We start from the raw sequence: 288,358 nt of genomic DNA on the forward strand, positions 1-288,358 counted from the left end.
CTAATGAAGTCTCATGGGGGCTTAGCCAGAGAATAATAGATACAGGATTTATCAACAGGTAAGGGCAAAGAGTTGAGATTAATTTCAGGTGTATGATTCGTGTCCTGCCATGATGTGTCAACAAAAATCACTTAGTGCCTCAGTTACCTGTGTGTTAGAACAAAGTAACAGCATCTTTCCACTCAGTAGAGAAGACAGAAACTGCTCCTGTGTCCCACAAAGCTCTTACCTAGGCTTGCTCAGTGGTAGAACATTGCAGCTCCTGGTGGGGTGTAGTGGGACAAGTAGCATGAATGGGATTTACCTGAGAAGCAGAAGGGAGATGCAGCAGCAGTACCCACCTGCCACTGGGTTTCCTTTGCTGCATCCTCACTGCCACATGCCTGGGGAATGACTCTTTCCCTACATGTGCCCCATTGCAGCAGTTGCAAGCAGCCAAGGGGGAGGCCGCTGCAATACGTGATTTATGGTGAATTTGCACTTACTGTTGCATGGCATTGAAGCACACAGACTCCACAGCATTTTGTGAGGAGATTGCTGGGTGATGAATAGGCTGAGAAAGGCCAGGCAAACAGTATTACTGTAACACTACATAAATATGTTTTTTTTTTTTCCTTTAACACTAAAGCACCTGATTTCCTTTAGCATTGTAAACACGTCACTTTATTAGGTTAGGGAGAGCTGATGAATTTAAAGTCATTTTCAGCAAACACGTGGCAGCCTCTCAGCTTGGAGGTGAAGGAAAGAAATGTTTATCATGAAAACCTATGAAGCAACAAAAGGGACAGGAGAAAGCTGTTGTCTGCACTGAAGTTTCTTATAGACAAGAGCCACCCAGGTGGTATTAGTGAAAAACTGTTAGAAAACGGGAAAGACAGGACATAATCTCCTTGAAACAGTTGGCACAGGCTCAATGATTTGTAGATAATAAATTTAGCTTTCAGGAGGAAGTTCAAATATGCTGCATTTACTAGTTTTTAAGGATGAAAATTAATACATTAATTATGTACAATGTTACCATCTGCTCAATGAGGCAATTTTGGCTAGGGCTTGGCAATTTCTTTGCAGACACAAAGTTTAACCCAAGGCTTTTCAACCATAAAATTACTGCCCTGTAAAAGGACAGATAAATGTCTAAGCAAGTGCCTCATTACTGTCAGAGCAATGATTTATTGTTTCATTTTACTGTTGTGTTTTCCTGGTTATTAGAGTGAAGGTTGAGTCAGCCTTTCCATTATAAGTAAACTTCCTTTGAGGAACTACAGTTTAACCAGAGAAGAAAACTCACTTGTAAGCATTTCGGTAAAGAGGAAAAATAAAAACACTGGCAAGTGCATGGTTACCTTTTGGGGTGAGCTCCCTGGAGGCTACACCCAGGCGTGATGCTGCCTGGGTCATTGCCTCTCCCCAGTGGAATGGTGGCAGGCAAGGTGAGGGGCCAGGTGAGTGGAGTGACTGCCTCCCTTGAGAAGAGACCTGTGCAGAATTGGCTGTCTCCCCTTTTGACTGGTTATGGGGGTCAGGTGGCTACAGTGCATCTGTTTTGTCCAACAGGCAGTTTAATGTTGAACATTACTATGTTCCTCATCAAGACTATTCAGAGCTTGCAATAAATTCATTTTAGCTCCCAGTGAGTAACTGGAGAGGTTGGGCTCTGCTAATTACCCTACCTCCATCAGCTGCCATGCGTCAGTGGTCTGTGGTGATTATTGAGAATCGAACTGCATTTCATAAATCAATGTGTACATGCCATTTGACTGGAACAGCCCTCCACACTTGGCTCCATTTTTCTCAGTCTCCCATTTTTTCCCTCCCTGTTTTGTTTTGCTTTTAACATGAGTGATCATGAGGAACAGCACTCATTAAGAGTTTCTGGTTTGCATGAGCTGCAGAGGTATAACACATGCTCCAGTCATGGCTTGTACCATAAAACCAATTCAAACAAAAAGCTTTCCATGTGAGAAGGATAGCATTTGAGGCTAGCACACCCTTATAAAAGTAACACTTACAGGCTGCTCATAGTGAGATACAGGCAGAGGCCTCCCCTGGCACCAGACATCCCCGGCACTGAGCAGTCCCTGCTGGGTGGGGTCTGGCTGCCAGCTAAGGCTACCCCAACACCACCCAAAAAAACCCCTGCAAAAAGTCCTACTGTTAAGTGTCCTACTGCTAAGAGTTTGCTCCACTATCCAGAAGGCTCATAATACTAGACATGATCTCCTTATGCTTATTTTTTTTTTTCTTTTCTTCACTTATCTTTCTTTTCCCCCTGATTTTAGAAACATTACTCTTCACAATTGGACCAAATTAGAACTGTTTTGAGTCAGAAAGCTAAAAACTAAGAGCCTAATCCAGACAAGTTGAAAGCAAAGAACAGGACCTTGATATGTCAGCTGAGAGCCACAGTCACCAGACTCCTGCAGTGGCTCAGACTGTTTTTCTGGCTGATGTGGTGGGCCCTTGATTCACTTTTTCTCTAAATACGACTAGAAATGTTCCATTCACTGACATTGGTGTGTTTGCTCCCAAAGCACATTCTGGTTTCAATGAGTCAACATTTTCTAATATTTTCCAAATAGCTCCACTTGTTTTTGTTTTTTTCCATGTAGAAAAAGTGTGTGCTTCCTGGTAAAGGACACAGTAGATTGTATAGTAGTGTAAGAAACATGAATCACTTTCCATTTGCCTCTCTGCTGCACTCCATTTTCCCAGACACTATGAGCAAGGCAGAAAAATGGAATCGAATAAAGCTCCATTCTAGCCTGAATCCTTATAATTCCTATAAATCCTAATCCTGTCCTTCATACCCCTCTGCTCTCTTCCTTCATGTTCACTGAAGTGAATATGTGAATTTCTAATAGTCTGAATTCTAATATGTAAATTTTTAATAATGTTTAGATGGATGTCTGATCCCTAAATTATCCACTAAATTTGAGAAACAGGGGTTTTTTTTTTTTTTTATTGTGTACCAAAGGAGTTTCTTTGCTTGTCCACTTAAAAAATTGATTTCTGAAACTTTCTGGTGTTTTCTTCTCTTTTTATTTTTACTTCCCAACCAGAAAAACAAATTATTCATTTTTTATTAGTTATTTCAAGTTAGATACTCAGTCCTTTGAAAATTAGACCTTGAAATTTGTAGAGAAACTAACATGGAAAAACAAACTCATGATGTTTTTACTTTCTCAGAATTCCTTCTACTACCCAGGCTTTTGGAAAATCAAAAAAGTTCTCCAAAACTTATAAACATTTCCAAAATGTTTCAGAATCCATTATTTGTTTGAGAAAAACCAAAAATTAATCAAACCACTCAACCCTAAAGTGCATTTTTCTGGAGGAGTTTTATAGGTAATGGATAATGACGAAGAAGCATTTTTGCACCCAAATGAGGAAGAGTCCACCCGTAAATGTTCTCAGTATGATATTTTTGCTTTAGTTCATCACTGTGAACATCATGTGCAAGGCACAATGATAGCCATTTAGAGCACTGAGTTTCTCAGCAATAAGAAATGAAGGTAATGTGCTATCACCCAATTTCTGACTATCTTTTATCTCACTCTTCTGAAATGTTACTGAATGGTTCTTCTCTGGAGTCACATGCAAACTCATTTGGGAGACACACTGTAAAACTGTTTACTATGGGTTTGTCTGCTCAGTAGATGAGATTTCTTTGTATTTTGTCCACTTGATTTTTGATAGATCTTCCTTTTTGTTCCTAAAACTGAGAAGGCAGCAGATGTACAGACAGAACAGCTGTGTTTGTAAGAGACATGCTTTAATCTAGCCCCTTGCAAAGAAGTCCACTACTTACAAGCTGCTTCTTGTGGCTGAATCACTGTGGCTACCAAGGCTCTGCCACTTGCCATGTAGTTCCCAGGATCATAATGTCACATCTAAGTGTGCTGACAATTCTGTGATCCCACTTTGGCCTCTGCTAGCAGACTGTGGAGGGACAGCCTCAAAACGAAATTCAGCACCTCACTAAAAAAATGAAGTACTGCTCTCAAAAACATTTAGAGTTTCATGAGGGTGATCTTCAACTGGACAGGCTACTTGCTCCTCAGTAGCCCAGTCTGTCTCCTGAACAGCCTGTGACCAAAAAGGTATTAGCATAACATTAGTGAGTGAACTGGCATAGGTACTTAAATGCATACACTGTGTGTCTACATCATCAAATTGTTTTTTTCTGTATTTTGTCTCAAGGACACTGCAAAGAGCTGCTAATTGTCTCTCAGGCTGCATCTGGAGCAAGGCACAGTCCACAGGTGAGCCAGTGTCTACCAGACCCATATATGGGCTCAGAGCTTCTCCAGGCACGAGCGACAAGGGCAGCATGGACGTCAGAGTCCCAGCTCACACTCAGTTCCTGTAAGAGACACTGCATCTTTCAACCACAAACCAAACAACTTACAACATTGTATAGTGCAGAAAATGACACTTCCAAGTGTATTTATTGAGAAATAGTAAAGATGTACATAATTTTACAAGCTTTTAATTTTAATTTACATTTTTCTTAAATTAGGTAGGCCCTAATAAACTATGATCTGCTAATACATGACAGAGATCCTTGGCTTTAAATCTCCAAAATGCTGCTATTGCTGGGATTTTGGCTAATGTCACTTCAGCTCCTCTTCAGAGATACTAAATACCACATTCATTTACAGCATATGCTTGGTGTCAATCCTATAAAGCAGAGATGACTTTTGAAGTGAAACACTGGATCTGGATACAACTTCACCGCTAAAACCTAGTCTTTCTATTGTGGGTCAAGCCTATATTCTCCATAAACTCTGCAGTTCTGATGGGATGTAAAATTTCATCTGCCCCAAGATGAAGAGTGCTTGTTTAGAGGACTTTGATTTGGCCTCATCTCTCTTATCAATGCTTACACACAGGAACATACTCTGCATCTGCTTCAGATGCAAACACTGCTGCTCACACTGGATTCAGATAAGAATAGATCTGGGAGCTAGCTGCTACCTATATCTTTGTGCACAATCTTCACAGGCATCTAAAAATAAGCATAATTTTTATTTTTTTCTGCCCTCTTTTACTGAACTGCACAGAGTTATGTCTAAGATACTATCCCATGACTGTAATCACGCCGTATTTGTATTCTGCAAGCTGACCACTCAAATGCATACTCAATGTTCAGGTTCTGTACTGAGAACTTTTTCAGCAAAAGGCATTTTATTCTATATTTCATTTGCCCAAAATAATTGCAAATGGGACCTTATGCTCAATCTTGTTGTTGAGGAGAGGCTGAAGGGAAGGTAGTTTCTGATTAATATGCTTCTGAATTAAAATGCACTCAATGTCAAAGTGACCAACCTTCAGTTTAATCTTCTTAGGCCCATCTGGAACAGTCTGGCATGACTGTCTCTGCCTTGGTTATTTTCTCCTCTGTATTGTTCATGCAGGAAAACATATCAGACTAATTTCTCTCTACAAGGCAGGCATGTACTACACAAGTTTATTTAAAGATATATAGCAATTTTTGCTTAGCAAGAGAGTATTCATTCTCTGAAATTTTGTTTTAGAGTTTTAGTATTGCAAAGCCTTTTGAGCGACATCCTTGAATTTTCTTTGGATACACGTTTGTACGGATTACTCATTTTAACAATTTACGTCTGCTATGGTGGCACACAGAACCTTGTCATCCTCTGTAAAACTTCCCTCCTTTTGCCTCCATCTCCTCTCTAAAGTCCATTTATTAATTGAGCCATATCTGCCACAGAAAGCTAAGCACAACTCCAATGAAGGCACTGCAAACTTTTAATAAGAACCAACAGCTGTTGCTGGGCTACTTTTTGTTCTTTCATTTGATTAGGAAAAGAACATTAAAAAGCTGAACAAATAACTTGAGAAATAATATTACTTCATGCATTTAAATAACAATATGACATGACAATAAAAAAAAAAAAAGAAAGAAGAGAAAAAAGCTAGTTAACCAAACAAATTTTTTGTTTTATCACATAATTTACATTGAGATTTTTATGTCATGCTGGAACTTGAGAAGGGCTTCAAAGTTCTTTCTCATTCCAGTAGAAACACTTTCTTCCCACCTGAAAAACTAAAAAAGCTGTACTACAGATTTTTATGACATGTATTTCCAGGTACTGAAAATATAAAGAAGGTATGCATAATTATTTTTGTTTTGGACACACAAATCTATCACGAAAATATCTACCTAGTCTACAGTGATTTCATATGTGGCGAGTCTCATGTGATGGCCTCAAACTGCCCGGTGATAAAAAATTATTGTTAGTTTGTTGTGTGGTGACTTGTATATCCAATTCCAACACAGCAAAGAAATCCATTTTTATAAATTTATAGAGAAGTTCACCTTGGACTTGTAGCTTTCCAGGCTTTCACCTACCAAGTAACTTTATTAAAACCTCAACAAAGTTTAAATGAACAAAGTTACTACCTGGTAACTGTTATGACAGAGTGCTCAAGCTGCACATGGAACATTAAGGGCCCTGTGTGCCCTTAATGGATCTTGCTCATTTTCTATAGCTGAAAGGTAGCATGTTCAAAACTTGCAAGGTAATTGTTGCTGTATGGTTTGTAACTTTCAATAGAAATGATGGAAGTTAAGGTGATATATTTCTCAATGTTTCTGCATGAAAATCACTTCTTATCCTCTCCCCAGATGCCTGGCATGCTATTGAAATTTCTGATTCAGAAACACTTAGGTTTGTCCCTGTGTAATTTTGTTGAGCAATCAAAAAATGGATGAGGAAAATAATGCTGACCCAAAACAAAATACACAAAAATGTGGAACAGAATGGAAAAGCTACCAAAATGCTGTTTTCTTTACCAAAGTGGACTATTCTCCTGAAACGGCCAATGTCATCAAGCCAGCAATTTCAGCAGCTTGTGTTGATCCTGAACATGCTAAATGTGGCATAATTTCCACATCTGACAGATGAGAGCTTCTTTAGTTATTTTTCATTCCTAATGAACTTGTGTTTTATTCCCCACATGGGATTAACTCCACATTTTCACCTTCTAGTAATGCCACCTGAACACTTTCCCTGCTGGGTGGAACTTTGTTCTGTTATACACAGCAGATGCACTCATTGTATGGCTTTCAGTGGACTTGGTAATTAATGAATATGGCTCTTAGTTCTCTTGCTGGAGAATCAAGAAATGATGCTGAACGTGTTAAACATTACTTCTTCTTTTACCTTTCCAGGTAGCGGTCCCCAGTATCAACCTCCCAATATTTTCTTAACTTTACTCAAAAAATCAGTGGAATTATTCAGAATCCAAATAAAAACACAAACTTTGCTTTATTATTTTTTCTTACTGCAACAAATACTTAAATTCTTTGGTGCAGCCCTGCTCTTTGATTTCTTTGAATTTCAAATTTGGTCATGTCAAAAAATATCACAAAGGTTTTTTTGTTTATCTACAGAGTTTTTAACCAAAATTACATTATAACACACAAACACAGTCTTCTCTTTAAGGCACAACACATCATATGCACATTCTGTTTGCCAAACTTATAAAAGAGACAATATTATATAACCCTTTCCCTCCCCTGCCCCCACCCCGAAAAAAAAAAGAAAGAAAAATTGCATCCACTTCCAAAATCAGCTGCTAATAAAGTCACAGTAAATTATTTTCATCAATAATTTACACAAATTACACGTCTAGACAGGATTGTCATTATACAGTCTGAGTGCATTCCAATTCAGATTTTTTGGGTTAGGTAGGCTAAAGTCTGGTTCAAACCTCAGTGCTGAGAATATATCCCATTTTGAGGAATGTTGTTGAACACCACCTCGTTGGCTGGAAAATTCGTTTTGGTGCTTTGCCAGCTCGAGTCCTTTGTTCACTCCTGTCAGGGCTCACTTGGTGTGTACCAGCAACCTCCACAGTTTTAATTCATTTAAAAACGTTGCATGTATAAGACCATAGAGCTTTCTTATGTAGCACTAATGTTTTAACTCCATTCAGCAATCTGAATTCTTCAATTTGGAATTTTTAATTCCAAATATTTCTTCCCTTCTTAAGACAATTCATATGTGTAAAGCCAGAGGCATTGAATCACACATAAAAATTCAGTGTACTTGAAATATGTATACATATATATATATATGTATGTATATATATATATATATATACATATATATATATAAAAGGATCACCAGCTTTAGAACACAGTTACAAATACTCTAGTTCCAGTGCTTGATGGAGAGCCAAGAGGTCCGAATGACTGGATATCCTCCAGAAAGGCATGTTGTGCTGTGTTTGTTAGAGGAGGGAAAAGGTCAGGAAAGATGAACACTGTGACACAGGGCAGCACACGACACACAAGGATAGTTAGAGATTACCAGCACCTATCTTACACCACTGTGTTTCTGGATTGATTTTTGCTGTTCAAGTACTGACAAAAATCAGACCAAAACAGATCTGAGCTTAGTAGCTCAACTGAAGTTAAAATAATTAAATGATAGCCTTTTTTAATAGTTTCTTTGGAAAAATGCCTGTTACTTAGTAAGAGCTACTTGCTTATTGTTAGCACGCAAGCCTGTACAAAGGAGCATTAATAGGAAATCATTTAATGCTCCACCTATTTGACTGCAAAATACTGAATCATCATTTGCAGGACTATATGACTTCCATGAAAAGATGCTTCTCACTCAGCACTTCAAAACAGAGCTGAATTACATTTTTTCTCCATCCAGGCAGAAAAAGAAATGTCTTTGGATAAGAAAATAACACATTTCTAGTTTAAGAAAATATAATTTGTGTTGCAGAAAGCATCAGTGTCTGTGAGAGATGCAGGTATACACACTACTCTCTTTCAATAGCTCATCAGAACAAAAAAAAAAAAAACTACATACTACCATGTTGTGTTTAGATCTATTTGAAATGTGCTATATTCATCCATCTCTCTGAATTCTACATCTATCCATGCAATATAGCCAATGTTAAGGAAAAAGCATGCCCAACCAGAAAGCCCACAATCCAACCACCACTGTTTAGCAAAAAATTATAAAGGACCCATCACCAGTACTGTACCTATATTAAGGAACCATTTGGAATGAGCATTTTGGTTATTTCCATTTTGTTTCCACTCCAACTACTAAGAGAGTGTTCCAACTCCACTCCAATGCTATGAGAGTGCTTTATTTTGCTACTCCTAGCACAATAAGATTTACATTACTGGTCCCGTACAGACATTGTGAGGCAAAAAAAATCAATTTCTGCACGCTTCCTGGGGTTATACTGGGAAGCATGGCAAAAATTATTAATTTGATATGTTTCTGAATATTAAAAACTTTTCTACTGAAATTAGACTTGAATTATCATAATAAGGAAACTAAGAAACAGTTTTTTAGAAACACAGATTTGGTGCACAGTCTCTACCTTATGTTCTTTTTCCTTTAGCAGATATGTCTTTCTTGAAGCAAATTATATTTTTATCATATTTGCCCCAGTAAACTATGGATCTTCATCTATCTTAGCAAAAAAAAATTTGCACAGTCCTATAGATGTTTTCCACATTCTCTGTAACACTTCTCTTGAAGCATTCATAATTTCAGCATTTTAAGAAAAACACCCCCCAACCATCATATCATAACCCTTTCTATCTCTTCTGTTTATCTTTTAATTTGCTTGAAGTTTGTCAGACATTTTTTCTGCATTATTTTTCCATCTGTTTTAAAAATATTTTTTTTGTTTTGTTTTTTTTTTTCTTTCCAAAGTGAATTGAAGCAAATGCTAGAATCCAAATGGTTCGTTTTGCTCTAAGTGTTGATCTCATCATGCTCTTGTTGGCTTGCATCTGTGGACTGAAATTATTTGTCATTTTGTGCAACACTGACAGAAATGCAAACAGAAAGGCTTGCATTAGTAGCTACGTATCACACCAACATTTCAGAAGACAGGTTACCTTTTTTGCTGCCTGTTCTTCTTCTACACCATCCCCAATTACAACATATACTACTTTTCTGCCAAACCTTTGCATTATTCGTTCAAAGCAACTTTCTTTTCCTGGAAGATAAATGAGATAAGAGTTCAGAGTGAAGTTACCTGATTAGCTGCATGCTCCTCATCTCGGCCATCTCCAATCACAACATAAGTTATGTTAGTGCCAAATCTGGACACTATACGCTCAAAACAGCTCTCTTTGCCTGAAAAACAATGCACTATTTATTCAAGCTATCAAGTGAGTTATGGTGAAGCCTTACAGAGGATTTTTGCAGTGGTAAGACATTGCTACTGCTACTTTTAAAAAGTTCCCAGCCTTGGGATTTAGAGCCAAATCTGGTAAGAAGTAATGGATTCCCTTAGTGACACTAAGATGTTTCAGGTAAAACCAGATCTCTTAATCATTACAGGAAAGCCACTAAGACAAAGGAATTAGCAGCACTGCAAAAATGAATAGGTTAGCAAATGAATAATTTAATTTAAATATTTCCTTGTGATTGTAATAATATTCTTACAAGGAAAGTAGAAATTTTAATTCTAATATATCTGCAACAATGAGTGATGTAGTAATGAAAAAATTTAATTAAATGATGACTGAGGTAATAGTTCTGCCTGACACTGCTAGAGTATGCACTGCTTTTTCCCTTGTGAAAATAATTTATGAAACATATTGCAATGCTTTTGTCAATGAAGTGACACATTCCATGCTATAAAGGTTGTCGTAGGTATAGAAATGAAGCATTCCTGAATTGCTGATTGGTAAAATCTGCAAAATTATCAGTCATTTCATTGTACGTTGCATCACATTTCTCAGGAATGACTGCTTTTCTTGGTTTTCAGTTTTGGATGCAATTTCCAGAAACCATACATTTCCAAACCATAATGCACAAAAGGGACACAGTTGTGAACAGAATGCGGAAGTGCCCTTTTGTTATCCAGCAACACAGGTTCTGTCAGTAACACCTGTCATTCCCATCACTGACCTACTATGCCTCAGGAAAAGGTTTGTGAAGCTGTGGTCTGGCTTGCATAGATCTGAAGGTCAGAGCAGAGGCTAATTTAACAGGATTTCTGCTCAGATTTGAATTCACAAAAAACTTTTCTTCATTCTCTTCTGCAAGTTTTTTGTTTTCTGCACCATACTGAGGAGTTTCTGAGACTTTTAATCAGAATCTTTATTCCTTTAGGCATCATTGAAAATAAGGTGATTTTGGAATTCTTTGACATAAACACATCTGAACACATGCAATGCCTAAATCTCATAACTAAAACTGCTAAGTGTCAGGAAAGTGTTTTGGAATACATCCATTACTGTAAAGAAAAAAAAAAAAGGTAATGCAGTGTAGTCAGAATGGATGAAAGAATAATTTTCTTACCTATTTTGGTTGCACTGTATATATTTTCAATAGGAAAAGCTCCTCCTAAGCTGTATAGTAGAACTTTTGCAAGTGCTGGGATAAGCTGGGTTGTTGTTACCAACACGTTTACACAATTACTCCTAAAATAAGAGAAATAGTTTAAGTTTAAATAGTTTTAAAACAGTACCCAAATGTTGATGAGGTGAACTAGCTGTGGAGAGCATAATGATCCCTCAACATTTACTTCCATTCACACAGTAGAGCTGCTCAGCACCATCACTTACAGAAAATGTACATAAAACCCCTGGTGAAATCCTTTAAAAATATGTAGGCCTGATTTGTAGGAAGTATTACACTATGGTTTATAAAAACTAGGTCTTTGAAGATGGATCTAGTAAAATACAGATATTTAAGACCATCAGCAACCTACAAAACAAGTTATTAGAATGTTTTGAAAGCATAATTTTCATGCTGGCAATTAATTGTCAGTAGTTACCAGCAAAATAAAAGTGTTAAGAGAATACAAAAACATGATTTGTTAGTTTTTTATCTATCTTTTATCTACACTTTTCTCCACAATGGCATCACTTTCTTCAAGTGTCAAGAGTAAGACTATCTCTGAAGAGGGGGAGAGATAAGAATGATCATGTTGATAAGCTAGCATTGAATGGTGAGGATGAAAACTTGAATGGGGAAGTTGTGCAGGCCAGAGAACTCAGAGCTGAGATATTTCAGGCACTCACAGGCTGAAACATGAGCATGATCATGATGTGGACGTGGAGCTGAAAGTAAATACCTGTGAGTTTTCCTTCTGGCATTTCCACAAATTCCAAGCAAGGCCCTAGGCTACTATTTTCACCTTTATCACAAATATATCTCAATTTCCTGTTAGCAACCTAACAGGAATGTTCAGCTGATTCACAGGTAGCTTCTGAAGGTTTACAGTTGTACAGTTCTTTGAAGACATGACTATTATTTAAGAAACCTGAGTGAAGGATAACAGACTTTTTTTCCAGTTTTCCAGACTCATCCACCAATGCTCAATTTTGTTACCAGAAGTCTCTCTGAAGACTAACAATTCAGAAAGAAATGCAGAGCTAAACACAACAGCTTACACAAATTTGTTACTGTTTTCCTCCTGAAGTGCTTCACACATTGTTAAATAAACAATTAAGAGATAAGCATATTGCAAAAATTGTTATGTTGAAATTAAGGTTTTTGTGTCTTTCCACTTGACACTGAGTCTTTTCCCAGACATGTTCAGAAAGCAAGATTACTTAATGCTGCTCTTTTTTGTGGTTTAAAACTAGGATTTTTTAGGATTTCTGGAAAGATAAATATTGCATGGCTTAGTAAGTAGCAGCAGGGTTCACAGTTTTTAAGGAAAAACATTTAAGTTTTTTGTTCAATGTTTCTGGAACAATACATTTTATGTCCCAATATTGGGAACTCAGACTTTTAACTGAGTTAAAAGAGATTTTTGCTCTTATGAAAACTTAAGATTTATACTAAGATATACTGATTTGCTTGGAGGGACAGAATAAAAATGCCCTTATATTCTGGTATCTATACAGTATTTAGGTAGCACTGCAAATAGGCACAAACATTGAAGGACAGAACAGAGAGCTGTGGAGTTCAGAGAATGCTATCCACAAGGTAATAAATTAAAATCTGTCTCAGAATTCTACAATACACTTTCAATGTACACACCTTTGAGAAGAAATTTCATACTATCTTTAGTAAATGTTGGAATCAGGGTAAATGAAACCACTTTCCAATTTTCCTGTGTGCTATTCAAAAGTCATAGTAGACCTGCTCTGTTCTTTAAAGGCACTAATTTATTGTAATCTAAAATGTAAAAAAATATCCATTACATGTCTAGAAACTTTTTTTTTTTTTTGCAGCAGACTCAGATACATACCTTGTGCTGATAATTGATAATGACTTAAGTGCATTTGTTAGCCAGGAATCTGTCAGAGCTTCAATTTCTGCTCTTAATTGCAACCATGCATCTCTTTTAGCGGGACCCAGGAGTCCTTTAATGTAAGAAAAGTGAGAAAAATAGAATTAAATTCTGTATCAGATAGGGTTTATGGTAATTGTTTCTATTTTAAATTCTACTACATCTTGAAAATAATATCAAAGAGAAAATCTATTGTCTTCAATGATCAGGAAATCTTAGGTTTTATTTGTACTTCACTATATGAAGGAATGTCAGATAGTATTTCAGATAATAATAACAATAATTAGTTGCATTTCTTTATGTATCAGGCTTCATTTCAAAGTATTCCTTTCAGAAACACATATTTTTAAACCAGCTCCTCTCACATATATTATTCTCATTATCAGAGGCAGTGACAAGGAGATCCATGTCATTGGGATCATAGGTGAAGATGGTCACAAAAGAAGATAACTTTAGAAAAAACTGTTTAAAACTGCCCTTATGACTCTGCAGATAGTATACATACAGAAATACATTTGTTTGCTGATGGCTTGGTCTTCATGTCCTGTTGTAGTTGGTCCCTTTTACAGCATTTAGAGCCTGAAATGGCTGCACATCTTATGTTCTCATATCTCAGCTGGTCCTTAAAAGTTAGTCCTCAAAATCTCTTTTTGGGTATAAATTGTCAGACATTTAAAAATTCCCAGCCTATTGAATGTTGAGACATGAATTTGCTGGAACCAAGGTATTTTAAAGATAGATTTGGTCATGGAAGAGCAGGGAAATAGGCTTCCTGAGCTTTAGTATCCCTTTTCTCTTTCACACCCTCTAAGTGATGATGACTGTCTTTGGAACAAGTGATGATGATTGACTTAAAAAATCAGAAGTGAAACAACCTAAAAATATATGGATTAATCTTGCCTTCTGATAATTTCTAGCAGCTCTTTTGAAATAAACTTATACAGATAAGCTAAGAAGATTACTAAAAATGCTAAGATGTGGAGGACAAATGAAGAAACTTGCCCATTAAGGATGGCTTATATTTCAGATGAAGGATATGCAGGAGACAATAAAAACCTTAATCCAGTGCACTATATATCTGCACTCTGTTTGCAATGTTTTGTTCCTCTCAGTGTGTTTCCCTGTCCTGTGCTCTTGGATTTGTTCTCTTATCGGTGTTAAAGGTTTTATGAAATGCAGCAGCTTCAGAATCTTAGATGCATCAGGAGATACAAGAACATCCAGTAAACTTTTGGTCTTTCTTTGTTTCAAGAATTATTAATATATAACAACTCTATTCACAACACCAATGAAGGGCAAAGTAGGGCAAGTGAAATTCAGCCCGCTACTACCACCCTTTGGTCCTACTGCTTCATCCTGTGGTAAGGAAAGACTGAATTACTAAGAGTGAAAATACGTGACTGTAGCAATTATTGAAGACTTCTAAGTATTCCTTGTCCTCACAGTCTATTGTTAAGGGGGTCAGTTGACACATTTCCCTCCTCAGAAGTAGGCTGTCTGTCTCTGCAAGGCACACAGGACTCTCTAGAACAGATTCTTTTGGCTCTGCTGCTTGATTGCCTACAATCTGCTAGTGCAGACATAAGCAAGTCCATGAATTAAAACAGTAACAGCAAAATTCTTGTCCCAAATGAAATTTGGACTAACTGGAGACAAAACTGTGTAAGCTACAGAGTCAACAAAAGGAGTTATTGGCATGGCAATAACCATATAAGTGATAGAATATTCTTGCATCCACTGGTGAAAAGAGATTAGCAGGTACCCTGCAGAAAGTTTAGGTGACAGTGTTGTTACCAACCAGATCATGAAAATGTATGGTGGAAATGGCCATTCACAACCAATTTGTGCTGTGAAACTATACAATGTCTTTCCTAGAGCAACAGCAAATCTGAGGTAGAATAAGTGGTTCAACAAATCAGTAAGGTAAGACTAGCTGGCTCTGAGGGAGGAAAATTGGCTCTGTGGAAGCTAAATGGAAGCTTGCTTTGTTTTCCCAACTGCATTTCCCGTGCACAACAGCATGTGGCTTTGCCTTTACAGTCAGTAGCTTTCAACAGCCATTGGTTCAGTCATACCACTCTCCATTCCCTCTGTGGCTTCCCAGGCTCCTTCCCTGCGTGGCAGCTCATCACCATGCAGCTTAGACTGATCAGCATTTAAAGTTGTTTTTGATAATTGAACTCACCTCCTATGTTGTTCTTGTAAGTATTATACAACTCTTTTACTCTTCTGTAACGGAAAGCCAGCTTCCTCATCCAGTCAACCCCTCCTCTTACACCTGTTGGCAGACAAAGGTTTGCACTACTTGCAGCTGCATGGAAGCCATCAGTTGCAAAACTGTAGGTACTGCAAACACCCAAAATACAGTAAAAATAAATACAATGTATTCCTGTAAATGCTTAAATTATTTCATCTTAAAAAAAAAGAAAAAAAAAATTTCTGTATCTTACCTTAGGTCTTGTCCATTATCATCTGAAGAAACATCATCTATATGAACTTGATCACATTCCTGTTAGAAAGAAAAGAAAGCAAACCCAAATGACAAATTTATCTTAGCAGAGAGTGCACTTGGGGTCACGGTTTAGTGGCGAGCACGGTGGGCTGGGCTAATGGTTGAACTAGGGGATATTAGAGGTATTTTCCAACCCGAATGACTCTGCGCTCCCCACAGCCTTAGCACAGATAAGAAACGAGCGGTGCAGGCCACTGGCTGCACCAGAAGGTGGCAGCCTGTGCACACCCACAGCTTCCTACTGCCATCAACATCTTTAAAAAAGTATAACCTTCAACTTCTACACTCACTTCTAAATCACTAGTTAAAACAGACCTTTAGAAAAGCAATATGCAATTTTGGTGTGATTTTTAGGAATAAAATTATCTTAAATTTAAAGCCACAAAAATTGCAAATGTCATTTGCAGTCTCCCTAGTATAACAATACTTGAAAATCATATAAACATTATTTTCTCACTCACTAAAAGCAATTGATGGTAAACCTCAACAGGCATAAAAGTTAAGTTAAATAGTTTGGACACTTATCAGGTTCTTCTATTAATTTATGTGAGTGCCTTTAGCTGAAAAATCGCATAAAATCAGCACTCCTACAGAACTTGATTAATTCCTGACTTTGGAAGGGATGGAAAGAACTTGAGGGAACTGAGGTACATTGGAAATATGAATTCCCCTCCAAGATGGTTTTACAATTGGACAGCTATCAAATTTCCTTATCTGCACAGTGGTTACAGCATAAAGATAAGAAATTGTGGTGAAAACAGAAGTAAATATATGAGCCAAGCCATCATGCATTATATAATTGTTTTCTCTAGTTGCTTGAACTAAGATCTTAACCTAAAGACACATCTGAAATTCAGTGTTCATTTAGGTCAGCACTTAATTCAGGCTCTCTGTGACATGCAGAGGTATGTCCTTCTAAGTTTCCAGTCTTTGTCTCATAACAGTGGTAAATTGTACAGATAAAGGATAAATCTGAACAGAGGATTGATTTCTAAATGTGTAAGCCACAAGTTCTTAGAGTGTGAATTTAGGGAATTACCATTTCATCTTTCTACTTTGTTTGCTTTGCAATGAACAAAAACTTAAGAGACTTTTACTCGTGTGAACTAAGTTGTTAAAAAAGGGCAATTTTGTATAAAAAATACATATTATTTAATTTTCAAATACTTAATTTCATTGCATCATACAAGCAATCATAATTTAAAATATTGGGACAAAGCTAGAGTTGCCAGTCTCTGCTTATGTGGATTAATCCATTAAGATAGGATAATAGAGCTGTGTTCAAGGAACAGGAATGAAGCATTCTTCCCCTCACTGGAGAAATAATTTTTTTAGTTCTGCCTGAGGAGATTATCTTGAGCTGTAGAATACTTTGCTCTTTTGGATGTAAATAGCAGATGAAGAGAGAAAATAAAGGGATATTTTCTTTATCTTTATTCATCATTTACAGTCCAGAAAAGAAATGCAATTGTGCTTCACCCAGTGGAGGATAGGAACTCAAAAATCAGACAAAAAATCCTACTGGGAAAAATTATGACTCTGTATTTTGCAACGTCTGGGCAATATCTGGCTTCCCTATCACCTTCACAGATTTCCCTGGAGCTTGTAAAAGTGTTAAGTTCAAAAGTTTAAAAATCCTATGGATATGAAGGTGGACTAATTAAATGGAGGGTACACAAAAGCCTTGATGGATAAGGAGTGTCTGCTGCTGTTTGGGTTTTGTTAAGCCTTTCAGCTACATTGTTCCAGCCTTGAAAATTCTAGGTAACTGTTCTGCTGATAATGTCATTATTACGTTAAATATGAGTGGGCGGCAAAAGCTCAGCTGTTTAATTTTTTTTGTCTCACAGTTGGTTCATTGTGATTCTGTGATTGACTCCAGAAACAGGATGAGAGAACCATGCAGTTTTCTGATTACTCACCTCCTTGTCCCTGCAAGAAGGTTGTTAATATAGGAGTTAACATGTGTGTTATATAGTAGATCAAACCCAACAGCACTCTCCAACTTCCTCTTTTTCCCCCTTCCTCTTCTCCTCTCTATCTATGGGTCATCTCCTCTCTATGTGCTGGCAATACGCATTTTCTGACCAAGAAACAAGCTCATGTGCCCATCACTCATTGTTTTCTTTTACTTTGTTTTCTTGTTTACTTATCTACTTCAACTAAAACATTTACCTTTTACAAATTCACTTACATGGTGTGGAAAAATCTGGCCATAGAAAAAGAAGAAGTGGGCAGTTAGAGCAGATTTGAGATAGTTCTCCACTTTTCTCAAAAGAAAAAGGAAATTGGTGGCACAACACTACGTCTGAGTTTGCTTTTAAATGACACCACAGAGTTATAGGAAAGAAGGAAAGAAAGCAAATTCTCTGTCAATTTAAATATTAAAGTAAAATATTTTTTACATCAGCTACGGTACTGGTTAAGCTCAAGTCACAGTGGCTGTCAGTGCAATGTCAAAACTAAGAAACATAAAAATACATTTCCTATTAGAGCAAATACAGGAAAGGAATCTAAGTATAATATCTAGCTTTTGCTTGAAGCAATACTAATCTAAATTATATCTGAATGCAGTCAATTTTTTGCAGCAATTTTTAGAGCCTGAAAATTTGATACATCATTGATAAAACTTATCATCCTGGACTGGACAGTAATTTCATTATCCAATAAAAACACTGACTTACCACGCTGAACACAAAACTGTACTATGCTTTCTTAGGCTATACTGAAAATCCCTTTTAATATATATATTCAGTCTCTGTTAAAACTAGTGTTACTGCCTCCCAAATTCTGAGACTTACCTAAATCCGATTTTTAATTTTTCATTTCTATTTCTAATGAGAAAAAAAGGACAAAATCTCCTTTAAAATATGATAGGATAATGATAAAAATTGAAATATAATTCAGTTTGTTTGAAATGAATACTCTTTTTTCACTGACCTGAAAGTGGAGTGGAATAATGGAGTAGGAAGATTCATGTCTGAATTACTACTTGCAATTTCCAGAAATTGTTTTTTTTGGTGTGCATAATAAGCCTTACCAACATTTCTAAATGCTGTCTTAGAATTAATACTGAGATATGAAGAAAAACTTGATTTTACTCCTTACCTGGTTGAAAAGAGAATGCCTTAGTTTGGCCATTATTATAAATCTGAGTCCCATCCTTAAGCATTGTTTAGGCACGTGAACTTTCTGGAACACCAGATGCCTATTTTCATGGCAAAACACCAACTGCCCTCCCAAGTGATATTTCTCAAGGTAACTAAAATTTATACCCTAAGAATGCAGTAGCTGGAGAACAGCCTAGCCTGAAATAAAAATGCAGCTTGGCTGATTAGAACATGGGTTACTGATCAGCAGAGAATGTCTCAGCAGATTGGAATTTCTGCATCAACAGTTCTGCAGTGACACGGATTTGCATAGAGGAAGGAAAACTTCATTTTTGTATGTGAAAACTTCAGTAACTTGGTTATTATTCCTAGAACCTGCTGTGGAGTGTTTGCAACCAAGAAACACAGGAAAAAAAAAAAAAAGTTTAGAGGATGTAGTGACTGGAGTAAACGTTACAGGTACACAGGTTCAGTAGTACTTTACAGTTGTCATGTCCAGAGCCACGAGGTGTACTGTGGGCTGAAGATGAAAGCAAGACAGAAGGTGTGGAATCTGAGGGCTCACCACTGAAAAAGTGACATGATGAACGGATAAGCAATCTGCCTGGCAAATAAAGGACTATCTCACTTCCTCCAGTGAGAACTGAAGGTGTCATGTCTTAATGGTCATGATCATCAGCAGCTCAGGACTCATTTCTGCTCCCCTGGGGGAGGACAGAGAGAGAGGAAGACAGAGAAAGAGAGCTGGGGAGAGGAGGGGAGATGAGGGAGAGAACCCAAGTCAGACTCTGGGAGTTCTCAGAATTCAGACATATTCATCATGCAGATGCACTGCAATACTCAGTAATGGCCATGTGCTCTGCAAACAGATTTAAACAGACAAGCTTATCCATCAGCATATTAAAGAATGCCTCTACATACTTGGGCACTTTACCCTATTTGCTAAGAAGACAGAAAATTGCTGGTCTTCTCGCACATACCGAAATGTATGCATACAACTCATTTCAGCGCATGAACTTTGGAATTTTGGTAATTTTGTGAGTTGGTTTTGAGACCAAGATGAATTCTGGGCCATAAAGTACTAAATTTCTTGTAGAAATTGTGATTATTAAATATATATATATAAATTGCTTTTAATCAAATCAAACTGATTGATTTACGAGACTCTCTAAGACAGCTCCCAAGTAGTATTTTTTATTTATATCAGACTGGGAACTTTCCAAGCTATGGAATGAGCTGGCATATGAGTTTTTGGACAGGGGTATTAAAACCATCCTATGAAGATTAGCCAAAATGTAATGATCCACCTATGACAGCTGAACTTGCGATCTACAGACAAAATAAATAATGAGAGAAAGGAATGAAGTTTCAGTGGCCATAAGCAAGAATAAAGAGGTATGGCAAAGCTCCATTTTGCTGAACTCTTCCACTTGAACTCAGCACAACATTGAAGAACAGATTCTACAGAATGGCTTAAATTTTGTTCCTGCCACATAAACTCTGAACATGCAGGGGCAAAGGTAAAAAAATAAATTTAAGAAATGCTTTGAAAAATTTATTTGGAATCTCTTCCTGGTAGAGGGCGCCAGAAGAAAACATTCAGTGAATGTACTTGAATTGTCAAGAGTTGTCTCACTAGGACTGCAATAAAGCACACACTGAGAAAAGCATGTCCAGGGCTTTACTTTCTTTGGTTTCTGCTGCTGCAAGGAGGAAGTGCAGTTCAGGTGTGAGGTGAAGTAGATTCCAGTTTCTTGACTTAAAAAGAGCTAAGAATAAATGAGATCTGTAAGGGATGATGAAGACAACCCCAAACTGGTACCTTCTGCTTTTCTTACTGCCTACTTGATGAAGGAACAAAAAGACAAAATCAATATCCCAGTGGGTGGAAAAATTGAACTTTTCTTTATTTTGTCTATTCACTCACCAGAGACCTTTCTCTGGAATTCTAAACAAAACTTCGAAGTCTTCCAGCTTCCATTCATGGCAAGTATCTGTCCATGGAGGGAAGTCTGGGATCTACTCTGAGTAAGAAAACAACCATTTTAGACAAGCAGAAGGTTTGAAAAGCCCCTAGGTTAATTTGAAAACTGTTTTTCACTCTGTGTCTTGAGTGAAACATGGTTGTAGGTTGTCATTGTCTGTGTTAACAGACCCAGACTCTAAGAGTGAAATAAAAAACCTGTGGAGCCCAGCTGACAAACCTGCTTCCCAGACCACTCTCCCTGTGAGAGTCCATCCATATGCTTCTGATAGGTGAGCTGCCCACAAGGGCACTTCCTAGAAAAAGGTCTCTCCCTTTTCTGGCCAATTGCCAAATTATATTCCCTGGGTATATTGTGACAATACCTTGATTCCCTGGTTACCTTGGAAAGAGAAATCACTGATCAGAACATCTATCATAGTCCCAGCTCTCTGATGCTGCATTCTTTGAGGTAAATAAAGAATATTCTACATTTGAACAAGTAACAGGGGCCTGTAGCCAAAAGGCTGCTGAGGTATGTCAAGAGAAGAACAGTCTGTTCTGGTCAGATGAGGGCACCCACTGAAAGCAAATTGAGAACTTGAAGAAAAGAACATGAGGCATGTATGTTACCATCCTGGAGATGACAGCAGACAGCTTTACATACATGGAAACCAAAGGACAGGACAAAGAAAGGAATGAGTAGTTTGCAGATTCTCTCTCTCTCTCACTGAGTTTCACAGAAGGACTCTGGTGCCACCGGAAGTCAGTGCCACCTGGTTAGCCTCTATCCGATGAGAGTATGACAAACCCAAAAACTACATAGGCAGAAATGTCACACACAATAAATACTAATGCACAGCAAAGCCACTAAGTTAAAAATCAGGAATGCTGGTGCTAGCATTCCTTTGACTCTTACCTCTAAATCATTAAAAAATAAATGTGTGTCAGCAAGATTAAAAATCATTTCTTCCATTCGCAGTCCAAGGGTCACTGCCATGGGTGGATCCTTAAAAAACAAAAACAAGGTTAGCTAATTATATACCACTAAGTTATAGTAGAATTACTTTAAAAATTGATGTATATAAAGTGTTTTGAAAAATTAACACTGTAAGAAATTTCCCTGAAATCCTTTCAGTATTAAGCTATTTTAATATAATGCTGTAATAAGACACTGCTTAACCTCTGTTTGTGAGAAAATTCAGAGAGTTGTGGATGCTGAAAAATCAAATTTTTGAAAGCCGAGCAATTTGCAACCTGGCTGAAGTGACAGGAAAAAACCTGGTGGCCATAAACACATATATAAATATAAACAGAAACAAGTATAAAAAAGACTGGAAATAGGGACGGCACTTTTCATAAAAGATGTATGTAGGAACATACATTCCTTTGGAAGGCATATATAAGTTTGTTGTTTGATCTGTAGATCATCCCTTTATTGCTGATGAAACACAGGAATCCTGTCCCTGGATAAGATTCATTCAAAATGTTGCATTTGTTTGTAGGTTGTCTTTCACACTCTCAAATTGCTCTGCCTCAGCAAGACCCACGAATCTCCGGATCAGCAATAACACTGTCTGAGAGCATTGAGCATACGGCTAAGGCAAGGTAATGAATTCAAATTTCCTAGGTTTGCTAGGAGAGAGGTAAAGCAGATTTGTGTTACCTTACGTTTGGTTTAGAGTAACAGTCCCTGGTGCTTTGCAGACATCTAGTAATTAGTTTGATTGTTGCCTTAATCATCTGCCTGAGCTTGTGGGGTTCCGTTAACTTTTTTATGCTTAACATAAAAACTGCAGTGAACTTTTAAAACACATGCGGTCCTCTTCTCATCAAAATATGAAAAAAATATTTCATCATTTAAACTCTGACTAACATGATCAAGTTTTCAGAAATCCCTTCTTAAATATCTTGAAATTTAAAGTCTAAATGCTACCAGCATTTAGCAACAAAATCTCACAAAACCTCAAATGATCATTTGTTACCATTAGGATGAAAGGCTTCCCAACCAGGATCAGACACTCACTACTCCAGGGCTTTGCAATGATGGAATAAAAGATGGCTTCTGCATTCAAGCACTTAATAACTAATGGTAACATCTGAAACACTGACATACTTTGACTGTTGCTCATGAAAAAGTCATACTTGCAGGGAAGAATAGTGTTCAAGAAGTTGTAACAGTCCAAAGTTAGACCCAATTCGCTGGCAGTGAAAGGAAATATTTTTATGTCAACCCTTGAAGTGATCTAGACTACTTTTCAGAAGCAAAAAACAAACACAGGAACAGAATTTTATCCATGCTGTCTTCTATAGCAATGTTTACTGGATTTGAAAGTCACAGGACTGAAGGCAGCACCAAGTGCAAAGGTCAGATTTCCAAGAGGATGATTAAGGAACACCATTAACATATTAGCAAAATTCATGTTAGGCACTGACAACACAAATCACCAAAATATCCTGGACTCATGAGATTCCTCATCAAGCCATAATGCTTTTATCAAAATGTCATCACTTATAAACATGTGTTTGCATTTCTTTTGTTTGCATTTCTTTTGTTTGCATTTCTTTTCTGCGCATTGTAAACTATAAATCTTTTCTCCCTAGATACAATATAACAGAGGGTATTTGCAATACCCATTTTTACCTCAATCCCATGAACACTAAGGCATGTTCACTATTTTATACACAGGTGGTAACTCATTATTATTTATATAAGTTATTCACTGGAGTGCTTCCAAAACTGGAATCTCAGATATTTAATTCTCAGCCTCTTTTTTACCCCTTCCTGGATAGAAGCAGACTTGAATGCAGAAATTTCCTATAACATTTTCCGTTATAATTCAATTTGTTTTTACAGAAACTACCAACTATGTATGACAATTTCCTGCCTTGCCTAGTATAGTTGGGAGATATAAATGTGACAAAGTTCTTATGATTTGCTTATTAATAGTTGTTTTGTAACCAGTTATGCCTGACTATTACTATTAAAATTATATTTCCTAAACTCCTGTTTTGACAAAGGCATGAGAAGGCTATTGCTAGGTACAGTATGTAAAATAAAATAAAGCAAAACAGAGGGAATTCATTTCAGCTTAACATAAAATCAGTCTGGGATCTCCCTGTACAACTTCTGCTAGGGAGAATTGCTGGAATTGAATTCTCAAGATATGAACAGTTCTTCCCTTAATAAATTGGCCAAAATTTTGCACTGCAACTGTTTAACAAGAATTAAAAATTATGTTCCATCTGCTCTTGCCATGTTAAGTTCTTTCCGCCACATGAAAAAATAGACAAGAAAGCAGATTTTTAAGGGTCTTGTGGCTTTATAGTGTTTGCACAATATGGAGGAACATGGCAATCATAATTTTACTGTCTTTCAGCCTGAAGCAGAAGTTACAGACTGATTCAAGTGGCACAAAGGACTGAGTGTTGAAAAGAAAGCAAGAAACTTGCAGTTGATACAGACCTTAGCACAGCAAATTGAAAAACTTAGTAAGAGGCAGACTGAACTTCTGTCAAAATTGTATTTTGTGCTACTCTGCACAAGCACACACAACAGAGGAAAAAAGGATTAAAAAAAAAAATCTGGAAGTTTTCTCCAGAAAATTCACAGAACAAAGAACAACTCTCTGGCCCACAGAGGTATGATGTTAGCCAGATATCATTAGTGTGCAGAAGACCCCAGACCAGCTACAACACTTCTGTACACCTAAATACAAATTACTTCAGTTATGTTAGGATGAAGGCACTAAACTGGAGCCAGACTGTCTGTCTGTGGACTTCTGTACCAGACTGGTCCATCCATTGGAATGCCTCTTGGGAGACTAGATAAAAATATCCTGGGAGGACCAATACTTAAATGTTTTGATCAAGAGGAGAGTAACTGGAATAAAGCCCCAAAAGCTCAGTGTCCATTAGTAGAAAAGATGTATTTAATACTATCTTGGAATGTCAGGTTTCAGCACACATTCAAAATAATTTCATTTCCTGGGAAAAAAATTGCAAACACCAAAGTGACTTGGAAAACAAAGAGATAAATAGACTGTCAGGTAGATTCATTGTGACAGGAATTTGCATTCATGAAGCCTTAAAAATAAGCAAGAAAACAAGAAATTTTTTAAGAAGTTATTTTCAATGGGTGGCTGTCCTGAACAGACTTAAAAAAAAATGACCTTGGAAAAAAGTGGAAATGCTAATGTTAAGTACCAATATTTTAGCTTAAAGAGACTTCTCTATATTATATAGGAATCTCAGATTTAAGTTCAGTCCTCACTCTCTCAGAGGGGACACTTGTCCCAGGAGAAATTCATGTGGATGGTGATGGAGGAAGAGAACACATCTCTTCTTGATAACCATAGCTGATGAAGGAAAACTCACGTACTCCATAGGGAGTTTCTGTTCCACACTCTCTAGAAGGCAGTAGGAAAATCAATCTCAGACAAGGAGGGAGTGAATAGAGAGGACAACTGGAGGTGATGAGAGATACACTATTAATACAGGTCGACAAGAGAATATTTATGAGTGAATTTGGGAGTGCCATCATGGGTGTTAATGGTGATAAAGCTTTTTTGTTTAATGACCAGACAAGCAGACAGTAAGTAGTAAAAATCTTCTGAGTCCTTTCCAAAGAAGTGTACAAGGTATTTAATGAAGCTTCCTTTACAACTTTCTGTCATTTCCTATGTTATAAAAAATGGCAAAATATGATCATAAAGTGTGGATTTTTTTTGATTTTTGCACTTGGAAATCACATTCTCCGTCTTCTAAGCTCACAAAGGAATTTTATTCTTCTACTAGAGAGTTGCACTTTGAGTTACAGCATTTATCTGAGAATCCTTGCCCTCTGGATTGACCTGGGAGAAATGAATAAACTATAAATGCTTGGAGCTAGAAAAACTCCAGCTTAATCATCCTTCAACCAGCAAGAATAACTGGAATGCAATGGAACAAAGAATATACACTGTTCACAGGGAATAAGAATGTACCTCATAAACTTTTAAGAGACGATGACATCTCCTAACAGATGTCATCTGTTGTGTCCTGTCACATCAACAAATGCTCACTTAAGAGCTCAGCATTGTAGAAAACCATATCTGTCAACTGGTGCTCAGCTGCAAAAACCATCATCATCCACACAAGTCATAATATAACAGCTCCAATGCCAATGTTCACAATTTGCTATTGCAGTAAGTAATTAAAAATAGAAGTGTACTGATTTCATGAAGTACAAAGCAGATTAGCAAATGAGGGGAAAAGTGAGAGGTGATCTTACTGCTGGAAGGCAGCACAGCTTTCCTGAAACCTAACACAGGTGTAGTGTAGTTTTTATTCTCTTTCTAAGTTAGTCCAGTAGAATAGCCAATATACTGAAAGCCAGAGAGACACAGCCACAGGTAGACAACAGCAAGGCATGGAATATTCTCCTGGGAAAGCTTTATATTTTAAATGCAGAAGTGATACACTGGCCAAATTCTGGCCAAATCGCTCCCAGTTCAGTTGGGTTTAAAGCTATACTCTAGATAAGCAGCAGCAATTTGCCCCATTTTTAAATGAGATGCTTACATCAGCATCCTTCAGCAAATCATTAATTCTGTTTAAGCATGGTTATTATAAAATTTTGATATCAAATAATTGTCCTAGAAAATTCTGACATGAAATAATTACTATTCCATGCAAAGTGCTGAACAAGAATATACCAAGGAGAGTGTCCATTCTCAGCTTCATAAATTCTTAGGCATAAGTCAGAAATCTGCTGTTCTCTTGACAAATACATAACCTGAAACTTGCCTACTGGATCTAGGCCTTCCAAATAATATCTGCCAGTGAAAGCCCTCCTCGCCTAAGGAGATGCTGGTTTGACTTTTCTTTTTCTCTTCTACTCCAACCACTTGTTAAACTGTTGAAATCTTTTGAAAGTGTTTATTTCCAGATACAACTGCAGCTCTTGAGTGCTCCTGCACTCACATGTGGATCCCTATGCCAGGCTGCGCCTCCTCTCACTGCATCCCTATGCAGCCTGAACTGCAGCAGAACAGAGAAATTAAAAGACTAATTCCTGATTTTTTTTCACCTGGTACTCAAAAAAACAGGAAAAAGCTGGTGAAAACAAGGAATGAAAGTTTTTATGTTAATGAGTACATGAGAAAGAACTGAAGGTGAATATCCTTGCCTGTTTGTATATTCCCACTAGCTCTAAACTCAGCATCTCACTCCTTCTGAGAATGAAGTGAGAACACTTGGTGTAAGAAGTTGCCTTCCCTTAAAGCAACATTTGCTTTAACAACACACTATTCTCATGTAAAAAATTAAAAATGGGAGAAGGGGAAAATTCTGCTTGTCCTGCAAGGTGTTTTTTGGTGGTTTTTTTTTTTTTTAGGTGTAGTTTCTCTTTTTTTGTGAGTACCTTGACTATCCTATACAAAATAGGCTCCTGAAATATATGTGGAAGAACATGTTATTCACAGCTGAGCATCTGTGTGACATTAGATGCTTTTACTTTTTAAAATCAGACAGCAAATCATCACAGTTAAAAAATTTACTTTCTCCACTATTTTGCACTACCCTGTTTCTTTTTTCATTGTTAGGCAACAATTTTATACCACCTTTCCAAGATAAACAGTTCTCTCAAAAAATTTGAAAGACCTATGCGATAACAAGGCTTCTGCTGACAACCTCACAATTCTTGGAGCATTTGCTCTCATAGCTACCCAATTCTCATAGCAATCCAATCTTCAGTCTGGATTAAGACCTTGTATACAGATGGAAATCATATGCAGAAAAGATAAGGACCATATGTGCTAAACATGTCAGGTACCAAAGCTTAGTGAAGTCTATCTGTGTGATCTTTCACTTCTCCCATTTCTAACCTCTTAGGCACTTAGGTTGAGACACATCCCACCTTAAATTTAGGCAACACTACAATGACATACAAAAGCTAAAGTCTACCCATTATAAGCTCTTCCTGTATTCCCTTTCCTACTGCTCTAGCTTCCTTGCAGTCAATAATATTTATATTTGACTTTCACTGGTAATAACTCATCACACAAGTTCTTTGTAAATATGGCAATGGCAGTCACTGCAGTAAGGAAAAAGTCTACTACTTTTATTTTATAGGGTCTGGAAATGAATACCTTTCCCTACTTGTGTGGATGTCACCTATCAGTACCAGAAAAAGAAAAAAAAAAAAAAAAAAAAAAAAAAAAAAAAAAAAGAGAGAAAGAGAAAAAAGAAAAAAGAGGATTTTACTTAAGAATTCTGTATTTCCACACCATTTGTTTCATTGTCATCCATGGCATTTAACATTTGTTTACTGATGTTGATCTCAGCAGTATAACTACATTAATTTCACTAACCCTTGAGACACTTTTGGTTTATATAAGACTTTATCTGCTGTCAGTACTACTATCTGTTAATATGCCATTACTAATTTACCAAGAGAAATTACATTTCTGTTGCTTTTCCAAGACAGTTTTCAAAGTTATCCACGGGTGTTTTGTGAGCTACAAAATGTGCTCTGATTTTTAAAACTATGTGTTACAGTTGATTTTGGAAACATCCAAAGAGCACAATCAAAAGAGACTGAAATAAATTTATCACTGTGACAATTCAGCAAGTCCTGTGGTAGTCTATGGGCTACTCTCAAAGTGATTCAAAAGTTCATGTTCAGCTAGGTTTCTCTCTTGTTTTGATAACTATTAGTTGGAAATGGTTCTGACAGTCACTGTTGTTACGTCTGAAAAACAGCAGAAAAGGATTTTTGACAGAGTACTGAAAAGTGCAAAGAGCTGGCACTGGGAAGCCGCAAAGCAAGGAAGGCTGTTTTTTACAAAACATGAGTACCTATCCTTATCTTAGCATTCCAGAAATTCAGATTTTACACTTGGCCTGTGACTTTTCCTGTTAGCTTTATTTTTAAATCGCCACAAAATGTTGATTGCATGGAAGACTGGCCCCTCTCTGGTTACAATCCACAGGTTCTGGCTTTGACATTTTTAACCCACTGGTAGGAGAGGGGGTTGTACAATCTTTTCTGTAATGTACTGTTTTTCACATCCTTTTCTCTGATTCTGGCTAGAATAAAGATACTGAAAACATGCTAAACAAACCCCTTATCCGAGACAATATGGACATGGTTATGTTCTTAAAAAGAAATACATTTGCATTAATTTCAATTGAACAGCACAGCACAGAGAAAATAATATATGTACATACTGACATCCCCTTTGTCCATTTTCCTCCTTCCACATATTTGTTTTGATTTTTTGTTTTATCCAGGCCCTTAGCTCTACCTCTCCCATTAGTCTGTTCCTGTTGCTATACACCAGACCCTTCTCACCTTGTCCAAGCAGCCATTCCCTGGACTCCCAGCACCAGCTCCGGAGCTCCTGCAGGCTGCCACTGCCTCTCTTTGCCTCCCTTGCTTTTCTTCTTGCTTTCCCACTCACAGCTCTATGACCTGAACTCCTTTTGGACTCATTGGAGGGGAGAGGATGCTTAAAACCACATGGGAGAGGGTTTCACTCCCCAGCATTACTCATCCCAGAACCAGCCAAGAGAACCAAAAATTCAATGAAAAAGGTGGGGAGTCAAATGAGGCAGTATTCATCAACAACATCTGCAGCTGGCATTGAAATAAGTCAGACTCTTACTCATCCTATTCATAAATTTCCTGGTAAATTCACCCACCAGCTCAGTTTCTTCTTTCGTCTTCTACTGTTCCAGATACTGTCAGTTTTTTCCATTTATGCACTTCATTTATTATCTCCCTGCAATGTCGCTTCCAACGCATGTCAGGACCCTCATCCTTGTTCCTCTATAAATTCTCCTCTTATTTGCAGCATCTGCTTCAGCCCTGCCTCATGTATTGTATTCAGGGTCTGTGTCTCATTTCTCTCCTTGACTTCTTCACATTAACCCTCTGAAAATGGGGTTTACTGTACACTTTACCTCTAACTTCACCCATAAGGGCCATAAAGAACACAGAGGTGAAAAGCATGTACATAGTCAGGCCAGATAGCTGCAGTGAATTGACACAAAATTCACAGCTCACATACCTTGCCATACTTCTGTGCATACGATCCTGTAAGCAGCGAATGAAAAACTATGATTGTTTCATCCAAATCCCAAACAAATACACGCTGAAAACAGAATAGAGGAAAATATTATTGAACAAATAACATAACAGTCCCACCACCACACCACCCAGGGAGACTAAAAATCAACTGACTCTAAAAGTTTAACCAAGTACTTATTAACTGAGCAGGCTTTCTCTGAAAATCAGCAATAACAGTGTATCATGCATGGTAAAAAGTCAAAAGACAGTAACTTTTTAACTCTTCAACTATTTCTTATTTGTTCTCTGAAAAGCTTTTCACAAAAGCTCTCTAATAGAGATTTCAGAAAAGTGATTGGGTCAAACATAATTGTTAAGGATAAACAGTACTTTCAAGATACTTCTCTGCAAGTCTTATTGATTCAAGACTCTTTTTATTTCTGCTGTATAACTAAAATCTTGGGTAAAAGTGCTATATGCCACTGCCATATAGAATTTAAATAATACTGTAGGATAAACCAGATTATTTTAACTCAGTTTCATCCATTCAATTTCACTTGTTTGGATTCTCACTGGTAAAAAAATAAATAAATTAAAAAAACCAACAAAAACAAACCCTGAAATGTAAGAAGTTAGCTTTTTCACTGGAAAAATTAAATCCTTTTAAAAGAAAAAAAAAAAAAAAGAAAAAAAAAAGAAGTAAGTTTCTGAAGTTTCTGAACAAAAGCAATGGCATTTACACTCAGTTCCTAGCCCTGCAGCCCACCCTGCTACCCCAGGAGAGGTCGTGTGGCCAGCCAAGTCCCAGCAACAATTTTGTCTTGTGCTGTATCCAGGGCTGGTCAGTGAAGGCAGGGCAGTGGGGCAGGCCAGGGCTGCTGGCTTGCTTCACTTCTTTAGTGGCAGCAGGGGACACACAGCACTGGCAGGCAGCACAACATGTCCCTGGTGCTGCAGCTGGAGTGTCACCTACACACACAGGCACTGTGCTTCTTCCTGCTGCTCCTGTCACTGCAAGGCACAGCCATAACTTCACTGAGGTAAGCTGCCTCACTGAGATCTGCTGATATAATTTACAAACACAAGCAAAAACTGGTGCCTAAATATTTAAAAGGCTATGGCCAGATGACCCTGCATATTACATTGCATCCATAAATACATGTAATTAAGCTGAGTGATATATTTGAGATTTCCTATTTCAAAAACTAAAAGAAAACATGACACTTTTGAGTACAGGCTTGTGGTTCTATTGCACAAGAAACTGACAGACACGTAATGCAGAACAGTAAAGTCTCACTGTGCATGTATATTAAAACAGCTACTACTCTCCGTTACATTCAGTTAGTAAGACTGAGTCCATAATGTCTTCTAAAATGCTTTAAGCTATTTTCACAGCTGCAGTATTCAGAATTTACACTTCATCAGAAGAAACCTCCACATTAACATTCATCAATTACCACAGACATACCTCCAAGTCACTGTCCGGAGGGGGTGATGGATTATTCTTCCGCCCTCTACCCCGAGACTTAGACCCAGAACTCCTACATGTTCTCTCATCAAGGTCTTTGATTGGCGTGGAGGGGCTCTGCACTGTGTCAAACTCCCCTGAAGAGGTAACCATTCATGACAAAATTAGCACTGGATTTTTAAATAATCAACTTTTTTCCTCAAAGTTCAACGTGTCTGTATGCAAACTCAGTGACATGAGACATGTAAAAATGTTGTATAAAAAGAATGATAATGTGGCTTATCTTATGTAGATGGGATCAGCAGATGCCACACACACTTTTGGCTTTACCAATGATACACTATAAACCTTAACAGAATAAGACAAAAATTAAAATGACACATATACACCTGAAGATACACAAATACGCATGAGCCCAGGCAAAATACCAATATATCCAAGACAGGGTATTTTAGAAGTCATCCTAATGGTTTGTCAAAACATGAAGTGCTTTTTAATTAAAGTAGTTAGTTTCCCATGTTTTCAGTTCAGCTAGACTTATTTCCAAGTCCTGCTTTACTTTTACCAGAACACATTTTGGCACTCATCCATGATCCAGAACAGCCAGGCAGCTTCCAGTTTCATGTCCTCCTCCCATGTCACCTGCTCTTTAGTCAAGTTCACTTTTTTTCTTCACCATACCTCAGCCCATAACTTGTCAGACGAAAGCCATAATATTAAATGCAATATTCCAGTTAGTACCTGAAAGAGGATGAAGTTGTACTTGCTGTTTCTGATTGTCTTTCTCTAAGTATGAAGCATTGTGGACTGTCACAGAGATGTGCTGGAAGGGTCTTTGACCTGGTATGGCATAGCTGGTCTTAACCACACTCAAGCCCATCCCTGACTTACTCATTTAACGAGGCTTAGCATCTTCAGCTTTCAAAACTTATAGCATTAAATGCAGTTTGGCTAGGTTCCTGAGTGCTAAATGACAAAAACCCCTCCTTCTTAATTTATCCTATTAATAATGATTTGATTTTTCTCCAGTAAAGGAGGGAAGGGTCCAGCTTTGATCTGACATCTTCTACAGATTTTGATTCAAAAGAGTCCTTGAGCTGTCTGTAATTGAGCACGGGTAATATTTGTTAAAAGTGCTCATGATGGCAAATATGCAGAATAAATTAACACTTGGTAGAAACATTTCCCAAAAATCATCTATGATGCATCTGATTTTGAGTTGGAATTGGTTTTTTATTTTTTCATTTTTACTAAAGAGCATCACTGAGTGTCCAGCAGATAAAGGAGACTGATTTTTCTTCTTTCTTCTGAACTTTCAAGACCACATCTGGAAAAATGTGCAGTTTTGGGTCCCCAAGTAGAAGAGAGATATTGTCAAACTGGAGTTAGTCCAGGTGAGGGTCACCACGACAGTTAAGGGGGCTGAGCATGTAGTAAAAGAGGCTAAGTGACTTTTCATAGAGATATGCAGAGAAAGGACAAGACACACAGGCAGAAATCCCTGAAGAGTGGGGAGAGTAGACAGTTCTTGTTGACTACTCATTTCTATTCCCAGCATGGTGTTGATGTCAGCAAGGTCACAGCAGGCAGTGAAGCAATCAATAAGGATCACATTATGTTGGCTCTTTCCCCATAAGAACAGCAAAATGTACTTGGGTAATTTCAAATGTACAAGAAGCATCCAAATCAGAATCCCTGTGCAGCAAAAACCTAAAATGGCTTTAAAATAAGTTCTGAGTTTGCAAGAGCTCAGTGCAAAAATAGTTTCCTAGATTTTTCTGATTGAGTGGAAAAATTGTATGAAACCAAATCCCCAGAAAGAAGAAGCAAAAACTAAGAAAGCGAAGATGAATGTTTACATTCTTACCACAAAGTCTTCTTATTTATAACAGTTCAACACATTACAACAAAATCAAGACTCATTTCCACAGTAATGTATTAAAACATCTGTTCTCAATGACTGTGTTTATTCTAATCTACCAAAAATAAAATATTAAAAAATATTAAAAAAACTCCTCTTCTCTGAAATTACCCAACAACTGAAGTAAATAAATCCAATTTTCTTTTAGCATGAGCCATTACCAGTTGCTCCAGGCTTCTGCTTGGGTCAATGTTGTACATGTTTGCATAATTATCTATTTATCAGTACTGTAACTAATCGCTGTTCCTTGTAAAATCTAGATATTTAAAGCCAACTTTATTTCATTACACTAATCTCTAAATCAGAATGAGCAGCTGTCTCTTACTTGAATGCAAGGTATGCATCTATTTTAGAACTGCAGAAGTCAGTGCTGCAGTTTTTTAAACAACTGTAGGCTTAATTGCTTGATTTGCTTTTTACCTACAGCAGTCTAAAGGAGAAACTACACTTTTCTTATCCTCTGTTTGCTTTAGAAATGAGGTCAATGCTGATAAAATGGAAACTTATTAAAAATTCAGCCCTGTAACATAAAAGAATGTGACAAATTCTAGTACCAAAGAGTATTGAAAACATTACCTTAATGAAGAGCTCCTACTGCAGCTCATAATAGACAGAAATTTTTAATACGTTTGAAATTTTTTAGCTTTTTCAATGTTCTGCACATGTCTAATAAATACACCTCATAGCCTCTTCCCTCTTCCCACTGGGACTGCGAGCAGTGCCAGTGATCCAAGAAAAGAGGAGGAAAATGTTAAAACTAGAATATGGAATGACCTCTTTATCACAGATATTCTTACACATACTCATACACTTGTCCAATATGAAGTTTTCATGCTTTGGAGACCTTGCAGCAGCTCCAGCTAGAGGGCAGGGAATTACAGCACCAACTTACAAAGGGAATTATGGCACCACACTACAAATGAAGGTGGTCTTTCATATCCAGGACATTGCTTCCCACCTCTAATTTGATGATGTGAACATCCCCTCCTCCTTGTTAAAACACAGTTCTATGACTTAAGAAGGAAAAAAAGAATTTGTGCAGTCTGAATACAAACCTAATGCCATCTCCCAGAGAAGCTGCAAAGGGTGACTGCATTGTAGGTACCAAATTAAGCTTTGCTGCATCCCAGTAATGGTATGGGAGCTAATATCCTATGGTGATTTGCCTCCCCTAACCCTGGATATATGATAGCAAGGTGCCTTCACATGAAGCTTTTATCCAGGCCTATATTCTCTGCTAGAGTTTTATTTGCCCCAGATTAAATGTACTCATGTATTCATCAAATATACTCAACGTGAGGCCTCACCTCCCAGTCCATCTGAGCTATCCCTGTTTGAGATGAAGTGCCCTAGCGGACACCTATTTATCTCACAAATACTCCATTGTAATGAGTGCATTTTGAAAAATCTTTATATAAGGCTGACTCAATGCAAGCTCAGAAGAGAAGTCCCTGGTTTAAGGCAGATGTGTAATGGATGAATTTCTGAGCCCCTTCATACTTTCTTTATGGATTGACTTTTGTTACCTATCCTTACCAGATAGAGCAGCCAGAAGACAGCTTCAACATTACAAGCCTGCTTTTTTTTCTGACTTGTAGTATGTTATTTCTTGTCATGAATAGCAGAAAGAGCAAAGTCTATTTCAATTTTCATCTCATTTTCTTTACATAGTCAATAAATAAAACTGTAGCTGGTATTAACTCTTGATCTGATGGGGCTTTATTATGCAAATGAGAAATCCTGTATGTGCAGATGGCACTAGAGGCTTTGATTAGATATTTGAATTAACAGCTAGTGGAGATGCCAGAAGAATGAAGTGCCTTGCTGTGTTTAGTCTCAGGTTTTGTTGGAGTAAGCCTTAAGGACTTGTATGACAGCAAGAGAACACAGTGAGTGCTAAAGGACTGCAGTATGATCTATGATATCTGAAATTATCTCCAAGACACTGCCCCTCACCAATGGAAATTTATTTTTACTGTGACACAGAAGGGCACAGGCATGTCATGCATTCACAAAGTGGGTGTTTCACTCTCAGCAGAGGGCCGCATGATCACTGCAACCCTTCATAGAAATAAGGAGCAGATGGGGGCGGATTTGTTAAACTCAGATGCACAACCTACTTAACAAGAGAATAAGCTCATATGCTTAAACAATCCACAACCAAGAAAAACCCTCACTGTTTCACAGATGTGAAGCCTGTGAATACTTTTTCAAAATGCTCAAACTACTTAAGATTCCATTTTTTTGCCTATTCTATTCAATACCAATGGTATTTGTAAAAATACATGATACATTTAGACAGCGTTTCTAGGAAACAGATACCTAAGGGAGAAACAACATGGGAAACTGTGTGATTTTCTCAAATAAGAATATGAAGGAATAACAAAGCAGCAAGTGAAAGTACACAGGACATAAACAGTTATCAAAACATGTCACTTGTGAGTACACTCCATACTCTTTTTAAAATTCTTTACATATGATTTGTGTCTATCCTCCACCTGTTGAAATTTCACTTGATTTCACATTACCTTTAGGTTCTTCCTAGATTTGCATTCTGAGACTACTGAATAACATTACATTTTTCATCAAAAATCAAGGGAATATGTATCTCCCCATCACTCTTCCATACCATATCCATATCCATATGCATATCCATATCCACATCCATATCCTACCCCATCTCAAACATACACCCACAAACACATACACTGTTACATTTTAAAAATCAGCCTGAGGAAAACATCTGGTAGGAAAAATTTCAAATAATTTAGTTAAAATTCCAATATTTTTAGCAAATTTAAGCAGTTTATATTATGTGTGAGTCCTTGCTTATACCATTCTACACAGTGTTACCTTTCCTTTGTACAAATTCATTACAATAATACATTAGGTTTTCTACTGTATTTTCAATAAGATGGTGCAGTTGTTAGGAAGATCTATGCAATAAGGTGATTTTGTGACTAAAACATAAATTCCTCCCCTATTCAGGGCCTAATCCAAAAGCCAGTTTGTTAGCCTTTTTAGAAATGGCAGACACTGAGCACACTGGATGAGTGAAGCTGGTGCCCTTGAAAGAGACTGCTCTAAGAGTGCTGAAGAAAAATTAAAAACTGCCACTAACCCTCCAGGGATGCCCTAGGAATACAAGTAGCAGGCTGCTGTGCTGTGGTGGCTGTGCACAAGAGGGCAGGGCTGGGCAGGCAAAGGGAGCCTCCTCATGTCTCCTGAAAATGCTCTTCATGCAAATTCAACTCCTTCAATACAATTTTCTTTGTGGTGCTAATAGCTATTTTCTCTATTCTTGGTTACTTAAATTAGTGAATTAGCAAGTGTGGCTTGTACACATTTGAATAAAGCCTGTGTGTTCTTGCCAGCATGACTGAAGCATAATTAAATGAAAAATAGTATCTTGTTTTAAATTCGTCACAGCAATACTTCAGAATGTACATGTGGAAACAGCATTGTTCCACTGCCAGTGATACAGAGAACCATCTGAGTCTGCAAAAAGCTTTCTTTAATTAGCAAACAAACTGGACAGGTTTCCTAACTAAACAGTAAAAAAGCTTATTTTGGGTGGTTTACATGATAAAAGTTTTCTGAAAGGCACAAATGTAAAATATCAATATCCATGCAAGCTGAATATGAAAATCTTGTCGTTATAAAAACAGCGAATAAAATACAAAAATTTTTTCACCTGAATGTAGATCTGTACCTGGTTGACTAGTCAAGCCAGGGAGAGAGTCCTGTAATTGGTAGGTTGATGATGATGAAGTGCCATCAGTTGTGCTGTTTGAGGTCATATATGCACCATATGTTGATGCTGAGTAATACTGTGCATACTGATTTTGGCCAAAAGCTGTGTATGATGAATAATCCTGAAACAGCAGATACAGCAGAGCACTCAGTTAAGTACTGTAATTAATTAATTTTTTCCTGTTAGATATTTCTATGTGTACAGTCATATGACTTTTGCTAGTGTTTTGAAGGCTTGGTTTAGCTTTTTTTTTTTTTTTTTTTTTTTAATTTAAAGATATTTACTAAAAGACTACAAGGAAGCTGCTGAAATATTTAAGTGTTAAAATATATAACTAGGCTTCCAGTAAGATTTTGATCATTTTCCACAGAAAGTAGCATTAAACAACAGTGCGTCTCATTCAGCATAACAGATCTAAATTAAAATAACATGTTATCTCTGGAGTTATGTAAGTCCTTTTGTAACTGGCAAACAAAAATGGTAATATTCATACCTGTTGTGAACTACTGAAGTTTGTAGAATTTGAAACAGAATTGTTTGAATAAATAGTGGACGATGGTGTGAAACTAGAACCTAAAATTAAGAAATACAATTAACTGTGAGAACTTGTTAGTGAATCAAAAGAAAATTCTAATTAGATTATTCCATGTTAAGATGTAGATGAATAAGAACCAAAAAAACCCACTTTTATTTTCCATTAAAGTATAAAACATTGTAATGAAACTTTAAAAGAAATTAAATACTACTTCCACACATACATAAATGCTACTCTCCACACCATGCAAGGAAGTTATCTCACCAATTTAGAAAGAATTTTCACTTTATTGCATTCTCACCTCTCCTCAAACACTGTTTCTCTCTTTTGCCTTCATTTCTAATACTTTAGTGTTATGTTTGCGAAACAAATGCCTTTTAAAAAGACTATATCTGGGTGTTTTAAATCAATCTGTAATGAAGCATGTCCTTGTTTTCAACATAAATCAGATGATTCATATTGCAGTTTGTAATATGGAGAAGATTAACCATTGTATAAAAGGCTTAAAAATTATCCAAATAAAATAGGTTATCGATGACCAGAGGGTAATCAATGAATTATTAACTGAATAGTAAATGAAAGAATAAATATTAATTAAGGAGAAATTCTAGAAAAGTATGTTAATCCAAGGAGAAACAAGTATCAAATCATGTCATACTCAGGAACACAAAAAACAAGGAAAAGAGACTTGTATATATTAGTAAATATAACAAGTGCTTCCAGTCCTGCCACTAAAAAAATTAGTGGATTTCAAGTATGGAAATGAATTCCATGCCGAGATCTGAAGTAACAGATGATCAAAATGAATACACACATGCTTATTAGTACTGGGAAGAAATACTTAGCTTTAAATTTTAGAGGTGGCTACTCACCTGGCATCTGGTAGGAGTAGGGTGTTTGGCCTGGCTGTGGGGTGGAAAACCCTGGGCTGTAACTGAGGCACCCGCTCTGCAGAGGAGATTGGGTCTGCGAGAGCCCACTTTCCGTCTTGATGCCTGGCAACATTACACCCAAATCTGTATAAGAAATTAATTTTCAACTGATTCTTTAAAATATTTTGTTACAGTTGGGAAAACAAAAAGAGAAAGCAAAAAGACTTTCCAGTCGGCATTGCTTTCAGTTGTAGGTAAAGTGAAGTAATAAGTGGTCAAATACCGTAAGTGGGTAAGCTGTAGGGCTGTCCTGTCTGTGAGTAGGCTGTATAGACCGCTGGCTGCTGCATTCCTGAATACTGCGTTTGTCCGGCATAGGCAGACATTGTTTGAGCTGCTGGTGTAGAAAGAATGTGCGGATAGGGCCTAAATATCAGGAAAAATAGCATTACTGTGGCAACAAATACTTTGTATGTTGATTCAAGCAATAAAGTAAAGAAAAAGGTTTAAAGATGTCCAAAGGCAGTTCATTATTCTGCCAACTGCTCCTCTTCTGGGATTTATTCCATCCCCCACTGAAATAAGCTGAAAGACACTCTGTCCCACGTTCCCCAAGGCATAGTAAATATTTTATGCTATCCCATCACTACAATTTAATTCTTAAGCTACTGTGTCCACTTTTGGGTGGGCTGTGCCACTGCTGCATGTCTTTATATGGGTTTAACATCTTTCAGCTGAGATCAGAACTCTTCAATTAGAAAAGCCCCCACACATTTTTAATCCAGTGGAGGGAAACTTGGACTAGAAGAGTAAAGGAAACACAGAGGTGAATGTTGAAGCTAGTACATTATGTCATCTGTGTAGGTTCTGCTTCAACAGACATGTAGCCTGTAGCTTCAATGGGAGATGGATCCTTCCCATTGAGAGCAACATAAAAAATACTGACAGCAATACTTTTGTAACCAGATGGGCTTTAAATGTTCGGAAAATATGGGCTAGGAAAATAGAATGGAAATAAAAATGCCCTTTTATTTATTAACACTGAGGTTTTATAGAGAGATTGAATAAAATCAAGTTTAAATTTTTTGCCCTCCAGAGTTGAAAAAATATACAGAGAAACATTTTTCTTGGATTGTTTTGTAAGTCAAATAAGACTTTATGGACCAGGAGTTGAATAAACACACTCTGCAGAATTACGCTAACTGAAACCTGGCCATTAAAAGCCATGACTAAATTTCAGATTCCAGTTTTTAAATTTTTTTTTCTTTCTAATTAATTCAGTACAGTTAGCAGCATTTATATCAGAAAAGGATTACTCATTAATTTAGATGCCAAAAAATTGTAACAGTAGATTGAAAATTCTATTAAACCTTGTAATGTATTTGGCTAAAAGTACCTAATATAGTTTGCCAAAACCTGTTCAAAGTGGAATGACGGCTCTTACTTCAGGCATCTACTTTCTGTATTAATAAATTTTGGCTACCACCATAAGATTACAAGTTTATTTAAAAAAAAAACTTGAAAGAATCTTGAATCTTTAGATTCAATGTTTTCTCTGTACCAAAGTCACACTGATAGCTGTATCAAATAAATGGAAACAAACAGATGGCATACTGGAATCAAGAACCCTTGTGCACAACACTGATCACAGGACAAGCAAACTAATATACTACCAACTGCAGCAGTTTCATACAACATCTTTGGTGTTTCTTCTTAAAGTTCCCACTCCTGGATTTATGTGATTGCCCAAGAGTCAGTTTCCCCTCACAAAAAAAAAAAAAAAGCACGTAGAAATTTTCTATTTCTAAAACATCCGTTGGCTTAAAAATAATAAGATTAAAAGCTAATCCAATTTATTTGATTTTTAAATCTTATGATATTGGAGAGGAAAAAGGAAAGGGTGGCTCATGATTGTGGAATGTTTGGAAGTGTTTGGCAATGCTGGCCTTGGAAGGGTCAGGGACAGGGCTACCCCCTAATATGCAACTTGTGCATGCAATTGTGATTTCTATATATAAACTGACTTCTCCAAAATATATCTATATAGATTCCTTGTACATGCTGTTAATATGCTGATGTCTGAGAATGCAATAGTCTGATTATTTTACTTCTGTTATGTGCTGATATTCAAGGGTGTTTCCTGTGCAGCAATACTGCACAAAGCAGGATCTTACTCTGTAGACAAACGAGGAAAAAAAGTTGGAGAGGGAGCCAGTACCAGAGCCAGTACCGTGGCTTAAGAATTTTCCTTTTTCTCTGTTTCTCCTGCTGAACACTTGTTTGCAACAAACCACAAAACTGCCCACAGCCAAGGTCTATGAAAGACTAGAAGAGGTGCAGACACTAACTTGGAGGGATATATCTGTGGAGAGTACTGGTGCGCTGATCTGGGACTGTAGCCACTACTTGTTATTACTGCAAAACAGAAAAAAGAGTACAGCAGTTAGAAACACCATGAGACCCACACAGCCACACAGTGTGAACTAAAGCAGCAACATTAACAGAGAAGCCCATTGAAATGGACAGCTTTTCAAGGAAGCAGATGTCACCAGAATCACAACATCTTAAAAAAAGAATTTTAAAACTTCCAAATTTTTCACTGTTGTGCAGAACTCTTTAGTTAGCATGGGTGTGCCATGCTTTCTCAACTTGACTAACACATTTATTTCTGAGTATATTGCAGAGGCATGCATTTCATACATCACCTGTGATCCACACACACTGTTGATCTTTCAAATTTGCAAGTTGTAATAAAAGGAGTAGTTAAAAGAGAATCTTGTGATTTAACATATTTCATGGGATTGAAGTAACATACACATACCTTTATAGTCTCACATTAACTAGAAGTTAAATTTTAATACTGGATAGAAAAAGCATGTTTTATATGGTTGTGACTAATTTTAGTTAGCTTGGTGATGGAAGATACTGGATTGAGCACGAGAAAGCAACTACCATTCTGTATAAACAGGACAATTAGAATATGTCCCCTAACAACAGCATTTTTATTTTAAAGTATGCATAAACAGTCCTGTTCAGTAGCCATCAAAATTGTGTGTATCTATACTATTCACTGCTGCATTCTCCAAGAAAGCTAACAGAACAATAGTCATAACCCATTAAAATTTCATCCAGAAGCAGTGCTCACACTGGATTCATTCCAAGTGTTTGGAAGTTTCCCTTTCCTTTAGCCATCTGTCTTGACTAAGACAGATGTATTCCAAATATATGTACTCTAAAGTGTTGAACCAATCCCTTCAGAGCAAATCCATACTGGGCAAACATACAGAGTGTCTTTATTAGGCCATCTGCTGTTCATTCACTTTTCAAAAGATTAAAGTAGTACACAATGAAGCACTGGAATTTCTTTAGTCTAATCAATCATAGTTGTACTTCAAAGTGTACCCTCTTCCTGAGTTATTCATAATGGTAGTAGAAATGAACATTCAGAATTTTATAAGTGACAAATAGGTTTAGGTTCCGAACTATTTTATGAAACATGATACATTTCTACATCCAGCCCTAATTAATGTCTCTCAGATCTATTGCTTTGAACACACACAGAACTTCATATTTTTAAAGATAGTTTAAATGTATTTAGAATGTGTAGGACTTAAAAGGAAAATACTTTAGAAGAAAAACAATTAACTTCTTAAAATGTGCAGTCAAGTATGTCTTGAAAGTAAAGAATTGTATAATAACTTTTAAAAGAAGTGCCATTAGATTTCATAAAAGAGTTGCTGTCTGAAAAGATATTGAGGGTTTGCCTGTGATGGAAATCTGCTAAATTTCAGTTTGTGTGGATACTGTTTTTGAGGGTTTTTTTCAGAATGCCTTTCCATGGTTTAGAGCAATCTGCTACATGTGCAGGCAGCTATTCCCAGAGTCAGACAAACCTATTGCTGTTTCTATCAATGTAACTGGTTCATAGAGCTCTAAAGAATGCTCTTGGTTATTTAAGGGTTGATGAGTAATTAATCTTCCCTGTTGTAGCTCTGTGACCTTTCTAAAGACAAGCAATAGCAGCAGAGTGACCTTGGTGGTTCTCAGGGCAAGGAACTTTTGTGATCCATTATTGGCTTATCGGATCATTTTAGCCATACTGCTAAGCCACACTTTTTGTCTGATCATTTGCTGGATGAGAGCTCAATCAATTAATCAATTTGGTTAAAGCACATTTACCATGCCACTCCACCTTATGTAAACTACAAAAAAATTAATTACTATTCATTTAAATCACTTGAGCTATCAGAACCTAATACTTTTCAGCAAAAACTGTCCTGCCTGCCTTTTTTTTCTTTCTGCATATTCCTTATTTTTAAAATTTAGATCAGAAAATAAAATACTTTTGGAATGTGTCTGGTTTTAAATTTCCTTGTTTTTATCCCCAGTTTTCCCTGATGATACTACCAGTTGTAAGGAAGAGAAAGAGGCAAGGCTAAAAAATCCATTCTTTTCATTGTTTCTCTGTAGCTTGTCCCTGCAATTTGTCCACTACATTTTGGACTGTGAGATGTTTGAAAAACATTACAGGGTGTAAGGCCTATCATAAGAGAACATTATGACTGAGTGGAGCCTGTGGACCACATCTGTATCTCAAAGATGAAACTGCTTAGTCTAAGGATTATGAAATTTTAGATACCTTCTAACATCTCTTCTCTGAGGACTGCTGGCAGTGGAGGAGATGGTGGAAGAAGGTTCCTGTGGGTTTTGTGGCACTTTATATAGGCATTATATAAACAGGGATAAATGCTCTTTTGTGTTGCTTATGTTAAAAAAAAAATTGTTTGTTCTCTGAAAAACTCAAATATTTCTAAGACTTCACAACTTGAAATTACCAGAGGAATGCCCTTCAGGGCAGGTATAAGACCCTTGATCCCTCCAGTCCCCATTAACGTTGTTTCACAGAGGGGACAAGCTGACAGCCAGCTCTTACCAGTTACTCTCTTAGTTCAAATGGCCAAGGTGGTTGTGCAGGATTTAAATAACCATTAACTGTTTTAATAGCATGTTTGGTTCAGTATATTAATATGGGCTGGAGTTTTTATATATTTTCATTACACATCTGGAAAATTCTGTGCAAAAAGGTCAGGTTAAAAGGACCTAATTTAAGTAACATCACAATGTCTATGTACAAGGAAACCAAATGTAGGTTAAATAGCAGTAACATTTCCTAACTTCACCTTCATAATCTTCAGAAATTGTTTTCTATATCTATAAACTGTATTCTATGTATGTGTGCAATAAATATTAAGTAAAAACTATGAGAACATCAAATATCTCTCCACTCCACTAAAATGATAAAACAGTTCTCAAATTAATCCACTACTGTAAGCAATATATACACAGTATTACAGCAGCTGCTGTACTGTGCATGAAATTCACAGTGCATGGAAATCTCAGTTAAGGGCCGTGCACCTCTCCCAGTCCTGTGAATGCCCACCCCAGTAGGAGTGTGCTGCAGAATCACAGAGCTGCAAACTGAGGACTCTAATTACCAACTGCTCCTCTTTGAAGAAGAAGGAGGAGGAAGGGGGGTGCACAACGTGACTCCTCACCTGGCTAACCCATGCCCAGAGGCACAGATTCTCCCAAGGACATCTCTCCAGCACAGGGGAACCAGGGCCCTGAGCATGAGCTGCAACACATGGGCTACAGCCAGTCCCAGGAGAACTGCCACTCTAAATTCAAGACATCTATGTGCTTTATCTTGTCAATCAACAGTTCACAGAATCAGTTTTCTGTGAAGTCTAATCTGTCTCTCCTGTCCTATACCTGACACAATCTGTTTGACCATCACTTAGAGCTGGTCATTAGGGACAGAGATGGATACTTTACACCCCCCATGGCTTGTTGAGCCTTCTGCTAAGTTCCAGGACAGGTCCCGTGTTTTGACTGCCTTTGACATCAACTTTGATGGGTAGAGTGTTTGAAGGAGAGGATTTCTGGCAGATTCTCAAATGCATCTCAGCACCAGGAGTTCTCTTTTCACCCATGTCTCATTTCATAAAATACAGAGAAGTGCTGGCATCATAACTTTGCCATAGCTGGGAGTAACACATATATGTCCCTCATTTTCAGGAAAAAACAAACTGTTCAGTGTTGGGCTTTGCTATGCATTTTTTCAGTCACAGGTGGCTCATTTGAAACAACAACTGTCTACTAGTCAGCATTTACTGGTTTTGGCAACTTACTAAACTTCCCAACTAACCAGTTAGGTTAAAACTCAGAGAAGTCCTGGTTTTGCTGAGTTTTTACCACTCTTTAGTACTTCTCTCATAGGATTAGAGGGGAAAAAAATGTCTGATTTTGGAATACAAGTAAAAGGCAAGCAAAAGTAACATATTCAATCTTTATGAAAGGCTGAGTACATTATCAGGGCAGCTCTGTGTCTTGCTCTGATGATGAAGACTGCACATCACCCAGACAGGCAGACTATTGATTTCCCACTGAGAATGACTGTACTCATTTAATGCTTGAGTTTGCGCACTAAATTGAGAATCAGGTTCGTATTTCTTTTGAGTACGCAGGTGGCTAACAGGCAAAAAAGGATTATGCAAAGCTCAAATTCCTCCTTTTTTTAAATCTTTATTTTTTGAGGCACCAACTTTCCAAACATCCAAAGTGAGGAGATCTCAAGACTTCTTTTGAAGTCAGTGGAAGCTGATGGTTGAGTGGTACCTGGGGAAATCAAGCTGTTGCTTAGTTATCTAAACCTGAGCTGAAGGCTGCAATTCTTGGCACTCCAATGTTGCCTTAGCCATAGAATGAAACTCAGCTGCCTTAAATACATGGCAGAAGCTGATAAAACTTCACCAAGAGTGAAAAAATCATATAGAGTTGGATAGTATATGATTTGTCATTATTACTAATAAAATTTTAGCATTGAGTGAAAACAGAGTGAAAAAGAAAAGCTAAATTTTTGCCCAGACTATTTAAATTTTATGGAACTTTCTAGCCTTTAAGCTGAGGTTGCTCTCTGTATAATTATAATGAGGACAATGAAAATTAAAATGAGAGCATTTTTCTAATCAGAAGTAGTAAACACTTTAAATCTCACAAAATACATTTTCTTCAAGTATTAAGAGTTATAAATACTTTTCTGAATAATTAACTTTTGGGTTTAACTGATGGCTAAAAGACAATTCCAAAATCTGATTAAAAATAATTAATTACACAGAAACATTTTGATTTCCAAAATATTTTAAATAGGGCTTGACTACCTAAGTCTACCAAAATAACAGTAGCATCAGTGTGGAGCGGTGATTCGTCGCTTTGGTGTTTCCTTTCAGTCAGGCCATTATCATATTTCCAGATGCAAAACTTATTCTCCCTCTTCTCCTTTTTAATATTATTATTAGCAGGATTCAACTTAATGATTTGAAGGCTGATTATCTGTACTTTTCCACAGTTCATCACATTTTAATAATTTCTAGGGATCTACTTAAACCACTGTTTGTTTGATTTTTTTTGAGAAGTAATTGAAGTCTATGAGTAGCTCATCCCAGTGGAAAGAGACTAACATGGCAATCTGGTCAGTGGTTAAACTAACACACTGCTAATAGGAGTAAAAGGATTAGCACTGAGGTATAAACCTTAAGATTTGAAACTGTTCAAATTAGCATTGCTGTTACAAATACAAACCCTTTTTTTCCCCTAATATCATACAAGACTAACACTGAGAAAAAAGATCTCCAGTAATAATAAAAGATATACCATAATAACAGTATTATTTTGAGACTTTTGCAAACAGCAGTTGTCTTAGGCATCATTATTAGGCATTCTTTAAGATCACACTTCACATAAATTGCTGAGTTGCATTTACAAAAATAAAAAAGCTATTATTATTTCTACTATTATCATTATTTTTAGGTATAAAATACTATAAAATTTTATAGTAGCTTTGTGAAGATTGCTTCCATGGAGATGTTCATTGGTGATGATTATTAAATGCTGCATTAATGTACATCTAACAAAACGTCATTTTATTATGGCTTTACCTGACCCAGTAAAAGTGTCAAGCGATGCATCTCCAGTTGTTGTTGCTGTTTCACTGTTGTTCATGGGTTCTGTTTTGACTGCAAGAAGAGACACTACATAGAAGAATAGTAGACATGAGAAAAGTAGACATGAGATTTTACTTCTAGATTTGTACTGGAGTCCTCATGCCAGTCTCACTAGTGGCAGTCCAGCTCAAACAAGCACACGTGCAACAGCTTCAACCTTCACTCTATTACCATACTGAGACAATCGACAGGAATCTGACAGGAATGCCCATTTATCTACATAGCTCTGTATCTGTGCACTCATCCAGCTATTGGTTTTAGCAACTGGAATGTCTTCTGGGGAGATTTCAACATAAATCTAATTGATTCTAAAAATACCCTAAGAGTAGCATGGAGGAAGGAAACATGAGCTGTCAAGGGATGTAGCACATAACAAAAATAGTTTTGCCTGACAAGTAAAACAATTATATATAAAACAAACAATTATGGTTTCATGCTAATATAGAAGCAAATTATTTTCACAGTGCCAGCATGTTTCCTTTCCCTTTCCCCTTTTACAGAGTCTGTGGGGGCCTTTTTGAGCTAGGTCACCCACAAGCAATTTTTCATAACAGAAGAAAGACGTTTGAAAGAAAAAAGCCAAAGAACTAGAGTAGGACACAAATGACAGCCATGACAAGTCAGCTTCTTAATCAGAGGTTACCAAACAGTTTGGTCTACTCTGAACTCAAATTTATTTCTCAGGGATCATCATTCAGTATTACCATCCAAGCTGTAACTGAAAGCATAAAAAGCACCACAGAGCCAATACAGATTTTTGTAATTAAGTATGTTACCTGGACAGAACATTTGGCATGGACTTTTGTAATAGAATCAGTTGATGTGGTAAGAAACAGCAGTAGAGGATACGCTGCAGGTCCTATTAGCTGTCTGACTGGCAAATAGGGAAACCTCAAGATATTAACACAATTTCTTCATGAAGGTCAGTTAGAGTTGGGCATGGACATTCATCACATGCTTATGGATATCACAGGTTGGTGCCCAGGGCCACAGAGTGAAGAGGCAATGAAGACCTGCACAAGCAACTACCACAGTTGCATGCCAGGTATCCAAATTCCAAGGGCACAGCCTGGGATTTGTGAAGAAGCCTTTGCTGTGACAGCCAGCCTGGCAGAGCCCCCCCAGCAGGTCTAACATATGCCAGGGAAAGACTTTCTCTGCCAGCTGGTTACCTGACGCTGCTGAGAGGCCTCAGCTAAGCTGACCAAAGCTCTCATCTGTCAACATCACTGCATCCACATTTGACTGCACTGGCAACAGAAAGGGAAAGGGGGGAATTTCATGTTCTGAGCTGGCAATGTATTTAAAAACTGTGGCACAGATTCAAGTAACCTAAATCAAGTGTATAAAAGGCGCCTACTAATCTCCCTTTATGTTTAGCTGAGACAGAGAGGTACTTCCAGAGGTTGATTCAGTCCAAGCAGCTGCCCTCAAGCTCACCAACCCTCATACAGTCTGCAGAGGAAAAGGGAGTGCATGAGATAAATAAAGGATTTTGTTTCCTTATGGGAAAAACAACCAGAACTACACCTACAGACCCATTCTGCTATTCTTTCTTCCCTGTGTCTGTGAGCACCGTGAATTGTTCATTAGAAATTGCACAGCTACCAGTAAAGCTGCCTGTGAGAAGCCCTGTGCGAGCTACCTCTCCTACAAAATCACATCCCATTTCCAGCCACACTGCCTAATGGATCTTACTTCAGGAAGTCACATGGGATGCTGCTGACGTCTACAACTGTAAAAGTGACCTGTGCTGAAGTCAGAGGGGCACCTGTTTGGATCAAGCAGGAGAAATTGGGATGCTTTTGTCTCTGTGACTGGTAGAGTGCCTTGCAGAATTGACAGTGCACCAGTGCCAAACAAACCAGGTAATACCTTCTGGTTTCAGTTATACAGTTGTATCTTTCCATCTACTGTCTGAGATTAAAAACTTTTGAATGCGTGTCTTTTGAATGTAAACTTCTTTTCATTATTGTTTCTTTTTCATAAAACTAACATGTCCAAATAGTCTCCCTGCAAGCAGAAGGATATTAATTCAATATGGAATCATTAGGGAAGAATTTTAGCCACATTTTTTCAAGCTGTCATGCACTCCTCATTTTGCTAGCTATTTTCTTTTCAATTAAAATAAAAAAAGCTGTGACAAAAACAACCCAAAATGAAAAAAGTAATTCTGAAGAGCAATAGAGTAATCAGTCATTCCTATTTCTATAATTATTTGAGAAGGATGTGATTTTATTTTCATCATATCAATAAAGCACATATCAAGAAGTTCAAGGGTCATTTGTCACAGAATGATGGCCTCCATTAAACCTCTCACTCGTGTGGAACATGTATGGTTGCCTGAAGTATCAAAACTATCTAAATTAATTTATTTGCTGATTACTACACACAGATGTCTCTATGTACTTCTGCAAAGTCTGGGCATCTACCTACATGAAAAAAAGTATTTTTTAGTACCTTTATCTCTTTCTGTTCAAGAAGGTATTTCACTATTGTCCATAGTGAGCTACAAGAGTTCAGTATTGCATCCAAGAAGACAGTATGTGTTTAACTGTTATATTTAACAAAAACTTCAGTCATTAATTGAAATGTTTAGTTTAGAATTGTGTCTAGTTCTGGTTAATGCCAGTTGCACTGCCCTGCCATCAGCATGAATAGACATCATCTTTTTTCTTTCCCTGTCAAGCAAATAATCTAAAACAAAAGAAACACTCTCCTGTACTTGAGGAAAATCATTATATTGGCATTGAATTTTGTTGGAAAATACCTATAGAAATTGTTTTTGTATGTGCTTGACTTTAAACAGTTCTACTTTTTTGCATTCAGATTTCATGACAGTAAGGAATTCATGAAGGTCCTTCCTCAGTGTAGCTGGAGATTTTTACTATTACCTATTTTTCTTTATGATTTAAGTCATTAAATAAAGAAGGGAAAAAGCACAAAGCTAACTAAGGAAAAATAAAATAATCTAACATCAGTTTAAGAGAAATGGGTTTTTTTTGTTTGTTTAATGTATTGAAAGAATGAAAATAAAATGAAAAGCAACCTCTAAATGGAAATACATTTGAATGCTGCTAGCAGTGACGACAGCCCGTGTTCTGCTTTCAGATGGGATAGAGCAAGCAGCTGCGTGCTGCTTAGTTGCCAGCTGGGCTTAGACCATGACAACACAGTGACAGGTGATGTGATACCAACATCATCAGGTGCTGGGGCACGTGGTGTACAAGGAGACCCAAGAAGCTGGGCCTCTTCTGTCCTAGGAAGAGGAGGATGAGGGGAGAGCTAATTGCTGCCTGCAGCTATCTAATGGGAAGGTGCAAAGATGACAAAGAACAAAGGCACACTCACCTCAAAAGGTGCCCTTGGAAACAACAGGTGGGAACAGATACAAGCTGCACTAAGGGAAAAATCCAATTAGATGTAGGAGGAAAATTCAATGCTGCCTTGAGCGACATGATCTAACAGTGATGTTGGCTCTGCTCTGAGCAGTTCTTGGCCCAAATGACCTCCAGGGATCTTGTCCAAACTTCATTACTTTAAGGCTAAATCAGAATACAGCTCCCAACAAGCAACAACTTCTACAATAGACCTTGATGAAATGACTTAGCAGATCAGATTAGACTGCTATTCTGCTGAGCACTTTTTTATTTTCTCTAAAGCATTCCTCTATGTTAAGGACTGAAAATGAATGCAGAGTTTTAGGCGGAAGAAGTGCTAATACTATGCATGAAGGAGGACAAGCAAGTGCAACAGAAGTTACAGCAAATAAATCTGATTTTAAAAGCTCATGTAAAACAATAAACCACACAGCTTGTCACAGGAATGATTTTCCTCTTTCTTTTAGCAAGCCTTAAGAGTTTTCCTTGGAATATACTCAACAAGAAGCACAATTCTAAATATTCTACTACCTATGGAAAATCAGATTAAATACAAGTAACACATTGTATTTCCTCACTACTAATGATTAGTACTTAAATTGTTATCTTCCACATTTACCTGAACATGCTGAACAGTTAAAAGAGGTGACAGCCCAAGTTATCTCAGTCTTCCTTGAACTTAAAATCTTGTAATTGAGCAGGAGCATTCACATGGAACAACTTATTCTAGTGCAAATGATCTTTTGTGTTCAAGTCAACTTTGTTTTTTCGTAAATTTTCTTTGCACATATGTTTTACAAATGGCAAGCTGATTCTTAGGGATTTTTTAAAAGGACAAGTTTTTCAAATCTTCCTAACTTTAGTCGTAAACCTGCACAACTTAAGCACCTTTGTAATGACTTGTAGAGAAACATGAGTGATCCATGTTTACATCTATGATTAATCCCATATGTACTGCAACGATGTCATAAATACAGTTATTATTAATCCTTACAACTTATGACAATTAATAATACATGTCAGGAAACTCATAAATGAAAACAACAGCTTGGAAAATTTGGCCAAAATTTTGTAAAGTGGCAAGTTACATGTGGCAGCACATTAGACATAAGCTTTGATTAATAATGAAACTCTTAGTAGGAGTAAGAACAATACTGTCAACCTTGACTTGTGCTCAGGTAATCATGCAATACTGTACTTAAAAACAAAAGAAAAGCAAATGAGCACTCTGTGAAAATTCCATCGGTCTGATTTCCACCAATGCTGACTACTGGCAATTCCCAGCAATGCAGAACACCACGAGACAATCCCAGTCACTCAGATCATGTAGACAGCTAAGCTAATTATAAGCGGGTTAAATTCTCCTTGCTCATCAAATGACTTTCAAAGCATTGTAAGATAACTGCTTGTTGCAACTTCCTAACAGTTTTCTGGCTGTGGGAAAAGCGTTTGAGAAAGGGTAGGGAAAAAATTCTTGGGGTGAGGGGGAACCCCATGAGAACGTTCAAACTGCATAAGAAAAGATCGGAGCAAACAGAGAGAGATGTCACACAGCAGTCAGGGAGACACACCACACACGCATGCACTGTACCAGGGTCTCTCATACTTGTTGCAGAAGAGGGAGTACTGCAACTCAGCAACCAGTCTGCAGTATTTAACACAGTCATGTTGTCTCCTGAGAACAGGAATGGTACAACAGTTCATTCTCCCAGTGTCTGTTCAGTGTAAATGAATAGTCTTCAAGGCAAAGCAGTGTTTTGGTACTTTAAGTCAAGCCTTTTAACAGAACTGTATTGGTTTTATGGGTATTATTTTAACTGGTTTATTTATGCACATTATATAATATAGAGGCATCCAATTACTAGTATTCTTTAATAGCATGCTTGAAGTTTTCTCTTCTCTTCATGCTGGAATAAGGATTCTGTTTAAAAATAGGGTTCAGCCCTTCTTTGCAGAGCTCAGTTACCCTCCCAGACACATCCACTCGTTATTGACATTGACAGACTTTTATTTAAATAGAGTAAGTGAATAAAATGTAAGTGGATTTTCCTTGTAGCCAGAAAGAACAAACCAAAATTTTTTTCTTAGTGCCAACTGTTAAAATAGACAGTAATGCATAAACTCTAAAGAAGGAACTCCTGTTTGACTCATATCCATGGTGTCACTTTCATGGACTGCACCTCAGAATGTGGCACCCTGCCTCCTACTGCTGTGGTAGAATTGGTTATCTGAAAGCATTGGAATATCTGCATTGTAGTTGTATGGCAGTGCTACAGTATAACCTACAGCAGTAATGACCAGTTACTGCTGAGGAAAATCTAACAATCTCTTTATTACCAGCTTTCATTACCTCCTGAGAAATGGAATTCATCAGCAAAAAAAAACAAACAAACAAAAAAAAAAAAACCTAAGTCTAATTTTGATTAGACTTAGGTAATTGATTAGATCTAATTAATCTAATTTGATTAGATTTAGACATCTAATTTTGATGCACCTCTCTTGATAGGGATTTTAATTTAACATAAATACGTGTAACTCAGGGTATAAGAGTAAATTATTACTCATCAAGGATGTATGACACAGAAAATACAATTTATTTTATAAATTATCAACAGGTATAAACATACATTTAACACTGTGCTCAAATCAACCATTCAAAAATTTTCCTTTTTTCATCTTTACACCTTATTTCAGTTCTGCCTCTTATTTCAGTTGGTACAAATCAAAGAAGTGATGCTGGAATTAGAAATTGACACTTGTATAACTGCCAATTTTTCATCATTCTTGCTGGATTTGTAAACGGGTATATGGCCATTCTTGAAATTATGGTAAAAAATGCATATGACTAAAAACAAGCCAAAACTTTCTGTGTGCCAGCTGTGACTTATACTTACCTCCTGTTCCATTTGTTGTGACTGATGTGCTACTGAGATTTGATTTATCCAGTTTGGAACTACCCGGTGCATCACTACTTCCAACAAGATTATGAGGACTGGCTAGATCCTGCATTTCCATAGACCTGTTAAAAACCAAGGTGATGGTATTAATGCATTGTGATAGTATCTAATATAATCTGCTTTTTCTATAATAATTTTATTTATTTATTTAATATTGAGAGTTTGCAATGCAGATTAACAAATCAGTGCAGGTTCCTCTGAAATTTTTGCTTTTTACCAATCCTGGGAAAGTAGTTAACAGCAGCAATGCCACAATTTTCCACTTTTCCTTTAGATATTATGAGGTGACACAGGCTTATGAAACTGCCACTGAAACACACCACAGAGTTCGTGCATAAGGAAGTCAGAACAGGAACTTCTGCCTCTCATTATCTGTATTCCAACCACCAGCAGTTACTGCATCCACACTAAATTATAGGAACAGCCCATATGAGTGAATGAACAGAACTTTCATGTACATCTGGAAAATTCTTCACTCCTACAAATGTGTATATTCTTCTTGGATCTCTTGATACTTTTTTTCTTCTGCGTAATTTCTGGGAAGCCTGCAAAATTTCAAGTGGATTTAGACTGCAATGAATTCCAGCCTCGCAGTTACATTGGAGGCCTATAGACGGCTTTAAGCAGTGACAACAGATCTGCCTTTCTCAGGCAAAGACAGAGCAGACAAGGAACATTTCTTGTTAGACTGGTAATTGCAATCCAATTTGCAGTGTGTGCTCACCTACTCCTTGCTTCATTTATATATTAATTACACAGATTTTTTTTCCCCAGAGAAAAAATTTTGCTATATATAAGGAAAGTTGCCAGCCCATGTGTAACAAGAGAACGATCTACCATATGTATACTCCAAAGGCCAACAGAAAGATTGACCTTCAGAGGATGTAAAAACCCTATTACATTGTAGAAGGCTGAGATGGAGAGGAAAGAGATGAACAGTTGCAATAGTTCAGTTACAACAACATCTCCCAGGTGTTCATATTCTGACCAAGACAATCAATAGCAAATCATTAAGGGCAAACCCAACATCTTAAGAATTTAGTTACAGTTTTATTTTTAAACTGCCTATCTTCTGTGTTCCACACATCGTCCTCTGTGGAAAAACAAACAAACAAAACCCCACTACCTTTCCATCAAATATGGGTCTGCTGGCTGAATCTGGATTTTTTCCCCTCCAGAAAATGAAATTATCTGGCTTTTGTACTCATAATTCTGCTGATCTCCTGGATGATTTAATCCCTCACATTACATTAATTTAACCCAAGAGAGATTCAGAGCTTTCATGTCTTGAATATATTCAAGAAAATGTAGGAAATACTATATCTCTACTGGGAAAACAAATAGAAAATTTACCCAAAGCCACATGAAGCAAAGAATCCCATTTACTCAAGTAAATGTCTGAGTAAACAATGAGATGCACTGGCTAAGCCACTGGCAGGATAGCCTGCCCAGCAGCACTCTTGGATGAGCAGGAAAAAACTGATACTGCTGCAGGCCATGCATCAGCAGGTAAGAATTTTACAGCCATATTCAAGGAAATGCAAAGACATAAACTGAGATTTGAACTTCATTGAACCCAATTTCTTCATCTAATTGTATATACATTTCTACACACCTGTCAGCAGTGCATTATATTTATTGTCTACTGGAAATGTGATCAGTGTTAGATGAAATAAAATGAACTCAGGTTGTTTACAAGTCTGGTAGGTTTTGTTTAGCAGTTTCTGTACAAGTATAGCAGCTAAAGGTTAAAAAAAGTCTATGGGTTTCCGTCTTGTATATATTTAAGGGAGCAGAAGAATGCGACACAAAATAAACAATGTGTGTTTCATTGCATATACAGTGTAATGCTCCCCACGTGTTCACTTGGCAGTTTTAAATATCATGATTTCCTGCTGAAGTATGATCAGCACACAGATATCTAATGGGCAGTTCCAGCTTAGAAAATTCACACGTGTTTTTTTCCCATGGTTTGCATAAAAGTTACAACAATTTCTTTTCAGACAGGCATATATCATTGCCACAGATGCAAATACTCCAGCAGCATTTTAGAAGCAAAATCACTGGTTCACCTACCTAGTCTTTTTAAGAAGTATCCCTTTTAAGCACTTTTCGTAGTCAAATGAATCAGATTTTCTTAATCAAATCAGATATTTTTTTAATCAGAAAACTAGGTCCACTAACTCTCATTTTCTTGGCAAAGAATATAAACAATCAAATTTTGTAAAATGAATACTTTTTGTTCCAAACAAGCACGAAAGCTTCTGTGCAGTATTTGTATTTATAGAAGTATTTTTATCGCCCTAATTTATTTTCTGGAACAAATGACATCCTATCTGCAGACATGGCAAGTTAATTAACTAAAAGTATTTTTTAAGTAGTGCCTTCACAAATAGACATTTTATCTGCAGGAGTAAAAGACATCTTGTACTTATTGGTAGACTATTAAGAATAAAAAGGATATCCAGACCAATAAAATTTTCACAAAACCATGTGTATACCTTGTATTATCCTGGGTGCTCCATCCTGTGTGAACAAGTACAGGGATTACTTTAATATATCCCTATGTGATTCATTTACAGAAGTGCCTTACACGTTACCTTCTGTGTAACACATATAACTCAATTCACTTTTCTGGATGCATTTAGTTTACCTTGAGCCTAAAAATTTCTCAGGAAGATGTAACAGACTTACTAAAATCTTATCTTCTAGTGAATGGAGGATTCAGGAAAAAAGCTTAGTAAAATGGACAAAATAACTCCAACATCTTGAATTCATTTTGTCAAACTAAATGTTTATCAGAGTCCTGCTTTCACTGACTTAATCAGAAGCAGGTTCAGTATGTGCTTTCCTGCACTAAAAAAAAGTTTAAAAGAAATCTCTGAAGGAGAGAAACCTCTGAAGGAGTAATTAATACTTTTAAGTTTATGCAGCTATTTATAAAAGACTGCTTTCTAGTAAATGTAGAGTGATCCAATTTAGGTGGAATAAAGTTTATTGTTAAAGGTGCTTAAAAAACTACACTGTGCAATTGTATTTTACATATTTTGTTTCTCTGCCTGGCACATAACTGAGCTTTAGTTTTCCACCTCCTGTAATGTCTCAAACTGCATTTAGAATAATTAAGTAAAATTCTATATTGTATAAAAAGATACATTTTGTCAAGAAACAGATTGGATAAGAGTAAGTTTTAATTATCTCTTGACTGTTTGAAGAAGGTTTGCATTATACCCAGCTTCTGAGCAGAAACCTGAAACCTGTCAAGACAGATTTGTCTTATATTCTACTTTGGATGTGCTTAAAGTCTTTGAAAGTTGGTATTTGCACATGCTTAGTGCATCATTTCAGAGGCTTATTGGAAAAGTCTCTAAAACATCCCATTTCACAGAACAGTCTCCCAGATCTCAGTGGGCTTTAACTCCAACCTGTAGACAACCCTACACAACGGAAGAAGGTTTGAATCAAAAATACATTTGTGTGGGGATTCTGGACCTTCCCCATTGCAGAATATTCTGTTCCCCAGCTTGAAGTTACATCTTTTCAAGGGTTAGCCTATGCTCAGAAGTGAATTAAGGAACAGCATCCAAAGAGACAAATTCCACCCTCTTCTGTCCCATCTTTACAAGTGTGGATGAATAGAATTTGTGCCCCATCCCAGACCACCAGAGTGCACATCCCAGCACCATAACCCAACCTTGCATAGGAAGGTGTAAGTAGGACTAATTATGATTGCCCCATTTAACAACTGCATCTCTTTAATTCTGTATAGCTTTCACTTGTGTTGTTATAAAGGCAAAAAGCCCAAACCTTGCTTCTACAGTTGTTTTTAAAATGCCTCTTTTTTCCCTCCCTTCATAACAATCACATATTCATTTGTGCACTGCTTTTCTTCAGCAGACATAAAATTTATTTTCAGAAAATCTGGGTTGCTATAACTGTGTTATACATCTGCATTTCCAGTTTAACTATTATTAAGATGGACTAAGAGCTGAGTCCTTCCACAGCTTGTAGCTCCATTGATTATTTATTAATTCTACAAGTAGAACATATTTACCTAATTTTCTTGAAAGAGATGATGTTTAAAAATTTAAACTTTTTGCTTCATAAGCCAGTTCAACCCTTTTTACCAACAAGATCAAAAGTATGAAATAATTTATCAAAAGTTTATAAGAGAATATTCTAATATGAAAACAAAGTACTTCAAATTCCAGCCTAACCAGAATATTTTACAAATACCATTTCCTTGTGCAGAATTTGAAGCAAATCCAAATTACAGGATAACTGAAAGAAGGACTAGATGGAGGCTATTTAAAATTGAATAATTTAATTTAGTTTGTAAATAATCATAACAAAAAAATTTAAAGTATTTAAAATTCTTTGATAGGAAATTTGCCACATACATTTCTTTAGCAGAATCTCATGAAAATTCACTGAGGCAAATATGCATTTATTATTATTATTATTATTATTATTATTATTATTACTATTACTATTACTATTAATACTATTATTGCTATTATTGCTATTATTACTATTATGGTTAGGTTAGTTTCACTAGTATCCCTCCTGTTGTAACACCAATTCTTAAACACTCCATATTTTCTCACAGAAATGTGGAGTCTTGTCCATTTAAGTTATTAGCTACCCTGGAGGTTTTGAAATTAAGCAAACTTTCCCTTTATTTCAAATTAACTTTTAGTGCAATAAGAAGGTTGGATAAGAGCACTGTTCAAACTTGGCTAAATCTGTTTTCTACTGGTATCAGCTCAACTCTCAGATCAACTACACTGTTTTGAAGACAAGTGGATTATTTTTTTTTTCCATTTCACACATAGATTTTTTTAGGCAGATCTTTCAGCCACGTTCTGAACAGGACAAGTGAGCTCACCTGTCTTTCATATACAGTCTGAACTAGCTCTACAAACCTTTATTCTGACAAAAACAATCAAAATGGATGCACATACACAAATGTCATTTGTCCAATCTACATAAAATCTGCAAAAAAGTTTAAAACAATCAGTAATTTAGATAACACCACAATTACAAAGGCTTTTTTTCTAGTGTTTTGGGGTTTTGTTTTTGAGTTTGTTTGATTTTATTTAATCATATTCATAGTTAGACCAGATATTTTTCATCTTTACTTGCAGCTACAAGAACTGTAAATAATGCAATTAAAAAGAAGTTACACCAACCCTTCAAAGGCTACAGCGGGCAATAAGAAAGAAGGTGAAGAGAGAGAGATTCTGGATGATGGACAGGTTTCCAGGGAATATACAGCTGTATACAAATTCATGTGCACTAACACACAGATACCTCCAATCTTATAATAATTCTTTGGTACTCTATATACACAAAAGCACTTGTTTAAGTATACACAACAAAAAATTTCCCAACACCTTTGCACGGTCTTCACCAACAGTACAACAAAACACACAGCCAAAAAAAAACTCCTCAAATGAGTAACATTTCCAATCATTTTATCAACCCCAAAACACAAGTTAGTATTTTCTTTTCCAGGTGCTTTTACGCTGTTTATGGCAGCCTTTGTAATTTTCTTTGTCACTGTAAAAGGTAAGGAAGGAAGAGCACAACTAATGAAATAAATTTGTTCCGTTAAGACAACTACCCCTTTTGTTTTCCCTGGCTCATCAAGCCCACCTATAGATCTTCCTAAGCTTAGTAGATGGCCAAAATAGCAGAACTTTTGCTATTCTAGGCACAATATCGCAAAAGCTGCTCCTCCAACACACAAGTTCTGGAAGCTTGCCAGATTTAAAAACAAATAATAGTACTGGACACTAGCAAGACGTCCTTCCCTCTCTCCTTGAGGCCTCCTTTCTTAACTTGTAAAGCAATACAGTGCTAAGAAGCAGTAAAATAATGTCATGTTATATTGATAAAACCAGTAAATTCTCCTCAGAGTTTTATTTTATAACTTTTTTTTTTTTTTAGGAATACAGAAAACAAGTGCTAAACTTTTTGCAATCATTTGGGGATAGGAGGTGGATTACAGCTGTATAATTTCTGTTTCTTATGTGTTTGTAAGTACAGTGTCAACATTCATATTAGAAAAGTAATGGAAAAAGGCAAAAGTAAAGTCACACTCATATTCCAAGAATAAAAATACTTCCATCAATCTACAACCAATGTCAGACAGAGGGTATCAAAGAGAGGGAACTTTAGTGAAACAAAGAATTAAAACATCCAAGTTTTTCTACCATGTTAAGGAATACCACACAGGTAATAATAATAAAAAAATATATCACAAGGTTGAGCTTTGCAAAACTGTAAGTATAAAGTAAGGGCTGTACCAGAATCTCTACGGACTATTCGTTACAAGCTTGAGTATCACCATGCAGCTTCCCAGCACATGACTTCAAGCTCACAGGAAAAGAACCCATACCCAGATATTGCAATAACTGCACTATGGAGAGGGTCCTTTTAGTACATAGGAACAATAATTTGAGGAAAATTCACAAGTGCCTAATTTTGTTCAATAGATTTTTCCATCTCAAATAAACTGCCTGTCTTAGAGAGCATGGGACTCCTTAGGTAATTCTTTGGGGCAAAAAAAGGGCACAAGTTGTGATTGTATCTCAGTTTTGCTTTCCTGCCTATTGTTCTTCACCTGGCTATTCAAGACTAATACCAGGAGAAAAAACCCTTCTACAGACAGTATTACTTTACAGGAGCTGTCTGACAGGCAGACAGTGTCAGTGCCTGGGATGTACTTGGTGCAGAGGGCTCAGCTGAGAAAGTGGGCGAGCGGGTTTGGTGACAAAGGCCAGCATTGTAGCTTGCCCCTGTACACAGCTAGAGAAAAAGACATTTCTTTTAACAGCACTGCAGCATCTTCCCCACCCCCCATTCCCACTTCCCCAGTTAAGCTTTTGCTATCACCCTCCCTTTTTTGACCCTGTGCCACCTTGAGCTTCTCTGAGCTTCCTAACAATTAGGCGTCAGATAGTTGTTGTCTTTATTAAATCTATGTTTCCCTCTTTTCTCACCGTAGGGACAACTGCCAAAAGTTGAAGATTTTGTTAATCTAGTATATGGCTATTGCTTTAGTAAGAAGCTGATATTAATTTTTTTACTGGAAAAGATATATGTATTTGTTCTTTATGACTCTAGTGAGAAGATATGACTAAATACTTTGAAAGATAATTGCTTAAAAATTTAAGTTTATTTTTGTCGTAAAAGAAAAACTGGTGTTTTCTTCTTGTGCCTGAAAGTGAGAAGTTTAGCTTTGCTCTTATGATTATTAAACACACCAATAAATTTGGACGGCTTGGATTGTTGTACTACATAATTGCTGAAAACTATTATTTGCTTAAAAGTCAGTAACTGCATGGCTCCCCTTGTTTCTGATTGACTGAGACATTTTATTTCAGTTTAATGTCATTTAACGTGGTTTCCAGAAAGCCACAGAAAACTGTCTATTCTAGCACAGTTCAGTCAGACACAAATCCACATTACAAAAATTTTTCACTGCTTTCTGACTTTTATTGGGAATGAATGTCATTTCCCTGTCACAATTAAAAGACAAGCTAAAATCAATTTGGATTTCCATACTTTTGGATAAAACACAGAACACCTAGGAGCCATTTCTGGATTCTACTTTTGGGCATGTAGCCGACTCGTCCAAAGACAACAATGATTCAAATAAATAAATAAAAATCAAAACAAATCAGGGTGAGTGGAACATACTAAGTTATTTGCCTCAGCATTATCTTCCAGCTCACTCTCTCTATGCTCAGGATTTGTTCAATTACAAAACACAGATTCAGAATAGGGAAAGAGGCAGGCTGACACTGAAAAGGTAAGTAATGGGAGGTGCTCTTTTTCTATATGCTATTCTTCCATATCATCTCTCCACTCTGAAGTTTAAAATTGGTTTGAGTTGATGAAAGCAAATGATAGTTTTATGTGGGAAACTGTTCCATTCTGATATAATAGACTAATTCACACACAAAAGGCAAAGCTATCCTTCTGGCCAGCTGGATCCCAGCCTTTCAGATATCTTTTCTGGGCTATCCTAATGTGACAGTCACAGTTTTGATGGGATGCAATTTTGGCTTAGGGTTTATGCTCCAATCACTGGAGGAAATATCTGGAAAGAGGCAATGTGGTGTCTGAATAGATAATTTGCATCTTCTCAAGGAAAAAGGCAGCTGGTTGGAGAAAACCACTCCAGAAACCAGAGAAAGAACATCTAAACTAGTAAGTGGTCAAGGACCAGTGAAGGAATAGCAGAATGAGGGGCTGGGTGGTCAATTCTTTTACTCCAGATAGAGACTGGCCCATCCCAAGCCTGGGCATGTGAGCAGAAAACACATAAATATATGCAGGCACCTGTTACTTAACAAAAACAAAACAAAACAAAACAAAAACAAAACCAAACCAAACAAACAAAAACCCCCCACTCCAAACAAACAAAACAAAATACTAAAGTAGGTTTTGAAGTCCTTATGTGAGTATTTAAGTAAATCAAAAGTGATAATGACAGCACATTTCTATGGGGAGCTGTCAAGTACCCAACTTACACGAAATATAAACTACCAGTTTACAGATACATAAGACCTAAATGCAAGTCTTTGGATCCCAGGGCCACATTTTCAAAGAGTAGTTCACCCAACAGCTTCTGATCGCTTCCAGATGTGACAGGCACTTGCAAATGCTGTAGTTCTGACAACATAATGTGCTGTGTCATAAACAAATAACAAACACTTCTGTGGAGATGGCTGGAATGCAAACAGCAAGCCTGTGGCCTTCCCCCCTATGCCACTACTTCTGCAGAACAACTGCTCAGAGTCACATCTGAAATATCTGCTGGAAATTTGAGCATATATATCTCTGACAGGTGACCTGGCTGTACATAAGGAACAGGTAACAAATCGAGTGACTGAAGGATCTCAGAAAGTCCTTTGGTGGTGGTTTTGAGTCTGATTTGAGCAACAAAGACTGTTTCTCATAGGCACAGAGGAATGTGGAGATGATCAGCTCTGCCTGTTGCTAATCTGCTCTTTGTAAAACACAGCCTTCAAAATGACACTGCTTACTGCAGTGATAATATTATGAATTTAAATATAATAATGTTAACTGTATTCATGTCAAACAATATTTAAGCAAATATAAAAGTGGGAAATCCGGGATGAAGGGCTGGGAATTTTGCTGTTGGCTTCAGTGGAACCTGGACAGCATGATGTAAGTATGAACTCATATTTTCATTAAAAAAAGAGCAGCGGGTCGGTTGTGTCTGACTCACCCTCAACTGAGATGTCTGTTACATTTCAAACTAGTTATTGTAACATGGTTCTTCTTCACCAGGAAATGTCCAAAGCAAAATAAGCTCTTTCAGGTGTGCTGCATGAAGAGTGACCAAACCTCATTTCAATGTAATTTCTTTAGCCACCAGTACAGGGGCCTTGCAAGAACTTCATCAGCTTCCAGAAAAGATGGGTTATGATGACAGGCTAGGCAGAATACAGGAGTTGCCAAAAACTTCTAATTTTCATGTTCTATTCATATTTTAATGCAAACATTCTGAAACTTCTCTTGGTAAATACAATATACAGAGAATTACTGGCAAGCAGTCCTAACGTGGGAAACATTAACACATCTCACTTTTAACAGTGAAGTTCCCCTTATAAGTTAAACCTGATCTGAATCTTGACTCCCAAGATAAATATTCTGTAGTTTACCTCATGTGGAGCACATTATGTTTGGCTCCAAAACAGTTTATGTCAAAAGCAATTATTTCTGTTCTCTAATTGCAGTCCCAACAATGAATTTGTTTTAGAATATAAAACAAATATATGCAACTTGTTGACTGCCTGATGCCTTAACTGCTTCAGCATCTGATCACTGTAAATCGTAGTTGGGCACAGCCATTCTGGATGGCAAGCTACAATAGGTGTGCTGCACACATCCTTTGTCATTTTGCCCAAGATGACCTTATTGCCTGGAAGAACCTAAAAGAACTTTGCATAACTAATTACACTCAAAACAAATTCCATTATCCTGAGCAAGAGAGAGAATGATGCTCTGATAAATGCACCGATGCTGGCTGCTCTTTACAACTGATATAAAATGACTACACTTCATTTTGCTCTGCTGTTTGATTTCCCCAAGTTATTTTATAATTTGAAACTTAAAGTATACACACCTTTTTCATTTGGGGTGAAGTAGGTGATTTTTCTAAGAGTTAATAAATACGTGCCACTGAGAACTCTGGGGCACAGTTCCCCTCCCCTGAATTTTCCCCTTGGGCCACAAGAAGGGGCAGGTAGCAGCTGCAAATCTGTAACACCTTTATTTCCAGCTCAGCCTGCATGCTGATAACCCAGCCCCCAGGCCAGGGCCACAGGAGGAGGGCACCAGCAGAGCCACCACTCCAGCCCTCACTGCCCCAGCACACACACAGCAGCCCTGGGAACCAGCCTCTCTGCTGGTTACCCTCCTTTAGAGCTCCCTCTGTTCAAAACACAGCTTACACCAAATGGGCATAATGCTTAGTCTTTTAAAATCATTAAATGTCCACTTCTGTCCAAGTACTGAGGGAAAAACAAGGTAGCAGGAAACAAGCTCTACAGTGCTATTGGTTTTTATGTCCATCCACATCCATATTGCAGATGCAAGATTGCAACTTTACTGCATTTAGCACACGTTCCCCACTGGTTCCCCAAGAACCTGGTTTGTGAGACAGGGCAGGGTGCGAGATGTTCATAATAACATGACTGCTTTTTATAATACATTTATTCTTGTTTCTCAGCAAATGTTAAAATATTGCTGTTGGGAAACATGGTATAATAATGAAATGCTAAGAGGGATGAAAGTGCTTCTCTGGTACTATTTTGAGAAACTCATGAAAAGCACTTCATCTTTGAGAGCACAGGAGTTTATTTTCTATTTAATTTAATCTATATAATTAGAAGGAAAATAAGACATAAGCCTGAAATAACATAGGAATAAAACATGATCTTATGTCTAGTCACCTGCCAATTACTTCCTCACTGAAAAGCAAATAAAATCCCAAAACCCTTAAAAATTAAAGTGATAGAGATTTAGTTATAAATTGAAAGAGAACTTAAACGGAATTCACCAAACAGGATGTCCTCCCTCTCTGCCCTCTTCTGCACTCGCACTACACAATAAATAATTCTGTTAAAAAGTTGATCCATGGAATTGCTTTATTTATTTGGGCACTGGATGTGCGTTTCTCCATAGCTCTGCCAAGCATACCTTCCCACAGACTTGTTGCTTCAGTCCTGGGCCTCTCTTAAACGGCAGACACAAATCCCCTATGAATTAGATTGAGACCATCATGGTAATTTTCACATTTAACCAAAACCAGATTTAAACTCATGTTTTCAAAGGTGGATGGCTAGTGGAAGGCAAGTATATTTAATGCTTTAAGGGGAGGTAAAGTTACTTCTTCTCTACAAACGATATTAAAAAATTTCCAAAGAAATTTGACAATAATACAAACTCAGATCACAGTAAATTATATCACTTGACAGTTAAACTGGAGAACTAAATCCCGAATTGCCAACAAAACTCAAGACACACGTTTGGATATATGGAAAGCTTTGCAATGACTAACAGAAAAGAGCCTGCACAGGCATCTTGTGAGACCTATAAAGAACCTTATCAGTTTGGGGTTTTTTGTAATAAAAGTGTTCAAAAGGAGAAGATAGAACAGACAGACCATCTGCAATGTAACCACATAAAAGACCCCTGGGCAAATCCAAACCCATTAGCAGAAGTGCTTGACAAATCTGCCAAAGAGCCAGATGCTGCTTATGGAAGAGCCTCTTTCCCTCCTTGTCATCTGGATCCTCTGACTTCTGCTCCCAGAGGAGAACAACACTGACTGGTGCTCAGACTAAGCTGAGTGTGGAGGGAGCTGAGGTACAGAAATGCTCTCTGATAAGGCTGTCTTAACATAAGGAGGGGAAACAAAGCCTAAAATATTACAGCAGGCTTACACATGCATTTGTGTAATGTGTGGAAGATGCACATGGTAGGAAAAAATGAAGCAAACTTGCAATTACCTTATTTACATGAGGCCTCAATCACCTAATTTGCATGTGGTCTCTTTTTATCTGGATTTTTTTTTTTTTTTTGTTCATTCTTGTCCTTAGCTGTGAGAGAGTTAATTTCTTCTCAGTAGCTGTTGCAGCATTGTTTTGGATTCAGCATGAGAATGTTTTGGTTTTGGTAAGTTGTGTTTACCCTAAGTCAGGGATCTTTTTCTTTTTTTGTCTCATGCTCTGCCAGTGAGGAGGTATGCAAAAAAGGCTGGGAGGGAGCATAGCTGGGACAGGTGACCTGAATGGACCAAAGGGATATTCCACACCATGGAATATCATGCCCAGCTTATGAACTGGAGGAGTTACGCAGAAGTGGGAATTATCTGGGTTCTGGGACAGAGTCTGGCATTAGTCAGCAAACAGTAAGGAACTCTATTATGCTTCACTTGTTTGTACTTTTTTTTTCCTTTTATTATCATCATCATTATTATTATTATTATTATTTAGTATGATTAGATATTTTACTTTGTTTCAAGTTTTATCTCAAGCTACAAGTTTTACTTTTGATTCTTCTCCCCATTCCACTGGGGTGGGTGTGTGGAGGGTGAAGTTGAGTGCTAGCTGATTGCTAGCTGGGCATAAACCATGACAATTCTATTTTGATTTCCTACTTATTTTTTCTCTAATGGTTGATCAGGGCCATGTAAGATGGTAAAGAGGTGAATTCTGGTATGTTAAATATGAGCACAGCATAATAACTGCATGGTGTTAGTTAAATGCTTACTGAGTACATGGGACTGACTGATAACATTTAAAATGTGAAACATCTAGCCAAGAAATTATGCTTAAAAATATTTGAGAAAAAATGTGATTCATGTAAAAAGCAAACCAATCTCAGAACAGGTGATTTGGATCTCATTGGCCATTTCCTTTTTATTGTCTGCATTCTTCTTGGAATTTTTTCAGCTATATTTGAAGTGCAAAGTAAGTGGAGTCAAATACTTTTACTATCCAGGCTCACGAATGGTAAAATATATTTAGAGTAAACAAGAGGTCAAAGAAGCTGGGAGAGTCTGAATTAGTTCTCCTGTGTACTGCTGTAACGTGATATGACAGAGCAAAAAATAGACCACGGGAGAAAGAAACAGAGCTCCTTCTCATTGTGATTACATATGCTGCACAGGTAAGAAGAACAAACACTGTTATTTTATGCCTCAAAATCCAGTTAAAATTTTAGGACAAGGCTCTAAGAGACTACTGGATCAAGCAAAAACATTTGTGCGTGTAATCCTAGGTTACCTTTGTTAATTCAAAACCAGTATTTACCCTAAGATACTCCTGCAGATTCAACCATTATAAAAGTTTGATGGATACATTAATTAATTCAGAAATCCTGCTCTCTTTAGCAAACTCAAAAATCACAAGGCACTTTGATCTCCAAAATCTCCAGATTACTTCCACTAACACTTTTAGTAGAATCTTGTTTATCCAATTTTTTTTCAATGTGGTGATAAAACAAACAAACAAACCCCCCCAAACCAAAATGGACCAAACAAACAGACAAAAAAAAAAAAACCCTTAGGTTTTATTGCTTTCATTCATTCCGATGTCTGACCTATCACTGACTCAGGTTAATGGAAATCTTAACAGTGACATGATCTGGCTTGGGATCACAGGGATAAATTATTATTAATATCACAGAAAATATGTGATGCCCAATATTTAAAAAAAACCCAGGAATTTTTAATAGACACGAAATATAAAAAAATACATTACTTTTATTGTTATAAGCCATGGGGATCTGTTAATATAAACCATTAAAATACTTCCCTGTGATGTCATCAGTTACCATGTATTTGCACTCTAAATAGATTATTGTAATTTCTGTAAATATATCATACACATTTTTAGAACTCTTTGGGAGTTTGAACCAGAGCCAACAAAACCTGACGGGCAGACAGTGACCAGCTTCAATAAGCCTTGGGTAATCAGAAGACTGAATTTCTAAAGTTAAAGAATGAGAACATCAGTGCTCAGATGGCAGAGAGACACCACACAGACTGACCTAAAAAAAAAAGAAGAGACTTGCATTGCCTGAAAACTACATGCCTGAAAATAAAATTCATGTAACAAGGCACTACTCCTTGTAGGAACTGTAGTACAATTGTCATGGTTGCTGTGTGTCACTCAGTTAGACGTATGTGAAGAATCATCTCCCAAACACGTTACTTTGATTGATTCCAACTGCCTAAGTGGCATGCAGACTAAATGAGTGCACAAAACTTTAATAAATACCAGATTTGTATAAAACATTCTCTGCAAGCTAAGTCTGTGTGTCCCAGAATGTAGTCTTTATGAGAAATCTTATTCCACAATGTAGTTATTTTAAAATTGGAAAATTGTTGTATGTTTTTTGTCAGTCACTGTCTTGACTGAGTAGTTTATGCTTGATCCTGCCAAACATTTCTCTTAGGTGAAGTGCTTGTAACTGTAGTGGCCTCATTGACATGAATGCTATACTCTGGCATATACCATCCCTCTTGTTAACTAGTTTTTCTTCCAGTCCTCAAAATTACTTATGACAATCTTTCAATTTAATTATTCTGTCTTTTCATAGAAAATTTGTTTCGCTGTGTCTGTTTCTCCTTATAGCCTGCTCAAAGTCCAAGAAATACCAGAAGCCAGTCAAAAAGTCTTTTTTCCTGGCTAAAGATTAATCTTATTTTTGCAGGTATTCCCTTCTGGAATTGACCAGTTTTGCAGAAATGCTGAATCTGTAAAATAGAAAGAAATGCTTTCATTGCCTTTGGTCAAATTGTGTATCTAGTTGGTCTTACAATAAATCAGCAGAGCAACAGGTGATTGCTGGTGGAGTCTGCATGGCTTCCCAGGGGAAGAGGGATACAGTAAGGTGTCAATAGAAAGAAGTTCAAATAAATGGCATTTCAAAAGTGCCTACCTTACATGTCTACTTCAGGATCAAAGGAATCTCACCTTCAAAGTGTAAATCAGAGTCCTCTCAATAACTAATTTCCTCATATGAAGCCCATTTATCACGTCATAATGATCTACAGATTATTCAATATGGGATACAGTGGAGCTACACTTCTGACTCAGAAAAGCATTATCCTCTGGTCAAGATAAGCTACATATGGTTCACAAGACAACAAACCCTTACCTTCTAAAAAAGCTTCTCAGACATGGATGAGAAGAAAATTAGGGAGCCTAATGTGTTTATATAACACATATGAAAGCCAGGTAGACTGATTTGCTAATTTTTACTGCACAATGAATACTATTTATTTTTTGTATTATAATTGCTGAAACTTTAATAACAATTTCCATAGCTATTGCTAGCTTTTCTTGCTCAGCGGCTTAATTGCAAACCCCTCTTTACTATGTAACAATAATGCTGTTCATCTCTTGAACTGCAAATGAATGGGAAGGTACTGCTGATCCCACTCTACTAGGAATGCGTATGCAGATAGTCAGCTGCTTTCAAAGTCATGGAAAAGGCATGAAAGCTTCATCACAGAATCTGTCAAGTGCCTGTAAATCTTGGATTTGGGCTCAGGAGTTACAGTGTTAGATCTGGTAAATACAGGCCAGGCAATGCCTGACTGAAAGAATGAACTATCACAGTGATCATTCTAAGATAAGACTGTTAAAGTCTTGTTGAGGGAATTAGTTGGTGGAAGAAATCTCAGGTGTATTTTAGTTGAAACCAATGAGAATGAAACATGATGGTTCAGTGGTTGTTTGTTGGATGAAGATGGTTGTTTGGAATAAGATGCAGAAAATATATGTTACTTTTATTTTAATTTTTTTTAAGTGTATGAATGGTCATGGAAACACTGTTTGGTAATGCATACATGCAGCATTAGCATAGCTCAGATCCAGTGAACATAGTGAATGTTGCATCCACAACAGTGAGCCCAAACTGCAGAGGAAACAAACTGTGGGAAAAATGTGGTAGCTCTCATAACATTCAATGCCATCTATTTACTGGTGAATGCATTAATGACAATAATTGTCTCTGGATGTGTATCTGTACTCTGTATCCTGACCAATTAAAAAACATGAGTAGGTATCAAAATGAGACCAGTGAGAAAATGCGAAAGCCTACTTCACATTCAAAAGTTTTAAGAAAGACTTTTAAGATGAAACAGAAACAGGAATTCATATCTTTTAAATCTTACTTTGTGGTGCAGCTAGAAGTGTGGGTGTTGAAGAACAGAACAGCAATCATCTGATGAACAGCTGCCATCTACGCTAAGAACCTCACTGAAATCCATATTAAATTGAAATATCGGAGGCCTTTTTAAACACATAAAAAATCCCTGTGTGCTTTTTTGGATAACTGCTTTATCTGGCAACTTGATCTGTGCATATGATTCAATATTCACCAGTGATCATCACTGGTGAATTTGTGGTTTGGTAACACATAGGGATGAACCCCATCTAACCAGTTTCAATGCAGTAATGGTAGTGCCCCTGATTTACACTCTTCTTACAGCATCTGATAAAGTTTTAAATGGGAGGATTTACTTAAGACTGGCTTAATTTCCTTTTTCTTTGCTTTTATAACTTTTTTATAGAGTATGTAAAGGAAAAGTCAGGAAGAATGAATACTACTGGAAATATTGGATCTACAGGTTTGTAGTAAAAATCATGCAATAAAGTGGAGTTCTTCTTGCTCTACAGGGCTTAATTTTAACTCACTAATACAAATATCCCATCTGCAAATACACAAGAAATGTATTTTTTACACTGTGTATCCTAAGTATTCCTAAGTTGATTTGTCAGCATTTATCCCTAACTTACAAAACTACTCATCAAAACCTTCAAGTTTTCCCTTTCTTCCTATAGACAGCTTCATCACAACATAAATATCATAGCTTAAAGAAGGAAAGTATGTGAAATATTCAGCCATTTTCCTTTACCCCACAGGAAAAAAAAACCCTGTGTTTAAGGTGTCAGAAAAATCTCTTCATTCTGCTGCAGTCTTCCATCCTCTCTAGATGGTAAAAAATGAATTTTTTTCCCTATAATCAGTGAACTTTAAGGAAGAAGTAGAAGACCCTGCTGAATTTCCTTTTGCAGTGACTTCCACTCCCTCATTTAATTTCTCTCCTCCCTATTTCATTTTATAGCCCAGAAAAACCAATACTTACTCCCATACCTCAATTCCTGACATGACTTTGGTCTTAGAGTGGAATCTCTGGCAGGCCTGGTGGTATGAGAAGGAGGATTTGGGGGTAGGAGAGACGCATTCATCAAGCAGACGGCTATGTCAAAGAAAGATGCTGCTCTGGGATGCGTGGCCAAATAGAATATGCTGTTGCTGAGTGTGAGCAGGAATCTCAGACTTCATATTTACCATTTTACCAGACTTCAGAATAACACAAATTTTAGCATTTCCAAAGGTCACATGGTATGAGGTTTTAAGTGCAGCTCACAGGTTTTAGGGCAACAAAATTATTCCTTATTAGAATTAAAATGGCTTTTTTATTATTTAAGTAAAAAGGAAGGTCGTTGATAACTGCAAACAAGTTAACTTTTAAGCACTACACTAGACTTCAGCAATTCTTGCATGACATCAAATTTCACATAGGAGCTGTTCAGAACACTCAGGATTTATCCCATTTTAAAGTTGCCTGTCATATAAGAAAATTAAGAGCAATGTATGTTTATAGGCTGTGAAGACAGGAACTACTCTCCCTAACCTTGCTAGTGAATTTGATAGAGGGCCAGCAGGTCAGAGTTGTCCATCATGCTGCTCCTGCCTGCTCCAGACTTGTGGAGCAGCCGGCCAGTACCAAGTATTCACTGCCTCTGTGTCACACACCAACATCCCCAGAAAGCATTTTGCATTACTGGATGACTATCCAGGCTTCAAGGGTGAATTTGGCTTTTACTACAGAATGATGACGAAAGAATGCCATAACACTGATACAGCCACAGTACCACCACTGTAAGGTATAATGCCACTACCTAGGTATAAAAGGAAATATTCAGAACCCCTTCATAGGGATTTGATAAAAAAACTCCCAAGAAACTCTGACAGAATTTGTAAGACAAGTTGTTTGTGAATCAAAATGTCTGTCACTGACATTGCAGAGTCATATGTTTCCTTTTGTGTTTACAACTCGCCTACTCACCATAACCTCAATTCTTAACTACAGATCCCTCTCCCTCTGTGCAATTTACCTGTCTGTTAAGACAACAAGCACTTTGTCTAAATAAATGTTGGCAAGGTTGATTTTTACTGCATGTATAGCTGGTCACTTCTGAAAAGCATTTTTTTATATGCTGCATAGGTTAGTACATCCCTTAAAAAAATTTAGTAGTCACATCTGCAGTTTGATTGCTTCTTTCTAAAAGACAAACCCAGGCCAAGCAAGACAAAGAATCTGCTGATACACACATGTCACTCCAAGAATTCTCCTGACAAAGTTCCCACACCCAATTTAATTACTTCCCTACTGTAAAAACACTTTCCATCTGCATTTATTGTAATAGTTTCAAATCCAAAACTAACAGACTATAAAGCTAGCTAAATAAATGAATGATATTGGCCTTAGGTCCCAAGCCAGGAGCTATTCTGTAAGGCTGTGTGTCTCCAGCATTCATTTTTATGCTGATGTTTCATTTTATGTGCAGTGTTTTCACTTAAGCCTTGTTTAGAGAAGAATTACCTTGCTCCAGGCTCTGAAGTGTGTTGTGCCACACAGAGCCCTCTAGTGCTGCTCCAGCCCAAGGTCTGTCAGACATTCCTCTCTAAGACCAAAAGTCACATTGCAACCAAAAAATCCCACTTCAGGCTGTATACACAGCACTGCATATACTCAGGCTTGAAACACTAATTTCAACTCTATCTGATATAACCTCCAGCTGAGGTGCAGAGCTCAAAATGAAAAGTGTTTCTGTTGGAAAATGCACTTCAAAAAATAAAACTACCTGACTGACTATTGGTAACATGGGTTCTCTTGCACGTTCAGGAGAAAAAAAAAAGTATCTTATTCCTCAGACTCAGCATGAAGATTTTAACTATAGCTTGTAAGAAATTTCCTGATGTGCAGAGATAGTAACAGTACATTGCGTTCTGGGTCCTCAGGTTTGTTGCAGTTTGTTTTCATCACACTTTGATGAAATTACATCAGACTGGAATTCATAGTTTTTAAAGGCTTGAGATACAATAGATTTGGGCAATCACAACACTTTAAACTACACACTTGTATATGAGTGCTATGCCAAGCTGGGATTGTCCACGGTGTCAAAATACTCAGAAAGAACTTGACCTTCATGATAAATTTTAATCCAAAGTAGCAGCACAGAAGGTAAGTTTTTCATTTACAAGTTATGAGTACTGAAGGGCAAAGTAGGTTTCCACTGAAGTCCAGGTCAAAACTGCTACTGACTATGCTGAAAGCATTCTTGGACATTGAACTATCTCTTCCCTTTTCAGTTCTAACCAAACCAAATGAAAACACATATTAATAACAGATATGTCCTAATCCAAGAAACTCAGATGGTGCACAGTGCAGCTCAAGGCATAGATACTATAAAGGCCTTGGATATTGCAGGTGAATCCCAGAGAATCCCGCTGCAATAATTAAGGAATATAGTTATGATATAGGTAAGGATGGGTTTAGGGGGCAAACCTTGAATTATTTAACTTTTCTGAGTTTTAGTGACAATGTTAGTGAAATGTCAGGCTTATTTTGTGGCTCTCCCCTCACAATGAAAGCTTCTCAGCTTTTATGACACTGAAATAGTCTTCTTTACAGAAGCAAGACAAAGGCACTCACTAAATGTTGAAGAAAACTATCCACCACTTTACTAACAACCAGGAAGATGCAACTCTAAAACAGCTACTACTTCACTTGCTCAAAATTATCATTACACATACAAACATGTGCAAAACATGGAAGTTAAATCCATTTCCTTTTTCCCATGTACATGATATTAGAAACGACTCTGCTGGAAAGGAATGTATGGCTTCTTTCCAGCTTATGAACACAGCATGTTTTTCACATGTGAAAACAAAATGAAGTTTTGGTAAGGGCAAATTTTCCTAAATAAATAATTTGTTTTCCACACTGGAAATAAACTATATTTTCAATAAACTTCAAAACTCAGATATGCAGAAAAGGGATAACTGAATAGAGTGAGATCTGATCACACAGATTTCCCTGCACTATTTAATAATTGGAATTTTTTCTTAATTGAATGCGACCATTCAGTGTTCTGCCATCATCTAAACTCAACAACCCAGACTCTAGGCTGCATCTTTGGCCAGGAAAAGGGAAAAAAAACTTTTCCAGAGTGAAAACCATTACAACTGATCCAACCACTCGTTCTTTGCAAAATGTAACTCCGGGGCTCTGATGTTACACATCCACGGCACAGCTCAGCCTCGGTCTCTGCCACCGCACCACAGTCAGTCAACGTCGGCCCTCCAGCACCATACCTGGGATTCTGCGGCTCCGAACCATCAGACTCTGGACACGGCTTCTTTACCTGCAGGAGCAAAGCAGTGCTGGTTACTCTCGCTTGAAACACAACTTCCTCTTGCTCCCCCCATTCCAGCAGAACTTAAAGCGGATCCTGCCCTGCTCACAGGGATCTCTATAAAATATTTCCCGCACTTTACAGCAGCAGTTTGCTGTACTAAACAGTGTGTTTCATTATTATCCCATGAACAGCTGCCAACTGCACTTCCCCAGGCTCCATTAGTGGGTTAAATGTTCAGCTAAAATAGCTTGGGGAGTAGTCTTAACTAGGAACAAAGAAACCAAAGAACCAGGTTCCCCTCTTTGAAATGAGAAAGCCATACTGTTCTCAGCTTGGCCAAAAAATGTTTTCCCAATTGATACTGCTTCTGTTTCCTGCTAAAGCTCAAAATAATAAACACCAGGTTCTAGGGCAAAGCACACCATTAGTTAAATAATTCATATGGTATTTTTAATTTGGTGAATCTGCTAACTGTATGTTAACTATATTTTCCTATTGCATCAATGAATACATGCACTGTTTTCACTCATATTTACAATACATAAAAGGACATAAAAGGAATTTGAGCTTCCAATTTGATCTCCACAATACACTGCTGTAGGATGATTGGAGGTGATAAAATCCATCACTGTCAAAAAAAATTATAAAACTTTTCTTTTGCAGATTAGGTATCTCCTTGGGATCTTCATGATTTCCAGAAAAAATTTAATTGTACCTTCTGGTGATCTAAATTACTTGCATTTTCAGCTGAGGAAAAAACATTTTGCTCACTAGCTTGCTAATGCAAAATCCAGGGCTCTGTGGGAGGTTTCGAAGTTCCAGTTTTAAAGCCACCTAGAAATATCACTCACTGGGGCTCACTTGGTGTGAGAGACACAATAAAAAAAACCCATTCCCTTTACAACCAGCAAGTTCAATGACAAGTTTCAGGATACCTTGCATGAAGAAACTCTTCTATACTTTTTTGCTACTTTAAAAGTATTTCAGAGAAAAAAAAAAAAAAGTGACTTTGACTTACGTGAAGCTACTGACAAATGACAAAACTCTCACCCGGCCAAACAGAAAAGAGGACTAGACTAATGCTAAATATTATATATATATATAAGTTCCCTTAGCTGAATGCCATGGAAAATCACTCATAGAGATGAGCCACTCATAGAGCATGACACCCAAACCTGACAGGCAGTATTTCATAAACACTCAGGTGCAAATACCATTGCTATAGTTTTATGTTAATCACATTGATATTAAAGTAGCATAAGATCTGAAATACAGTAAAGTACTTCAGATAAAAAAGCATATGACCATCTACCATGAAAAATGCCTTCAGTATGCCTTATACACAAACATGAGAAATAGTTATTCAGATTACTGTACTGAGTGTTTCCTGAGTGTCAGTGTCAGAGGGAACTGTTCAAAAAATATATTCAAAATCATTTAAAGACACTGAAATGACAAACAGCCTCTCCTTGACAGGACGTGTTTAATTTCAGGGGCAGTTTGTCTCAACTAAGTTACAGAGATTTGACCAGAAAAATAATATTTTCATTTCGCATATAAAATATAATTTAAAATGATTGAAAACATAATGTATTTAGAGCTATAAAATACAATAACATAATTAAAATTAATTAGAAAAATAAGTATATGCCTAGTAGCTATACAGTATAAACCCTAATAGATCTTCTTTTTCCACATCCCTTTACACTTACAGCATATTTTTGTTATCTCCTTGCTCTTAAATTTACTGGCATTTATACATTCCTTTCCAATTCCTTTTCTGTTCTGTGGTTGCCACCAGTAGCACTGTCTCTCACATTTGCATTAGGGCTCAGATCGCATTCCCCAGGTCAGGAAAGTTCAATGACTCACTTTAATCAGCCCAACACCCTGTGGTGGGCAACTACCACAGAAGCCCAAAGATACTTGCAGCACACATTAACATAATCCAAGCACTTTTAACATACAGAATATATTAAGACCCCTGGTTTTCCTGGGCAGGGATGTGAGATGCAGTAATTGGGTACTCACAGACGAGTTTTCCTACCATAGCTCACGCTACTACTGCATTTTGTTTTGACCAACATTACAAAGCAATCTAATTTATCTGTATAAATTAACATTAAACATTAAATTAACATTAAACATTAAAAAAAAAAAACTAAAAAACTACCAACAAAAACCCCAACTGATAAATTTTGATAAAAGTTGAAAGGTCATAGCAGAAAAGCCACGAACAATTGTATCAAAAACACTCACTTCCTGTGTGATGTAACAAACTTGGGGAGAAAAAAAAGTGAGTATTTTTTATTTAAGAATATTGCAATGAAAGCAGAATGCTTAAAAAGTGGGGATATTTCAGGTTTGTCACTTGGCATATAGATGATGCAGTTCATCTATGATCATTATCTGAAGAAATGTGCAGAAGCACAGAGTATAGATTTGGCTTTTCCTCTGAGACTAAATGTAAACTTAATTGTGTATTTTTAGGGTCCCTCTTTGAGAGAAAAGATTTAATAAATAAAAATGTTATTTCTTAAAGGACGAACAGGCATGGGATTTTCTTTCAAGTGGCCATATGGAATGAACACCATTTCTCTTCAAGGCTACTCAAGTAGCAAAACAAATTCTGTTATTCATAAAATTATGCCACCCTTGAAGGTGAACAGAAAATCACTGTGAAAATGTCTGATCAAAGACTAAATATGGTTTCCTTTGTCTTCAGCTGACTGTTTTACCTCTTAATCTGCCTTGCTGACTGTTTTCAAAATAATTAACTTTCACTAACACCACATTTATTTACATTCTCATGTGTTAAATGCTATAAAAAGAACTTTTTCTTTACTCCTGCTCTGTTTTCCTTTCCCCCCTCTCTGTTTACACAGGTTTTCTCACCATTTTAGTTAAATGCATGTTGAGAATCATTCACAAGAGTAAGATTCAAGTTTCAGTTTGAATTCTGTTGAACTGCACTGAACTTTCCTGCTCTGGTTGCCTGCTACAAAATGTTTGAAAAGTCTCAGTTAAAAATGTTTAAATACAAAAATTTGTGAGAACAGATTGTTGTATTCATGTTTTGAATGTCACGTCATCGTGCTGCTGATTGGTTTCAGCACCTGAAAGTTGGAGGCAAAATCCCAAAACTGAAAGGGGAGGGGGAGGAATTATAATTTCTGTGAAATTAAGTCCACATTTATTTCAGTTTGTAAGATTCTAAAAGGCCTGTTGTCACACTGTTGGTGAACTCCTGTTGCAGTCTGGCTTCTGAATTTCTGAAGACTCTATCTGCATTGAATACTCTCCATCTCAAAGATGCTGGTGCTGAACAAGCCTTAGGATTACTTCTGAGTGCCAGGAGAACCTCATGCCATCAGTAAATGTGACACTATCAAAACTGTCCCTCTTTGCTTAGTCAGTTCCATCTCCCACTGTGCAGTACCCTGGGTACAGGGTACCCAGGCAGTACCTTGTGGACTCAAATGAAGGGAGGAAAACCAGAAAAAAAAAGAACAGGGAGAGGGAATGGAAATCAGGGGACAAAAGAAGAATGGGCTCTCCATGGTGACAAAACTAGAGGAGACGAGAAGCCAAATGAAAAAAAAATGTGACAGATGTAGGGGTGTGGTGTGAACAGCAGAAGAATACTGGGACTGGCTGAGATGGAACACCACAGTTTGCTCTCCTCTCTTCTAGATCTGGGACTAACAGCACAAACACAAACATGAGCACTCATCAGACATCTGTGAAAGTCACTACAAAAGTCATTAGTGACCAGTCTGCCCAGAGCAATGGACTAGTTCTGCTACTCCAGCTATTCAGAAGTCCTAATTAATGATCCAAGCTGGGAAAATCTACTTTGAACTTAGAAGATTGTGTATAAATGTTACTTTTATGTACAAAAATGGAAGTCAGATTTGGCTTAAACTTTTATTAAAAATAATCAAAGTTTTATATGATTTCTACTTTCACCTGATTTGGTTCATCAGAATTCAAATATGAACACTGTTAAAAGTGTCTGATAATTTGAGGTCACTGTGAAAAAGCTATGCGTTTATTAGGCAGCAAAGAACTGCAATAAAAGTATATGATAAATATTTACATGATGAAGGATTTTATATTAATTGGGCTTTGGATGCTTCATGTTTAACAAAGATAGAGGGAGGAACATTAAAAGAAAAATCTAACTATACATTCACTGGAAAAAAAGACACCCCCTGGAAAGCCTAGGATGTCAGGTAATAAGATCTGCACCATAATATGTAAGAAGCTGAATTTCCACAGGCCATATTAATTCTGGCATTTCCTTGCTTCTGATGTTTTTCTTTGCAACATTAACATCTTTTAACATGATTTTATTGGACCCCATTACACTAAATGTTAAACCATGAAATGGTCCTGCTCCATGAGGTGTTCTCACACACACACACACTGGTGGTATTAAACTCGTAATGCAACGCAGGTGAGAAATTCTAACCTTCTAACACTTACAGCTGAAAAATCTTGCCACATCAGCACTAAATTATTCTGGCAATGAATCTGCTGAGTTCCCTCATCTATTGCAAAAATTATGGCCTTGAGGATCCCTCCTAAATCAGTAGGGTTGCAACAGGGTTGAGTAGAGCCTGCAATGCTTTGGGCCTGGAGGAAGCAGTTATGCATGGTGGAGCTATGGAGACTCTAACATCAAGGAGACAAGAATGAAGAAAGAAAAGTACTTCTTGCAGACCCAAGGACAACTTCAAATCACATCTTTGTTCTTCCTCAGCCTGCGTGATTGCTCTGGAGTATGGGCAGAGCAAGTGCACTTCCACTGCCTTAATGACTCCCTACAGCAAATTACTCTGGAGGAAGTTGACCCATCTCTGCTCACTGTCCAGGGAAGGGACTATGTCTGTAGAACAACTCTAGGAGAGGATGGCACAGGCAGGGGAACAACTTGATGGAAATACCAGGTAGAAGAATATGACTCAGGGTATTAGTGACACTGCAATGAGAATGAATAGTAAAGAAAAGTAGTTCTCCTGAAATGTTTTTTAGATGCTGACTTTGACAGAGTTTACATGGAGTTTTATAACCATCTTGACAACAAATACCTTAATGGAGACTGTCTTTTCAATGTCTTTGTATATACCATTTGCCAAAGATTTCTTTTGCTGCCATGACATCATTGATACCACAAAACAAATAATGTCATTTGCTTGATAACAAAAACAGGGCAAGGGTTTGCTTACAGATACAGTGCTGGGATTTAGTCACAAATTGTAGCCATGCAGAAAACACACATGCTTTAGATTTAATTAAAAAACCCCACAACTGAACAACAAATATTCTTGAAAGTAAAGCAGTTTTTGATGACTGAATTCAAATAATACTCCAGCTATGTATGCCTTGTGAAGACAAAATCTCAATGAAGCTTCTGCAAAACCAAACATATGTTGAGTAGACCTAGAGAAACATCTCAAAAAAGAATTCTAAATAATCCCAAATTCTGAACTTTTTTTTCCACAGTAATTCACTATGCTGCCACACTTCCATAAATCTCATAAGAATTTCACTTACTTAAAACTAGTGACAATAATAAAATTATATAATTTAAAATTTGTATTAAAATACAATATTAAATGAAATTAAAATGCATATGAAAACGTAAGACAACATAGTTGTGCACAACCAATTTTAAATTACATTTCTGATTACATTTGGTTAAAAACCAAAACGCTGATCCTACTCTTGAATGAAAGAACTTGAAGCAATAGAAAATTGATTTCCCCCCCCCTATTTTTTACAGTGCAAAGACTGTTCATAGCTGTACTTTATCTGAATCACACCCTCAAGTAGGTTTGTCATATTTCAGCAGATCTGAAAACAAGAGTTCTGATTGCAATGGAAGAATGAGGAAAAATATGCTACATTAATTAAATTAAAATTCACTCTTAAAGGAGGTTTTTGGTTGTTGGCTTGTTTTTTCTTAATAAAAGTCTATATGAGCTAGTTCTCTAGGGGAAACATTTCTGCTCACCACCTAAACTAGGTTTAGCTATTCAGTGGTCTCTTCTATTTTCTTAGTAATGAAATCATTATGCCATCAACTACAATTGACAACTCTAATCAAAACAAGATTGAGGTTTGAATACGCATTTTTTTAATGAAAGTAAAGTGCAAATTATTTAAAAGTTTTGGGTATGAAAGCAGACTGCTGATGCTGACCTTTGCATTTTTTGTAGCACAGTAGAGGAGACTTCATATTCAAAGACATCAGATATGCTTCCATGCCACTAAGGGGTGAAGCAAGGGATGGGAACAAGAAAAGTCACTGCTGTTCCACCATCACTTCTGTTTTCCATGCAAACCTTTCCTGAGATAGATTTGTTCTTGATGAAATGCATCATGAAGTTACAGTAGTAACTTTGATCAGACCCACTAGGAGAGGTACACCTAACTCACAAGGAAAACTAATCCAGAAGGGATATATTTAGTATTAAATACCTACAGTTCAGGCATCTAAATCGGTCTAGGCTTGTCACATAAGGCTTCCTTTGCATATAATAGAAAGATACAGATGTATTTCACTGGACCTAGAGTAGTCATCCATTTCAGGCAGAGGGGAATTACACCAAATTAACTGTGATTAATGGCTTCTACTCTCCACTTACCTGCTGAAATGCAGGTAGTTGGGAAAAACTGAGGAAATGGAATGGTGCTGCAAAAGAGAGGGACAAAGCCTGTGTGCCTCATGACATCCTCCATGAAATCCTCTTTGTTGGCAACAAAGATTATAACAATGGAGAGAGACGGCTCCCATGGAAGTTGCATGTTTTAGAGCCTCAGCTGTACAAATTGCTGCTGAGAACAGTTTGGACAAACCAGGAACCAGTCCATGGAAAGCCCAAAGAGCTGCAAAGAGGTGCTGCATTTCATTTAGATCTTATTTCACCAGGCTGGAATGATGAGCAGTGACACACTAGAACTCTTGCTGGCGTGCACATTGCATACACATTGAAGTTAATGGGAATTTAATCAATCCAGGTAAATGCCTTTTTCATGTCTCCAATGAGACTATAATGATCATTTCTTTTGAGCACACTGCACAGTCTTATCATTAACACAAGCCTTTGTAAAACATAAATCAGAAAGCTTTATATATATAAAATATAAAACTCTGTTTCTATTGAGAAGTTTTAGAGAATGAAGGTATCGTTAAGGTGACATGATTGATAAGATCTGAGACAACTGTAACTCCTCAATTTTCTTATTCATATTCTATTCTATTGGGGACTAAACATTCCTTCCTTGGTAATTTCTTGCTAGTGGAAAGGTTTCCTATGTGTTTGTTTTTGCAACATGACTAATGGGTCCAAACAGTTCAGAGCTCTAAGCATTTTAAAAATCTTTTATACCTGCAAACATTTTAAAAACACATTTTAAACTGCCTTTGGCACAAGTGCACTAAAAATATCAGAGGGTGTAACAGTGTAACAGTCCAGTCATGATTTAAGCGATTGGAACCTATAAAGTATTAACTTGTACATTTTGAAAAGCATTTATGCATGCACTGTGGGAAAAACTGGCATTCTCTTTTTCTTTTTGTTTGTTTGTGTACAATGAAAGAAGGAAATATGCCTTCCCTTAACTGGTGGGTCAGGCAGGGCAAATGCCATACTACAATGGCACTTTTTGTTTCAGCCTGAGTTACCTAATAGCTCAGAGAACGCTTTTCCCTGCAGCTGGGAGAGTGGGCCTGGCTCCCTTTGAAAAAGAGAAAAGAAAAGAGGGAAGGGAAGGGAAGGGAAGGGAAGGGAAGGGAAGGGAAGGGAAGGGAAGGGAAGGGAAGGGAAGGGAAGGGAAGGGAAGGGAAGGGAAGGGAAGGGAAGGGAAGGGAAGGGAAGGGAAGGGAAGGGAAGGGAAGGGAAGGGAAGGGAAGGGAAGGGGAGGGAAGGGGAGGGGAAAGGAAAGGGGAAAGGAAAGGGGAAAGGAAAGGGGAAAGGAAAGGGGAAAGGAAAGGGGAAAGGAAAGGGGAAAGGAAAGGGGAAAGGAAAGGGGAAAGGAAAGGGGAAAGGAAAGGGGAAAGGAAAGGGGAAAGGAAAGGGGAAAGGAAAGGGGAAAGGAAAGGAAAGGAAAGGAAAGGAAAGGAAAGGAAAGGAAAGGAAAGGAAAGGAAGGAATTAGCTCCCCATTCAGATGTTCAAAGGTTTGGAAACTCCACCAGCCTGGAGCTCATTAATCAGCAAATTCAGATTCAGGAAAAAATACTAAAGCATTAGCACTGGTTTTCTCTCATTCTTTTTTTCTTTCTCTCACATTATTTTCCTAGCTCTCTCCCTGCCCCCCACCCCCATAATCTCTTAAAAATGCCCACACAAACCTAAATACAAACCTCTGGCTTTTTTTGCCTTTTCCAGTCAACAGTATATCTCAGTGAAGCTGAATCTACTAGTGTACCCTTGGTATCTTCCTGGTGTATTGCTGGTATCTCCAAACTGGCAATAGCTAGAAGATACCATTCTTAATCTAGACATGGAAAAATGCTTACTGTTTTTAGTTCATTTATGCTCCCATGATGTCCTGCAGTTTTATTGCAATCACACATTTTTTTTTTTTAAGTGTTTGCTTTTTAAATATCAGCATTCCCAAATACAATTGCTCTTTTTTCAGGGGAAAAAAAAAAAAAAACCAAATAAAAACAACAACAACATACTGAAATGCAGGAAATCAGTTATGCTGTGCAATGCTTTCTAGATTTCATCTTGTGATTCCTCAGCTCCACAGAAATATTGTAAGCACTAGATGTATCGAAACTGCTTTGGAGGTATCATTTAATATTCAAAGGAATACCAAGTCATCCCCTGTTATATGCATAAAATTCAGAACCTCCTCAGAAAACCTGAACTTATTTTCTTTCCTCCTGCTTTTCAAAACCAACCAGGGCCAACAAATGCAAAGAAAAAAAGAGTAAACTTTGAAGCTGAAATTTAAAGCAATGAAAGTCAGGAAGTTCAAAAGTTAATGTTCCTATGGCTGTGTTAACTTGGCCATGTTGCAAATAGATCATGCAAATACTTCAAGCTATTTTGTTAAAGGCCTGTAGTACTGTGCCATAAAGCATAATAAAACATGCTGTTTTCTTTTCATGTGGAAACCAACTTGTATGAGGAACAGTACAGTATTTCTACTGCTAATGCAGACCTCTCCACCACAAGTCAAGTATCTCTGCCTCAAGGCACTTTTCTGTTCTGACAATGCTGGTGTCTCATTGGAATCCAGCTTCCCCTTAGTTCACCCAAGAGCTTACATACTGACCCCCACAGGAACAAAGGACAACTTCTCTCTTGACTCATTTGCCTCATCAGAAAATAATCTCTCTTTCCCCTTGAGATCAAAGAACACTTGTCACAACTTTTCCATCCCTCACTTAGACAAAATTTAAACAAATGGCCTTGTCGATCATCTCCTTTCTGTATTTCACTATCCTGTTTTTTACCAAGGATCATATTGATACCTCAGTGCAGTAAACAACATGATCTCACATCTCTCAAATACTCATCTCCACTACAGATGATGAAATACATACATGTAAAATATTCTGATTTACCAAAGAATTTATTTTACTCTCCTTGTACTCTTTTGTTTGTCTTCTGTGTTTTTAATATACATATTGCCATGTGCTAAGGTTAAAGGAGATCAGCCCCAGAAAATGTGCCTTATTCTTGGTCAAATATGTTTCATAGCTGTATTGAGAGCTAGCCCACCAGTGCTGGGTCAGTGTTAAGTAAGCAAGGTCTGAAAAACCATCAGTTTCACTACCCTCTCTGTCTTGGAGAAGCATACGCATCAGCTGCATTCTTCATCCCAGAGCTAAAGGGACTTTAAAGACAAGGATTGTGGTTTTGAACTATATTCAAAAAGCTCAGGAAGAGAAAAACAGCTCTAATGTGTTCGCCATACCCTTACTTGATGTGACCTTTATACTAATTCGTTTTCAAGCACTGAAATCCTCATAGAAGTACAACCAGTTTAAGAATGAATGAATACCTGACTCCGATCATGGTCTGACAGAATGGGATGGAATAGTTTGGGCGCACTGAAAGCATTGTATATGGATTCAGCTACATGACAACTGGATTTATGGGCAATCCAAAGTTCCTAGGTTGAGGTTTGAATTATTCCAGACAACACGGTAAGCTCTTCCTACAAGCTCTTCCAAGTTTAGCCACTAGTTCACTGCTGCCAGTTTTGCTCAGATGCTTTTCAGCCAACTTTTCTTCACTCTTGGTCTTACTCAAGTTGTACGAGCCAGATGTAATGCTAGGAGACCAGTTATTACCTGCAGTGTCTGCCAGCATAATCCACCCTGTGAGACCTGTCCATCACACATATGTCATATAGAATCAGAGGTAACGTTGCACAGGTCCTTCAGAAAATGAGAGAAACTACTTCAGATTTTCAGTACACTTCTCAGTGTGCAGCTAGTAAGAAGGACTCAAGTCACTTCTTTGTTTTTTGGATCCTTCATGCCTCAGGAGAGACAACCATATCCAACTGACAGTGTTGTAACTGACATAGAGTACCAGAAATATGAGAAAATGAATCTGAGCATAATTCACAGATAATTAAGAACATCCAACTTCTTCATTATCAAAACAATGATAATTTTTGTCAGTAAAAATACCTGTTATTCACTGTGCTGCTTCACAACCCTGAAATTCACATTTATGTTGAATATGTGTGCAGAGACCTGAGGATGCAAAGAGGCTCTTTGTGACCAACTGCAATGACTGCAGAGTGAGATCCAGTTCTGCCAAATTCTGCATGGGCTTCAGCAACAGCTGCCTGAGGTGATGCTGTATTCACTCCTCCAGCAAAAGACAGTCCCTGAGCATGGAAGGGTTGCCAACCTTGGGACAATCCCACAAAGATTTAAGCTTAGGCCTAAATCAGATCGTGGTGGTTTGGCTTGTTACTGTCAATGCAACAATTCAGAATAATGAAGGTCAGTCTGAATACGCCTTAGTAGGACAGGAGGCTCAATTAATGCCAAAAAAAGCAACAGGTGGACAAAGCAATAAGACAGGTTGGAAGGAGATGAACAAGGTAATATGAGCAGGTAATATGAACATGATTTATAGCCCAGCACCTGCCTACCTATTAACGGCTGGCAGAGTCCTGTAGCATTGTGGAAGATGGGAATTATGTTAAAACAATACTAAAATAAAATAAAACTGGAAAAAACCTACCACAAAGCCCCAACAATAAAAAGGGTTCTGCTCTTCTGTGGTAGCTTTTCTCTTGGTAGTAGATCAAAGGTATTCAGCTATAAATATCTGACTTTTCCACAGATAATATCTATGAATCTGATCATGAAGATATAATTTGGTCTATGAAAACAGCCCAAGCTGAAGTCATCAGCTAATTGTACAACACTAGTATTTTTGCACAATGCATTGAGGTTATTCCAATTAAAACCACCTGCTTAAAGTGTATGCAAACGACTATGCTACAAATAATTTTTAAAAGTGTGTCCAAAACTTTTGAAAATAGTGGAAGGAGAAGGTAATAAGTGCACATCATAGTCTACTGAGAAAATTACCAAGTAAATCTGTACGCTAACAGTGAACAGCTGAGTTTTTTCCTAGCTTCATACATTTATGTTCTCCCACATTTCTGAAGCTAATTTATTTAGAATTTTAGCAACAACTTCTAGCAGCTGTTCTAACAATTATAAACTACATCAGATAACTAAGAACTTCAGTAGCCTATTTCTCTCATAGTAAGGATGCAAAGGATTATTTGTAATTCAAACTACTTTATGGTGAAAATGAAATAATCCATTTTTTGTGGCCCAGATGTTATCCAACTGGTGAAAAAATAATTTGTTAGAGGTCAGATAAAAGGACACACAGTGCTGCAGTGTAAAATCTCACAAACACTGGATATAAACGGAAGACCTATTCACACTAATTTGTATTATCAGGGAACCAAATTTATTTTGTTTCTGGTTACTTTAATTTTCAATGCCTTTGGAACATGTCAGTAAAAGTGAAGAAAATGCTGCTAGGAAAAAAAGTCCTTTTTTTTTTCTTTTTTTTCCCTTTTTTTCCTTTTTTTTAGGGATATGAGGAAAAGAAGAATAATTTAGCAAAGGCAAACTACAGATAAAATCCTTTCTAATAAATGCATAGGAAAATATACTGCACTTATTGTGCACTATAGTTACTATGTGCTATTAAGCATCACAGAAGCAAACTCCTACGTAGTGAGACTAGTTTTTATACAAATGATTTAGATTTGATTATTTAAATATTAATGAGCATTTCTAACACAACATTCATTAAAAACCCTGTTAATATTGTAGGGCTAAAATGCCATTCAGTGAAATTAATAATAAAAGGATAAATGATTAATAGTATCCATACCCAGGAATACAACATGCATTTGGTTGTATACTAGTAACAACAACAGCCACAATTAGAAATTACGTTAAGAATATTTAATTTTTGTTTTGTCACTTGCATTATGCTGTAGTTCTTAGCACTAGTCAGAATCGCTGTATTTACAGCATAAAGTATGTAAATAAATCTCAAACTATCAGCTAATAATATGTTTTTCTTTATTAGCCAAGGGGGACAACATCAGAAGTAATACAGCTCTTGAAATACTGCCACAAGAAGGAACCACTTGACAGATCATATTTCAGCTCACATGTAGGCCAATTTTGTCTCTTTTTCAGGTTTAAAAATTTGACTGGTAATGTCTCACTATGGGTCTTTAGTATATCCAAAGAGATTTTCTTTTTTTATCATTATTATTAACACTGCTACATTAAAATGTATAATTTTAAAATATTTGAAAGTATGTTTTAATTTTAAAGGTGTTTTATATACAAAATAGTTGAACTAGTTTTCCAGAAGCAATCAATTTACTTTGTCAGGGTTTGTTTTTCCAAATTCATACCATTTTGTTTATATTTGCTGTCCTCCAGTAAATTCTTTAGCCAGCAGGCAATTACTTGGAATAAGGAGTTCTTCCAATTTATTTTGGATGGTTTTATATACCCATCTCAAGTATTAAAGAAAGAAACCTCTTTAGTTTAGGAAAATATAACAACCAAGATTCCCTAAACTCTCAAAGCATTTAAAACAAAAATGAAGAGACAGCTTCATAGTGACAGATGAATTTCATGTACCCAGGGCAATGCCCAGGAGTTACAATAAAGTACAATAAAGTATATCTTTAACTCATCTGCAGCCATTCTTCCCACAAGACTTCGCGCATTCACCCCTATTCCAGACAAGTGAGCAAGTGTCCTTTGTCTCTGGCTCAGCATGCCAAATCTCCTGCATCTTTAGACTCTCCTCCCTTCTCTCCTGTCTCCCCAACCTGATCCTGGAATGTTTTGGCCATGAGGTTAAGAAAGATTCCCCCATTTATCACAACCTGCCAAGCACAACAGGGTCACAGTCCCAGCCCCAGTGCTATCACTTAGCTAATCCAGCCTCGGCACAGGCACAAAACTTCAAAGATATTTTGCCACGGGCAAAAGTTAGTCCTTATTTGCTTTAAAATCCAAGTATCAATCAAGTTAAACTGTGCTTCAGTAGAGCTAACAGTTTGAATGTTCAGAACAACATGGACATTTGGTTTTTAGCTGTGGCTCTAATTGAATGCAGAGCTCACCTGGGATAGCAGTACAAATACTTCAAGTGCAGCAAAAATCTCATAATGGGACAATTCATTTTATCCACCAGAACACCCTTGATGTAAAGAATTGTTCAGTTGTTCATGTAAAGACACAAAAGCAACTTCTGGTGCATGTGTGCAAATAAATACAGATAATACACACAGAACCTCTGTTTATGTTAAATCACTTCAGATTATTTTCCCTTCCAAAGGTTTTACTATGAGTTATACCAGATGAGCAGCCAAACTTATCTGACTGTAAAAGTCATTTAATGACTAATAAGTCATGATTTATCCCTGAAATTAATGTGAAGAGCAATTACAGATTTACTACGAGAACAAGCAAAGGACTTTTCTTCAATATCTAGGAAGCAAATTATCGATTAACCCTAGGTAAAATAATATGTGAATTTTACTATCCTGGGACTCTGCCTAGCATTTCTGTACAACCTAATGCAAACAATACAATAATTGTGCTGTTTAAATCAATCCAGGTTCTTCTTCAATGTGTATTTTTAACTGCATCCTTCTGGGGCTAAAAAGGGATCCATCTTAAAATCAGCTTTTAAAAAAATCTTCACCTTTTCTGCAGATATTTACTTATAATTGAATACTGTTTAATCATGTATTAATTCAGAGCAGTGAATGAATATTGCAAAGAGAAATAAACCACATAGATATTATCTTTCCTGTTGAGCTACTACTGAAATGTATATTACTTTTTTCCAGCAATATGATTGAAAATATCTTTAATAAAATAAAACAGAAAAAGGAAGCAAGTAGCATATTAGCTACAGCATTAAATTCTGCAAACTGCTTACATACCTTTTGTGCATAAATTTAATAAGCCATGCCCTCCTTTTATTTAAAAATTCTGAAACATGTTAAATTTTTAATCCCTTGTTAATAACATTTACTAAATAAGTTTTACAATTCAAAGCTTAAAACTGAACAAAGTGCTAATCATTTCCTCTATATTCCCAAAGTAAATGTAAATTCAATAAAATTTATGTATAGCTGTTTGCAAAGTAAAGAACAGAAAAAAAAGATAAAAATGATAGGTAAGCATGTGAACGAGACAGTATGCAGTGTGGTTTTTCATCTGCTTCTTCTATGTAATAGTATGTTCAGACATTTTCACAAACCACATTCTGTTTAAGAAAATAACCTTGACTTCTAATTTCTGTAACAGATGAATTCGCTTCCTTGTATGCGCACTCTAACATGCATTTATATGTGTGTGCGTGATCATGCAAACATACAAACATGCAGATGTTTTCCAAAGCCAAATTCAAGTTCTTTTGCTTGATGTTATCCATATTCACACAACGTTGCTGCTATTTGCTGTACCATTTAACAAGATATACCTTTATAAATCTCAAATCATCTTGGAAAAATGCTTTGGCAAGAACTATTTTTTAATTCAGGAATTTAAAATATTACTTGGTTTATATACCTTTTTCAAATTTACATTTTATTTACTTTAGAAGAAATTGTAACGGCACAAAAGTTACTGAGACAGTTGAAAGCTGTTTAGCTGAAATGTATTTCAGAAAAGAGTGAACAGAACAAGAAAAGAAAGATGTAACTGGATCCTTCTGCTTGCTGCTTACCAGACCACAGGCACAAAATCGAAGAACTTACTGGCTCTTACTGGTAAGAATTTATATTTTTCTTCCAAAGAGGTTCCCTACCTATTAGAGATCCCTAAGGCTGTAAATGCCTGTTTACAGCTGAACCGAACTGCCTTGCTCTTTCTTTCCTGGGACTTTGCTTGCTGCTCTAGGATAATAAAACAGCACTCCCCAAGTGAACCCTGGCTGAGTTTCCCTGAATGAACCAGACATTTAAGGAGCAGTAACCCCCATGCCAGCTCCCACCGTGGCCTCTGCGCTGTTGCTCTTGCTGCTGCGCGGATCCCACGGCAGGGAACAGCATCTCAGTACAACAGCAGCACATGCACATGGGTTCCCTGAAGAAAGCTTTAAATGGTCTCTTCAATTGCAAAGTGCATTAAAATTATAGATGACGTTACAGAGACAGCAAACTTTAGAGGAAGTAGGACCGATGCTTTAGCATATTTGCCCTTCAGCTTTATTTGTTCCAAATGCATGTCTAATCAACTTAGAGATTAAATAAATGGATTTGAATCAAATATTAGGAAAATAAATTTATTTTATTGTATCCACATTTTTTGTAGTTTAGGGATAATTAATTTGAATTCAGCTTATGTCTAGTCACCTGTCTCAGCCTACTGGCCTTTAAGTGCCTCTGATAAATAAATATGTTATAGAATAACACACCAAGGAACTGCTCACAGATTTGACAATATGTGATATTTGCAGCACATTATAGAATGACACATTTTATTTCTCACAGTACTTAACAAGTACTGTTAAACTGTTTTTTGTTTACCTTTGGAAAACAAAAGCTGCTCCTTAAAGAGCCCGATGAATCCAGTCCTGTGAGCTATCTATCTAAACTCCTGCACTCTAGAGCCACCATGAATAAATACCTTGTTCCTAAACCAAGTTCAAAACTGTTACTACAGAAATTAAAATCAAATCTCCTTTTCAGAACCAAATTTGAATGGGAATCAATATCTATTTTATATTTCCCATTTTATCATTAAACAACATTTGCATCAATATTGCAACTTAAAATCCATCATAACCTTACCTCAGTAGTCTTTGAAGAACAGAAACCAATTCCCCAGATATGCAAAGTCAGTTTCCAGGGCAAAAAAAAGGAGAGAATATCTGTTTCGTTTCACACTTCCACTTTAACTTCCACTGTAGAGCAGCTAAGGTGTGCAGGCAGGTTTTCAGGACCAAAAAGCTTTTGCATCAGTCAGCTAGGATTTTTTAAACTCGGGAAAACTGAAGACACTTTGTTCTTCCTTGAACTGCCATGCCGAGCCTAGTTACAGTCCAGTTACTTAAGTTAACTAGGAGGAGATCTAGATAGTAAACAAGCTTGGCTCTGTCCAATGGCTTTCCACACCCTCCTGTTTATAGTAAGATGACTTGCATTCAGAGGTCACCCCATCAACAGCTCCTGTCTTTCAGTGGGTATCTAATGTGCTGCATTTATCCCAAGGCTCTCTTAATGAAACCACCTTCCTGGTCCCTGCTCGCCTGCTGTCGCTGTGACACATCTGCTCCTTATTGTGCAAAGCATATTAAGTGTTAAAATATACAGAATAGTCATACCTGGGCATATATTCTGCAAGTAATTCAGGTATTTATAATTGCTTACCTTGTCTGTGAATATTAGCAAAAGAAAGTCTTTATAAAGATCAAAGAGTTTTGCCAGCAACATTCATCTTGTGAATAAAAAAAATTCAAGAGGAAGGAAGATGGATGTCATTGTTTGATCTGGATTTAAAACTTTTACAAATACTCCCCAGAAGGATAATGCATGTGACTGTGCCAGATAATATTTACTTGAATATGTTAACATGCTGGAAACAAGAGACGAGGAGTGTCCTCAAGCTCTGCTGTAAAATGATACAGAGCCAAGAAAAACAAGGGTCAAGTGCCAGGACCCCAGCGAAAACACCAAGACAGTTCTGGGCTGAAAGAATACACAGAATTGATGGCTCTTACAAAACACAATACATCCACAGCAGTGTAGAGCCTCCTAGCTCTCATTTCCTAGGCATACAATTGCTACTGGTTACAAGAGGTTTGTGATCCAACTGGCAGTTGTTGTTTTCTTCATACAGCACTGCAAACCAAAAGAATAAACCACCTGAAAATTGCTTATCACAACAGATAGATCTAAATTAATTGTATCTTAAAATAAGAACAAGGAAATGGTGTTTAGTATTTTCCTTCAGAAGTCTTACAAAAATAAGAATTCCAAATTTCTACCAGTACTTTTCCTCACTCCTTAGCCATCGGGCAGCACTAGGAATTTCAGCCTCCTTTCAGTGAGGATGTGAAACTGAAGATGGCACTCTCTCCCCATGCAAACACAAGCCTGACTGCTGCTCAGAAATGCTCTTTGAGTGAAAGTTACACCTGTAGCACATTTTCGGCACCATTTTTTGTCACCACGGCAGCTTCAAAATGACAGATAGCAGCTTGGCTCTGCTAAAGCTAATAAAACATGATTGATGAACTGGGCTAGAAAGCCATGTCAGTTCAGATTAGGATATTTGTGCCATCATTTCACAGATTCCACGCTTTATTATTAGAATGGACTGTCAGGACTACACGGGCCACTAATAAATACATCCATCCTGATTCCCTGATGCCTTTTTTTGTACGCAAACCTACTAATGAAGTTTAAATATGAAAGTTTTTTAATGTGAAATCTCACTCCATTTTTATAAAATACTTGCGCTTAGAAATACAATATACTTCCTTAAACAGGTGCCTGTCAGCTGCTATAATCTCATGCACTGAAATCCAAGTAATCCTCATTTTACTGCATTGTGTGGTATAATGAAGGCCCAACTCTTTGACAATGAAAACCCACTGAAGCATATTTAAAGTACTGGGGAGAACATTATCAGCTTTCAGATGTTTTTGACATTAGCTTTGGGCATAAGCTCATTCTTAACTGCTGAAACAATACATCAGATGTGGAAGGTGGCTAATCAAGATTGGTTGGGGATTTTGGCACCAAAAGAAAGGAAACAAAGGAAAAAGCTATTGCAGAAAATGCTGCCAAAGAAGACTGAAAGCACCAGGATGTACATGAACAGGGGGCTCCAAGGCTCCAGTCCTACTCAATGAATTGCAGAGAGTCTTCAGAGTAGTGGAGAGTCATTGCAGTGGCAGATAAGGAACAAAATTTGTCTCTTCCTCTCCCAGGCATCAGGCAGAGGAAAACCAGCCCGGGCTTGGACTCCCCCAACAGTTAAGGAGCACATCACAACTCCCTCTGCCCACCTCTGTGTGCAGGAAGCCCTCACTCAGCAGTTTCAAGCCAAAGCAGATTGTTTGCTACTCCCTGCCACCATATCATTCCTGTCTTCTGTCACACAAAAACACCAAGAATCAAAGGACCAAGGAAACAACCACCAGCCTTCCTCCTTTTCCTACTTACACAAGACAATTTTATTGTTTGTCAGGTCTGGATGCCTGGTGGCAAAGTACAGTCCCTCACACTTGTAAAGGTGTTTATCATATAGTGGCGATAAAAAATTTCTATGCCAGAATTTGGTGCACAAACGAATAGCGTTAAGAGATGACCAGAGAAAGTTATTACATCTACAGCATATGCTCCTTTCTCAGACTGACTGACAGGGAAACCACTGTCCCAACATCCCTGTGATGGATTAACTTCTCTGCAAACTGAAATTACTAATGGGAAGATGTTTTTTATCAACATATCAATCAGAAGTTTCTTCATGCTCTTTATTTACAACATTATTCTAAGGACACAAATGTAACAGAAGGGAAAACAGCAGACATTAGGAAAGAAAAATTGCAGTAATTTCAGAAAATATGAAAGCATGAAATGTTAAGTATTTTGAATTTCTCAATTAGTTCTGCAACCAAAACTGCTTGGTTCAGAGCAACAGAAATGAAAATTACTTCTGATTTTACTTTTTCCTGTTGTAAACGTTGTACTAGATGCTGTTGTTCACTGTTTGCTTGCAAAACAGAGACTATCAAACCAAAAACCTTCTAGCAAGCCTTACATTTTAAGAAATGTCACAAATGGACATTGCCAAGTTGCAAGTGAATTGCTTTTTTACTATTCCTCCAGATTTCATCATAGGACGTGAAGTATTTCTCAATGTACATTGCAGGGAAAAACACACAGCAGCAGCAGCAGCAGATTTTATTGCCATTGAGCAACCTTCTCAACCTTCACATCCTGAGAACCACCACAACCACTTCATGCTTTAAGTCAGTATATTTTTCAAGCAATAGAATGATAAAAAACATAAAAAGAAGAATGCAAGTAGAGATGCTTTTGGAGAAAAGGATGCCTCTGAGATCTTGTGTTGGTCAATAGTTTCATAACTGAAGATCAAATTCACTAACAAGTAGGTACCTTCCTGAATTCTTTAGTGGATCTTGCATTCAGAGGGTTTGAAGATGCTTTGATCAAGTGAGCTGCTCTGATTCTCCCCTCTTTGGGGTCTGTCTACATTTCCCTGGCTGGCTGGCTCTGGCAAGCCACCACAGGCCCTGGGGATGGCAAATTTTAGCCATAGAACGGATAATGGTATAATGGCACCTCCAACATGCCTAGCTTTTTCAAAAAAACTAACTCAATTGCTTTTACCTTTTCTTGTTAGTTTGTATTTTTAGCTCAAAGATAAATGATAAATTCCCAGATCCAAACTACCGTGCTTTTTCAAGAATTTAAATTAGATTTAAATTTACAACCCTCTCCAAGATGGCTTTGTTGATGGCTTGTAACTTTAGGTTTGTTTGTTTTATCTGAGCTGTATTTTTGGCAATTCATCAGACTTTATGGAAAGAAAAACTACCATTTGAATTTCATTTCATGAGTGCCTCCTACCTGCTCCAGGACTTGTCTGTAAAATCAAGAGATCAAAATAAAATCATTCATATTCTAATATTTCTATCTATAGATGATGCTGTATTTATTAGACTCTCCAGCCACCACTAAAGCTGTGTTATGTTCTGCCGGGGCACTGAACAGCCTGAGGCTTCTAAGAGCAAAGTCTGTGGTTCCATCACAGTCCCCACCAGTTTCCCTCTCCTTGTTCACCTCGGCCTTGCAGAGACTCTTCTTGGAAACAGAGAACAATAACAAAACAGTGGATACCAGATGCATTTAAGAACATGAACATTTTTCCACAACTGAAACTGCTATCAAAAACTAAAAAACTGAGTAAATCTCAGAGAAAAAATTGAAAACATATGGAAAGGAAGATCTGTGATTCTATGATTCTAAATCTCAATAAAATAATTGAAAACCAGATGGAAGCCAGCTAATTTTAAGTTCAAAGAAAAAATAGACATCTGATCATATCAGATTTCTAGTGGTAACTGAAAAAGTTTATAAACATAAATAAGAATTACACATAGTAAACAGAAATTTATAAGAGCAACAAACTGTACATATTTACAATTAACATTCCTGAAAGAGCTTTAAAACACCACTTTTAAAATAAAAGTTTAGAGGTCTTTCTATTTTGTCTTCTGCTTTCTCAGCACCTGCAATTTCTGATGTATTTCTGCAGTCTTGCAATTCAGCCTTTAAACCAAAATATCAAGCCTTTAACATGAAACATTAATGACCAACACAATAAAATTGTTGCAACTGGAAACAAAGTATTTTGTCTCCATCTTCCACTCCACTTCCACTGTTTTCATTGAATCTTTTTCTAAAAATTACTCATTTACCTGTCATTTGCATCCGCCATTTTAAGTATCTGTGATATTAATTCTGACTTGGAATAAACAAATAAAAAAAAATCTGAGCTTTACAAAATCCATGTCATTGTTCAAGGTGCAAACTTTCTGAAAATATTTTTCATATAGTTTCTTGTTAGGGAAATTTGATATATGACACTCTATCTCTCAAAGGCATCCAAGAGAAAAAAATGGTAAGAGTATTCATTCAAACCTCTGCTAATTATTATGTGTTTTTATCACCACATTTTCTAGGGCTACAATCAAGGTGAGTAACATGTTTTGTGATCAGTGCTAGGCACAAATATGATCTCAACCCTGGAATCTCAAAGTTAGTTTTATTTGTGGCTCTAGAGTCAACTCCAGTATAATCTTAAAAGTTTATTTTATGACCAAATAAAAAGTTTATTTAAGTAAGTACAGGAGAGACTGTATGTGAAAGTTCAGAAGGAGTTTCAATTTTTTAAGTGGATCTGCAACTTTTGAGCTGCAAGAGAAGGAAGAGGTTGAACGACTTAGACTTTTTGACTTGAGCTCCTTATCATCAGGCCCCATTTTGCCTCCTTTTAACCATTAAGTGTTCAAAGACACTGAGTAAGAGTCTCTGTGTATCTGACTGCTCTCAGCCAAGCCTCCCGTTGTAGGTAACATCCAGTTTGAGTACACAAAATGCAGTCCATCTGTATCTCTCATGTTTTCAGACGGACACTATGATCTTCACAGCCTGTACTGAGCACTTCCTTCAGCATTTCTTCTCCTTCTGTGACAGGACCAGCTCTCCTCCGTCATCCCCCCTCCCTCTGTGCACACGTGACTACTACAGTGAACACAGAATGAACCGAAATGATGGTCTGAGCAACGGCATGATGGATTTTTCATATAAGACAAGAGCTGTATCCTTGCTTTAACTTACTGTTTATTTTGAAAGCTGGCTGGCACCTCCATAATTACCACGGACCTTCTCAGTAGAAAGCTGGAGCAATATCAGGTTGGAGAAAACCAAAGCAGGGATTCCTATGCTGTGGTATGCAAACCACTTCAAGGTGGTACTTTTGTGCCGGGGCAGGGAAAAGTGGGAGCAGCAGCAATAGATCCCGACCTTTCTGGGCACCGTGCTAGGACTCACACTGTTTATTTGTGCCTGCAGCAAAATCTAGTGTGGTAGGGGAAGTGCTTTTTGCATGATGGAAAAGATGATGTTTAGGTTTTGACTTGGGAGACACGGGAATTAAGGAATGGCTGACTTTGAAAAAGATCCGCTCTATGACTCTTTCCTAGCAAATAAACTCTTTTAGGCCTTCTTCAGTTTAAAGGATTAATAAAGTCAGCAGTTTTTACTTAGAGCACTGCCCTTGACATGTAAGTATGTAGGAAAAATTCCATTTTCCTTTTTTCAAAAATGTAAATGTTCAATGAAAAAAAGTAAAATTTATGCATGTACTAAACCTAAACTGGTAAAAGTAATAAATTAAAAAAAAAAAAAAAGAAAAAAAAATTGCCAGTAGAGTAACTCTACTGAAAAACTCTACTGAGAAAAGTTCTGGTTGTGAGTGAATGAAGCTTATCTTTCATAAATTTAGAGAAGCCAATCACCTTATATAAAGAAATTATTTTTGCTGTATACAAAACTTGAAAGGGAGCCTTAAGTAAAAAGTAACAGCAAGCATGAGTTACATGGTGAAAATTCTTGGGTTTCTCCATCCCTATGTGTGGACATTCCAGGGGGATATATATCGTACAGGTTGGTTAACTCAGCCTTTACTAGAAACAGTTTTTCTCAGGCAATTACCAAACACTGTCCTACCAATGTCCTTTAGCATTTTGAACAAAAGCTATATCAAAAATAAGAAAAATAAATTTAACAATTTTTTGGCACAATGTTCTTATAGCTTTTATGCAATATGTTACGAATGTTTTAATAAAGAATCCATACTCTGAAAGTCCTGCTGAGCCATAATAACTATTGAGGTCTCAGTCTTTTCATATTAAGATGCTAACTGCTAGTTTAAAAAAAAATCCTCTAGTATTACACAGCCATCTTTCTCCCAATGCTACAGATGACAATGTAACTTTCAGAGAAATTAGTATTTTACATTTTTTAGACATGCATCTGATACTAAAATAATTTCTTTAAAGTGTAATTCTAACAATCTTTCACCATAATTAATAGATAAATTTTCTGTAGTCTTTCTTGATTTGGGTAAGATGGTGCTGACAAATTTGTTCCCTTGAATATCTATGTCTTTTTACTCATCAAAGGAGGACTTGGACAGAAGTTTCCATTTTTGCCTTTGTTTGTGTTGGCAACTTTACCAATGGGAATTACAAAAAATTTCACAGCCTGGCAAAGGGAGGAAGTGACATCTCTATATCCCCAAATAATCCAAGCTTTCAGCAGCTTGCTCCTTTTTCTGCTGTGCTAAGCCTTTTATTCCCTTCTCCTCCAGAGGCAACATACTGCTTAAGCAAAATACAATTCTCCCTCTCTTCAATTTTATTAAATTCGCCTTTTGATTTAAGCTATTCCATGCTGAAGCCTAAGTTAATTTCTTTATTCCTAGGAAACACAGCAAAACACAGGGTCATATTCTGTTCTTTAGAGGCATTCATCATTTTTTTGGTGGAATGCACCCCAGTAATCAGGAGCAGAATGTGGATAGTTTTGCCAAAATATCATGGCACTAAACAGATCACTACAGTGTAGCGAGTAACTAACTTAGTGTTACTAAACATTACAAGCTTTTTAAATTTGTAAAACACCTAAGAATTCCACACTCCCTTGGTATTTTTCAAACATATAGATTTGCAACTGGAAATACAATGATATTAATGGCCCCTTATGACAACACTCTCCTTGAGTAATGTGTCCATCTAAAACTATCCATGTTACAGTAGCAAGATTTGGCTCTTGCTGTGTTTTGGTTATTTTTTAATCTAGTATTTCTGTGTAAAAAAGAATTAAATTTCTGTGTATAAAGTTTTATTTCACTGTATCCAGTTTTCTTCTCATCACACTTGCAATTCTGCTACAGTCAATGGGGTTGCACTGTTGTGAGAACAAAATCTGGATCAGGATACAGATTTCAACACCACCCTCCTCAAAAATATAGTGTTTCAGAATTTTTTCCCAACCCCAACTTCAAAGGTGGATCATCTTACAAGTGACTAGAGCTGGAGAGGAAACATCCTCCATCATCGTAACCAATCTCTCAGCATCAGCACAAGCATTTGGAAGAACTACTTGTTTTACATCACCATCATCTCTATTTCTGGACACAAGTGCAGAAATGCAGATAAGTTGCTTTTATCTACTACTTAGATCTGCACATATAAATGAAGAATAAAATATCACAAATCATAGTATTTTGTAACATGATTCAGCAGCTTTAATGAAATCAGGTTTCTGTCACTGCCATGAGAACTTACTTACACAGTGCTTCAAATTAAAAAAAAAAAAATCCCACAATGAGGGTTTTTTATTGTATAGTTTAAAAATTATATTGTCCTAAAACTGAAAAACTGAGAATAAAATGTAGAGACTTCATTTTTTTTTTTTTATTCTGCAGAGGAAGACATGAACTGAAACAAAAGAATGAACACACAAAATGAAAGAATAAAACCCAGTAAACCTTGCATGCAAACAAATTTTCTGTCCAAACTGGGAGCCAAGCACTAAACCCAAATGGAATACAAGTAAAAATCATTGATGGTATTTCCTTGTAGTACCTGAAAGCATTTCTCTCAACTTTGAAAGTAATGTGGTAATTCTGGTCATTGGCCCAACGAGGAGAGTACAAATAAACCTTTTTCTTCTCTCTCAGATATCCATAACTACATTTGGACAATTTTTGGAAACAAGGAGATACACATTTAAGCAAATTACTTTTTAAAAATATTGGTTTCTGTGTCAATACAAGTATTCAACATAATCTATTAAAAAGCTTATGCATGTGATTATCTCTTCACATGTCATTTGTTTCACTGGCTTTTGTAAGTGTTTAATTCACAATGTGCAGTTAGGCATATGTGTAAATCACCACAAGAATGGAATCTAAATTGAAAAAGTGTTAAGTTTCTACCAGGAATTTCAGCCTATTCTCTCCAGATTTGTAATACTTGTTTTCAACAAAAAAGACATAGCACTGTACTATGTGCAATTAAAAATGAGGCTTAACTGCTCACACTTATTTCTAGAGATGTACAAACACCTTGAGATATTACTAAAAAAAAAGCATATAGTGGATGAAAATATTACTTCAGAGATTTGAAACATTTCAAGCACACATATATTAATTCAAAATGAATCAGCTATAAATATCTTCAGTTTTAGCAAGAGTTCAAGGGAATATTAGAAAATACCAAAGAGTATTTTAAATAACTTAAGGTGCACAGCAGAGAGAGAAAATATGCAACCTGGCAGTGAAAATATGTAGCTAAAATAAAGCAGAACTGTTTCACTACAAGAAAAATGGTATCACCTCTTCAGAGTGGCTGACTGGGAAAAGCATGTATGCAAGGTTTATGGTGATTTGGCCCAAAACTGTTGCATCTGGACAGAGCAGGGCACAACCCTAACCACTACCCTGTTACTGGGTGTAACTGCAGCTCTGCTCTCTGTCTCTGCTGTGAATGTGCAAATGCTGTATTAAAACAACTAAGAGATAAAAGGAAAATTGAAACAACCTCCCAAATGCATTTAAAAAAATTATATGAATGCCTGGCTATGCCTGCACAGAAGGGCAGGGTAGGAAAACAGACAGTCCCAAGCGCAGTCCTCCTGCCCAGAATTCCTGTGTGAGAGTGGAGCAAGAGCCGCTGCCAACAGAAAAGGAATAGACTTCATTTTTTTTCTCAGTGAGTTCTGCACTCCAGAGCTGGCTGAGAGCTCAGTTTAAAAGATACCAACTGTGATATCTCTGCCTTCAGTCTCTACTACGAATTAGATTACCAGATTAGATCTTTGTTTAATACAGGATACAATGAAATACTTATGGAAGTGGATGTTACTGATGATTTTTAAAGTAGATCCAAGGCTCAGCCCTTGGTCTGGTGAAGTTATGGAACAATCTGCCAGTACAAGGAGTTCAAACTTACCTCTATATATATGGATTTGTTATTGTGAAATACAAATATTTCTATATGACCAAAACAAAACTATTTAATATTTGTGAATATTTTATATTTCATGAAATAATTTCAGGCATAGAGACACCCGTGTTCTCTAGTGGCAGTGAATTCCAAATCTTTATTATGTGTTGGTAGAAAAATATTCCTTTTTATTAGGTTGAAATGTATTTCAGTTTCTCTTCATACTCCCTATATTGCATCACTTGACCCACTGTCTCTATTGTAGTCATTATTGCTTACACATTACTGCACTCATCTGTCAACTATATCTGTCACAGTCCATAAAGGAGGGTTGGGGATTTGCATATCTTTATTAATTTCCATTTCCCATGTCTGAATTTTGTAATTCTTCCAAATACTTAGCACGTTGAGCAAATAGAATTGAACACGAGGCATGGATTTCATTTTTTTCTTTACTGAAAAAGAAACTCAACAGTGTAAACCTCGAGGCTGATACTTTAGTTTTTAGTTAAACAAAATCTAAAGTTCTGGTTTCTATAATAAGATTTACCATATAGACAAAAAGGGAGTGACAACCACAGATTACTATGTTAGTTTTTCAAGCTCAGAGGGACACATTGTCTCAGAGCTGGTTATTGAGAGAGGAACACAAACAGGACCGGGAGGTGCACCAAGTTTAAGAATAATCTAAGCAGCAGCTCAAAGAGGAATTCTGGGGAGAGGGGGACAAGTAGCTTGAAACAGCTACCAACACAACAGAATGTAGGGAATCAAACAGAAATAAGAGCTGAAGGACTGTTTCAAAGAACACATGTGTGAATGAACAATCAACCCTGAGCATTTGGAAAACATTTGAAAAAACTCATGCCTTCCATTTGACACTATGTGAAAAGATCATACAGCTCCCAACCACATGAAAAAAAAAACTCTGTGTCTTGCTTTCTCTGGATCTTTATCATATGTACCTCCTCAGCACAGATAAGGATGAAATCAGGGGTCCCTAAAAGTTGAAAATGGAAAATTGAAATTTTCATTAAATCTCTGTTTTTCTAATAAGATATTACAGATTCTTAGATTTCAGATTTTAATAAATAAATCAGCTGAGGAGTTCTTCATCAAAATTAAGTTAAACAGAAGCCATTTTCTGAAGGCTAGAGAGCAAATTCAGATGGCTAAATCATCTCAAAGGGAACAAAAATGAGAATTAATATAATAAAGAGGAGCTGTGCTAACAGTAAAAAGGCAGAAAATGGTTACTACAAAAATGTTACAGTCTGGAAGATTTTTTAAACTTACCTAGGAAATTTGGGCACTAAATCACAGTTTTTTTGACATTTCAGTCATTAAAACAGTTTTCATAGTTGCTTCTTTGCTAAATAAAAGGACATACAACTAATTTAATCAACATGAAAGAATTAGATCTGAAGAGTAACTTAAAAACCCCAAAGATGTCATATTTTGATAAAATACAACTAAAATGCACTAACTTTGAGCATAAATCAGGATAACCATTATCAAAGAATGCCTTGAGTTCTAAGGGACCCTAACAACCCCCAGCCCCTAACCTGCTGCCATTGGCATACAATAGGTTACAGAGAAGCACCTTTCAGATTTTGTCTTGATGTTTAAATTTTGCAAGGTTGAAAGGTTATGAAGAGCTGATTCATGAGCTGATTCATGTGCCCTCCAACTTTAAGTTGGTCTGAAAGTCTACCAGGATAAGACTGAAGAGGAGAAGAGGCACCAATATCGCTCATGCAAACTGCCCAAAGGCATGGTGGATATGACTGTCTTTCTGCAAGTCTGTCTTGCTAAAGTGATGGCCAGTTTCTTTAAAGGGCTATTAGAGTACCTGGAAAGGTAGCAGGAATAATGAAAGGTATCAAAACATTCTAAAAGACTTGTGTCCACCATATACAAAAGCTGTCAGAGAAGCCACATTTCAAAGTACAGGCATTTTCTACCATTTAAATATTTTGCATTTGCTTTCAAGTATGTTAAATTATATTTGTAATTACATGCTTCCATACCAACACCAAAACTTGCTACAATTACTGAGTGAATAGATTTTTTTAAAAAACAGTGTTAATGAGACATTATTAAATATATAAACAAGAACTTTCATTTTTAATCTCAGACACAAATAGGAAGGAAAATTTCTAAATATACCTCAAGACTACAAAGTAAACTACAAATTTAACTATACCCAATAGGTAACTGCTTTACAATTCATAATGGATAACACCTTACAATTGCTTGTTTTTCAGAAAATATTTGTTGTCACCTGCACAGAAATGAGCTTTCCTAGAGACTTTTAATTTCAGTTTAAAAGACTGACAGGAAAGCAAAGGAAATAAATTCCTTCTACCTCTAATATAAAGGAATTCAATTAAGATACGCAAAAGTGGGATTTTTTTTTCCTTTTCCAATCCATATAATGGACAAAAAATTTAAAGCTGAGCTGAGCTTTACTAGTCAAACTAATATTTTGAAGGTTTCTGATACATGGCTCTTCAAAGGCATCTAAGCAGGAAAAAAAACCTAATTGTCAATTCAAACTCATTTTTTCAGAGGTCAGCAATTAATTTAATTTGTAACATATGAAAATCCTCCTGTATATAATTCAATACCTTTATGTATCCAAATGCCTTTGAAAATCTGTCTAAATATGATGATTAGTTCACTTAGTATCTGCCATTAATAATTTTCTTGTCTAATAAATCCTTTAGACTTGCATGAAAAGATTTTTGTTATACATTCAAACTATTTACAACTGGCTTATTTTAATAAAATAAATTAAATATTGTTTTCCTGCATTTGGACCCTGATTTGCATCCAAACTGCAAGTTGATCCAAGTAATTAGTTCAATTTTAGATTTCTACAAAATAACAAAAGTAGTATCCTTGTTTTTAATATTTAAACTTGAGAATCAGAGGTTGTATAAGACTGCAAAATTAGTTCTTTTTCAGGAGTCATGTGAGACAGGTACGTATTTCTTGAATATATTGTCAAGGAGAAGGTTTCTAAGAAAAATCCAATTTTAAAATACTCATAAAAAGCAAGATAAAGTATTGGTTTTTGTTTTTGTTTTTGTTTTTTTTTCTGATGGGTGGTTCAAACTGTAGTTAGACTTGTTCTTTAAAACACTTTGACTGAAACCAGGCAATGCTGAGAAGCTGAATTACTTGAGTTAATTCTACAAGGTCTTATAAAAGAACAAAAAGATAAAAATTTTTAACATCTGATCCTCCATCACTGAAGTCAAGAGCAGATCTACCATGTACATCATAGGTCAGATCCTGTCTTAACTCTTGGGATGGCAGAACAGGCCTTAAGACTGGTATAAATGACTCTACAATCAACAATTTATATCCATTTGTATCATTCACCAATTGTAGATTACTTCTTTATATGTATCATTTCTGAATTCAAGTTACTAAGTATTTTTTCAGCTTATAAAAATATTGCTGATACAGTGTAGGGTGAGGAGAAAGGATAAGCAGGTAATGCAGCTAAAAGGAGCACACATTAATAAGTTAGTTATCCATTCCTATAGTAACTTACACCTCCTTCTGGCTCTTTAGTATGTAAATTAAAGTGACTGAAACCAATTTACTTTCACATGTATACAGCAGAAACTGGGTGGAAATTTGGATTGGCTGAACTTAAAAATTCCAATTTCTTGGCAAGTTAGACATCTCACCTAAAATCTCCTTATCCATTTATACATTAGGAAATGTGGACAAACCAATTATGGAACAGACACAGACTCTGTGAGATCAAAAGCAAATCAGTATGCAAGCATGATAAGCCTAACGAAAACATGGTTTCAAATGGCATATTTTATACTCAGTAGGAGCCAACTGGGACTACAGAACATGGAAAAAAAGGTAAACGGGTACAAGTCCAAATGCAGAGAGTTTAGGTCCACATCCTGTGGGGAGCAGGCACTTCTCAGCAGTTAAGGGAAGGCTAAGTTAACGCATGGGGATTGTTTTGACTTTGAGCCAAGGCAATTGTAGGGGACTGCACAGCATTATGGCTGTCCTGCCCAAGAACACCAGAATGTTCTACAGAGCTGCACTCTTCCAAGTAGAAGGTGTCCCACTGGCCAAGGTTTAATTTTGCAACTTAACAATGATATTAAACATTTGTCCGGATCTCAGTATGTGCCTGACGAAAGAATAGGATAGAGTGTTAAATATATAAAGACTAGCCAGTATTACTCTCAAATCTGTCATCTATTGAATGCATCTGGGAGAAGCTGGACAGAAAACTACAACCTTTAAAATAAATCCACAGATCACTGAAATATTGCAATAGTAGTTCTCCCTGGACACTGCAGATGAATTGGATCAGCAGACAACTTTGCAAATACAGACACACTGGGTGTGGGTGCACACCCACCCTCCAAAGCTGATATTGCCAAGCCACCGTGCCAGAAGTGAGTTTTCTCTCATCTGACTAGACAGCATTATTTTTATGTGCAGTTTGTTGAACAGAATCATCTCCACAGCCTTTGGATAATGAATCTTTTGAACAAATCTAAGTCTGTGTGTGTGTGTGTGTGTGTGTGCATGCGTGAAACTGTGACTTCTTTGAATGTTCCCAGCCCTATATTATAATACTCAACTTGCTCCAGACCCTACAGCAGTGACTTGGAAGACTCCTGTAAGCATCAGTGAGCTTTGGATCAGCTTCTGGAAAACAAAGCCAACCTAAAGTTTGACTGCAATGCACACATGTATGCAGGAATCCACCAGATGCAGAAAATAAACCTGTCTGCTGACACACAGTGGTACATCCTGCGTTTCAGCAGAACACAGTGACTGAAGGGCCAACTGGCCACTGAGCTCAGTGGCTCAGAACCAAGCAAAATGAGACCCTCTAATGAGGCACAAGGTATTCAGTTTGAAGGCACATGCAGATCCCAAATGGATACACACTGTGCTAGCAGGGTGAGTCACACTGCATTCCTAGAACTTGGTGATCTCCCTGCAGTCTGCTTGGGAGACTGCTGTTGCATTGTGCTCCACGAGCTTCTCAGACATCATCCAAATTAATGTAAACCTTTCTGCAGTCAACTCTGTTTAAGAACTTAAGTAGATATGTTCAAGATACCAAAAAAATATACATTGAGCTGAACATCCTGCCTTCAGCAGATGCTGAAAATGTGTAAGAACAAGGAAATCACATAGTGATGTTTGCCCAAAATATCCTCCGATCCTCTGATCTTCAAATGTTAACTATTTAAACTGACACTTAAAAAGAGTAATTCTTTCCATTGTCATCCAATCTCTTTTGATCATTTCACTTGTTTCCTAATCTTCAAATTAATACTTTGTCCATTTGAGAACCTACCCTCTCCTCCCAAGCCTGTCAAATGTCCTCAGCAAACAGTTCCATGCAGAACACTTCTGTATGCCTTTTGAAACTACAGGAAAAACTGATCCTTCTCTTGAGAGGGTTCTAAAACATCAGTGAGGTATGCAAACCTTTTAACTCTCTTCTGTACAATTCCATAAAAGAGGAATTGGGGAGTGAGAGGAGACCTAAAATTCTTTCTGGGAAAAAAGTAAGAATTACATATACACATACGCTATGTACAAATACATATACATATATGCTATATGTATATGTATACAAATGCATATACCCTATATGTCACTTATACTGAGAAATTTGTAAGATTTTAATATAAAAACACACAAAAAACCAAAACCAATCTTTTCATAGTAAAAAAAAAAAAAAAAAACAACAATAATTTCATCAAGAGTTTGGCACGCTTCAAGTTTTGATGGTTTTTCTCCAGAATTTTTAGGATTCACTTTTAAATGAGACAAAGAACTCTTTTATGCTATGTTTCTTTCTTTAATTTTCATCTTACAGAATTTTACTGAATCATATTGCATACTCTACTTATTTAAAACATAATATAATTATGCTGTATAATATTTTTAATTATTCCTATCATATAGTATAGACTCTACAGAAAAACCAGTCCAAATGCAACTGTATTACGTGAACAATTATGTCCCCTTAGAATCTAAGGAAAGTTGACAAAAGAGTGAAAACTGTCCTGCCCAAAATCCTTAGCACTTGAGAATACTATGGGATGCAGACAAGGAAATCCCTGCAGTGCAAATGATTCCTGTTACAAATAATTTTCAACAGTCCTAAAATGAGAGGAAGTAATTTCAGTCTATTATTTCTATCTATTTCTGCTCTTTCCACTGCTTGATGCAAGTGATAAGTTGTCATAAGATCCAGCTGCTGTAATGGTACATTTATGTGAGTTTGGGAAGGATGAAGAAACAAAGCCACCTTCTATCACGTACCTAACAGTGTACAGAACTTGATTAAAAATTCCTTTATCCTTTCTAAAAAACCACATAATTATCATGTGACTGTGCAGTTTTCTAGGAAGGAAAGGCTACATAAAGGTGGTACTAGAATTCGCTACCTTCTCCAGTCACCACTGCCAACAAAGCTGAGAAATTCTTTGGGGACAAGTCCTGGGTGCCACTGAAGAATTTGATAGTTACCTCAGCCTAGGACTTGATTATCCTTGCAGGTCGCTTCCAACTGAGAACATTCTGGGATTCTGTATTTGTTCCTTCTCTCATCCAATGAGGCCCAAATGTGGGTTGTGCTATCAGGCCAATAGTAGCAAACAAAAATTGCAATCAAGAGCCGCTCTGTGTGGCAGGCTGCTACTTACACCCCTCAGCATCAACAGCTTTTGTTCTAACTTTGGTATTTTGATTCTTTCTGAAGAAAAATGATTTTTCAACAAGAGACAATGAAGGAAAACCAAATATTCATTAAATGCTGGAACTAAAACAAATGGCAGTTCCTTCAAAACAAATACAGATGTCAGGTGAGCCCAGCCCAGGAGACCAAAGGAAAAAGAAAAAACTCTATGAGCAGCAAATAATCACTTCTGGACTTGTGGAACCAGTTTGCAATTGGCAAGTGAGTGCACAGTGGTATTCTGCTTGTTAATGGAGATAAAGGCAAAAGTTCACTCCTCATGTAAGACTTGTGGAGCATTTGTGGCTGGTACCCTTAAAGACCTATGCCATCCATACTTCCTTGATAAACTTCTGTTATGGCCAAGCATGAAAGTCCTTATAAACAGCATTCATAATACAAACACAAATGTAGTCCACAAGAAGATGGACATTACAACAGAAAGTGGGAGAAGTTGCACAGGTGACAGCACATTAATAAACATAGGTGTGACAGCATAGACTAGCCCAAAGTCTCACACATTTTGGGCAGAGCATCAATAAAGTATACCTACCCTGCTTACCTCTAAAATATACTTATGATAATTAAGTACAGAAATAAGAATTTATTTCTTGAACAACAAAAGTGGTTGGTTATATAAGGATTGAATAAAATGAAATATTAAAAGAACAGTTACTCAACAGAAAGAGGATTAATATTCTGCCTTAAAAATTGAAACAGAAATCAAACTTAACAAAATAAACATCATAACAGCACAAAAACCCCCATAACACAGCTTCACAAAAAGCACTGCTCTTCTAAAGTAGGTCTTTTCTTAGAAACAGACCAGACGCAACTCCCATTTATTATTTATGGTGCCTTGTGTCCATGTCAGCTCCCAATTAATAATTAAAATTAATCTCATTAAGGCAGATTTCATTACAGGATAACTTAATTAAATGATGAATTGGCTCCCAGATGTCACCATTTATGCCGTCTTTTAAAAGATGCTGCTGATGACACAGATTTATAAAAGTTTAGTCCAAACCTGAAAAGATAGGTTATTTAACAGATTTATAGAAATTTTCATAAGCAAAGCAGACAACATGAAATATAATTCACATGAGGTGAGATGGGCACTTCCAAGTATAAACAAAGGTATATGGATGTCTCTGTGTGGCATGAGGAAGTACAAGAAGGTCAGCTCCAAGTTTGTTCAAAGGAACTTTGACCTCAGTACTTGTGAGGATCCTACATGTCAGTATTGTAAGCCACTTCTCCCTTGTACCACAAAGCAGCTGAGGCAGCTGAAAAAAAAATCTATTTCAATAGTTTAATAGAAAATTACTCTAAATTTCCAAATTCAGGGTCTCAAGAACTGCAGCAAACAGATGAGTGCAAACAAGAATTGTCACTGGTAGCACCCACTACCCTTTTCATAATGCTATGCAGTTTTTCTTTTGATAATTAATTAATTAAAAATAATCCAATGGAATAGCAGCTGCTAGTGAAGCAGCACAATCAGAACAGGCCTGATAATGAAGGTGTGTTTCATAAACCACAGAGCAAACAAAACAAAGGCCAAGTAATGACACCAAATGCAGTGACATGCAGGTTCAAAACAGGGGACAAGTATTTTCTTTAATATTTCTCCAGTGTCCTATATGTCACAGTGACAGTTTACATTCCAGAAAACCTCACAGAACTTTTTAAAAAGTCTTAGTGTAAGGAAAAATGAAGAAGTAGGAAGCTGAATTACTAGGATGCCACCACTCCAATATGTGCATTTGTGGGCTAGCAGCGCTACTTTTAGGCAACTGTGTTTTCCTGAAGCATGATCAGCAGCCTGCTCTTGATCTGCTACATATTACTACTCTACCAAAACACAATTTAGTATATGAAAAGCACCACATGTGTTTAAGTTCATGATCACCAAACAATTTTTGAATATATCAGGCACAGAGAAGGCACAGTCAAAGCCCCCACTTGAAGCAGTATTCTGTTCACACCAGAGTGCTCCAAATAAGGGTGCAAATTATTCTTCAGAACTGAAACATTTTGGTACTGATACAAAACCACGCAAAACACTTTGAATGAAAAAGCTATACTTCCCTTGGGTGCCCCTGAACCATTCAAACCATCTGAACTCTGCCACAGGACTGCTGTTAACAAAACTCTCAGTGGACACACCACCAGTGCTCCTGTTCCTTATTGGGAATAAGCAAGGTAGCACTGACTCACAGGTGATAAATCTGGTAGCTGTTTTGATCACCAGACAATCTTACTGAACAGCCTGCTGGCTTCTACCAAAACTGTAACAAACAGTTAAATTTAGAATACCCATTTTAGATTTTTAAAATTAAGTAGAATCTTGAGCCCTAATTTACTTTTTGGGCTCCATCTACTATCCACAGGGGTAGAAAGACAATGCCAAGGCAGTCAGCATGCTGCAATCATCTACCTGGTGGGAAATCAGGTGAAATGGGCTGTTCTAACCCCCTCTTACCATTTGCAAAATTAATACATCAGCCCTTTACCACTTTTTGACTAGATTCTCAGCAAAAAACTACTACCTAAAATGGGAAATACAGAAAATCACTGTTTAATTTTGTCAGTTCCATGGTTCCACTGCATGTTGTAGCATCTTCTTTTCCTATAGCTATATTTTAGTTATTCTGAAGCATTGGTTTCACTTACACTTTCATTTAATCACCATTTTCATCATCAAAAATTATCATCACTGTCAAATTTTAAGCATTATAATATGTATAATATAATATGATAATATGCATCTCTTTATCAAAGTTACAATTTCTCTGCTGAAAACACTACCCACCAAAAAAAAAAAAAAAAAAAAAAAGGAGGGAGGGGGCAGATATGTGTATTTTCTGAAATTTCGTGGCTTTATTCCTCTGAAAAATGAGTGAGGAAAAATCCCACTTAATTGTTCTTCTGGTTTCAATAATTTTATTGAAAATTTTATTAGTAGTTATTAGCAGTTTTATAGAAAAAAAATAACATTCCATTTCTGGGATTTTCACAACAATTAAAGTTGTTAAAGCAGTTAAAGCTGCTTCTTCATGTCTCCCATTTCACACTATATCTACCTTTCCACACATCTTACCAGGCAGGGCTCAGCATATTGCTTCCAGCCTTTTAACTACCCCAGACCCTGCTGTGTAGTCCTGCTTTGTACCACTGCGTGGTGCAGGCATGCCCAGCTCTTTCAAGAGGTAACTTCTCTAAAAAAGTGCCATTGCAAAGGAGAAAAATAAAGGCAAAACAAAACTGACATTCTGGACTGACATCAAACCCAGACAAAAAAAATCTGCTTCAGAGCAGATGAAAACAAAGGTAACGCATAGAGAAATTATTTTCTGCATCTTATTGTGCTTTTAAGATAATGTGGTAGTGAGCAGACAAATTTATATTCTTTCTTCTCTTTCTTGAAGAAGCCTTTGGCAAAGTGCTTTTGTACTCACCAGATTACACACCTTCTGGTTTTCCTCTGGCACAGTAGGAAAAAGAAATGAAAATGTGATGTATAGTTGTGTGCTCAGGGCTATGTCATCCTATTTTCTTGAAGAATTATCAAGTCCTCCCTGTGGTATCCTTACACTAAACTAAGAAAACATTTTGAGGTATTAATATGGAGTTTTAAAGACGATGATACTTAAACACCAATCTAACTGTTGTACAGCTAGGGGAAAATGCATTAATCCCACTTATTTGAGCCTGCATGAATCAATGGTCTTTTTTGCCCACAGTCTCTAGAACTCTGTACCAGTGGTTTAAGAGAGCAGCTAATTGACTAATTCTGTCAATTCCACATTATTGTAGATCAAAATGGGTGGACATCACTAGTATAATGGTGTATCAAAAATTATACTCTGGTCACTAAACCAGGTGGAGCAGAGCTGAATTTGTTTCCTCCCTTACATATCTCATTCGCTCTTGATTCTATCTCTACTTAATAGAAAAAAATCAAAAGAAGAGAGATGCCACATTCTAGACAACACACCTAAGTGATTTCTTGGACCAGTCAGACAAGGACAACAGCAGTTGATGCTTGGTACTTCAGGTTGCTTTTCTTGGAAAGATTTGGGTTTGTTAGGCATTCCCTGCCCTTATTCCCTTTAGAATCATAGAATCATTAGAATGGTTTGGATTGGAAGGGACCTTAGAAAACACCTGGTTCCAACTCTCCTGCCACAGGGCCTCCCACAGGCCCTTTGAGGCAAGAGAGCAGTGCTCACCAGTGACATGAAACAACACTGTCATCCAAATGAGATGTATAACTCTTTTCCACCAATATACTTCCAGAGTCATGAATTAGTAGGAACAGAGGTGGAAGAGGAAGAGCAAAAAGACAGGAAAAGGAAGGAGATGTACTTGCTTCTGTAATTCTGCTCAGTCTCTCAAAGCTCTGTTTAAAAAAGAAAAGCTTATTTGACCTCTTGGGAGCTTTCCATCTCCTATGGATATTGATTATAATTTCCTTCAATTTTGTCTCCCTGGGAATAATTTTATTTCATACTATATATAGTTGTAGGACCACAACTAAAAATAGATTGCCTTCTTACCAGTTTTTCTTTGATGACTTTCCTGACATTTAGCAATTCAGCAAATAAGTGGAATTATTTTAGCACAAATTATATCTTCATAGAATTGTTCATATTACCTTAATTCAGCAGCAGACCAAGAAATTAGTAGATTTTTGCTTTTACATTTAGTGTTACAGACAGAACAATGCTCTGCATCCACTGGACACAAAGTGAAACAATAATTAATTTACATTTTGTGCAAATATTTTCTCCACAGAGTAATTTTTTCTTGCATCCATTGAATAGTAAAACCAGCATTTTCATTACAGTCTTTCTATTACTTATTTAGCAATGTTCTGTGAAGACTCAGAAAACTTAATTATTAATAAAGAGTTGAAAGTATGTTAGGGTGACACTGATGACCCTAATCTTGAAAAAGTAAGGACTGATATTTTGATTTTAGAATTTTCTAGTAAAATATATGCTGCCGAAAATATGTCCTGCTTTCTAAGGATGAACTCACAGAGAAGTGAGCATGAAAATTTAATTCAAGAAGCATTGTTCTGAATTATCTTTTCTAAAAATGTGGTTTATTGGTTTTCTTTCCATTAATCCCTTGCCCCTCTTACAGGAGTTAGGTGAATAGGTAAGGCTTTTTCCCATTTTCTGCTCAGCTAGGAATTTAGGCAATGCTTCTCCATTACCACAGTCTCATTCTGAAGCTACTTTAATTCTTAATGCCTTAATCACTTGTGCTTATTAAATTATTTAAAATGTGCTCTGAACAACAAAGGAAAGAAGGACCTTCCTTTGCAGCTAATGAAGCAAAGGAAAGTTCTGGTTTCACAAAACCTGTCAGGCTGAATGGGCAGCTGAGGAAAGATGCCCTTGAAAGGTTGTTTTATGCCTTTTGCCTTATTTTTCTATACAGAAGAAGGAAATTAAAAAAAATAGGTGAAACAGAAGCCACAGAGGTGCCATTATGTAATAAATTTCTTCCTGAGAGGAAATAATTATTTTTCCTGTTATGCTGACTTATAATGACTCATGATCCTCTTCATATTTAGCAGCTCTTGCACCTCAAGGGTTCCAAAAATGAGGCTGCAGCTCCAGTGTGAGCATCTCATACATAAAGGTTATATAAGGAAACTGTATCTTCTTTACTGATACCTCCTCCTAAAAAATTGTAAAACAGGTAGCAGGTAGAAATACCATGAAAAGGGAGGAGTCCAAAGCCCTTTCTTTGCTACCAGGTACATGAGCTACAAATAGGGGTCTCCAGCAGAGGACAGGTTTAAATATGCAAAACAAGGGCCAATGACCACATAAGGGTGGCACATGGGCATGGCAGGAGGACCAGTGACTGTGTCAAGCCTTTGAACAACCTGTGCTTCAGAGGGCTGCAAAGCAGTGTCCAAACCCATACATTAACAACTGCTGACTAGGGGAAGCACATAATCCATCTCACCTGCCAAAAACTTTCTTTAATGAGACTAAACACAGAGGTGGTAATGTTCAACCAGCGAGTACTACCAGCCTTCATGGAGAAAGTCCCACATTACCACAAAGAACTGGGACCTGGGGAGGGGTGATTTGGTCACTCTCCTTTTTGTAGTCTTCCCCTCTGCTCCCAGATTAAGTTTCTTTTCTGAGACAATCTCTTTAGCAAAGTTTATAAAGTATTAACCATTTTTCCAGGAAAAAAAAAATAAGCTTACAATGTGAGGATATGTCTGTGTGAGCAATGCAATAGATTGTTAACTATGTAACAGAAAGGCAGTTTGTAAGAAATTTTACAACTATGAAATGAGCATAACCTCAGCAAGACCACAGAATGGCTTTAACAAAAAAAAAAAAAAAATTAAATGACTTACCAAAATAAAAAGCTAGTTTTTTTTTCCGCTCATCTAAAGATCCTTTTGCATATATATACCTTGTAATATTCTATTACATTGCCAAGTATAAAGAATATTTTGTGTTTCATGATTATAGAGGCAAATCTTCTTGATTATTTTGCATTTTTTCTATTAAATACTCAACAGAGACCTCAAAGGAAACAGTGGAACCTACCAGAATTCTCAGAAGTGACAAGTAACATGCAAACTGCAGAGTTTATGTTATTCGAATAACCTCCCAAAACTAGACACCAAACAAATCTTGAAGCATATTTGAATTTCATGTATATACAACTACTTAAGTGTGGTAAATATAATAACATTTGCAATTTTGTGATTTGTGACCTTTTTTTTCCCTAGTAGAAAGGCAACAACACTAAATCAGCAATACATTATTACTACACATTATAGAAATTATCAAGGGTGAAATCAAATTTATTGCAGCTGTAACACTTCCAAAAGAGAACAAGAATCTGGACCTGTGCCAAAGAACACACTTTGGGCAGTCGATCACATGATCATCGAAATAACTAAATTAATTTTGCTGTAAAAAAACCCTAAGCTGTACTAAATACCAAAACCAAGGCTATGAAAATCATTTCCAAATTGAGAAGAAAGTTTTCTTTAATTTCTTTTAAGAGTATCCATGGCATCTAGCTTTCTAACACGAAATGCAAATATAATTTCTATAAATTACAACCTGTATTTATTCAAAACCAAGGGATTTAAATGATGAATACCATAAATGTAAAGCCTGATTCAGCTCACAGATGAATGCACTTTATCAAAATCTGAAATCATCTAGAGCAGGAGGAGACTTCCAGAAAGCAGGAAAAGCAGAAAAAACCTGGTTTGTCTTCTAATATCCACCCCCAGAATGTCCCAGGTGGGAGATTACAGCCCACATGCCAGTTACTCATGGGCTCCAATTCAGAAAAGCATACCTATTCAGGAAAGCACTTAATTAAGCACATGCTTATATGCTTTTCTGAATCAGGTCCATAGTACCATAGGAAATGGGTATAACAGACATAAAATGCATGAGTAAAAGCAACTGGGAACTTAGCTCCAGAGCATAAGCTTTCATTTATGTACCTTTATATTTTTTAAGATATGATGCGCTGCTTAAAACAGAACAGCTGAGCATACTGCTCTGTAAAACGCAGCACGGACAAAAGGAGACCTGAGTATAATCAGATCCCAGGACCCATTTGGTATCTTCACATGCCTAATCCACTGCAGAAAAGTGCTGGAAAGGATGCAGAGCCCCTTTTGTTCACATTATTTAATTTTCCAGCAGATGGACATCTTTGGGCATACTGACAAAATGGGGATAAATGGCTGGTGGCCTAAGAGCTGACTATCACATGGTCTGAATCTATTGATGCACACCCAGTTAGAGCCAGCACAAACAGGAAGGCAAGGAAGGAAACAACTCCGGATGTGTTGATCAACCAACAGGGAAGATGTCTTCAAGAAGGTCATTCCTTTTTCACTAGCAGCAGTACAGAGCAAGAACTTTGCTTTTTCCCTTCCTTTCAATGCTGCTCTCTGAGAAATCCAAAGCTGCAAAACAAGGTGGCCACCAGCAAGTGAAGTTGCTCAGCAGTTGCTCCAGGCAAAGCGGGAAGCTGACTGAGGACACACAAGGGGCCAGATGGATTAAGAGCCATTGGCAAGGCCTGAAAAATGCCAAGTTTAGATATGCTATCATATCTGCATGTGATTATAACCCAGCAGGAAAACCCTGTGGTCTGCACTGGGGAAACCCAAGTCTTAGAATGGTAATTATGCCTATGTATGGGAATACCAGACCCCTCACTTAGTTTCAAATAAATGTTTTGCTAAAAAGGGATACCTTTTTCACCTAGTTCACACTGACTTTCTATAACTAAAAAATAATTTTAAGCTGAATAAAAGTATGTAACAGCAGAACCATTCAAAACTTTACACTAAGAGCCACAAAGTTCAAAAATATGCTGCTGCCCACAAGAGCTTCGATCAAAGAGATAAAGGCTAGATTTGTAATCTCTTTCAATGCAAGAGAAATATAATTTTAATATATGCTGCAGTTTCATTCCTTGGCAATTTTTATTAATGTTGAAAAACAGCAGAAATTTTATTAAGTATTGGATACTCTAAACTTTGTATTTCACAAACCAGAAGCTACACAAACTCTCACAACATTACTAACATATTTTTGCAATCGGTCCATCTATTAAAATGCAGAGGGCTTTGTACAATTCAATTGCAGTACTATTAAGCATACTTATTCAAATCAATCCTTGAAGGATTGAAAGCCACAGTAATGAGATATTATTTTTAGTTACACTTACCAAATCATAACATCATGCAACTAAACAGAACAGTTTTTGAATGGGCAGCCTTCATGAACTGAGATCCTGATGGCCAACCCAACCCTGTGTAATGGAAAGGTGTCTGCATAACCTGAGCAGAATACCAGGGCTGCAGATGTACTTCAGAGAGAGAAGCAAGGTTCTCTTCAAGTCACAGCAACATGACAAGTAGGTAGGGCAGAAACAGCAGAGGGCTGCAAAGTCTGTGTACCAATTAATGCATTGCTACCCTAGTCTGACTTAGAGTTTCCAAAGGCTTTACTTATCATCATACAACAATCACTGAAGGATCTCTAAAGGATCACATATCCAGCCACAAACCCATGCAATCATGCAGCAGCTTCTTTACTGTGTGCTTTTAGTATGGCAAATAAGGATGCAGAAGTTCCTCTTCTCTGAGTATGAAGACTATAGTCTAACAGCTTCTCTGTTTGAGGTGGTTTCCTTCTGTGGTCCTTAAAGCCCATCACATCCTACAGCCATACTAATTATATATACTCTGGGTTGGATTTTTGTTTTTTCCTCATGATTCTCTTCAACTCATTCTTTGCACCAATTTCTCTTACTAGTCAAAATACAGACACAGCAAGAATTTACTGATACATGCTGGGCACATGTGCTATTGCAGTGCAAAAATGCTTGATTACATTTCAAAAAATTTGCCAGATTTTCTCTCATCCTTAGGTTGAATTTGCTCAAATGACAAATATTTCCAGTATGAACTACAAAACACTGGCACAAAAAGTGCACATACTTGCTAGTTCCACTACATAATACAGTGAAGGATCTGTAGGGTTTGCTTTGGTTATCATATATTTTGTTTCTTTGTTTACTGTTATTTTGATAGTCAAGAATTTTCTACTGAATTAGCAGATGTTTACTGGCTTATCAAAATTCAATATTTAAAATATTAACAGATTTCAGCATTTAAACGGTGATGTTTTTTGTTGGCGATGTAACAGACGTTAAAACCAATTGATAAAAAGAACCTATCTTCAAACCATCTCCACTAAATATTATACATTAAACTATTTTCACTGACAACAAGTGCGAGAAGTGTGTTTCTTTATATAGTACAGAGGTAGACAGGGATAGAAAGATGTTTGGGTGGAGTAGACACATATTTTCCGTGCTTTGTTATTATACCATCTAAACCAGAATCCTTTAATGCTAATTGTGCCACAATGATTTCTACTTCTCTGCACCAAAAAGGCTCATCTTCTTTGCTACATATCCCTTGTGTGGGTACTGAGCGGAGAAAGCACAGCAGTAATGTCCTGTGTTCTAGTAAATACTGTCATTAGGATAGTGTGTACTAGTAGCTTTCTTCAGGCAACTAAGAGAAGTACAAAAAGCAGGAAAAAGTTGAAGGATGGTTGCAAGCCCACATGACATCTACACAGTTATGTATCCTTTTGGTGAAAAACAGCACCAAATACTACACACTACATGATACCATTACTGCACTTTTTGTATTCATTTTTTATTACTGCTGAATAGTCCAGTCTGTTCCAGGAATACAAGAATGATTTATTCCATCATTTGCTTTCCATGTGGAAGGCAGCTACAGCTTCCCTTAATTTCTAAGATGGATCTTCTCTCCCTTTTCCCCTTTAATCTGACATCATTAAGTCTCTGACTTACAGGGCATTATACCTTCACAGTATGTACCATATGATGTTAAATGGGAAGCCCTGGGAATAAAGCCAAGTTCCAGTGGAGTTCATGTATTCAAACTCACAAGCATACCTTAGTCTGGAATTGGGTAAATCACTCACTGGGCTTCTCTAATTTGAGTGGAGGCATTTTCTTCTGGAAAAGCAGAAAAATCATATATGCAAACTTACCAGGTGACACTACTGACATTTATAGATGAAAAGACAATGTAGTCTTTTCCCCCAGCTGGACAAAGTTTACAGTAAACCAGGAAGTGGAAGAAAATGGCAGGAACTTTTTTGGTCTTCACATGACAGTAACCTCTCTATGCAGCCAAATACAAAGGCCTCATCTTTGTAGCAGTATTCATAAAAGAGAAAATATTACTGCAGAGGTGTTTATCACCACATAAAACACCCTTCTTTACACAAATGTACACTCAAACTTTCTGTCCCTGCTTTGCACTGTGGCATCTGTTGAAGAACTTTTTCTGACCCCAAATTTCAAGGGTAACTGTTTATACTCCCCTGAGAAAGACACAAGGAAAGATATGAAGAAGAAAAACCCAATGTAAAATAAAGATTAAGCAGTTGGAGATTTTCTCTGCATATACTAACACATCTGTGCCTCTAATGAGCTTCAAGACTCATAATTATCTGATTGCCTGAGATATAATTTTTGTTAAGATTAAGCTCAAAAGCTACCACTGAGCAGCAGCAGAATAGCAGGGACTTATTCTCCCATTCTCTCCCAGCAAGTAGTAGTAAAAGATAAGTGAATACTAGGAACAGACAAAGTTAGCTCCAAACATCAGACAATGTTCCAATGGCCTCCCCTAGATGACATGCATTTCATTTTTCAAGTATTACTCAGTCATGGCACTTTGATGTTTTGCTACAGCAGAAGCACTGAAAAGTATAAAAAATGAAGAGTAAACACAGTGACTTAGTGAAACCAACAGCCAAGGAGTCCTGTTCTAGCAGGCAGCATTGCTGCATTTTACTTTTCTACATTACTGCATATACTTGGTCAAAGTATCCTCACACTCATCATTTACAGAGTTGGTTACCTTTTCCCCCATGGAAGCTATTTTCCATCTTTTGCTTTCTTTCAGCACTGAAAATCTGCAGGATAATCACCCATAACCCATGCATTCCTATCTATACTCTCCATTGATGATTTCCTCTGTGAAAATTTCCCAAGAGAACTGAGGTAAGTATTACAGATGTTGATGTTTTTTCTTATCTTTTTCTGAGACCATGTTATTAGCAAGTATAATTTCTGAGGACTGTGAAGCATTCAGCTGAAGATTTTAGATGTTTTGAAATGCTCCAGTTCCTGGTTAGGCACTGCATCACTTATTCACTCAAGGCCTCCAGAATGTCTCTTAAGACTGCTGGAAATCACAGGACAGCTAGTTGGTCAGCTCCTGCTCTTGGCATATGCCAGATGGATTTCTGTAACTGGCAATTTTAAAGAAGCTGGACTGCAGCTCTTTCACAACCATCTGGCACCCTTTCTCTTCAGTGCACATCATGTTAGGTGAAACCAGACAGCAAAGAATATAGCATTGCTCCTGGGATAATTACATTTCTTTCTCAGCTCCATACTCTTACAGGTGAGTGCGCTGAATTTTGCAGCTTGATTTGCAGATCCATAATCAGGTCATACCTGCAGTACTGACTGAATATTATGGCAAGACCAGTTACAAATGGAACTCAATGTAGACATAAGATTTTACAGAGGTCTTTTTGACCTGCGTGGTAGGCATGAGAAATTCATTCATCCATCAAGGAACATGTAGAACAAGCTTCCTGAGCATTATAACCTGGTTGTCATTATTATATATTTTAGCATGTTGACCACATTAAGATTTCCTTGTCTGAAAAAATACACAATTTCCCATATACCACAGAACATGAAAGTAGTGAGTAGCACAATCTAAGCATACTTTTTTTCTCCTACTCTTTTTTAAGTGCTGACTTAAGCTTTTTGGATGGCAGCTCTGCTTGATACCCTACTGAGGTGTAATAGGTAAGTTTTACAGCTGCATAACTATGTTGGAATCAGGCTCTAGATTTGCATTCAATCTTTGTTGACCTAACTGGTTAACTACAGCTGCATTGCTACAAAATTTTCCAAATGCCTATATTCTAAGCAATTCTAAATCTTCTCTGATCAATACACAGACAAAAATACAAAGCAGATCTGTAGACTGTCAACTGGAAACAAGTCACTTCTTCAAATCTATTATATTTGATAGCATGTCTTGTTACGCAATTATTCAGTTTTATTTATCACAGCTCAAGACCAGGACTTTCAACAGAACCCTTTATATGGTTAATGTCCAAAACAGAAGATATCCAGAAGCATCAGAAAAGCAGATGAAGTGTAACATTATTGCAAAACATCTGCTTCCATAAATATGTTTTAAATACAGTTTAATTTCATGAACTGAGAGACTTTCAGTAAATAGTTCAGTACAAAGTTCTCAAAATGCTAGCTAATTTTACCCTGCTAAATCTAAAATTAAGTATTATTTCAACCTGGGAAGTTCAAGTCAATCACATGTTTGCTTTTATCAAAACTGAGTACTGTTGAACCCTGGTACTAAGAAGAAAGAGCTGAAGAGTTTATGAACAATCAGCCAGTGATGCATCACATAACCGCCCTTGATCCTACAAGGACTATTTCCTCAACTTCTACTTTCAATTTGCAGTTATCTTCAGATTAAATCTATTATCTTGCAAGGAAAATGTATAATTTTCCTTCAATTAATTAAATGCTGTATTCCTTGACTTAAAAGCAACTTATGCATGAAATGTAATATGGAATCAGCTTCTTGAAAGCCTATGATTTTCACTTGTGATGCTCCAAGGAGTATGGTTTAAATTATCATTTACTACCGTTATTAATAGTTATTCCATTTGAAATGACAAACTCACACTTGAACCTTCAAAGCTATGGGATGAGGGGATAAAATTAGTTTCATTTTTATGAAACTTCTAGATGCAGGTGCTACACTACAGAGGCTACAATTTAATCATCAGTTTTACACTGATGCAATAAAAACCCATTAAAACTCATTATCAAAGCTGTTTAACCTGGGCAATGAATTTGAGAACATGGCAGACAAGCAGTTAGATCGCAGGACAAACAGCAGGATATCTGCATGTCCATAGCCCACCAAAGCTCCAGCACCACCACAACCACTATTACTACATGGAAGAAAAAGTACATACAGAAAGATGTAAACAAATACAGCTCTTAAGATTATTTAGCATAAACTGAACTTGTGAATGTGAAAATGACTTAAGCTTAGCCTGAGTAACTAATCTCTTGAAAACTAGATAATAGATAGATAATGGAAGCTGATAACCAGTAGCTCAGTGTGTGTATTAGAAACTGATTAAATGTATGTGAAGGGAAACTGTAGCTGGATTCAAGGTCCTGAACACTTGCACCCCTGTATACAGCATCTGACTGACTTTGCACAAGCATTCACTCTTCCTGTGTGCTGGACTTCCCTGAGAACAGAGGCTCCTGTGTCCAGTGCAGTGAAGGCTGAGTGAATCCAGTTCATTAAATTAAAAGCATCCAGGAATGGTCCATGGCAACCAGGGTAAGCAAGAGAAAGCAAGGGAAGCTCAGGTGCCCCTAATGCATCAGGGCCTGTCAGGGCCAGGCTGTTTACATAAATGCAGTTAATAGTGGTTGAGGCAAAACAGAGGATACCAATTAACTACAGAACAATTAACTAATCATTAACTACAGAACACATTGCTCCCTCTGATGGTAAAACCCACTGAATGATAGAAATACTACACACATTTCATTACGGAATTATTTTAATTTCACTGTTTCAAAGATTGTCATACTATCAAGTTTATTTCACAACTCAAAGAAAACAAACTAAAAAGGAGGAGAGGAAATGACAGCCCGTTCCACTCAAGCAAAGGCCTGAACTGCTGGGAAAGCAATGTACTGTATTCAAGGCACAGGCTGCTGGAAGAATTTTAACAGAGTAAGAGTCTTTGAATGAATGGAAAAAAGAGCAAGAAGAGGTTTTCCTAACTGCTTGAGAGCCACTATGAGGATCACCATTTAGTGAGAAGTTCTTTCTCACCCTTGATGCTATCTGGGTGGGTAAATGCACAAATAGTTTTTGCACAGTCAGTAAAAAGTATCCCTGAAAAACAGTTAAAGCACAGATTACTGGATTTTGAACTACAAGCATAGTTTGACTTTTTATTGGATGGAATTTAGTATCTACACTGCCATGTCCAGCAACACTAGGCTCCCAGGCTGCGGGCTGTTGCTATGTAAATCCCCAAAAGCTCAGGTGACAGCCCAACACATTTCACTGCAAGCCATGAGTAGCCCCACAGGGAAGGTGATTGCAAACCTGAAGTTTGAAAACCTGTATAATTTTTTAACAGCATTGCTAACTGAAATAAGAAAAACATTCTTTTTCATTTCAGAAATGAGTGATATTTGCTTTAGCTCCTTCTCTTTTGTACTTTGACTGAATCACATAAGGAAAAATTTCATGTGGCCCAGGACCAAAGAGTAAAAATTTAAAGCCAAATAAGGTTTCGCAAAAACAGATACAACTAGACCTGAACTATAAAAGATGCTCTTTTTCATGACAGAAATCCCATTAGTCACTGCTTCCAGTACCAAAAACAAACAAACAAACAAAATTTAAAAAATCATGGAATCATAGTCAGCTAACATTCATTCCTCTGCTGTTATCATACACACAAAAAAAGAAAGAGATACAATAAACTAGATTTGCTGCCACATTCAAGAAGATATTTGTTCAATCTTCAGTTAAACACACCTAGTTTCGTAGTTTCTCACCTAGAGCTTGCCTTTATAAAAGTAGCACTCCAACACAAATCTCTGGGTGTCTGAGATGCAAGCTGCTTCATATTTGGGTTGGTGACCTCTTTGACTAAAGCACAATCACTGCTGAAGCCCAAGTGCTGACACAAGGCAAAGGATGCTGCCATGACAATACTCCTAGCATTAGGTGTTGCATGAGCATTAGGTGTTGCTTTCAGGAGCATGGAGAAGCATGAACAAACCTTAAAATGAATTATTTAACTAATTAATAAGTAAATAAATAAACAACATGAGCTTCACATTGTTATTCCAATGGGATCCTCTGGAACAAATTCCACCTTAAGTAATATTACAGCAAAATTATTTCTATCTACTGTAGCCAAAACTTTTCAATGATTTTAATGTCTCCTTCACATTGCTAAAGATTTAACCAAATATAAGAGAAGACAAGGATGTGAGTGTGGTTTAATGGGTCTGCATGTACCTAATGTATTTAAGACATACTTTATGAAATAGGAAATTAGATTCTTTGCCTAGCGCCATTTCATTATTTAAAAATTATTTAATATTTCTCCCTGTCATTCTTCTCTTTTTTAGTACAAGTTGATTTGCAAGTCAACTGCTTGGATATGTAGGTAAAGCTCAGACAAAAGCTACTATAAGGAGAAGAAAGAAACCATGACTGTTACATAATGCTGAATAAATAGTAGCTGCAGCCACACATCATTCAGAAGTATTTGCTAGTAAAATATTTCTGAAATTACTGCTTTTATTTTGTACTGTATTTCCAAGTCTTTTCCAGAAAAGTATCTAAGCACATGCCTAACTTAAAGCACATGAAAAATCCCTGGGCTTAATCACATCCCCTAAGTCCCACACATTCTTCAGCACACTGCTGCATCTGGACTTTTTACAATAATGAAATGAGTAGAAATGTAATGTATGTTCAGTGTAAACCATGCTTTTCATGTGAAAATGTAGTTTTAGTTTTTTAATAGGCATTAGGCATTTAGACTTGCAAAATGAAAAAGCTAGAGAAGATTGATTTACTCTCATGTTGTTGAATATTTTGTTTTCATTACAAAACCCTGAGCCCTTTTTACTGAAGAAGAAAGTATGTCTGAACATGTTAACTGCACCTGGACACTGTCAAAATCAGAAGCTTAAGCTGATGTACAATCTCTGTGCAAAGGAAACTTGTATCTTTATTTTGCAATCACAAATTGGACAGACACAGACACTTGGAAATTTTGTGAGTAATTCTAAGTTAAAATTCAATATTAAAATAAATTAGAAGTATAGCATTTATAAATTTGGTATTTTAAATGCTTGAAAAAGTATCATATACAAACAAAATTCATCTGCAGAGCTTGGAATGTGTCAGATTCTGATTTATTCTAAAAAAACACCATTTATAGAGAGAGATAATACTTTTATTGGACTGACTCATATGTTCCAAATCTTATGTATGCATGCATAGATACAAACCTTTTTTTAGGTGAACAGGTCCTTGTGGAGAACTCAAAGGTCTAAGCTGGCCCCCTTTTCAGGCCTTGAAGACAATTTTTGCCACCTGCAAATTTTTGCCATTATTTTTTCTAGTGGTGTTATCCGTTACAATACAATAGAAGTCACCTCTGATATCCATATCACATCAGGGCTGTAACATTGCTAGTAATAGAGAATTTCATGCTCCACGATCCCTGGAGACGTCTGTGCAGAATATGGTATCTACCTTGAGGAAAGTTCATGTAGCATATGGCAGTGGCAATTTTCCCAAGTAGTTCTATCCCTAAAATTCTAGTCTGGGGCCTCTCTGGAGCCAGAAATACCAGCAATAACAAACTATATAGTAGCTATGTGTCAGTCCTTGTCAGTAGTCCAAGGACAGTGTGTGACAGCAGAACATTTTCTTTTATTGGTTTTCCTTGTTATTAAATAAAGCCCATACAGTGCCTTTCCATTTAAACCTCTGATACTGACATGGTAACATCTTCCAGGAGACAGGCAAAGAGCTGAACCAGAGGAAACATGACAGTGACAATGACAGGAACATTTCTGTTTGTTTGCCAACCCCTCTTCTCATCCCTTCTTGCAAGTTTACAAGTCATGGATATTATTCTGTCGAATTCTCTTGGATACATTAAGAGATTTCTTACTTAGCTTTTAAAGAAATCTGCTTTCAAATTAGAATTTTAATCAACTCAGAAAAAATGCACATTTCTATTACATGCATGTCAACAGAGAACATTCGCATCTTTCATGCCAAATTATTTCTCCAATGATATGCAATTCACATGACAAACAAGTCTACTCAGTTTATTCTGCATGTTAAAATGCATTAATTGCTTCTGAGTGCTGTCTCATTTGGTCTGTCCCATTTGGTAAATGACAGAAATAAAATATATACAAAACTATTAATGTAGTTTGAAAAAAGTGCCTTCAAATTTAACAGTGGTGGATTATTGTATAGAAATGACAGAATGCTGAAGTGGTAGAGCACAAAGGAAAGAGCAAAAAACAGTGTGTGTTCATAGAAGTTGTTATGTCATATGTAAAGGTCTTACAGCTGAGAGAGAACAACATTGATGTTTCTACCTCAAATTCCTATTAGATGAGAGACAAGGTATGGTATTACAATTTATTCTTGATCTACTGTAATTCAAAATGGGTGACAATTTTGGATCCTTTGTGGCAAACCACCTCTCTGTTCAAGTTACTGTGTCTGTAGAAAAGAGGTAGTAAAATATCTAAGTAAAATATTCTCAAAAATACTTTGAAAAGACAGACTGGTTTTCTATTACTTTCTATTACAGCTGAGTTGAAGTTATGGCATTTTTCTTCAATGACTGATTTTAATTAAAAGCAAATAATCACTCATTAAGAAATCAATTTTTTTTTACTACATCTGTAATTTCTTCACTTAGCAATCCTAAATGTTCCTTGCTCTCATAACTGAAGTATTTGTGCATACTGTCAGCATTTCATGACCAGAAGCTAGACTAGGTCACTTCCAGATATCTCTTTCAAGCAACATTACTAACCTGAGAAGATTAATTGCCTGTAATATTCCAAGTCCTACAAATGCTAATATAACAGAGATAAGAACCACAACATGCTATGCTGCAATGCAGAAAAATGAAACAAAGCATTTTAAAATTCAGATAAAGTGTTTAAACTAATTTTCATTTCTCTGCAAAAAGCTCCAGCCAAAGTGCTAGCAGGCTGCCCACCCCAGATGTGGGGAAGATTAAATGCTGCAGGTACAGGGCTCAAGCAACAGAGAAATAGCTGCAGCTGAAAACTGATCTGCAAAGGGATCACATCTGACAGCTTCACACATTAAAATAAAACAAAAACGGGGAAACAACACTGTCCAAAAAAGCATAGTCCATCTGAAAGTGGGCCATAAATGCAAGTAACAGATATAACAGTCTGTACAATCTGATAAAAAACAAATAACTTACCCAGGGCACAAGGGGGATGACTGTCCAAATGTCACAAAAATAAAAACCTGTTCATTCAGGTTTAGCTTCACATCTGCTAGTGTCCTGTTCTACAGAACTGCAATCTATTGTTTAATTCTAGGTTAAAATGAAGTAATCTAAATATGCAGGCTGTTATATAAAAGGGCCAGGGGATGAAATTACACCAGTTTCTAATAAGGCCCTTTGAAACCTTAAACTAGCAAGTTAGCAGCCAAATTGTTCTTCTACTAATACAGACTGAACAGAAAGTGATGACTAAAAGAGACAAAATAAAGAGTGTAAACTTGTAGTTCTCAAAATCCTAAGTGTGTCTGCTATACCGAAGCACAACAGGGGACTATTTAGGTGCTAAAAAATTTTAGTTTTAGTTATCATCTTCAAGACCAGTCTTGAAAAACTTTTGTTTCCCTATTGCTCGACTCTTCATAAATACAAAATATGTAAAAATTCCTTCTCTTCCATTTCAAAACAAATAGAACTTATAACATAGCTTCATCTGTCCAGGTAAGATCAATTGATGTGGCTTTAAGTATTCTTTCACTTGGTAAGCAGTAGCCTGAACCTGATGACAAACCTCACATCATAACACAAAAAGGATCATTTGGTTATTTTCTTCTATCTGTGCAATACATGTCTTACTATTTTCCTCTTTTTCACTCAGAATACTATTAACTGAGCCTTCCCATAAATTAAACGAAAATCCCTTGCATGGATGGACAAATATATTCTGCATCTGAATTGAAAAGGAAAAGAGAGTTGTGAGCTTTTTTGGACACACACCCACCCTAGAAAGTACAGTAGCATGATAGACCTCATCCCAGACTGCTCCAAGCCAGCTGCAAGGATCCACTGGATTTCAGCTGCACCTGATGGATCCCAGCTCACCTCTGCATCAGCTATAAATTGCATCGTTTTCCTGCTGGTCTTCAAAATAGAGCTATTCACCTATTCAGATGTGAGTAAAGACAGGAAATCCAGAGTATCATAAACTCTATTCTGATTCTGACTCTTTTTCCTACTGAATGATCTTGATTAAGGCTTGATTCTCTCACCTCTGACACCCAGGAGAAGGCAAGGAAAGGGGACACAAGAGGTTTCCCAATACAGAGGCTCTACAGCACAACAATTAGATAAGTAGACTGACTTCTGGTCAAAAATGGGAAAAACAAATAAATTACTGACATAATGTGTATGTATATATAGATATATATAACATCTAATCAAGCTGGCATCTCAGAAAACAGCAGCTGCTCAATTTAGTCAAACACAATTCTTCAGAGGATCTGAGTACAGGGGAGCACAGATTTCTGAAGCAGTGTGTGGTCATGCAGTCATTGCTCTGAGACAAAAGGGGAAGAATTTATTTCTCATAAAATTTTATCTCAACAGGGATGCTGTGGAATTGCTTTTAGGTATGATCATATAAGTTTCACCTAACTTATATGCTTTCAGAACCGGAATCACAGAACTAATAATTTCTTATTGGTGTATTTTTTTTAGTTAAAATAATAATAGTGATCTCAAACTTACAGAGAAGACTGTCAGAATAAAAGCTACACTATATATATATATATATATATATATATACACACTATATATATAATGCCTCAGGAGGATGATCTACTCTCAAAAGTTAGAATAATTTCCTTTCTTTAAATAAAACTTCAAAAAAATAAAAACTTGAAAATTATTCTTGTTCACTGTACCAAGGAACTGTGGCTGGCTTCTTTTCCCAAGGATGAAAGATTCTTTAACATAATTCCCAGGGAAATTAATCCAATAAAGGAATCTTTCTCTTCAGAAAACTCAACTGTCTATCAAACACACCATGCAAAAGCAAACACCTTCTAACCCATCTCAGCTGCAGAGAAAGGCAGTCTTTAAAGTAACCAAGGACTAGACTATTTGAAACCAAGGTATCAGCACAAGTTTGAGCACAGGTCTTGCACTCATGCTTATTCACACAATCTAATACACATGCAACAGAGGCTAGATCCTTATACTACATGAATTTTCATGATCTTAATTTTATACATTTAACTTCTAAAAGACATTTTGAGGCTGAAATGAAGTACTTATGCTCCCTGAACACATCAAGAATTAGAAATCCTGCCTGATGGCAGAAACTGCCCCGAGCTAACCTGTATAAAATACATTAACCAGTACAAAACAGCACAGCTACACTTCAAGCAGATACATCTGATACCTTCTTAGAGTTTAAACCACTTAAACCACCAAAGCCTCCTGTTTCCTGAGATCTCTAGCCCTCAGACATGCCCTGTGGCTTTTAAGGAACTAAACCAGAGACACTATTTTCTTGTTTGGAAATTGGCTGAGAGAGGAGTTTAACCATGATGCAACAGTGAAATGGCTTTTGAAGTTGGGAAATGAAGGCTTAATGCCTGCTCTAGGCAGACAGGCCTCACACAGTTCCCAGGACTGTGCCCAAACTCTTGGTGATAGTTTGTCAGTGCCCACCTGGATACAGGGAGTGATGAAATGACTCTCCCACCCATTACCTTCATGTTCTGACACAGTTAGTGAAGAGTAAGAAGAATAAACTTGTCTTGAATCATGACTTTCTGTGACACTAGCATAAAGACAGCAAATCCTACCTTCATATGCAACACAGAACACACTTCACCTCAATTTGCAATTTGCAGACCATTTCCACATGTAGCATAAAGCTAAGTAAAAATTACGAGAAATACTACAGAGATTAAACTATGATGGGGTAGTAAAGTTGCTTCTAAAATATGCATTTATCAGGCATCCAGTGTTGCAAAAACATTTTAACTACTATGGAAAGATGCTTTTGCAGTAAGCTAAACTGGCTCATCTACCTCCTATTAATAACCACACCATGGATACTCCACAGAAAAATTGTTTCACAGACTACAAGAGATGAACTTCTGTCTAATCTTTTATGACCTTTATAAAATTTTATTAAATTATGAAGCCATGTGGCTTTTACAGGCCCTAAAGTTTTGCTTGGGAACACTTTAAATACATAAATTTATGCAGCTGTCCCAGGTAGTGCCACCATGGGGACTTAAGACACTGTTAGTCTTTCCAGTCCTGTACCATTTAAAATCAGTAATAAAACTCTAGTCCAAGATAAAGTCTCAGATAGGAGCTACCCAGCCAGGAGAAAAGTACTCCTTATTAAAGAAAATTACTGACATTTTAGAAACACTGCAACTCTTCCCACTTCCTTGCACTTGTGTTACCCCTGAAAGTCTCCAAAAATATATATTCAAACAGGTTTATTGCATGGATAACCTCCTTCAGCATGTCAGAAATAGGAATACTAAATCCCTTTGTTCATCTTTAGTACACTAAGTCCAAGCTGAGAATCGCAGGGATCATGGTACTGGCAAAATGTGTCCCTGTTGTAAGCAGTAAGAAACAGCAGAAAATTAAGATGCTAAAAAGCCAAATACATTGGATGGCAAGCCCAGATAGCTTTGTATATGATCAGAGCCTGTTGTCTCCTCAGAACTGCAGTCTGGTGGTGAGGAGATCTGATGATATCCTTAAAGGCAAGGAAAAATAAGAAAGGAAAAACGAGAAGAAATGTCCACCCCATTTTTCCCAGAAACGTTGTCAGTGAAAAGAAGAATCTCTCTCTGACATGGGACAGGGGGATGGACTACCAATTCTCACAATCCCCTTGAAATCCAAGAGAATCCTGAAAAAATTAATGTATGTCATCTGCCACAGTCTGACCATTTGAAATATTTTGCTTCTGTTTTTGGTAACCCTTGATTTGGAAAAACTGACAGACCACTGTGGAGCTACATTTTAATGCAATTATTTGAACAAGGCATACCATTGTTCATGTCTCTAACATTTTATTCTTCCAATGTAGCTTAATTATATCCCTCTAACAATTGTAGTTCCGCAAGATCTTACATAACAAAGATCTCATTCCTTTCAACAGGGAAAAAATAGTAAAACCACCCATTTAATGTACAAACTAAAAGGTTTAAAACTAGGAGCTTGGAAGATTTCCTCAGATCTTACTATAATTTTCAAATCCAAAGTAAAATCCTTTCACACAACTTGAACAGAGTTCAATTCATTCCATTCAGTTTAGCAACATTTGTACTTACTGACTGTTCACTTAGATCCTGAGAGTCTTCCATTGAGGTTATTCACCTTTCTTTTCCTCCACAAGCAGAAATTATCTTCCGTTCAATTTACAGCTCAGTAGTCTAAATTAAAGAGAAGTTTGAAAAATGACATGTTAGTCTATGGTCCTCTAAGGCAAATCTGCAATAAACAAACACCCTGAGGTTGTGGTTTCACTAAAATCTGAAGCAAAGTTCCCATATGAAGACTAATTTCATGTAAATGCTTCAACACCTTCAGTATTATTTAGGGATCTAAAATATAACAACAGAAACAGAGACTTTTCTTTGATTCCTTCAAGAGAAAAAAATAGCTCTGAAAACAAACCCATAAAGAAACTAAAATGTTGAATACAGGCAGCTTTTAAGTAGTCAACCCTTGAGCAGATAACCCTTGAGAGGACATCTTAGAAAGACAGTTATAGAAGAGAACTGCTTAATACACATTTAATGATAACATCTTAGCCATTAAGTGTCTGGCATAAAAATAGGTTATTATGCAATTATCAGCATGAAGTCCCCTCTCTAAGGTTCATTAAATTCCTTTAGGATTTAATTAAATACACAAAGTGGTTTATAACAAGTGGCTCCCTACAAAGTGCTAAATGACAGACATTATCCTAATTATCTGCTATGTCTATACCTTCTCTAATAGGGTGAATCATTCTCATCAAATATGGAGATCTTCAATAGGAAAATTCTATTTTCCAGGAGTTCTGTCTGTGAATGATCACAGTAACCCTAACTATAAAGCCACACAATTATTTTACAATCTCTATCCTCAGAAAACATCCATTTTGGACTTACGCAAATTTGCATAATTTTGAACAAAAAAAAAAAAAGTGACAGGGATATTTCATATATGCAATAATAATATTATTAATCAAAGTTCATGTTACATTAAGAAAAAACAATACATGAACGTATCTGCTTAGGAACCCAAACATCCTGGATTTGCTTATCAATATTACCTAGATTTGTTTATCAAGAAGGCCCCACAAGGAATTACCTTGGACTATGCTCAATAAAATAAACATATTATGGATCTCTGTTTTAAATTCTGACCAGCAAGCACTAATAAACACAACTGAGGGTAAAACATGTACAGCTGTATTGGCATTTGCAGAAAATTTGAAAGGAGCCAGAGCCATGGAACCTATGTGGAACAAGCCATGGCACCTACATATTCTCACCCACTGCTTTGCATTATCCTATGAATACCCCCTCTCATAATCTCAAGTGCCACTTACTTGCCATAACTCCATTTACTCCCCAAAATGTAACTCCCAAAAATTCATTTTGTTTTGCATTGGATATTTTCTAGAACACACACAAATGCACAGCCCCAGTCTACTTTGCTTTCAAGTTTCACCTGGATTTTTCCTGCCACCAAATGACACCCTCCTGTCTTTCTTCCCTTTTGCCTAAATTTCAAAATTATTTACATTCACATTTCATTAATTTTTGCCATGATGTTACATAAGGAAAAGACAAATTTTAAGAAAATCATGTTGCACGTATTTTACCATATCATACAGCTGAAAATAATTCCTGCTTTTCAAAATGGTTTTAATCTCCTCTCAATTTCAGAAGGATCCAAGACGTTGATCTTCCCTCTCACTGCTTCCACCAAAACTGTAATCACTTCCCATGATTTTTTTTGGTCCATGTGGAGCCCACACTCCTGTATTTGTAAATATCTTCTCCAGTTTTTGTTCAGTGAAGCTAAAATGGGAATTGAAGGGCTTCTTTAAAACACCCACTACAGTCAATCTTCAGAAAGGAGCCTGCCATAAGCAATGGATATTTTAAGAGAAAGCAGCTCTACATGGCATTGCCTGCAGCATTCCCAATCAAAGGAGGCAACTGCAAACACAGAGATGAATTTTTACGACTGATACTAAAATATTCCATTAATAACTTAAACATAAAGTCGGCTTTGATTTAATTAAAAGTTTGTAGTGTGTTCATGTCATTGCACTGGTAAGATTGGTCTCAGAAAAAAACGGTCAAAATATAAAATTTGTAGCAAATTATTTGACTAATTTCTAAGTATACTGACTGAAAAGTCAGTACCTGGCTTGTATTCAAAGTAAATGCTCTAATTCTGTCAGTCGGACAATGAAGGCAGCAGATACTTCACTTTCTGTATAAAACTCAACTATAACTCAACTACAGAGCTACACCAGAACAGAGAGACCCATGCTTCTTTCCCTATTGATGGATGCTTAATCAAAGCACACTGAGATCAACAGATGGATGTCACATTTTTCAAAAAAAAAACCCAGTAAATCAAAATTTTAAATACATCCTGATGACACAAATCCAATAGGAGTTTTACTACTAAGAGCTGCCAATGATTCACCCACAGTATGTGTTGTGTCCCAAAATTCAGGTGGCTGTATTCACTGGAATACGTCATTAAATATACCACTTGTATTAGTCACCTTCTAAAAAAAGACTAACTTTCATGAATTTTCAAAGTTACTTTACTGAATTGCAAGACAAATACAAGCTTCTTTAAGTCTTTGTAGAAATACAAAATATGCTTAATACATGATTTGCACAAACACTCTAAATTATAAGTTTCCAGGGCACTGCTGTTCATCTTTACACTGCCTCGAAATTCAGAAGTTCTTACTGGAAATGGAGCTTTTTGAAATAAAATTCAGAAATAATATTTTATCAGTATTATTCTACCTATCAACAGCTAAATCCTGCTGTATTCTGAGCCCAGTTAAAGTGGCTGATTATAACCAACTGCTAGCACAAAGATTTTTATAATGGCAGTTATGCCAATTGCACTTAGACCAAATCCTTTAGGGTTTAGTTTTATAAATTTGTAAAAGGGGAGAAAAACCATTAGAGAAGTCAGTGATTTAAATAAGACCAACATTACTCCCTAATAAAGATATAAAATTAAAGGATAATAGTAACCTCGTGCTGTTTTATGAGGCAATAATCCAGTTACCAATTCAACCTTGTAGTTTATTCCATCAAGAGAACCAGATTAAAAACAGAGGGAGGGAGAACACTCTTATCCCTATTATATCACAAGTGTTTCTAACTGGGTTTAAATATTTTAAAAACAGTTGTTAAAAGTCTTAAACTCACAGACAAGCCAGAATGAAGAAAAATGCCTGTTTCTCCTCTTTATCCACTGCTTGCAGATGTGGCTTTAAAACTGATGAAGTGTTTTATGCTCCCAGATAAAAATTTTACCTTTCTAAGAAATGTCTTAATTAGGAGGATTCCTGACTTTCCTCATCAACAAATGCATTTAAATCTAATTTTTTATTTATTTGTTTTTATCTGGGGGAATAAAACACTTCATCAAATTTAAACTGCAACTTCCAGGACTTGACCATGAGGAGAAACATGTGTTTCCTTCCAGAGATACACCAATAAGTTAAAAAAATAAACTACTTGAGGATCTGCTACACACTGCTTTATAAATGACTGAAAATGTAATGCAATTTCATTTTCTATGGCATGTCTGCTATGATCCTGTGCTGCAACTTCCACAAGCTCAAGACAGAATGTGAAGCTTGGGGACTCACAGGTAAAAACCAGACTTAAAGCACTTGACATTTCCCAAGAATATCCCAGAGGCTGCTTTAGGCCATCCAGTTGGCCAGACGGGGATATAGATCTCCAAGAAGAATCCATCATCTGGAAGAGGAGTTTGGCCATCAGACAAAAAATATCCCCCATTTCACTTCAACAAAAAAAAAAAAATTGGGAAGAAAGTCCTCTCTTCAGCCTCTTGGAATTAGTCTTCTGAAATGAAATTCAGGGGCAGGAGGAGCATTAGCCTCAGTTTCTACCACATTTTTTTCACATTATAATCATGGGCACATTTTCACATTCTTTTTTTTCTGTTTTATCTAGAGAATACCTATTTCTACTGAGATTTTATCACATGATGCTCCCCAGTTCTTCCAAGCATCATGTGATGCTCTGGCAATATAGTTCAGAAATTCCATGATCCCAGGTAAATATTCTATACTGTTTTACACATTTTGAAACATATTGGTAATAAGCCTAGCAGAAGGATGCTGCTGTGGTTTACACAATTCATTCAGCCACAAAAAAAGAACTCATTTCTGTCACAGCCACAGGTTGGGTGTCAAAATGATAAGAGAGAAGTGGTCACAAATAGAGCAATTTCTTATTTTCTAGTGCTCTACTTCAGAAACCTGTGATAGTACTAGTACTTAGTGTTGATAGCTGCCACTGAATTTTTGCAGGGTGTGAACCAGTAAGTGAGGACAGGCTCCAGGGCCCAAACTCTCACAGTCTCTCAGGCAAGTCTCACTTTGGGTTTGCACCACTCCTACAGAACATCTGAATAGAATAAAGCACATTCAAGGTGCTGTGAAAGACTGTGCAAGGCAGGTAATGAGAAAATTGCTTTAGAATCAGTACAAGAAACTAGTGCATATTCACTGCAATCTCATTAAATTAGACTATTTCAGGCTATTTGTTTCCCATTAAATCTATTTCTTTGAAGGAACAAGTCAAAGGGTATGGGCAGTAACAAACAGGCTCTGCCTAATATTCAGTAATTCCTACCTAAGAAAACATCCTTCTGGTTGTCTGTATACCTATCACAGAAAGTCTCATGTGAAAAAGATAAAATATAAATGTGAAAAAGATAAAATATCCTTTTAATTTCCTAAGTTAAAAGGAAATCAAATGCTGATTTATTAGAACTTCAACTTGTCTGCCAAACAAAACCATCCTGACAGTATGACCTTTTCAAGTACATGTACTCTTCCCTGAGGAAAATAGGCAGGTGAACAGAAACATATTCAGAATTTCTAAATTATTTTAATTCTCAAATTTTTTCTTCTCTCATTCCAGGATTCTTGCCAAAAGCAGAAATGGCTCAGGAATTTTGCATATGTATTTAGGTTTAGCTGAGGCCCTTTCTTTAGCTGGTGTCTATTATCTGATATCAATATGAGTGAAATGAGCCTCCTGAAAAACTCCTATTTCATTATAGAAACAAATCTTGCTCCACAGACTAGAGAAGTAATGAGAATATAGTCTTTCCCTTCCTCCTCTTCTAACACTTTTTTTCCCTTCCTTGGGCCCTCCTCTGTGGAGGGTTAAATATGGCTGTCTTTGGATCAGTTTGATTTCAGTCCACTTTCAGCTTGCTGAGGATGAATTTTACACTCAGAGAAGTTTTAGAGCATTCTGGAAGCCTTTATAGCACATCCACTTCCCACTTCTATATTAATGACTTCCAAAAAACAGAGTTCCTTCCTCACCCAGAGCCCCTGGTATGCAGTGGAGAGGACAGCAAACTGTAACATCATGTACCAACAATTTTAGCTCCAGGCATTTCCAGCAAGCCCTGATGGAATGGACTAATCTTCCCTGGGTTTTGTGTTCTGCTGAGCACCTGCCTACATAGATTTGCATTTGCACATGCATTGCTTAAATAGAGAAAGTAGATTGCTCCTTATTTTGAATAATCTCAATTATGCTGGGATTTCACAGGAGAACTCATGCAGTTTAACACAGATGAATATCCAGTTTTAGCCACATACACTGTTGTGAACAGGGAAGAAATATAGGAGGAATTTCCAGGATGAGCTGAAAAGCAAATGGACCCACCCAGCTCCTTTCTCTACAAATAGCCCTCATTTTCACAGTAAATCCTTGGGTGACAGTGTACAGGTTATGTGGAGGGGGCTGCACAGGGCACCCTTTAGGATCCGTTCAGTGTCCTCATCCCAGCACGTATCCAGCATGGATGTGCATAAGAACATGCATATGTTTAAGCTGGGTAGGTATATGGTATATATTCTAATGTATATAGAAAGTGTGCTTCTGAAATTAATAAGCTTCAAAGTGCAATGTCAAACATTATGAGATTTAGAGTCTTGCTACAATCCCTGCTGGAATGAAATAGTGTTTGTTCCTGCTAACACAACATTTATTTTCAGATCTTGAGTTAGGATGCATGTTAAGAACAAGCATGGGATCTTCAACATTCACCACACATTTACAGTTCTGAGCTCATATAGTTTCCTTTTACCTTCTCCTTCTCCTGAAAAAAAATAAATCTGTAACTGTGACATAATTTGTTTTTTCCATCTTCCTTTCTGAGCACATGAATTCATGCAAGACATTAAATACAGTAATAAAAACAGACAAGATTCATGCCACCAAACAGCAATACACTCAAAACTCCTCAAAATTCAAATCAAATTTTTGACTTTCATGCAAGTCACTATACATTTGTTAGACACAGTCTTGCAAATTCTGCATGGTCTTCAATGAATATTTGTATAATTGTCTTTTTAATTTGCTTCCTTGGACTGAGTTTGCTGAAGGGTGGCATTGCTTGTGTAGCATTTGTGGACATTTTAGTCAAGAAAAATTAAGATTGCCACTCTGCATCAGGTACTTCTGACTTAGAAACAAGTCACAGCACCACAAAACCATTTGGTACCAAAAGCAGGCACCAAGACAAAAAAAAAGCAGAGCAACCCAGACCATGACGTCCCTGCATCAGTTAGGTATGTGAAGCAGGTAAGAAACAGAAAGGGTCTGTGACAGATCTGCCTGCTGGTTCTACCATCATACAACAACAAATAAAAAAGGGGAAACCAGAAAGACTTCCTGGCAAACGGCAAACAACTGCAAGCACTGGATCTCATTTACTTTAGCTTTGTAAAAGAACGTGTTGGTGCAGCATTTATCTTTTGTAGCTCTGGGTTCCAACTTTACAGGTACCCAGATATGACTAAAACTGATTCCCTTACTCTTCCTACCCCTCCCATCCCATATTTGTGTAATGAATAAGAAGAATTGACTTTGAGACTTTCAGAATACAGAATTTTAACTTCAACAATACCTCCCTTATCCTGGCAACACACAACACACTGTGAAGTTACTAAGATTGAGACCAGAGCTACAAATCTACTGATGCTTGGGGGCTTCCCAACTGTGAGAGACTTCTTCACTCTTGCTTTGATGAGACATGCAGCTACACAGAGTTCATCTATCTCATTCCAAATTCCCATTACAGAATTTTCCAGAGAGAGATGAATAAAACAAATGCTGATACTGTTTCTGGCCTCAATTTATAAACAAATCTAATCTAGAATCCCACTGTGTTCCCCTAAAAATAAAGAGAAAAGAAAGGTGGTTCCAAGGGAAAAGAAACAAAACCCAAACAAGTAATGCAGAGATGCTACAGATAGAAGCATACTCTTTTAAAATTTTTAATTTAAATATTTGTTTTATTTGCCTACTAGCTGGCCATTTCAATGCTTTAAACAACTAGGTTTTTTTAGGGAGAATGATTTTGGTTTTTACTACACAGCGTATTTTGCTTAACTTCTGAGATAATTTTCTTCTCTTTTCTGTAGAAAATGGCTGTGAACAAACCAAAGAAAACATTTCAGTTATTTATAAACAAGCCATTGACAACAGAAATAAAAAGGCTATACTTGGTTAGACAGAATATTTAAAGACACACTGTCAACTTGAAAATATTATTTCTTATTCCCTCTCCCTAAAAACATGTCTAATTTACCTTTTACACATAAAAAAAACCCTCAAAAACCTTGTGACACAAAATAAGCATAAAATAACAATAAAGGTTATTTTTAAAACAGAAACATTTTAGAATTTAGGAGAACCTAAAAATGAGCATATCCACAAGGTAAAAGCAAACAGCAGTTTTACAAGGCTGAAAAACTTAATAGAAAGAAACCAGCCACATGGTGTCATGCAAGCTGTGACCATCCTACCTATTCATCCTACCTGCTTGAAAAATCATGCCACAGTTTGAAAAGTGTATTCAGCAGTATGAGGATGCAATCGGAGTTATTGTAGAAGTTCAAATACTTGCTAGGCATACTAGAAACATCCTGATGAAGGAGAAAGTTTGCAGCATGCCCATCCTTTTTAGGTGTGAGAGTCATTGCTCAGCAGCTGCTCTTCATGTTACTGCCAAGTGTCTCACATGAAATTCTTGAATGGAACATTTTGAAATGTCAGAAAGAAATACAAAGTAAACTCACTGAGAAGAAACTTGGGTACTTTGGTTACAGTTCGGTAGAAGAAATGAAATGTTTTTCTTAACTAAAGTTGACAGTAATTCCTAAATATTGCATTTTAGAAACTGGGTTTTTTTTTTCATTCCATTAAAAATTGAAAATAAAAAGTGTGAATGCAGAACTGTCCCAGAATATGGAACTCCTTCTGGTGCCCGCATGCACCTCAGGTGCTTTCTGACAGAACAGAATAGTTATTACTCACCAAAACTAACACTACTGCACCCAAGCTATAAAGTCAAACTGAAACCATCAGAACACAATGACTGAAAGTAGAAAATTTTCTATGCACCACTTCTGTCCAGCACAAAGAAAATGCAAAATCCTGCATCAGATGTCCTGTGTAATCTACATTTTTGTGCTGCTGATCCTCACATGAGCTGTCTGCACTCATTTCGGCTCCTGGCTCATCAGCAGTCCTCATAGGCAACTGAAATGTTGTGACATCTGTGGAACAGCTTGCAATCCTACAGGCAAATCTCTTTTACTATGAGCCAGCAGTAAGTGTGCCACACAAAGTAATTCTAAAAAATAGGCATTCTCAGATTTTAACTAAAACAACTGCTTTGACAATGCATCCTTTACCACATTTCCTCATTTAGATATTTATTAGCTGTTATCGAACTATGTTACATTCTTCTTTGGTCAACTAAAATTTGTTAATTCCCTGGAAGAAACATTTTCCAGTGTTTAATTACTCCTTTGGTCTTAAATCTGAAACCTTCAATTTTTTAAAGCTTCCTTTCTAAAGCTATGAAAGGGTACAGCTTTGCTTGCAGATGTAGCTGCACCTCTACTACCTATACAGCTAATGTAACCCCTCTTACTCTGCTGAGCACTTAGTTTAAGTTACTACTCCTTTTTTCGGTTACAATACCATCATTATAATTTTCTATGGCCTCCATTCATTGTTTTGTGGTTTTTTTTTAATAAACTGCTGGCTTGTAGTGAAGTACATACTGTTTGCTTGCTCTCAGTTTGCTCAATGAGCCAGACTACTCTCATCAATCTGCTCTCCTCCTTATTTACCCATCCCTCAGTCTTTGTAGAAGCAGTACTTTAGGCATTACAGTCTAACAACAGAAGTATAAGGAAGTTTGTAAGAAGAAAAATATCTTTTATGAGGTCAGCAATTGTTCTAATCAAGGGTATTACTTCTTGTAGAATTTAATAATATTGGTGTCACTGGTAAAATAATAAATAGGTTTTCATTTGATGATTACCCCCTGAAAAACCCTTTGTAATAACATGCTTTTTAAAGACTCATTAACAAGTAACTATTTGTGAAATCTACGCTTCAGTTTGCTGTTTAATCCATTTCATTGGTGCCAAGTTGATTTTGTATCCTTCAACTTTATTAATCAAAAAGTCATGTCAACTCAAGACAGACTTACAGAACTTTATTACATCACTACACTTATCTTTGGAAATCAAACTTGTACTCACATCAAAAATAATATCACTGGTTTGGCACTGCTTGAGTGTTCATAAACCCATGATGCGGTATAGTATGCATATTTCAATATTATATGGGAACAACATAAAAAAAGGCATTTGGAATGTGATAGTCTGTAAGTTAATACTTTGTGACAGTGAAGACTAATAAAAAATAGTTGCCATAAATTAAGCACTTGTCTGTAGTGACAGCTATGTAATGGCAACTTCTGAGAAATTATTGCACTTCTTTCCCCAGGAATAGTGATAAAAGAATGCAGCCTGTCACGAGCGCTGCAGCCCTTGGCAGTGACGTCCTACTTCTAGTGGAGCTATGCTCTGCCTGTTCCCTGCAAGCCCAGCTTTTGGACAGCAGTGCACAGATCTGGAAAAGTTCTGTCATCTGGTATCACGTCTGAACTTCCTTCAAGAAAATCATAGCTGTCCCCTCCAAAGACCCCAGTACTTTCCCTATTGTTTTAACTTGTACATGACATGTATCTGCCAATTATTTGCAGCTACTTCGATTTTAGTCAAAAATCCCTTCATCAACACAACCATTTGTTTAAAGATCAAAGGATCATTTCTGTAGACAATGTTTTCATTCTGAAAAATTCCATCTATCCCACAGACTTGACCCTGCACTTCAGTTAATAGAGGTGGCAGATTAGGTAACGGAGACTGTGGTTCTGCAGCTATTTCTGCAGCACCGCTGCCAGGCTCAGCAGCTCGGGTGCTGCCACTCATTCCGACCTTTGCCTCGCTGCCAGCACAGCTGTTTGTGAACCACAGCAAGAGTGGATCCAACTTAAACGAGTGGCCAGCAGAGGCGGGTTAAGGGGCCGCTTTAGAAGCGCTGCCACCAAATGTGAAACCACGGCTTCACGCTTTTCTGTCCTCTACCACAGGAAACAGACAGAAGTAGGACTTCAGATAGGGTTAGCCACACATGAGGTTACTGCTATTGATGCTTATATGAACCAATACCCATAGATAATGATGTAAAAACAGAGCAAAATGCTGGATCTCTTCCTACAGACAATCAAACTATTTCAGACTTAGTCCAGATTTGACAGCATCTCGCAAGCTGTTGTTCCAGTCCTGGACTTCCTTCAAAAAGCTGGGCAGTTTCACAACTACCAGGGAGCAAACTCTTCTATTTCATTTGTTTTATGCCAAAAATTTGACTGCTCATCTAGCCCTTGGAGAAATCAGATTATCAGTCAGAATATTGGAAAACAAGCTGAAACATAGCTAACTAGATACCAGAAATGACTAGGAAACACATCATCTAGCCATTTCAGCTGAAGCACCTCATGTTGCAGGTAACTCCCAGACATACTGCTGCACAGTGAGCACAGGATTCAGATGGTACTTTGAACAGAAAAATTGCTTCTCTGCAATTAACTGAAAGAAATTAACTTGAACAATATATTAGATCCTTCTACCATGCCAGATTAGAATAAACATAAAAATAGGTGGCTGAGTGGAAAAGTACTTTCATCTTCCTCTTTGGAAAACCTACCACAGTCTAAATCTTGCCCTGGGGTAACAAGAAATGTTATTTTCAAGACCCTATCCCAGAATAATCACTGCATTTGTAAAACCTTCTATATAATTCAGCCCTATTAGTTCTCAGCTTCACAGTTGTCTGTGCTAAGAAGACCAGAACAGAAATGCTAGGTTGAGTCTGAGTTGCACTGCTAGAATTTGGCAGAGGAAATGTTCATAATGTCCCTGAGCTGTGCCTGGTTTTGTGAGACCACATCTATGCTGGGACACTTGGGAGAGCTGGAAGCATGATGTCAGGATGCATAAACTGAAGTGTACAGAAGCTGGTTTAGCTGTTCTCTCTTGGGAGTAAGGTAAACTTCATTTTCTGTGATGTTCTGGGAATATACTAAAGTGAATAAAAAGAAACATCCAGATGAGATTTAACACGGACTTTGTGCCTTTTGTTGAATAGGCTTAGCGTTCATGAAATGTCCCTGAACAAGCACAACCTAATTACTCATTTCTTTGAGCAACAAAGTTGCCTTAACAGAATTAAAAGTATACAGACAATTAGCAAAATTTCTAACTGCATCATTTACAAAAGTACATTTACTGGAAAAGGCATTTCTATGGTCATTTATAAAATGCTACAAAAAAGAAGCTCTAACATAGGAGTATGAAAATGCCTTGAAATGGATAAAAAAAATATATAATTTGGACATTTATACTTAACTCTTTTTTTCTTTTTAACTAAGTATTGCAGGATCACTTCTCTGTGCATGTGATCTCACACATATAATGCATATTGCAATACCCTACCAAAAGAGCAGGCTGAACTAAGAATAGAGGACTAGATACTCATCTGGCATAATGTGAGACCACTCTGGTAATTTCAGCATTCCTACTCCAATTTGCAACAGCTAAGGATCTGGCACAAAACATTAAGTTAAGTTTCCAATTACCTCATGCACTAGCATTGATTTCAATAGTTATATACACATAGTCATAGAGGAGAATTATTTGAAAAATTGCAAACTCAGCTCTGTTTCTTTCACTTTTATGGTCTAAATCAGACCCTTCATGGTATTTTAATGTAGGTTTTTGTGGTTTAATTATATTTATGTCAAGAGCAGAACTAGCTACTCGCTGATCTACCCAATTAAAAAAAAAATTACAGCAGTAATTTTTTACACTGCTGAGAATGTGAGCTTATACTGGGTCACATCACAATAGTATTTCATTTTAATGCTGCCAAAAAATCTAGTGCATACTAACTAAATCACATAAGTAATAAGCTAACACCTATGCAAAAATCATAAAAAAATAAACCAAAAATCAAACCTGAATATTTTTCAGTTTGCCTTAGGAGGTCTTTTTTGTAATTTTCTGCTCCAAATTAGTCAAATTTTGTATAGCCCAGCACAACCCTAGTGCAAAGAGAGTATTCAGTCAGCCCAGGCAGACTGAGTTCTTCACAGACAGCATTTAAATTACATCCACAGAACTGCCCTCCACTGTAGTTCTACAGACAGCTGCTCAATGAAAAGTCACTGTAATAATATTTATTTAGTTAATTCTAGGAAAAGAACATAGATCTCCAAATTAATTTATGCATAGAAATCCTCCAAACTACTTCTTTTGAAATCCATGGTAATTGCAGCCTAACTCGAACTTTATTGTCTACTACCCAAGCCTAACAGGCTAAAACAAAAAAAGTCTCACTGGCTTATGGAGTGAGAAGCTCTGAAGATAATCACTAGTCACTATAATCTTCCCTTGGAGAAATAATGAAATTTTTAACAAATTTAAAATAAAATGCTTAAACTTTAGTATTCCTCAGACAGCCATTAGCATTTGACATTTTGATCAAAAGCCTAATGACTAGCCTATACAATCCTGTGACTGAGACTGCCCAGTGATACATTTCAATACAGGATAATCAATCATCAAAGTAATTTTCACTGTTTAACATTAAAACAAAAAGGCAGCCAGCTATTCTATGCATTTTCCAGGCTTAGAGATAAAAAGAAGAAAATTCTTTAAAAGAGCTTTTGCCTTTTAGGTCCTAAATTACAGACATCCCAAAAGCAATCCTTCTGGCAGCATCGCAAACTGCAATGTAGACTAAAAATGTGAATTTTACTGCCTTTTCAAATAGATTTTATTATTTATTTGACATATGAGAACTCTTCTTATCTGAGCTTTTGCATTGCAAAGTACATCCAAGTTCCTTTAACCACTTCTGATTTAATGACAGATTTAGTAACACCGCAACACAGAAGAGTGGAATTGGCCAAAAATTATTCCATAAATATCTGATTTCTGTACAGCAACGTCTAAAATGTCACCTAATACATACAAGTAAATCAGAAAGTTTTTAATGTATATTGTAAAGCCTGAGGCTTTGATAGGTAAAATATCTACTGACTTTAAAAAACCATAATTTATTTTTAATAACCATTTTTATTTAATTTTCCAAAGAGAAGCAGTTTATGCCTTCAGTAGAACCATGACCTGAAATCTCAGGGGTGATAAAAAGGCCATGCCAAAGCTGAAAGGTTTCGAATATCAAACTATACTATTATGTCAGGGTCAGCAAGATCAATTAGCGCTTTTCAATGACAGAAAAAGGTTAAGTTGGACACACATTTACACAATATTTAAATCCAAAAAAGAAAAATAGCACTTATTAGGCGTACTTATAAACCTCTAGATCAATGACTGAATATCAACACTTCTTCCAGTTGCATACCATAAATGCTGGGATTTTTTAACACAAAATGTCAAGAAGATTATAGATATATTAAGACAGTAGAAATACTACTGGATTCGCAAGCACAAAGGAAAAAGCAAAGACATCTGAGTGTTGCTGCTACCAGACTTTGTTTTGTGTTGAACTTCCAAAAAGCTTTAAAAATACTAGACCAACTTGACATATGTCTGTCTGTCAGTCTGATGTCCCTGTCTTTGCATTTTTCCTGCAAACTCTGACAGTAGCAAAAATTAAAACTAGTGAGCAAATAAACCTATTCCTATGCTCAACTAATAAACAAACCTAACCCCACCCCCCAGTTGGAAAATACTAATCTGTAAATTAACTCATCCAAAATCTGGAAAAAAACAAGTGTATACCTTCTGCAACTAACAGCCAGGAACATGCACACCAGGAAGCGAGGAAACTTACATTTCAGTTCTTAGGATCACAAGAATACTCACTGGAAGTACAGGTAGGTTAGAAGTTAATTCGACACCTGTTAATTCAAGCGTTGCCATCATAAACATAGCTTGAGCAAAGTAGCTGGTTATTATATCAAATAAAGCCAGCATAAAATCACAATAAAAATCCAGGAGATTAAGAAAACCTAACGAAAAAGTACACTGTGTTGAAATCAGTGATTTAGATTGGTATTGCACTGAGTAAAAGCAATGCGAGATTACTTTTTCTCAACAATATATTTCAAAATGTCTCTTTTTTAAGCCTGTTTCTTCGAGGAGTGATTTGAAATATTTACTACCAGACAGTACCTAATTTTAGGTTTTAAGTGCTTTAACAGCTCTATGAAATATGATCAGCAGCTGCAATATAGAAGTATGCTGAATAAACTCTCCTTATAAAAAGGGAGACCTGCTTTACCCTGAGTTCATAAAATCCCTACTTTCAAGAAAGAAAAAGATAACACAGAAAAAATTAATAGCTGTGTCCTAGAGTGCTTAACAGAAATTCCAGGAATTTCTTTTTTCTTTCTGTGGTAACTTTCGTATTTAAGAGAGTAAAATGCTGTTTAAATTTTAACGCTGAAGGATTGCACACAACATCATCCAATACCACCAGTACATCAAGGAAACAGACAGGTACCTTTCCCTCACCAAATGCCAATGTTTAACATTAATTCTAGGACTTGCATAAAGTTTAAAGAGTTGCATAAAGTTTAAAGAGTTAAACTTTAACACTTGCATCAGATGCTAAAAATATGCCACATGATACTATCTATAGCTGTATTTCTACAGTTGCCTTGTTTGAAATATTTTAACTGGGAACTGCAACTAACTGACAACCCACCAGTACCCTACTCAATACATCGCTTGTTTAGGATTTATTTATTCCATTGACATTATCCACACAGAATAAATTTATACTGCAAAGTGTTGTGAGGCCATTAATAAATACAAATCCAGCAAGAGTAACCTTCAACTAAATTTATTATCAGTACCACCATATACATGTAACAATTAATAACTGCATACAAATTATCTGAACAAAGATACATAAAAGATTCGTCAACATACTCCACTTTCATTTCTATTAAATTTGGTTGAAGAACATTTGGTAACAAATACTGCACTTAAAAAAAAAAGGCAAAAAGAGCTGTTTCAGACAGCCCAGCTAATGTTAGATGTCAGAGAAAGAATCACTGGGAAGAGAGAGAAATGTCAGTCTGTATTTTCACTTTACTCGCAGTATTATATATATTGCAAGTATGCAAGCATTTGTAATTCGGCAGCATTTTCAGAAATACTAGGGGAAGAGTCAAACCCACAGCAATTTTGCAAAACTTCTTTTGAGTGTTAGGGAAATGAAACAAAGATAAGGCCTGAGCTTTATTGCAAAGTACATGCTTCTAACATCAAACTCCGAGGTCAGACCAGGAGATCTATTTGCCAAACAGAAAAGATGCCTTCTTTGTATAACTCCCTCTAAATCTAAACTGCTGATTAGTTTATCTTATATACGCTTTCTAGTCTCCGAAAATGAAACACGTAAAACAAAACTCAGAAAACTGTAAATACCGGTTCCTTACTGTTCTAGCATGACTTCATACTTAAACTGGAGCCGGCCAAGTCGCTCCCTTGTCTGGTACAGCGTGCGTCCCAAGGTTTTTGTAAATACCAGCTATTTCGCACCGCCACGCGCGAGCCGAGCGCGTCCCTCCGTGTGCTCGGCTGCGAGCCCTGCCCGCGGCTACGGAGCCGGCAGCACCGCGCCTGCTTGGCTCGGGGCGGCAGTTTCATAAATGTAAATGAAACTTTAGATGCCAACTACCGATTGGCAGTGGCGATGCCGTGGGATCCCGCTCTCCCTTCCCGGCGGAAGGCGCCGCGGGGCTGCTCCCCGGGCAGTCCCGTGTCCGGCCGGGCACGGCGCGGAGCCCCCACGGCTCGGGGAGAACCGCCGTGTGAAACGCAGCTGGCGGTTCTCCGCGGGTATCTGACTTTGGAAGTGTCTGTAATGACAGCAGGAGAAGGAGATTAATGGCTAAGAGCCCACTGGTTTTGAACACGGAGAATCCTGTTACCTCCTCGCGGATCAAGTACGCGCACACACCCGCGCGCACACGCGCACACACACACACACACACACGCACACACAAGGCTTTACCCACGTGGAAACGCTTTCTAACCAAAACACAAGTCCCCGCATCGCCGGTGGAAAAGGCGGCGGGAGCCCCGCGCCGGGGCTTCCCCATGCCCCGTCCGCCGGCGGCAGAGACCGCGGCGGGGGCGGGGGCGCGGTGGGACGACCCGAAAATGCAACGTTTTGTCTTTAAACCACAAGAAAAACAAGCCGGGGAGGGGGAGGGGAAGGGCAAGAGTCATCCCTCAGGGAGAGGAAACGGAGAGGAACAAAAACAACGGGCAGCTCTGTCCCCGGTCCCTTCGGACGCAGGAAAAAGTGGCCGCCGGAGCCTCCGCGGCGGCTGCCGGCCAGGAGGCAGCGGGAAGCAGCCTGCTCCGTCCGCCGGCACCCCGAGCGCGGCACGCCCGCAGCGCTCCGCCCCGGGGCAGGCGGGCAGCGGAGACCCCCGAGCGCTGCCGGTGCCGGGGCAGCGCGGGGCCGAGGGAGGGCGGCGGGACCGAGCGACTCCTCTGCCGCAGCTGCCCGTGCCCCCGCGGCCCGGCCGGGCTGCCTCGCCCCCGCGCCGCCCGCACCCTCGCTGGAGGAGCGCGATTTTCGGGAAGGGACTGCCATCCCTACGTGTTTTCATGCCGCTCTGTCCGGAGGGGACCCCGGTACCAGAAACGTTGCTTCCTCACAGCCTCCGGTCAAGCCGCCGCTGGCTCCGCCGCCGGCCCTCGCAAGGGCAGGCGGTCGGCAGAGCGACCTGGCGGCCGGCTGAGCCCAGTCGCCCATCCCAGGCGGGTCGGCAGCCCCCGGCTGCTCGCGGGGCGCAGCCCGGACCCCCCGTTTCCGCCGCACCGAGAGTGAGCGGGAGGCGCAAGTGGGGAACAATGCGACGGCAGCCGTCGCGGCTTGCTCCTGTCTTGGGGCTTACCCCAGCAGCCCCGGTAACACTCAGCCGAAGAGCGGTGAGGGCAAAACAGCAGGGAATATCACCTGGACAGAGGAAGAAAGCCCGGCTGGGCGTGGAAAAAGTCGCCCCGTCTGCACGGAAAACCAGTTTGGTTTTTTGCAATTAAACTCGCGTGGGGCCGGGGTAAAACCTCGTCTTTGTCCCGCGATGGTCGGCTCCGCTGCTCCCTCCCGTCACATTTGTTTCACATTTGTTTTACAGCAACTTTGTTTTTGTTGTTGTTGTTGCTGTCATCGAACCGACATGAAAACAGCGCTAAATAAACGCTAAATACAAGCAGACGCACACACCCCCTCCATGGACACATGCGACAGGGAACCCGTTTCCTCCACCTCCGAGCAGAAGGGGTGGGAGGGAGATGCAGGGACGGGGAAGTCAGAGACACTCACCTTCTCGCTGCCGGGATATGCCGCTACCTTTATTTTAAGGCCGCTCCTTATTTATTTATTCTCGTACCTTCTCCGAGCCGAGGCTCCCCTTTTGCACTGTTCCTCTGGCCAAAACAGAACATCCCCCCTACAAGTCGTCCCCCCCCACCCCTTTCTCCACACACAAATAAAGAGCAACTCGGAGCAAAACGGGAGGGGAAATTCGGGGTGGCGGGGGCGGGGGGGGGGGGGGGTAGATGGAGGAGGAGGCTGGTGCGGGAGAAACCAAACACTCCTATCACTTAAGTGAGTGCAACTAGTTGCCTCTCACGCACCGGAACGTAAAATGTTTCCCTAGCAAGGGACGGGACTTCCCTAAGAAAAGGTAACCCCCTCCCGCCCTCCCGCCCAAAAAGGCCGTCCCGCGAGCGCGGAGGTAAGGGGCGAGGAGCCGGGAACCAGCGCAGCCCCGGGGCGCCGCTCCGCACTTGCGCTGGGAGCTGCTGCGGGGCTGCTCCCTATGCCGGCCCCTCTCGGCACGGCAGCCCCGCTGCCCACCCGCCGCTGCCCCGCTCAGCTCGCCGGCACTGCCCTGCGCCGGGCTCGGAGCACCGCGGCGGGCACGGACCGCCGGCTGAGCCGGCCACCAGTTAACTGCAAAGTGTCCCTCCCGCGGTCCTCGGCCTCGCAGCCCGGGGCCTAGACCTTTTGCCTTTGCTACTCCCTGACATCTGCAGTTAGTAGTGATGGGAGCAAAGAAGGGGGCCCTGAAGGGTAGGATTGATTAATGCCAGTCTGCCGGAGTACAGGTAGTAAAGTCCGTATTTCATTTTTTCCCTTTGTTTTTTTCTAGAAGAAACCAACTCTGTAAAGTAATCCTGAGTTTGAATGATCAAGTATGATCAAGTGCTACACTACAGGACTGGTTGGCATACTCTTTTGTAGGATACAATTGTCTCCTTTCTCCCAAGCTGATCAGTGTGGATGAAGGCAAAGTCCCTTCCTGCTCTGAAACGGAACACTCTTCTTTGCAAGAAATTCAGCAGCTGCATTTGGTCCTCTTTGCTCCATTGTGTGGGGAAGTGGAAGAAAATCTCTAATTGCTTAGTCACATTTTGTACTCTTACCCTTCACCTTGTATTATCTCCTGACTAGTTTCACTGACTGGATTGAATGGCTCTTGTTCAACCAGTTGCATCACCCTCCTTCTGTCAAGTTAACCTCACTATCCAAAGGGCCTAAGTAAAAGATTTAAAAGAGGAGACAAAATTTAGGCCCTATATTTGAAGGGAGATAGTGAGAGAAAAGTCTTGGGCTTCAGAAGTCACGAATGTTAGAAGCTTTTGAGGTCAGCAAGTCACATGAAATGAGGGGTAAAAAAGTATGGATTTGAAAATTCTTTCCCACCTGCCTTCTCTTTTCTCACTTTGTATTTGGTCATACTATTTAAAGCTATTTAACTTCACTCAAGCCTTTGAATTTCATAATTTGCATTCAATTAATTCTACTAACATGGTAGTCTTTCTCCTAAATAATTTCAGATTCCAGATGACTTCATGAAAACAAGTCTATAAAAGCCCTGTATTTGCTGTCTTGGGAGACTCGCCACTCAGAAAGAGAACAAACTTGGAAAACTCTTTTGACCTACACAAATACAGCTAGAAAAACTTTTAAACTAAAAAAGCGTCCAAAAGCCAGCCTTCAAATTGACATAGTGTAGGACAAGCCAGAAATAGGAAATTAATTTTGAAAATAAGAGTTTAGAGAGTAATTGGAAGGGAGAAAACTCAGATTTGTAGGAATAATGATTGACAACCATGCCATAGACTAAGATGTGACTAATGCCAGTACCCATCTTGCTAACAGGCTCCTTCTGCTAACAACTCCTTCCTTTCCGGGGTACTTTGGTGAGTGGCAGCTCGGTGGTCTGTTGTGAGGTACTCAAACATGGTAATGAAGGTTTTGTGAAGTCTGGTTTCCTTCCACTTCAATGAAGTGAATTCCTGTTGTGGGGAACAGTCCTGTAGTAACATTGGTTGCTTTAGAGGACATATCACTTTAAAGCAAGCTCTTAACCATTTGTTGCGCTCCCTCTTAAAATGTACAGTTGACTTGAAAAGATTATCTGTATCTTTGTTCAGTGTAACTGTCTTCCAATTGAGGAGGTGTAGGAGGCCTGCACTGCTGGTACATGCTATGGTCCCAAGGCAAATCTCCCAGTAAGGATCCTGGTCTTGATACCGTTGAACCATGCTGCTGTTTTGCTGTTGGTTTTGGTGAGGGTGGGCAGGGTCACACCGAAACTGAGGGTCACATGTACTGAAGGGATTCCTACAGAAACTGATCTGATAATCAAACTTTTTTTTTGCAGAGATTTATTGTAAGTATGACTCACAGGCAATAATTAAATGGTGATTTCTGTTAAATCGATGTCTTTAGGATGAAGCTCATTCGCCATGAGCTCAGTGGAAGTGATTTCGGAAGGCAGCAAATCCAAAATGCAATAAAACACATTGGTTCGCATAAATGATTCTGTATGACCATGGAGAAGGTCGTGCTAGAAATAGTCCTAACAAAGGACTCCACTAACTGCACTAACAAACTGCAGGATCCACTTTTACACCAGAATAGAAGAATAATGCCTTATCCATTTAAAGCAACATGGGAATGTAAGTAGGCAGGATGTAATTATCTAGACTGGTATTTGGCCGGGCACTCCTACACTGGCAAAACTACCATAGGGTGTTTAATGCCCACAAGTGCTTAGTATCCTTGGTTTTACCTCTTAATTAAAGACAGCACTTGTGATCATATTCTTTCTGCTGGTTCAGTACAACGTCGGCAGAAGTATACCACGCTGCGCAAATACCATTTCATAGAGTAACCTGGAATTTCCTTGGAAGTCTTCCGTGCAAGTGCTACAGACCCAACCCTACTTACCTTGTGAAATCTAGTGAGGTTACAGCCATAAGTAGTGTGGCTTCAGAGAACCATGTTTGCATATGTTGCTAAAAACAATATGGGGTTTGGAATATTAATTAATAATTTTAAAATTAAACCAATATTCTTTTGCATTGCATCTCAGTGACAACAAGGTTTTGTTGCTGTTTAAGCAAAGGGATTATAGTAAAGTTATTCTGGGAAAAGCTAATGACAGAGAGACACTATTTTGGCAATGGATCATTATTATGATTTATTCAAGTGCCTACCATGTCCTGCATCCAGATGAGGTACCTGTTGCAAATTTTGTTTTGCAAAAGTAGGGCTTTGAAATATGGTTTCTTGTTTTTAGGTTCAAGTATGAAATCCAAAAGCATGTTAATTAGGCAAAGAGTGTTGATCTATATACTTAAGGTTATTATTGGTGCTTCATGGCTTTATAGTCATAAAAAGAAAGAATGAATGGGGGGTTCTTTTGACCTGGTTATCAGATTTCAGGTTTAAAAAGAAGGTGACCCACCCTTTTCAGTAATTCGACATGCAGGGTTCAGCTGTGGGCTCAAAAACAGGTTATAACTGGCTAGTCATTGTGGTCTTGAAATGCCAACTGTGCCTTTAAGTATGTTATATAACCTATTTTTTGGTTTCAGTTTTCAAGTATGCCATCATTTCAGTGTTACTTAGATTTTCATATATTTTTAATCCAAACAAATATGACCTCAATCATAAGGTTCTGTGGTTCCAAATAGCTGAGCTTTTCTAATATTTTATTTTGAGTGCCTACGTTCAATACTTCACTGCAGAGATATGTGCTGCAGACAGTGCCAAATACGGTGCCAGGGATGCCCTCAATTATCTTCAGTGCTTACCAGGAGAGGGCTCTGTTCTGCACACCGTACACAGACAAAGGCCTCACTGAAATTAGTGCAAGTTTTGTCTCTAAAGCTTGCTTCAAAGGAAGCTGGCTAAGTGCAAAGAAAAATCTGCATTGTTTCAGCTGCCTGTGCAGGCAGAATGAGGTGTGCTTGCTAATCTTAATTTGTATCCTGCCATTTCACCAGGATCTTTTTTTCTTTCCTGGGAGACAGCCACTCTGCTTCCTGCAATATACCTTTCCATCAAGTTTCATGGAAGTCTCATGAAGATTCATTTATGTAATCTACGGAGCTGATGCAGGGAAAATGTTGGGCCATACAGTTTTGTTTGATGATCCCTGCATTCCCTGATCATTGTGGGATACAAAACCTATGTCTGCACTGATCAGGGCTAGCAAACAGATCTGTTAGCTTACTTCTCACCGGTTAGCATTCTCTTAAAAGTGCCCTGATCCAGTTCAGACTGTGGTATGGGTCAAGCACTATTCCTGGTTCTTTGTCTAGTCCAGGCATCCATCCTATGCTGGAGAATGAGAGAGCTGATAAAGAGAATTTTGGCCTTACAGAAACACTGCTCTGACGGATGGCCTTAGGTCAAAACACCAATCTTCAGAAAATTTCCTTGTGCAGATGTAGCCTGAAAGCCACTCTCAGATGTGTTCCAGAGACAACATTGGGTCAGGTTGTTGGGGTGACAGGAGAAATGTCAGGGCTGGCATTACCTCACCTCCGGAGCCTCTGGCACGGTGGGAGGACTGAGGGTGTGCCCCACATCTATCCATGTTTATTCTGGCTGTAGAAACTTGTTTCAGATTTCATTTCATAACAAATAAAATGAAGAGCAATCCTTGGATGATTTATAAAAATGTGAGCATTTTAAGCTGTACCATTAAATGTTTATGCTGCTGCTTAGTGTAATTCCCTTGAATTTGGTGGTTTTTTATCAGTTTTATGTTAGATGTACTTTCCTCACTTCTGATTACTTCTAGGAATTTTCACCATCATTTAAATCTTCTCTCTGGTTATTTTTATCCATTTACAAGATTCTTCAATGGAATAACTCTGAGATGGCCACCATAATATTACTAAAAATCTATTTAAAGCAGTTTCAACATCTGCAAGATGTAAAACGTGGCATTTTTAAAATGGTTTTTGATTATATATATAGGTAGCATAAACCAGAGACTTCATTTTACTGTCATTGATCAGAAATGGTCTGGGTAAGTCAGTGTTTGGTGTGTGTTAGTCAACTTTCAGGCATGTTGAGGTTTCCAGTGAAACCAAGAGCGAAGCATTCATCAGTGTCCTTGTCATCAGGATAGAGCGTGTTATGCAATAAACTCAAATACAGATTCATACTAAGATCTTTTTACTACTCTGTAATATCATGTTGTTGCTGTATTGCATTATAATGTAATAACATATAGTCAGCAAGGAATGATTCGCCAGAAGTTTTTTAACATGTTTTATAGAAGTAAAAATGTCATTGCCAAATGACGCTACAAATGACATTATATATTGCCATTACACTAAAAATAATTTTGTTACTTCCAGAAGCATGATTGAATTCAATTCTCCTAGTAGCATAAGATTAAATGAAGCTCAGGCAATTTCACTCATTTATTTGCAGGTGGTGTGCAATAGAGTAAGGAAACAGAGAAAAACTATAAAATGAAAAGCAGAGATTCAAAAAAATTATGTCAAAGAGTATTTTCAGAAAACCTGTTTTATTTCAAAGTACAAGTTCCTTTCTCCTGTTAAAATGTTCTGTTCAAAGACTTCAGACATTTCTGAATGTGTAAGTTATAGCTCCAGTATAATCTATAAGCATTTATGGATTTAAACTGCTAGTTCATTTACAGCACTGTCAGAATGGTAGTAGGCAGAAAGCCAGGCACAGCATTTAGGGGCAATTACCCTTCCTTTATAGCAAGTATTGCAATGTTTTCTTGCAGTGGGATACTCCTGACCAGACTCTTTAGGTGTTGGTTTCTGTGAACACCTCATCCTGAATCTCAGATATATAAATTAGAAATAAAGTGTTCAAGTTATTTTAAGGGTATTTAAACAGAAGTTGTAGAGATCTGTTTTGTACATGTCTGTTAGTTAATCCTGATGTTACACTTCTTATTAAATCATTCTTTATGCATTGCAATCTTAACATATCCAGCAAGAGGAAAGTTTGTTTTGTCCTGGCGGTGAAGTAATAAGTGTACTCTGAATGAATCAGTAATGATATTCATGGTTTCTGCATTCTTCCAATGGGTCTAGTCTGTTTATGTAATATATTAGTAGTTATTAATGTAGTTATTATATTTACATTTGGTTACTTATTAACATTTACTCATAATTTATATATTCTGTTGGGAGGTCCTTACTGCATTTGGTAAATGCAGAGGTAGGCACAGTCTCTGCCCTGGGGATCTTACCATCTAGCCCCATGTAAACCACACAAAAGAAGTTATTAATATAATTTCCTCTGGCATGGTAATCCACTGATTGAAGTTGATGTAAAGAAGCCCTTCAGTTCTAGTATTAACATGCCTTGATGTATATCTGTAGGTTTTGTGGGGGCATTTTTACTGTAACTACTGGACTGCACAGATGAGGGAACAGTCTTTCAGCAGAGAAGTGGCTAATAATGTACTTTCTGAAACCACCAGCTCCTAATTCTAAGCAAGATAAGAAGATACTTATGTGAAACTACGTAAGGCCATAATAACTTTGTTTCAGCTAACATAACAATGTTGATACATCCAGAGCTGTGAGAGGTACCTGAGCAGCACTTTGCCGATTTTCCCAAATTGGACAAATAGAGATTATGTACCTTCTCAGTTTTTGGGCTAAAAGAGCTTGTCAGACAGATGGCTGTGTGTGATCGAGTATTGATGCAATGGTACATCTTTCTCACCATTAGTATGTTTTTGGGCAGCAACTGTTCTGGGATAGGAAAAGGATACTTTTGACAACAGTCTCCAAAGCAGTCCTGAGTAGCTTGAAACAGGAGGCAGAGGTTCATTGAGGTGACTATGCCCTCTCAAATCTTTATCCTTCCTCACCCTTCCCATTATATTCTTCTTTTCCTAGTAACAAATGCTTAGCATTTTTAAGCAATTAAAACCAAATGGTGTAGGTTTTGCCACAGCTCTAAGTTGTTCTGAGACCTACAAGTGGCTACTTCAGCTCTGGTTTCAGAATATATTTGCTACTACAGTGAGAAAGAGAGAGTGGGAGAAATGGACGCTAGGGAAGTGGACCTCAGATGAGAACAAAGCAGTTAGTGTAAATCTCCACTCCTTGCCCTATAGCACACCACTTCATTAAAAGGTATACAAAATTCTCTTCCTCACCTTTTCCATTAGCTGACTACTCTTGGGACTGACTGTGAATGTGAGTGCCTTATTAGCATTTGAATGACCTGTACTCCTGTGTAAATGCGACTGAAGATTGAACTTCATGGTAAAAAAAACAAAACAAGAAAAACCGAAACACATATCCTAAAAGACCCGTGTTTCATTTTCACTGCCTCATATTCTGTTCTGGGAAAACTTTTCTTCACTTCTGACTCTGTAAAAGCATATACACATCCTAAGATTTTTTTTTAGACTCACATTTTCATTATTCACACTTTTGAAACTCTGAGAGGGACCAGCTTAAAGGACCTAAATTCTGGGCAAAGCTTTGTTCTGGAAACAATTATTTTTGTTGAGAACTATTGATGAGGTGATTACCTAAGAGTTCAGTAGGAAATTGAGGAGGAGGCAATTTCTGAGTTTTGAAAGATCATCAATAACAAATGAAAATAAGTCAGGTTTCTTCATGATTGTTTACACAAGAGTAGTTGTTGATAAATGAGCTTCAGATTGGATATTAGAGGTACATAGTATGCAAAGTGTAATAACAGTTTTACTGCTCAGAGCTTGTGAAGACTGAATAATTTATAGGCAATTTACTCAACCTTAGCAGACAAATAGTAAAATCGTTATAGCAGTCCTCCTCATCATGTATCCTATTAAAAATATTACCCTTTTTAAAAAATGTATCAATTTTCCTTAAGTTTTGTTTTTGAAAACAGGCAACAACTTTTAAAATAATTGCACTGTATTATGAATGGAATTTAATATTGCTGACTTGGGGGTGGGAATTAATTAATAAATAATTTCATATCTTAGGTAATATAAACCACAGTTAATAATGCTCAGATGTATGGTATCATGGCTTTGCTCTAAGAGTGTAGGAGCTAAGATATGGCAGTACCATAGTTGGCAGCAAGAGGAAATGCTTTTTCAGTTGTGTAAACATGCAGTTAGTTAGGCTAAATCAGAGATGAACTTACTTTGATGAACTGGTAAGAAGGAGGGAAACCAGTGCTGGAGCCCTTTCTTCATCCACCTGGTTCCAGATGATGGGACAGACATGTTTCCTCTTATTCCTTCCTGGAACCTTCACTTCTGAAGATGAATGGTAACAGCATCTATGTCAGAGTGCCAGGAGAAAATCAGGAATGTTCTTATATCAAATTTGCTTTCACCTATTTGAAAGTTCCAAAAAGTCTTGTTGTGATGAAAGACTTTCAGGAGGAATAGATTAAGAGAGAACAAGTGAGGTAGTAAGCTTGCTCAGGTATCCAGGACCCTTTTTACATGCCCTGTTTGGTATCATGCATACAGCTCTAAATAATGGGAAACAAGATTTCTAAAAGTGAGTAGTACTGCTGAAGTAATTAATATTTTCTGAAAGGAAAGATTTATCACAAAAAGGGGTTTATTTCAGCAATTATTGTCAAATAGAACAATCTGGAAAAGCAAAGCAATATTGCCCTGACATACCTGCTAGTTACATACCTATAGAGATAGACATATCTATAGAGGGGGTAGATTTCCCCCATCAGATAAAAAGAATTTTCTCAGTCTCTGTAAGTAGAAATGTGGTGAGGGTTTTTCCCCCATTGTCACTAATATTTGGATGAAAATTAGAGTAAAATGTGGTCTTCGTAATTTTAATTCTGGGAAGTACTTGGCAATTTCCATTCTTGCAGATTTTAATGATGGAGAAGCAGGCCTAAAGAAGAACATTAAGAGATATCTTTGGTGGGACAGAGTTCTTGATCCAAATTCTGCAAAATTCTGTAGTATTTGCAGCCTGTATTATTATCTGCAAGAAATGCCCATGGAAGAAGGAATTACAGTCTTGTAGCAGCTGAGTTTAGTGAAATTTATAATGCTGACATAACAAGGTGTTGACATTGGCCCATGTTTATTCCCCTTGTAATTGCCTTCTCTTTGAAGTGACTCAGTATGCATCACGTTTGTATTGCAAATATCACACCTGTAGTTTGTACACAAATGCTTGAGAGATTTATAGACCTTATTATATTTAGAGACCTTATTTATAGATCTTATTATATTTAATTCTCTAAATTATATTTGTATTTCAGTTAAATTAGAACTTTATGTCAGTTTAGCAAGATTATTAGATAACTTAGTAATACTTCACATTTAGTAGAATTTCCTTTGAGATTAAGGCACCATTTCTTATACCCTAATTTAGTCTCTTGAGTACAGCCAGTTCATTTTCTGTCTTTTTTCTCTGATTTTTTTCATTGTAGTTTTTGGCATCTTCCACTCACATTGTAACATAATTCCATTAGTATTGTCAGAATGTAGAGGCTGCATTTAATTAAAGGAATACCTAACAGTTTTTAGATATTTCTCTGACAATCATACATCAGTGATGTAAAGTGTATCCCTTGTAATGTGCATAAATATTTCTATCATTATTTTATGGAAAACAAGGAAATAAGGCAAGAATTATTATTTTCAGGAAACTGCAAAACCTGAGTTTGCAAACCTTGCAGAGGTTCAGAGCTTTGATTGCTCAGGTACTGCATGTTATAAGGCTGTGAACAAATCCTTTGTTTACAGAAGAGGCGGGTGGTGAGTCATGCTGTCAAAAAGGCTTCTTACACCTCCATGGGAATCCTAAGTTAGTAACTGACCTACTTCTTGGGCAAGTGGTAAATAGTAAGTGTATGAGAAAAATGTCAAAAGCCAAGAAAAGAGAAAAAAGAAAGCCACTGATATGCAAAAAAATAAATCATTCAGATATCAACAGGTTTAGTGGCTATTTCTTGAAAACCAGTGATTCTAGTTCTTAAAGTCTATACTGCACTGAGAAAGGCTATATTTGATTTCTATACATAGGATAAATATGTTCGGTGCATCCTCTAATATTCTTATTGAAGCTGAGCATTTCCCCCATTAGAGTTGCCTTCAACAGACTGATTAAAAACCATTTTAAAACCAGCAACTGCTAATTTTTGATGTGAAAAAAAACTCTTGAAAACATACAATTCTAATTCTTGGCTTGATCTAATTTTTTGTCTGATAAAATAATTGTTTGTAATTTTATGAAAACCAAAGGTCCAAGGTGTTTTTCAGCCTCCATAAAATTCTTGATTTTGTTTTTATGAAATATAGAAAAGTTGTTTTACTACCAAGGCTATTCAGCCTTTTGTTTTCTTTCTATTTCCATCACCACAACACCTCTATGTTGTCCTTCAGCACAAAAGGCGCTTTAATTTCCATCCATGCACTGCAAAGTCCAACTGGAAAAGATTTTTATAAATTCTTGTGGTTAACCTTCTTTTGTTCCGTTCAAAGTCAGAGATTTTAAAAATTGCAATGAGTAAAGTCACCATGAATTGTTAAAATATGAATAAACCCCATTTTTCTCACTTTTCACTTATGTGTAGAAAGGTAGTGCCATCTTTAAACAACTGAGAGTGTCACTGTTGAGAGTGTAAAGAGTTGTAAATGTACACAAGCTTGAAGTCTGCAAAGAACTCCTGTGGAAGCCTAAAGAGCATACACTAGCCAAAGTCTTCTATTTAACAGCCTCTGATAATGTTTTTACATATATAAACTCACTGTTAACTTCATGTTTTGCCATTATTTCTCAGAAAAACAGATGAAACATCAAGGCTAGTGCAAGACAACAGGTGATCAAAGACAACCAGCACAGCCTTACTTATGGACAAGTCATGCCTACCCACAGGGGCTGGCGTTCCAACGCCAGCCCCTGTGGTCCCTTCCAACACATGCCATTCTGGGTAAAGACAAAGGATTTGTTTGATAAGGAAAAATTATGGAGGCAGGCTTTCTAAAGTAATAGTATAGAAGAAATTATACTCTGAATGGCTCTGAAAGTACTTTGATATTAAACTGTATCTCAATCACTTCCACGATGTAGAAGAGAGTGGTCCTTTTATTAGACTGAGTATGAGTATCAACAAAAAGTGCATGGGATTAAACAATGGGACTATCTTAAGAACTTTTTAAAGATATTTTTTCTTCACCTGTTAAGCAATTGGGTAAAAATGTTGCATAAGCAGTGCCCTCAGTGTTCAGTTGTCCTGAAATTATAGCACTTTTATCTCAGATGGCAGAGGTCCTTGCATGAGAACCTGACATTATGCTTTCTGTCCCTGGTGATTGCCACTGCCACCAGGCCCCAAGATTCAGGAGGGGTATTTTTAGTAGAAGCTTCAGCAAAAACAGGAGATCGGAAAAGGTTTGATACCTTTTTTGTAGTGAGGTACAGAGCTACTGCCCTGACAACCATAATGAGATGGCCAGTCATCTTTTGCCAGCTATTTGGAGAAGAGGGTACTCAGGACTTAAAAAGCAACAGAGAAGTATACAACTGGAAGATGAGCAAACACTGATCAGTAAGACAGCCTGATATTCTACCAAAACTCAGGCCAGACAATTCAATAGCTTTAGTTACATTAGCTCTTGTTCTGTAAACAGTCCCCTAGGTTTAAGCGAATCTCCTCAGACTGTCTTACAGAAGCAAAGCAGAATCTGGTACAGGAGAGAATTTCTTTTCGATCTCCACTTTATTGCTAAATTCATATCTTCTTGAAATATGTTAACACCATAGGACTACATTTATATTAAAGGAAAGTTTATGCCATGATGGAACTGTGAAAACAAACTTCAAAGACATATCCTTAAAGTTGAAAATGCTTGCCACAGATGGACTGCTTTTCTCTCTTTCTAATGAACAAGTCTAAAACTGATATGAGTTGTGAAAGGAGATTGATTTCACATTGTAAAAAGCACTGAAATTCTGAAGACAAGTGCTAGAGAAGATGTTTGGCCATTTCTCTAGCATATACTTGCAGAAGGAGAATAGGATGTCCTAGCACAGAAGGGAATCTGAGAAACATTTTACAAAACACTTATTTTTTAAGTTTTCCTAATACTGATGAAACCTGAATGAATAGGAGAAACTAATAATTTAAACAGTGTTTTTTCCCCATGGCATATGATCCATAATACTTAGAAATTAAACAACCAAAGCAAGAGCCACTTATCCAATCATCCAAGAAAAGGGATTAGAGTAACATAGAGCTCTGAAAAAAAGAAATCAAAACCCCACTGGAAACACAGGATAGGAAGTCTTGGGCCACTTGACAAAAATCAAAGGCAGAATTACCATTGACTTCTGCTGAATCAGAATTTCACTCAGCATGAATTTAGAGTAAGTAAAACTAAATTATGTATATGCTAGCTAGGCCAAGATACTGTAATTTACACTTGAGAAAGTGCCATGCCATTGATACATCAGCATATGTACAGTGCAAATTCCATTTGGATTTTAGTTAACATAGATCCCTCCATAAATTATATGAGTAGTGAAATCTAAGGCAAGTGCAACGAAAGATAGAGCTGTAGCAAAATGTCTACATGAATAATTTTTGCAGTCTAGGTTTTTTTCTGTAGGACTCAAAGAGGTTCTACTCACAGAGATCTTTGGAGAACAGAAATTCTCTGTTCTCCAAAGAAGTGCAGAACTGCTGTACACATGGCATTTGCATAATGCTACACTGAGGAGTTTCATCCTTCTTTGTTTGTGTTTATAATCTCAGTAGTAAGAGACAACTTAAAGTCCATCATTATAGTAGTCTACCTTAACTATCTCTCCATGGCAGGAGAATTGTAGGCAGACCACTTAGAAGACCAGCGCTCAGAAAAGAGGATGAAACTGCTCAGTTTTGTCATCTCAAAGGAGATTTTTTTGAGGAAGATCTCCTTAACAAAAAGGATCTCCATTTCACCAGTCTTGGAAAGGTACTTAAGATAGCCCACAGAAGCTACTAGTTTTGTAAGAAGAACAAGTGGTAAAAGTGGGTGACAGGTTAACCTAAGATCTCCACTGGGACAACTGTCAGTTCTGCCATTCCTATTCAAGAAAAAACTATTTTCACAGGGTTGGAAAAAATATAAGGGTATAAGAAGCCTTAGGCATAAATATAGTATTCTAACATGGAAATATCTTAGCATTCATTAACACCAAAACTTTAAAATCATAGCATATATTTGCTATATTGCACAGAAATCCACCATCAATATAAAAATCCACTCCATATATAAAATGGGGTTTGAACATACTGCTGTATAAATAAACCTGTTAATGGAACATGTTTGCAACAAGTTTATGTACTATAACCAATAGGCAAGTGACAAAAGAATGGAACTAATAAAAATGTGCCAGTTTACTTCATTTCCCCTCCTATTTTTGACAGATTTTACCTGCATTTTTATCTGCTTGCAGAGCTGTACTGCAAATATTTTCTGCGTGAGTAGTTGCAAATTGTCAGAATTTGCAGGTTAAGAAGTTTTGGCTAAGAGCTGTTGGCAGGGGTAGGCTTGGCTTTGGATCCCATGAGCTATACCATGCAGTCTTTTGTCTTACTATATATCTTAAGCTCTGAGGCTTCCTCTTTTTTCCACAGATCTGCCTATCTTGCTCTCTGACGTTTGCTTCTCTAGTGTAAATACATAATGTGAGCACACACTGTGTTAGCCTGTGAATGCATGGAGCACAAATCAGAAAGAGGGGGTTTTAAAAACAAAATCACCATGAAGTACTTACCATCTATTAGAGAGACACACATGGTGAACATTCCACTGTATTCTAATGCAAGTGCTACATCTTGAAAACAATCACACTAATAGGAAACCCTGTTAAAATATTTTCCCACCACACAACCCTCCAGCCGGAGACTGTTTCAGACAATGGTTTCACTTTTTAGTAATTATATTCTTAGCAGTCCCATTGTTCTAAACTAGTCCCACAGATATCTAATTTTTAGTAGGATAACACACACTATTATAACATATCAGAAATTTTAACCAGAAAATTTCCCTCCAACTTTACAGACTTAAGGGCGCTGTGTCACCGTATGCGGTTTCTTGCATATTTCTGACTACTGTATTCTAGAACTAAACAAACTTTGTCACACCAGCCCTCTCCATGACAAATTTCCACTGCCTGGGAGTGTTTATGGACAAGAAGTTAGCAGTCTGTTCTAACTCATCAGAAAGTGAGCCTAATGAATAGGCTTAAAGCCTCATCTGTTTACTAGTATTTTATTATTTGTTAAACTGTCTCATGGTCAGTGCCATTCTCACCACTGTACTTAGCTAATGGCCTGTCAACAATTCCAGTAAAAACTCTTTTTGAGAAGTCAGTGGCTTAGCTGAAAATTTACAATAGTTGTACCAACCTAGAATACTAGTTCCCAGATGTGGTTTGAATATTTTTATTAGAATTTTAATATGAATGCATGCATATGATTGCTAGTGAGGAATGTTAATGGTCTTATTTAAACCAGACAGTCATTGTACAATTTTCAGCTCCCTATGATTTAGCTTGGGCTTCAGAAGCAAGCTGTATTATTTCAGTTTCCACGTTCTTTGAAACAGTCAAGTGCCTTAAATCAAAAGCCAGGGTTCTGCTATCTGTTTCAAACTGGGCCCAAGTATGCTCATAAGGGCCATGAACACTGCAATGGGCCAGTTCAGACAGCACTGCCAAATTCGCAGCCATTGGGGACTTCCTGATGTTTGTCAGTCCTATTCCAGTGTCATGCGGTGTGCAATATGAGCTGCTTCTTGCTGAGTGCAAACTCCAAAGTGGCGTCATGAGCCCTCTGGGGAACACAGACATCATCCTTTTTATTAAGGACCTGGCTGGGACCCATCACACATCCTGCCCACTTTATATTTAAGAAGAAACATCTATGCACTCTTTCCTTGCCTCTTCCTTTAAAAATTAAGCACCGTCATCACTTCTGAATACTTTCCTCCAACTACCAAAACCATAGCCTATCAGGAAACTTCTTCAACTTCTATAGGCTCAGAAATATTTAGGAAAATAATGAACTGCAGCCACAGTGGTCCAGTCTGACTGGGGGGCTGTACAGGCCTAAAACAGCACATTCATCACAAAGCAGATGCAGCTTATGCTAACAGGACCCTTTGACGTCCCTTGCCCAGGTTAATCTGCATCCAGGTTAATCTGCATCATGAATTTTCAGTATGAACAAATGGTTTTGAAACTACTGGTTTTCATGAAGCTGCTGGAAAAGCAGCTGTCCTAGGGCTACCATGATTTTCTCCTCAAGCATGCCCCTGACACAATCCAAGCATGAGCTAACATAGATCCAGCAAAAGTCAACATGGATCTAGAAAACACGTGTCTGAGGAGCGCTGAGGGAACTGGATTTGTTCAGTCTCAAGATGAAGAAGCTCAGGGGGGGCCTCATTGCTCTCTACAACTCCCTGAAAGGAGTTTACAGTGAGGTGGGGGCTGGTCTTTCCTGCTGTGCCTGCAGCCAGAGGACCAGAGAGAATGGCCTTAGGCAGGGGAGGTTCATATTAGATATTAGAAAAGAAATTTTCACTGTTAGGGTGATCAGGCGCTGGAATAGGTTTCCCAAGTGGAGGTGCTTTAGATGTGTCTGGATCTGCCTCTGGTCCATGTGGCTTAGTGGTTTAGGGGTTATGGTGGCAGTGCTGGATTGACAGTTGGACTGGATAGTCTTAAAGGTTTCTTTCAACCTTGATGATTCAATGATTCTATGATTTTGGTAATTCTAAGTATGTGGATTTTGCTGATACGAGGATTACAAAATGAGTAGCTAATTTCATTCCTCATTCAACTAGAAAAATCAGGGCTCAGTAAAACAGTGTTCCTATAAAGCTGCAGTGATACCTCAAATTTTATTTTTTGGAAAACCGTAGCATCAGTAAGGCCAGTATTTAATTTTATAATGTTTGAGACGTGATTCTGGTTCCAAGATCAAAGAGCTGACAAAAGCTTAGGCAGGAGTAAGGTAGCATCAGGTGATGTTAGAAACAAGAATCACATCGGGATTCTTCAGGTATGAAGAATGAAAGGGAGGACTCATTATGCTGTTTTGGAATTTACCTCTATCAAGACCTCTTTAAGTACGGGGTCTGATCTAGGCAGTGTGTCTCTACTATGGCACAGCCTTTAATCTTAGCCATGGCCCTATTTCCCAAGTGCAAATAGGAAGCAAATCATAGCTGAAAGCCAGATGGGGATGTCAGGAACATGAGTCTTGAAGCTGGAGGGATTCTCTCATGTTGCTCTGTGACTATATGATCTACAGATTATTAAAAAAATAGAAGCTGATATACAACCCAACAAAAAAAAAAAAGTCTGTATTGGAAGTAAACTAAAGGAAAGGAAAGAAAAAGAGGGTCAGTTTAAAAGGCTAACTGAATAAATATTAATATCATATTTATAGAATAGAATAACAGCAGTTAGACCTTCATCTTTAGCTCTCAGAAGATGAGAGAAGTTGAAGTGCTACATTAAACGAGGCTTGCTTGGACACCTTTGCTGTTTTGGGCAGTCACAGAGCAGCAGTTGCATTCTTACCCTGAAAAGCAGGGCAGCCACATGCTCTCTGTGAGACTGTTGTGCAATACTCCGACAGCAAGTGTTGGGAGCCCATTCGAGTTATGGGCCCACATTTTGTCATCCTGGTTCACAGGATATAAATAAACATGTAACTGATCCCTCTTCACAGAACAAACTAGATGCCTTCTGGTGTCAGTTTGAAGTTAGGAACAAGTTTCTCATTTTCTTTGCAAATAATCAAGAGTACTTGACCAATTTCAATTAGTAAGGGCAATGCCATTTATTTCTTTACTAATAAATGGATAACAGAGCTAAATAATGATTTCATAGGCTCTTTTTCAATACAGTTCTAATCTTTATCTTTGCTTATTCATAAATTCAAGACATTAATTTCTATTTAGTTGTGGTTTTTCAAATCTTAGAACTTTTTTGTTATCCTTAACTTCATGCAAGGCAGCTTCAAGAGCCTTAGACTTTGGTACAATCTAAACTAGTTGGAAACAGATCTCCTTCCAGGAGCACATCAGAAAATCCAATTGGTTTTAAGTATTTGTGGAGACCACTGTTGGTGTGCTTCATCTTGTTGACATTCAGTGATGTTTGGTGATGTTCAGAGTAAAGAGAAGTACCAGATATCTACTGCATGTGGTGGAAAAAGAATTAGGAAGAACAAATGTGTAAAATTTAAATGCACTGAAGTTGAATCCCACATATTTTTATATGTAAAGGATGTTTGTCCTTGGAACAAACTCCCTGAGGAAATAAAACCTGCACCATCTCTTTGCATCTATCTAAACAAGTATCGATACTATAGTGAAAAGCATTATTTTGCTCATGAATTACAGCTATACATAATTATGCAATTTATGTCCTTTTGGGGTCATCAACCATCATTTTCCCTTTTAGATTTAAAGCCTATAAATCTTACACATAATATGGATGATGATAATAAAATAATAAAAATAATTTGATGTTTTAGTGAATGGTTAGATTCCTGTGAGAACAAAAAATTTAATATTATTGAGCAGTTTGCTTTTGTTTTGTTTCATTTAATTTGAGGCACCACTTTATGTCATTAAATTTGTTTAAGTAAAATAAATAGGGTACCTTTTTTAATGCTTTTATGTTAGTTACTCAGCTAGCATTTCTCCACAACTTTCTGAGCAGGCTGAGCATAATTTAGGTTGAAATGATAGTGAATTACTGGGTACAGGATATGCCAAACAGACTCTTTCTATAGAGGAGGGAAGGCTTTGCATCTGGGTTTGTACCACAAGGATTTTGGACATGCAGTGCAGTCACAGTGAAGTACTGGTGGAAGATGCAATATGAAGTGAAGTTCTGAGCCCAAACAGAACTCTGAACAATCAGAGAATGTTCTAAAGAAGATTTCCATGGCAGATCTGAAGATCAATCCCCAACACAATACTTCTCAGGGGACAAGGCACACATAAAATAGGTAGAAAATGGAGTGTTCTTCTTCCATTACAAAAAGACTGGGAGCCTTGTTTCAGTATACATGGAAATTAAGTTGTGAGCTTTGAGCAGAATCCACTCCATGCCTTAACAACAACCCTGTTAACCAGCATTATTGCTACTCTTTCTGTTATAGCAAACAATTACAGCAGGTCTGGAAAGAAAAGTAAGGGAAAACAAACAATCAAGTTTATCAGTCTGTTTTATTTTATCTATTTCAGTATAATTGCTACTACAACATACATACTCTGAGCAGTATATAAAATGTTTTAATGACCAGGACAGGGAATTACTAGCTAAAGGACAATTAAATGGTTACCTGCTAAGTCGCCTGTTACACATTTACATCTGGAGGGAAATTGTACTCTAAAGGCACAGCCTGCACAGGGCTCCTCAGCAGCACAGGGTGGTGCTCTGCCTAATCTCAAGCATCTTTGGGACAAAGCATAAAAAGAAACTTTGGCCTTGTAATTCTTTCCATGGCAGTGCCCGCCTGCCTGAGAGCCTGGAGGAATTCACGGCAGGTGGCACAATGAGCAGGGACCATGATGTGTTGTAGGTGTCAGGACTTTCCAGGGCACAGATGCTTAACCCTGACTGCAGGGCAGCAGGATTGGTGGTGTCCCCTCCTGGAATGAGGTACCTGGAAAAGGTATCTTCTCTTCTTTCTTTTTTTGACAACCAAGGATTAGTTGTTAAATGCTTCCTGAAGACTTCCTAGGAGGAGGTGATGGTACTCCTTATGTTTCGGGGATCCCCCAATCTGGAAATATATAGGAAAGTGCAAGAAACAGGGTATTTGCCCTCAGAGCTCTGCTTGTGTGGCTATGCTTCTTTTTTACATCTGTTGCTGTTACTTCTGAGGTGGCCCCAAAGGCTTTGTACAGTCATGTTCAGAGGCTGTGTGGAGCAGAATCTGCAGGCTTGACAAAGCACATATGAAGAGATCCACAATGTGTGATGTTTAGCATGCCAGAAGCTTCTCAGATATTTCAGAATGTGTATTAATCTTTGTGCAGTGCAATAGTTTGAGGCTGAAATCAAAATACAACAGAGTGAAGTGATAGTCCTGATGGAACATTTACACTGGGTGGACAGCTGTGAAGAGGAAGAGGAGAAGAGGACAAGTACCCAGAAGTTGATGCTAAAGTATCTCTGTGAAACTTCACTATCTTGCTCCTTAATCAAGTGCATACTGTAAAAATTATATATGGAATAAAGTGGAATATCTAAAGAGGCATTTCAAGAAGTACAGTCTTAGAGCTGATGACTTTCATGCATCTCATTCCTTCTTTATCATTAGTCACCCAGTGGCTTCAGTGCTTCCCACTCTGGGTTCAGTATTTTTTTTTTTCATCTTCAGGAAAATGTTACAACAGCCAGTCTAGAGGCTACAATGGGAGACAAAAATAAATATTTTAATATACTGGCCTAATAAAGGAAAAGTTTGAGTATAATCAGACATGTTGGCAGACCACCTGAGATATGAAACCCTGGTTTCCAGAATTACTACTAGTGATGGCTTCATTTGAAAGCCTAGAGTTGTTTTAAGAGGAGGGAATTCATATTCCAGGACAAACAGTAGCCTTGTGTATGAAATAGGCAGATAAGGGATAGAACCAAAGTTGCATAAATATTGTAACCACTTCTAATCTCTTTGGTGGTGATAGTTCTGCTGGGCTTGAATATTTAATGGTATTAAAGAACTGGCTACCAGAGCAAATCTTATTTGAGAACCCAGTGAGGCTACTACTAATTTGTAAAACCCATTGAGCTTCATGAATGAGAGAAATAGCAACCTGCTTTGTACTGTAAAAAAGGGTTCCTGGGCACATCCAACAGCAGATTTTTGGCTGTTTAGAATTTTTAAAATAAAACCTTTAAATAGGGTTGGGCAAAAACTGAGGAGAACTGAAAAATCACTCTGACAGACAGGTTCTTCATGGCTGTAGCTCTGAAGTGGATCCATGACATCACCTATGAATTTCTCACATCTATGCTTAGACCTGAAAGCTGGGCATATTTAGATCTGATTTTTTGACTGAATAAAAATGGTAAGTTCCAAGCTCTCCTACCCATTCCAAATAAAATTAGGAGAGTTTTGAATGCATTAATTCTGTTTAGCAAATATTTAACCAGGCTTACTAGTTCTGGGCATTAAAAAATCTGTATTCAAACGAAATCACAAAGTTTCTTTAGGAACCCTAACAAGTAATGGGATCTTTTCATTGCCTGTTTGTTTCTGAGGGTGTTTTTCCCAGCATTTAGTATCTACTTAGTTTATACCAGAAGACTCTTGGTGAAGAAAGAGGAGCTGGAAACTCACAGTATTAATTAAAAAAAAAAAAAAAAAAATCCTTTCAAATGTGCATGATATTAGGGCTTATTGTTCCTGGAAGAACTGTTTGAATATGGTACAAATAGGAAAGCAGAACTGTATTTCGTGTTCTAAAAGTTAATTCTTTCTCAAGGGAAAACAAAAGGATGCTATGAAAGCAGGTAGAATTGGTATTGATGTGCTGGGGGAACATAGAAAAAACTTCTCTTGATCCTAGTGATGGAAGAAATGCCTCTGGATCAGACAAGAAGGTAGGCATAGCTTTTCTCTCTTTCTTGTACTCTGAGGCAGCCAAACTATCTGTTTTCACAGTCAGGGGATTGCACAGAACTGCCTGTCTTCACTTCCTGAACCAGGAGTCATCTTGAGCTAGGAATACATACCCTTACCCATACTCAAGCTCCTTGAGTGCTTCCTTCCTTACTTTGAGGCTCTGCAGCATTCCAAATCAGCCAAAACCTGCAAGGTACAAGCTGGCCTTGAGTGTTGTATTCCAAATAACACACAACAGTGTTCTTTCAGAAGGGACATCTTCCCTTCTGTAACTCTGTGTCATTCCTTCTGCTATTAATGGTAGCTGCTAAAGAGGGAGGATAAATCTCAGAAAACAGTGACTACAGTGTGATGCATGTCCTTGCTTAAGCAGTTAGGCAAATGCAGTCTGCTTTTTCTCTTTTCAAGGGCCACAGAGCAGCTGAGGGACATTATTATCGCCCAAGGCCATAAGACATGAATACAAAGGTCCAACAAATGTTTTCTTTTCACTCTATCCTTGTTTCACTACCCAACTCCAGTGAATTTTTAGTTCAATGTCTCTAAAAAACAGAAAGGAAAAGTACTCCTGCCATTATTGCTATTACAAGTGCTAGTGATGCAAAGTCAAAATGCAAGCCATACTGGAAGTTGTAAGCATCATGAATTTTCACCTGTCATAAAAGAACACAGTGTTTTTTAAGTTTCAGGGAACAAATGAGAATTTTTCAAAACTTTATGATTTTTATCCCACAGGAAAATATTCAGGGGAATAGAAACTCTCAATTGGAACACCAGCTCAGTACAATATTTTGGGGATCTCTTGGGTCCAAAACATGATTTCTTAATCAAAACTAGAGAGAAACTGAAGGATATGATGAAAAGAGAGTGATAGAAAGCCCAGAATAGCAAAAAGCAACTGAATCAGGAACAGAGAAAGTAGTTGGCTGAAGAGTCAGCTCAAGTCAGTGTTTACTTCTACAAAAACATAGATGGTTCCTCCTGGATAAACCTGTAATTGTCTCTTTTATGCATCTTAAGCATCCAAAACTGCAATGACAAGTCACTTTTGATTAGCTTTTCCTGTACATGATGCTATGAATAGAGCTTCAGAGAATCTTGAATTCATGACAAGAACAGTCATGAAAACTTTACAAGCTTCATGGTACAATAACCACGTTTCCTGCCCAACTTTATGGCAGGTGTTTAATTTTTCAAATAAAAAATTATTGCAGCATGATAGTCTGCAGTATGGAATTTTTTTTTTCCCAATATAAAATCCAAAGATTTCAGACCAAAAAAAAAAAAAAAAAAAAAAAAAAAAAAGGCAAAGTGAGCCTTATCAGACACCAGGACGGCCATAATTATGATTGTCAGGATCCTCAAAATTAATTACAATTTCAAGCTGTGACAGAGCCTAAAATAGCAAGAGCTGCTGGTGATCCAAAAATCACTCACAGCATGTCCAAGCTAGTATTTGGCAGAGAGCATATGCAACTTAAAAAAAGAACATAACCCTTTAGGCCCATGCAAGCAATTAAGCTTTTTGTGGAAATGTCAGGCCATAAGTATGAAAAGACCTTTCAATTGTTTATGCACAACTTTTTTCTAATTAGTGAGAACTGATTTTAATTTTTGCCCCTTCATTTTTCAAATAAGACTAGATGGGCTTAAGTTTGGAGGGCAGCTGTTTTGTTCAAAACAAAATAAAGAAAAAAAAGGAGATGATTCTTGCCAAGTCAGACTCCATGATTCTTACAGTGAGGGGGTACAAGTAAATGCCAATCAGCTTAGCAGCACTGAGAGATACGTAAGGAACTTAGCCTGAGAGCCCTGCTGACGATGTAAAACAAGAAGACATTTCCAGAAGTGTCTGTCAAACAAAGTATAAAAATAATCAGACGCTGTTGGCACGAGTTACTGTGACTCTAGCTGATGTTCAAGTGGATGAAATTTAACAGCACTTTGATAACTTTAATTTCATTGTTGCAGTGCTTTTTGCTAATGGTCTAAATGCAGTGATCAGTGAGGTAAAAATAAACTATATGACCATGTTTTATCAGAGCTACCTTAAAAAACTGATGGGAAGGATTTTACTTTCATCGCACAAGCTGTTAAATCATTAATGTCATATTAACCTGTGTTTTCTCTGCCACTCTCCACAGCTTTGTCTTTCATGTGAAAGACAGTGACTTAGTCCTCCTCTGTCTCCATCCAGTTTTCCTACACCTCAGAGCCTAAAACAACAGACTTTAAGTCTTGAGAGTGATGACCCCAACACTGAATAAGTACAAAATAGGTCAGTAGAATGCAGAGCAAATGTCACCTACTGAGTAGGCAAAACCACACATGTTGCTCCTGGAATCTTGCCTTGGCTTGAATTCTCTAGAAGAATGCTAAGCCAGACTCCTGACTTTCTAGACTTCAATATGTAAATTGAGATCAGCATTTATCCAAGCATTGGAGAATGAGGAGGTTGCACTAAATGGTAGTTGTTTAAAATCCATGGGTAAGAGACTACTTATATAAATGCTATGACATCAAGAATCCATTTATAAGAGGAAATACGTAACACAATAGCTTTCAAAAATCTATATGCAGTTCTGCTATAAAAGAGTCAAAATGCAGGATCTCATTTAAAATGTTTGGTGATGTATCATCAAATGTTATTGTGTTACTCTGAGCTCTTTCTAGAATTTAGATGAGTTAACTTGTTCACTTTGCCTCTGTTTTCCCTTACATCTGGTGGTCTGTCTTGTCTGTTTGAATTAGAAGCCCTTTGCAGCAAGGACTATTGCAATGTGTCCGTGGTACCTAATGAGTTAATAATATTTTGGCCTTGTTGGCTCTGCCTTAACACATAGTGCTAAAAATTAATCAATTTAGTGCTTAGATTTACAACTGCAGTTTGATGGAAAGTTAGAGTCCAGGAGACAACTGATATCCTCTTACACTGGCAGAGCCTGCAGAAAAGTGTTCCTCTCAGTAGGTCAAAGCAAGAAAAAAAAAAAAAAAAAAAAGAGTGAGAGAATGTGTGTGGTGGCAGTGTTCCTGCAATACAAAGCTGAGACAGAAGCATACATCTCCAAGAAACAAGTAATAAATGAGCACTAAGAATATCAAATAGATCCACTTGGTTCCATGGTTCCAGATTGCAGTCTTTTGAACATAGCCTCTAAGTGTTACCTTTCTCTTCAACTCCCACTGAATTTTGTTCCTTGTTCTGATTTTTTCCTATCACCTTTATTTATTTGTATCTTTATTGTATCTTTAATTGTATCTTTATTTGTATCTTTATTTTTATAAATGAGAAAGCTGAATATTAAAAGCAATCTAGGACACATACACCAATATTGTGCTGATGACACAAAAGGAGGGAAATACTAAGTTTTTATTCATATCACTACTAAAACTGCAAACAGATGGGATCATTAGGATTCTCCCTGTAACATGGCAGCTGGGGACGGGTTATGCTTCAAGGCATCTTATGAGACTGAAGTGTCAGGCTAATGAACCCTTTAGCTCTGTGAGAACTAACCGCAACAATATTCAGCACTCACATTGGCACAGAGGATGATTTGATCTCAGAGGTTATTAATTTGCCCTAAAAATCCAAGGAAATAGAAGTTCATAACAGTGATGAGAAACTGGCCAGTTGAAGAAGTAAACTGGTTGTTGCCTTGAATGAAAGAATCGATGGCAGGGCTGTGTTTGAAATACCACAGCCAATGCAATAGCACAGAGTAAAAGCATGACTTACTCTTGTGGCAAATATAGCTGTGAGTGCTGTCTGAAGAGTCTCTTCATTCATGCTTACATTTAAAGTATAGGAGGCAGTAGCACAAACGGGGATCCATTCTGCCAACTTTATCACAAGGAGTTTGGATCTGCTCTGGAAAATGTGTTCCACCAAATTCTTAGGAAGGTGTTAAAGCACTGGCTGTGGAGCATCTTTGCTCTGCCTGGTAAGGGTCAAATCTTCAGTCTGCCTTCCTCCTTGACTTGTTTGCAGAGCCTTCAAAGGAAGGGGGCACAAAGTCCATTTCACATGTATTGCTGAGAAACAGCTGGATGGCAATGACTTCCACTCCTTTACACCAGTCCAGCCTGAGTCTGACACAGCAAGCCCAAAACAAATCTCTGTATCTCATTACCAAAACTCTGAACCATCCAAGTCATTCGACTTCTCATTGTATAGACTATAAATAACTTGATTCCAGACATTGCCAGGTGGTGCAACAGGGCGAAGGCCACCACAGAGGAGCATGTGCTCTTATCAAAGCCTGTATGTGAAAGCTTGCTTTCAACTTGTACGTCCGGTGGTTTATGTTGAAGGTCACCTACCAGAGGTGGTATTTTGCTGTCTTTTCAATGGATGCTGGCTGCTTTTGGCTGACTAGGGAACTCTGTTTCCCTCAGGCTTCAGAGGGAAAATATGGTACACCATCCCCAGGATTAGGAAAGGCAGGGGGCTAAGCAATAACATACAAATGCCAAGGAGCTGACTTTGATGTAGTGGTTAAGACTGCACAGGAATTCCAAGACCAAATCCCATGGATCCTGCTGCTGGCACGCAGAGGAAGCTTTCCCTCTGGCTTCCTCGCTGCTCTCAACCTCTTTTGCAGAGGCAGCACAGGCAGCAAGGTTGTGGGGCTGCCCTTGGCTTCTGGCCAACACCTGCATACTGAGCCCTGGGCAGGAGGTGATCGACCATGAAGAGCTTCCTAGAGTTGCTCCCAGGAGAGCTAACTTACTCCTCACCATGAGTTCTCACTCCCAGGAGAGCAGTGGTGTCACTGCTTAGTGCATTTGTTCATCATCTTCTCGCTAGCAGCCTCCAACTTCACCATGTCCTGTGCTCCTGCTGTTGCAGCTGTACCAGCTTATCTACTTTGCCTTGCTTATTACCTTGTCTGTAGTTATGTCTAAGGCAATGGATGCTGGTGGGGGGATAGCTCCTAAAGCCATCTTTCCTGTTTGCGAAACCTGCAGTCTTTCCAAGGCACATTTCTTTGCAATTTCTTTCATAGCAAGCTTACATCAAATTTGCCACCGTGGGGTTCAATATCCTGTGCTCTCAGTGTGCAACAGAATGGCTTTGGAGACTGCTTTCTTTGTTGGAATCAAGAAAAATTACATTTTATTTTGTGTTATATTCATGCAGCAATGGAAACAAATGTTGTTGTAGTGGTTTGGATCATTTACATGAATGCACGACTAAGTGCCCAATAAAGACAGAGGGATTCAGTAACCCAGTTAGTAATGGCTAAATTATAGCAATGGTCGACAATTCTGTCTGCTTTTCTGTCCCAGTAGTAAGATACCTAGAGAACATGACTAAGATTAGAAGATGAGAAAAAATCATACAGACAATTAATACAGACGCACCTAAAGTATCGCAGTATTAGCAGAGCAAGTCCTGCTTAGGAAGGCTTATAACAATTATCAACAATTCTTTAGAAAAGAGCCACAGTTTACATGTGCAGTCAGTTGCTTTCTAATTGCTACAGCAGGCTACCACTGGGAAGAACAAAGGAAATATTTAGCACATCGTAAATTCTTCTGCAGCCCTGCCGAGTGGCTGGAGTTCAGATTACAAGTTTATAACCAACATTTGAGAGCAATTTCTCCTCCACTTTGAGAAAGTGGGTGGGGAAGCTGTTCGACACTTTCTTCAAATGCCTGAAGTAATGTGTGCCTGAAAGAAATGCGGGTTCAAAATTCTCTTCCACTTGTCTTTTGATTCAGACTTGAAATGTACTGTTATATATTTAAATGCTAAAGAAAACCCCTTTGCTAAAAAACAGATGAATATGCCATTGTCATTCCCTTTACTCTAACTATTATCTTCCAACTTAAGTGCTATTGGTGATTTGCTGGAATCTTGCTGGTCAGTATTTGCTCCCTCCAGTGCTTAGGGTCTTGCAAATGGTGCAGGGGGATGTGTGCTGGTAACTGGAGAGGAGGTATTAGTCTCCTTCAGTCGGTACTTAATCATGTCCATGTCTTGTGAATGAGGTGTTGAGGCTATGACAATTGTAAAGATTTAATGATGTAGCAGAATATAAACTGGTGCCCTGGCCAAGACAACACCCCCCTTAGTCTGAATGCTAGGTGAATTCAGATGTTGCTTAAGTTTCTCCTAGCTTCACAGGGATAGAATATTCTCCATTTAATATTAGTAATGAGAAATATTACTGTCTACTCAGCAGCTGCCATTAATGTGGAAGAGATGTAAGCAAGGGAATTTGCTGTGTTACTCAGTTAGGAGCAGTTTCAGTATTAACCCACTTCAGTTTTCTGAACTTCTCTTTAAAGAAAAAAATGTCTTAGAATTTATGTTAGATGTTTGTCTACGTCATCTACTTTGATATGCTAGCTTTTTTTTTGGTGAGGTTTGTCAATAATGCAGTATGTCAGCCAGCATTACAACCCATGTGTATTTGCTTCCCAATTTAAAAATGCAGCACACTTGGAGCTGAAAAATTCAGACATGTCTGTAGCCAAATTAGAAAAGAAGATTTAAGAAATGAGGGATTAAGTGTAGGTCTCAAAAACCATTTTTCAGTTTTCTGCCCTTTGCTGCTTGTAGTATATTTACATGTAATGTATTTTTTACATTGCTGGCCTGACAAAGTTCAGTAAACATTCATATATTCTCTATTAACAATTTCATAGTGATACATCAGAGATTCTGTCAGGATCTCATTGAAAGCAGAAAAAAAAACCAAAAACACAAGGCAAAAAACTCCATTGGAAGTCCTCCACCAACCTCCAAGTACATAACTCTAAAATAAAACTGTATTTATGAAGCCTACTGTCAGTCACAACTTTCTGGGGATGTATTCCTATGTGAATGAAAGCAATTGACAGTCTAATCATGCTCAACTCTATAGAAGATACAGAAAAAGATACAAAAGCCACTGGTTTAGTATGGTCTGGCACTATTACTGTTACTCCATGACAATTAAGTAAGATTAGGTAAACTTTTAAAAATAGTTTAGTGGCAGGAGACACAGCAAGTGTCATTAGAGGAAAAATCCCAGTGCTTGGCCATTGTGGGAAGACTTAAAAGCTTGAAGCAGCAATAGGATGGAATGGCTGAGGTGCTCTGTAGAAGTCTGTTTCTATTTATGTCTTTCTATCATCAGCTTTGCACTCTCCACCCCCACACACATTACTTCTCTTCCACTGAATAAATGGAATATTTCACCCATGAATAACAATCTTCTTTCACTAACCTAAAAGTGCCACACAATGCCTTCACACCTGCAGCATTTACAAACTGCAGGTCCTGTGGTCACAAAAGGAACTTAATAAGCACTTCACAGCTGAGTTGACTGCAGGTTAGAAGCAAAATGTTTGGCTGAAACCTGAATTTTATCATTGCAAACAATGTAATTTTGCCAGCCTTTTGCTCCTACAGCCCGTGGTCACAGCAAAACTATTTCCGTGACAGTAAAGCTATCTAGAGGGCATATTGTAAATGCATTTACTTTTATAGTTTGTTGCCAGTTTGGTAATCCCTGTTTAAAAGAAATTGCGGAAGTGATTTTAAAGGTTAAAGAAATATGCAGACTACAGGACTGGACATGGAGGGGCTGCCCCCACTTTCTGCTGTTAAATGAAATGACAGATGGGTGAGACCTTATATCATGAACATAAATGGTACTTCAACAATTGATGTTATTGCCACTCTTTTTTCCATTCATGCTTCATCAGAACTTTTTTCTCTCCTTTCCTGTCTCTCCTCAGTATTTACTTGTTTTGAAGCACTTCAGTCTCTAGTGGGAGACCTAAGCCTGCAAGCACTTAATGCATGGGGAATAATGGTGTTTTGCTATGTGTTAACATCATGGTATCTACTTGCCTGAGTAAGGCAAGCAAGTTCAGACTGTACTGATGACCTGCTTTTGCTGATCTTGTCAATCCTAGCATTTCCACCTGAATTTAATGTAAAGCAAAGTGTGAGTCTCATGAAAAAACAAGATAACATTGGCTCCTTTTATTACTTTCAAGGGGTGACACAAGACAGCACTAGAGCCACTTAAAGGCTCTTAGATCTCTTTGTTTCATTTTCTCAGCTGACCCTAAATTTCTTCGTAGTCTATACCAGCCTTTGTAGCTGTGGCCATATTTTGCAGAGCTGTAAGGTGTGGGGCAGAAATGTCAAACACTCTAGAGGGCTCTGTGTCTGTGTTGAACATCATATCCCATTCCAAATAGAAACTGGGGCCCAACAGATTAAAACTGAAGAAGGAAAAATATGCAAATAACATGGATGGCTTTGCAAGCGTGTGAATGTATGCAGGGGCACACAAAATAAAGAATACATATAATAACTAATTGATAGAATAGATATCCTTAAGTGTTTGGATTTATATCCACACACACATAAAAAGTGTAAAATGTACACTGCTTTTTGAAAATAGTTGTTGGAAAAACAACTGTTCACTTTGAAAATTTAAAAGGTTTATTAAACCTTAACAAAAATACAAAAAAAATGACTACATAAGGAAAAATTTGCAGCACTGGGAACTGCCCTTGTGGGTACCATGTGGTAGGTTCATCTTCAAGATGGATGCTCTGTCTTTTATACCCCTGAGGGGTGCATCAGCCAACCCTGGCCCCTCCCAAATTCTGTCAGCCAGCTGTTCTTTGCCATTTATTGGTGGAGATTACTTTCTTGTATTTTGATTGGAGGTCAGGTGTTGCCATGCCACACCCCCTAAGCAACAAGCTTTTTCATTCCCAACTGCCCCATGGAAGTGGGATAAGTACACGCCTTCTTTTTGCCTGTCCTAGATAACCCAGGCTGTCTGATGGCAATAATACAGAGGAGGACGAAAGGGGACTATGGGGAGAATAGAGGACATCTAAACTAATAACATAAGTATACATCACTAAAGCTTTTCTTAATACTCACACAATAGTCATCCCTTAATTGCAAGAGCCAATCATCTCATTATCCATCTCTAACAGTTGTGTACTTGTTCTTTCTGGCACACTCTGCTCACTAATTCTTGTAGGCAGTAATGGCCCCATAGCTCTTCGTCTGAGGAGATGCAGTACAAAGCAGACATAAACCAGTCAATTTATGCAAAGAGATGAAGCATAGACCCGAGAATTGCAAAAGACTTGTGCAGGAAGGGAGTTTGCTCTTCTCTGGGCTCGAGCAGAGCTTGCAAAGGTACATGTGCTGATGAGAGTCTGGGAAAGTCTTGCAGCTGGTTGGTGGGTCAGATGTTTTCATGTCACACGGGACTTTTTGAAGAATTGGATCTTAAGTGATCAGGTAGCTTTCAGCAGCTTGAAGTCACCACTGTCTGCATGTCATCTCACTTTTGCTGTTGCCATTGCTCCAAAACAAAGCTCATATTAAATGCTTTGAGTCTTGGCATAACACAGATCCCCCAAACCACATTTATCCCATGACCAGTGATGAGTGTGCAGTTCTTTTGTTAGAAGCAAACCACTTCAAAACACCAAAACATATGTTTTACACATATTTTCAACCTTTTTTTTTTTTTTTTGTGAACAGCAAAATATATTTTTTAAAACTTTTTTAAAAAAAGTTTTTAAGATCTCCACAGGGAGATCTTGGTTAGTTTTTGTCTTAGACATGAGTATCTTTTAGACAAGTAAGTGTGTTTTGACATCAGTTCTTTTTCTTGCCAGGCCTAGAAGTTCTGGGTGCAATGTGCTCCCTGAATTAGTTATGATGTCACTAACACCTAAAGCCAGGCATTTTTCTGTCCTGATTTAGGTGTTAATGACATCATCATCTGCTACAGTGGAAACAAACACCTAAAATTTAAGCCCGGGTATGTAAATCGAGGAGTAGCTGGTTTTTGAAATACTTTGCTTTAAAATGTAGTATTTAGTCTAGACACAGATTCTGTTAATGATTTGGGACCACAAATGTTCTATGTACAGGAGAATTGCTGCTAACCTTTAAGAGAAAACAAAAAAATATTAGAGGTTATAAAGTGTTTTTACATACCTGAAATCACAAACTGCTTCTCAAATAATTAGGGGCATAGTTAACCGACTCATAGGGCAGAGTATTCTGACCTGCTTTATTAAAGTTTATCAGGGAAATATGAATCAAAATCACTGAAAATCTTTAAAATTTTAACAGTGACCTCTGAAACAAATGGTGTTATAGCAAGAGAAAAAGCATGAAAAAAGACTAATTGGGGTCTATGTCATAAAAGTTGTGTTTTCAAAATATTCAGGTAAAGTTTAACCCAATCTTCTACATTGATCTGGGTGACCATAGTAGCTTTGGAAACATCTTACAGTAATTTTAAAAATCGTCATATTAACAATGATGCAACTTGTCAAATTTATGCAGAAAAGTAAAGCTATGTGTTTGGCATAGTTTTTTACAGATTTTTTTTACAAAAATACTTCAGTCATTTTCAGTTCATCTGCCTGCTAGGCACAATCCAGTACCCACTGATCCCAATAAAAAGCCTAAAACAATTAGATGATGCCAGTTCAAGGGAAGACCATCTCTGCAGCACTTGTTGCCAAAGAAGCAAGTAGCCTATCAGTATTCTAGAGTGGAAAAGCAGCTGGTTTCATCAGGGAAAGCAAAACTGTAGACCCCAAACACTATGCTTTCTCAGATGACCTAAATAGGATTATGGTGGTTTAAGAGCAAAAATCTGGGCTTTCATTTCATGTGACCAGGCCATTATGTCTACTTTCATCACAAATTTCTGAAAGTGTTTTTAAGGAGATTAAAGGCAATTCCATAATTTACAGTAGAAAACACAGTGAGTTAGGTACTGTCCTCACATGGATGCTGCTTTTGCCTATCTCTTAGTTCCTCTGCTGACTCTGCTAATTTATCCAAGATGAGTTTAATGTAATATACATACACAAACCTCTCTTAGGATGGAAGCCAGCCACCTGATGTATAGAGTCAGGAAGTGGTAAATGGGAGTTAAAATCCTCTGAGATATAGCCAGGAAGTGAACCTTGGTCACACATCTCTTTGGTCAGGGCTCAGACCACAGTATTACAGAATTAAGGGAGAAAAAGAGTGGTTGGAATCCTCCCCCAGCTATTCTAAAGAACCTCAGAAAGTGCTACTATGTTTTATGGGTTACTGTTCCTTACTGCCGTGTTTTAGGGGTGACTTTGTTCAATGTGTTTTAATGAGCCCCTCAAGGAATTTAGCAGAGAGTTCTTGGATGCCAAGCAGGCTGAAGTGTGAAGGTGGAAGTGAGCAGCTCAGCTTTGTTTCCTAAAAATGAGACATTTTCTGCATTTAGACAGAACAGTTTTCAGATTGCTGAAGCATCTTTCGATGCTTACCATGCTTACCAGGTATGATGCTTCAAGGAGTAACTCAGAGCATTTTCAGTATCCCAGCATTGTATGCAGCTCTCTTCATTTTTGCCTAAGTCCCTGTTTTAAGTCTCCAAGCCATTATGTGGGTAAGCACAGGCTGAGAAAACACCACTGGTTGAACACAAACCTCTTTTTGATAGTGCTTATTTTACCTTGGTGCAAAGTGACACCTACTGTCCCTGTACATTTGTATTATTATCTGGAATTTATTTGTGATGGGTTTGTTTTTTGTCTAACAGTAGAGCCTAAAATTGTGCAGAAGCATCTTGAAAATAAAAAATAAAGACAAGACCATCTCAAAAAACAGCTGTGTACCTTAGCCATTAGTATTACTATTGTTCTTGGATATCCTCACAGCAACTGCATGCCTTAAAGGTTCTGGAAATTGATTGATTGTTCCCAAACTACTACATAGTTTTAGTTGATTAACCACATATATTTTTTTTGCCAATATGTCTGGCTACCTTTTAGAAGTTACTGCATTACTGGCCATATTACAGAAACAGATTTTTTAGGGATTGGAATCAGATTTGGCAGTAAAGGGTTCAGTCGCAAATTCATAGATGATCTTAAAATTTCATTTGACATAAAAGAGAACTCTTTGCAATTGAAAAATAAGAGCCTGGATTCTATTTAAAATGACATCTCTACTTGCTTCTTTTTTTTTTTTTTTTTTTTTTTTTTTTTTTTTTTTTGTAAGGTCTAGCATAATCTCTCTCAGGGACAGTGCTTAATGAAATTTTTGGTATTTTTCCTAATCATTTGAGATCATCTTCCTAGGAACAATGTAACATCCTGTCTTTTGAAAAGCATAAAAAAATCTGTTCAAAACAGCTTCTTATTAAAATGTCTTTTGTCCTTTTCTTTGGCTTTTTCATTTTTTAATGAGTTGTTTATGTATCTCAATGGTTTGAAAAGACAGATGTATTTTATATAATACTCCATGTAATCTTTTTTCATTTTACTTATAAACTACTTTACCATATTTTAAGATGCAGTTATGCTTTCATGGAAAAGTCACAAAAAAAAAAAAAAAAAATGTGTGCAGTCCTTTGTTGCCTACCATGAACTCCCAGATAAAGTGTGTATAAATTGCAGTAGGTAATAAAATCCCAACTTATAAATAAGCCACAATTTTATTGTAGAAATAGCAATTAAAACTGTGTTGTTCTGTTTTATTTTTACTCTAAGACTGTAATATATGAGTTTCATTTGGGTAACAGTTAAATAGTTAACAGCACACTCTCTGTTTTGCTCCAGGGGCAGCTCCATGTAAGAAGCTGGAGGCCTCAGACTGCTTGGAGATGCAATGATGAACGGCCTCCTTGTAGGGAAGGGCTTCCAGAGCCTACCAGGAACGGCTGTAACCCAGGCATTACAAACTTGTAAGGAACAATGAAAGACAGAGATGCCAAAACTGTCAACCTTGTAACAGATTAAATAATTTAGGCCAGATGCCAGGCTGTATATCACGGATTTCTTCTTTCTGAAGCAAAGCTTGACCAAAATGGTGTCCCATTTTTTCATCTTTGTAAGCCTTTCCTCAGTTTGCCATCAGATATATTTTTAACTCTTATAGTTCTGACGTGGTTTGGGCACAGAGCCTTAACTGCATTTTGAGCCCTAGTCTGCAAGCAAACAAAAGAAAAAACTATTGGTTTGGTGGTTTGAACAGATGTGAAAATGTGTGCCTTGTCTGTTGATTTGGAGCACCAATAAATTTGACAGCTGTTTGACCTGTGGCAGAGATCCCAAATGTGACTTGAAAATCACCAGTGTTACTTGGCATTTCTTCTCTGAAACAAGCATTTCATACCAGAAAAGGATCTGTGTTGTTTTGACTTGAAATGGAAGCGGTATCCATAAATATCCTAAGTATATGCTTAAATGACTCAATGTATACCTATTCCTGGTTGGGAAAAATCAAAGTCTGGTGTCTGTAAAACTCCCAAAGCAAAACACAGAGCAAACCAAGGAATACAAACTTGTTGTTTGTCTTCTCCCCGGTGGCTATTGTTAGAAGTTGTGAGTTGTTTCTGATTTTGCTGACTCTTCCTCTGTTCAAATCCTGCTCTAGCTTGCATTATTTTTTTTTTTTTCCCAACTGGAAGTAGTCAAATCACTCAGCCATAACTGACAGGCTTCTGTCTGCATTGGGCTCAAGTACTGTTTAGATTACATCATCATCCTCTAGGCCTGGATGGGAAGAGGAAGGGGAAGGGGAAGGGGAAGGGGAAGGGGAAGGGGAAGGGGAAGGGGAAGGGGAAGGGGAAGGGGAAGGGAAGGGAAGGGAAGGGAAGGGAAGGGAAGGGAAGGGAAGGGAAGGGAAGGGAAGGGAAGGAGCAGTTTAAATTATCTAATTAGGGGCTTGATTTATCCTAGTGTTATTTTATTTAAGCTCATATAATTTGCTGGAAACTCTTCACAATTTTCCCATTGTTGATTTCCAATAAATTGATTTCAATGCAGTCATATGAAAGGGCTGAATTTTGTGCAGTATTTTATAGTATCCAGTACACAAAAGCAGAACTAATCTGAAAACAAATAAATTAAGGAAGTCTACAGTTAATATATATTTACAGAAGTATTCTTCTTTATTTAGCAAAATCGTTTTCAGTTAGAACAACTCTCTTCTGGTTATGCTTTTTGGAAGTAAATCCAAGTTTTCAAACCATCACCTAGCTGTTGGAATAAGGAAGGAATAAGGAATAAGGAAGCTGTTGAGAAAAAGAGCCAGGCAATGGACTATTCTATAAAGAGATAAATTCTAAAATCACCACCACATTATAAAAGTATCTAATGGAAACATCACATAGTATGCAGTCAAAAGATCTATTTGAGTCTCTGGCACATATATGAAAAGATATATTGGTATGCTATAAAACACTACATGAAATACCATGTACAGTTCTATCCTTTAAACACATAAAGATATTTTATAGTTCAAAGCATGCTGACCACATAGGACATTCCACATAGATACTATTAAGTTAGCAAAATGCTATTGTTTTAATGTGCACTTATTGCATTATTTTTGTTGACTATGAGATGCAGAGATGAGATTCTGCTTTTGACTCTCCAGTTTTCCCATGGTCACATTCAAACTTCAAGTAAACTCATGAAACTTCAAGTAAAATAAAATAAAGCATAGCAGTCATGGTCTTCTCTTTATTTCTACTGTAATTGTGAAAAAATTGACAAATTTAATTAAAGCAGTTCTGCAGAAAAGCAGTTTGCAGATTCATGATGAAATTTTCAGTTTTCTTCACTCTAGTTTAAAGTTACTGTAAAAAGAAAAATGTCTGTTTAATACTAAAATATGACTTCTATTCAATTAAGTTTTCCCCAGGGTTAATCTTGGATGTTCAATATGGATCTGGGGGAGGGAACTCCACCTGGAGGAAACTAGGCAAGCTTTCCTAGCACAGATTGGAACTCTGGAATATAACAAGGCCACACATTATGTTCTCATCCCTTAACTGACACTTAATTCCGTAGGGCTGTGATAGAGAAGAAAAGCAGAACTACACCTTCTTTTACAGGTCATGTCTTCACAGACATGAGATGGTAGCGAGTTTCTCAGTTTCTAATCTTAATCTGATTGTCCAAATGTAATCCTACTCCTGTCCTCAAGCCACACAGTCATGACAGTGATGCATGGTGCCTGAAATGGAAATCTCTGCCACAGCCTTCAACCTGTAATGAGAGGATAAACTGTGTTCATGATGCAGAACTGGAAAGGGTAACCATCTTTCTATTTGCTCATCCATCACTATGGAAATATCTGAACTATTTTGGCTTCCTTGCAAGAAGGAATTGCTTGCTTACTTGTTTAATATCTTAATGACAGAGTCAAAATTTGGGATTGAGGATCCTTTTTGTGGTGGTGGGGTTGTTGCCTATGGAGATCTGAGGCACAAAGCTGAAAAAGCATCAAACCATGGCTTCCAGAAGATTTGAGGACAAAATTAAGAGGGACATTGCAATAAAAATGAGAATTATGCTGCAAAACAGTGAATCCATTATTCTTTTTAAATACAGAAGATTCAGTAAAATCCCTAGAGGCCACTAGAGCCGTAGAATTGTATCAGGATATGTTATTGACTGCTATTGACTGCTATACTTGGTCACATGCTAATCAGACTATGTGTGTTTTAAAGCCAATTTATAGTTTAATTTATGACAAATTGCACTACTTTTATGGTATTTTAAGGTGTCACAGACAGTTTGGATATATTCCAAAAAGCAAGCAATGTTTTCTTCTTTCTCTAAGAATCAAGCAATGCACTTTTCTTTCCTTGATGAAAGATCCTGGCTCAACAGACTGAGCTGCCTCGCAAAATATATATATGTCTGAAATATAAGAAGCTTGCACTGACAAAGAAAAAGCCAAAAATAAAATAAAGGCAGCTAGCTTGATGACAAGCTGGCATGTTCAAATTTGAGGCTCAAATTCAATGTGAATCACAACCATGTGAATCTTACTCTGTTTCAGAATTGAAGCAGAACTCAGATCCTGCAAACAGAACTATGTGGCCTTGATTTACACATGTGTGTGGAGACCTGCTCCAGTCTGTGGGGTCACTTGCTCATGTGCAGAGCTACATGTGGACTGGATTATCTAGGTAATGCCATGGAAAAGATTTCTGATTTTTTTTTCCCCTTCTGGTGACTTACCATTGAGACACTTTTCCTTCTTTTGGAAAGGCTACCAACAGGAAGGACTGTTAGATATTGTAAAAATGCAGTTCCTATGAAAATAAAAGCTGGATAGATTTTTAAGCAATACTACAAGAACTATATTTACAGCCCTTTAAAAATGCATGATTGTTTCTAAAGATGTGAGATGAAGGTTGTCAGTAGAAACAGGTCATCCATAGTTTCCATGTCTGTCTGCACTGGGAGCTGGGGGGAGTAGGCAAGGAGAGGGAGAGGTAGAAACAGATTGTAATAATAAAGCCACACAATAGTATTACACATAGAATTGAACATCATTAAATAAAGATTGCCCAAATTCCTACCTGCAAATGCTTAATCTGGTGTTTGTTGCACTTCCAAGTGTGAAAGAAAAGCCACAAACATTTATCATGATTGTCAGTAAGGGCCCCTTCCACACCTCTCCCATGCTCTCCAATCCTTTCTCTGCATTTCAGAGCTGTCAACATGCATGCTTGCTCAGGCCTCCATTTCTAGCCATTAGTGTGTTACAGGATTGTTTTACATGGACTGCCTAAGAAGAAACTGCTTGATTTGAGTAGGGAGGAAAGGGCTTTTAGGAGCTGGGAGCAGTCCGAGCCCTGGCAGCATTCACGGCATCCTCCCTGAGCTCATACCCACTAAATTCCTTCAGCCCTTCACTTGCAGCAACCTCCACCAGGCACTGCCACCTCAGGGAAAGCCACACTCCAGTGGCGAGGAGTGTGCTGGAATGGCCCTGAGCTGCTGAAGTTACTCTGCACTGAATTCAAATATCCCTTTTTCTCCAAGCTGAGAAATGTGAGAAAGGTCTCTTATCTCTTAGCAAATTTTTTATATGATTATTCCATAGTCATGTCTTCCTACCACAGTCTTTGCTCCTTTTTCTTGGGATTCAGTCCCTTTTCACTGTCTTATTTTAACCCCTTACAGGTTATCAAGGTTTGTTCAGTGACCGTTCTTATGTTTTCCTACATTTTATCATATACTTAAATATATAGCACAGTTCTCTCAAGTCCATCAGCAGGGGGAGTGCTTTAGGAATAAAATTATTAATCCTCATTATTTTTAACCTTAATTCCAGGCATTTATGCAAAGAGCCTTTTGAGCATCTGAAAATTATGCACTAGTGAAGGTAGGTTTTTATATCATATGAACACAGTGGTGAGACTAACTCTGGAGGGAAAGGGGAGGCATGTGGAAAGGATTTTAGGAGCATGCAGGGATGATGAGGACTCGTTCAAATCCTGCTTTATTGAAAGGAAATGCAAAAGAAACCCAGAAGTGAAGGTGCATTTGTCTTCTCCATTATTTCTGGGGAGCAAGTTTCCCCAGTTCCCATTCTCTCTCCTAAATGGCAGCCATGAGGAGCTGTGGTGTGTCCAGGTGACCCACTCCCTGGCTGACAGTAATGCTGTGGCAGCTGGAGCTCCCTGTGGTGTCAGACATTAACCCAACATCTCCAGGGCCACCCTGTCCCATCCTGATGTGCATGCCTTGTAGAGGGGCCCTGCAGGCACATAATCCTGGCCAAAAACTGGTCTCCAGCATGACGGAGCTCAGCCCAGCACTTGGTGAGTGAAGGAGCTTCTTGCCAGCAGCACCATGTGCTGAGGGATATAGTGTTGCCATAAAATATCCTACATAAATCCCACAAATCTTTAGGGGGCCTTCTAGTCTTTCCTGAACCAATGCAGTGCAGTGCCACTGTTATGGCATCTCCTATTTATGTATTTCAGTTTTCAGCTCCATCATTTCAATGAAAATGCAATGTAGGTGCTACTTTGAGACTGAATTCTTTGTAGCACCTGTGAACGAAGTAAGGAGGTAATTAATGTTTAACCAGGTTGAGATTTTTGTGATGGAGCTAGGAGAGGAAGCATGTAGTTAGGATTATAAAGGGCTAATGACATGACAGTTTTCAGACACTGCCAAACGGAACTCCATTCACAGCTAGGCATGAAGTGATTTATTTTAACCACAAGGAATCTATATCTCAAATCAATTTTTAATTATAAATAGATGATTTCACTTACTGTTTGCCACTCCTGGAATTTAATTTATGCTGCTTCACTGCCACTTGACTTTGTTTGGCAATTGCACAAATAAAAAGTTCATCTTCATCCTCCTGTGTGCTTTGTGTCACCATCACACAATAGCAGGCACTGTCCACATTTTGAAGAAGGTCTAATGCAAAAATTGGCTTTGAGAGTAGCCAGTATTTCAGCGACTGAAATGGATATCTCCTACATGCACAAAGACAACTAAATGAGCTGTCCTAGAGTTAAGTAATTTTTTGTTGCTGTCAATGACTTATCTGTTTAGGATTCAGGCAGCCAACCCTGACCTTTGTTGTGGTTTCCTCTCAATATCTGACCTTGGATTTCATTATGATTGGTGCTTTTATATTTGATGGTTACTGTATTTTCTTTGTAGCCATTCTTCCACATATACAGATATATGCCTAAATTGTTAATAATTGTATTTTATTTTCCACCTCTGCTCAGCTTTCTGTAATATTTTAAACTGTACTCTAGGCTGCTAAGTGTTTTCAAACCCCCCCCTAAAATATGCAGATAAGCATGAAATGTCTAGGTGTCACCTCCAGCTCTGACTCTGACTTGTACTGTGGTCTCATAGGAAAGCAAACTTCTAGTTATAGATTACATTCTTTTTTTTTTTTCAAGGAGGACTCACAGATATCTATGCATTTATGCTCCTTCACTGCTAGTGTTACACAATAGGGGAAGTTTTACTATAACTTCCCTTCCCTTTCTGGGAATTTGTAGGTGTTGTCTCCTGTCTACCTTCATATAACCTCAGTGAAGAAAGAAAATTCAAAATGTCAGAGTCAACAAAAACTCATAAAGAAATTACTACAGAACTGCAAACCCACTAGTGAAGTTTGGTTCAGATTAAATGGAATAATTTTATAAGATCTGTCTATTGGAAACCGTTCCCAGGTGCCATAAAATGGTGTCACAATGCTTCTAATTCTGAGCTTATGAAGAAGAGTTTTACCATTTTGCAAACAGATTTGTGGAGGATGGCTACTGGGACTTCTCCCTAATTCCTATTTATACAGATAAATCATGTGCTTTTCTGTGACTCTGATCCTTAATTCCTTCCAGAGATTTCTTGTATTGTGTAGGACTAAATGTGCAAGAACTTAAGGTATAGGAGGTTTGATAATCAGAAATTTAAGTGGGATGGGTGAAATAATTTTTTGTGTCTTGCTTCACCTTCCTTCCCTCTAAACAGAATCCAAGCTTGTATGTTCATAATCCTCTTCAAACGAAAAGCAGAGAGAGAAAGACACAAGTCTCTTTACATAATTTCTAACCTTGTGAAATATTGAGTCCCAAAGAGACTACTCTGATGGCTGTGTCAACACACACTGGCACTGGTATGGCATAAAGAGGTACACATTTAGAAATGGTTTGGAAATCATTCCTTTTGACTCCCTGTTCCTGATTTTATTTCTAGATTCATTTTATCATGTTTGTATTTTGCTACTAATGCAGTATTTCTTCTTCTCCATATTTTCCACAATGTCCCACCCTGCTCTGGGGGATCACAAAAGAAAGAGAAATTGGTAAAGGAAGGCCTGAATTTTTCATGCAACTTTCAAAAGCATTTCAGTCCTTTGTTTCAATGCTGATGAAAGTGCAGGATTAAAAAAAAAAAAAAAAAAAGGAAAAATAAATAGTCTAAGAGGACAAAACCTCCTTCCGTTTTACACAGGGGAGCCAATATAATGTGGCTAGCTATAGTGATACCACACCACTGTAATTATTTGTATGAAGGCTAAATAAAAGTACAGAAGTGATTTTGAAATCAGGTATACCCCTAGTGAAGTTGTGCAGGCATGAAATCAGAGAATTAACTGACAATATTCAGAACCCAGTTTTAACCTAAAATGCATGGGGAGGCCAATTCTGATGCAGCCAGTCTAGCAAAGCCAGGAGTCAGCAGTCATGTCTGGAGAGCTTGGGGACACAGGCTAGGGTGTGGGTCTGTCTCTTGGTTCTGTGTCACAAAGTTACCTTTGCCCAAGCAAGCCTGGTGATTTTCATTCCCCTACAGGAATATTGAATATTATCAGTTTAAACATGGTTTTATGGTTTATATGTGCTCTTCACGCTGGTGGTAAGGGCCCCCCAGGGCCTAACAAAGATCATTCTTTGTTTTAAAAGAATCTCATAAAGGTAGATTGGTCATTCTGATCACACAGACAGATGTGTGCCGTCCAAGCGCTGCCTACCCCCTGCAGCCCAGAGCATGCACTTGAGGAGTCCCATAATATGAGCCTCACTAATCATCAGGGTGTCACTTCAGGGCACAGTGCTGCGGGCTGAGCCAGGCGTCCCCGCGTTGGGTGCACGGCAGAGTCCCGGCACGCTGTGAGGTACAACAGAGCTGCTCTGCACAGTGCAGGCAGAAAGCGGACCCTCAAAGACTCCGTGCGCTTTAGGGCAGCTGTGAGGGAACCTCCACAACTCCAAGGATGACACCCTTGACCCCTATTTATTTTGTCCCCCTTACCTGAAAGGTTCAAATTAGCTGCTCCATTTAGAAGTTTTTGCTGTCATTTTTAACTTGTGCTGTTTAGAAAAGTGTTAAGTTTTCAAAGCAAAATTCACCAGGGTTCTGGAAATCAGATGCAAAGTGTTTAGGTGTCAAATAGCCCAGAGACCTCTACATAAGTGGAGCACGACAGTGCATTTTTTCCCATCTTTCTATAATTCCACTGAGTCTCTGCTCTGAGACTCCTTTGTTTCAGCTTTCTAGTCTTTGCAGTTAAAAATTTCCCAGTGTCAAAACTGAATTCCTCCATCATCTCTTCCAGCTCTTCACTGCCTAAATCTTCCCCACTGAGATAATTGATTCACCAGCTACAATAATCTTCTATTAGCTTTTTGCTTATAAGCATCCAGGTTCATCTTCATCTGCCTGACAAACCTGATCCTTCTCATGCCTCTAAGAATACATCTTCCCTCTTATATCTAAACTACTCAGGAATACTCTTCCCTTTTCCCTGCTCTTCAATCCAGCTTTGCCCAGTCACAGAAAACTGACCCTTCCTCTTTGCTCTCTATTTGATTACCTCTTGTTTTCAGTGTCCTAAGCAGATTTCTGTAGCCAGCAGTTGTTTCTCTGCTATTCTTGCCAGCAGCTCTCATATTAACTTTCCTCTTCCAGCAATCTTCACAAGAAGTAATTTGTGCATGGCCAGTGACAAGTAGACTTTGGCTGGTGTTTTAAAAAAATCTCAGAAAATACTTCACTGAAGTAACTCTTTCAGTCATTCTGCTTACATTTGAATGGCTGCTTTTGAGCTGAGGTGTGTACAAGAGAATCTTTTTATTATTTGCTGTAATATTTTATAAGGAATTGTTATGCAGCTTGGAAAGTGGTGACACTAAATCCTTTTGTAATGCACCAAGGCCACTGCAAGGAATGCTCTACTCATTGTTAGGCAGACACGTGGGTTGAACTCAACAAGGCATTTTGGCTAAAAAAGCTCACTGCTGACACATCTGCTTTATCCATCTATTGTGGAGGGAAGAACAGGCAGAAGGAGTTGTGGGGAAGACAAATTATAAAAAACTCCCGACACCTCAAATTATTATTTTAAATTATTTGTGTTGATGTGAATGTAGAAGAAGATTAGCTGACTCTCTGGAATTACAACACCAAAATGACAGTGATATATGAGATGAAAAATGCTCCCTAATACACAGAGACACTGTATTCCTTGTTCTGCTTTGGTGCTGTGTGCAACAGAGATGCATCCAAGATTTGGCTAACAAAGATGAGACAGAAAGTACTTTATTTTTTATTCTTTCACTGCTTGATTCATAGGCAGGCAATGGAGTATTTTCTCCAATCTGGAGCTCATTTGAAAACAGACAGCTATTTTTTTGCATTGCATGTCACTTCAGATGTCTAAAAATATCTCTTTCAAATGCAGTGCTCTTAAACATAAACCATTCCATTTAAAAGCAACAACAGAGAAGTTTTAAATCCACTTGATTAAAAAACACTAGAAATGCAGTGTTAAAAATAGATTTTTTTTCTGACTTGAAGACAAAATACATCTTAAAAGCAAACCAGGGTAAATTATTTTGACTTACATTAAGAGCAAGGAAGTGAGAAATATTTGCCATGTGCCATCTTACTTCTGAGAGTACTCATGGGTTTTGTTCAATTCACACTCTATAAGAGGCTCTTTGCAGGATGCTGTTGACAAGAGCAGTGATTTGTTCCAATAAGAGCTCATGTTATGGGAAATATACAGTGTAAAATGAGTAGACAAGGATGTCAGTTGAAGCTCTTCAGACCCGTAATCCTTGATATTCCAATTCACTACATTTTGGCATCTAGGAAATCTGATTAAAGCTCTTGTTGATCAAATCTCCCAGTATCTTTTCCTTAAGAATTTCACCTGCAAGCGAGGATTTATAAGGCAAGGTTTTAGGAAGCTCATGAAAATTTGCTCTCAAGCCTGTTGAAGCCAGGTGGGTTTCCACAGGTTTTGGATCCTACCATTGGGTAGGAGGGATGTTTCATTAATGAATGATTTTATGGTTGGTCAGGACCTTGACCTGACTACTTAACCTCATAGCGCTAGATCATATTGCCATGTCAGTTCCTCTGGACACCTGCAGCTCTAGTGACATCTCACATTTTCCTATTTGATCCACCAAATGGGTGGGTCAAATAGAAGAGAAGAAATAGGGAGAAGAAAACCAGTTAAGCAAATCCTTAGGCAACTTTGCATCGAAAGTTACTTTGGGACTGTGTTGTGCTGTGGTTTTGGCCAGAGTAGAGTTAACTTTCTTCACAGTGGTGAGTAAGGGGCTGTGTTTTGGATTTGTGCTGAATTGAAGAGAGTGGAAGAGAGATTTTTGTTATTGCTGAGCAAGGCTTACACAGAGCCAAGGCCTTTTCTGCTTTTCGCACTGCCATGCTGGCAAGGGGGTAAGGGGTGCACAGGAGGCTGGGAGGAGACACAGCTGGGACAGGTGACCCAAACTGACAAAAGGGATATTCCAGACCATACAGCATGCTCAGTATATAAAGTGGGGAAAGAAGGAGAAAGTAGGGACATTTGCAATGACGGTGTTTGTCTTCCCAAGTTGCTGTATACATGTGATGCAGCCCTGTTTTTCTGGAGATGGCTGAATACCTGCCTGCCCATGGGAAGCAGATAATTAATGCCCTGTTTTGCTTTGCTTGTTTGCATGGCTTTTGCTTTCTTCATTAAATTTTCTTTATCTAATCCCACAGGTTCTCCAGCTTCCCAGAACCCTTCTGATCCTCTCCCCAGTCCAGGAGTAATCCAGGTGAAGGAGTAGTAAGGTGGCTGCAAGACTCTTGGAGTGTCAAGAGGTGTCAAGACAGCAGTGAGAGCTGGACATCAATAAAACATCATCTATGTGGACAGAACCTCCACTTCTTGGCTCAAGCTCAAGGTGCTGAAAATCTGGGAAAGATAAAAGGCTAACCTTAACACACCAACCTATAGATGTTTTATAAACAGAATGATAGGTAACTTATTCTTCTAAGTGTGTATGTATCCTTTGATATTCACTTACCTTCTTTTATCTGTTTGCGGGAAGAATTTACAATGATTTGCACATTTTCAGAATACATAGTCTAGTTTTATCCCATCTAATGTAACTTTGTGAATTGCATATACTCTTCTCACCCAATTGTATATTTTCCTTTCAAAGCCTATTTCAATTTTTACTTGTTCTATTAAAATCCACTTTGATTAACTTTTTGTTTCATTCAAATCTTTATTTCAAAGATAATACACTTTCACTTAATACATTTTTTCCTACAGAACTCTTTTTGTAACAATTCTGGGGGAGAAAATACTATTGACACTGTTTCATTTTAATATTTCTTTTGTCTTATTGTGGAAAACCCAATCTTTCAGAATACATTAACACAATTTTCTCTAAGAAACAAAAGGCTAAAGTAAAAATCTGAATATTGGTGCTTTGTCATTTTTTCACTTGACTCTTCTCAGTGGAAGAAATGTTAGGGGCAAAGGCAGTATGTTTCATCACATGTTTGTTACCAGAAGCACAGTAATATTTTACAAGGCATCCCTCAGAGTAATGGGGAAATTGAGCATCAGCTCAGAAAAAAAAAAAAACAACATTTGTTTGTTTTTATTTGTTCAGACCTGGGACTGTGAAGCTATACATCCAGAGTATATCCTTCATTAGTAAAATCCAGCCATCTGACTTGTCTGCCAGATCTTCTAAAAATTGCTAAGCTACTTTCATATGCAATGGGAATCTGAGGTGCTCTGCTCAAAATGTTCCTACAAATAATGATGTCGTTTCAGCTAATGATTGTTCACATGGTAATAAAAAAGTTGGATAGGACTGGATATTTAGATACACTAGAAACCATATTTTATGGCTTTAGTTGTTTGGACCTTTTTGTATCAAATGGTTAATAATATTTGGAGCAATAGAGAGAGACAGCAGCCCTAGAAATCATTATTGATCTCAGTTGAAAAAAAACCCAGGTCATATATCACCAACCTTGTTTTTACCTATTCAAATCTTTACCCTTGGAAGAGTACCTTTTTCTGACTCCTTGAGCCTTACCTTCAGGAAATGTTAATTCATTTGCACTTACAGAGACTCTCCTTTCAATAAAATCACTAGAGAGCTGTTTGTCTTGTTGCAATTAATGTTATTCCTACTGGTTTTTGGATTTCAGTAGCGTGGTCACAGAGCTGAGAGTAAAACCATGGGCTCCATTTTTGAAGTCCTGCAGGCTGTGCAGTTTAGCCTGATAGAATGACCATAGCATGGACATCAGCTTGATATGTAACCTTGAAATCATCTCCAATCTCAGTTTGCACAAGGATACACGGAATAGATTTCAGCTCCTCCAGTGAAACAGGCTGTACCCACAGTAGTGCAGCCTGTTTACCTGCTGGCCACATAGATGTAAATTAGAGCATTAATTCTCTCTCCATTGGGGTTTGGTTCAATATGTATCTCTTGTACAGTATAGAAACAAGAACAATAGCATGTGATGATCTGGTGATGATCATCATCGTTATTGCCTTTAATCATAACTAAATTGTTCCAAAATCAAATGCAATATGATCCAGTGTGCATCCCTGGTTAAGGTGAGCTCATTACAGGGCCATTTTAAGAGCACTCAGATGGATATAATTTCAATGCAATTTTTTTTTTTTTCTCCTGAAGTTTAATATCTAAGTTTTAGAATAGACATATTTCCCCATGCTGTCCTTTGTCCTGCAAGCATTGTTTAGTAAAAGCTCACATGTCTTCAGACTGGACAGTCTATTCCTGACCCACAAACAGGTGTTTTGACAAACTCCAAACACTTAAAATTCCTCATTAAAGCACTGTAAATGGTATATGTGAACAATAATGCAGCCTTTGCCAGTTTTTAGGCAGCTCTTATTCCTTTAAATGATTTCCTAAGTGAAGATTTAATTTTTGAAATTCACCTTCAGTGCATGTCATGTAGTCAACCTAGTGAATAGTTTATAAATAAAAAAAGAGGCATTATCATATTTATGGTTATGTGGCCTGACCAAAACTACTTTGAACTAATGTAATTTTTTTTCTGGCTTTTAATTGCTTTTATTAAGCAAGCAATGGTGAGTGCACTCACAGTATATCTATGAGTATATTATGAATTTCATTGCCTATTTGAAATTAACTTTGCAGAATTATCATCAAATTTAATACATGTGAGTTTTTAAAATGTGTGTTCTCTAAACATAGGAAGGGGATTTGGCACAGGGTCAGGAGGAACCATCACAGCTTATTCCAAACTGCAACATCCTTGGTGAACTCAGAAACAAGTTGTTTCTGCCCACATCCATTTCATCTTGTAGCAAGGCAACAGCAGAATCAAATCAGACAACGATCTTCTAAAGAAAATCCTCTATGTCTTCTTGTCTACCTGAGATGACTTCTATATGATGTACTTAATTCAGAATACCAAATGTCATAGATTTCATATTATTTTGTCATGACAATAATAAATAATAGTAACAGTAATAATAATAAATAATAGTAATGGTAATAGTAATAATATTTGAAATTGTGTCTTGCTTGATTTGTACTGACATATCTTTTCAAATGAGGGCCCGCTTAATATTGCAGACTGTATCTGACTGGCAGGGTATGTAGATTTGCCTAACTTTAAGCAGTGATTAAGATTTTTGAAATGGATCTTTTCTTCTTTATAATGAATACAAAAAAGTACAAATCCATTGAGATTGTTTCACTGAATTCCTTTCACCCTGCCATGTTGAAGGCATATGCTTAGACCTCTTTAGGTCATAAGAAAGATTTTGTAGAGACAGAGATTTGTTGATTAAATATAGATTTAGGCATTATAAAAATTGATGACAGTACCTTTTTACAGAAACGGCACTTTTCTTACCTTAAAATATTCATCTTGGAACAGTTGTTAAGAAAAAACAAAATAATGGATAGAAATGACATTTCTTCCGCCTCCATGCTGCAGCTGCAGTCCCATACTGCTTCAGGTGAGAAGCAGATGCTGACAACATAGTGTTACTCCATAGATGTGTGCAGGAAAGTACCATGTGAGTACACAGCAAACCCAGAAAATCAGGGGAAAGAGAGGAGAAGAATGACCCATCTCACCATTCTCCTCTCTGCTTTAGTGCTATGTTTTGTAGATACTAAATGAAAGCAACTGGAGGATCTGTTAACAGGCATGCAGTCGTAACCCCCACAGAGCTTTAAAACACGCTGCATCAGAGCAACTTAACTTTATTTTGGGAGGTTATGGGATAACTCAGAACCTGATCTCCATTACAGTTAGATTCCAGAGATATGATCTATTTCAGTGAGGGCTCAGAGTGGCCATGTTATTGGAAGTGGGTGAAAATCCACCTGGATTTGGCACTTCAGACATGCCTAATTAGAATTCTTTAAAAGCTGTAATGATTTTTAGAGGACTACTCAAGAGACATTAATAGTGTCTTGATTCTGTAATATGTTTGTTCCTGGAAACTGCATATGAGTTCTTCTTTACATGTTCTCTATACTTCTCAATTCAGAAGGACAATTAAGAAAATCCAAAGAAAAACCAGAAAAGACTGCATTAAATTGCTGAATTTTTTCTTTGGAAAATGGTAAGAAAGAGCTCATAGATATTCATAGTGGAGGATCATTGGCAAAAAGTCTGTCTTGCCAGACTGGATTGTGGAAAACATAGTTCAGGTTTATTTCTGCCCTGGATCTTCTATGTAGTTGCAGGTTTTATTTCTGCCCTGTACCTTCTAAGCAATTGACTGTCTCAAGCAAGACATCAGGATCCAGATCCATCTCACCTGACTTTGTCATCTAGAATGGTGGTGTGGTTTTAAGCCCAATCAGCAACCAAGCCCCACACAGCTGCTTACTCACTCCTCCACCAGCTGGACTGGGAAGAGAATCAGAAGGGTTCTGGGAAGCTGGAGAACCTGTGGGATTAGATAAAGCAGAAGAAAGCATGAAGAAACAAAAAGCCATGCAAACAAGCAAAGCAAAATAAGGCATTAATTATCTGCTTCCCATGGGCAGGCAGGCGTTCAGCCATCTCCAGAAAAACAGGGCTGCATCACATGTATACAGCTTGGGAAGACAAACACCGTCATTGCAAATGTCCCTACTTTCTCCTTCTTTCCCCACTTTATATACTGAGCATGCTGTATGGTCTGGAATATCCCTTTTGTCAGTTTGGGTCACCTGTCCCAGCTGTGTCTCCTCCCAGCCTCTCATGCATTAGTACAAAAAAGAGAAAAGGCCTTGGCTCTATGTAAAGCCCTGTTAACATTAAAAAAAAACAAACAAACAAACAAAAAAACACACACACCAAAAAACAAAACAAAACAAAAAAACAAAACAAAACAAAACAAAAAACCCAAAAAAAAAACAAAAACAAAAACAAAAACAAAAAAAAACTACAAAAACAAGAACAAAAAAAAACCAAAAAACCCCCAACATGTCTATGTTATCAACCCTGTATTCAGGACAAATCCAAAACACAGTCCCATACTATGAAGAAAATTAACTCTACTCTGGCCAAAACCAGCACAAAAGGGAATTTCTTCCCCAAGTTAGTTATTGTACCTACTCATATAGTCTGTCGTTCTACAGCTAAAGGACATTTCACTGCCCTTTCTAGATTCTGCATGAACTGTATCTCATCTAGCTGTATGCCTTTGATACTCTGTGTAGGTGCTAATTTTCTCCCAGTCTCCTTCCTTCCAAGACAAGCCCTGAGCATGAATGAGGAGAGAGCTTTGCCTCAGAGTCCGCTCCATGCCATAGATATTTTGTTGCACACCAGCAGCCTCTGCTATTTCTGCAGAGACATGATTACAAAAGAGCTGTCTTAGAGTAAATACCCAAATATGAGATCGCTGATATTAGACATGATGAATCTAATACTGCATCTCTACATGCTTCTCACACTGACAAAAAGGACTAAAAATAACATTTTGTCTGCCTCACATTATTAGCATTTAACTGTGACCTTTTAGTGCTCCTGTGTTAGAAATGTGTGGTTCTATGTAAACACATTAATACTATTTTACATCTATGAATCACAGCATCATAGAATGGTTTGGAAGGCACCTCTGAAGGTGACCTGTTCCAACTCCCCTGCTCAAGCAGGGCCCCAGCACAGTGTCCAGATGGGTTTTCAATAGACTTACTGCTATCAGTTTTTCCATTACTTGTTAATCACAGTGATTTATATTTAATATAAATTTAATATAAAAAATGTAATATTTAAGTCACTGCAATTAAAAAAAAAAAAAGGTAGAGCAACTTAAGCTAAGAAGTTAATTTTTGACAGAAAAAAGGAATTTTTTTTCCTAAACACAGCAAGTAGAGAATTGGTTGGGGTAGAGATAACAGACTTGAAAGCCATTATGACATTGCTTTGCCAGCTCCTTCATTAGTTCTTAAAATCTCTTCATCTGTCCTAATTTCTTTCATATGAGCAGCCTTTTGCTGTTTTATTGTGCAGTGCAGTGGATTAGCCTTTCTATGACAGTGTTTTGATGCTATTTTCAGGATGGCTGTTGGGGGATTAAAGAGCTAGGAGAATTGATACAAATTTACACTGTAGTTTTCTGGTACCCTTCTGAGTCTGCTCACAGTACACTGGTTGCTGTCTTGGTTAAATGCAGTACAAACCATTCTCCACAGGTCATTGCTGCACTGGTGCAGGTGTTGCAGGCACTGTGTTAATTAAATGCCACTGATATCTCTGCGAAGTTATGTGCTTCTAGTTACTGAAATGATTAACGCAGGGAAATCTATAGCAATCCTCACACATTTTGTGAGATGAGCAGAAACCTCATTAGCCAAGCACTGATTTCCCATGAGAATTGGTGGGTGAGAGATGCATTGAACAACTGGCAGTTTTATTTTGGGAAGAAGATCATATTTTTCTCAGTGTGGTTCAGCATCTAATGGACAGTCACATATTTTTATTCCCCTGAAGTATACCAAATCTGAGAATCTGGAGTTACTTATGTGTCTCTTTCTAAGCAGCTCATGCCTGCAAACACAAAATGAATGTAACATTTCTTGCTGGACAATGAAAAAAGAGTGGGCCAAAAAAAAAAAGGGAAGTGGCATACCCACACCACCACCGCTTCACTGCTCTCCCAAGATTCAGATTCCAGTTTGGCCAGAGATGAAATTGAGAGCTCTGCAGGAGGAATGTGGGAATAATGGGCTACGGACACTGTGAATGAATTATGCGCTGCAGGCACAGGGCTCCTCAGAGCATCACTGTCCGAAATTTTATTTTTATGTGACACATATTTAGAAAATTGAGAAGGGCCTTGGAAAGTTGGAACAGCTGGTGAACGCGTGCGGGGTGCCGGGGGAATGCCGGGGCTCTGCCAAGCTGATCTCCAGTGCGCCTGCCAGCCCACCACCCCAGGAGCAGCCCCCTGCCGCCGCCAGGGCCGGACAGATGCTATGGAAGGGCTGGCATTAAGTGCCTTTTACAGGATATTAAACCAGCATCCTAATTAGTAAAAAAAATGAATTGTCACTGACATTCTGTCGGCCCACTTGGAGCCCTCTCTGCTACTTTCTGCAGTCTGGTAACCATTATGTACAAGAGATCAATAGTCTTCTCAGTGCTGGAATTTAGGTAATGATTTCCAATAAAACGTATTTCAGACTGTTCTGGCTAGAGGACAGGGACAAGCCACAAAACATAATGCAAGTAAAGACTTTATTTTCTCCCTTTTATTTTCTCGTCTTTTCTTTCCTTCCTTCCTTTTTTTATTTTTTTTAATACTTGAATAATGGAAGTAAGATCTAGTGATAAGACAGATGCATGCACACAAAAAGGAGGTATTTTGGTCCAGGCCAATCTGCTTAGCTAATGGCTGTAAACTGACACCCGTAATGAAATAAAAATGTCTCGGTGCAAGTGCACGGCTGTGCAATTGCTACCAACACCCACCCTGGCAGCCCTGGAGATGGGTGCTGGGGAACATACCCTTCCCCAACATCACGCTTTTCACTTCTCCCTGTTATGCAGCAAATAAGAGGCATGTTTCCAAAATGGAATTAAGTAAACCATGATTTTGTGCGGCAGCAATCTGATGTCTTTAGACATGGTGAACAGTTCCAGCTCACAGGAACTGTAATTGACACTCCAGGTGCTCAACACTTCTGAAAATCAGGTTTCTAGTACAATTCCCATTCTTTTTTTCTGATTTGAAAGCTTGCCTTCTCTTTTTTTTTTTTTTTTTTCTTTTTTCTGGTCTTTGAGAAAGAATCTGAAGGGTGTAAGAAGATGACTGGTACATGAGAAATGAAATTTCTGATCTATTATCTGCTAGTGAAGGAAATAATTTGCTGAGGTGAGATAGATAGAGATGTACACATATATCTTCCACGTTGTCATAGTTTTATGTATTTTGCCTTTGGCCTCAGTGTGCTGCCTAGTTTCTTTTTGTCCTGCAGTGCAGACTTCAGACAGAGGAAAGCCCCTGTCCAAGTGGGCTAAGACTGGACTGCTGTGGTTAAAATGGTTTCCCCTGGATCTCCCTCACAGCTTGCAGTTGTCTGATTTCAATCAGTGGCAGTTCTCTCCACATGTCTAGCCATCAATCTTCTGCTCCTGGATGAGTGTGTCACAGCATGGTGCGTGTTCCTGTTAAAAAATAGCTTGCACTGCAGCTCTCCCTCCTCAGTCATTGATAAGCATGTCTTTGATATTTTTATTAAAAAAGAAAGAAAACACATTAAGAGATATGTTTCTAAAGAAAAAAAAAAAAAGAAAAAAAAAAAAAAAAGCTACTGAAGTCCTGGAGGCTGTAGGAACAGCAGGAAGCAGGGAGGGAGTTTGGGGTTATGTGATTGTGATAAAGGTATTACTTGGTAAGTTACAATTCATGGAAAAGTTGAGGATTTCAATCTTTATTGCTTTCCACCCTGCACTCCTACAGTGATAAAAGTTCTCTGGACATTGTTTGAGCCTCCAGTGTTCATCTACTTCGCACTCCTTCCTTCCCCCACAGTGAATAATAATTTCTATTTGAAAACACACCTACTCAGGGATAGAGGGGATTTTGTACAAAAACTAAGCCAAGCGCCTTATGGTCCCTTGCACTCAGTTTTGGACCTCCTGGAAAGGGAAATAAGTGACTGCTTCTCTGTTTAAATTAATCTTTTAAATTACAAACCTGTCTGCCAGTCCCCTAGGCTAGTCTCCTTCTGTGTGGCTGAGGTACATGTTAGAAGCATCCAGAAGTTGCCCAATAGAGGATGGCGTGACCTGTCGTCACACAAGTGTCCTTAGCCAAACTAAAATTACCTTCTAAAAAAACTGAAGCTACAGGGGGTCTGCATAATAATTCTGCTTGACAAAGCACTTTTCCATGGCAGACCTCAAAGCACTTCATATAAGAAGGTAAGATTATTATTCTTAGGTTTTTTAAATGGAAAACTCAGTCACAAGGAGAAAAAGCGAATTGTGCAAGGAGGCAAGTGACTTAAAGGACTATAAAACTCCTTTCTTTCAAGTGTCAGAGTTGTATTTAGAAGGTGCTCTACTAAATATCTCAACCAGAAATGAGCTTTTACTGTTCATATATTGATGGTGATGATATTCACCAGTTAAAGAGGGATTGCATAAATAGTCTTGAGTCAGTCAGGCTTGAGCCTGTTTTTCACATATGATGTAAGAGTCCATTTCGTTTCTTGTGCCAATTGTTCTAATTTAGAAAGAAAATGAAAGGGGAAAGCAGCCAGCTGGGAAATAATCACATTTAAGAAAGGCAATTAAAAACTAACCAACTGGGACATAACTATTTCTTAAGTTAATATTAATGCCTCAGTGCTACATTGTCACATTGTCTCTTTTCAATCAGCAATGTGCAGTGAAATCAATTGAATCTTTAATCTCCACATACTTTTAAGAGTCCTTCTCTATGATATTAACTGAAGTCCCTATATTTGGAAAACTCACCCACAATCACTTTCTCATGGAAAGCCATGTGATGAAAGCCAAAGGAAATAGTTACTGTTAAAGCAGAATAACTAAGTTTAGGATGAAAAATTTGCCACCAACAGTATTAATTCATAAGAAATATTTTTATGGTCTATTTTACTTTTCATTGTGCATTTTTTTGGCTCATTCTTTCAATAGGTTTGACCAGTCAATTTTATTCCTATGCAAAGAGCATATCAAATGTTATTCTCTCTTCCTCCCCTCTGGTAGGCAATGCATCTCAAAAAAAGTAAATATACTTAATAAATAATGACTAAATGTAGCATAAATTTGTTAATCAATAGGACTGAGCTCTTTAAAAATATATAGAAGAAAATATAAAATCATTGCAAATGACACCAAAATTGGAAAATATGACATACTAGCACCGCACAGAAATAAGAGCTGATTTTAAGTTGCCTCACCTGTATCACTGTTACATGCCACATGAAATGCTGGCCTTCATTAAAAGACCTCTCATTAAGAATGAAAAATACAGATTGTTTTTACAGAATGGTTGACAGTCCTTAGGCACAAAGTGACTCAGGAAAGGATTTGGTGGTTTTGCTGTACAAACAGACAAACAAGAGGTCCCAGGGTAGCAGAGAGGCTGAGCCAGCAAATGCTGTTCTGGATGTACATATGGGAGGAGACTATCAGATAGAAACAAAGGAGTTTGACTACTACTACTACTACTGAAACCAGTAAGATTATTATTGGAATAGCTCTCTCCACTTTTGAGTGGAGGGATTTAAATAGGATGTTAGCTATTTGAAAAAAGTTCAGAAGAGAGTTTCAAACAAAACTTTAGTCACAGAAGCAAGAGAAAAAAGCATCTTAATCACCAAAAAGTGCAGATTAAGGTTTGAATAAAGATGATCTGATGATGCTTCTGTAGAAAAAAAAGGGAGAATATTTTTAACTAAACAGAAAAGATTATTATGGATGGAAGCGGGATCTCATCAAATTTAGGTCAGCTTTCAAGGACACAGTTATTTTTAATGAAGGCTCTTCATGGTTTAAAAAAATAGTCTTATCTTGGAATACAATGTATTCTCTCTCCTGTAAAGTTCCTAGATCAAAGTTGTCTGTCTTTCTGAAAGCACAGTTACAGTTCAGGCAGCAGTGATGGATTTAATTTTGGGAACATTTTGCAAAACTCTTTGGTCTTGTATTCCATAGGAGGTCAGGCTACATGAATATTATGATTCTTCCTGACTTTAAATGCTATCAATCTGTGAAACATGAAGTTGAAGTCTCACTCTAAATCATTTTGCTTTCGCTTGACTTCACTGAAGCCATTTAACATGGTTGAAGTTAAGCATACACTCAAGTGTTTGGCTGAGCACAGGGGGACTTGCCTTCTTCTAACTGACCATGTGCCAAAGTTCTTTGTTGAAACTGTGCCACAAGTCTTTGTAAGTCATCAAAGGTGCAAATGAGAAAAGCTCTGACATTTGTTTTTTTCATAGCTTTGAGTTCAGAAACTACTCTTTTGTTACATATTTTGTCCATGTAAATCCTTGTGTATTGGACAACAGAACTGTCAACTGGAAGTCCCTCTTCCTGACCTGTTTTGCTGCTCTAGGATTCAAGAAGTCTGAATATTACCCAAAACTTCACAAATCACCCCAGGTGCATTCAAGGTTTGTATGGGCAGGCCAATTTCTGTGACAGGGGAGGCAAGACACTCATTTGGGAGACATGATTAGCTCAGCCTACCTATGTAAACAAACTATTAACAAAGCTACAGCCTTTATTGGTCTAAACTATAAGAGACTGAATTAAATCAAATTGATGGCACTTGCTATGACTGAAGGGACTTTTCTATGAGAAATAGTAGTTAGCATTCCAGGTACTAAAGTGATAGTGTTATAATATCCTTGTTAAGACACTGTGATTCCTCAAGGAATTCCTGCATAAGGAATTCAGAGAATCAAAAAATATATTTAATGTAATGATTTCATGACCTAAAAAAAGCTAAACAAAACCTAAATTAGGCATCCTTTTTCACTTAGGTAGTGTTTTGTGTTGTTCCACTTAGGTAGCCATATTTTTAATTTTGGTTTAGTTAAAAAACCCTTCACCCTGTGTTTTCATTTTTAAAAGGCAAAAAACTCACAACTTCTATGATAAATCTTCCTATGCTTCTTTAAAGGGCAACTCACTTTTCAGAAATATGTGTTGATGTGTATTAGTCAAGTCATGAATTTCACATTAAAAGCAAATAAATTACCAATTAAAAGCAATCAAATATTTTGTATTGAAAGACTTACTATAACACAAAAATGAAATACACATTGTGAAATACTGTGGGAAGTGCTTATAAAGTTCATTATCACTTTTTATATTTTCAGCTATTTCAAAAGCCAGAGAGAATGTGCATACTTATATTTTATCTCAAACTTTCACTTTGCTTTTTAGTACCTGTCAGGTACCTTCATCCATAAGGCTGAACCATAGGGGCATTCCATTACTTGTTCCAAGTAATTTAGATATATGTGAGCTACAGTATGAAGCAGTTGATTCCTTGTTAGGTTGAATGCCTAACATGAGTGTTTGTAGCTTTGATTTGCACCTTGCAAATTGTATTATTTATAGCAGTTTTGCCCTGAAGTGGCTAGTTAACAGAGTTCAGCGAAAGTTAAAATGACTTGAGTCTAATATTAGATTATGCATGCTGTGCAGTGATGACTTTTGCTTCTGGACAGCTTGGTTCCATACTTACAAACCAGACCACAAAGAAGTGCAAGCCAAAATTCATCCCCAGCTAAAGTAACCCACAAACATCTCACTAAATCGTTCTACACACAACACCAAAAGCTGAAAACGTGGCTACATGATTGCATTTTCCAGCTCCCTGAACAACTTTATCTCTGAAACTGTTTTCCATGACAGAAGCTGACGTCACATTGTGTCTTCGATATCCAGGTTAAACAGATTCCCAAAAGCATAAGAGCAGGGAGTACTTGACTAGAGTCAAGTACAGTTCAGTAAACTTTAAAATTTAGAGCCTCTTTTGAAATAATATCACCTCACTGACCCAATCTTAGAGTACAACCCCACAAACAACTGAAAGAAGACAAAGAAAGTTGGGTTCTGGAATACTACAGAAATTCCTAAAAGGAGAAAGTTTTATAACAGCCTCATCGTTAAAGGTGATCTCATCTAAAATTTATCTGCTTAGCAGATAATTTTCCAGTTTGATCCAGCCTTTTTACTGTGGCCTGCGGATCCATCTCAGCACAGAAGGCCACGAAAACTGTCTTTTGGGCACCAGACCCTGTTTCTGTGGACATTCGCAGTGGCATTTTTACTCTTATACATGGTACAATAACAAATGAGAACAATGCCCTTTTATCCTGAAGGGAATGGTGCTTCTTTGGCATATTTTGTATATTACCAAGCTACTGGGCATACATTCCCAGAAAGTTCTAATGTCAGAGCTACTACATCTAAAGGGCCACATTAAAGAGATCCAAAATCAGCCCAGTCTTTTTATATAAAGAGCAGTAAAAGCTCTCCAACTTAACCTAATAAATTACTGTTATAAAAACAGCTTTATGTAATGTGCAGAAGTCTAAGAAAAACTGTTTTAATGGTTATAGAAAAGGAGAGATTTGCAAATCTGTGAATATAAGTTAATAGTATGCATTTTTCAAGTAAAAGGAAAAAAAAGAGGGACTAAAAATTGCCAAAGTAAAATGTAAAATAATGAAGCCTCAGTTTCATTTTCATCAGGTTAGCTACCCTGAAAATGAAAAGGCTGCTCTACCGAGTTCTTTTTAAAAGTTGGGTTAATTTAATTTTGGAAGTCAGTTGTTAGGAATCAAGTGTGGTGCCTGGACTTTCTGTGACCAGTTGAAGGACACAAGAACAGATCATGACTGAGCTGAGCTCTCGTGAATAATTTACCACATACACAACATTTTGACTATGTTGCAGTCAGTGAGGTTTTGGTTGTTGACTTGAATAAGGTCCAGATTTCAGCTACTTGTCTTTTTGATTTCACAGAGCTTCTTACAACTTAGATATAATAATGCACATGCACCTAGAAGTGCGGGTTGTTCAATTTACTGCTGAAACTTGGAAAAAAGACTCCTGAAGTCAAGACATTAGATTAAGACAGAATAATAGAGTCAGAAATAAACCCATGAAATAACAAAAAAAAAAAAAAAAAAAATAGGAGGTGAAAATTAATAGGAATATGGCTTAAACCTGAATATGTGTAGTAAGTTACAGTGAATAGAAGGTGATTTTCTATGCCTAGACACTATAACACATGCAAATATAGAAATATTGCACATTGTTATCTTGTTTTTACTTCTCCAGTGGAAAAGAGCTTTAGCCTCCAGTGTTTTCCAAGCGTTGTTCCATCTCCAGAGCAATAGTATGCTTTCTGTGAGAAGACCCAAAATGTCCGGTTTTGTGGAGGAAATGGAGCTAGCACCTCATACAGTCTCCAAACACTGGAACTAATTTGGATTTCTCTCCTCATTCATACAGTCAGTCTTCTTTCCCCACTCTGCTACACCTGTTTTCCTTTTCTACTGAAGTCATACAATGAACTGATGACTGAAGATTTTCCTATTCACAATCCTTGCAATTTCTTTCCAAGTCTGGGCACAGCATGATAGCTGCATTTAACTTTATTTTGATTTTTGGGCCAAATTCAGAATAGTACCACCCTGTACAAGCCAAGTCAGTGAAATTATACAAAGAGGAATTCAGTTCAGTATTACAAAGGCTTTAACTTATTTTCCCAGCCCACTATGAACACTAATTGCCTTGAAAGCTTTAATTTCATTTATAGTATCTGGCAATTTTAACTCTCTTTTTCCTTATTTTGACTGCTTTGTGTCTCCACCCATTGTTCAGTGATGTTTCACTTCCCAAATAATCTTCAGTGTCATTCAATGCCTCTAACCTGTTGGTCATCTACAGTTTCATTAACTTGCTTACCTTACGAGCTCACTCAATTCCCAATACCCCGGTTATCTCCAGGCATTTCACTGCATTTCCACAGCTGGGAATTCTCCTTCAATTCCCTGTGTCCTGATTATAAACCACCAGGATACCCTTAAAGAGCCTCCCCAACTCCCTGGCCAGTTTGAAAACCCAAGGTGTCTCCCCTGTGCCAAGCAGTGATTTCTTAAATCACAATGCTTTCCTCCTTTCAGCTCTAGTCACCAAAACAATTTGTGCTTGTGCATCCTGTTGAAGGCACTCAAGACTCTTAGTGGGAAAATCCCAGCATGGCCAGGAAGCCCCGGTGTGCCTGGAGTTTCACATAGAAAATGTGACAGGGAATTTAGGAAGAGGGAATGCTTTGCCCCAAAGGACATAAAACACAGTCTCTAGAGGGAGTGAGGAAAGAAACCAAATCCAACAGCAGTGAAAGCACACAATGGCTGAGAAAGAAGACAAAAATACAGGGAGGTGATATATCCCAGATGGTAATGACAGAGGCAGCCTTCTTTAGGCCAAGGTCCTCACTTCTCAACCTTAACTTCAAGTATCAATAAATAAGATTTGCTTGCATGTGACAAGAGAACAATCAAGACAAAAATCTCACAAGCCAAGCGCTTTAAGGCTGAATTTGTGCATGGATGGCAGTGAGCTGGGTCAGTGCCCCACACATTGCTCAGGAGTAAGGTAAGTGCCGAGGATGGGCTGAACACAGCATACACCACATCTGTTACTTGCCAAGGGATGGCTGCTGCATCTGTGGTTTTGCCACCAGTTCCTCAGAGCAAACACGTCCAGTACAATATTTCCCTGAGCAGCAGCTGCAAGGGGATCACTTAAAATTGCATAAAGCATTAATCTGAACTCTGAGAAAAGTTTGGTACTGCACACTTGGACATAAGCCAAAGTGTCCTATGTAGTGAAGGGAAAGGGGGAAGGGAAGAAGAGAAAGAAAGGAAAAAAGAAAAGACAGTCTTGTCAGTGGTTTTAAGCTGCCACTTTTTTTTTTTTTTAATGGAAAAATTGTTACAAATGGGTTCTTCAACATATGCTATTAATTTCATTGTACTGGCTTCTTGCCAGTTAAGCATCAGTCCTGGTTTCTTTGCTTTCAGTTTTAACTTGTAAAACTCATGAGATCATTAACGAAAATGGACACAAACTTTTTTCTTGCACACAAATGTTTTGGAGCAACCAAGTCTTCTGAATCCTTTTATTTAATTAAACTTCAGCTTCTTGTTTTTTTTTTTTTTTTTTTTTTTAATAGGGAGATGTGCTCCTCAGCAAAATGTGGTGTTTCTACTATAAAAAAAGCAACATGTGAAGAACTTCAAACACATTTACTGGTACTGGCAAGCGTAACAAAATCAGAAACTTTAAAAAATACTCATAAATGTGAAGCAACGTTTCATAAAGCTACACTGCTATTTACTTTGGTCAATATATAATACATGCAAGAGACCAAAGCGATACTGAAAAATAACAATGAAAGAGACTGTGGTTTGATAAAAATATCTACATATGGAAATGTTGATTGAATGTTATTAATGTTTGATTTGGCTTGCAGAGAACTGCAAAATTCACTTGAAGAAAGAATGCCATTCCATGGATTTCTGTGCAAAACAGCATCTCCCACATTATGAGAACCATGCTTAATCCAGCACACACACTTGCAGGTGTGGGCAGGGAACACAGGCTCATTTGAAGAAATAACTGGTTTATTTTGCAAGTGGAAACTGGCATTATTCACTCCCAAGCCATGGAAACAGAGGCTTGTAGCAGACATGAAAACAGTGGTCTTACTGGTCACCAAGGGTGCTGGTGCCACTGCGCTTTTTCCCAAATGCCTGCAATTTCCACACCCTGCCCTCTTCCCAGCCAGCACAGGCCTTTTGTCGGGTCCTCTGCAACCACTGCTCCCACTACCCACCTCCAGGACTAAGCTGTGCTTTGTGATCTGGTATATGAGAGGAGAAAAAAAGCCCTCTCAAAAGTTTGGTCCCATTCTGCCTACTGCTTCCTATCTGCCATGTACATGAAGCAAATGTTGTTGGGTGGTGGGTGCTGCACAGGTCCTGGCAGAAGGAGTCAGCATCAATGTCCAGAAAATTTCACACATTGTGCATATTATTCATTATACCTGTAAAGGAACTGTCTTTCAGGAAAGGAGAAAATAAGTTTCACAACAGCAGTCACAGTCTCCATGTATTATCACAACATAAGACAAAATAAGTCCTAAATAAATAAGTTAATAACTACATCTTCCCATTCAGCAGAGCTACCAACACACACAAATAACAAGGCTGGAGAAAGACATGCTCTTATTACTTCTATCCTTGTCCTTAATTCCCCTCCTTCACTCCTGTTGTTTAGTACATGCTCCTATTACATCATGTCTAAAATTAGATTGCAGGATCAGGCTTTCTTGTGAAATATTTAGCACTACTTCCTTCAGACAAAACCAGGAATTCTACAGGAAAGACCTTTTTACACAATTTTTTATGTCTTAGCCTGATCCTGCTGCTGCCAAATGAACAAATGTCTTTCCCTTGGCTTCAAAGAATCTTGGGCTGGGCCATGCAGCCAGAGACCACAACATGGCATACTCATTAGATAAAGGGAAACGTATGTCTGAGTGTATAAATAGCTGATCTGCCTGCTAGAGCAGACAAAATCATGCTCAGAGATTTTTTTTTTCTAATTAAAAATTATGATTCTAGTAGAACTAAACCCCTTCTCCTGTGACCGAGCAGCCCTGCAAATTATACTAGAAAGAGATACAAGAATACATCTTCCTACTCTAAAGATGCAGAAGCCATGGCAGACAGATAAGGATGTTCAGATGTAATCCAATATCCAGGGCTCTGTTACACATGGCTATGCAGGCATACACACAAATGTATGCACAGTTTCCAAGGAAGTTGTTGGCATATAGGTTTAGAAAGTTCAATTTAGCCAGATAAAGGCTGCATATCACTACCTTAACTGCCTGTCTCTTCCAACAAACTATTATTCACAGCTTCTCTGTAGTTACAATTAAGATGTCTTATTCAGTGGAGAAGGATGAATAAGAAATTAAAGCTATTACTTCATGGGTGTATGCAACTTAAGCTCAACTCCATGGTTTACTTAGAGTGTACACTATCCTGTATATGAAGTCCCTGTGCTCCATACAGAATTTTAAATGTAATCATCTCCCCTCAGATGATTGTAAGAACAGGTACTGTAAACTATAATGGTGCATTTTTAATAGATTCTTATTTTTGCACGGTCTGTTCAGTTGCCCATTGCTTTTCTTTCACTGTCAGGAATATTGATGGCACTGAAGGTCCCCCAAATATTATATGGCTTCTACATCCCCGCAGCTGATTAAGACAAGGACAGGTCACTGAACTGCTGCACCTGAACCTAAAAAAAAAGGGTGATGTTCTTTTCCTTTAGCTTGGATTGTCTCAAAATGCATCCATGAAGAGACAGGTGTTTAGGTAAGGTCCAAATTTATGTTCATTGGTCAAGATTTACCTGATGTATTTTAGACTTATGAAAGTTGGCTGGTCAAGACTATGCCTACATTAGCATTGTAGTTGCAGGCAGCAGCATGGTTTCGAAGTGAATTCTGTGAGCATGCAGTATTGATGGTGGGGGGCTGAGCACCGAAACTGTTTTGTTCTCCTGGTCTGCTCCTCTTGCAAGAGGCTACTTGGATATATTTTCTAATGTTGACACAGCCCAGCTCTTAGCTGGCTATATCAGGCCTCCTTTATGGGCAGCAGAAAGAAATAAGAGGCAAATAATCTGTTTTATTCGAGACAGGGATCTCAGGACAAGATGAATGGGAAGGACCATTAAGCAGCTTAGATGCACACAGTGAACTCTGGTGTCTTGAGTGAAGAGAGTCAGTCTCTGCCCCACATGTACAACTCTATGTACACTCAGGGACAGGTGAGGAACGAGCTCCAGACCATGTGGTGCACAGAAAGAGCTTTGGGGCAGCCTTATGTGACAGGAGGGGACATGACCCTCAGGGGAACATGTGCTCAGCATCTCATCCTTGCACCCCATCGACAACTCTGGTACAAACTCAGGGCAGGACTTGTTGAAGTGAATGCAGCTAGGAACAAGAAAGTTGTTCCCAGTTTCTAGCATTATAAAGAATCTGCCAGTTCCTGATGTCTCCTGCCAACTTGACACTTGTAAGCCTCAGAGGAAGGACTGTGCTATTGTCTCCAAGTTTGTTACCACTCTTTACTTTCAACGTAAGAAAAGGAAATTCATCAAAGAAACAAGCATTTCATTGAATTAAGAATGTATTGGCACCAACAAAACCTATTTCATAGAAGCTATATAGAACCTACTCTATATGAACATCATCACAACATACAGAATAAATTTCTGCTTTTCTTTTCCCTTTAAAGTTAACTGCCATGTTTCAAATTGAGAGAAGTAGTTTTATAGTTTTGTTTATCCTATGATTAGTTGTATTCTTTTTGAGAACCTACATTATGCATTTTCTGGAGCTTTAAGGACTCACTGTGGCAGTTGCCAAATACATAAATGTTGCAGCAATTACACTTTCATTGCCCATGAAAAATGGACTTGTAAGATTTAGATGGCTGCAGTTCTTTGGTGCTGAAAGTATTTTTATAAAACCTGGGAAAAGATTGTTTGTTATCCTTTACTGTAGTAGAGATTAATACACACTTGAAACATTAAAGTTTGATAGAAAAAAGTTATGATGTATTTGATTGATTATTTTATCATAACATTCCTTTTCTGATCTCAAAGGAAGACTGAGGGCAACCAGAAACACACCAATGATTTTGTCATATATCAAAGATTTATTAGATAATATATTTCACAAAGAAAATCTATTTGTCGCATATGCTTGACTAATCTACTAAACAGGCATGACTTCAAAGGATACATAGGTGCAATAACACACTCACACAGAGCAAGTGGCAGGACTGGGATGTAACACTTTCAAATTTAAAGAAAGTGGCATAAACATGTGCTACAGAAAGGAAAAATATTTACGTGCATGGCAAAGGCAAAGTCAAATGAGTTTTTATTCTGGCTACACATAGCTACATAGTGGTTTTTGCTATAAATTTTTTAATAGATATGCTGCTCTGTCAAGATCAAAAGTTTCTGAGGAATGTGCTGATTTTAAAAACATATTGTTTCCAAAGTGAATGACAAGATACATGTGCTTTTGAGTTTTGCCACAAAAAGTTGTTTTTAATTTTGTATTTTATATATTGGAATATAAAGATTAATGTCTGAAATGAAAGAAATTTGATCCAAGGAAATGTCAATTTTTCCATTCATGGCAGTGAATGGGTGAAGAGCAACCTAGCTAGTTTCAAACTTCCCTGACACTTAGCCTAGTAGATATTTTCATATTTCTCCTGCTGCTGCCAACATCCCTGGTTTATTTAGGTCTCCTGGAAAACTTTGGTTGACATAGTGTGCTGTAAATGTCAGGCTCATTTTAATGCTGAAGGCCTGATGCCTTATCTGGCAAAAATACCCTGAATCATCTTGCTAAGGTTTTAAAACACAGCTTTTGGATGGGAGCTTGATCAGATTAAAACATTGATGTACCTAACTTCCCCAGCTCCTGTGAATTAAGTCTTAAGGCATCACCTTAGTTTACCAGGCACAGCATCTCTGTGCACTTTTATTTCACTGTTGGTTTATAGCAGGATATTGTCCTGCACAGTTCTCCTTATCTACACATATAATGGGCGTTTATTGTTTGTGGCAAGAAAATAAATAAAACACCCTCTTAGAATTAGAAAACTGAAATGCAATACATATAAACCAATCAAGGAAATCCTACAATATGGCAATGATTAACCACAGCAGCAGCAAAACAATGATGTTCTTATGTATTGGAATTAAATCAAAACAACCAACAAACCCTTCCAACAATCTTTTTCATAGGTCAGTAACCAAAACTACTAAATACACCATGTGTTAGATAGAGCTGATTGTCAACAACCAAGCAAATTTCATTTGCATGAAATCTGAAATGATTTTATGTTGACTGCATGGCATACGCGTGCACTCCTGAGGCCCTCTGGCAGGACTACACCACTGGATTTGCCTGGAATGCTGTGGTTTTGCAGTCCAGATGTATATGCTGATGATGGCTTTGGGTTTTGGTTTTTTGTTTCTTTTTTTTTTAATGAATGGGAATCATGGAAAGCAAAATAAATACTGTGACTGCGTGTAAAAACATGAGTGGGATATTCTAAATTAGGGCAAGATCATTAAAATAAGAACAACATTTTTATGTGCAGTTCTTTTAAATTATTACTTGAATATTTTCTGTCTGAAAATGACTTAACAATGAAATCCTTCACAAAAATATGCTAATTACCATGAGATTTTGTTGAGAACAATTTGGTCTTGTTGAAAACAGCTAGGTCAGTTCTGCAGTATTCTGAGTGTTAAAAAGACTCATCAACAGGACTGCTCAAAAGTTACAACAGTGCAGCAAAAAATAAAATCAGTCCAGGGTGAACACATTATTCAGAATTTTATTTTCAACTCAATGTCACACTTGGTAGAACATAAGAAGCTGAATAATAAATGGACCTTTGGGTCAACATGCCAAATATTTTTACTTCAGAACATTTCAACCCTCAAAACTTTTCCATTTGTTCACATGTGTAGGCACATCAGTAATTCTGACTTAGCTACAACCTTGGCTATGTGCAAACCCATAGATGTGTCATGGAAGGTTTTAAAAGTGTTTTCGGCTCCTACAACTCTTAACACTGCTCTGCTTTTTGGTTGTAGTGAGCCCTGCCTTTGCAGATCAGAGATTTCCAAAGAATATTAGTCATGACACTTCCTGGCCTTGCCAGAGGAAGAAAGTTCTGGAAAATTCAAAATGCTTTCCAGTTCTGCTTAACACATATCAGGAGTGCAGGTAGCCACCACGCTTTTCACTGAGCTTCAGAATATCTCCAGGTTTGTCTGGCATGGCTCCAGATTGTGCAGACCCCAGTGAGGAGGAGAGCAGCAGTCCATGGGAACAGCACAGCAACTCCACACCAGACCATGATAAGGAGAGAAGATATGCTGTGCAGAGCTCTTTCCTTTAGCAGCTTGAAAATCTCACTGTTTTTTCTTGCTATCTACACTCATTTTCAAAGCCTTTTGAGCTAAATGTCTATACTTGTCTTTCATAAAAAAAGCCTGAGCACTCCTGTGTTCTCAGGTACATTCCCCAGAATTTACATTTTCTGTCCCTTGTGCCTCTGGAGTCCCTCCTGACACCACAGGCTGTCTCTCACACATGCTCTTTCCCTCTACACTCTTTTTTCCTTGCTGACATCTGTCTCTGCTCTCTACTCTTCCCCACTGGGCAGAACTAAGAGCAGCAGAGGGTAAGGCTGGCTTGGGGAATCAAAAAGATGGAACCTTTCTGCAGCTTGATTCTTCTGGGGATCCCTCAGCTCCAAGTCCCCGAGTCGTCCAGAAGGGGTGTACCACAGGTCACAGAAGGAAACTGCAGTGGGACAAGAGTCCTTGTTGGGGACAGGCAGTCCCTCTTTCCTGCAGAGAAAGGACCAAATTAAAGGAATGAAAAGCTATCCCTGCTTGTAATACATTGTGGAATTTTCCGTGAGTTTGATGCTGGGGTGCCAGCCCTGCTAGGTGTATTCCTAATAAAGCAGTTTACCTTGCAAGGTAGTGCAAATTTACTTGGGTGACCTAATCAGTCCTTCATCAGTATTTTGAATTCAATACATTTAACTCCGGAGCTATTTAAATTGCAAAATGGGTGAGACAGTCCAGGCTGCCAACTGTATGTGTTGTCAAGTACCACAGGGTTGTTGTTCAAAGGAAGTTTGAATGAAAATTATATTTTTCATATGGGACAATAGATGAGATAAATTTATTACTTTTTTGTTTGTTTGCCTTTAGTTAAAATTACTAAAATATGTATGCAGTGTAAGTATGTCCAAACCAAAAGTGACACAGGAAGAGTCTTCAATAGGAGCCATGATCTTGGAAAACACATATTTGTGTCAGAAAATTTCAGATGTACAACAAAGGAATAAAGAAAGCCTCATATATACAGAGACACATACACACATATAAATTTCTGCCTAGGGAATGTATAGAACTGTAACATAGCCAGAGGAGAAAGTATGATGGCAAATGTTTTTGAAGGCAAATGATTTTTGCATCTTCTCAGTCCTGCCAACATTTTGCTCTTTTGAAGGTGTAGTTTTTATTTAATGCTTCTGTCACTAGGCTCCTATTCAGGAGATTGCACTGAGTATCTATCTTTGCTAATGAGTGACAAAGACGTTAATTAGTTTTGTTGCAATATGGAAATGCAGAGGATCAGATTCAACCAGAAAGTTTTGCAAATAATTTTTAAAAATGTAATTCCTGTCAGTCTGATTAAGTTATTCTACAAAATGGACAGCTTACCCCCTTTCTGACTATACTATTCGGTGTTCACAAAGAGCTTTCACAGCTGGTTTCTGAAAGCTGGAGCAGAGATTACAAAAAAGTTCCCCTTCTTTTGGTGCTTTGCTGCTCTCATGCAGCTGTTGTTTTAGCCTCCTGTACAAATAAGCTTAAAAAATAGTCACTTCCTTATGTATAACTGTTGGCAGCATCTGGAATGACAGGGTGGGCATATTACAGTAAATGGTGTTCAGAAAGAAATGTTTTGAAAACAAAGAAAGCCACATAGGAAAACACTGACAAAACCATACAAAACCATACAAAATGTGGGTTATCTATTTTGACTGTTTTCTTTCTTTATGTTTTTGGATGTTTTCACAAAACACATGTGGCCCTCACTTCCAGGCATACAGTATGTAATTTCATGATTATCCAAATGGAGAGAATAGTCTGAAAAACAGTGCATATAATTAGATATGGAATATTTTTAACAGCTGGAGGGATTTCACACTTACAGCCTAATTTACAAAACTTTAAGCTTGGCACTGTTTCAACACTAGCACTGGAAGCAATAATTTTCCTGGCATTTTTCTGGCTTCTAAAATTATTTATGTCTATACATATATCATTGTAAAATAAGACACACAGAAAGAATATTTCTACCTGGTTAGCGATAAATGAGATATTTTAGAAGCAGTTTCAGAACAAAGCCAGAAAAAAGTTATCCCACAAAAGAGATTTTTTCTGATACTACAATGGAGTCAATTTGTATGAGATTTACAAATAAAAAATATTATCACATAGCCAACACACCAAACACAATATCTAGGAAAACAGATTTGTCAAGTAGGTGAGCCACATATAATTTCTGTGGTGAGATCTAGTAGAAATGAGAAGAATAACAACTCAAGAAATGGATGAGTACACCTATCATTTTTATTTCTTCTGTTGACCTTGTTTTAAGAGTAGAATAAAGGCCCTGCAGGCCCTGAATTATATAAAAAAAAGAAATCAAAAGGATTTTTACAAAGAGGTACAAATGTCTGCTGTCTTTGCAGCCATGAAAGGAGAAGAATTTCACATCCTTCTCCTAAGGTTTGCAGAATAGGTTCATGGCTGTAGACGTCTAGGTTACAGAGCCAGTCTCCTCTTGAAGGCTGTAAAACAGGTACTTCAGCGAAGGGACTTCTTGTGTTATAAAGCAGGTATACAATTGTGCACTCAGGATTAGTCTGCTGGAAGTCACTCTGTGCATGTTAAAACAGTGATTTTTTTTCTTTCTTTGGTTTTTGTTTGTTTGTCTTTGTTTGATTTTTACTTCATTTCCCACCTGCCTTACAACTCTGGTAACTCACACACTGGCTGCTATTTAGAGGAAGAGGGGCTCACTTCCTCCATCTCTTAGGGTCTAGCTTTAAGCCTGTGGGACTGAGGCCTTCGCCAAACATGGCAATAACAGGCAAGGACTTGGTGAGTCACACACCTACCGAAAGGAACCAGAACTGCTGGTCATTGAATGTCACACCAAGTAACCATCCCATGGTGAAATCTCTGTCTTGATCAAGCCTAGGTGGGCTTTGCACCAGCAGTGAGCAGCTGAGATGACTGGCATTCCTCCAGCAGTGCTCCAGGATGCACATTGCCTGGAAATTTTTTATCCTTTAAGAGCTCTCCTTAAACTTTGACCTATGATGAAGTTTCACTAAGCCATTGCATCATGAATAAAAAATATTTTTCTTCCAAAGGCACAAACATATTTTTGTTCTTCCCTCCATTCCATCTCTCTGGAAATAACTTTTAAATTTTGCAAAACTGAATGTCATATTGATCATATTTGATTAAAAAAAAAAAACCACCAAACTATTCCAGTACTCTCCTTTGTATTGACAAAACATCTACTTCTACCATTAATCACCCCAAGAGCCACCCTAAATTCCATTTAATTACAGCAATAAACATGGGCTGTAAGCATTCAATAATACTTCAACTAGACAGGAAGGAAGACATAAGGACAAATTCTTCAAGGATCCATATGTTTAATATAGAGCATGTATGTTAAGAATAGCATCTTAACACTGTGGCATGCTTCAAAAAATCCCAAACAATCTGGGTTGTCTAAAGGGAGCTGTCTTTGAATACATATTGATAGCAGAACAGTTTTATTACTGGAGAACAGCAACCATTAAAAAAATCCATAAAGGGTTAATTTGGTAAAATAGATACAGGAATAAGAATTTCATTTGTTCAAACCAAGTTCTGAGAAAATAAAGAAAAAAAAAAGGCATATCTTTATGACTCCATGCCTATCACATTTGGATGATTGAAACATTCATGCATCTGATTCAAAATCCTCTAAGTCCACCAGTCTCTCCCCAGCCTCTTGATCACATGTGTAAAATCTAACACACAGATAAATCTCTGCCACTTTGGGTTATAAGTGGTTACACTTTCTGTTCCACCCTGTATCTTACAGTTTTAAGCTCTTTTCATGGGCCTTTCCAGACATCATCTTAAAATGACACGTCTATCAAATCCAGCAAGATTGAAATGAAGTCTCCAAGGCCTGTAATCCTGCTATGCCACCTAGAAGTTAGGGGTTCCCTCATCTGTGTTCCCCCTAGTATCTGCCACCCCAAGTACCCATACTAGTCATGCCTCTGAGTGCTTGGAATGGAAAATGAGGCTGACCTCACAGAATTTTCCCACTGCCCAGCATGGATAACCTTGTAAACCCTACTTTACCCTTTCTGTTTTATTTTAGCACCTGTGAGCAGGGAGGTGAAATACAAGAGATTCATGTGCCAAACAAAGGACGTCTGCTGAACAATTGTCTTTGCTAAGGAGGCAACATCAGAAGCTGATGAGATCAAATGCCCTGAAGAAATATGGTTCTAGTATTAATAAACACCTGTCTGGTATTACTGTACCTACTGGACTTCTCCCAACAAGATAACTGATTGCCTAAATCTGGCAAAACAACCTGCTAAGTCCCATCACTGTATGCATTTCAGGGTTAGACTGAATCAGTTCTAAAACTTGTGCTGGAGACCCTGCATACTCCCAACATGGGCTTTTGTGTCAAGGAAAACTGGCAGATCCTGTCCCTCCCTGCAGTCTAGATCCAGCAGGAAGTGCACCCAGTGGAGGCAAGGCTGTTGGGGCACAGCTGCTGTCCTGCTGGGGAGCAGGGGCATGAGGCCAGGGAGGAGCCTGGCACCAGGCACTGGAAGGGCTCCTGCCATTTGCATACTTCATAGTCTAGGCTGGCCAGAGTGCTAAAACACTGGAAATATCATGGACACACTCCAGTTCCTTGGGAAAATTCAGTGGGATTGCTTTAAACATATTATTTTTCAGGGTCAGGCCTGACTCAGCTGTCTAGTCCATTTAGTATAAAGGGTATAACTCCCTTGACCTGGCTGCAGTCCCTGTGCTAACCCAGTGCTTCCAAAACAGGATGCCCTCCTGCTTTTCTCTTGCTCTGTGGACAAAACCCAATTCAGTTACATAAATAATACTGGCCCACTGGAAGCAATCCAGCCATTAAACCTCTTGATTCAGAGTTTAAGCCTGAGATCAGGATGAGGCCTAATGCATGTGGAGTAGAGATTAGCCCACATCTGCCAATTGTGGTACACTGGCATCTGCTGAGCACCTGTCAGGGATCATGTCAGACGCAACCCACAGATCCAATGCAACAATTCCTATACTCCCTCCTCTTGCACAAGAGGCAGGACATCATCAGATATGTATTTCTGAGATTGACTGGCCCCTAATCGTATGGCATGCACGGCAGCCCAGCTGAAGACAGTAAGTTAGCAAAAGTAAGCGTGCCTGGCTCCTGCAGCCCACACGCAGGACTGGGCCTGCCAGAGGTGCAAAGCCTTGGTCCAGCTGTGCTGCATAACCATGCATGTCTGTGTGAGGGTGTCTGCACAGAGTGTAAACAGGCTTTTGCCTGTGCCTGATGTTCAGTCATTAGCTCTGAAAAATGGCATGAGTAGGCATCCGTAGGAGTTGAAACTAGCAAAGGATGTAGGTTAAGATCCTAGGAGAAAATTCCAATTTTTTCACTAAATCTCAGACTTTATACATTATATCTCTTCTGTGTGTCCCACTGAAATCCCAGTCTCAAGCTGCATCAAGAGAAATATAGGCTGGATATTAGGTTGGATAGAGAGAGTGATAAAGTTCTGGAATGGCCTGCCTGGGGAGATGGTAGAGTCATCATCCCTGGTTGTGTTTAAAAAAAGACTAGGTATGGCACTTGGTGCCATGATTTAGTTGAGGTGTTAGGGCATGGGTTGGACTCAGTGATCTTTAAGGTCTCTTCTAACCTAGTGATTCTGTGGAATCTGTGACTTCTGGGGAATGAATGCCCTATTAGCCTTTCGTCCTTCAGCTGCACACAGGAGTAGTATTTGTTAACACAGAACCAGTGTCCTTCATCTTCCCATGCACACTAAGCATTTTAGTTGCACTTATGCATTCAATTTCCTAGGCTTCTTTCTGCAGATTCAAGGCCACAAGAACTAGCTAGCTCTCCTTCATCTGTCATATAGTAGGCAGAACGTATTGACTTATTGTAATAACAGCTGTGATCTTCAGCAACTGCAAAAGAATATTGTCTTGAGATCAATTTCCTTTTTCAATAAAGTCCTGATTTTGCCTCAACATTTATGAAGTGGTGGGAGGCTGTTATCCATTGAAATTATCTCTTTCATATACTATACCATAAAAATATGGCCCTCTATATGCAGTGTTATAAAGGTATTTGTGTGACTGACTGGCTTTAACCACCCAAGAAGAGTAATAAGTTCAGTAATCCTCTGGAAATGTGTAGCCTGGAGTGTGTTATTGCAGCTAGTATTCAGTACACTCTCCAAAAACAAATCACAAAACCAATTAGATTTATGCATTTACAATCCTTGATTAATACAGCCTTGACATAAATCACAGAGTTAGAAAAACACACTGCTGGATTAGCAAACCGCATTGTAGTAATGTGGCTTGCAATGTCATTTTGCTGAGATATTTACAATACCAACGCAATCAATGTCAGTCTCAAGAAAGTTACTCTTGTTACAGGGTGATACAAATAGATGTGCACCTAAATTGTTTGTGTGTGCAAAACAAATGCAGCCAGGTTATAGCTTGGAAAGATATCTCAGGACAGATTCTTGGACTGCTGTCTGAGATTGGCCAGCGCAGTGACCTCTAAAATTTCACTTGAAGAAAAAATTGTTACCAACATGCCATAGGGGTATTTTGGTGCCAGTACTTCAGAAATAGAGAAAAAGGTCTCCTTAAAGTGTATGGTTTCATAGAAATGGTGTCAGATGCAGAGGCTGGTGACAGTCCAATCAGACTCCACCATATATAACTAGATTCGTTTGAAGCTTGGCCATGGTCCACATCACTGTATGGTCTACTCAGCATCCGGGCCATTGTTCTTTAGGAAGATTTCTGCACAGCACTATGTTAGTTCTTCACACTGCAGCTCCTGCTGCACACATTCCAGTATCTTTATTGTATCCCCAATATAATCTCTAAGAGAGCAATCAGAAAGGGTGCAGACTGAAGGCCTTTCTGCACCCACAATTAAATACGATGATGGCAAATTAGAGTGGGTAAATTTTTATTAAGGACATCATACCTAGAGAGCGAACATTAACAGAGATACTGAGTGATGCAGTAGATATCTTTCAAAATGATACTACTACTCTTATTATAGTTTGTGTCAACCCAAGCAGCACTGTTTCATATTAATCATCTTAAGGTATGAAAGGATAACAGGAAGGAGATGCACTATGCACTGGTTTCACAGTGTTTGGCAATTACATTAGAACATTTTAATTCTCATGTTGACCAAAGACATCAGAGAGCTCATGCTGACTGAGTCACCAATTGTCCAGTAGTCAGAAGACTTTTGTATCAGTGGGCTGCTACTTTCAATCTCATCTGTTTGACTGAAATTTTGACAGAACGAAACAAAGTAATTGATGGAAGAAATTATCAGAATAAAAATCACAAGCAGATATTTGAAGTTGTTAAGTTACCTGGGTGAATAAGCAGGATATTATGCCAATCCATCTGAAGCCACATCATCTAGTTTATACATAATCTTTAAAACTGTCCAGATGGTTTGCAGTTCCCAACAAACACGTCCTGTGTTTAAGACAAGTCACAACTTTTGACTCCTGGTTTTGAGAGCAAATAAAGAGATGTCTGCATTGAGGGTGAGTTAGACAGAGACTATGTGAGATAAGAGATTGGCCCTGTTTCCATCATTGTGGACTTCGTCCAAAGAAGGAAAGATTATCACTACTAATCCAGCATGGGACTTTAAAATGGTCTGTCAGCTGAAGCAGAAGAAATTGTAAGCCAAACTCAAAAAGTTAAAGGGAGATAATTAACATGGCCTGACTCTGGCAGTGCCTGAGCAGGGGTTCTGCTGAAGACAGCCTTCTCAAGCCTATGCGAAACTGTTCTTTCCTCACAATTTATGCTTTAGCAGCAAGAAATGAAAATTTGTAATTTGGCCTGTAGTTCGAGGTAAACAATGCTCTTTCCTCCCTTTCTTTTGCTTCTGCCAGAGTAAAAAACCCCAAGGAAGGGAAAGATCTTAGCAGTAGTGTTTATTACAAAAAAATTACAGAGCATACAAATACCAAAAGATTTGTATTGGGGGCCAGCCCCACAGGCAGCACAAATAAACATAGCTCCCTCACAGCTGCATTGTATTGTTCTGCTGCTGATCCAGTTCAACAAGAATAGGAGAAGAATAAAAATAGAGACTTCTGATTGTCAGGAATAGAAGAAAATTAGGGTTAAAAAGTCCAGGGAAATAGAAGGAATTGCTTTTGAATTTTGTTTATTTTCTCAGCACTTGCTTGTTACAGAAGAAGCCTTGCAGGTCATAGCTGAGTAGCTGAGAAGCTGAAGCATGGGATCAATTGATCTATGACCATACTTCAGGGAATAGTTTATCAATGGGCTTACTTAGAAAACAAACTGACAGCTATTTTATATTTCACTCATTCCACTGAATCTGCGTAGAACAGGGAAACTGCAACCTTCTCAGCTATTTTTACTCCCCTGGCTTTACTACCCTGGTTAGGAAGCTGATGACTGTAACATGTCAGTGTAATAAAAGGTGAGCACTTCATTCTTGCTGAAGAAGATATTCTTAATATGTTTTGATTGTCTCAAAATTTTTGTCTCTGGACAACTTTATTGTGCGAAAATTGTCTGGCTTGTAATAGGTGTGAGCAGCAAAACTGTGCATGGAGATGTTCTGCATGGTGCCTGAAGACCAGCATGCTGTTAGACGATATGCTCTGTCTTCATTCTCCACACAGATGTGCCTGAGGCTGTATTAAGAGAGAATTTCAGATCAGAATGAAATACAGCCATTTCCCATAATGTAACACAGGCAGAAAGATCCTCCAAAACAGTTTTTATCTCCCTTTAATTATAGAGGCTTGGCCTGTCTGCTCTAGCCAGTTCCGTTTGCAGAACCTTTTTTTCATCTTAATGACCATCCCCAGAGTAATTTCATCTGTCTCAATTGTACCACCTCAGGAATTGTGAAGTAGCTTCCAAACTCTATGGAGACTTAGGCTATGAGTCCCTCAGAAACATGGGGTTTGGCAGTTTTCCAAAGAGCTACAAACACATCTGGCTGCACAACCACTGCTTTTCACAGCTCGAGCTAGGTATGGAGGACTGGATCTCATGATCAGGGACATGATAGTCTCTGAGCTGTCCCTGCATATGGGGCTTGACTGGGGCATTTAGCATCCCATGGAGCAAAAGGGAATGGGAAAATTCTCCATCCTGAAGAAGGTGTGTGAAGCTAAGCAAGAATGCTGTGCAGGTTGTAATCACTGTGATATTCTTCAGAGCCATTGCCCAAGAACTGTGCTAGAAATAAATCTTGTGTGCACATACTGCTACAAAGTCCTACTTTGTCCACTGCTACTATACGAAATGCTTTCTCTGGACCTTTGATGGGAAGTATTTCCCATCTTGCTCACTATCTTTGAACCAATCTGAGGTCTATGGTCAGATATGTCTTAGACCAGGTTCATAGAGTTTACTTGGTTCATTCATAACTTGAAGAGATACTACTACTGTGCACTCACAACAGGCATCTCTACAAATACCTTGCTATGTCTATAAAGTAATGAGCTCCCATGTGCCTGTTCATGTAAAGGAAAGGCGCAGATGATAACATATTGCAATCAGTCCTCAGGGTTTGACTCACAATGGCTGACGCTTGGGGAGGAATAAATTAAACAATTGATCCTGAGGACATAAACTTTCATTGAGGGGCACTGCAGTGACCAGATGTAGGCACCTCATTGCTAGAGGAAGAATAAATTTCAGATAGGCTTTTATTGCACATGAGGCAAATAGCTTTGCTTTCTCTGTTTAACACAAATACATAAAGCTTGCCTTTGAACCACAATGCTACCACTCTCTTGGCAGCAATATTAAAGAGGTCCCCTTGTTTTGTTGGATATTAATACCAGGCTGCACTCTGAAATGTGTTTTTAAAAATAGAAAGTTAATTGTTGCTGGGAAATTTTAATTGAGCCTGATTAAAGGAAGCAACAAAATATATTGACTTCTAAACCTCACTTCTTGTTTTAAGTGTGACCTATAATGGACTCCCCAAAAATCATTACATAATCCCTCTAAGCATTCCAGGTTTTTCATTTGAAATTCATTAAATGTTTGTGTGTCTGATTTTTGGGGGGTTTTCTGAAAAGTTTTATAGTCACAGCTGCACTAGTTATGGATAGGTTTATAGTCCCTTGCCCATCAACTGGCCCACATGTCCAGTCTAGTTTGTTTGATACCCTACCTTTCACAAGCATTCAGCAGTTCTGGAGGTGTTCTTATAAAGCTGCCAGTAAATGTACCAGCTGGACTCATTTATGTACACGAGCAGCCTCATTCCGGCTGCCTTACAAAGAGCCAGTGGCAGTAAATCTGTGTTCAGTCCATATATGTACTTTAGAATATTTTTTTACACTTCTGAAAATAAAATAATAAAGTATTTCTAAGCTTTCTAGTAAGTTACATGCGGTCTTCAGAAGAACTTGAATACTCTGTGGTGAAAAAGCAACCTTCCGAGAGTCCCTTTTTCTCTGCAGTAAATTCTTTATACTGTGCAATTACAGCTGTTAGAAAAGTCTGCTCTCTTAGAAGCACACTGATGGATGGCATTTTTGTAGAAATTCATGTGAACAAATTGCTCATTATTTCCTTTTGTGACTTTTGCAGGTGCAACATGAATAAAGCACTTTTTGAAAGCTACAAACACCTTCCTCACATTGCCCAGGGAGGTTTAGTGGTAAACAAGGCTGGTTTAAAAAGTTCAGATGAGTGGCAGAATGAGAAGGTGCAGACAAGCCACCATGCAATTCAAAATTCAATAAAAGATAGCACAGCTGAAAGAACTTCCAAAGAAAGGAAGAAAAAGAAAAAGGAAATAATATTAAGAAATGGGTTTTTTTATTGTCTCCAGATTTACACTGAGATACAGTCTCAGCATAATGAGAGAGGATGTCAAGAAAGGGAACCACTTCTCCTTGACAACACTGGATGACCTGAGCCAGCATCATGCTCCTCAGAAAATACTCTTCCCTCTCTTTTCCCATCATTTTTCTAGATCTACTCACAGCTCTCCTGTGCTGTGTGTGAATGTCTCAGTGCTGACATGCAAAGTTTTATTAATATTTACCAGTAGAGATTCTAGTCAATCATATCTGCGAGGCTTCCAGCTATGAGGAGGTTTACCTCAGCACTTCTAGTAAGAGCAAGGTCCCCATGATTTCTATTTCTTTAGGTTGACCAGAGCTTTTAGCCAACTGTTAAGAGTTTTTACCAAAGTTAGTTTTCAAAATAATTCTCTGATAGCATGTCTGCTGAACAGAATTTATAGCCACAGGGCAACAGTGGACTTTCCTGCTATGAGTTTTACGATAAAATACTTTACAACATGTACGTCTCCTCTGCTACCTTACAGACTGCTCTCTGTACCTTTTCCTATGACATAAGTTAAATGAGTTCAAGCTTCAGAGTGGAATACAACTGTTATCTTACCAGAATAGATATCATGGTTGTCTTTCTCCAGCACAGTACTGTTGCAATAAAAAGATATTAATACACATTATCAGTATCTGTACTTTACTGCAGTCCTTGGATGTTTTTCCTGTTGGACAGTGAACCTTGTCTTCTTCCTCTATAGCCTAGAACTGGTTTTAATGGCTACCACCAACTAAAAATAAAATTACTACCATCTCTCCTGTGCAGTGGTACACTGCAAAATATAAGGAGCATTAAGTAAAGGAACTCAAATTTCCTAAAGCAACGTAATACTCACTTCTGTTTGGAGATGTATTTTTGATACTGTTAAAATTTATTTTCTGCAAGCATCTTCCTTGTATTCTGGAAGCCCTTCCAATACTTCAGATTTCATTGCAATTAACAGTTACAGGGAGTGGTAGAAATCCAGTGCTGCCAACCCATACAATTATATAGTCTTTCCTAACCCCACAGCTTGTAAGTCATGGAAATGCATGCTCTAGGAAGCTTGGAGCCAAGCTGACCCGAGGGCACGGAGGCAACCAGCTATGCTGCTGGCAAGGTGGTTTAAGTCAGTGGCTAAGGCCGAGCCTACAGATACCCAAGCATCTGCACTGATGTTTCTTCCTCATGGCTCCAGGCATGAGTTGTCTTCTGTTCAATCCTTGTATGTCCAGAGACAGAGTTTTTTTTCCCCCAGCTTTCCAAAGGAAAGCAAACCATGATTTTAATTTTTAAATAGCACCAGTCAGTCTGTATCAGTAAAAATTCTTTTTACTTCTTCCCTTCATCAAAAGGCAGGAGAGGTGACAGAAAGTTGTTTTCCGTTTCAATGTTTCATTTCCTCCCAGCAAGAGAAATGACTTGGCAACTGGAGAATTCACAGCCTACACAGTTCAAAAACACTTCCAGCATTACTCCTGACCTCTGGTTATTTACTACAGAGAATATCAATAGATTCTCATTCTGTCTAGTTGTTTCTAACACTAACCTCCTTTTATTTATCTTTGTGCAAAATTGAAAAGTCTTGGCCTGAGGTGTGGAGCTAGACATTCCACATCTTCTTACTTGTGCCATGTTGTTTGTGGACTAGCTAGATAATTGTGGAGAAATGCAATACAGACTTTATGTGTATGATATTAAGGGGGTAATGTCTAGACCAATGTCTAGCCCAATCTCTATTGGGCCTCTAGACTTGTTTCTACTGCAAGGATTGATAGAAAAATGAAATCTCTTAGCAAAGCCTTCCTAGAAAACCACATAAGCATTAATGGCTTTATTTACGGCACTAATATTTTAAGCATAAGATAATTGTGTCAGCCATTTAGAATAGCAAATGAGTCAGGACCTGATGCATGACTCCTACAAGCAAAGTCTTGTTGGTGTTTTGGGGCGGGGGAGGTCTTCTTTTTAAAAAAAATACCTCTTAATCTGTTTATGTCATTATCAGAAAGGTCATCAACTATGCCAAGTACTGATATCTTATTCCTAGTTTATCTGCAAATTCTAAATGCTTATGTGGTGTGCAGATTAGCTGCTGAAGAGCAGCCAGGAGTGGCAGGTGAACATGGCAGAGGATATTAGAAGTGACTGAATTTTGGAAATGGGATGGCTTTCTTAAAATAGACCAACAACATGAGTCATAAAGAGATTTCAGGGAAACTCTAACTCCTACTGTTAGATAGTGAAAGGCTATTCCCAAGGCTGAACCCAGAAGACAGCAAGGTTGTGAGTATTGAAAAAAAAAATCAGTGGAATAGGCTGTCAGTGGGTTTACACCTTTTACATTACTGTGCTTTATTAAAGTGTATGGAAATACTTGTGGAGATACAGTAAAACACATCCCATTGATTCTCATGCCTCACATTTGGGAGAACAAATCCTGAACAGCTAAAGAAACTACCCTCTATTTCAACAGTTTTGTTTTGTGTGGAAGTGTGGACATTGAAAAAAGCTGATATTTGGAGAACCTGAAAAATGCTTTAAGCACATGCTTATATTTTATAAGTGTTGCAAGAGCATAACTGGAAGCTGCCTATCCAGAGGTCAGGTCTTACAAAAGGAAAACTAGAAATATTTACAAAATACTAACATGAGTAAAATTACTCCCCTAAAAGCCCAATATGAGTAGGATTCAAGAGGCAACTTTCTCTGAGGTCAGCATGATCTTAAATGTCAGTGCAGTAAAATCCATGGCTGACCTTTTCAGAAGGGGGCTTTGGTTTGGGGTATATTCACAGCATTATCTTGGTACCCAAAGTTTAGCACTGCAACGTGTGGCATTCAAAATCAGCAACTGCATTTGTATCTTGTTCTTATTCTTCATTCACAAAATTCACTGCAACATAAGGACTGCTAGATTGCAGTCCATCATTATTACTGACTTGTTAACATTTCTCTCTGTAATGGATTAAGGTTTATCAGTATGACATAACCTGGAAAACATTTTATTTTTTTTTTCATCTCTTGGCCATAAAATGCTCCCATTCTGGGATGAAATGATAACACAAATGAAACCAGTCAAGGATCATTACATTTGCTAATCTGAAGTGAGAGATTTATGTTGAACTCTGGACAAGTTCTTAAAAATGCAGGGTTTTACTCCATTTTCAGAACAACATCTGCATCTGCTGAGGTATGGAGAGTGGAAAAGGATCAACACTGATTTTCCAGTCTCCCTTACAAAATACAGGTAGTACTGTCATGTTTGGCAGCACAACAATTTAAAGATTTGCATGTCACTACATCTTTTCCACTGTCACTTTGTTAACATGAGAGTACAAGAAAGCAAGAGAGGGCTCATTAATTATTTTATAATTTTTGTAGTAAGAAAAGCCTTTGATTTTAACTTTTTATTTAGAAATGTAAAGCTAACTGTAAGAAAAATGGTTCCTTCTCTCCCTGCTGAGCAAGGGACCAGTGAAATAAACAGAGCCAGCTCTCTGTCACATGTTCATTATGACTGGGACTAGCCAGGTATTATATGCTACTCTTCAGCTTTGCTGTCCAGAATATAGACCAGACTTTTCTGATGCAGAGGGTTACAATTCAAAGGCACTCCTGGTATGCAGCATTCTCTCTAGTGCTCTGCTCTTTGTGAAAAATGGGCTGTCTCGGCTCAGCATTGTAGATGACACTCCCATCTGCAGCCCTGCATTTTTAATGCCTAAACTAGGCTATGAGACAAAGACATTGTCACACAGACACTGCCCATCACTGGCTCTAGGTCTTGGGTACCCCTAAACCTGGGAACAGGAACTGCAAGGACAGGCTGGAAAGTGAATGCAATATCTGTGGCTTGCCAGCCTCACCCCAAATCAGCTCTCACAGTACAAGCACTGAGGTGAATGAATTTATATATCACAAGCCAAAAAAAACCCCACCCAGAACAGTTCTTTGGCTTAGAAGCACAGGTACAGAGGTAAGAAAGAGCAACCAGTATTGCTACTGAAACTTCAGCTCACAACCAGTGGGCACTTCCCAAAAATGCAGTTTCTTGATTGGCTTAAAATGATCAAAGTGTGTTTTGCTGCTGGAAAGGGTGTTATTGCTATTTTGACTGCCTCTGCTCACATTCTTCCATAGTTTCCATGCAAGTCTTGCTTCAAGTTTTGCCATGTGAGACTGCACTGAGTTTTAATATCTCTAATTCTCAATCATGTATTTGAAGATTCATAAATAAGATATTTAATCAAAATTGATAATTTTAATGCTTCATCCCATGAATTACTTCCATCTAATCTTCAGGAGGCTAATACATTGAAGAATATTAACATTAACTAGTAAGAATAAACAAAATGTACAGCTACAGTCTAACATTCAACTCAGCATAAGGTAAAGTTTTTATTCACTGTGAAAAAAATGCTCTGTTGTCTAGGTTCCAGCTTGAACACATAAATTTCTACATGCTGAAAATCATTTATTTAGGTCAGACGGGATTTCTGCTAATCTGGTGTAACCACCTTCTAAAAGAAGAACTGTGTCCTGCTCAGGGTTGTGTCCAGCCCTGTTCTGAGTATTTCCAAAAACAGTCTCCACAGCTTCTCTGGGCACCTGTCCCAGTGCCTGGACACCCTCATGGTGATATTTACTCTTGCTTTCATCTAATATCCCTTGCTGCCGATTGTGCCCATTGCTTCTTAACCTTGCAGTGGTGCTCTTCTGAGAACAGTCTGGACCCATCTCCGTACTGCCCTTCGGGTAACTCAAGGCAGGATTTAGAGACCTGAGCCTTCTCCAGGCAAGACTGCCTCAAGTCCTCACCCTCTCCTCACACACTGTGTGCTACAATTAACTGATCACACATCAGCTGCAAACATATGAAAATGATCAACTGCAAACATATGAAAAAATACCAGATGGTTTGTTTCTAGCTCTTGTATGACAGTTTACATGGAAGTAGACAAATGCTTTGGATGCAGGTTGAGCACTGCCAGACAGAGGCACATGTGGTAATGCAAAGGGCTGATGTGTTTCAGAATATGTTACCCCAGTTCTCTTGTCTTCTGTTAACATGATGCCTGTGCCCTTTGCTGCTGTCAGCCCTCTCCACAGCAGGTCACAATGGTAGGAACAAATCTGTGCATGTGCTCATGGAAGAAGCATTTTTTGAGAAATTTGGGGTGCATTGTAGCAGATACCAATCTGAATTTGGGCTGAATGAGATGGAATAGACACAAAACTACTGGCAGTCTAAAGGTTTGCTGTGAACAAGCTGTGATCTGGTCCCCTGTCTACAACCTCATTTAACCTCACTGGAACATTCAGTATTATAGAATTGGAAAATCCTGAACATCTACCTAAGTGTTTTGCTTTGACCTGTTGGTGAGTCTGATTTGATTAATTTTCAAATAAGACCAGGTCTACCTTATATGAGGAGCTAATACGACAACTAAACCCATTTTCAGCACAAGGGTGCAAGTATCTTTTTCATTGTTCCTTCCAAGGCCTCAAAAGAGGCATTCAACATCAGTGTTCCAGGGGGTTCACTGGTAATGATCATGGCTGTGGATAAAAGACTTGTTGGCAAGTGATATTCTGTCACCCACTGTGTCATATCCAATATCTTACATTAAGGAGGCTTTAGGGCAAATAGTAATAATTTTGAAGGGGAAAAAAATTAATAGAAGTGGAGGTTTGGCAAAAATAAATGTTTTATCAGGAATAGCCCTTGCCAAACATAACATTTTCTCAGGAGCCGATCTTGGCAAAATGAATGTTTTATCAGGAGCAGAGGTCTGGAAAAAGTAACATTTTATCAGAATTGGAACCTTAACAGAAAATGCCTTTTTATCAGGCATGAGGACTATGGCAATTTAAGGAGAAAAGCTTGCTGAAAGTGGAGTTTTATCAGGAGTTTTGCTTGAGGAAAATAGTGTTGCATGAAGGGTAGGAACTTTACAGAAATAATGGTTTTTTTTAGGGGAACAGGATGCATGAAAATAATGTTTTATCAAAAAGAAGGGGGGAGGTATGGATTTAGTGAAAGTGGTGTGCTAACAGTTTCTACCTTCCAATATGGGAAGCTTTGCTTCTGCAAAAACATTATTTGCACACTGAGTACTTGCCCTAGCTAAAATGCTGGTTTTGACAAGCTGTGCTTCTGCTAAAATGTTATTTTTGGCAAGCTCACCTCTCAAAAAGATGGTTTTGAAAACTCTCTTCAGAGAGATGTGCAAATTGACTATTATACCTGCAGCAGAACCAGATACCTCCATGAGCCAGCTTTTCATCTTTTATTAATTCTCTGTGGCCTCCCTTCTGCCTTTTGCTTTATGGTGATGGTGTTCATGCACAGCACTTTGGATCCTGAAACACCATTCTGCTTCCAAATTAGATCTCCTTCATCATTTTGTTTCCCTCGGCTGCTCACTGACTCAGAGTGGTTGACTCTTCTCCAAGTGTGTGTTATGCATCCTTTCCCACCGGGCCTCTCTCCCCACACCTGGAAGGCTGCTTATGCCTGGTTTCTGACTCCTCTCATCAGCATTTGACACCACTGGGGATGAGATGTTCCTCAGTGCAATGAAGGACCCAGTGGCAAAAGCCACATGGGAAGGTCTTCATTGTCTCTTTTCCAGATTTAAGAGAATGATCACAAGAGGCTGAATCTTTTTAAAGTGCACTCTCACAAAAAGGGGCATAAAGGAGGAAGAAAGTGACAGGTTGAGTCACTTAAAACAGGTCCATACCATATCTCAGTCATGCTGTATAATACATTCATCTGCTTCCCTGTGCAATTTTTGGCAAGTACCCAAGTCAGGAGTGCCCCATACATGTTATCTGTGGGTAATACCTCCGTGAAGGAACAGGGAGCACATGTACATGTAGGACTACAGCCTCTTAACAATTTGTTGTTTGAATATAAAAGATGAAATGGAGAACATCAATCACTATGACCAGATAGATGGGATTCTATGGACATTGCCAGAATTTGCAGGGCATCATCAGAATCACTCACTGTTTATTTACAATGTTACTGAGCACCAGTGGGAAGTCATAAGAAAGGCTGACTCAATAGCTATTTTTAAGAAAGGTGACAGGTGAGAGCTGGTTATCACAGGCCACTCTTGCCCAACCTTCCAGGTACTGTAAAACACTTCCAGCTGAAATGAAATTGCTGACTTTGTTGAGAAGGGAACTGATTTCAACTCAAACTCTTCTTTTAAGGCTGTAAGAGAAATCATTCTGTAAGGAACTGGTGAATAAAAACAAACAAGCATGTGTGATGAAATATCCTAAGTGCTACACTTAAAACAGGATGTGGGGCATGGAAAGCACATGAAAAAAACCCATAGATCTGACCAAGAGGACTGTATTTTTCTTACTGTAATAAGGAATAATGTCCTCCAACATTTTCCCAGTGCACACTGGCCTTTAATCCAGGTCCCACTGAAGCATTTCCTCATACAAATATTGTAAATTAATGTTATTGCATTGTAGTGGTTGTGATTCATTGCAACTGAAGTCCCTGTTCTATGAGAGACCTATTATTTGTACTATGTTCCCCTGATCTTTGAGTTACTGATGATTTGGCACTATATCCCCTAGTAAAGTATTTTGCTGGTTTATACTTTGAACTCTACATGTGAGAGAGTTGGGATTGCCTTTTAATGGCAAGAGACTCAGGTCTCTTGCAGAGAGACCTGGCAGATCTCTGTAGCTAGATCTAGGTCTAGACTTTTAGAAGAAACCCTAGATATTTGAATCCGTCTTTTGTGACTACCAACAAATGGCAGAGACATTATCCACAAGGCCAGGTAAAGTAGCTAATAACTCCTCTTGGTACTAAGTAGCAGGACAACCTGGTGGGTTGATGGGTTATTGGCTGACTAGGATGGGTTTGGGAAAACTGCATCTGTATCTCTGACTACTGCATTTCTTATTTCATTTAAACACTAATTTCTTGTTTCATTTAAACACTTCAGGTTTAAATGAATCTCACATGTGCAAAAAATTCTTACCTGAATCAATTGACTAAATTTTGTTTTCAGCTTGAAACTCTAGGAAATTGCTTTCATGGAAATCTATTTGTATATGGTTGCAACCAGAAGGAGTAAATGCTTTCCAGTTCATTGGACATTTTGCCCAGGTGACGTTAACCCAGATTTACAGCTGTGACATTTCTGCATGCCTGACCCTGCTGGAAAGATTGCCTTGGCTCTCCAGGGCACCTCATTCATGGCCTACAAATCCCACTGTAGTACAGCATTCCCATAAGGAATCCCTGCAGAGCTGGGATGCTCTCTGCTTGCATTATACAGGTATAAGGTAGCTCTGAAGTAAAGTGCCCTGCCAATTTCAGTTTCAACTCACTCCAAGCTAGAGTATGCCTAGAGCACACGCTGCTCCCCTCCTTGGCTCTGCTCACAGCAGCGCTTACTCTGCACTGCCCTTAAACAGGCAAGAGAGCAACAGGTGCAGCATCCAGAGGGCATCTGTCCTGGATATTTTCTGCTGGGTTTTTTGGTTATTATAAAATACTTATTAATAACATAGAGCTGTTGTTGTTTCCTTTTAATTTGATTTCCAGAAGATTTGCAATATGGTGAGTTTGATCTAGCCTTGTGCATGTATTGAGAGGGGTGAGGACTATTTGTTTCAGCTTACACAAATACTTTGCTTGAGCAGAACCAATGTTGGACTGCTTAACCAAAAAAAAAAAAAAAAAAAAAAAAAAAAAAAAAAAAAAAAAAACCAGAAAGAAAGAAAAAAAGAAGTAATAGCATAAACCTAATCCCAGTTCTAAGTGGTTTCTGTCTGCAATTGTTTGCAGGGCTTCTTCCTCGTGTAGAATCTCCTTGTGTATCCCCAGCTGCACTCCTATCATAGTTTTCTAGGACACACTGTGACAGAAGAACCCACAAGACTTTAGACCTCTCTATTAGAAATTACTCTCAGGCCATTGCCATGTGTTTATTATAGTAAACTATGTCACTGACCCCAGAGGGACAAGGGCTTGGCCCCTGGCTATTGAAATTACCATTACTAATGGTCTCTGTCTAAATAGTGGCTGCATTTACAACTAGGCAGAAGATTTTAACAGCCGTGGAGCAACTGAAGGGACAACTCATAGTAGCATCTAAAGAAAAACTGATTTCTATTTTTGAGAGCAGTAACAGATAAAAGTTCAGCCTCCCCCTCAAATCTTGTATTTCTCAAACTCTTAGCATTGTAATAGCTTGCAATGCAAACATCATGTTCAGTTCCCTTCCCCCAGTCAGGCCTTTCTTGCCTTCCCTAAGAAAACCACAACACAAGGAATATTCATGCCTCGTTCTTACTACCTACAATTCTATCTCTGAAAGCAATTGCAATGATACATTTAAACAGCTGATAGAGGTCTTAAGAATGTAGTCTGTAGCTTCAGAAATCTTATTTTTCCCTCTTTTGTAAATGCTACCTTACTTCTGGGACTTTGGTGTGGCTTTTTGTTTTGTTTGGCTGTTATTGTTTTGTTGGTTGGGGGGATTGTGTTTTGTTGATGGTAATTTCGTTCTGTGCTTTTTTTTTTTGTTTGGCATGGGTTTTTCTAAGGAGCTTTAATAAGGAGCCAGGAAACTCCTTTAAAAAGTGGCCTACCATTCTTTGAGAAAGTTTAAGCAGTTTTCAGGCCTAGGATGCACCAAACTTGACTGTTGCACAGTATTTCTGCGATAACTATAGCATGCTGTTTAGTAGAAAACATAGATCTGACTAACACTTAATAAGTACATTTTTTGGTGTGCAAAGCTCAGCTTATGGACTGGATGGTGTTTTCCCTTAAGCCCACTGCAGGCAGCAGGGTTTGGTGTTCCTGCTCCACAGTCCTGCCTCTCCATCCTGAGTGCCAGCCTCACTGCACTGGGTGCAGAAAGGATGGCTTTTTCCTCTGCTCCTTTGAATTTGCCTCTCTTTGGGGCTTTAAGTGAGACCATTAGAGTTATTGAACTTAGCATTTGGCAGTTTATATATGATAAAGGGGTTATTACACAGTGATCCCTGTATGTTTAGGTCAGCTGTGGCAATCAATCAATGGACACTTTGCCTTTGACAGCACATGCTTCCATAAAAAAATTCTCTGGCAGAGCCCTGTTAGCTAGTAATGACAGCGTAACCTCTGTCAAGTAATATAGTTGATAAATTTTGCATGTGCTGTTGACTGACAGAAGCTCTGGCTTCCTGTCTGACCAGCATACACAGGCTTCAAAGAGCACAGAAACTTCTTTCTTCTCCCCAAAAGGAGTGCCTAAAATCCATGTGGGTAGAGTTAGACCTTCCTCTGAGTGGGGAATAAAACAATGCTGCACAAGGGAGAGATGCTTTTATGCCTTTACAAAGCTAAACTTGCTCTTTCCCCTTTCCTTGCCTTTCCCTGTCATTCACAATTATCTGAGACTTGCCGGCTTCACACACTTGGCCGTGCACAGCACCCTCCTGAGTGAGTGGTCCAGGCTGAAAGGATAAGTCTCTCCAGCCTCTATCTCTGGGATCTGGCTGCTCGGCTGCCCTTTGTTTAGTCTGGGTGGAGGCAGTAATTGTCTGCAGCTGCGGCTGCAGCTCCTGCTTCCTCGCTTGCCTGGGACAGCTCCGGAGGTACAGCCGCACTGGATCCACAGAGGCATCCCGGTGTTTCTTAGCTCGCTGGTGCTCATCAGGATGTTGGGAGAGTCCAGCAGTGGTGGTGCCAGCCTGAGGGGCTGGGGCTGCTGCTGGCAAGCCCAGCTTGCTGCTGCTGTCAATGCAGGTACCCTAGGTGTGCATGGCTGCGGGGAAGGCTCCTTCACCATTCACATCTCCATCAGCATCTCTCCTATTGCTGGGTAGAAAGGTCTGCTGGGCTCTCACCTGCCAATTTCCTGATCATGCACAGGAGACACAAGGGGATTTCTAGCCAGCCATTTCACTGGTGTCTTCTCACCACCATGTCCAGGCCACAGAGCATAGCAGGCTTCCACCTTTCCTCTTTCATCTGCTCCTTCAATACCAGTTTGCATTTCACCATAGATACCGACGGCTGTTTTTAGTGGGTTATGAAAAATTAAATTGATTTGTGAGCATGTAGAACTCACATGAAAGAGTCTTAAGCCCGTTTGCTACTTCACTAATCATGTGTATCTATTTGTTTTGGACAGAAGAGGTTTTCATCATTTGCTTCCACAGGAGCACAATCTGATTATATGGGATTAAGCCTGACATCCTAATCTCAAAAGCATCCATACCATCAAGCTGTGTGATCCCAGCTCCTGCACTTGGCTGTGTAAGGCAGACCCATGAGGGAGAAGCCCACAGCAGCACCCCACTGTCACTTACCATATGGACTAATTGGAGTGTAATTTAAAGGGTTTCCAATGCTCACTTGTCAACAGGTGTCCTTTAGGGTATACCAATCAAAACAACCCTGTATATGGAAAATGTTATTTAAAACCAACATGTAGGCTGCAATAATAATGGCACAGTTTTTCCGATATTGCAATATCACTCAGTGAAAGCTGGCAGGAATGAGAAAATACAAACCTAGACCCCAACTGCATATGTACTTGTGTTCAAACCACTGTATTTAGAAAATGCATTTAAGAAAAACATTGCATTTAGATTAGCATTTTCTGCCTTTAAAATACTTTTCTAGTTTCCATGTAGGTATCTGCTAATAGCAGTAGGGATTTCTGTGGGACTTCCAAAGACAAATGTGTGCTGAAATAGAGTCTGAAAGACTGTCTAAACATGAATTTTCTATGTCTGTATTTCCAATTTGTTATGACCATACTTTAGACTTTCAGGCAAAATGCAAAATGATGACACAGGTGGTTAAATAATACTCATCATCTATCTGTCATTCATTACGTAAATGTCCACTACAGAACTTATGGTATAATAAATCTTTAAAATACATTTCTTCTTTCTTTCTCTCCAACCTAGACTTGGAAACCATATCAGAGATGTTGCATGGACAGATTTTAATTATGAACAGAAAATAATATATCCACAATTAATCAGCATAATGACAAGTCCTAAACTTTGGAAATGTAAACAATATAGCAATTCAAACCAGCCTTAAAAAGGCTTAAAAACTTCTGAGACACAGCAGATTTAAAGATGAATATTTCTTCCAGTGGGATACAGAAATTATGATGAGATCATTTAATATGGTGAAATTGCACAGAATATGGTGGTTGCCCAGAAATAGTGCTTCATTTATTCACAATGGGAAACATAATTTTCAGTTAGAAAATTTAAAAATTATCACTTCAAAAATATGTTCGATGACTACATTCATAATCAGTACAGAAATAATTTCTGATGCAGACAGATCTGCTGAAAAGACCCATTTCAATCATTTTCCTGCTATGTTAAGAGTTCAGTATGTACATATGATGATTAATTAGCTACATTCCAGCTGACTATTCATTTTGTGGAGCTTGAAATAGTGAGGAAGGATTGTTGTAGATGGACTTAAACTTTCTCTTAATATACAGGGTTGGGAATAAAAATCTGGATTTTTTCTAAAAAGAGTATGAGCAGAATGAATCATTTGCCCCCTGTAATTAGAAGTTCACTGTTGAGTACACTGTTCTCTCTCCTACTGCATTTAAAATCTTATAAAAGAAATTCAATTCACTACAATAATAGTCTTAAGTAACATCTTGAGAGAACTATAAGCTGTTCTTCCCCATCTTCCATCTGAAAATATGGTTGGAATATAGATTTAAGCAGGATGAGGATTAAACAAACAAAAAAATAATGAAAAGTGGAAATAAACACACTCTGAAAAAGCATGGTCAAATACATTTTGCCTTGTATAAACTTCACCCAGTCTACGTGGGTTTTAACATACTTCCATGACTTTAAATAAGAAAACGCCTTAAAGCACAGCCCATGGGAAACCCAAGCTTGATTAGTTTTACCTTTTAGTACAGCCTGCAGAGTGTAAAACACAGCCCATCAGAATTGAATTTGTCATCTCCAGACCCCACAAGAATTTTAGGGACTAAATGGTTAGGAAGCATCCTGGTACTTCTCTTTGCTTTAATCATAGTAGAAGTTCCAATTTAAACATTCAGGAAATCTCCCTTATTTAAAGCAATCAACTCGTTGCTAACAGGGTCTGGCTTTACTGCGTTTAATTTTTTGGCATCATGCAAAATTTGATTGGTTGCAGCCAATGCGTCAACAGGTCCACTCCCTCCCCCTTCTCCCTGGGAAATGTAAAATATCCCCAGATCTTTGCTGCATCATTATCAGCCCTGCACATCCTATTATCTGATCAAACCAATGAGATATTAGTGCAAAACCTCAATGAAAAATGCACATAATAACTAATATAGTCAAGGCAAACTTCGTTGTCTAATAGCTCTCCTATATCTTTCAGCTGCAAAAATTTAGAATCCAGTTTTTTGCCCAGTTATTTATCTTTCTTGATGGTTGAGTATGCCTCTTCTCATCTGTTTAGGTGTATATCCACAACAGTTTTGTAAGATTGCAGACTAGTTTGGATGAAAGAAGAAAGCAGTCACCTTCCCTTCTTTGAGCTGTGGTGTTGGTATCCACAGAAATTAGGTTGCATGCTCAGAGAAAGAGCCTTTGGTAAGCCAAGAGATGGCTATTAGGTCTAACATTTTAAGCTATAAGATAAACACCAACAATGGACCACAAAATAAGATGTAACTCCCAGCTAAACACAATTGGTTTGCTGGACCATAAGTAGAATTTAATATGCCACTTCCAGGCATATGTCATCTGATAAAGTGTCTACAGTCAAACCTCACAGGGAAACCACAGAATTTTAGAAATCCAGAGAGGTGATCCCTTGGACCAGTCTCCTCCAACTCTGAATTTCACTTACAAGACCCAGGTCTGTGGATGTGAGTCCATCATAGCTTGGGTGAGCTCATGCCAGAAGAGCCCACATTAAGTAAGGGTCAGGGAAGGATGCCACAAACCAGACAGGTTTGGAGAACACCAAGCAGTAAAACAAGTTTGGGCTATCCTCTCAGCATATTTTGCCACAGGACAGGGCAAAAGGTAGTGCTACAACACACAGCTGTTTCCAAAACTGCAAAATCAGGCTGCCCATTAACTTTTGTGGGCAACTATTTGAAGCAGCAAATTCAATGTCTCACACGGGAAATCACTGAACTGTGGGCAACCAAACTATAGCAATTTCATGTTCATGGCACTTTTATTCTTAACAAGAATAAGAATTTTTAAGGTTTTTTTCCTTTTTTTCAGTCATCCTGTATTGAATCCCATGGAGAGACAGAGAGTGATAAGCAGACAGTGCTGCTGCTCATGGTGACCACATTATGCTTCTATGACACTTCTTCCTTGCAAGTCTTACTCATGTAGCAACTAGGTTCAGGCAACTTTTTTCTTTTTTTGGGGTAGGGAGGGATAATTAAACAGTTTTATTTTGTGTCAAAATGTTCGGGATTTTTTTTCCCACTTGTTTTAGTATGTTTAAATCTGACTTTTCTTGGTAGTTGGAATGATAGTCTAACATGGTAGGAAAGATGCTGGAGAAGAGGTTAGCTTAGAAGTATGCTAGTTTTCTGAAGAATACTGTTTCAATTTTATGCAATTAATACTAATTAGAAGTGGTACTTAAATGCTTGAGTACTTTGTGTTTACAGGTAAGGATTTCACTGGGTGATGTACCAATACAAAATGCAACTGTTTCCAGATTCATACACACTTTCTAGTATTTGCAAAGTCTAGAAAACTGTGACTTGTTTAATTCTCATTTGTGAGCATACTTACATCAGAAAGCTTAATGAGTAATAATGTTGAAATACCCATCAGCAAGAAATTACTCCATCTTCCTAAATATGTATGGACACTTTTGAGACCAAATTCACTCCAATAAGTTGTTGCAGTTCCCAAAAGTACTTCCAATACAGACTTTTTAATAATGTATTTTCTTATATTTTTCCTCAGCTTCGTCCAGATGTCTAGATCCAAATACAAAACCTAGGACCAGAAACATGGAAGCTATTTGCCTAACCCTTTGAAATATTAAACTTACGTGTTTATCTCTGAAAGCTATGAAAGCTTTCTTCTACAGGTAGTAAAACTCTCACCTTTTAGTTGTATTGGGATTGTTACAAATGCCACAACTTATAAATGAATCAACATAATTAAAGTCATCATAATACATTACCCGTAAAATGGTAAATATTGTTGATTTATGCAAATGGTAAGACTGTAGACCCTATATCAGGAAAAGCTTTCATATTTACTACTTAGGTTTACTTCTTCAGAGACACTATCCTGGTCTAAAGCTGAGCCATCCTTGAAACTGCTCTGAACAGGGAATCTGTGCTTATCTGATCACAAACAAAAAGCTGATGTGAAATAGTCAGAACAGCCATTAGGCTTGTACTGAGGAGCTGGTATTTCCTGTGTGAAACTATACTGCATTTCTCACCTTGCAGCCGTTCTCTTGCCTACAGCTGCAGTCTACCAAAATGGAAGCAGTATTTTATACCCTAAGTCCCCTCACACTTCTGGAGTGGAGATGAACCTCAACAGAAAGCTCCTGCTGTATGACTCTGCAGACTAGTGTTATATAAAAAATACAAAATGAAGAACAACATGAATTTAGGTTTCTGTTTCCAAGAGGCTTAGCCTCAAATTCTGCTTTCCACTTTTTGGTAGCTTGCTATTCTGGATCAGCAGGTTTTGGCCTTTATCTCATGTACACAGTTGTGTCAAATTGAAAGGTGTGAATCTGATAGAAAAAAAACCCAAATCAAAGCAGATATTATAGACAGGATATGCATGATATGAGGAATTAAATCTGTATGGAACAAAGATTTGCAGTGTGGTGTTTCCACAAAGAAATACATCCATATTAACTAACTTGAGCTTCAGAAAAACCTTGAGTCTTAATGAAAGCTAAAAAACCCTCACATTGTAAGGACAGAAATCTCTCAACACAAAGGGCTATGAGGTCAAATTCCAATACTTTCAATCATTATTATATAAATCTGGATTAAAGTCTTTGAAATCAGCGTACTTGCTTTATTGGCACAACTGTGGAAAAAAATTGGCCCACTGAAAAAACAATGTTAGTAAACATCTATCTAGGCAATTTTAAGATAAAGGTCTGAGGCATTAAAGGCAATCTTTTATGATAAATATATAAGAACACTTATAGGTCCAAACTTCCAGCTCCGATATTACATTGAGACTCTAGAATAATATCAAGAAATGTATGCCAATACACACACTTTCAGATAATATTGTTCTTAAATATCCATAGAGAATAGTAAATCGTATTTTAAAATATTTTGTCATATTCTTTGTTGTACTGAAAAAGTTGTTTGACCCATTAAATAGACAACCAGCAAGACATGATACAGAACATTTGCAACTGACAATAATCCAGAAAAGAATGAGCAAGTTGAGAGAAAGTTGAGAAAGGGTTAACACAGAGAAGATATGTGCTGAAAAGATCACAACATAGTTGTTGTGAGTTGAACCATGCTATGTCATTGGAAAGCCTACTGTAAAACTTTTAGATATTTTCTGCCTAAGATTTCCTTAAATATATATATTTGACCTGATTTATTTACTATGAGTTATGTAGTAAATATAATTAAAACAAAAACACAAAAGAATTCATTTTATACAGAAAATAGACCAAAATACTTCAATAATTTTTGTCATTTTTATTTAACCCTTTAGGATAACAGCAGTTTTTTCCTACTGTACATGGCTGACTGTGTATTTGCTTGCTAAGAGAAGAGAAAGATTAGAAATTCTTAAGTAACTTAGTGGACTTGTAACTTAAGTAGCAAAGTAGACCTGTGGAATTTATTAATTTATTTCTCTATGTATTATATCCCTGCTAGAATTAAATTTAAAAGTAACCTAACAAAATATACTTTTCCTTTTTTTTTTTTTTTTCCCAGATCTGTTTTTTTCCTTTAGTTTTAGCCTGTTGTGGCACACTTAAAGCCAATTTTCATACCACCATGTTTAAGTTAATTGACCTTGTAGAATTTTCCACTGGTTTCAGGTTGTAGCACTCAACGCCTCCAAAATGCAGGCTCTGAGGGTCTTGCCTGAGTTAAATAATCTTCAACAGTCAGGATGCAAACTCCCTCATATAAAAAGAGAGGATTTTAAATGGATTAAGTTAATTAGAAGAATCACCATCAGTGACCAAGTTTCTCAACTCTCTTAAGTGTCAGTAACTGTAAAAAAATCCTGAAATCCCAGGATACCAGAGAGTGAAGAATTTCTCTAAGGAGCTGTACACCTTGCTGCTGGAAACACCATCAGAAACAAATGGGAGGTAGACAGGTTTGTGGAAGCAAGGCTGGGGTGGGCATTGCTTTGGGCTAGAGAACAAATCCAGAAAGGGTTGTGTCCTGAACCTCTGAGGATGGCAATTCCACAGATACTTAAGTTCCTCAAAGGTGTCTTTTCTGACACTGCTTTGGCCATGAGATCTGAGCTCTGTGGTTTTCCCTCTGTGTTGAATTCAGAAAGCGAAATATCCAAAAGATAGGGGCATCTGAAAAACTTCCATCAGATTTCTCTAAAGACCACCTTTGCCCAAGAGGTCCATATACTCATAATTCACTTTGTAGTAAGACAATCTTTATTAAGGTCAAAATAATGCTGGAAAAAAATATAAATCTTTCTCACAGTGTCAGGCAGGGGAATAAATATAAACTGACACATAAATTGCAATCACTATATATATATAAAATCAGCAATACAACGTGATTTATGAGTCCAGCCTGTGACCCAAGATGCTGGTAGGTCCAACAGGCACATATAATTAGAATAAAGCCAGGTTTTCCAGAGTGGCCTGTTTGGAAAACATATGTTATTGCTAGGTTGCTAGTGCATTCACTGGATGTAAATCAATCTCTTCAGTCTACATGCTGACAATGGCGGCTCTGGACATGATAAAATTTTATGATATCAGAGCATCAGCACTCCCACCAGCAGTCTTCATTTATTATTTGTATGTTTGGGTTTTTGACCAAGACAGCTCACAAAAATGGTAACTTTCTGCTGTCTCAGTGTGGCCTTCCCCTTATTACACAGCCTTTTCCTTTAGCCCTCACTCTATTGATTCCTGCTCTTTTGCCTGTCATTAACTTTCCTTCTATATCAGACAAAATCACGGTCAGGTTCCAAAGACTTTTACTCCTTGTTTTCATTACTGGACAGAGAGGTTATGAAGGTTTTAGTTGCTGATAAAGCATGCAGCCCTGCTATTTTGCTACAATGACACCTGGAGTCCAAGGTGGGGCTTTGAACAACCAGATTAAGCGGAAGGTGTCTGACCATGGCTGAGGGAGGTTGGAACTGGATGATCTTTCGGGTCCTTAGAGCCCAAACCAGTCTATGATTCTACAGAATCAGATTCCATCAAATTGATATTCTATGTTAGGCGTGAGAATGGCTTTGGGGAAACCCTGTGCCAGCAGTTATCCAAGGCAATGATGCAAATTATTCCTGAGAGGTTTTCTTTCAGCAGGGCACAAACACTCAACAAGAACTGAAGTTCAGCCTGTTCTGACAATCCATTCTGCCATGATAAATGTCCTTGTCTATCCTGAGTCATGAATTTTGTCAGGGGGGTTGTGCTAAGGTGTGGGAACAATGTGGGCATCTCTTTTTTCCTAGGTTATCTAATTTTTATAGGTGGAGTTTGCAGGCAAGCCACAAAACACATTGGTTAGAAAGATGAAGCAATTTAGTTATTGTTGGCTTCACTCTAATCTGTACTAGAGGTTTCTTAAATTGTTCTGAATTCTTGCCCAGTGCCTGCAAGTGAAACAACTCTGTGTACAGTTCAGGGGATCAGTCATGTCACCAGTGTCTGTCCAGTGTGACACAAAGGGCAAAGGAGACAAGAGAGCCTGCAGCAACATCCAGGTAGTGATGAACAGGAGGAAGCTCTTGGGCTTGTGCTCATGATTCTCAATGAGTTCATTGATTCAAACTGGAAAAGAAAGAAATTAAAAAGGTCAGCCAGTGTTACTACTTTCTTTATTGTCCCATGTCTCTGGAGTTCTGTTATTGTCTTCATGTGTTATGGTGAGTGAACTCAGTAAATGACTTATGTCATGCCCAAATTAGTGCTGCCAAAGGAGGCCAATTTAATTAAATTACAGGACAAAGACATAAAGGGGATGCATCCTTCTCTAATTCAGAACAGTTATGAATTCCATTAGTAAGGCTTGGAATGGTTTACAATTCTGTGCTTTCATTTTGAAGTTCTGGACAATATCAAAAATCAAATATAAAAGCTACTTTCTCATCCAAATAGACCCTCATCTCAGCTTCCAATTGCACATCAAAAGATCCCATAATTTCCTCTCAAAAACAATTAATGTCTTAGGTGTAGAAAACATTCTTTCCCATCCTTGTGTCCGCATAATCCCCTCACTGCCGGCTCTACTGCTGGTCCCCGTACCTGGACCAGCTAAACGGGGAAGGACAAACTGCAGCAGCTTGCCTTTGGGGAGCTTGATAAGTGACCTGTGGACTTCATCTGCTTTGTTTTGATCCTTTTAATTTTTTAGAGGCTATAGTGGATCTCCATCTTATTATTTTAAGAAAAATGTTTTGTTTTTTTTTTATTTCCTCTAAAATTTCACCAATAAAATATGTGAAAACAGAATGAATGAAGCCGTAGATTGAGTAAGCTTATAAAGACCATCATGTGACCTCAAAAAATTTCATCTTCTCTCCCATTCCACCTTTTTTCTTGTTTCATCAAATTTATTTATTTATTTATTTATTTATTTATTTATTGTTCCTACTTCGGAGTGCTTTTGATAATCTTTTTTAAAGGAAAACTGTTTATCATGCTCTGAAGGTTGCAGTTGGATTTAAACAGCTTACCCTGCAGAATGAAATGTAAAGTGAGGATTTTTTCAGTACATAGACAAGTATTTTATATACTGTGATTTTGGTGGGAGGTTATTTTTTTGAAGCAGTTCATAAAGTGACTGTGTTGTGACCGGAAATTATTTCTAGAAGTCAACTACTAGTTAATTTCTCCCTCCTGCTCTCATTTATATTTTCTTTATAAGTTTAGTGAAATTAATACTGCTGAAATAACATATTTTTGGCTTCACTAATAGGAACATAAGAACAAACTAACTGAAGGTCAGTGAAGTTTCACTGTATTACCCATGGTTCTGTCAATCTCTAGTCTTCGGGTTTCTTTTAATTTCATTGTGGATATTGTGATTTTCTTTACCTTCTATTTAAATATTTCAGCAAAACAAGCTGAAGGCACAAGTACAAAGCTTCGAGTTCACTCTAAAAAAGGACATCTTGTTTCCATCTTTCTTTTCCTTTCTAATGATGATGACCTCACTCTTTTTCTGTAGCTGAAAACCACATTTGTGCCTACCAATCAGTCACAGGCTTTAGGCCAAGTGTCACTCACATCTTCAGACTTTTACACCACTAATGATCCCTCACATCCCCCTGGGGTGTACGATATTTGCACCTTCACAACCAGATAGCTAAGGAAAACTGAAGCAGGCAATGCCTGCTGAATTATTTTGGCATTTAAACTACTTTCTTGCACTAAGAGTGCAGGCATATCAATTCCACTCAGTTAGTAATGAAGTTGTCAGTCTTGTGTCAGTGCAATGCACCAAGCTGTCAAAATGCTGTCTAGTGTCTCTTGCTCCTCTCTGTTTTCCTTTGTCACTGCTCCTTTTTGTCCTCCAGCTTCCTTTCCACTCTGATGGTCGGGGCAGCTCAAGGTAAAGGCTGTTTCAGAAACTCCAGCTGTGCTACTGAGAGGTTTAACATCTTCCATCATCGCAGACATGGAACTGGCCATGATCACACAGCAGAGAGAAGAAAGGGAAAACCTCTTGGAAGATTTGTGTATCTGAGAGGGACAAAGGACTTGTACACTATCCATAATTCTCATTTAGTCAAGACCTGGTCTAGAGCAGGCATAGCCTCCTGTGATATTTTGTAATGCACAAAGGCACAGATGAAACTATCACTACCAACACAATCTTTTTTTTTTTTTTTAATTTGGAGCAAAGAAAAGCAGCACATTTGCATGCAACTTTACTTAATCCTCCGTTAGAGAATTCTAAGGAGCTAATTAAAATTAACAGGAAAACAGAGACTAGAGGACAAAGATTTTTTAAAAAATAGGAGGAATCTTAACTAAAGGAATTTTTGGTCACTCTGGAGTCATTTAACAGCAGCAAAAACAATTCCGTTTGGTAATTTTTAGACTTGGAGGGTTACTGTGCTTTGGGAGATGGGAAGCAAAGGAAATGACAAAATCATATGCTTAAATTTATGTTAAAGTAAGTGAGCAAGTCTTGAAATGAGAGTGACTCACTTTCTACCTGCCATCTCCACTGTGACTTCCTAGATATTCTGAGAGGGAAACAAAATCCACATGGTGGCTTACCATAGCCAAAAAAAAAAATTGACACAGACAGATACTTTGCTGTTTCCATTATATCATTAAATCAATTTAGAGCTGCTGCAACCCCCTTTGCCCAGGGAAGGATGTATTTCTCTGCAAGTCTTCTTTCCTAGCTTTATTAAACTGTGAATACTAGAATCATGCATGACCTGCAAAGGATATAGGGTCAGCTGGGCTACATCGATTTTGGTATGTGAACCAGCTGTCAAAAATGCAATAACAGTACACTCTGGGAGATTATGGAGCTGGAGAACACTAACATAGGCAAAGCACAGACAGTGATTTTTCAAGGAGGTGTGTGCTGTCATCAACGTTGGAGAGCGAAGCAACTAAATTCCTTCAGTGGCTTTTGAAAACATACCTTGTAGCACGCACCCTTCTTAATTTAGCCTTTTCATTCAAAAATGTCAGCTTTTGTAGGAAGTTTTTTACACCTTCAGCTTGGTAAGTAACTGAGCCCTGGTACACAAATTCTCAGTGCTTTTCAGTTCACACTAAGCACTGTCTCTAAACTATTCAGAAGTCTGTAGTACTTTTGCCACTCTAATACTGTAACACACACAGCCAACATCTCACTGCTAGTTTACCCAAAGTGTGTGACAATTTTGATCAATCATACAAACCCCATGTAATTAAATTAAGATAATTCCTCTTTAATACTTAACAATTCAGTGTGTAATAACCATAATAAATACAGAAAAGTGGAGAGTTTAGCAAAAATTAGGGTGTGAAAATAGATAGTACGTGCATTAGTTAACCCAGAGAAAGGCTTTTAGGGTCTTGTCGCTGGCAGATCATAAAATGGCAGCCATTCATTTTCATGGAGGGAAGCGCTCCAAGCGGGTGCTGGAACTTCAAGATGACTTTTCGGAGTTTTGAGTAAGTCTTTGCAATTTGATTTTTGCTGCACATTAACCATTGTTTCAGAATGGGTGGTGTTACTTATGCCCTAAATCACCCATTTGAAATGGGGCTTGAATTTCCTAATTTGCAATCTGCTTCACCAAGCTGTTGTTTTCTGACACTCTTCTTGCAAATACAGCAACAGTAAAGACACTGAACAGCATACCTTAAAGTGTTATGCAACCTCTATTAAAATCCTGATCCTTAGGGCAGTGCATTTTCTGTACACACACATGTATCTCACTAGCAGCTGTTCCCGACTTTATTTAAGTCTCTTATTTTCAGGTTTTTTCAATGCTTTCCCATGCCTTTTTCTTTTTTCTCTACTGACAACCATGTCACATAAAAATGTTGTCAGATTAGTGTCTAATGGCTTTGAAATGTATCATAAGAATGCAAAAAAACCAAAACCTTTTCAAGAGACTGGCTTGTTTCTTACGTTAGTCTGGTATTTTTGGCAAACAAGTTATGAAAAAACTGAACATGAATTTTTGAATTTTGTTGTGAGAATGTCAAAATACAAACCTCTACAAGAAGTGCATAATTTTTGAAAAAAATATTTCTGCTACAAAATGGAGAAAGAAAACTGTGTGTAGCTAGAGGTGTGTATAACAAACTAAATTTTTAATACTAAACATGTGCATCTTTATCAGAGTATTCAGTTTAGAAACTGCATAAATTGAAAAATGAACATTGTTACCCATTAATGATTTTTTGCTACAAAAGCAGCAGCATGAAGAGAAATACCAAGTACTTTACCAACATCAACATGTTCGATATTTCAGGTTCTTCATTTGAGCAGCAATGAATGAATGATAATAAAACATAATTAGTCATATCAGCTACCTTGTAAATACCATGTAAAATCAATTGCTGGAAATGCTTTGGTAAATGCTATAGACAAGAAATGTATTTGCAGAAATTAGACTGACTTACTGATGGCAAGAAAAGCTACATTTGTAGGTATTCTTTTCAAAGGACCATTCAACCAGCTATATCCTGTACATATTCAATATTAGCATATATCACTAATATGTACATATAACAATGAGGTGTACTCTGGGGAAAAATGAAGTTTTATAACATATTTGTCATTCATTTTTCTTTGTCAAAGTACTAAATGTGATTAATTCATTTTAAGCTCGTGCTCTTTGTGAGAAACATTTCGATTCTTTTAGCCGATTTCCCAATAGCAGTGATATTCAGACCCGGATTGTGAGACTGTAAAAATTACCTATGAAAACTAAATGTAATGGCAGATGAACTAATTTTACTATGCAGAAATTCTGTATTTGAAGATTTGAGTAAAGACCCAAATATCAGAAATCAGGTTGCTATTAGTGTATGAATAAGACAGAAAACATATACACATCATAGTGCTGTTTATCATGAAAAAGCAAGATTGATTTGAGAAACTCAAGATAGTTTCACCACAGAAGAGTGGAGATTTTTTTTCCAAGTACCTTCAAACATACTTTCCTCACAAACTGGATTATGCTTCTCTTACTCTTGTCTTATTCTTTCTGTTTGTTCTCTTTTCCATTACCACAGTATCTCCATTTTCTTTAGTGTCACTTTTTCAGCATTTGCGATATATTATCATCTCCCCTCATTAATCATCACCTAGATGTAAAACACTGGTAGTGTTTCAGGAATGTCCAAAGTTTCTTGCTGTAGGAATACTCCAGCTTCTTTCACCGAGAAAAAGACTTCAGGCCTTAACTGGGTTTGGCTTCCAAATCCTCTTGCCTTGTCGCAGCTTTCAGAAGTGCAAATACCTATGGCAAATATTTCAGTATTTCAGTAGTGCAATTACCTATTGTAAATAGCACCACTATTATTCATAATGATAAAAGATCGAAGTCTTTAAATAGAGATGTTTCAGACTGGCCTCCAAACTGTATGTCTCTGACAATATTTTTCAGCAGAAAATAAATCAGTGAAATATGTGAGATTTTGTTGTACAGTGAGAAGTTTAGTGTCTAATTATGAGACTGCTTTTGGCCAAAAAAATGTGGAAAATACAGTGTGTTAAAGCAATGATTTTTCTTTTTTTGTACAGGATTTCTATTTTCTGAATTCCCCCAATATTTAAAATAACCATCAAGGAAGAAGAAGAAAAAGACTGCATTATCCTGGAAATGATACAGAGGTGCGCTGAAGAAAACTTTTAAGGTTTCTTATCAAAGTAATGTGAGACAAATGGCTGATATACAGTCCCCAAGTTCCCAGCGGAGGCCTGATCTAGTGTCTGTGTGTATATCTCTTGCATCTGAGTGCCTCAGCACCAGGAATGTGTTGATCTTCAAAGTTCCTGTGGGGAAGAGGAGTGCCGCTTTTTAGAGAAGGGATGGTGGAGCAGAGAACACAGTGGCTCCTGGTTCACAAAATCTGCCACTGATGGAAAAGCATCAGTCCTTCCTTCCTCTCATCCCACACCATCATTACCTTTCTCTGTGTTCCAGCAGAAGCATTTCATGCCTCCATCAATCAAATCCCAAAATGGAGACGTTCCTATGTTAAAAATGAAATATTTCTTCTTTTGTGGAGGGGAAAACAGCTGAAACAGACCTAGCACTCGCATGCCCTGCCTTGTGTCCTGGTGTAGTACCTCTGCTCACTAAATTGCTGCTTTTGGTGGCAGCTCTGGACCTCCTTAGGACAGAAAATCCTGTGCTAAATCCTGTGTGAGACTCCAATGTGATTTGTGCAAAGATGACTCTGGAAAAGCAAGGAAGCTGCAGCTTCAGGTCCCAAACTTCAGGCAGTAACTAATGGCTGCATTAGTCTTCCCTTCAGTGCTGAACTGAGATTTACCCTAACTTAAAGTTTCTAAAGCTACAAAGCATCCAGCAGTAGCCAGCAAAAATTTATTAAGCGCATAGGTAATATGAGTAATCTTATTAACATCCTTCCAAGACTAACTCTCATATTACTGAATTTACTCTATGCCAATAATACTTAAACAAAGACTTTTAGCTGATCTATCTTTAATTTTGTTTGTAAAAATAAAATAAAATTTAAAAAACACCCAAAGGACAAAGGGGAAAATAGACCCCATTATAGGAATTGTCACTGGAACAGTTTAAAAATAATTGAATGTGTAGCTGTGAGTATAGTCTACAATGTAAAGTAGCAGCAGGTATAATATTTCTTCTCTCTAGGGAAAATAGAAGGGTGGGCTGGAATGAAGGCAGTATATACCTGCCAGCATTTTGTTGGCATATACATATACAGAAACAGCTTCTCCATCTTACCTTGAAACTGTGGGCATTTGGGAAGAGTGACTTGGCCATATAACAGTGCCCTGCAACAGTATGTCTGCAGAGGGGAGTTATTTTTTGACTCTTATTTCAGCTCTGAATTTTACTCCATTTGTCATGCCCACACACAGACTCTGATGCTGTCAGTTTCTGAACGATGATGAAGTTGGAAAGAGAAGTTAGAGACAGCTTTTCACCTCCATTCAGCGTTCTCATTTTCCCTGTCTCCTGGTGAGGACCTAGCTCACTGGAACAGAGGTTTTTCAGAAACAGCTAGACCTTGTAAAAGCATCATTCCTTGGTTGTTGGCAAGTGACCTTAAGCTAGAGGAGCCCTCTCCAAGGCCATGCCATGATCATTACTACCCACTCTTTGTTGCTACAGATCCAGATAATGTCATTGATTATTTCATTATTATTTAATTGATAATTTCCTTGAAATTATTATGGTTGGCCTATGTGATTCAGCCATTCCAAGGTGCTTAGGGTCTGAGACAAAATGACTCAAGACTTGAGACAACTCCACGTACCACAGAGATAAAGGACTACGTGAGATGCCCTGTGAAGGATGACAGAAACACCCAAGGGAGCACCAAGCTAATGAGGATTCATTAGCCCAAAATAGCTTGGCAGTCTGGCTCCTTGCACCTCATCTCAGTAAAAGCTGGTACTCAAAGCTGAGGGTCAATATATGGCCTGACTTTGCAGTGAAGACATGCTTAATGGGGCTATTACATTTTCCACATAAGGGAAATCCACCACTATTTATATCCAGCTTAGTACTTCGAATTCCGGCAGAATACTTCTGAAACTACATCCATCCAATATTAATAGCATCTGTCTCGCAGATTAACTATCACATTGTGTTTTTATTCAAACATCATCACTGAGCAATCACTCACTAAATTATTTAAAGGAAACAACAAAAAATTGTTTTAAGGTCACAAGAAGGATGTCAGTGAGCCAGTATTACTAAGCATTTTAAAATCTGGAAGATTTCATTTTAAGGAAGTGTAATAATGCTTTTCTTTGGCATATGTAATTCTATATTTTATATTTATGAAGATGGACATTTCTGAAGCATTTAATGAGCAGCAATATAGTTCCCCAGTTAAAATGCAGAGCCTTATACTATTTTTAATATTATCCAGTAAGTAACTCAGTGCCATATGCTTCTGTAGTTTGACTGCCAAAGAATTCCACAAGTTGCTCTGGAGGCTGCATCCACAGCCAAAACCATGTTTGTGGTACAGAGCTATTGATGTCCTACCAGTGTGGAACTTAAAAATGGCCCCACAGAGGAGTTATGCAGAGGTTCTGCTAACTCCATTGAACAGGATGTGGCTTGGACCCATGTATGGAATCAGGGTGAAGCTTAAATACTAGACATGCTACACTGAAAAAAGACAGTACAATCTTGCAAACAGTGAGGTGCTTAATCCTCTGGGTTGCCAGATGACCTCTGCTCCCCAAAGCATAAGCCACATTCTTAACTTTCATGCACCATCTTAAATATTTTAGACTGGGAAATGGCAAGAGAGCCAGTCCACTTCTAACTTCTGCTGTGTCCCTCTCATCTTGGCAGGTACAGGTGACTGAGCCAGAAATATATGCATGAAGGTTAGAGAATGGAAAAAGAAAAAAAGAAATTATCATCAACAATAAAGTGTGAACGTGAACAGAAATTGAATAGGTCTGTTGGTTGTACACATGCCTTTATTTTGTTGTCCTGCTGTGCATTATACTATGCATATTATACATTGTACTATTTCGTACAACATTTACCTGTTATATTCAGAATGTAAATCTTTACTTTTTAATTGTTTGTCATACTTGTTCAAGATTAATCTCTCATTTTGTTCTGACTGGATTGCTTCCATAAACTCTAACAAATAAACACTAGTATTCCCATCTTATTTTTTAACACCATGCAGAATAGTTCTGTTGTCCGGTAATCATGAGGATATGCAAAAAAACCCAGTGTTCTTATTCAGCATACAGGTACCCATTGATCACCCCAGCACTAATGGGAGCCCCAATAATCTAAAAACCAGACCCCAAGATGCATATCAGGAACTCTTAAAGTTCAATTCCCATAGTACTCTCATTCTGTGAGGATTGCAAAAATTAAGAGAATCATTAGAACAAGAAATTGCTACATTTCTAGATCAGTTAATTTTGTAGTTTTAGTGCTGATTTGATGGTAAAAACCTGATGTGATGAGGACTCTGAGCTCAAAACCTCATGGTGTTTTTCTGGCTTCAACAGCTGGTCTGTAAAAAGACAGATACTCTCTGTAGACTTTGTTTTGCTAAATGAAGACAGACAAAACTATTTTCTCCCCTTTATACAAAGCAGCTGAACCTCCTGTGCTTAATATGACAGAAAACAACAATTAAAATAAAATTTACCTCATACATACTCCGGTCGTAACCTATTTGGATATTTTCTACACAATTTAATATTTTCAGCCTAAAAATAATAATAGTTGAGAAGGAACATAAATGGAAACAAAGGAGCAACAAATCTGAAACAGATGTTAGGAAGCACTCCCAGCACAGAACAGCTGATGTGCTGAAAAGCTACCTGGGGGCAGGACATTAAAAGACGCCTCTCAAGAAAACTTGTGAGGAGGAGCAGAACAATGGAGGAAGGCTTGCTTCAGATACCTCTTTCTCCTCTACACCTCTCGTGACACCACCTCAGGGAATTCTGCTTTTCTTACACAGCACAATTTTGTGGCCCATTCAAACCGACTCCAAAACAGAAGCAAAAACGTGGGGAGAAATTTTGAGTGAATTTCAGATTTAAAAACTGAGAATGAGTAAAGTCACTGTTGTTTTCTTTTGCCTCCAACAGTAATAAATGAGTTTTGCCTAAGATGTTACTCTAAGGAGATTAAAACCCACCCAGTATCCATTTATGCCATGAAACAGTTAATTTTCACAGTCTGGAAGATGGCACTGGCTAGCAGGTCTCTTTCAGTGGCTGGGGAGAGCCATGAGTGGCCACTCCAGAGTCTCTGATGAGAGCAGCTGGTAGTGGTGTGGGCAGCTGCATGGGTACAATTGCCTGGCTGAGCGACGAGAATCCCGAAACAAAGAAAACAAGGAAGAGGACACTTGTGTGACAAGCCAACGAAATTTTATTCCTGATGGGGGTCAAGGACAAGTCCCAACTGGAAAACACTCTGTAACAACTTATAAAGGGCGTAGGCGTGTAGAGTGGTCTGGGAACAACCAATGGGAAAAACCTAGGGGAGGAGTGTAGGACTTACAGCAGCCAATTGTGGGTATTCTCAGCTCAGTCAGAGTGAAAGAGAAAGGTTTTCTAACCAGGCGAGAGCCTGGGAAGCAGCTGGGAAAGAATGTAAATAATTCTCTAATCTATCTTGTTATTCACATTGTTTATGGATATGTTCTGCTACTGTGCATCATTCACTGCACACCAATGGTGTGAGATGTTTTTACTCTTAAGACCAATGAAATTAGTCTTCTCGATGTTCTCTAGATAAAGAGTGGTGCATTTGAAATAAATCGGAGTTCATTCTCTTTGCCTTCTAACTTGGAGCTCTTCTGCTCCCATCCTGCTCAACGGCAACAACCAATGGGGACTAAACAAGGGAGGCACAAGGTCTCAGGGACAAATCATCTGCGGGGCATAGGGTAACTGACAGGGAACATGGCAATGAGAATCTTTGAGAAAGAAACCACGAGGTGCTGGCCTTGGAAGTCCTCTGGAACTAAGCAATTGTAAAACCACATAAAACATGAACACATAAAACATGAAAATACTGACTACCACACTAAGGAGATTAAAACCCACCCAGTATCCATTTATGCTATGAAACAGTTAATTTTCACAGTCTGGAAGATGCCAGGAAATTAATTTTTAACCAGTGTTGATGACCATGTTGGTAGCTACAGAATTTATAGTGAACATTATAGAAATGTCTCTAAAAATAACAAAATTACTACCTGTTGAATAGAGCACCCCTGTGATTATCCCCACTCAGACTGCTAAGTTATCCTTAATGATTACTATTTAAAGTATCTGTAAAGTACTCTACAATCAGTGCTGTCATCCTTCAAAACTGTGAGAAGGACAGGCATAGCCCAGGGGAAAATAAGTCAAAAGGTAACATGGATTTCTTTGTCAGAGACCCCAGCATTCAGTTCTCAATTCTCTCACTCAGTCCTCTATTCCTGTACTCAGTCCTTGTCCCTAGACCCAGTTTGTTATGGTTACTTTGTCAAAGAGGATATTGGCATGTTTCTGTGTCCTTTTAAAAGTGGACAGATGCCCACGGGGGAATTCATTCCCTCAGGAAACCAGAGGGTCTGCACTGAGTGATTTCAGGGGTGAATTTTCTATTTTCCATACTCCTAAATCCTGTGGAGGCTCTGCAGAGCCTGTTTGTCGATGCCCATGGGACATGTTCCAAGGACAGCAGTGATGAGGAACCAGGAGGTAAGCTCTGCATTACTGAGTTAGTCTAAATAATGAAGCCTGAACTAAACTGCAGCACCTGTGGCACACAAGTATCTAAAGCAGCAATGTTCTTGATCATCAGATCCAGAAGGCAAAACTCAGGCAACTCTAATCTATTGGCATTTCTAGAGCAACAGGTTCTAGTCCACCCTCACAGGTAAGTACCAGGAAAGAATGGTGCTTGTCTGGGATGTGGTTTTAAACAGTTCCTGTCCTGAATTTTTTTAGTATCTCTTCATGTCTTCATGGGACAGGGAAAATATACAGAACCACTCACCACCTTCTCCTTCAGGAAGACTTATTGACTATGTCACCTGCCATTGATAAAGGGGTAACTCAAGGAAGAAGCTGATTTGTCAAGCAGAACTGGATAACACATTTACAATTACTTCTTTCTGCCCAGTAGATGGATGCATGTTTTCATTACAAACACATAAAATTTGCTTTCTTTCTGGCCCAGAAATAATCTTGTCTAAACGACAAAATTCTGTGCTACAGAAGAGATGCAGCACCAGAATTCAAAGCTAAAATATTCCATGTCCACTAGGAAACCCAGTTATTTTCTTGTTGAGCTCAGGCCACTTCAGCAAAACTTTTGCATTACTCACAAATCAACAAGAGCCAACATGTTTAGAAATCAGAGTAACTGTATCAAACCCTGCTGCATGTCATTCCTTTTTGAGTGTCACTGCAATTAAAATCCTTTGCAGTTATCATGTGAGTGGATAACACAAATTATGCCTGGAAGGGATATCCTCTACTTTTGAAATGGTAAAATTTTGGTGACAGATTACACACATGTAGCCAGTCAAATAACAAGGGTTTGTTAAATCAGACTATGCATATACATTTTATAATCCCACTTCCGTAACTAAATTCTGGATAACAAAATAAGAAAGCTTCTAATATCTAAAAGCAAGTCCTTCTTATTAGGAGAATTATTAATGAAGGTACTGTGTGTGTACTGCTGGCACTTTGGTGGTATATGTTCAGACTGAGTTCTTCCTACCCCTTTCACACTCTTCCTCTGGTAGCTCATGGTCCTTCTTTGAAATCTTGTAAAAGTTCCTACATCTTTGGTGTTACCAGTTTTATTTGAGGGTTTGTCTTCTGAGCCAGCATATGCTGACTTGTGGGGAGTAAGAGGTCGGTAGGCCACAGTTCTTTTACAGGGATATGTTTTTACTGTTGTCATAGTGTAGCCAGTTAATATCGCAAACATGACATATTTTGCTCTTCAGGCCAATCTGTCCTGCTCTTTGGAGACATGCTTTGGTTGGGATATGCTGCTGCCTCCATCTGTCAGATGTTTTCCTGTCAAGTCTCTCTGTGGTTCACATGCTTTGCTTCCTCACCACATGGAACACATGCCAGGTGAGCCACTAAAGATTCTCATCTTGCCATTTTTCACCACGCGCCTCCTGTTACTCTGCCGTTGCCTTGGATTTACGTTCAGCATTTGTCCTTAGTCTCAGCTACATGTAGAACTTGAATCTGGCTGATTTCAGCACGTTCAGCATGGCTACATGATGGCTAAGCTAGCTCATGGTATCATAGAATCATTTGACGCTGTTGAGTCGGGGACAGAAAGAAAAGACTCCAGTCTTCAGACGGCGAATTAGAAGCTTTAATGACAGTAGCACATCTTTTTATAATGTGACTCGCTAAGGTGAGACTTGATTAGTCTCAAAGTAAAGACCTCTCACACTATTGGTGAGCTATGAACAGCACACTCTGGAGAATCATATCTATAAACAACAGTTACAGAAAGAGAGATAGCAATTGTTTTAATTCTTTTCTCTAAGTTTCCCAGGCTCGGCCTGGGAGAAAATTATCTCTGTTCCTTCTTTGGCTGAACTGAGAATATCCACTATCGTTTAGGTTGGAAACTACCTCTAAGATCATCAAGTTCAACCATTAACTTAACAATGCTGTATTCCACTAAACCATGTCCCTAAATTCCACATCCACACATCTCTGGAACACTCCCAGGGATAATGATTCTACCACTTCCCTGGACAGCCTGTTCCAATGCTTAACCATCCTTTCAGTGAAGAAGTTTTTCCTGATATCCAATCTAAACTTACCCTGGCACAATTTGAGACTGTTTCTTCTTGTCCTATCACTCATTACTTGGGAGAGACTGTCCCCCACCTGGATACAACCTCCTTTCCATGGAGTCGTAGAAAGCAATAAGGCCCCCTCAAGCCTCCTCCAGGCTAAGTACCCACAGCTCCTTCAGCTGCTCCTCAAAAGACTTGTACTCCAGACCCTTCACCAACTCCATTGCCCTTCTCTAATGCCTCAATGTCTTGCATGTAGTGAGGGGCCCAAAACTGAACACAGGATTAGAGAAGCATCCTATGAGTCTCTTGGGATGAGCACTGGCTTTTCCCTTTTTTTTTCCATGGGGTTTCAGGGAAAGCTGGCTTGTGATCAAATCAGAGTTGGACTTTGATGATCCTTGTGGGTCCCTTCTAACTCGGGATATTCTGTGATTCTGTAAAACTGCCCTTGCTGATGAATTTGTTTAAGCAGTCAGTAATGTAGCGTAACCCATTATGAGAAACCTTTGGTTTGCTTACCCCAAGTCTCACTTGCTTGTTTTACAGATAGCTTAACTTCCAGACACTGAAGTGGTAAGTGGCTATAAATGTGCAGCCCCTCTCCCTGAAAGTGAGCGATGAGGATCTGTGCAGGGCATGGCAATCACTCTGAGAAACAGATATGGACAGGATTTACCCCAAGATGGAATTATGTCCTCTATACCAATACACATAAGTTAAAGCTGTTGCTCCAGCACAGTTCATGAAAAGATGTTAGAGAGAGAAAGAGCAGAATTCCACTGTCATAAAATATATGCATGTAAGCTAGACTGTAGGCCAGTGCTTTATGAAAAACAGTGAAAAACTGTGGAATAACTGTGGAAAATATAATTTATTCACAATGCTGAGGATGAATAAGGGTCCCCAGAGTTCTCTTGCCTTCACAAGTGACCTAAATCAAGGCTGCAGTTTCAACCACAAATTTATTAGTGTTTTCTGTATGTCCCAGACTCCATCAAGTTGCCTGTAAATGTAGTGAAGGGGAGAGAAGGATGTGAGAATGAATGGAGCAAGCTCTAAATAAACAAACAAATAAGCAAGCCAATAAAACTACCAAAGTAAAAACAAATTAATGTGCAATGCCCTAAATCTGCTCTCTTGAGCAGGTTGATCAGTGATCTCCATTTTTTCATGTTTGGTGCCACATGGTGTATGTAAGCCATGACAAGACTCTGAGGAATCAGGGAAGCTGGAGTCTGGCTGGCATATGAAATCATTCCTGGAGTGCCACTGTCTGTGACATGAGGGATGGTTTCAATGTCTTTGCTTGCCTTCAGGACCTTTTTCTGACAGGTGCAGCAGATGAACTTCTCTTACAGCCTTCCTTGCAAGCATGAGACCAGCCTTCTGCCAGTCCAGGCTGCCAGATGACAGAGGAAAGTGGCTTTGCTTATACTCACAAGGACTTGTGGCATTCTTGTGAATGAGCAGCAGGGACCTCCTCTTCTGCAGAAGGAACGGCTGAATGCTCTGATTTTCTGTCACCATGGGACCAGGAACATGAAAAGCATGAGCTTTCCAGTCTTCCTCTGTCTTGACACATGAACTCCACAGTGTCCTCTGGGCTAAGAAATACCCTGAACTGCCAGGCAAAATGCTAGAGCTGGGACTGGAAATCCATTGCATCTCTGGAGTCATTTATGTGTCCCAAATTCTGCAGTGACCCGACTGATTCAAATAGCTGTGGAGGAATACCTCCAGCTCAAATTGTGTCTCTCATGGGGAAGGCACAGGGACTGCTGAGCCAGGTTTGCCAGGGCAGTGGGAGTCATAGCTCTGGTCTGAGATGGGTGGCAGGTACCCAGCACCAGCCTGCAGGACCATTGCTCCTCTGCTCCCCACCAGTTCCCAACCTTCATCCAGAGAGAGGCAGAAATCACTCTGGTCTCTGAGAGCTGAGGCAGCTAAGTCAGACTGTGGAGAGCAAGCTTAGATAATGGTACATGGAAATGCTCCACAGTTCAGCTGTTTAAGAGCTTGAAATAAAGGGGTCAAGGCTGGGTAAGGACAGATAATAGCACTCCTCAATAGGTTGTGTGGCTGGTTTAATGAATGGTTTATCTGTTCCTCAGTTTCTGTTAGCTGCTGGAGTTGTGACTTTTAAAATATATATATATAAATTGTTGACAATTATTTTTTCACTTGCTTTTTGGCAGACCTAAAACCAAGGATTTTTTTTGTAAAGAGGGGAAGATACTGAAATTCAGTAGGTGAGATTTTTCTTAAAAAATCACTTGCATCAGAAGCAGAAAAGGAAGGAAAATTGTCTACATTTTGCAGCTAGGAATAATATCCATAATTACAGAAGAAATTTAGAAAGAAGTGTTTGGTCCTCAGCAGACTAAAACCCATTCTTGTGGTTGCAGTCATAGGGAAATAATGCACACACACACAAAAACCTTTAATCGCAGTCTCAGCACATCTTGTATGTGAGAAACAACATTCATTATTTGAATGTTTTGCAGCATTTTACAGATTTAGGGGCTTATTTTGCACTGTCCTTCCTGAGAGCATTCTGAGTTAAAATAATGTCTCATTATTTGGGCAGAAAAGCATGCCTGAAGAGTGTTTTCTTGTTTTTGCTCATTAATTACTAATGAAAATGAATGGCTGACAAATTAAGCCACCGTGGTAGTTGGGGGTAAAAAAAATGCCTTCAAGTTTAAGATCTGCTTACATGTCTTTAGAAAGGAAGTGGTTTCTCTCTACTGTTGTATACCAACCTTGGTTCAGTCTTCATCACCTGCATTTGTCCTTTACAACTCATCTACGCTAAAAAAACGAACAACAGAAAAGCCAAAAATATTGAGTGATCTGGTTATAACGTTTTTTTCTTCAACTGTTTAAACATGGCTTCGTACCGTAGCATGGACGAGAGCTAACTTGGGTGTAGCTTTGAGGATATAATTGAAGGTCTTTTCTACAGTAAAATACTGAATTTATGCTTTAGTCATACTATGGAAATAGCAGCTGCATTAACATATGTGGGTGTTGTTGTTTAAAGACCAAACAGGTTCAATTAATGTGCTAGATGCAATGCAAATTTTTGGTAACACAAGCCTAGAGCTTGTGTCAAATACATATATATATATATATATTCATATATATGACAATTTTTGATGCGATGGTATATATTTGCAGTTGGTTTCAGTAGGAGTTACTTTTTGAAGGACCACAAAGGAGCAATAGTGAGACACGAAATTCACCTGAAGGTAAACTAAGACCATACATACACATCTTTTTCTTTTGCTCCCTACTGCTGAAATTCAATAAATGACTCTTCATTAGCAGATATTAAGAACTGCTACAAAGGATGCAATCCTCTGGCAAGGCTGGCAGTTGAGCCATCAAATAGCACTGAAGCAGGTCATTTCTAACAGAAATGTGGATCAGAGGAAAACTCTGCTGTAACAAAGGATTTAATCCTCTGAAGTGCCTCTCTCCTCCTTCCCAAAAATGAGCATGAAATTTAAATGAATACAAATTCACTGCTATTAATGACAAGCTAGATTTGGAATATGAATGTTTTTTGTTTTGTTTTTAGCCTTTGCATTTATCACAAGTTTATATTTCCCACAGTGAGATTTATTCCTTCCGCTATAAAATAAGATACCATGGTAAAGAAAGAGGAAAAGAAAGAAAGAAAAAAAGTTTCCTGAACTCCTCATAGTATTCCCAGAGGACATCTCAGCATCAACTGGAAAGTTTCACAAGCTGTCCATGGACATCAGAGAGTAAAGGCTCATTTGAGCTGTGGCTTTGGTCAGTCAATCTGCTCACACTTCATCAAGAGTGCCAAGGGATCCTGATAAAATGATAATGATGCTGTGCACTGGGTAGAGGAGAGCATAAATAAGCTACTTAATTCCATTTGTTTTAGCTTTTCTTTATATCCATATGCTCGAATTATATCACACCAGCCCAGCCTTTGTACTCAGAGAGTTCCTCTGAATTGGACTAGGTAATGTATTGGAAGCTGTATTTCTTGAAGTGCCTTTGCATTTTATGTGTGTCTGTGTCTGTGTCTGTGTCTGTGTGTGTGTGTGTGTGTGTGTGCATTATTTCTCTGTGAAATATGTTTTTGTATATTCAGAAGACAATTAAACAATGCTTCTCCCAGTCACTTTGCTAGAAAGCAAAGTCATTCCCTGGGAGTCATTTACTATAAAAACCTTGTGATGAGTAGACAAATTTACGCATAAAATTACAGGAGTATTATGGGAGATATATTAGTTACCATTTTATTTTGATGCAACAGAGAGCACTAAGTAAGCAGTCAGCAGGCAGAGCATGGCTCCATGTTAAATCAAAGCTTTGTGGTAACCCTTCTTTCCCACCGGAGAGGACACACAGACAGCCACCAGCCATCATGTTGCTCTGAGCTGCTGAGGAGGGGGCAGCACGGGCCAGATGGCACATCTCTAAATGCACAGATTATTGATACAACTTGCTTCACCTTCAGTGAAAGGTATCTGACTTTTTTTGTCTTGCCTAGATGATGAGTATTGAAGGTAAAATCCCAACTAACCTGAAAAACACCACCCCAGGGCAAGACTGTGTCCTTCAGCACCACGAGCTATGTTCCTCTTAACAAGCATAGCACAGTAGATATGTTGCCCATACTTCTTACCCCGAATAAGCAAGCTCATCATGGAATGTTTGTTTTTCTGAGATATCTGTTAAGTATCTGGTGTTCTTTCAGTACATGCTGGTGAATTAGTAGTGGTAACTTTGATTTCCTTCTATTTATTGCTGGCAACCAAGATACTTCCATACAGTCAGGTGTGATGCTGTGTACCCAATGGCTTATATACTAAATATCTGCAGAGCCAATACCCTGGACATTGTTTACTATTCTCATTTACCTGGCCCAAGTTTTTTTGTGTATTATTTCATAAATGCATAATATACAACTGCCCATCGCACGGCTCTGGCCCATGTCATTGTCACATCCTGGCGAGCTGCTCCTTCCTCCCATGCAGTGCATATCCAAACAGTGTGGTCAGTGTGAGGGAACAAGGGTCAGGCATATGGTCCATGTACTTGGAACTGGCACTGACTTTGGAAAGCAGAGGAAAGAAAAAAAATAGGAAGTTTTTTTTTTTTTTTTTTTTCTCACCCCTAGAAACCTTTCCATAATTGTGCAGTTGCTAGATCAGGTGCAAAGAGGAATTCCAGAAAACGCAGTTGGGGATACCAGAGAAAATGGGGCCATTCCTTTTGGGTAGCAGCCCATAGTTAGATCAAATTATGCTGATCATGAAACTGTATCCTTAGACAGGAACCCACAGCTGCAATTGCAAAGTCCTGGAGCATGCGCGGAGCAACTGGAATATTCTGGAAATGCAACAGGGAAAATTCAGGAGTTCACAGATGAGCATGTGCAAAGTGAAGTGAGTGAAAGGTCTGAAGGCTGGCATCACTGTGGGAGGATTTTCTGAGGAAGCCCAAAATCAACACACCACTAAGGCGAATGTCCTGGTTCAAGGCAAATTTTTTCTGCATAAACAGAACAAACTATTTGGTATACAAGCATCATATAGCCAACCCAGGACAGTGAACAACTTTCTCTCTATCACTTTGCAGACTCTTCTTCCAAAGCATGAGATAATATATACATCAAAAAGAAATACATATTTTGCCTAAAGAATACCTGAAAAAAACCTAATTTTTTTTTCAATGCCACTTCCTAGGAACTCTGATCCTAATGTTATCTCTTACACAGAAAATTTTACCTGGAGCAATTCCATTTAGGCAACTGAAGGCTGTGGAGAGAGAAGTGGTAGCCCGTCTACCTGCTTCCAGGTTTCAGATGCCACCTGCCCCATCTGCTGTGGTTTCTGGTTACAACTGGCTCAGCACTCTCAAGGTCCTGGAGGCCAAGAACCTCGATGGGAATAACAAATTAGCCTGACAAGTCCTTCCCTTCCCTTTCAGACGATGAGCCAAGACTCACAGCAAATCAGCTTTTGTCAGGCTTTACATTTATGGCAATTCCATTTTTCCTCATTTTTCTTCTCAGTTCATTATGTCATGCATCTCCATTCATCATCTTCTAAGGCACTGGTCTAATGCTATTTGATTGTGACCATGTAGCTCAATAGTGATGGAATCATAGAACTGTAGAATGTTTAGGTTGGGAAAAATCCTTTAGAATTATTGAGTCCAACTGCAAATCTAACACTGCCAAGTCCACCAACAAGCCATGTCACCAAGTGCCACATCTGCAAGTCTTTTAGATCACTCCAGGGACAGTGACTCAACCACCTCCCTGGCCAGCCTGTATCAATGCTTGAAAACCCTTTAAGTGAAGAATCTTTTCCTGTTATCCAACCTAAACCTCCCTTGGGACAATTTGAGACTGTTTCTCTTGTCTTATTGTTTTCTACCTGGGAGAAGAGACCGACCCTCACCTGCCTACAGCATCTTTCAGGTAGCTGTAGAGAGTGATAAGGTCTTCCTCGGACCTCCTATACTCCAGGCTAAACAACCACAGCTCTCTGGGGTGCTCCTCATAGGACTTGTGCTCCAGACCCTTCACCACCTTCACTGTCCTTCTCAGGACACTCTCCAGCACCTCAATGCCTTCCTCGTAGTGACTGGCCCAAAACTGGACACAGGACTCAAGGTGTGGCCTCACCAGTGCCAAGTACAGAGGACAATGACTGCCCAATCCTGCTGGCTACACTATTGCTGATACAGGCCATTGGCCATATGGGATGCCATTGGCCTTCTTGGCCTCCCAGGCACACTGCTGGCTCATGTTCTGCGTGGTTTTCTGATGGGCAACTTTCCAGTCACTCTGCCCAACACCTGTAGCCCAGACTGTCATATGTAGCCCATACTTCACATAAGTACCATGGTACTATTATAAATAACTAGGATCTTATCCTCTCACCTCTTACTTAGTTCAAGGAAAACAAAAGGCATATCTTTTAAAAGCTGTTTCTCACTGTAAGGGCTCTGTCCTGGTTATCACAGAAGTCTGGAGCAACACACTACATGACACAAATCTAGATTAAAAATATATATGGGCAGTGGGACTGAGGAATCAAATACATTGCAAGAACAGTGTGGATAAATGCTATATCTGCAGACAACATAGCAGGTGAGCTTGCCTTAATTAATGATAAATTAGAACTGAGGATTGAGCCAACATCAGTTGCAAATTTCCTAAACATACAAAAAAACTTTTTTAGAACAAAAAAACCCACTTAAAATTCAGTGCTTGTTCTGCTGTTGGAATGATGAAAGACTGAAATACAAGTTTGCAGACTTAGAATGTCTGTAGGTACTGCAGTGATTTGGAACACCCTGGTGCTAAGTGTATCAAAATCCCATGGAGGTCTATAATGGTTCTACATAGTCCATATCTAGTATTCGTAGTACTTGGCAAATTTAGCACTGGTATATTCCTAGTATGCAGGCTGAGGTTTCAAATTACTGACAAGTCCTTCTGCTTCTTTAAATGTGGTATTAAAAGTACCTTAGAATTCTGAGAAATATCACCCTTTTTAGGTTTGTCCATTCATTATACTGTGACAAGGTTTCTTAGGTAAACTTGATTGACAGACATCCATCTTTATTCTCTGCATGGCTGGAGGTCAGCACTGGTGGAAGGTAATGCTTTTTTAATTAGCTGCTAGGGTATTACATTTCCTTTGTGTGGACTGCATGTTGCATTCCTGTGAGTCACTATCTGAAGAGACAGTCTTTGCATTCACTGTTAAACATAACACAGACAAGTGGAAAAGATTTTTACAGATTCATATCAAAGATGTTTATAAAAAGTCTTGGATCTAGACAATCTCCAGGTTTTCCAGCACTGAGTGTAAGAAAAGAAAAACAATACAATTAAAATGATGACAGAACCAAATCCAAAGACACCCTTTGCAGTGTGCACCAGGAATCACAAAGCCAAATTGCTGGCTATAAATTGTGGCTGTCATCTAAAGAGTCATATCCTTCACAGATATGACTCCTCAGTTAGAATCAAAAGGATCAAAAAAATTCTCTGCAGACAGGGACAAGAAATCATCTGTTCAAGATGACAGCAATCTGTAGAATACCTTTGTGACTGGATTTATGTTTACCTAAAATCACCCTGTGGGAAAGGACTCTAAAAATTTCCAGCAATCCTCTAATAATGTACAAGTATTTGTTTGATCAAAACCGAGTACATGTGAATATTTATATAAGACTGTTTCTAATAAGACTAGAAGTGATGGAAAATAGAAAAAGAAATTGGAAGACGGGGCTTCTATGCAGATTCCACATAGGTGTTCAATACGTTCTCCATGCTCCTGAAATTTATCATCATACAAATTAAAAATATGCAAAGTACTGCTACCAGGACTAAGCTAGGCCTATGATAAAAAATCTTGTGAGACTCCAAAACTCAGGGAGGTAGTCAGTCCACCTCAGTTTAAGGGGCACCTAATACTGAGAATACTCTTAAAAATGGGGTTCACCAGAAGCAGTTTACTTAATAGATGAATGAATGCAACAGCAACAGTTTTTGAAAAATGTCCCCTTTCTTTTCTGGTTGGAACTTCCACCTATAAAATGTTATCATAACTAAGTGCTTGCTCCTGGAACTAATTCAGTAAATCTCTCTCTCAGGCAGGGACTCATTTACACTTAGATTATCCCTGTAATTCAGAAAAAGTGGAACAAAATGAGACTATACATTCCGTGCACATAAACAGTGAGATCTGGCCTCAGTCCAGGTGGTGTTATATCCCATAGCATATAGAAAGAAGTATGTGCATAAGTTAGGTGTAAACATTCATAAATATCCTTCAGTCTTCCCTTCAATAAGCTGACTCTGTAAGTGTTTTCACTTAAACTGGGGAATTGCTATTTGGAATAACATTTCCAAGGATAATGTCCCAGTGAGAGGCAGAGGCATAGGCTGATGATAAATCTTCCTTACGCGCAAATTAGTCTGTATGTAAAAGAAAGGGCATTGCAGACAGGACTGGAAAGACTCTGACCTCTAGCTAGGTCCAGGTGGTCTCAGCCAACTTGGTAGCTACCTTTGCAGAAGATTAAATAAAAACATGCAGTGATGTCCGGAATAATAAAAAAATTATGCAAATAGGATATTTTGAAGCAAACCTCCAAGCTGTTAAAATAAGTTTGCAAATTGCTCTGTTTCCCTGAGCATATTCTGTGTGAACAATATCCTGTGTTACGCGTCATGTGGGAAGACAAATTTCTGTAAAACATTCTAAAGTTTTATCTGAAGCTGAATCTCTTGTCTCACATTTTCCTTTTTTTACACATGCACACACAGAGTCATAATCCTTATTAGTAGAATCTATGTGCATAATTCAGGGTAAACTTCACTGTTGTGTGTGTATATGATGATAGAGAGGAAGACACAAGAAGGGGAAATAATATCTCTGGGTGATTGCTCAATATTTTAATAATATGGAGACTGTAATTTTCAAAACAAGAATTTATTACTCATGAAAAAGAAAGATATGAAGAGAACTGTTACTTAATTATCTATTTCTCTATTTTTTAATAAGACATTTTAGAATTTTTAATTTCTTTTTTATGGTTTCAGAAATTTAATTCATTTATTTTCCTACTACTCACCTTTCTAAGCTGTCTGCTTTTGTACAGCATGATGACAAGTAATATCTGTCATAGCAGTGGGCACTGATTTCTGGATATTTGGTTATCCTCAGTGTGTGTGCTCAGTGTGCAAAACACAATGTTTTAAATATATAATACAGTTTTTGTTTGAAGATGAACAAATAGTCCAAGACAAAAGGCAGCATGTCAGTGATACAGCACTGGATTTTTTTTTTTCCTATTCTTTCTGTAGGGATTCTAATTTGTGAGAATAGAAAAAGAAAAGTTGTCTTTACTTTTCCATCACATTTAATTGACTTTTGTAAATTGCAGGAGTCTTGTTCAAGATTTATAAACAAATACACCATTATGTTTCTCATTAGTTTGAAGAATACCTGTGTAAGTGGTAGCTGTCAGATGTACAATAAGTGCCCCCCTCTTTTTTTGCTTATATAATAATCCCAGCATTCAAAAGACTAATCACTACACACTGATCTACAAAGCATCTTATTTCCTTGTCAAATTTCTCTGCTGAGCTTAGCCATGCTTGTCAACTTCCCAGATCCCCCTTTCAATAACAGGTTTATTCTTAGCATCTTGCCAAAATGCATTCCTAGGGGTAAACCATGGAAGAGTGAAGTTCTAATTTCTTTATCTCAGCCAAGAAGAGGTTTCTGCCTACGCTATGGGAAAGGTCACAGGCAATTTTGGTTGCAGGTTCCCTTGAAAGAAGCAAGCATGTACAGCACATTACAGGAGAGGAGAGGAGAGGAGAGGAGAGGAGAGGAGAGGAGAGGAGAGGAGAGGAGAGGAGAGGAGAGGAGAGGAGAGGAGAGGAGAGGAGAGGAGAGGAGAGGAGAGGAGAGGAGAGGAGAGGAGAGGAGAGGAGAGGAGAGGAGAGGAGAGGAGAGGAGAGGAGAGGAGAGGAGAGGAGAGGAGAGGAGAGGAGAGGAGAGGAGAGGAGAGGAGAGGAGAGGAGAGGAGAGGAGAGGAGAGGAGAGGAGAGGAGAGGAGAGGAGAGGAGAGGAGAGGAGAGGAGAGGAGAGGAGAGGAGAGGAGAGGAGAGGAGAGGAGAGGAGAGGAGAGGAGAGGAGAGGAGAGGAGAGGAGAGGAGAGGAGAGGAGAGGAGAGGAGAGGAGAGGAGAGGAGAGGAGAGGAGAGGAGAGGAGATGGAAATAAGAATAAAAATTATGAAGAAAAATTATAAGAAGAAAAGGAAAATAGAAAAAAGAAGAAAGATAAAGACAGGGAAAAAGAAAAAAGAAAAGAGAACAGAAAATGGAAAAAAGGAAAAAGAAAAGAAAATGGGAAAAAGGAAAAGGAAAAGGAAAAGGAAAAGGAAAAGGAAAAGGAAAAGGAAAAGGAAAAGGAAAAGGAAAAGGAAAAGGAAAAGGAAAAGGAAAAGGAAAAGGAAAAGGAAAAGGAAAAGGAAAAGGAAAAGGAAAAGGAGCAATGAAATTGATGAAGGAGCTACATGAACTTCTATAGCTCCTAGGGAGTGCCAAACTGAATTTCAAAGATAGGAACTGCCCTGTCCTGTAACCCTTAGCTCTTCTGGTGCTTTTATGGTCAAAGCTTAACTTCCCCTGTCTTCCCTGGGCAGGAAACCACAGTGAACACTGACATGCCCAGCTCCCACCCAACACAAAGCAGAAAGCCAGGCAGCTACACATAAATGGCCATGGTTTATCTGTTCTTTGGATACATGTGGCTTGCAGGTTCTGATGCAGCAAGAAGCACATGCCTCAGGTCTGTACTCATCAGCAAGTTTAAACAAATCTACATTGTACTGAATGAGTACGTCCCTGTGGAGCAAGCACTGAAAGTGAGCATTTACTGATTTTCTAAGCATTGACTAAGTGAATTAGGGATGGATTGTTAGATCCACTAGTGGGAGTCTGACTTGTCCTTCCTTGTAAAGGCTAGTAAACTTATTGATTCCACATTTTTGCCTATTCTTTTCTGATGTTTCATTCATACAAAACCACTCATTTATTATATGTTCATATATGCAGTAAATGACCCTGTAAAGAGAACAGCAATCAGAAGGAAAAGCTATAGCATTTCAATAGTGTTTCACTTCCTACTTGATGTCTGTCATGGGTTTCACACAGTAACTTCTGCATCAGTTGAACAACCTGAAGCACAGCCCTTAGCAAGCTAAGTCTAAGACACCTTCCTTCCCCATAAATACACCTGTGGTAGTTTCCAAGCCCACACTTTTCAGGAACATTGCAGGAAACACAGTTCAGGATTTCCTAACTCTGACATGAAAAATATTATTTTCTCCAGGTGACAGATTTGAAAGACAAAGTATCTCGTGCTGCTGTATTTTTCTCTGCTCTCCAAGTTTGACTTTAATCTTAATTTTTTATACTAAATTCCTAAGCAGGTCCTGTATATTAGTTTACTAGATCAGAAACTATATTACTGCCTTTCTCCACTGACAATAAAACAACCATTCTCTGCTTTAAACCCATCAAAGGAAAGGGAATTATTTTCAATAAGACAAATAATCCTGGATTAGATTGGATCAGAACTTTGCCATTTTACTTAGCGTGATTTAAAATTATATTCACTGTATAACCAGTTACCTACTTAGAAAATTAAGATGACAGGATTTTATAATCAGGGATTTGTGATTTTCTACATGAAAATTACCCTCAAAACTTGATATTTTATTCTTGAGTAGGATGAGTCTAGCTGTATGGAGATCGAGGTAAAGAAAACAGGTTAATTCACAGTGTTTAGACTACGCATGTGTGGATAATGCTCCTAGCTGCCAATCCATTTTAAAAGGAGGATACAAGACACAAAGGCTGCTTCACTGCTGTTGAGGTTGGACAAAAGAGCAGTACAGAGACAGAACAGCTCCTTCACAGCTAAAGACCATTCTCAATTCTCCCTCTCTCTCATTCTTATCTCCCTCTCAGGTTACTGCATTTTCTGTTCCCCTCATGCCATTGCAGTAGTGCTGAGGACAAGTGAGATAATGCTTGGCCCAAATCCAGGCAATCATTTTGGAGTAATTAGTTTAGGTACTGCACACCCAGACCATGCTTTTTTTTTTTTTTTTTTCTTTCAGGTAGGTATCAAATTGCTCATATTACCTGATTACTTGCCTGCATGTGTATGGCCAGCCCCAAGGTGCAGGTAAAGCTCGTCCCCAGGTAGCAAGTGAAGGTTTAATTGAATGTATCAGTTTGTTCTGGGAAATTTGGCTCTGCTGCAACCACTTATTTTTCCTCATGCTGCTGCGTGCAATCTCCTTTTTGCAGCTCAGCTTTTTTGGAGCTTTTAGCCCGAGAACACAGTATGTGTTGTGATGATCTTGGAGCTGCTGTTAATTCTGACATTGCTTTTTTGTTCCTCCATTTATTTGGAAAGCTGGGAAAGAGCAGTGTACATTTTTAGGGCTGAACAATTTTTCATCCCAAGAAACTCTGGGCACAAGCAGCTGGGTGTACACTTTTCAGGTGGATGTGAGGGTTTTTAAAGGTACACAGACTGCACATCCCCTGTCTTCCCACTGCTTTCACAGAAATTCAGCAGTTACAGGTCAGAAACACACATTCAGTTCTCACATGAGAAATGCTGCATAGAGACAGAGGATGACTGACATTGGCATGCACTGTATGCTGATGGCTTCCTTGCTCAGGCAACATTTTTGCACCTTTTATTCCTTTCCTGCCCCATCCAGGGATTCCTGATCGACCCTTTGCCATGCCTCCCCGTGCACCCCTCTAGCCCAGGGTCTCTTTGACCCAAACTCCTTTCCCAAGTGTACCTTGAGCAGCAGTAATGTCTTGCCCATGGCTCTTTGTCTACACATCTGCTCCTTGACCATGGGGACCTTTCAAAGGACAGGGAGGAGTTATGTCTCTACCTTGTTCTCACCTGCAAATGTGAGCGAGGGTGCAGCTTTAGGCCAGCTGTGAAGGTAGCCTTGGGCTATGGATATATTTCCAACAGGAATTGGTGTGAGGTTGCTAACAGCTTCACAAAGACAAGAAAAGAGCTAAAGAACTGTTGGATGCTAAAGGCTTCCAGCCAATACTAGCCTGGATCAGATACAGATTGGCAGCCTTGAGGTGCATGGCTCCAATTTCCCATTACCAATTCCCCTGAGCTGCTCAGGCTCCCATGGTAAAAGCTCTAATTTAGGAGAGATCCTGTAGATCTGCCTTGTTTTTTTCCTCTCTGATTTGTTTCCAATTTTTAGCAGCAAGTCCATGAAGCCTTGCAGCCAGATGCCCACTGGCTCTCAGGTGAATGTAAGTAGGCATCCTGAGAATAGTCCAGCTCAAGACCTAAAGCTGCAGAGACTACTTAAATTCCTAGAGATCAGAGCAAATAACAGTATTCCAGTCCCATTTCACCTAGCTGATTAGCTTTGCAATCAGCGCGTGAAAGAATTTGAACTCGGCAGCTACTCAGAACTCCGAATAGCATAACCCAGGCCATGGGAATAAAACAGTGGAAAGACAATTATGTTCCTTTATACAAGTGATTGCAAACAAAATGGTCAAATATATTTTCAGTTAGAAGTTGATTAAAATTTGGGCAAAGAGACTCAAGCTGTTCTTGCAAGAAAAGGTATTGTATGTGCATACAATACTGTTCAAGAGAGATGTTGATAATTCAGCGTTACTTGATTTCTTTAGAATAAGGCCAGGTTCTGAGCTGGCATTAACAGATTATTTCCTTCAAAGCTGGTAGAGTTGTGATGATTGCAACAGCTGAAAGTCTTGCTCTGCACTGCATCAGTGCTATTATAATTACTGTTTTCATCTAGTAAAACTAAGTAGGTCAACACGGTCACGGCTGGCTCCAGTTTTTCAGCAGCATATCAGAAACTGGATGTCACTCTCCTGTGGACAAGGGTCTAGGAACAGGCTCCTGCTGCCAGTGGAGACAGTAGGAGAAGAAAGGTGGCGAGATGGGGAGAGCTGCTCTTCCTGCTGCCCTTGCAGCAACCAAGGGAATAAAGGGGAAGGAGCTTGGCTGCATCCAAAGAAACTGTACAGTCCTCATGGCCAGCGGTACCTGCAGCCACATCCTCGCCCTGTGCCAGCTCCAGGCAGGCAGGTCCCAGGGGAGGTCATGTGGGCCTAGGCAGCCCCTCCAAGGCATCATGACCACTACCTATAGACCAGAACCAGCTGGATGAGCACACTGGGAAAACAGTAACATCATAGGGGTGCCTTCATCCCATGTTGGGTTTTCTGGGCTCTCTTTATAACTGAGGCAAAATGGTGGAGCAGGCTCCTGGTATTACCTGCAAGGCCTCGATTTTGCTACTTTTTTCTAGCAAAATAAATGCTGATGGTTTCTCTATTCCTTTGTCTCCTTTCTGAGCTCTTCCAGTTTTCTTAAGAATCCATGCAAATGCATTTGGTAGGTGCATTTTCTGGCAAAATGTTAGAAAGGTAAATAATGCATGTACTTGTTTTTCAGATAATGGTGCTATATCTGAAGCACAACTATGAAACATCAAGATGAGTTCATGGGCCAATGAAAAAATGTAGAAAAGCTCAAAGAAATGTTGAAGTGTGGATCACCTTGCCTTCTAACCCATTACATGGCATAATAGCAAGTTAAATTAGTTAGAAAGGTAAGACAATGATTTGTAGTTTAAATAAATAGAATTAGCAGTGGGTAATCCAAGTTTTGTCACTGATGCTAAGAAAACCAGCAATGTAATATTTTTTCTCACCAAAAACAGTGTTAGCTCTTGGGGAAGATATACTTCTTGACAAATAATCTGAATACAATGGTGTAATCTATACTACTTTAGATACTTATGACATTAATATTAATGGCACATGGGTGGCAGTAATAATTGCAAGCAGTTTTTCAACTTGTAAGGATATAGTATCATGACTGAATTTGGTCTTGTAGCCAGTTTGACAGTCCAGAACATTATATTGCATATATTTTACTTTTTTGCTAACCTGCTATTCAATGGAGAGATTAGAAAGGGATGTAAAAAACATCAGACAGAAGGTCTGACAAACCATTCATCTTGACACCCTGTAAAGATAATTCTCAGCCATCTACAATGGATATTTGAAGAGGTTCTAGCAGATAAACAGACTGGCAACAAAAGTCTCTAGAGAAACACTGACTTCCCATCATTTCTAAAGAAAGAATGGTTTACAGAGAGCAACTGGTTACACAAGCGACCATCTTCAGTACACTATTTCAATCTCACTGTTGCCCCTGAAAAGAATGAATTCTGTTATTACACAATAGGGAAGTCATAGACAAGTGTAGGTTTGGTCAGGAAAGCACTAAATAAAACCAAAATTTTTAAAACCAGACACAAGAATAGATTAGAAATTTTCCTCATGGATGAAAATGTTCAGAATACATTTGAAAGAGAAAAGAACTGTGAATAGACAGGCACACTCTGAGACACTATTAATCACTGATATCTTCATGGTGGGCTGGATTGAAGCTGCACCTCAGACCTGGAGAGGAGATATGTTGTGCAGCATTAAGAACTGTACGAATGAAAAATTGTCACCTTGAGAGTTACAGTTCTTTCTGTGTGTTTTTCATTTGCTGGAAAAAAAGAACCTCACAGTTACTTGCTTATAGTCCATATTTTGAAAATGGGGTGGGGAAGGACCGTCTGTCACCTTCTGCTCCTTTGCTGTGTTAAAGCAAAAGCAGCAGCTTCAGAATGCATTATCTACTGTACTCCCATCTCTGCTCATTCATCAGCATTCACATCCCATATAGTTCATGCAGGGAGCATGAAGAGACCCCCTTTAAGCCCAATTTTAGCATGTAATCTACCCATATTTTAAAAAATAGATTGTTCTTTTTTTCATCTAAGTATGCTGTAGGGAATTTTTGGTCACTTTTCTGTTTCTGTTCAGTTTTTTAAAGTCTGGAATTAATCAGCAAACCTGGGAAAAATCAAAATTAGGATGCTTTGTAGCTAACTCAGTCATCACTTTGACAATGAAGCAGTGCCTGCTCTGACAACTTCCTACGCCTTCTGTCCTAAATACTTTCTCTACTGCATTTTCTTCAAGGAAGTCATCTAATTTCATCAGTCCAATATAAACATGACTCCTCTCCTCCTTCTTAGGTCAGAGGGAAGTATTTAATGTGCTGGAACTTACCAGCACTAATCACTTTATTCTTGACAATAAAAATGTTTACAGCAGAGCGAAATGGAGGAATCTTGTGCACGTTTGGAGTCATTAAATGTATACCCGGGCACCTTCATATCTACAATTACCAATTAACAGAATCCTGGCAGAGTACAGAGGAAGCTTGCGATCCAATTCTGTAAATATTCATCCACGTGGGAAGGACTGCACAGCTGAGTGGCCTCAGTGAATTTACTGGCCAATACCCATGTGCATAAAAAGTTCCCTACGTGCTTAAGCGCTTGGACGAATCCTAATCTTTGCCTGTGCTGTTTATAAGTGTCTGATATGAAGAACAGTTCTGAGACATTTCATCACTTGTCAGATTTTTGTAAATTATCCTAAGTTTTCATTATTCCAGTAGTTTCCATGTTTACATGTAGACACAGCAGATAGGTCATGGTATTTGACTTTGCACTTCTTTTTTAATTAGTTTTGCTGACCAGGGACCCACTGTTGTTGAAACAGATGTTGCAGCCCAATAATAGCTCTCAGCTGCCAAGAGCAAACTGTGGAACTCAGCCCTTGCCATGCAGAACAAATGAGTGCAATAAGGGGCCCATGATCTCCAGACAACAGAAACACTCCACACCATGTGTGTTTACCAGCTCTATCTCAAGACACATAAAATTTAACATACATAGACACATAACATACTTCTCTTTCTCATTTAAAAGATAACAAATGAGGGATTATTTCTCAAAAATGCACATAATGCCACAGAATAAGCGCATTCTTTTTGTTCCTTTGTCTTGTGTATTTGTTTGACTACCTTAGTTTGCCTTTGAGTCACAGGCAGCACAGATCAGACAGGCTCTTCCAGACTTGAGAAGACTGAGTGAAACTGAAGCTGAGGACTCAAATCAAGTTTCCAACCAGTCATGTCTGATTCAGACAGGCACAGAAGGAAACTATAACACTTGCTCTCTATGGCAAAAATTAATTAGCTCCTCTATAAACACTTTGGTTTTTCTTTAGAAGGACTGAGGTACTCAGCCAAAGTGATGATGATCCTAAATCAATATCCTCTCCTCTGTCATAACCTTTTTTCTGTCTTACATATTAAATTATTACTGCCCAGCCCAGTGTTTCTTTGTAACCTGCCTAAGACCTTTATGCTATGTCTTTCACCTAAGACTTATTCAGTACTATTAGCTCTTCTGTATGACTCATTTCATAACATTAATATTACATAGATCAGGCACAGTGTTGGTCTCTGGAAAGTCTTTGTACCTGTTTGTCTTTCAACAAGAGCATTACTGTCTTTCTTAGCTTGAATGGCTGAATGGTATATTAATTTATTCTTAGATGTATTGCTATTGTAGCAAAAATGCATTTCTGCAAAGATTTCTAGCCCATCTGCAAAAGTAAGAGTGTCAGTAGGCATGGCTATTTAACAACAGAAGAAAGCAGTCTTGAAAAGCAATGATGCTTATGCAGTGCTGGTGGAGAGAAAATTAGGCAACACCTTATGGTGTAATGTGGTGTAAAATTCCAAAACAAACCAAGAACCCATAATTCACATGGTTACAAAAATCACATCCACACAAAGTCTCAGGTAAGGTTAAACTTAGGAAATTGTTCATTTTTTGGTATTTTAATTTATTTTGAATGTCACTGTAATTCATCCCAAAACCTCTTCTGGGATCTCAGCATTATTATTTAAAACTATCAGAAGTGTTTAAAGCGGATAAACATCAGGATTAAGAAAGGCCACTCAACACAGACCCGGCTAAAGGGATAAAGTTATAAAACCATCTTCCCATCATCTCTCCCCACCTCATCCCTTGTGTCCATGCAACCACAGCAGAAATGGCTGCTTACAAAGGGTTTAGGCAGACCAGCAGCCTACCCCAGCTCACCCAAAGACCACTCAGCCTCTGAGGACAGCATGAAAGGAGCACCAGCACAGGCAGCCAAAGGAACCATTCATGGGGACACCTTTCTCTGCCAGGGTGTCCTTGGTGCTCAGCAGCAACAGGAACGAGCTGATGAGAACTCAACTGAATGAGGAGTCTGCTGTTTTCTCATGTCCTCTGCAGCTGAAACAAGGTGGTAGCAATATTTGTATATCCACTAGATCTGTGAGATCCTGAATTCAATGGGCATTTGTGTGCACAGTAAAAACAGTATGAAAAGAGAAGGATTTAGAACAAATACTGGCTCAGGAACCTTTCTCTAACACATACACAATATATAATTCTGTCTAGTAAACCAAGTACCTCACAGATTAAAAAGCTTGTTCAGTCCTGGTCTGGACAAAACACAGTAGACCACGGAAGTCACACCCTTTCTGCTTCTCTTGACAAACACAGTTTTCCCTGCTCATAGTGATTGAGAATGCTGCTCCAAACATCATTTCCCAACCTCACTGTTTTGATCATGTTACAGTTGTCTCTCTTTGCCTCTCTGCCTCATCAAACATGCTAGCAGGCTTCATTTCACAGCCTGCTCTTGTCTTGGAGTTAGCACCAAGAGCTCAACTCTCCCCTAATGCCTCTGTTTTGAATTTTTTCATTTGTAAGCAACTACATCTGCATTACTTCTGATACTGGGAAGAGTTTGCTCTAAACATCCACAAAGTCAATTGGTTTTCAGACCTTTTCTTAAAGGTTTCAGACCTTTCCTTGTGCTTATGGCAGAAACCAGTGAGACTTCTGATGGTCTGAGACCTCTGCTCATATGCCTGATAGACCCTGCCTCCACTTGTACTCCCTCTGCAGTGCCTTTATCCTGTGGTTCTTAGGACTTGATACCACAGTCTTACATTGGTGACAAAATTGTATGTTTGTGACAAAGCCAACCAAGGGTGCTCCTGCTTTACCCCAGACTCAAGCAGAAATGAGCTCCAGATCAGCCAAACAATGTACTGTAGTCTGTAGTGGCTTCCCAGGGAGAAGGTGCCTACAGATCCCTACAAGCCACATCTCTTTCAGCTAGTCCTATCTGCAGCTCCCGAAGCGTGATGCATTCTCTTCAGAGGACAATGGCACTTAGACAGTATTTTGAGACACTGGCATGGAAACAATCCCCACTCCATAGTGCAGAATGGAAAGCTTTGAAATGAACTGTGGAACTTTCCACTCTTGCAACAATTTTCTCCACTGTTCTACAAAAAGGACCAAAATCCTTTTGCTTGGGAATGACTGCATACACACATCCCCTGAAAGAAAAAGAGTGAGAGGAAGGAAGAAAAAGGAAGGAAGAAAGGAAGTAGGTGGGAGAGAGAGAAGGAGGTAAAGAAAAGAGAAATTAAGAGTATCCTGCATATATCTGAATGTCAGGAAAGCATCTGGGTCATGTCTACAGCAGAGAGAATAAGGATCACATTTCCAGAGACACAGAAATGTTACTCTTAAGTCAGAAAGTATGATTCATTTTTCTATCCTAAAAGGAAAGGTATCATTTGGTCTCCCTGCCAGCAAAGTAGACAAACTGTATTGCAGACATGTAGCTAGCAAAACAGTTTTCTCCTCCACTTTTATTTTGTTGATTGTTGCTGAGCATGTGTGGGGCTGGGTCCTGGAGCATCGCAGCAGATTGGCTACAGGGTCCTGGAGTGGGCAAGCACAAAGAGATCAGCACTGCATGCCAAGGTCCAGTTTTGAACTGCCATGCAGAGTAGTTTAACACTGTAATCTTACTCTGCGAATAACTGGCTTACTGCTGGAGAAGTCTGACACAGATACCTGACTCTGCAGGCACACTTCTTCAGTTTAAAAAGTGGTAAAGGATGTCAAAGGGAACGTAATGCAGCAAGATGGGAATGGGAATCTGTGTAAAATATGAGGGCAATAAATACTTACTCATTTTTGCTTTTCTCTATCTAACACACAGAGCTGCAGCAGCATTTAAAGGTATGTAACTTGTTTCTGCATATGTGGGCTTTTAAGTGCAATATATATTCTTTATGTACATGCATTGAACAATTAAAAATCCATGCATTCTTGTGCGTCTTGCCTATTAAAAGTGGATTAGAAATGAACTCAGCTTTCCTGCTTTGAGTGTAAGACAGTAACTAACTGAAAGCAATTATGAAGAATTCTTTACTGGCAAACTATTCCCTTAATGTCTTCCTTGAGACTTTTGTTTTTTTGGAGGGTCTTTTTTTTTTCCTGCTTGTGGAGCATCTGGAGGAGGTCAGCCCAGGAGCCAGATTTCAGCCTGGAGAGTAGCACAAGGCTGTTAAAGGAAAGCAGTTTCCCTGTTCCTCAGAGAATTGTCTACATTCTTTTCTGCTACACCTAGGTGTGCAGTCAGGCATTTTTATCATTCTTCCCTAGCACTGTATTATAGAACTTCTGAATTTTTATATTTTGAAATCTATCCTGTTTCCCTGATGCTGTTCCATTCCCAGCTGCTGGCATCCATGAACACATGTAATAAAACCCAGGAGATATTTTCAAGGACACTTGTTTTTCTTCCCTGAACTGCACTCACAATTATAAAACTTTCGTTTTCCCTCCTGGCTCTGCCATGGTTTCACAATGCATAAGGAAAACAGTGATATAAAAGCATCTTTTCATTCCAGCATTTTCTCTGCCCTGCATGCCACGGTCATCCAGAACAAAAGCCAAAATTCTGAGTTTTTCAGCCAGAAGCAAGCTCCAAGACCACTCTTAATAGCAGAGAAGGACTGAGCATAAAAAAAGCCAACATTTCAACTTGAAGAAAAATCCCTCAGGTTAGAGGGGCATTTTCTTCAGGAATTTTGGTGAAGGTTGTCTTTTAGGCATAGTAACAAGGTAATGAAATGGATCATCAAGAATAAGGTGGCAAAGGATCCTGCACTTGGGTCCCAACAATCCCAGACAGACCTATAGACTAGTGCAGAATGGCTGGAAGATGGTCCAGTGGAAAAAGACCTGGGGGTGCTGATTGACAGTGGCTGAACATGAGCCAGCAGTGTGCCTGGGAGGCCAAGAAGGCCAGTGGCATCCTGGCCTGTACCAGCAATAGTGTGGCCAGCAGGAGCAGGGCAGTGGTTGTCCCTTTGTATTCGGCGCTGGTGAGGCTGCACCTCGAGTGCTGTGTCCAGTTTTGGGCCCCTCAATACAAGGAAGACATCAAGGTGCTGGAGCGTGTCAGAGGATAACAGAGCTGGAGAAGAGTCTGGAGAGTAAATCTTATAAGGAGAGTCTGAGGGAGCTGGGGTCATTTGGCCTGGAGGAAAGGAGGCTCAGGGGAGACCTTATTGTTCTCTACAACTGAAGGGAGGCTGTAGCCAGGTGGGGGGTTCGCCTCTTCTCCCAGGTAACAAGTGATGGGATGAGAGGAAAAAGCCTCAAGCTGCACCAGGAGAGGTTCAGGTTGGACTTCAGTCAGCCTGAAAGGGTGATTAAGCATCAGAACAGGCTGTCCAGAGAGGTGGTGGAGTCACCAACTCCGGAAGTGTTCACGAAAGACTGGATGTGATGTGGTTTAGTTGAGATGATGGCTCCTGGTTAAAAGTTGTGCTCAGTGATCTTGGAGGTCTTTTCCAGCCTTAACGATTCTATGATTCTTGTTTTTCTAAGAAAATTCTGTAGGATTTCTACCCACCCCCACCCTCCTGCTCCAGTGCCCATCAAGGAAATGTTTTTATAAATCAACTATTTTTTCTTATTAGAAGTGACTTGATCTATAGAACATGTAGGCCTGGGGCAATGCAGAGTTATGTGAAAGTTGATAGTAGAAAGCAAAGGAAAAGAGAGAATTAAAAGCAAGATGAGGAAAGTAGATAGGATGCCAACTGTTTATGTGGTATGCCCAGTGGAAGCCAATGGGTCTTTCAACATTTATCTAAACCATTTTTATTGTATTTTTGAATTAAATTAAACAAGCCATGTTTTGTTTTGGGGAAGGCACACTGTCTCCATCATACCAGCAGAATTTTATCATAATTAAAATTTAAACATGAGAGATGATCTCATATTAATTCTTGGAGAAATGATGCACAATTTTCCCTTCTGAAAATGCAAGTGTCTTACCCACATCTATAGATAAGTTTCTGTTGCACAGAAACACAACATGGCAAAGAGGCTTCCTTTTTCTCTTCTACAGATCTCCCACAATAGCCTATCCAGCAGAACCACAGCAGTCACCTTGCATTTTGGTTGTGCTGTCATGTCCACAGAGGGAGAGCCATACTCAGGTATTGTCTTGCACAGGCACACCACGTGGGGAATAATGACATTAATCAATACCTCCATCCAGGAAAGAACTCGGAATAAAATATGCCAAGAGGATCCAAACTTCACCCAAGAGGAGCTTTCAGCGTGCTGTCTGCTACCCTGGGCTGCCCTCTGAAGGCTGAAGCTAAATCCACAGCCAGGGATGAAAAGCATTGGTCTGGCCCTGAGCACGTTACTTGGAATGAAACTCCAAAGTTTTGCTGCTAGGGAACACTGGAAAAACAGAACTAGGCGAGTGTCATTTGCAAAGGTTTTCAAGGTAAAAAAAGATAGCCTGAGGGGGACTGTATGTGGGACAGCTGCTCCCTGTCCCCACATAAACAAAAACCCTGCAATTCCAAAGAAAAGTGAACTATCAAAAACTGTTTGCCCAAAATACACTTTTTAAAAATTGATTGTAGACATTGTGAAAACAAGGATTACTTTAAAGAAAATGTTGGCACTTAATTAGTAAGTTAAGGCGCACCATTCTGCTTTTTGTCAGCTTGAGGCTAAGAACGAGTTGGCACTTTATAAGAAAATCTGACTTGTACTACCCTGACGCTGTCCTTCCCTATGACTGCATTGGAGAGGAACACCAACTGTCCACCCTGCAGCAGGTACAGGCCTCTTTGTCCCTACCTACCTGAACACGTCTATACAAGGCTTTGTATATACTTACCGTGTTTACTCTTCATGTTCATTCATAGTTTTCTCCATTCATGTTTCTCCTTATTCACATTTGTAAAAATAAAACATTTCAACAACAGTTTGCTCATCATGAGGACAGAAAACAAAAGCACATATGTTTCAGCAGATATCACACAGGCTTATCCACAGCCCAGATTGCTGACCAGCTATTCCACACTATTAGAAACATGATTGAAACCATTAGTCCTATTTTAATGAACTCCATGTGCAACTTGAGTTTTTTCTCCTGGAAAAAAATGTCTATCATATAATCATACACAACATAATTGAGATAAATCCCAGTTTGGGCCATTTCTCAAATTGTTGGTTTAAGAGAATCCTTTCTTAAAAGACATTTGTGAAAAATAAATACAATTACATATACATTATTGGTTCTGCTTATTGCTTCCAGTAGGCATGAGGAAACACATGTGCATTTGTGTTCATTTATGCAGTGATGCTCACAGCTACAGTGAATTATGGCATGTTACAGCCTTGAATGTACTCTGAACTCAATTGCTTTCTCAGCCTGATTTCCTAAGGAAATTAGTCTTATATCAACATGAGATACTTCAATAACTTCTGAGCCCTTTGGCCTACATCAACTAAATTTGACAAAGTTGATAGAGATCTCAGAGGTAGCAAAGCTCCCACTAGTGTGGGAAAACAGGTGGCAGGCTAAAAGGAAAATCTATTCATACCCTCCTACTGGGTATGATGAAGCATGGCTTTGCTCCATATTAGACTTGAGAGCATCCACAAAGAGACCCCAAATCCTGGGTTAAGCACCCAGTCTATTAGCAAACCCATCCTGAGTTTTGCGAACTACCTGCTTTTGTTTAAAAATAAACTATGAACTGTCTTCTCGTGTACTCTGTAACAAAGCCCTTTTTTTCTCCATTAATTTGTCTACCAAAATAAGATTTCTACAGTTTACTTGTACCTCTTTTGCATAGCCTGCAGGATTAAACTAGTGCTTCTGTTTCTGCACTGTGTAGATGAAACTAAGGTGCAGAGAAGTTATATGTGTCCTCTTGAAGTTTCTAATATTTGACACAGAAACTAGATCACAAGCCAGTGATGTCTCTTCTGTCTAGTACAAGGATTTAAGCCTATACACTGTCTTCTGAAAAAGAAAATAAATAAAAATAAACTTTAGAAAAGCTAGAAAAGCCTCAAATATTTCTGGATTTAAAAAAGTCTCCTATTAGCATTTGCCCATGTGGATGCAATTTTACTTCCTCTCCAGTCCCATCAACTCCAATAGCAACTCACTACACAAAACAAAACAGTTTGAGGTAGGTTTTATCTATACTTTCAAATGAAGGGTCTAGCTGCTCACTGGTCTACGCTACTGTTGAGCTAAACCCTCTTGGTTTATCCCTAAAAAACTCTACAGTCTATGGTCCTCTCTGGGGCTGACAGGTTCTTCCCCATCTGAACCCCAAGGCAGGGGAACTTTGATCAGAGGAACAATACTGCAGCTGGTGTGCAGGAAACACAAAATGGGATCCTGCATTTTCTCTGCCCACTGTTATTTTGTGGATTACTATGGGATACTAATACACCTATCAACAAAAGTATGTCAGAAACAGCAGTTACAAGTCATGGAGCCCATATCACAACATGAAGCCTATTGGAAGTTAAAGGTAAGACTCTTTCATGGAGTATGGACCTTGATCTGAATGTCTAAATGGAACAAGCTTGAATTTCTCTGTTTTCAGTAGGATATTCCTTTTCCCCTCTTGTGTTACAGAAGCAAATAACTGTTTGCAAAAGGAAACTATCTGTAGATAGCAGAGTCTTTACTGACAGCTGAGGAGGGAGACATGCCTGTAACTGTCTCTCTGTGACACCTACAGGTGTCACATTTGACGTGTGAGAGCACAAATAAGTTCAGCTGCACATAAAATTTCTCCCTTACTTAAGGTGCAATGATCATTGAGAAAGAAGCAGTCTGACCAAAGCTGTGTACTTGTCAGGTGAGTATCTTGACCTTAAGAACTTGAAAAAATATTTTACCAGCAGAAGATAATCTGTCAGAAGATATTTATAATTCAGTATTTAACCTATTTTTTAAATTACTATGACTTGAATTGCAGTAACTCCAACTGAGATGAGGCCCAGATGCCAGGCACTGAACAAACACCTAATAAGAAACTGCAGCTGCTCTAAGTCACACACATCCTGATCCTGCAAATGTTTAGGACTGTGTTTAACTTTACTACTGTCAGTATTAATGGAGCTGCTCAGAGAACTAAAGGTAAAGAGAAGAGACCAACAAGAGCCAGAGATTTAGAGGCTGAAGTGTTTAGGTGTCTAATTCCCAATGGTCTCAAGATGTTAATGTGCATCTGACCTTATACAACTTACTGACTTTAACAAATTTAAACAGACTCAAAGTAGGTGCACACATTCACATCCTCGTCTTCCATACCACTGGAAAGCTATTTCCAAAATGCCCTTTTTAAATGTCTCTGCATTAGCTTATATGTTCATTTTTTAACTGAAACACCAAAAATATCTAAATATTTGAATTGCACTTAGGTGCAATTTTCTTCAGTTTCTTTCAGGACAGGGTGCAGTCGTGTCCCTAATGCCATTTGCTTATCCCTCCATGTCCTGAGTGAGATCTGTTGGTTACTTATCAAGTGAGTGAAACGCTGTTCTGTTCTACTGTGCTTATCATTACCCAAAGGAAATACCTTTGTTGCACTGAGGCTTCAGGTAGGAGAGAGGCTCTCCCTTGCTACAGCCACTGCCCATAGCAGTATTTCAAAGATCGCTGTTGATTAAGAGAGCAGAGACATTTCTTTCTGTTCTCCTATTCTCATTCCCCCCTCTCCCTTCTGGTGAGGCTGCAGGCTGAAGTCCCCCTGCTAGCCACATTCTCCCCCGTTTGCTTCCTCTCTTCTCTCACTTTTTAAAAAATAGTTTTCTTTCAAGTCCTCTACAGTTACAGTATTTTGGCCATCAAAGTCCCCTCCCAGCCATTTTCATTTACCTTGTGACTCTGACCCTTTGTAAGGCTGAGGATTTTCAGAGTAAACTGATCCCTGAGGTCCCCAAGGATGTTATTCTCATTTATTCACTCAGCCCTTTGAATGGAGCAGCCTGGGGTTGGCAGCGGTTCAGCAGCCCTGCATTCAGAGAGCACACAATCCTTTTTCTTTCGGGGGCCTTTCAAAATAAGGCCCAAGGTTTGCCGAGGAGCTTGAAGGTCTGTCAGTCATGCAGCAAGTTACATTTCATTCCCAGCCACCACTGAAAGTGAAGAGCAGAGAAGGGATAAGAGCAAGAAGCCCACAGTAAATCAAAAGGAGGGTCCCTCAGGATTATGCCTTCCTTGCCAGTGTGGCATACTCTGGGGACATCCATGTCTGCTGCTACTGGGCCCCCCACCAACCTAGCGAGGGCTCTGAGCCCCAGGAGCAGGGCAGAGCGTGACCCCTACAGGAACAGCTGTACAATGGACACTCCCTTTCTCCAGGTGCTCCATGGGCTGATGACACCTCCAGTGCCATCTGTGCATCCGCTGGCAGTCGTTACCTCTGACAGCTGGCCCTCCTTTTCGGGAGGGAAAAGGCCCCTTCTTTGCATTTTCATTGCAAAATGTTTGGGAATTGTCCCCTGGGACTGATAAGACAGAGACACGTCTGTGAGTGTCCCAGAGGGAGGGAGGGCTATAGGAAAAGGCTCATGGTTATGTACCACTGTACCTGCCAACTGGTGTGTCACAAACGGCTAAAATTACCAGCCGGTCAATTATCTGATTAAAGAGAGCCTTTCATTTGAGATTAAAAGGAAAAAAAAAAAAAAAAAAAAAGAGAGGAGAAAAAAAGAAAAAGGAAAGAAAAAGCAAATCCTGGCTGAAAGCAATACCTCTGCTAGGTTACCAAACTCAGTAGACATTGCGTTCTTTACTTTTTTACTTTTGGCAGTGATGAACAGCAGAGTTTAAAAAAAAATCAAGGAACTTGGGGAGAATAAATATTTTGCATTAATCAAACATTTTTCTACATCTCACTCCTCTAACACATCATGTTCTCATTTATCTCCCTTTTCACAAAAAGGCCTTATATTTTAAAAGAAAGAATGACTGCTCATTTTACATATTTCCATTTTAGTTCAACTGATTAAATAAGGAACCTTCTCCAGGAAAGTTATTCAGGTTTCATTAGTTTACAGTTGCCTTGGAATCCCTTTGAATTACAGCGAGCATAAATTAACATTCTGTCAGCTAACATCAGAAGTACCTCTTTAAGGCTTCTGGACTCAACAACGGCTGCTAAGGTTTGGGAATAAATGTACGATGTGCCGGGGCTTCACCAGCTGGTTAATGACCTGCCGCAGTAGTTATAGGGCCCAAGACGGAGCTGAGGAAGATTAGTTAATCTGGCCAGTCACTGGTGTGCTGGCTCAGTGTGCTGAGCAGCATGGAGTGCATGATTGTAAACTTTATTGTTTGACCTCTGCTGAATTAGGAGCTGGGGTTGGGGAGGGAAAGAGGGAGGGGGCTTAATGTTTTATTAATAACGTTTCCAGTGTTTATCCTTTCCTGTTTGAGTAACTGAAAAGGTAATTTCCAAACACAGGAGTCAGCAAAACTGAGTTTCTTTCAAAAAATGCCATGCTCTCTACTCACAAATCAAAGAAATATGGTTCAAGCTGCAAATTATTCCTGCATTGCAACAGACAAAACTGGGGTCAAATGTACTTGTTCTTTTTCATTCATGTCTGTTCACATGGTTCGTCCTTCAACTGGCAATCACCGAGCTAGAGATGAAACCCTCCACAGAGTGCTACCTCTGCAAGCCACTAGCACCAAAAGCCCTCAAAGTTCAATAAAATCTGAGATTTTCCTGGTCTCACTCATCTCAATTGCATTTGATTTCCTATCCAGGCAATGTGAAAGAGTAACAGGAAGGGAGAGTGTTCATACAAGATTGGCATGGCTATGAAAAAAAATAGGTATGTTATTGTAGTTAGAGTACAGCTAAAATGAACTCCCTTTTAACACATCTTAAATCCTTTCACTTTTGTGCAACTGTTTACTCTGCTACCCAACCAAGGGCATAGCGACAGTATCTCTTAAGTATGAAATATTTCTATAATGAAACACTCATCTTCTGGATTTCTTCATATGAAGGGAAAAAAGTATGTCTGATGTTAAACATATTTTCCTAGTTGGTTTCTGCTTTGGATAGAGGAAAAGGATTGGCAGAAACTATATTACCTTTTTGGTGTTATTCAAATTGTTACAAATCCTCTCTCCTGTCTTTCTCATGATACTGACCAGCACCAGCTTGGGTGGGCATCTGTGGAGTGACCCACCTAATGGAGAAATTTCCTACAGTTCCAGGAGTTGGCTGCATAGATGAAACTTCAAAGCATTTATAAAGCTTCCAAAGTTCCTTCATTAATATTTTCTATTTGAACTGAATGTTGCCATTAATTCTAGAAATCTCTCTCTTTTTTTTTTTTTTTTTAATCCTTCTAAACTATTTGCATTATGTTTCAAAATCTCCATGAATTTTAAAATAACTAAATTCATGGTAGAGTGCCTCTAAGTCACATTCAGCTGCCTTCTCATGCTGGAAGGATGAGTCTCAAATTTTAAACCCTTTGGTGCCTGCACTGCTACTGGCAGACAAATGCTCTGTGCTTCATCCCTGGTGCCCAGTGTTATCTTGATGTTCTCTGCAGCCCAATTGGCTAATACAGTGCCTTAACCAAGCTGCAAAGACATACACCCAACACCACGAAGGTCAAAGCCAATGGCTGGACTGCTCTCCTGACAGTGGAAGAACCTGGATTCAAATCCAGTCTCCAGATGTCAAGATCCCTCTCACCTTCAGTGTAATGTTCTCTTGTGAAAGGGTTGTCCATCTGCTGTATCTCCATTCTTTCTGCAAGAAAGGAGGTGGTTTGGTGTTATTTACGCAAGAAGGTTCTCTTCCACATGAGTGGAGAAATTTTAGTTCCCAAGAGTCCCCTGCTTAACACTTCCAGGTTGTTAGCCTGTTTTTCCACTCCAAATATAGATCTTGATGTGGTTTATTCCTTATTGCTTTATTCTGCCTCTGTGCTAATCTGGGCTGCTAATCTGGGTTTGAGCCTCAGAGAGAGCTTTGTTAGGCTGGCTATTGCCAAGGTCCTTGAATGACACTATGAAGAACAACAACAGGAACTTGCCAGAACACTGTCCTGTGAGCGGGTAAGTTTAAATTATTACTAGCAGAAGTATATGGTATCAGTATCCAGAGAAAATGAGAAATTGCAGAGGTTTATTTTCCCTTTTCCCACCCAGAATGAGTATTATATTTGAGCTCAGATGCAACTCCAAACAATGAGGGACAAAAGTGCTTATACAGATGCAACTAATGCATCTCATCTTTTCTAACTTGGGAAAGAGTGCACCACACATCTGATTTTCACAGCTTTCCCTGTGTTTAAGATATGACTGTCAGAGATATGCCATTCCATATTAGTTTGACCAAAAGCATAAGGCTGTCTTGTTACTGCATGGACACAGACAGGCTTTTCAAATCCATACAACAGAACTTGGGAGGGATTGCCATCTTGTGCAGTGAGAAGAGTGAGTTGCAGGAGTTTAGAATCTTGGGCATTTAAGGGGAAGGTCAAGAGTTGTTTGCAAGGCGGAAGAAAAATACAAAGGAGAGACAATTTAAGATCACAGCCACACTGAGGAAAAAGGAAAGGTTTTCAGTTACTGGGTAAACAAAGGGAACTCTAGGGAGCTCAGAAAGAGCATGTGAATGCTTAAAAGAAGAACCATAGCGAACTCCAGGAATGAAGGAAGCTGCATGCAATGGAGATGAGAAGCAGGAGCAGACTTACCTAGTGTGAGAGTCTGAGATGTGCTATGGACAGAGACAGCTCTAGGTTAGATGAAACTGGGGGATACAAGCAGGGCCACGAGCAGCACCTGCATATCCTTCTCCTTCCCACCTGTTCCACACATAGGTAAAGAGAGGGAAGGTAATGGCACCTGGGCACTCAGAAAGAGTCACATGTTTATCGAAAAAGTGGAAAACGGGGCTGAGACAGCAAAAAGATACCCTTCCTGTGCCTGTCATGTCTACATTGAGCCCTGGTCCTCTTCTGCCTTTTGATTTTTTTCCAGTCTGCCCCTTTAAAAACTCACAGAATCCTCTCTGAAGCTGAACTGGCTGCAGGAAACTGAGATATTATAGAAACCCCTCAGTGCCAATTTATTAATGTTACTGAGACTTGTCTACACTCAGAATAGATATATTGCTACAAGGGAGGCCTTCATGCAGCCAGAATCAGTACTCATGGCTCTGCTGAGATGTAATCTACTGCTAAAAGCACTGCTTAAACAAATGTTTGCATTGTAGGGCAGGTCCCCCCTGCCGGCCACTACAGAAGTCCAAAAAGCAGCACTTTCAGTCCTGATACCCAGGGGCAGATCTGGAAAATTATCAGCTTGGCATGTATTATTTAGTCATGGTTTTCTAAAGGCAAACCTAGCCTTGCTTGTGATGCAATACGGCCGAAGGGTGACATTCCCATCCGTGTCACCGTGCCACTGTGTGCTGCAGCATGCCCAGCCAGCTCCCACCGCCCAGCTGGTGCAGCACAGGAATGCCAGCACTAAAGGGTGCTGGGCATAGGAGAGGGGGCATGGTACTGGTGGTCATTTTGCAGCCTACCAACAGCTCTTTCCTACCAACAGCTATGACAGGACCTCTGAAGAAGTCCAGGATGAGAAAGTAGCTGTATCATTCAGTCTCTCTCAGGGCTGAACAGATGGACAAAGAATTGTCTCAGGCACAAAGTGACTACTCAGGAGCTTTGTTTTACAAATGAAAACTACTTTACACTTCCCCACTGGTAGTGTCTCACATCTTGGAACCATGAGTTAGTGGCAAATGCAAAAACAAAGCTCACTGAGGGGAAAAAAAATGTCCCAGTAGTGGCCAGAAAGATTATAAGAATTAAGGAGCCTTATGGATTGAAACATATTGTCAATTTTTCAACAGTCCCATGAGAAAGAGCAGGGCTTTATTAAAATTGGTTCTTTATAGCAAAACAGTTTATCCTCTGATCATTTCTCTTTATGACTTTCTGAGTTAAGCAGAGATTGTAAGTTCACTGCAGAGATCAACATCTATTCTGGAGATGGATGCTCATGTTCACAAACTGGTGTGTAGGATCAGGGCCTCTTTTTTAACTTGTCTCAGTTCTCTCACACAGTGAAACTTTTGCAGTTTGATTCCAAGCACTTTGATGTTTCCTCACTGATCTCTTGAATTTAGGACTAAAATTGACTTCTTGACTATAGAAGACCTGAAAATTTTACTGCCTACATCTGACTTGAACTCTGTAAAATGAATATGACTATTATACATCTTCCAGGAAAAAAAAATCTATGCTTAATCTGAAGTTGGCAAGATAGCAAACTCTTCCTTCCCTTAATAGCCTCTTTCAATCAATCCCCACCTTCCTTAAAAATCCCCTCTTGTTCCTACCTTCTCTTACTTTAAAAGAATTACTTTAAAGCCATTGCCTCTTATCCTATCACAGGAGGCTCTCCTAATGTTATTTTTTATAACTCTACAATGTCATTATCTGCTTGTTCTCAGCCCTAGGTGTGCTTGGATGGGTAGAGACACATAGGCAGTAGGAGGTTTGTAAGTCGAAATATGTCTTTCCTTAGGCAAACTACTGTAATTGGAAATGGCTGACAAGTCCCTCTTTGGTCTAAAATAGAAGCAGCAAGCTTTAAAATTAAATGCAAGTTGAAAACAATTATCCTGAGCACAGGAGGAGTTCAGAAGTCCTTATGCATGTGGAAATGGCACTTTTTCATATGGTTTATTTTCTTTTAAATATGGGAAAAATATGGAGTGAAGTAGAATTATGTTACTGCAACGCTCCTCAGCATCCGTGCAAAGCCAGAGACGAGGAGAGCCTCTACCCTGGGCAAGCCCGCAGCCGGCTGTGCAGCTGGGATTTGTCATAACGTCAAACAAAACGCAACCGCACGCCTCTCAAACGCATTCCACGGGGACCTTCGGCTCGCAGGGGCACAGCCACATCCAGGCAGGGTGGCTTGCAGGGGAAATAGCTGGCAGGCTTTGTCCAGGGCACACTGCTGAAAAGCCGACGTGCCATGCTGCTGCAGGCATCTCTCGTGCAGCACGCTAGTATAGGATTACTGTTACATGCTTATTCTGTCTCTGTTCCTCCTGCAGCAGCCTCGGGATCATGACCAAAGCGATAGAGACAACACAGAAAGGGAGGATTTGGGAGGGCTTGATGGGTAGAAGGGTAATGGGTTCAGCATGTGAAAAGTCAGACTTCCAAAAGTGCTTTTGAAAATCTTCTCCACCATATCCAATGCTGCAAATCATGTGCTCATGAGGAGCTTTTATTTAAGTCCACTGCACTCAGTTATTTTCAGTCATAAATATGTGTAAGATTGCTGTCACAGTAGCCA

At 38.3% G+C, this 288,358-nt stretch overlaps 1 protein-coding gene across 3 annotated transcripts; it reads right to left on the minus strand.

Annotated features, from left to right (window-relative positions):
• Nucleotides 1-8,018: 8,018 nt before the first annotated feature.
• Nucleotides 8,019-129,212, minus strand: EYA4 (EYA transcriptional coactivator and phosphatase 4). Of its 3 annotated transcripts, XM_053973114.1 has the most exons (19): nt 129,149-129,212; nt 73,359-73,408; nt 52,791-52,915; nt 51,503-51,571; nt 46,451-46,543; nt 40,802-40,868; nt 38,737-38,879; nt 38,454-38,597; nt 37,540-37,619; nt 36,987-37,167; nt 31,372-31,508; nt 29,905-29,988; nt 21,771-21,860; nt 15,717-15,775; nt 15,452-15,612; nt 13,225-13,339; nt 11,322-11,443; nt 9,908-10,008; nt 8,019-8,253 (listed from the first exon to the last, which is right to left on the minus strand). In XM_053973114.1, the coding sequence occupies exons 1-19, from the start codon at nt 129,179-129,181 to the stop codon at nt 8,173-8,175; spliced, it is 1,935 nt and encodes a 644-aa protein (XP_053829089.1). In that variant the 5' UTR covers nt 129,182-129,212; the 3' UTR covers nt 8,019-8,172. The 3 variants fall into 3 exon arrangements, with proteins under 3 accessions (XP_053829089.1, XP_053829090.1, XP_053829091.1); XM_053973115.1 differs by lacking the exons at nt 51,503-51,571; nt 73,359-73,408; nt 129,149-129,212 and having other exon boundaries at nt 31,372-31,514; nt 36,996-37,167; nt 38,737-38,882; nt 46,451-46,528; nt 52,791-52,911; XM_053973116.1 differs by lacking the exons at nt 51,503-51,571; nt 52,791-52,915; nt 73,359-73,408; nt 129,149-129,212 and having other exon boundaries at nt 31,372-31,514; nt 36,996-37,167; nt 38,454-38,576; nt 46,451-46,520.
• Nucleotides 129,213-288,358: the final 159,146 nt, after the last annotated feature.

The sequence above is a fragment of the Vidua macroura genome, chromosome 3 (assembly GCF_024509145.1).
Source record: "Vidua macroura isolate BioBank_ID:100142 chromosome 3, ASM2450914v1, whole genome shotgun sequence".
Lineage (NCBI taxonomy): Eukaryota > Metazoa > Chordata > Aves > Passeriformes > Viduidae > Vidua > Vidua macroura.

Coding starts and splice junctions, on each gene's coding strand:
- EYA4 (XM_053973114.1), bottom strand. CDS start 129,181: ATGGAAGACTCTCAGGATCTAAGTGAACAGTCA. Junction 73,409..129,148: donor AGGATCTAAGTGAACAGTCA/GTAAGTACAAAT, acceptor TTGCTCCTGCAG/GTAAAGAAGCCGTGTCCAGA. Junction 31,509..36,986: donor AGGTACAGATCTACATTCAG/GTGAAAAAATTT, acceptor TTACCTCTTCAG/GGGAGTTTGACACAGTGCAG.